This window comes from Schistosoma haematobium, chromosome 1 (assembly GCF_000699445.3).
Source record: "Schistosoma haematobium chromosome 1, whole genome shotgun sequence".
NCBI classification, from domain to species: domain Eukaryota; kingdom Metazoa; phylum Platyhelminthes; class Trematoda; order Strigeidida; family Schistosomatidae; genus Schistosoma; species Schistosoma haematobium.
The window spans coordinates 33,220,803-33,509,160 of NC_067196.1; the positions used below are offsets into that span (position 1 = coordinate 33,220,803).

General features: G+C 32.8%; 6 protein-coding genes across 10 annotated transcripts; 4 read left to right on the forward strand and 2 right to left on the reverse strand.

Annotated features, from left to right (window-relative positions):
* Nucleotides 1-6,471: 6,471 nt before the first annotated feature.
* MS3_00010099 (uncharacterized protein) lies at nucleotides 6,472-51,292 on the forward strand (the record flags this gene model as incomplete). Its single annotated transcript, XM_051218436.1, has 16 exons — nucleotides 6,472-6,489; nucleotides 10,168-11,029; nucleotides 11,649-11,773; nucleotides 14,165-14,346; nucleotides 15,164-15,236; nucleotides 16,950-17,092; nucleotides 19,159-19,324; nucleotides 20,245-20,361; nucleotides 25,576-25,611; nucleotides 26,466-26,558; nucleotides 28,094-28,144; nucleotides 35,045-35,170; nucleotides 38,151-38,516; nucleotides 40,894-41,004; nucleotides 49,091-49,168; nucleotides 51,109-51,292. The coding sequence occupies 15 exons, from the start codon at nucleotides 6,472-6,474 to the stop codon at nucleotides 49,157-49,159; spliced, it is 2,538 nt and encodes an 845-aa protein (XP_051073772.1). The 3' UTR covers nucleotides 49,160-49,168; nucleotides 51,109-51,292.
* Nucleotides 51,293-54,807: 3,515 nt separating this feature from the next.
* Nucleotides 54,808-71,043, forward strand: INX2_13 (Innexin inx2). 2 transcript variants are annotated; one of them, XM_051216319.1, is made up of 4 exons: nucleotides 54,808-55,356; nucleotides 56,460-57,126; nucleotides 59,213-59,424; nucleotides 66,296-71,043. In XM_051216319.1, exons 2-4 carry the CDS (start codon nucleotides 56,814-56,816, stop codon nucleotides 67,355-67,357), a joined length of 1,587 nt encoding a protein of 528 aa, XP_051073773.1. In that variant the 5' UTR covers nucleotides 54,808-55,356; nucleotides 56,460-56,813; the 3' UTR covers nucleotides 67,358-71,043. The 2 variants fall into 2 exon arrangements, with proteins under 2 accessions (XP_051073773.1, XP_051073774.1); XM_051216320.1 differs by lacking the exon at nucleotides 54,808-55,356 and having other exon boundaries at nucleotides 55,905-57,126; nucleotides 65,466-71,043.
* A 5,296-nt stretch (nucleotides 71,044-76,339) lies between these two features.
* On the reverse strand, nucleotides 76,340-106,375 carry MS3_00007995 (uncharacterized protein). The gene is made up of 4 exons (XM_051216330.1): nucleotides 105,826-106,375; nucleotides 87,414-87,679; nucleotides 81,012-81,453; nucleotides 76,340-76,840 (listed from the first exon to the last, which is right to left on the reverse strand). Exons 1-4 carry the CDS (start codon nucleotides 106,163-106,165, stop codon nucleotides 76,668-76,670), a joined length of 1,221 nt encoding a protein of 406 aa, XP_051073775.1. The 5' UTR covers nucleotides 106,166-106,375; the 3' UTR covers nucleotides 76,340-76,667.
* A 12,658-nt stretch (nucleotides 106,376-119,033) lies between these two features.
* On the forward strand, nucleotides 119,034-134,943 carry FHL3 (Four and a half LIM domains protein 3). Its single transcript, XM_051216341.1, has 3 exons — nucleotides 119,034-119,490; nucleotides 129,352-129,568; nucleotides 133,713-134,943. Exons 1-2 carry the CDS (start codon nucleotides 119,290-119,292, stop codon nucleotides 129,508-129,510), a joined length of 360 nt encoding a protein of 119 aa, XP_051073776.1. The 5' UTR covers nucleotides 119,034-119,289; the 3' UTR covers nucleotides 129,511-129,568; nucleotides 133,713-134,943.
* Nucleotides 134,944-192,073: 57,130 nt separating this feature from the next.
* MS3_00010100 (uncharacterized protein) lies at nucleotides 192,074-207,506 on the forward strand (the record flags this gene model as incomplete). Of its 3 annotated transcripts, none has more annotated exons than XM_051218439.1 (5): nucleotides 192,074-192,227; nucleotides 192,262-192,436; nucleotides 192,480-192,593; nucleotides 192,631-192,678; nucleotides 207,201-207,506. In XM_051218439.1, coding segments are annotated over 4 exons (480 nt in total), but the record flags the coding sequence as incomplete, so codon positions are not given. The 3 variants fall into 3 exon arrangements, with proteins under 3 accessions (XP_051073779.1, XP_051073777.1, XP_051073778.1); XM_051218438.1 differs by lacking the exon at nucleotides 207,201-207,506 and adding an exon at nucleotides 193,597-193,752; XM_051218437.1 differs by lacking the exons at nucleotides 192,631-192,678; nucleotides 207,201-207,506 and adding an exon at nucleotides 193,597-193,752.
* Nucleotides 207,507-215,304: 7,798 nt separating this feature from the next.
* SARM1_1 (Sterile alpha and TIR motif-containing protein 1) lies at nucleotides 215,305-248,935 on the reverse strand. 2 transcript variants are annotated; one of them, XM_051216365.1, is made up of 14 exons: nucleotides 244,671-244,996; nucleotides 244,472-244,620; nucleotides 241,294-241,988; nucleotides 237,819-238,193; nucleotides 233,873-234,236; nucleotides 232,511-232,781; nucleotides 228,572-228,914; nucleotides 226,509-226,685; nucleotides 224,837-224,961; nucleotides 224,383-224,780; nucleotides 221,718-222,037; nucleotides 220,300-220,421; nucleotides 219,506-219,636; nucleotides 215,305-215,781 (listed from the first exon to the last, which is right to left on the reverse strand). In XM_051216365.1, exons 1-13 carry the CDS (start codon nucleotides 244,826-244,828, stop codon nucleotides 219,624-219,626), a joined length of 3,510 nt encoding a protein of 1,169 aa, XP_051073780.1. In that variant the 5' UTR covers nucleotides 244,829-244,996; the 3' UTR covers nucleotides 215,305-215,781; nucleotides 219,506-219,623. The 2 variants fall into 2 exon arrangements, with proteins under 2 accessions (XP_051073780.1, XP_051073781.1); XM_051216364.1 differs by lacking the exon at nucleotides 219,506-219,636 and adding an exon at nucleotides 248,883-248,935 and having other exon boundaries at nucleotides 215,542-215,781.
* Between the last annotated feature and the right edge of the window lie 39,423 nt (nucleotides 248,936-288,358).

Here is a 288,358-nt window from a genome sequence, read left to right on the forward strand (position 1 = left end):
TAATTCCATTCATATTTTAATATCAATAAAATGTGTTCATCTACATCAAATTAAGCCTAATGAAGTAAATTTAAGTAGTGTAAAATATCAACGAATACTACTTTCGGCGTAAGTGGAGATGTAGTCTTTAATGAAAATTAAACCAAATGTTTTGAACTTTTGTTATGGTAATTTGATTTGATAAAATGCTAAGGTAGTTAAATTAATAATTTTCTCACGAATTTAAGCCTCAAATTTTTTTTAAAAAAACAGAACACCTAGCTGATCAACTGTATGAAAATGTTTCAAAGAATCAAACTTATTAGTCATTCACAGAATAGTATGACTGAGCTGGTTACTTATTAATAAATAAATGAATAACCAGGCATTTAGATTGCAAAACAATCAATAATTCCTCACATTCGACTGTCAGCAGTGGCACTATTTATGAAAAAATCAATGGTTCACTTAACGAATAGTAATATTAACTCAAAATAGTAGTTAAAATGTGCGAACGAATTTTCATTCTGCGAGTGAAAAGCGTTTTGTGCTTCAAGTTCTATCCATTTATTATTAAGTCCATATTTTGAGAACTACCTTCTAATAAATAGATCTCACTGTTATTTTTGGAACGCCGTTCGTGCAACCAATAAATATATGATGATTAACCTGTAGTGATTTGCTATATAAGTATATGATGTGAAAAATACGACAGATCTTAGTAATTATGCCATATGTCAAATATAATCTACATCTTTGAACAAGTAAATCTAGTCATGCTGATGTTAGTTTGGAGTTGCATTTAGAAATCAATAAAACACACCAGAAGCAAATAGATCAGCCTTTTGACTTTCTCTATAAATGGAAGATTTTTTAAGTAAATAAGTACTTACACGATGGGTATAGGTGTAGTGCAACCACTAATAAGATGCAATCCAGTGACACTAACTGGTTCTCGAAATCGACTATATTTAAGAGATATTGGGAATGAGGGGGAATATGTCATACTGGAATAAAGGAGAATTATCCAGTAATTAAATAGAAATTAGAACTGTAAAATCCATAATTTTTGGGCACTTGTAATATATTAAAGACCACTCTGTTTATCCATGTGACCACTTAAAATGAGAAAGTGAAATCTGAACTTGAGCCTTTCAGAAGTAAAATTACACTAAGATGGAAGTTTTACCGGAAATAACTCCATTTCACCCAACATTATAGCTCAAGTTTCTTCACGAAATTAATAAAGGGAACCAAAATTGTATTTTGATAGATAACTGTCTAGCAATGGAAAACCCTCAGTGTTGGCAATTAACGTTTCTCTGATAATATTATGATCCAAACCAATAATAATTTGGAATTAAAAGAGTAGAGACAGCCGACACTTGAATAGTGTACTTACACTATATTATCATCCTTATGATTCGGGTTGCATAAGATCCGATGTGGGAGAAAATACAAGGAATAAGCTGAAATCTAAAATTTATAATGCTCTGATTATTTAATTCACTATACTACTAAGTACAACAAAGCAAATTTCACATAAAATTGCACACCTTACTTACACCTGTTACTCCTCGTGAAGGAGCATAGGCCGCTCACCAGCATTCTCCATCCAACCCTGTCCTGGGCAATCCTTTCTAGCTCCGTCCAGTTGTAATTCATCGTTTTCATATCTGCTTCTATTATCCGACGCTATGCGTTCTTTGGCCTTCCTCTTTTTCGCTTCCCTTCAGGATTCCAAGTTAGGGCTTGCCTCGTGATGCAGTTTGACGATTTGCGTAATGTATGTCCTATCCATTTCCATCGTCTTTTCCTAATTTCTTCTTCAGCTGGAAGTTGGTTTGTTCTCTCCCACAGAAGGCTATTGCTGATGGTATCCGGCCAATGGATGTTGAGTATCTTGCGTAGACAGCTAATTATAAATACTTGTACTTTCTTGATTGTGGTTGTTGTAGTTCTCCAAGTTTCAGCTCCATATAGTAGAACTGCCTTGACGTTGGTATTGAAGATTCTCACTTTGATATTGGTTGAAAGTTGTTTTGAGTTCCATATGTTCTTCAATTGTAGGGATGCGACCCTTGCTTTGCCGATCCTCGCCTTTACATCTGCATCTGAACCTCCTTGTTCATCGATGATGCTTCCTAGGTATGTGAAGGACTCTACATCTTCCAGAGTTTCGCCATCAAGAGTGATTGGATTGCTGTTCTACGTTTTGAATTTGAGGACCTTGGTTTTCCCTTTGTGTATGCTGAGGCCTATTGATGCAGAGACTGCTGCTACACTGGCTGTCTTCATCTGCATCTGTTCGTGTGTACGTGATAGGAGGGCTAGGTCGTCTGCGAAGTCCAAATTGTCTAATTGGTTCTGAGCTGTCCATTGTATTCCGTGTTTTCCTTCAGATGTTGAGGTCTTCATAATCCAGTCGACCACCAGAAGAAAGAGGAAGGGAGAGAGTAAACAGCCTTGTCTGACTCCGGTCCTTACTTGGAATGCATCTGTCAGCTGTCCTCCATGCACTACTTTGCACTGTAGTCCGTCGTATGAGTTCCGGATAATATTGACAATCTTCTCAGGAACTCCGTAGTGTCGAAGAAGATTCCATAATGTCCTCCTATCTACACTGTCGAATGCCTTTTCATAATCAATGAAGTTGATGTATAGTGACGAGTTCCACTCAACTGATTGTTCGACGATGATCCGTAGTGTTGCAATTTGGTCTGTGCACGACCGATCCTTTCGGAATCCAGCTTGTTGATCTCGAAGTTGGGAGTCTACTGCATCCTTCATCCGGTTCAGCAACACTCTGTTGAAGACTTTCCCTGGTATTGACAGTAGTGTAATGCCTCTGTAGTTTTCACATTTGCTCAGATCTCCTTTCTTTGGAATCTTGACGAGGTGTCCTTCTTTCCAGTCCATCGGCACTTGTTCCTCCTCCCAAATCTTTTTGAATAGAAGATAAAGCATGCTTGTGGTTGCTTCGATGTCTAATTTCAGTGCTTCAGCTGGTATGTTGTCGGGTCCTGCTGCTTTCCCGTTCTTGATTTGTCTGACGGCCATTCTAATTTCTTCCGTAGTTGGTGGATTGACATCTATAGGAAGATCTGTGTGTGCTGCTTCGATGTCCGGTGGATTCACTGGAACCGGCCTATTCTGGAGTTCCTCGAAGTATTCTACCCATCTGTTACGCTGTTGTTGAATTTCGGTGATTGGCTTGCCTTCTTTGTCTTTGACCGGCCTCTCTGGTTTACTATAGTTCCCTGCTAGTTTCTTCGTTGTATCGTGAAGCTATTTCATATTTCCTTCTCTAGCAGCTTTTTCTGCCGTCGCTGCTAGTTCTTCCACGTATTTCTTCTTGTCGGCTCTTCTTTAGACCCAGAACCTCTTGACACGTTGAAGTTAATGCTTCCTTGATGCCTTTCCAGTTGTCCTCCATAGTAGTTTCTTCTTCATTCAGTAGATCTTGTAAGGCTTGGAACCTCTTGTTGAGGGCTATCTTGAATTCATTGAGTTTGTCAGTATCTCGAAGGAAGGCTGTATTGAACCTTTGTAGTGCTGTTTGTCCACTTGTCCAGTTCTTTTTTAGCTTCAGTTTTAAATTGGCTACAACTAGGTGGTGATCTGAAGCTACGTCAGCACCTCTCCTGGTTCTCACATCTTCCATTGTCCTTCGGAATTTTTTGTTGATGCAAATATGATCTATCTGGTTCTCTGTAGTGTGGTCCGGTGAGATCCATGTAGCCTTGTGTATACGCCTGTGTGGAAATATTGTGCCTCCTATGACTAATTTGTTGAATGCACATAGATTTGCAAATCTTTCTCCATCTTCGTTTCTTTCTCCCAGTTCATGTCGTCCCATGATATCTTCATATCCAGTGTTGTCTATTCCGACTTTGGCATTTAGATCTCCCATCAGAATAGTTAGGTCCTTCCTTGGGCATTTCTCAATGATTGACTACAGCCGCTCGTAGAACTGATCTTTAATGTCGTCGTTGCTATCATTGGTGGGTGCATAACATTGGATAATATTCATTAGGATTCCCTCCTTCTTTGTTTTGAATGATGCTTTGATGATTCTGGATCCGTGAGATTCCCATCATACAAGTGCATTTCGTGCTACTTTGGACAGCATAGGAGCGACTCCCTGAGTGTGTGGAGCATTGTCCTCTTCGTGACCGGAGTATAGCAGCATCTCTCCCGTAGCTAGCCTTTTCTGTCCAGCTTGGGTCCAGTGGGTTTCGCTGATTCCCAGTACTGCTAAGTTGTATCTCCTCATTTCCATTGCTATTTGACTGGTCTTCCCGGTTTCCCACATTGTTCGAACGTTCCATGTACCTATAAAAATTTTTGCTCTGGTTGTTAGAAGGGGCATCGGCCTCGTGGCTTCCGAAGGAACTCGGCTTTCACCATGAAGCGTCATAATTCTTCTAAATGAAGACCTTCTAACTCCCAGGGCAGAGTTAAAATGGTTTGGGTTATTTTTTGGTAAGCGTTTTTTAGCGAGTTAGTTTTCTACGGGATGGGGACGCTAACCACATGCCCAACCCTTCTCCTTTACCCGGGCTTGGGACCGGCAGTAACCCTATAAGAGCTACAGGCGGAGTTAAAAAATTGCACACCATTCGTCGTAAAATTCCTAAGTTTACCTGATCATCTCACTAGATTCTACCATGACTGTTCACTTCTCACACTTTCCAGCGTATAATTCAACTGTTATGATAAGATAGACAAGATTAAGTAGAATAAATCATTTGATCCAATCAAACAAGATACGTGATTCACCATCTAATTAGTCGAAGTCTGACAGACGAGATAATTGCACTTTTAAATGAATAAAACACTTGATTAATTCAATCGGTATTATTATTGTGTTTCTGTAAACTAGTGGTGCGAAAAGAGAACTTGTTTTTCATTGTACAACATACAAAATGGTTTAAATAAAATATTATCTTGTTAGTCTTTAGTAATGGTTCGACATTATCACAATAATAGAGCTTTAAAACCTTAATCTGTTTAAGATAAAAACTTTAAGAAATTTAATGCGATTTTTAAAGTGACTCTACTTATGACTATTATTACTGTTGTTGTGGTATACCTCTTGATACACGTGGTCTGAAAACTAGAATAAAATAGTTAATATATCCGAGTTTTTGAGCAACATATCTATAGAGATTTGTATATGGTTCATATGGGGAATTGCATTTTCCGAACTTCAAAGTTTGGTTAATTTAAAAATATCTAAAAGTGTTAACGGGCAAAACTTTTCAGTAATACACTACCTAACTTTTATACGGTTATGAATGTAGTGCTTCAGACCTCATCTACAGTACGTTACGTGACAGCCATATTACATTTGGATGTTGCTATTAGGATAATTTAAGAATAATGAACTGATCAATGACGTATCTTTTGACTTTGAACTTGTCCTAAAGCCTTGTAGTGAGCCCACTCAACTACTGTATTATTTGTCTGCTCACTATAATTTAGACACCTAATCCATTATGTAAAATGTGTGGGTCTGATTGAGCACGTATCTGCACATCAATCTTTAATCTATTCTCCCATTGGTTGTAATACACAGACAATCAATAATTTATCCATACTTGATTAACACTCATAAATATATATGGATTTTTAACACACACACACAAACACATACTCACTTGGTTTCCCTGTGTGCTTGCTTCGTGTAGGCTTGAGAGTTTTACTAATCCTTAACAATAAACTATAACTGGTGTTCGGGTTTTTGAATAATCTCGAGTAAATTCATAATTCTACTAGGAGATTTAGCCTGCGTTAAACACCTAGTTAATAAGATACTATTTATTGGAGTCAGGTATAGAGGAAATTAACCTCTACAACCTAAATATATACTGCAAAATCTGACTGATGCCGGGGAATAAGAACTATTAATTGTCCAGGAGATAATAAAATGGTACAATACTCGATTTAAGATCTGAGTTTGTTGTCTTCGATCCAGTGTAGATGCTGAGTGCTCAATGTAGTGAAATTTCAAATGAAAATGAATCAATTATCCATTTCTCTTTGTTTTCAAATTAGTTTACTTTTTCAGTCTATAATGAAGCTTATCTCCAAGTCTAATACTTATTACATTTAGGAAAACCGGTAGTCTATCAAGTATTTTTTTTGTGAATGAGATTAATCAGCAATGTGTGTATATCATTCACCATTTATTTGAATGTGTTGTAGTCTTTTATCAATCTATAAATCATTGATTTTACGATATTAATTTATGTTATTAATGGAATGAGTAGAAGTCTTCAATAATCCCACTCAATGTTTTTCCTCGTATAATCAATAAATTTGGATTGAACTTTATATTGCTTAAACTAATTGGTTAATTTCTTGTTGTTTAATTGATTGATTATAAATCCCCGTAAAGGAATACATATTTATACAATAAATAATTATAAATAATAGTACATTTTGGAATATCTTCAAACGAATGAAATATTTAGTTAATAGATACACATGAAAAACTTTTTCGAAGTAAGTTAAACTTTTAACTGTATTTTGTTAAAATGCTTTTCTTATTTTTGTTATATCCAAGCGAAGATTAAATCACGAGTAACTTCTGAGACATATTAATTGACTAATATTATCTATACATGCTTATGGTATAACTATTCAATAATTAGTTTATGTATATTCCTCTTATTATAAGCTTTATTCTGACCTATAATTTATTATTGTACGATTTACTGTTCTTAAGCTATGTTCAGTATATTGACTACTGCCTCTCACGTTCACAACCACTTTGGGGCTCTATTGTATACAAATGTTATTTCCTATTTTATGGTGCTTTGCCTTCTGTTTGTTTGATATATAAACCCAGTATGTCTGAGATAAATGATTCGATTCGATTCGCATAGTGGAAGCTGGTATTGGTGTTCTGGACTCAAGTGGACGGGCTAGGCGGATATAGGACCAATAAGGACGCTAGGCTGCTCATACCGGTCGAACGTCATTGGTTTGGCACAGTGCTAAGATTGTATAAGTTGTATTTTGATTGGTGGATAAATCACGTGATAAAAAGCCGGACATAAAGTCACAACAATTTTCTTGTCTATTTCTAATAATTCGTGAAAGACAATTTATAGTGTGTATAAGTAATGTAAAGAATATTTGTATCTCATATGGGTGATTTGGATGGAGTTTTGTTCTCTGAGCTGACCAAACCATCCAGCTCAAAGAACAAAACTCTATCAAAATGTAAAGAACTTTTGGATAATATTCTTCTTAAAGACTAACCAAATGCTTGTTCATTTTATTCATTATGAAGAGTATGTTTACTTTAAGCTAAGGAACAGTTATTTATTAAGATATTTAATCTTAATAAGATAAGTACTTTTTATATAATCGACTCTTCATTAGTGTTTTTCCACAAGCTCAGTTTTATCTGATAATAGTTCGTTACTAAATTACAATGATTTATTTCAATTCTAAATGCTTATAAAAAATAGTTTCAATCATTTAAGTAGTGTGGTGTGTGCTACTTATATTGACACGAGTAGTATATGATGTTAGTCGTGAACAGAAGGTCTGGCAGGAGAGAGATAAGAGGATCGAACAGTAAAGAATGGAAAATACAAGAATGAAAATACAAGAACAATGAAGTCTGAGTCATTTTGAGACAATCGATGGACATTTTGCAAATTAAGCATTTACTTTATGATTGTTAGATTTTATTAACAAGTCCTGTAATTTTGTGTGAAGTACATTTGATTGTCCCCACCCGTGTTCTGTTCACTACAGTAGTATTTTGAACAGGGGTAAAATGATTCTAAATTTGAAGATTTTTTTGGTAGTTTTCATCGTTTCGACGATTACTAACATGGTACTTCATATCTTTCTTTTACACTAAATGGGAAAAGACATTCAAGAATATTTTAACTGATTCCATCTTCTGTTAATAAGTGGGATAAAACTATAGCAACTGTTTTACAATCAATTCAGATTATAATTAATGTTTTAAGCCCTTTTTGTAACTTAACTGACAGTCTTATTTGAACAGTAACAATTAACATATTTCTTTGTACTATTATGATTACTATCCTATGTGTATAAACGTGTATGCTTGATCACATGACAGCCTACGGACATATCTCACTCTAGCTAAAATGGTCGTCGCTTGAATATCGATCTATGAGCCACCTCTTTCCCATATATGTATGTACTCGAATCCTATTATTAGCCTTTGCCTTGTATAGCTGCACCTTGATTCTATTTGACTAGAAATTTGCCTTTGTGTTCTCTCGCACACATATATTCGCCTCACTGCTTCAAATTCGCTAGATGCGCTTATAACTTCATGATCTGTGTTGTCTGCTAATAAATTGTAGTCGCCGCTTCTTATTGCCTTTTGAATTCAAACACCGTTGGGATTTATATAATAACGGTTATCAAGGTGATTGATTAATGAATCTAGGCCACTACAAAAGAATTCGGTAAGTATGTACGTTGGATTAGGCTTCGAAATTTGGAGTAATTTTGAGTCCGTTTAGGATACTTCTTTTAGAAAGCATGAATAATGTTGTTTTGTTTATTAATTTACAACTCTGATAACTACAAAAATTAATTTAATCTAGTAATATTTTCACTTTATTAATTGAACAGACCACTTTGAATAAAAATTAAATAGTTTCTATTCCTAAACATATTTCTATGCTCAGTTATTGAGATGGGGATCATGTGCATTATCTGTAGAATATATAACTTATGATCAACCAAATTCGTTATCAAAATTTTAAACTTTAATACAAAAATGATTGTTTATATAAATAGAATTAGTAATTGTTCATACTATTGAGATAACTAGTACTAAACTGTACTTTTGTTTTACTTCACCTTCATTGAGACATGTGAGTTACAAGCTAGGATTGCAGAGTAGTATTCCATGGTAAGGTCAAGGGTAGGGAGAGTCAGCTCTTCCTCGCGAAACGTTTTCACATGGCCACGTGTGTACAACCACTGTCAACGAAGTCCTCACTGTGGGAGTGTTGTTTACGAAATTCAGAAGATGAAAAGTGAATGTCCGTTACTTTAACCGGGTTGGTGGTTACAGTGGCTACTCAAGGGAGTTGAAAAACCCTGATTATAAACGAACGTCGCATATGGGATCCAGGATCCTAAGAAAAAAAAGGCGTATGAACCTATTGTTGGTCACCGGCTATCATGGAACTGCATCTCCCAACGTTGCTCCAATGCCTTATGTATTAGACCTATAGGTCAAAGGCTCGGTGTGTGTCCCCCTCAGAAAACTACCTGCTTCGGTTTGAGCACCCGGTCAGTATTACAGGCCTAACACAAATCACTGGTAGCTACTAATGGCTTTATTGTTATTGTGCATCGTATATGTATTTGGTGCCCCCTTGTATCGGTGTATGCGTTTAAATAAATAAAATAATAAATAAGATTGTTTTGGGCAAAGATAAAGTTGAATCATCATCGTCATCCGTAAATGAGATTCACTCTGTTGAAGATAAAATGAGCAGTTTAATGCAAGCTATTTGTATGCGTATTGTTGAAACTTGTTTCAACCAGAAAGAACTGTGAAAAATAACATAGGATCATTCGAATTTGGTATGGTTTTACTCGTGTGAATGAAAAATCTTATATCTAATGTAATAAAGTGAGTTAACTAATTGGTAGACAAACTTTATTCTGCAATGAAAACCATAGAATTTATCGAACTACACTCTTATTGAAGAATAATGTGTGAACTACTGATTAGGATATATTATAATGACTTCTAAGCATAATATCAATGCATAGAATTCACAAATAACAAAAGAAAAGTAGGAATTCTACGGTTAGCTACATGAGAATATCACTAAATATTTTAATAGTTACTGTATAGCTAGAAAAAAATAGTAGAGTCATGTACACATCGTTCTTTTATTCCCTCGAGTAAACGTCACGTTCTATGGTAATAATATTCACATTGTTACGAGATTGTGAAGGTAAATTAAACGAAATATGATAAGTGTTTTGTTAAATTTACACAATCAATCAGAAGATCTACATTTCAGAAATGTCGAAATTTAAGGATCTGATCACTGAATATTTATCAGAATTAGAAAGTAAGAATTGATGTGAACTACTGCTTATCACTTAAGTCGAATACAGTTCGCTATTAATAACCACTAGTAATTGCTTCTTCTTCAGGGACTTGGTAAATCGCGTGGCAAGAATGATATTTCGGGCAGAACGTCACCAGTTAACTTGGAACCTTTGGAATCTAATGAAGTGAATAAGGATCAACAAACTAACAAAAAAGAAACTAAATCACTACCACCTTCACAAAAATCAGAGGAATCAAACACAGGAAAGAATACGAAAGATACAATCGAAAAAACGAACAATGCTAGTGATAAATCGAGAGAAGTTATAAAAGGAGATGAGAAGAAGACAGAAAAACAAACTTCACCAGCTGATGCAACCAATAAATTTACAAATAAAGCAGACGACAGTGTAGAAGCACCACAAGATAAGCCACCGAGTACTGTACGTCTAATAGACAGAGTAAATCAAGGACCAACAAATCAAATTAATGAAAAGAATCCATCATCTACACTGATTAACTTTTTAACATCACCTGTACAAACAATCAAATCAAACAGAGCTCCAAGTCCAACAACTCCACCTACTAAAACAAAACCGGTGGATGAAGTGAAAGATCTGGAAACTGATAAAAAATCCTCTGAACTCAAAGAAAAACAAAATAAAAACTCAAAGAATGAGACAAATGAAGTTCAATCTAAAAAGGTCGAAAGCCAACCAAATATTAATGTTGGACAGAAGAAAGAGATTACTTCTGGTTCACAACCTGCACCAAATACTAAAACGCAAGAAGTACTGAATAAGGATAACGGTAATGTCCAAACAACTAAGTCAAAAGATGATAAGGTTCCCGAGTCTCAGAACAAGTCGAATAATATTGTAACTGAATCAGCGTCAGAGGTCCCAGTTAAGAAAACTTTAAAGGATAAACCGGAAAATGAAACCCAAGTCAGCAAACCAGAAGTCAGTAAGTTTTTATCGGTAAACAGAAAACTAGAATGAAAATGGCTGTCAAATCACAAAAAAATAATGCATATAACTGATATAATACCCAAATATTTTTTTCAATTATCTGTCATCCTACTTATAATTAGTAAGTAGAATAATATCACTTATCATAGCTTCTTGAATGAGAACTTACCAGTACTCTGATAATTCGACGTTATCTTCAAGTTCTCGAGCTCAACTCAGAAATTAATTCAATAATTAAACATGACTGTGGGTTACCGATAAACTGCTTGCAACTAGATGAAAACTGACTTCGAGAATCATTTTAAGAGTTGTAGTAGCAGTGGTCTTGATAAGTCTCATAGTATCTGTTATAATTGACGAAAACAAGAAGCCAAGATACCATAGCTTTAACTGCATCTTTATCATCCACATTTGTATGAACCACTGGGATTGCTAACGTAGACTCATTTCATAAACCATCATTATTAGCATATCATTATGGGGTTTTGGAGATTGTTGGGTTTTGATCGAAGTCATGAACATAATTGTACATCAAATATTAGTAGTTATAGTATAGTAATACTTTATGATTAACTGTTTTCATAATATTAAGTAATTCTATTAATTGATTCCAGGTCAATCTAATACAAACTATTTGGTTCCATCCAATATACCCCAACCTGATACTAATCTGAAACTAGGACGAAAGGGTGTTATTACAAGATCTGAAGGTGAACAACTTAAGCCTTACCAACCTAAAGTAATTGATTTCTGTTTATTGATTATTAAATACATGTTCAGTAGTATATACACCTGTAAATCTGATGTGACAACAAACTAATTTTCAACATTGTCATTGGGAAAGTAAATAAATCACTGGGACATTGAGTTTTGCATTTATTCTACTCTAAAAAATATTAAGAAATGGGTCATCATTTGTAAAAGTACTCGTTTTATTAAGTTCGTCAATAATTTCATTTGATTTAAATAAAGATTAGCTCTTTACTCTTATGTAATATCATGCAAAAATGAACATTTTATGAAAACCATAGATATCTGTCGTGTTGTACAGTTTCCAACTGTTCAGGGAGATAATATCAAAGACCTTATCTCTCCCTTTAATTAAAATTTCAAAAATATCAAGAATGTCAACATGAACGGAATAAACTATATTCATGTAGATGAAATGGATAGTTTCTACATGCTAGAGAAAAATCAATAGTGCTTGATTGATTCTTGCAAACGGCTTCGTTTACTCAGTTCCAAGCTTATCAATCATCAGATGATACTTTAGGTCAAATAGTTAAGACTGTTTACGGCTTCAGTTTATCTTTATTGCCTTAAGAATGTATCTGCTCTTAGCGTTAACCGGTATGACTTTCTAGTTACTGTTACTATCATAAAACTTATATTACTATTTTTCTATAAGCTCATCGTCACCTTTGGAAGCACTTTTTAGCAAGGTTAGGAAAAAGGGTAATTGAATTCACTGCAAGTTCAGTATTTCACGGCATCTAATAAACACATCGCAAAATCAGCAAATTCTCGGCATTTACCATTTATTAACCAGTAGTAAAGCCTTAACTGTAAGATGGTGGTTGGAGGTAGTCAACAGGAAAACTCCTGGACCTAGGTTTCGTGCTAATTGGCACCCGTCAGCAAGGTCTACCTGTAATCTTGAGGTAAACAATGCTCCCTGACGAATCCGATCCCGCGTTAGAGACGTTACCACTGGTTTATTCGAGTGGCGATAGACCCCATGTAGGACTGAGATATACTTACAATTTACTGATCACTGGGTGCTGATCAGTGTCATGTATGCCAGGTCGTTCTTAGTGCTGATCGAATCCTATCAACCAAGTTGCAATGTGGCCACCAGTCTAGGTCCAGGGTCTCCTGTTGACTATCTCCAACCACCATCTTATCTCAACATAGTGCACGCAATGTCGGGTCACCTAGACTGATGGCCACATTGCAACTCGGTCGATAGGATTCGATCTGCGCCAAGAAGAATCTGACATACGTGACATTAATCACCACCCAGTGATCAACCAATTGTAAGCCTTAACTTCTTTTAGACTTTCATCTGCTAACGCATAACTGAACAAAGATAATTTTCTACTCAGTATACAAGATAGGAATTTTTACTGCATTGATATACATTGAGGTATATCCTCTCTCAAACCTGAAAACCATCAAGTTGAATAACGCTCAATCAAAATGAAACAACAAGTGAAAATCCATTACAATTACCTAGATTTCGAATCTTATTGTCATCATACAACTAAGGAATTTGGTACGTTACTTCTATCCTTGAACATGTATTGCAATTCTATCACAAAATATTACATAAAGGTTATAAATAGTAATCAAGATTTCTTAGGATTCATCATATTTGATACGGTACATTTCCCAAATCATTCTTTCAATCCAAATTCAAAAACTTAAGCTAGATATTCAGTACAGCTACTCAGACACCATTTGATGTTATCAATAGTATTTCGATGATCATAGTCTTTGTCGAAAAATTGAACTAGATAAATGACAATGGAAGATCTCTATGTTTTGACCGTAATTCTTTGCTTTTCTATTGAGTAGTAGGTAAAGACTTTATCACCTGATGTTTAATTAGTATTTAGGTTTCACTTACTTAAGGATGAGTGTCTTCTCAGAGTTAGTGAATTATGTCCACAGTATATAGCCTTTCGTTTCCATTCGGATTCTCGTGAAAAGTACCAACTAATAAACCAAATTAACTAACGAAATTTTCTGTCAAGTGTTCCAGGTTTATTATAACACTAGTTTGTAACTTTATCCTAAGGAGATTAGTGTTCTTTTGTTGAACCATTAAATCGGTCCCTTTAAAATTGTGGTTCTTCTTTAGGCATTTATCATCATGGTGTTAAAGAAACGTTTTAGACTAAAAACCAAAATATACTTATTTGGTCCTTGTTTGGATATCTGAAGCAGTATGCACTCTCTTCTATACATGCGAATGATCTCAAGAGATTCAGATCTCACAATGACCCCTTCACCAGTCGTCTTCACACTCATATATCAATACTTAAGATTGTTCAACTTCATTCAGTTTTAAAAAAATAATGATTGTATTGCTAGCAACTAATTTGGTTATCTCATTTTTCTACGATAGATTACAAGTAAACATAATGATCCACCAGATTTGAGTTTAACCTCAGATAAAGGAGTTAATCGTTCAATTAATACGGGACAAAAAGAATGTGAGAAATACAATGAAAGTCAAAGAATTGATCTCAAAAATTTAGACCCTTGCAGACCAGTATTTTTCTCAGTAATAGATTTAAAGCGTTCCGGGTATGTAAGTTAAATGTTTAGAAATCTTTCCTCACTTGTATTTCTGTTAGTTACACTTTTTTCCTCATATGACTTTTGATGTGAATTTTTATAGATACGAACTATCAGGAATTATATGAGAATGGTCAAATTGTCGATTAAATAAGGACTTTGTATAAGCAGTTTGAGTAGAACAAATTTACTATAACCTGAACTGAAAGTCAAACAGTCATAGAACCTAATAAACAAAACAAAAAACAATCTGAAAGAATTTTTGTTGAAAAAAGCAGGAATTAATAATTAATGATTTCTTTGTGACCACATATGGGCCTGGTCCTGCCTTGTAGCTGACTGACTGACTGATCTTTATCTTCTATTATTCATTGATTAGTTGATTTGTTATCTAAAAGACATAATATTTCTGCTTAAAGATCTTGTATTCAAATAACTATTTCATTTTTCGAATATATATACCCCTAGTTAACCAGTCAAATAATGGTTCTATCATTCTAAATCCATTCTTGTGAGTTAATTTTCATTTCAGTCAACTTCTTCATTCTATGAATTTCATCGAATTAGTTGAGATCGCCATAGGCGATATAAAAGATGATTACACTGTGCATTTTTATTTTCTCTGACCATGTCACCTATATTCATGAGTCCCCAGACATACAAACTAAGAAGTGTTAGAACTCAAATTCAGAGATTTTAAAGAGATTCAACTGTGTTGTATAAATTATTGGTAGATTTCATATAATTTTAACGGTTATTTTCAATATCCAACTGCCTTATTACATAAAGAAATCTTACCAAATTTTCTTTCGAAAATGTAATACAGTTTTGCCAACGCTGAAGATATTGAAAATTGTTGGAACAAGCTTGGAGTTCCAGATGTTGAAAATCTACTCAAAGTAAGTGCTACTTCAAGTATTTTGCATTCGAAGCATTACTGGTTCCAAGTGATTAATTAGAAGTATCATAACTATTATCTAACGGATTTTCACTTGAAACATTAGTTCAATAATCATTACATGAACCGGACATAAAATATGAAAATCATATAATTCTTGTTTCGTACAGTATGTAAATATGCGAGTTTACATCAAAACAAGAAAAGAATTAACCTGATATACCATCTGTATTATATTAGAACTTGTATGGATTTTTCAAACTAACAGTTCGTTTCCAGTAAGATGAATGTAAACTATATAAGATTTATCCGTGATTGAGACATTTAACTGACAGTCAATGGTCGGAAATACCATTAATAAATTGGACGAGAACGAGTTACATGTTAATAATAGTGAACGGTAGAACAGGCTATGTTCATATACTAACTAAGCAAAAAAACACGTTTACGACTGACTAGCTTTGAGATAGATTCTCGAATATCTGGTTAGTTTTGCCATTACGTGGTTAAAGCCAGTAGACTTGGTGGTAATAAATGTCATGTTTACTTAGTCTTTGATACTGATTGATTAACGCTAATCAAACAATAATATGACCACCAGTCTAAATCACTTAACAATTAGTCACCTATGTCTTAATTTAAGGTGATCAGAAGGGATCGTTGCGAACTCTTGAACCCAGAATTTATACTAGCTGATACTCCACAGCTAAGAAATCTAGTAGGACTCAAACATGTCGGTAGTGAGACAGATATCACCGACAGTATTAGACGTTCACACGATTATATACATATGGAAATACCATCCATTGAAAATCATAAAACTACATAATACAAAGTGTTCAGATAATCGTAAAGTGAAGCGTATATTTGAAAAATGAATGATGAAGAAGTATCCCTATATATTAAAGTAAATCCTGGTGAAGATCAAATTAAAAAGAAAATTGTTCGCTTATTTACCTTGTAATTTTCAAAATTTTTAAGCAGTGTAATTCAATAATTTCTGAGATTCTTCATTCTAAGGACCTCATACCTGTGTTCATTCTATACTCCATCCAAGGTTATTAGGGCTACGAATAACTGACCAAATGAATAACTATCCAGTCAATAGAAGTTGGATTGAAGCACTGCGTATCAATCTCAGGATGCGAAACTGTCTGAATAACACTAAAACAGCGATTAAAGTGAAAACAGATATCTCCCATTAATACTTACAGGCGGTTTTAGTCTGATTATTCAAAATGACCAAGGGATAGGGCCAGAATAAGATTGGTTCTGATAAAAGTTTCATAACATTAAATGACTGAGTAAAATCGAAATTTACTCAGTAAATTATGTTACGAAATCATGTTCTTATCTACGAGACTGTAGAGAAAAATGAATAAATCAACCTTCGATTCAGACAAAATATATCTTAGTAAGAGGGATTACAAAGCATTTTCTGTAGTTGATACAATCATAGAAGGTTAATTATGATCTTAATGGATCACATTTTTAGTATGGTTTTTAAAATAGTATGTTCAGATGATATACTAAACCTAGAAGTAATTTCTAATAGTTAGAATGAAGTCGAATCAGATTGGACATCTGTATTTATTCCTTTTTTTAAACCTTACTTATTTGAGCCTATCCAAAATGCTCTGTCACGAGTAGCCCAAAAGTACCATAAACAATTTTGTTTTTAATTTTTTTTCGTCTTGAAAACTATGCAAAAAAGTATTTAGGATTTCCGAAACATGGAATAATCAACCTTGACCATCTAACACAATCACTACATGAAGCATTAGAAATGAACACTTATGATGATCCGGGTGTACTGGCTGGAATTCGTTCAATAAATTTGGAATTACATTTAACTGAGTAAGTTGTATTTTATCATTTTACATAAGAAAATGTTTACATTTCATACTGTTAATTTTCTAAAACGTAAAATCACTCTTTGTGTTCTCGTCAATTCTAATCTTCTGAATTCTTCATGTCCCTTTTTTTCGCTTTCCAAATATATTTCACTGGATTATACTCCTTGAATAACATCTTCAAACCCTAATGTTTCCGATTACTGCTTATACTCTTACTACCTCTACCACTATGTGATTTGAATCAACAGCTGCATCTCTGTGCTAATATGGTATGGCAACTCGAACTGATGTACGTACGTACGAAGTTCTACGTTGTTACTGACTCACTGACTGACTGAAAACGTAAAATGGTTAATACCTTAAGTTAATTCATTCTTGTTAATCATAGAAATTGAAGGATTTTCGATATGTCTTAAACGTCAACTAATATTTTTTCATAGATTTCAGTGTTGATTGAAGTTTATCAACAAAATAATATAAGAGCCAAATATGATATATCATTTATATGATTTACTTACAACATATAACGTCAAAAATTACATACTGAAGTTTAATATTTATCAACATGTAGAATAATTGCAAAACTCAAATTTGAATCCTGATAAATTTTTTGTTGTTTACCAGTCTCAACTGATTATAGGTCAAATTGGATTTACTTGTTATTGCAACTAAATTTTGAGAAAACCTAAATCCTGAATAGCTGTCAAAGTACTCAGATTGTAGGTCATCTGATGTACCTATATGAAACCACAAATATTAATTGTACTGAACAAGAACACCAGTGTGGACAATCAAATGTACTTCACACAAAATTACAGGACTTGTTAATAAAATCTAACAATCATAAAGTAAATGCTTAATTTGCAAAATATCCACCGATTGTCTCAAAATGACTCAGACCTCATTGCTCTTGCATTTTCATACAAATTGCATCCTGTTTCCATTCTTTACTGTTCGATCCTCTTGTCTCTCTCCTGCCAGACCTTCTGTTTACGACTGACATCATATACTACTCGTGTCAATATAAGTAGCACACACCACAATGCGTCAAAAGTGTATTACATAATTCTTCATTACTTGCTCATTTACAAAATATCTGGAAACATTGGTATTTTTTTATTTGTAAGTATTAGTTTTGTTTAGTTGTTTATAGACGTCTTAGTTCATCTGTCAATGTACAGAAATTGCCAATTAGAAAAAATTATATCCTTGTCATATTGTTTTAGCTTGATGAATATTGTTAATCATTAGTGAAATTCTCCTAAAACACTAATCACAATGGATTGGACAAATTTTACTTAACGCATTTCAGTGGTATCCATCGCGGTCAATAATTGCTGATCTTGAGATAAATTTTAAAGTGATATTTGATCTGATTTGGTTGCTGGTTCGTTTGAACCATCCGGCTATGCGTCTCTGACAAGTCTATAATAAGGTGAAACAAGCATCCGGTGCTTCCAGGTTTTCAATTCGTGATCTCAGTAACTAATAACAATCTCCACAACTCAGTACTGATAGTTGTTACGTGGTTGTTAGTGTCTAGCTCTTAGCGGGAATTCCTAGATTTCCAATGGGGAACCGTAACTAATGGATTCCAACCGTGTTGTGTATCTTGTTTGTGTTGACGCGACAATGATCATCGTTAATATTGATTCTTTTCTAAATATTTGATTCACTGCTGATTTACAGAACTTGAGAATGAAGTTACTAGAACATTTTTCACCCTAAACTTACACATAAACTGCCAACCTAGACTAAGTCTCGATATCTGAATGAAGATGTTTCTGTTGTTATCACTTTTAAAGAATTTCAACAATCATTTATAACATTAAAGCGTATTATTACTAACGTTTACCCTACTATTTTATCGGTCGAAGCACGTACGACCAGACTCAAACAATCTATATTAAAATTGAACATGAAGTTACAACATCTCTGAGTTCTCCCTTAATAACAACTACTTTACAGATAAAGTATAAACTCAAAATTCACTTTTATTCAATGATACTAAAAAAAGAAATCATTAACCCATCAAAATCGATATTTTCTCTTTGTTCATTTATTCAGAGCACTCAAAAATGCATATAGAAAAGAAATTGAAAAGTTTGACACAAATCTTACAGAAGAACGTGAAATGATTTTACGCTATTTTCATCAACAATTAAATGAAATACGTCAAAAAATGGAAATTTTACTTGGTCAAAAAGAAGCTGAAATTAAACAGGTTCAACAAGTAAATTTAATACTAATCAATATTTAAATGTTTCTCTACTTAAAACTAGAAATCCTATTCATTTATTACTGTAATCTCTATAATGACTACTAACTTATTAGTATATTACTTTAAGTTAATTGAAGGTTCTAGTTTTACTAGCTTGAACCTTTGTGGATTAGAAACTTAATTATAATGATAGACATTTTTGATAAAACCAACATTACATTAAACTCTTTTCTTATTCTGACTGGCTTTAGACCTTATTCATTATTACAGGGTATTCTAAATCACTGAATATATATTTCACTTCATTCTATATTTCCATAATTTCAATCTACTAATTTACTTATTTTTCTTTCTACACCTACTTAACATGAACCCTATCATTTATAACCACTTAGATAATTCTCTTTGATGGCTAATATGATATAATTGATAATTAGTTAATTATCTCTTTCATTATCTTCATTTAATCCGACTATTTATTTCATAATTGTATTTAGTCTAAATTACATGCTTGTCATTTCAACGTTTACAAACGATGCAAAAACTTATTTTACCCACAATCGTAAATTCATATTTCTTTTCTATTTATGAAAATTCATTTGTTCCTGATACGGTAATCGAACAGAAAGAATCAGTGAAATGTTGTTGTTACTCCTATTAAGTTACATAATCATGTCACATAATTTTAATAATTTATATTAGAATAATAGACTTGATCATTGTAAGTTGATCAAAATAATTACTTCAAATCATAAGCTTATAAAAACAAAGTCATAAGGGTTTGAAAATGTACCAAAATAATCATTTAGTATTTTCAGTAACATCGGTATAACTGTGGTGTAACATTGGTATTCACTGTAAATTTACTAGAAATACATAATGAGAGGTAATTACATATATTTCCTTATGTCTTTTTGTCTACTATCTTTTAGAAACTTGATAAAACAATTCAATCATCAAATGAAATTGAAATAAAAAATAAAGATGTTGAATTCCTTATGCAGACGGAAGATAAATTCTTGAACTTCATTACAAATCTAAGTGATATTGTAAGTTATTCAGAATTTTTCTACCTTTACTATTTCCTTTCAATATGTATTTTATGTAGTGTTTAATAACTCGTGTTTTAATAATCACAAGGAAAGATTATAAGCAGAGATGGAAAGTTAAGTCCAACAATAGAAATTACTTGTTAGATAACAACTTAAGCTATCAGTTAATCCACATTATTCGTTTGAGTTGATTAAAAAACTTCAATACATGCACTAAGTTAACCATGATTTACCCCCAAACTCCTTGGTACTGTTGAGGGTGGGGAAAGTCAGCCTTCGCTCTCGAAACTGTCTCACATGAACACGTGTATACAACCACTGTCAAGGAAGTTCAATTTACTGCTTTCTCATGGAGTGGATGTTGTTTATGAAATTAGGAGGATGGAAAGTGAAATTTCTGGCATTTTAACCGGGTTGGTTGGCACGGAGGATCTACTCAGAGGATTTTGAAAACCCTGATTCCAAACAAATGGTGGACATGTGCTCCAGGATCCTGAGGAAACAAATAGTGTATGAACTTATTGTTGGCCACCGGCTATCATGGGACGGAATCTCCTAACGTTTCTTCACTACCTTATGTATTAGACCTGTAAGTAAAATGTTCAGGGTTTGGCTCCCTGAGGAAACTATCTGCTTCGGTTTGGGTACTTGTACAGTATCACAGCGCTTACACAAATCGAACGCTTTGTTTGGCGCACATGTATTTGGCGCCCCCTTGTACCAGTTTATGTGTTTAAATAATAATAATAATTCAGAAATATCAGGACCAGGTTAAAGTATTGTACAACAGCCTCAGAACTTTAGTGAAAACAACTGAGATTTATTTTCAATTCAATTCGAAAATCAAACAATTTATTTAAAAAGCGACATTAAATACGGCATTATAAATAAGGATCCTATTATACTAGTAAAGTATGATCTTCTACTGTAGTCCATAATTTGTTGGAACATGTAAAAGGAATCTCATACAAGGCCGTTTAGGTGAATAAATGCGAGTCAATTAACAGATGGAACAAACAACTTAAATTGAAGCAAACTTTTAAATTATAGAGCGATATATGTTAGAGTGACGTACAAGCAACTGAATATCCCAGACAATAAAGTTTACATCGTACAGGATATACGTTCTACCTAATATTTCATACAGTATTTATACTTTCGTTGACGTGCCATAACGTCAGGCATAGAGTTCACTTTCCTCCCTGTAAATCCCAAGTTTTATTTCTGGATTGGTGAGTATAAAAACAGATTAATCGTAGAAAGTAAAATAGTTTAATGCACTGACTGTTTTACTCATCATGGAACTCACATCAAATAGAGATAGTGAAGAAATTTAAGCAGCCTAGCAAGGCATTGTTTAAGCTTACTTTAATGTATAGATTAATCGAAATATAGTATAGTATCACTACTAAGAAAACTAACACTAATTGTTGTGTAAGTTAAAAACCTAGGGATTTTGTATCAGATCTAAACTTACTATCTTATCATGTGAAATTAAAATCCTCATCACTTGAAAATGGCCAAGAACTTGTCAAGCCACTCTAAGAAATCAAGTCGTTTCAAATTATACAATAAAGTATGAAGACTTGTGGAGATCGTAGTATTTTCACAGTTGAATGCACGAGTCAATATAAGCTAGACTACCATTGGATGCCGGTTAAATGGTCTAGAGGTTAAGCGTTCGTGCATGAGATCGAATGTCCTGCGTTCGAGTCCCGTATGCGGGACTGTGGATACGCACTGTTGAGGAGTCCCATGTCATGACGAAATAGTTGTTCATTGCTTCCAGGTTTCCAGTAATGATCTAGCTTAGATTGACTCGTGAATTCAACTATGAAAGTTATACAATAAAAAATAAATGCATCAATGAAAATTAATGACTTGTTACCCATACACTTATTAATATAATTTCACTCCTGAAAATTATTCACTTGCGAAAAAAATTTTTATTTTGGATCTAATAAACAATAACAGAATATCTAATCAATAAAATACATATGAACATTTATTATCGAATATTCCCATCTAAAAACGTTGCTTCGCATTACACCACAGTTGTCTGAAAGAAATTCACATGTTTTTGAAGATAATCATACACAAAATATAGTTGGGAAATATGTAACAGTTTTGAAAAAAATCTAGGATTTAAAATTATTTGACAAAAAGAAGAATCATTCAATATAAATTCGGTCTTTGTTAAGGTTATAATCGTGTTCATATATATATTTGGAACTATCACCATTGTACATCCACAACACCATAAATATTTGGGTCAGGAATCCTCAATTCCACCTACGAGTATGAAGTCATTAAGTTAGTTAAATTTGTTTGTATGTTTACTGTTCTATGGTATCACTGAAAATAAAGTGCAATGTGTAGGACCTATCAGTAGGATATATATAATTTGGATCCATTTGTTTTGTTTCAGAAATTAAAAACATAAATTTCAATTCAAAAATGAGGAATATTCATGTTAACATCAAGGAAGATTTAAAATGGGCCATATTACCTTGCCATATGGTCACATAACCTTTCATGAAATGAAACCGTCTGTTTTTTTCTAATGACTAAAGTATGATAAAAATAAGAATATTATGTAAGTGATTAGCTATTCAGTCCACTATATCATACATTAAGTTGTGAAGGAAACGATTCACTGATATTGCTCTTGGTTTATGGTTATAATAAAATAATTCTATTTCACATGTAAGATGAGCTTGTTTGAAGTTGAGAATAACTAATTGGTGTAACAGACCGTCTATAGAACGCTGATAGGACAATTAAATGTTTTGTGGGTTCATAAATTCTTATGAATATCCAAACAAGCTTCCTTTATATATATATATTACAAAACATAAAATGATAGTATGTATTTGACTGCCTGAAATCATTCAATACTTATTATACTATTCAGTCACGTTGAATAACTTAACTTTATGATTTGAACAACAGAACTTCAATAATAAAAGCTTTGTACTATAACATGACGACCTCATATAAGTAGATTTCAACTGAATTATACAATTAAACAATAAGCAAAAATAATCTTGAGTTTTTGTTGGCCTGAAAAAAATTAAAAATCTGTACATCTTTTACGATAAAAATTGATAAATCTTCTAAATGAACGATTGATTCGGTTTTCTAAGCTCTTCTAATAACCCCCAGACTAAATCTACACGCCATCTTGAACACGAGAGAAAAAGCTTGAAATATAGGAAGAACGCTTTACTCCAAGTTTAGTTCATGTACAAAACATTTAGGGTATTTATTGCACTTCATATGGTCTTGGGTTTCTGGAAAGTTCTGGAACCCTTCTAAACATAGTAGCAAGATAGGTATTCATCCAATCAGAAATCTGACACATGAGTGTTCACTTCCCAGATGTTTCAAAAATACGCCTACTGGATGCTGATTGAATAAGATGCTTCCCAGAGTTTTCATGGTCTCTCTGAGCTTTTGTCGAGGAATTTTCTGGATCTCCCCAACAAAAATTATGAGTGAAGTTAATATACTACTAGTAGATTGTTATAGTGTAGATATCGAATTACTTATCACTATTGTGCAACTTCATTTTAAAATTTAAAATGAAAACTGCAGTATTTCATTTTTACCTACTTTAAAACATGAATTCTTACTAATTAGTAAACTGACAATGAAACGTTAAATGTCACGGGTTGTTCAGTTGATACTGCTAACTAGTATAATAGTAGTTTGATGTTAAAAAGTGAGTTTGTAGAAATGCAAAATATTGTCATCATTTTTTAGGCATATCTATTTTCATATGGATTATTTAAAATAAATTCCATTGAGGAAAGTAATAAAGAATGGTAAAAAAGAATAAATGATTTAATAATAGCTGAGGAGTCCTACAATAGGACGAAACGGCTGTCCAGTGCTTCCAGGTTTTTCATGGTGGTCTAGCTTCAATTGACTCATGATCTAAACTGTTGAAATTATTTACCTTTTGTTTGTTTCCCTTTGTACTATGAATTCGAGTAAAATGTTATAAAAGTATCATTAAAAGTTAAATTCAAAAGTGTTTGTACTTTTAAATTCATTTCTTTTTTAGAATGAATTCCTTTTACTATTTATCTTTTGTCTCTAAGACATGATAATGTTATGTGCTCCGAATTAAGTTATTTATTCATGAATTTATTGATTCCCTTTCAAGATAAAATTATAAATAGGTTGTAAAGAAAAGTGATGTTTTTATACAAAAATAATAGAAAGCACCAAAATTTATAACAGCCAACTTTGAGAGTGTAATATCGTCCAAATTCTCTTCTTGTGCTGTGAAATTCTCTATCATCTTAGAACGAATTTTTAATCTTTATTTAAGTAAATAGTATCATAATGTGAATAATCTGCAATTATGTTACTAAAGATAATCATTAAACACACAGTGTGTCATTTAAATAAGTTATTATTTAACAATGTAGGATTCAAGAGCAAAAAATCATTATAATTACTAAATAGCTCCCTTCAGAATAGTTATCAAAGAAATATTCATCTAGTGAATGATCAAGAATTTAAGTGATTACATTAGTTTAAAACTACTTGACAGTGGAGTTTGTATACGAAGCATCTGGAAGATGATGTATACGTATGAACCATATTTAGCAGTGGAATCCATGACCCCCGTTTCTTGCTTTTCGGAACTCAGTAAGAAGATGTATCTGCATCCTAATGGTTGTGTTTACACTGAAATGAGAACCTAGTTTCTTTTGCTTCACATGCTAGTCCGTTGTTCGATGCAGTACTGAATACAGATGATTGCTAACTTCAACGAGTACGATATTTCTATCATTAGTAAGAGTTTGTGATTTCTCGTACTTGATATTCGGGACAAAATGCAATATCATATTGATTCGTTCAAGATACACATATCACAGAAACGGTTGGTCAAAATTCATTCCCAAATACCAGCACCGAGATTCTACAGACCATCATTAATAACATATAGATAGATAAGTTAGTAATGTTGTGTTCTCTGGTTTCACTTTGAGTAGGTGTTGATGATTTCGTCCAGGATGACAATGATAGCCATATATATTTCAGTGTAGGTGATAATAACAAAGGCATCCTCACGAGCAACTAATACTCCCTTTCAACTGAGTATATATATATATATATATATATATATATATATATATATATATATAGCATTCAATGGGTAACTAGACTGCATTTTAATTAACTCTTCATTCATAGATGGAAGCCGAAATTAAACAATGTGAAATGAGCGGAGTAAGTGAATTTAAGAGTTAACTAAATATATCAGAAATAATTCATTTTTTCACAATGTATTGTTCCGATATGTTTGACTCATCATCCCTCTCTCTTTTTTTTTTATCATAAACTGAATTTGTCTAAATGAACATTAGAAATTAGCGAGCGCTGGATAGTTATTTCGTCCTCTTGCCCACAGCCTTGCCAAAGACAGTATCCAGGACATTTAGAACTTACGTTGAGCATATAACCATCAGAGAACTAAGTTAGTTCTCAATGGTTTATAATTTGAGGTATGGTCAATTTGCAATACTTCACTATCATCATGTCTTTTAATTGGTGACACCTATCTAGTCAAGGTCAGTAGGTGATACAGAATATAACCTTAACTATTTCCCAAAACTCCCTGTTTAAAATATTTATAGAAGACTTTTATCCTTTATTTTTCAACAGTTATCTCCGGTAATAGTTGTCCCATAATAAAACCTAAGCTTTCAGCAATTTTATTGAGGAGACAAGATTGCTGAACTGACGATAATTCAAACCACACTAACGATTTGTTTTCACGACGAATTTCTCTATCCAATGTATTCCAACTCAATGATTTAAAGTTGTCTTACTCTTTGGATGACTTGAAATGTTTTGGTTTAGGTCTGTACGATATCATGAATATAGGGGATATATACAATATTGAAGAGTCTGAAATAAGGATGGAAGAACTAACTGACTGATAATCTATAATTATAAGGATTTCTTAAGATGATAGTATTCTACAGTTAAAACGAATCCTATAAGCTATACATAAAAATCACTTTTTAAATATTACTCTAAAACTTTCTGTGGTTTCCAAAAAATGTTATGTTTTTTTACAGGAACATTTTAATCATATCTTTGCTTTTAATGAAAAAATAAAGAAAACAGTAGACCAAGTTAAAAGTCAAACAGAAAGTAAGGATCATTTTCAGGTAAGCAAAGAATTTTCAATTTCTGGGCATCTAGTCACTGAAGAATTACAGACAATCCAAAGAAAAAGATTTTCTCTCCAGCGATGTTATTTAGTCTGCCATTACAACCGTATTTATAGTTAGTAAACAAATAGTCTTTTAAAAAAGATGAAAAAGACTGCATGATTCCAAGTACCTAAAGAGAGTTAGGTAACAAGTTAGAATTCAAAGAAGTGTCACAATGAGACCGAATGTATGAAAGATAATTGTCCACTTTAGAAGTGAGGAATAAATCAAAAACATGGAGGTAATAATAAGAAATAATTTCAAATTAAAAACGTTAGTAAAAACAAACAATCAATTTACCGTATATGAAAAGTTAGGTGTTAGGACTATGGTAGAATGATGGCTTCAACGAGTCACTTTTGTACACAGAGTTCAAGTTTGGAGAGATGAATTGCTGACGTCTCTACAGTACCTGATTTAGTGATTTGTGCTTCCATCGAACTAAACCGTTTGGCAATGGAGGATATATCTGATGGGGCAGTGTGATCAAAATTAATTAGATGTTTCGGTATTAAACTATTTTTTGTTTTGCATTCGCTTTTTGAAAGTCATCTAGAATAATTTTCAGAGGCGAGTTTATACGTGCAATTAGTTAATAGATAGAATCAGTCCCATTTCAAAACTTTAAGACCTTATTCCTAATGCGATCATGAGTGTGTGTTACTGAAGGGTCATATAACTAATTTCGACATTCATTCCGCGATCGCAAATTGTCATCAGTTCTTTAACTAGTTGAAAATTTCTAAACTTGTTGTCACTAATTCTGTGGTTTGACTTAATTTTTCTGAACAAACACACATAATCTCATTCGAAATATCTAACTGATCTGATTGTAAAAGTAATTATTTGGACATATTTTTTTCATAAAATATGCTTAGTTTGTAATCTAATTTTTAAATAAAGCTATGAGAGAAAGACCAGGCTCTCAGAATAGTTTATGCAAAAAGGAGTTATGAATGGAACGAAGGAGAAAGAGAACTCTAAACTAGGAAATCTCTAGCCTGAATTATATTGGAAATCAGGTTTTCTTTCACTATCTTTGTTCATTCTATGGTACAAATGATATAATCAAATATCAGATTGAGCTATTTTGACATACCGATCTAATGCTTTTCAATGTAACTAGTCGTTTGGCTAAGGCGAAATGTACTGGAAAATTGATTAGTTGAACAATAATACACTTTATGAGTAATTACAGGAAACCAAAATGACCTGAATGGTATAATGTTTGACTTAACTTGTCCTCTTTGGTCTATTAGGTAAATGAACGGACTTAATATCTATTTAAGTCAACTCGGTTTTGATATTAGCGGATGTCTTGAGGTGCTTGGAGTTTATCCTCATTGGCTTAAGCTTGGTAAAAGTTACATAGTTTTTCTTTAACTCATCCCTTACAACAAGCTTCAGGTATATAAAAAAAATGATATGTCTGTCTTTCCAGTAATAAGTATATAATTAATCATATCCTATTTTCTTTGTCCTTACTCAAGCGTCTGAAAGATTCAATTCAAATTCTTAAAGACTATAGTCAATTACTTCAAGTAAGTGATGGAATTTTGTTGAGTAAGCATACTCATTACATAATTTCATTTTATGCTTAACTGGATATCAGTTTAACATTACAGATAAGATGAAATTCTTATGAATATTTTTCAGGTGGTGGTTAAATATGAGTTAAGCAAACTTTGTAAGATTACTATTTAATCTTTAAATTCAGTATAATCTATGTTAGATAGTGATTTCAAGTCATAAAAATCAAGTACGTGTACAATCTTATTAAGTCTTACTATGTAACAAAAAGCTCCCATCTAACTGAATACGTTTTAATCTACTGTTTATTGACTATTTCTGGAAGTAAGGCATACTACTGTTAAGACTTAACAAAACGTTTTATCACACTTTTAAAGTTAAAGATGAAGTCGTTATCATAACTTCAGTGATGTTTCTTGGGTGATCAGTGTTCCCAATGTATTTTACATATATTCATCTGAAATTCAGCGAGACTCTTATATGATAATTCTTAATGCAATAATGATATCTCGGAATCAATTCCTAACAGGAATCGATAACGATAAAGGACAAAACTCAAAACCTGAGCGATCAAGACAAGATTATATGTGAAAACATGGTTGTTTAGGTTCAGTCCATGATTCAAGCTAAGAAGATTTAACAATTTCTACAAAACCACTATGCTAATAAAAAAGTAGTCGATAATGAATAATCAGTCATATCGAAGCTCAATTCATTGAGAAGTTACATGAAAAGAAACCTTTAAAATGGAAGTAGAAAAAAAATTCTCAAAAAGACGAATTCCGAAAATATATAAATTCACAATATGAAATTCGTATAATCCAACCATAATACACCGCTCATCCTCATACAGTTTGTTGTACACTAGTATAAGTCGTACTGCTAAAGCTTTGCAACCTAGCTACCCAGATGCAAATTCTTGAAATACTTCTAGTAAGGAAACTTATTTGTTAAGAGTCGATTAACAAGATCACTTTACCACTACATTCATACCCATTCAGAATATTATTCTTTGAAAACACTACCTTAAAATGTCACCTAGGTATATTTTATTACTTTCGTCAAATACTTTTGGGACTGAAAACTGTTTAACGTTTTCTAATCACATCATATCACTTCAGAAGTTTATTTCTTTTAATACTTTATGTGATCATAGGTATCAACCCTAATAGTTTATTATTTTCTTTTAAAAGTAATTTTCAACTAAATGATTGACATTTGTATGTCTAACTGATATTTTCACATATTGGTGATCATTAACGAGATAGAGTAGCATATCAGTAAACGTAAGAAAAAAAAGGAAACAGATTTGGTCTACAAAAATTCGCCATTTTTAGATAAATCGAGACAAATTAACCATTCCAGTTGTTATGGTAATAATCAATATCACAATACATATACTTCCATCATCTTTCCCTTTTTTTAAAGCTTTTCTCTTTTTTATTTATTTTTCGAAGATCAATTGAAAGCATTTTATTAATGTTGTTACTATTAAATTATTTTTATTGCTAAACGAATTGCTTATCACAAAACAGTCAAATCATTTAATTGGATGATTATAAAATTAATTAGCCAATTTGTTCTTTTACGTTTTAGTTCACAGTTCATACTAATACTATTAAAATATATGAAACAAGAGATTTCTTCATATTTGTAGTTACTAGGTTGAAAAAGATTAATAACATTTTATCTCACACTTGTTTCCAGTCATAAATTGTTCTACCACACATATAGCATCTATCATGACCAGTTTATTATAGTAAGGATCTTGATGAAAACGTTAAGCCGTTTTCAGAATAGACAATACCTTCTCATTGTTGATTGTGTATAGACTAATTTATTGTCTTTACAGTTAATGACTTACGAAAGATATGTAAGTAAGTTAGAAAAAGAAGCATAAACACTCAGTTTTCCAATACAATGGTGGAATGCTTCTTAACCCCCGATTTCCTACCTCATATATTTTCTTCCACAGCTAATTTGATTACAGTGAGCAAATCGTCATCATGATTTGAAATTGACAATCAGTATCCTAAGAAAAGAAGAATAGTTACAATAAATCTAAGACGAAAATCAATGATTCTCTTAGTTAATAACATCTTTCAAATAGCTCAAAGTTGGAAATATTGACTATAAGATTATGAATAAGAGGTCTAAGTAGATTGCATACATTAGGAAACGTGGTATAATTGAATTAAGCCATGTGTAAATATGTATCAATAAGTAGTCTTGAACAAGACCTAAAGAAATTTTTAAAGGCCTCTTAATATATGACCCTTGGTATCTGACCTTCACCAAACAAAGTAATTCATAAAACTCTCCTACGAATATCAAAACCCAGACAAGAGTAAAATTGAATTGTATTCATTTATAAATGGGCACTATTCAATTTACAGTTTCGTGAACTTATTATTTCTATCATCATTTTACTATTTTTTCTTATTCCCTGATGATTTATGTAGAAATTTATTCATGAAAATGTTAAATAATTTATTTAGAATTTGTTTTCAAGACGTTTAAACACTGTTCCATTTTCGGCATATCAGTGTCATGATTTAAAGTATCACTTCTTGATGTTATATTATGTGACTTATATGAGAAAATGTCATATAGTTTATTCAGATTTAGTGAGCAGGAATCTCGAACATTCAACTGATTTGGCAAGCATTATACATTTTTCACTTGGTGTTGTTTGCTTGTATCTTCCCATTGTTGTTTAGGACTGCAATCGATCTGTCTCTTGTTGGTATATATGCATCCTGTGCAGATTGCCTCGATATTGCTTTAAATCAGAAGCATTATAAGCAAAGATGAATGGTGGTTAGTAGTGGAATTCAGGACGCGCGTTTTGTCTTATTTGGGACTCGTGAGTTGTATTTACTTTCATCCCAGAGTTTATGTCCACTCTGGGACTCGAACTCAGTACCGTCCGCTTCAAACACCAACGCGTTATCCACTTAGCTAGATCATTAATTACTAACAATTATCACGTAAATTTTAAATAATCTAAGCTAAATATATATGTATTTATGATTTAGTTAGAACGGATAATAACAGAATATCCAGAGATGTGTTCATAGACTCGGCTTGTACAGTTAACATGACTATGGATTCAACCATCGTAAACCGAATAAAAGAGAAAACATAAAGCGTTAAAAGTAATCCAATCGCTGATAATATTGTATTTTGATGAGTCTAAGTGTTCAACAGTATAAACAACGTCATAATCCCAGTGACAATTTCATTGACTAAAATTCACACTTTTTTCATTGGTGGAATTAAATATCAATCATGTCATACTTGACTAGTTCACTTTTTTTGCAACAAAATATTATATTATGTTAGACATTTGTAGAACAGTAGTAAGGGATGTGGTTAATGTTGTGAATACGTCATGACAATCAGTTGTTTTTGTGAATTAAACCAGATGGTTTTATTTTTACTAGTTTCTATCAAACTCCGCCTGTAGCTCTTCTAGAGTTACTGCCGGTCCCAAGCCCGGGTAAAGGAGGAGGGTTGGGCATGGGGTTAGCGTCCCCATCCCGTAGAAAACTAACTCGCTAAAAAACGCTTACCAGAAAAAATAATTCAAACCATTTTAACTCTGCCCTGAGAGTTAGAAGGTCTTCATTTAGAAGAATTATGACGCTTCATGGTGAAAGCCGAATTCCTTCGGAAGCCACGAGGCCGATGCCCCTTCTAACAACCAGAGCAAAAATTTTTATAGGTACATGGAACGTTAGAACAATGTGGGAAACCGGGAAGACCAGCCAAATAGCAACGGAAATGAGGAGATACAACTTGGCAGTACTGGGAATCAGCGAAACCCACTGGACTCAAGCTGGACAGAAAAGGCTAGCTACGGGAGAGATGCTGCTATACTCCGGTCACGAAGAGGAAAATGCTCCACACACACAGGGAGTTGCTCTAATGCTGTCCAAAGTAGCACGAAATGCACTTGTATGATGGGAATCCCACGGATCCAGAATCATCAAAGCATCATTCAAAACAAAGAAGGAGGGGATCTTAATGAATATTATCCAATGTTATGCACCCACCAATGATAGCAACGACGACATTAAAGATCAATTCTACGAGCGGCTGCAGTCAATCATAGAGAAATGCTCAAGAAAGGACCTCACCATTCTGATGGGAGATCTAAATGCCAAAGTCGGAATAGACAACACTGGATATGAAGATATTATGGGACGACATGGACTGGGAGAGAGGAACGAAAATGGAGAAAGATTTGCAAATTTGTGTGCATTCAACAAATTGGTCATAGGAGGCACAATATTTCCACACAGGCGTATACACAAGGCTACATGGATCTCACCGGACCACACTACAGAGAACCAAATAGACCATATTTGCATCAACAAAAACTTCCGAAGGACAATGGAAGATGTGAGAACCAGGAGAGGAGCTGACGTAGCTTCAGATCACCACCTAGTTGTAGCCAATTTAAAACTGAAGCTAAAAAAGAACTGGACAAGTGGACAAACAGCACTACAAAGGTTCAATACAGCCTTCCTTCGAGATACTGACAAACTCAATGAATTCAAGATAGCTCTCAACAACAGATTCCAAGCCTTTCAAGATCTACTGAAGGAAGGAGAAACCACCATGGAGGACAACTGGAAAGGCATCAAAGAAACATTGACTTCAACGTGTCAAGAGGTTCTGGGCCTAAAGAAACACCATCATAAGGAATGGATCTCTATAGAAACACTGGACAAGATCAAAGAAAGGAAGAACAAGAAGACAGCAATTAACAACAGCCGAACACGAGCAGAGAAAGTCCAAGCACAAGCTGAATACATAGAAGCAAACAAGCAAGTGAAGAGGAGCATTAGAGCCGACAGGAAGAAATACGTGGAAGAATTAGCAACGACGGCAGAAAAAGCTGCTAGAGAAGGAAATATGAAACAGCTCTACGATACAACGAAGAAACTATCAGGGAAATACAGTAAACCAGAGAGGCCGGTCAAAGACAAAGAAGGCAAGCCAATCACTGAAATTCAACAACAGCGAAACAGATGGGTAGAATACTTCGAGGAACTCCTGAATAGGCCGGCTCCAATGAATCCACCGAACATCGAAGCAGCACACACAGATCTTCCTATAGATGTCAACCCACCAACGACGGAAGAAATTAGAATGGCCGTCAGACAAATCAAGAACGGGAAAGCAGCAGGACCCGACAACATACCAGCTGAAGCACTGAAATCAGACGTCGAAGTAACCACAAGCATGCTTTACCCTCTATTCAAAAAGATTTGGGAGGAGGAACAAGTGCCGATGGACTGGAAAGAAGGACACCTCATCAAGATTCCAAAGAAAGGAGATCTGAGCAAATGTGAAAACTACAGAGGCATTACACTACTGTCAATACCAGGGAAAGTCTTCAACAGAGTGTTGCTGAACCGGATGAAGGATGCAGTAGATGCCCAACTTCGAGATCAACAAGCTGGATTCCGAAAGGATCGGTCGTGCACAGACCAAATTGCAACACTACGGATCATCGTCGAACAATCAGTTGAGTGGAACTCGTCACTATACATCAACTTCATTGATTATGAAAAGGCATTCGACAGTGTAGATAGGAGGACATTATGGAAACTTCTTCGACACTACGGAGTTCCTGAGAAGATTGTCAATATTATCCGGAACTCATACGACGGACTACAGTGCAAAGTAGTGCATGGAGGACAGCTGACAGATGCATTCCAAGTAAGGACCGGAGTCAGACAAGGCTGTTTACTCTCTCCCTTCCTCTTTCTTCTGGTGGTCGACTGGGCTATGAAGACCTCGACATCTGAAGGAAAACACGGAATACAATGGACAGCTCAGAACCAATTAGACAATTTGGACTTCGCAGACGACCTAGCCCTCCTATCACGTACACACGAACAGATGCAGATAAAGACAGCCAATGTAGCAGCAGTCTCTGCATCAGTAGGCCTCAGCATACACAAAGGGAAAACCAAGGTCCTCAAATTCAAAGCGGAGAACAGCAATCCAATCACCCTTGATGGCGAAACTCTGGAAGATGTAGAATCCTTCACATATCTGGGAAGCATCGTCGATAGACATGGAGGTTCAGATGCAGATGTAAAGGCGAGGATTGGCAAAGCAAGGGCCGCATTCCTACAATTGAAGAACATATGGAACTCAAAACAACTTTCAACCAATATCAAAGTGAGAATCTTCAATACGAACGTCAAGGCAATTCTACTATATGGAGCTGAAACTTGGAGAACTACAACAACCACAATCAAGAAAGTACAAGTATTTATAAATAGCTGTCTACGCAAGATACTCAACATCCATTGGCCGGATACCATCAGCAATAGCCTTCTGTGGGAGAGAACAAACCAACTTCCAGCTGAAGAGGAAATTAGGAAAAGACGATGGAAATGGATAGGACATACATTACGCAAATCGTCAAACTGCATCACGAGGCAAGCTCTAACTTGGAATCCTGAAGGGAAGCGGAAAAGAGGAAGGCCAAAGAACACGTTACGTCGGATAATAGAAGCAGATATGAAAAGGATGAATTACAACTGGAAGGAGCTGGAAAGGATTGCCCAGGACAGGGTTGGATGGAGAATGCTGGTGAGCGACCTATGCTCCTTCACGAGGAGTAACAGGTGTAAGTAAGTAAGTAAGTAAGTTTCTATCAGTTTTTGCAGACAGCGTTCTGTTAACAAAAAACTCGTTTGAACAGATCAACTCCGTCTTTTCATCGCTTTTCCAAAATTTATGAAAAAGGGTTCTTATTTGTATGTCAATCTGTTACAAAAACAAATTTTTAAATGATTAGGTAATAATCATTAAAATTAGTTCTACTGAATAATTCAATTACTTTCCATGTATATATCTCTAACTTTGATTCATTGTTTAAATAGATAATTGTAATTAAATTTGCCGGTATACAACGTCATACACAATTTATCATAAATCAAGAAAAAGAGAAAAATGAAAAACTTGAAAAAGCTTTGGAGATACATCAAACGAATTTATTTAACTTACAGGTAAGTGTGAAAAGAAAAGAGACAAATTACTTAATTCATAGTTGAGACGAAAAGGATTCTCAGTGATTATTCTAATCTGTAAGTGGCATTTGTCATGGATCCATGGGTGTTTCAACCATAAATTAATTAATTCACGCTAAAATAACAAAGTACAAAACACTAGACAACAGTTTGTATAATTTTTTTAGTGGATTCTTTATCATTGGATACTGTGGATTATTTTAAGCAAGTGATTCTTGTTACAAAAAAATGTATTACAATATTTGTCATTTATCAAATATGAAGTAATTATCTTTTTTATGAATTTTCTGAAGTACTACTTATGTTTATTTGTCAGCTACTCAGAATAGATCATAATTTACTTCTTAGAATCTTGTTATTCACCACTTACTATTAAGACTCAACGTATGATTCAAACTACAGTTTTGAAATAAATGATGTAAAAATCGAAGTTATGCTTTATTATAGTCCAGAGAATTATCATTGAATTACGATTCACGATCAACTAGCTGTACAAACATAAACACTGATTAAATGGCTTAGATTTATTTAATAAAATTACAATCTGAATTAAATCGATAATAATAGGGTTGTATAATACTGTTTACAAGACTAGTCATTATATACTCTTCATATATGAAGACGTTCATTCAACAGTTTGCTTACGATTGGTAGAGTTACAATTAAGTACAAATTAACTTTGATAGTACATATCAATTTCAACCCGAATTAGAACAGCCTGTATATGTAAAGCTAACCATAGTCATCATATCAGTAGGACTCGATTATTAAATGTATGAATATCATTTTCTTTAACGTTCAATTCAAATATATATTCTGTTTTCTGTTGTTTCGTGTATGATTTCTTCACTGAGATCACTTCAAGAAATAAAATAGTGCGCATTAACTATATAATCAAAAGAATCAACATTGATCCCTTTATTTATTGATATACAAGTATGTCATTTAAAAATACAGAATGATCAGGAAAATGGGTAAAAATGAAGTGGCTATATTTGTTCAATGATTTCTGTTTGCTTGTGTTATTACTCACATAGATTTAAATGGTTATTTATAGATTTATGTAATAGGAACATAGTCATCCTTCACATGAACTCTTATGCCATATACAACTTTTTGAATTTGTCTCCAGTTTCCAACATTCTTCTAGACAAACAAATAGACTTATTCATACTGGCTTCGATTTGCTAATAAGTACTTCTCTGTAAAATATAATATACAAAATAATTCATTAAAATAGTGTCACAGAGCTCAAATGTATTTTATGTAGTCAAAAATATAAAGAAAAAATTCATGAAGACTGTTTTGGATATAGCAAAAATAGACTAAGTAGTTGGTGAAAACTTTGTATGAATTTCAGGATAATTTTTATTACAGGTCGAAAGTACCTAAAAAAATCATTATAAACTAAGTAACACTGAACAAAAGTTAGACTTCAAATCTTTTTATGATAAAATAAATCTGTCTAACTTCTTCACTTGAATGATCAGATTCATATGTTATGAGGACAATGTAGAAGGAGAAATAAAGGAACTGAAGAAAACGTAGCTGCCAAATAAATTTCTAATTAGTTTAATTGAGTATATTTCCGGATCTAGCAAGGAGATAAATGTTGTGACTGTGAGTATTAAAATACTACAATTAATACTACATCTAAAAGATGATACAGCCAATGATATGGTAACTTATCACATCATCAGATTACTATATAATAAGTCTTGAGAATTTAACTGGTTCATCAATTCCTCAAATGAACCAGTAAAAATACAGCTAATCAAAGTTATTAATGGTAAGATAATCAGTGTATGTTTAGTTGATTCTATGAAGCTAGTTAAGCTGTGATTAAAGGGATTAATCAGTGAATGTCTATAAATGTCCTTCCTAATTGATGAGAATAACACCTACCGAGTCTGTAAACAACCCACATCTTTCGCATTACGAAAACAAATAATCCTTTCAGTAAGTTCCATCTGTACGATTACAGTCAGTAAGTCACAACGTAGTACCGGGTATGTATGTACGCCAGTTCAAGTTGCCATATACCATCAGCACAGAGAAATGAAATTTTCAGTTCGAATCCCAGAATAGTAGAGGTAGTAACAGTATCACTGGTAATAGTATAGATTAGGCATCGAAGATACGATTCAAGAAAATATGAAGCCATGAAATTAAAAGCACGACAAAAGTTGTGAGGAATCCGAAAGCTTAGAGTTTGGAGGAGGACAAAGAATGGATGCAGCTACGCCATTGCAAACGATTTTGAGCAGTGCCATTCAGTCTCCAACCAGTTTTTACGTTAATCACACGGACATGGAATGAAATGAATTTTTTCGATTATATACATTAGTTTCAGAATAATTTACTGAAAGTCACTGAAATGTCTCGCATATCCAAATTAAAGGTCATAAGAACAATTCTTATGTATACACACAAAATTATATATTTATCTACTTTGTTTGTCCTCGTAAACCTTAGAACCGTTACTTCTTCAAAAAGATGTTATTTCTATTTTATTTTAAAATCACTTGCCCCAATCTTTTTTTTATTAACTCTCCTTATCTCTTCCTATTTTATAAATCATTAGTATTCTTATTATATGTCTATTTCGTATCACATTATTATCATTCTCAGCTGTTATCGAAGTTATCAGTATAGGGTTGTAGAGATTATTAAGTTTTTGGTTGAGATCATGAACGAATTGATGTTAGACCACCATTGAAAACCTGGAAGCACTGGATGGCCGTTTCGTGCTATTGTGGGACTACTCAGTAGTTCGCATCCACGATCCTGCCCACAGGGTTCGGACCCAGAGCCCTCAGTATCATTTAGTCAGTGAGTATTCAATTTCAAACGGAGTTTGCGTGAATTCTGCTGAATTATACTTGTTTCTTTTATAAGTTTATGCTATCCAAAATATTTGTTTACAATTTTTCATAAATATGATCAAAATAAATTGTAGACAACATTTGATAATATATCAAGACAAAACCAAAAACTTTTCAATGAATATGAAGAATTACAACAGAAAATTCAACTGAAAGAGGTTACAATTAAAACTTTACAAGAAGAGAATAATCAATTATCAGAGAATTATAAAACTGTTTTACAGAAATTAACTTCCAACAATATTAACAATGACAACAGTAGTAATGTCAACACAAATAATGTGAAAAGAAATGATGGAACTTATGAGAGTAACAAAAGTAACGATGATAAAAGTATTAACGATCGCAAACAAAATAACAAAGAATATACACAACCTGATCAAAATCATCACCAACGTGAATCTCCAATGAATCCAACGCATATGACGTACCCGGAAAAAGTAATTCATAAAACCTAACTTTAGTATGTTATTTATGAAAAATAAACGCTCCTTAAATATTATAAGGATTTAGGAATAAGTATTTGTTTAAGGACATTGATATTTATAAACACTGACTAAAGTTAAAAGGTAACATCACTTATAACTAAATGTTAAACCGGTAGCCTCACAATGTAGTCATGATGCTTCGAATTTAATCTCAATTTTAATTCAATAACAAATAGGTATTTGATAATTTTGAAATCAATTGAAAATTTCATCAATAAAAAGCTTCTCAGTAGTGCATAATATTGATAGGTTTAGTAGTCATTCAAAACCAGTAATCATAAACAGGTTGTTTCGTCACAGTTATTAACTTGAAGGTGTTGTAGTAATCATGAAACTTGAGAATCTTAGGTTCGATTTCACTTAGGGTCATGGATATAAGCTGCTAGGCAATCGTAAACAAGGATGTAGCAGCTATTCTATGGTTATGATTTCCAAATATTTATTCGCTTATATCATGAAAACTATCATTAATTTGAATAAGTCCCTACAAGCTAGCTGATTGCATAATACGGCTATTTATATTAATGAACATTATGTTAACACTTTAGGAAAATTATTTTCTAGACAGAAATACTCCCATTGATTTTTAATATTGATCTTTTTTTAATTATTATTTCTATTATTCTCCGTTGTTGTGTATTCACATTGTTTTTTACCAAATGTATATATTGTGTTTAATGTATGTGGAATTAAAATATCCTATTGTGTCATTGAATAAAAATAAAGAGAATTCAGTGAGAAAAACCATTTACTTAAGCTGTACATTCGTATTTAGTTATATGGAAAATATATGTCCGTGGAAGAATAGAAGATTGCATCATGAATTATTATCAAATGAGCTTGCGTAATAATCAAGGAAGGAATATAAGGGTGAAAATAATAATAATATAAGGAAGTAAAAATTTAACAAGTGTTAGGATAAGACAAGCAAATAATTTATGATGGAGGTTTTAAATGTATTGAAACTGAGATGGAAATTCTATCTGTTCAGTGGAGTATAACTAATGAACGCTCATTAAGAGTTGTAAGCGGATGAATATACTATAGTATAGTAACTAAGTTATTAGTTATTAACAAACTTAGAAAACTACGTGATAAATGTAGCTGAGAAGAGAAAAGTATGCAGAAATACAAATGAAAGATGTTTATTCAGAATATGAAACAGAAAAGTGAATTGATAATCGGAATAAAAGAAATCACGAATAGATTACTCATTTCAAATTTGAACACTGAAATGTAATACCTTTGACCGCTTCAGTGCATAGCAAGGATTCAAATCTCTTATGGGACGCGAATTGAAAAAAAATTTAACAAATTGAAATACTAGATACAGGGTGTAGTTTTGGTTGATACGGCTTTAATAACAAGTCAGTATGACCAGGATTTCGTATGTAATAATAATTGACTAACCCTGCTTTGCAGAAATTCTCTATTTTACTTTCGTCGAAAGAAAATAGGTTTGTTTCCACTGTATATAATACCTAGTAAGGCAAATACCGTTTAGCGAATATATGTTTGTTGCTTGATACAAAGTACAAGAAACGAATAAATCTGATAACTTACGTATAAGTTAACTTACTGTACGGTAAACATATAATATTAACGGAATTACATAAAACGCGACAAACCGATGAACTAGTATGAATGTAAAATTAATCCGTTTTCGTTTTTATAACTTAAACGATCCAGTATTCATATAACTAAAAAAATGCACAAAACTATTCGTTCTTTTCTAGATAATTGCATCCTCAGTAACGTGTAAATTCCGATTACCTTATCTGTCACAACGATACAGAACCCAATACTGATGTGTTTAAATCCTATTTTAAAAAGAGTACAAGTCTACAGATCCTTATCGACAATAACTAAATTTTCACTACTCTTGAAAGAATGGATATACGCTTGTCATATACAGTCCATTGGTAATTTAGTACACTGAAAGAGTAAATAATAACGATTATAACATATGATGTTATTTTACTAATAATAAAAATTCACCCATAAATATTGGCAATTTTATTCATTATTGATACCTGTTGCATTGACATAATATTAACACTAATTGGTGTTTATCGATTCCATAACCATTAGTTTTATTTAAATTACGTTAGCTCTCTATAGTTTTAAAAATTATCTACATACTTGAATAGTTTATCCCTAATGAAGAGTAACTAATAAAAATTTTAGTTTAGAAACAAATTAGCATAGCAGCATAGAATGATCTTTGCACATAACTTATCAACTGTGGCACATTTATTTGTTAATTATATAGCGAACAAACCCTTTTTAAAAAAGAGAATAAAGCTTGTAGTGATTTTTCCTATTACAGAATAATATATCATTGTATCAAATATCAAAAGAACAATTAGCTATGCAACAATATCAAAATGATTTAGAAGAAACCATTAGGAAACAAGCAAAACAAATTAGACAATTAAAAGTAAGTTCTTATATTAATTAAATATTTGGATATGATTCAACTACTATATGAATTCATCCAAAAAAGAAAGATCTTGAGATGGTTGAGAACATTTTTAGCTCAGGTGGATGATTTTGGTGGAGTTTTGTTCTCTGAGCTGGATGGTTTCGTCATGGAGTTTTCATCGTTCTTCTGAAACTAGGTCTAACTAGTTATTCTATGCTTCAATATTTTCAATGCCTCTTTTGTTGATAACAGTTCAACACCAAAATTACTGCATAAATTGTCTTAAAAAAACTCAACTGAACTAATTTACTTGAAATTTCCTCTTAGTTTGTCATAACTATTAATAAAATTGAATGAAGCAGAATTCATTAACATTCTTCAGAAGCGTTTAATCTAATATCCTTCCGTAATATAAAAGCCAATTTTTATAAACCAACTGAAATCATTGTGATATCATTTCATGGTAATATAAAGTGTCCTTTAAAGCCTGCAAAAATCAAGAAAAAATAAAGCCATCTCATTTAACACATAAAAATGGGTCAGTTTGACTCATTCACATCATTGACTAAACTTTTTCTACTGTTCTACTAACGTCCGACAGAATTCGACAGTGCATTATATTTCCTCTTATGTTCAGTTTAAGATGGCTGACATCGCATAAAAATAGATCGGATGTTGCTAGCAGTGAAAAGAGGGATGCGCATCACTCCCTGTTTGAGACTCGTTAGCTGATTCCTCGGTTTTGATGACCATAATAATGATTATCAATAAAGATATGTCTGAATGTTCTGTTGTTATCCATTCTAACCGAATTATAAACACTCATATTGCTAATTCATTTTTGTATTACTTACTTGAGTACCAACTCTAGGATTCAGGTACATCCAGCTGACGAATCCAAAATAGAAGGAAACGCGCCTCCTGGCTTCCACTGCTAGCCACCATCATCTCAGCTGACCCACATTGGTAGCTTAAATTACCTTAAATTTATGCAGTAACTGTCAATAGTGAAAGATGAACAGTGTTTTGTGAATAACTTGGATGTTTAAACTTCTTTTTCACTAAATCCGAGTGCATCAGGGGATATTTTCGAGATGGGACACACTCTTATGAATTTGTGGCTCATAAGTTTTCCAGTGTCCCATTTGTGCACTGCATCAATCTTTTTCAGGCGTTTTCCCGTTCGTTTAGTGAGTGAATGCTGCATGTAAGAACATGATTTCACGAAAGCAAACGAAGATGACCAAACCTACCAAGAAAACTAATTACAAAAATGTCGTCATAATAAATAGATAGATCACTTGTGGAATGATTAGAAAGCTCACTTGTATATGAATTAGGAAATGAAGATGTTGTCCAGAATAACAATAAAAGCTTCATAGTTAAACTATCTAGCTTGGCAAAATCAACACCACACAAAGACTTAAGAATAATTATTATTATTACTATTGTTACTATTATTTGATATATTAGCAAGCGTGTATGATATTTGGCAGTGGAATACAGGACGCATTTTTCCTCCCATTCAGAACTCGTCAGTGCAATGTACCCGTATTCCGGTTTTGTTGTTCACAATTGGGCTCAAACTGAGTAACTTTATCTTCAAATGACAACACATTATCTATTGAACGTTATCCAGTAGAAACTAATTAATCCTATTCCTAAATATCAACAATAAGAAAATATGAAAAATTAAAAATAACAATAACAAGGATTTTCACATTTTTCCCAAGTGTTAACCTATGGGTACAATCAAATAAATTTAAATCCACCTGTTTAAATAACCACTCTTGTTCCATATTTCCACATTTGTATTTAAAATACCTTTAATCTGATTATGAATTATAAGAAATAAGATGTTTGGACAATGAATTAATTGACTAAATACTAAATACTTCACTTAATAATATACTAACGTTTTTACCATTATATACATATATACATATGAATAACATATGTAATGGATAGTACTGATAGAAGGAAGTAGTTAGGTAAAAATAAATCAAAGTAATGATTAACAAATGTTCACTGTTAATGATCAATTAAAAACAGCATTCATTTTCTTCAATGGAATGCAACTTTGGATTTCCACATTCTAATTCTTTCTACTATTTGCCCAAACAAATGAAAGGGTCTACAGATTTTTATTTCGTCACTACAAAATTCGACATTCTTGAAGATTATTACCATTCTTTGACTTTGTCATTCAGAGAAATTAAACACAACTTGTATAGTTCGATCCATCTTCGCCTGTTTAAGTTGATATTACTATTGTTTGTTTCACATACATTGTTGTCATCTCTATTGTATATTCTCAACGTCTTAAAAGGGATTTTCTCGACCTTATATAATATTTGTAATTTGATAAAGTAATAATTAAACAATAATTCATAAATAATTTGATAAGTCCTTTAAGCTAACATTGTTACTTACTTACTTACTTACGTCTGTTACTCCTCGTGAAGGAACGTAGGCCGCTCACCAGCATTCTCCATCTAACCCTGTCCTTGGCAATCCTTTCCAGCTCTTCCCAGTTCCTATTGATCCTTTTTATATCTACTTCTATTTCCCGATGTAATGTGTTCTTTGGCCTTCCACTTTTCCGCTTCCCTTCAGGATTCCAAGTTAGGGCTTGCCTCGTGATGCAGTTTGATGACTTGTGTAGTGTATGTCCTATCCATTTCCATCGTCTTTTCCTAATTTCTTCTTCAGCTGGAAGCTGGTTTGTTCTCTCCCACAGAAGGCTATTGCTGATGGTATCCGGCCAATGGATGTTGAGTATCTTGCGTAGACAGCTATTTATAAATACTTGCACCTTCTTGATGATGGTTGTTGTAGTTCTCCAAGTTTCATCTTCGTAGAGTAGAACTGTGTTGAAATTCATATAGAAGGGTCTGACTTTGATGTTGGCTTGGCAATAGTTGTTTTGAGTTCCATATGTTCTTCAATTGAAGGAATGCAGCCGTTGCTTTTCCAATCCTCGCCTTTACGTCTTCGTCCAATCCTCCTTGTTCATCGATGATGCTTCCCATGTATGTGAATGATTCTATGTCTTCCAGAGTTTTGCCATCAAGAGTGATTGGATTGCTGTTCTCCGTGTTGTATTTGGGGACCTTGGTTTCCCCCTTGTGTATATTGAGGCCTACTGATGCAGAGACTGCTGCTACATTGTCTGTGTTATTCTGCATTTGTTGGTGTGTATGCGATAGGAGGGCTAGGTCATCTGCGAAGTCCAAATCGTCTAATTGTTTCTTAGCTGTCCATTGTATACCGTGTTTTCCCTCAGATGTTGAGGTAAGCTAACATTGTGTGAGTCATCAAATTCGTTTCACAATAGTGTAACAAAATATAATGTACTCATGTTTACATTTCTCAAGTGAGAATTACGAATCCTAGTTTGGGTATAAATTAAGTCAATCATCGGTTGATTAGGACTGATTAATCTTCCCAAATAAATGATACAATTGACAATCTCAACACTACGTATGTGTTGTAATCCCAGAGTATTAATATACACACAACAAATTTTAAAGGTATATTATTAACAGAATTTCCAACCATAGACATTCACAGTACACATAGTTCCAGATGATTGAATCCCTGAGTAATAGGTATATCTATGAATAGTAAGGAATATGAATTTAGCCACATGAGTAAAAATTTAATAAACTTGAATAAAATGTTTGTTGACATTACTAATCGTATACATCTAAATAAGGTTTGTTTTGACTAACATTAAAATATACTCTGATATATTTGAATAAATTGGCAAACGTACATTATTTGTTTCTAATTGTATAGGTTAATGACTTTCACTTTATTTTTAATTATACTAAAATATAACATCATTGATTTATGTTGTAAGTTTACGTAAATAAACATGAAATCAACATGAACTTGCTAATATGTAGATTTGTTTACCATCTTGATTATTTAAAAAGTATCATTAAAATAAAAATGACTATATTTCGAAAAGATCACATTTTATAAGTTTATCATCAGTAAATTAGATCAGCTGATTTAGAGATAAGTTGTAATGTCTAGTAAACACAATGTTAGAACATTAAGGTGTATTTTGTATTGTGGATATAATTCTGAAAAGAAAAGAAAACCATTTTATTCATATTGTTAATGAACCATAACAGAAAGATAGTTAATTATAAAGTTATTCAATTCATTGTTAACTGTTTACGTACAAATTACTTTAAATATAATTATTGGCTTATAGGGAAGTATGAACTCCCATAAATAACGAATTGAGATTTTATTGCAACCAAACAATTTGATGTAAATCTTTGTATTAAACTAAGATTTACTCCTGTTGTTGGACAAACAAAAATATAAGTCACAAAAAAATCGAAGAGAGATAGATATGTAACCGGTTGTGTAATGGTTGAAAGTTACTTATTTAACCCACTGATAAGGTACTAAACAGTGGGAATTTAGTCTCTCACCCTACCGAGATAATGGGTAATTGTTAATCGTCATAGTTTTATGGAAAAATTCGAATAGTTTGTAGATACTTTTCACTATGGATTGATTGATATCAGCTAGGGAATAGTAGAAGAGTAAAACTAAACAACTATTTCATACTCATGCGAAATACCTGATTAATGAGAACCAGAATTCACATTATTTCGTCTATTGAGTTTAAGAATTAGCCTTTGAAGAATAATACTGAAAAATTACTTGAAAAGAAAGTTATCATTGTAGTTTGTTAAACGAATAGTAGAATTTCAAACTTATTCTTATGAATTACAAATCCTTGTATCCATGTAATTGGTTAAAGTTCATACAAATCACAAACATGAATCAATTAAGTAGATGAGATTTTCTCCAATGATTGTAAATTGACTAAATCTGCTTGTATTTTTTTAAACATTATCCATCTCATTAATGTTTCTATTCTTCTACCAAAGAAATTAAAAATATAAAAACAGTAATAAAATGACAGTTCATACAACCCTCTATCTAAATGAATCTGTCTATCCTACATGTATTACAAAGAAGTTATAAGCTAAAAATCGATTGAATAATCACATGATTTTGTTCAAAACACAAACTGAGGTTATGTCTCTAAATTTGATTTCAATCATATAAATTTTTGATTGAAAAAACAAAATGTATCATTTGGTAGTTTCTCATTTATAAATTCACTTGGTGTTGGGTTTTTTTTACATGTATCTCCCTTTTGTTATTTAGGACTGCAATTGATCAATCTTTTATTGGCATATGTACATCCTGTGCAGATTACCTCGATATCGTCTTAAATCACAAAAATTATAAACAAAGATGAATGGTGGCTAGCAGTGGAATTCAGGACTCTCGTTTCGTCCTATTTAAGACTCGTGATCTGTATGTACCTTCATCTCAGAGTTTATGTTCACTTTGAGGCTCAAACCCATTACCGTTCACTTCAAACGTCATCGCGTTATTCACTTAGCTACTAGTAAAAATAACACCAAGTGAATTTAAACTTCACCCCATTATACAAGCAAGTGGCTATCTGGACTCAGTAGCTAAGTGGTTAATGCGATAGCGTTTGAAGTGAAAGGTACCGTGTTCGAGTCCTGGAGTGAACATCAACTCTAGGATGCAAGTACATTCAGCTGAAGAGTCCCTAATAGGACGAAATGCGCGTCGTGGTTTCCACTGCTAGCCACTATCTATTTTTTCTTATTTATAATTATCAAATAATAGTCGATCATGTACTGTTATGTTGTTCGGTTTCTGTCTTACATTTCACGTTCGAACTGCAACGAATTTGTGATAAAATTTTAGAGAAATAGGACTATTAAATAAAATTTGTGTTACAAAGTGTACTCGATTCTTTGTCTAATGAATATCAAATGCTTATTTGTTTACAAATTGATTAGTTTTTAAATTTTAAAATAATTTTTAATCTTTTCAATATATCTTTATGGTAAAAGCAAAGGTTCTTTGAAATAACCGAGTATAATGTCTCTTCTGACAACCGGAGCAACAATTACTGCAGGTACATGGAATGTCCAGACAATGTAAAAGACTTCTAGTGTCCTTCAAACAGAAGAGAGAAGATATTACGTGGATAAATACAACTGTTTTAAAAATTGGAATTTAAAAAATTGACTTCACGATTACTGTTATTGAATTTCGACCATGAAGAACAAAATGTCCCATACATAGAAAAAATTGCACTGATGCTATCCAAAAAGGAATGAAAGGCACTTATAGGATGGAAATCTCATGGATTCAGAATCATCAAAGTATCCTTCAAGACAAAGAGAATCACAATTAATGTTATCCAGTACTATGCACCTACCAATGACTGCAATGAAAACGATAAAGAACAGTTTTATGAGAGGGTGAAGTCGATCGTCGAGAAGTGCTCAGGAAACGACTTGGCCATCCTGATAGGAGACCCGAATTTTAAAGTCGGAATGGACAACATCGGATATGAAGGTATCATGGGGCGACATGGACTGATAGAAAGGAACGAGAATGGTGAGAGATCTGCAAATTTATTAGCCTTCAACAAAATGATTATACGTGGCACAATATTCCCCCACAAACCCATACACTAAGCTATATGGGTTTGACCGGACCACACCACAGAAAAGCAGATCAATCATATTTGCATCAATAACATGTCCAAAAGGTTCATGGAAAACATGAGAACCAAGAAAGGAGCTGACATAGATTCAGATCATCATGTGGTTTTGGTCAAGATGAGACTGAAGCCAAAGGAACACTGGACAACTGGAGAAACAGCATTACAAAGTTTAACACAGCCTTACAAGATCTCAAAGAAGAGAAAACCACTATGGAGAAGCATCAAAGAAACACTAATTTTAACGTGTCAGGAGATTCTGGGCCGCAACAAGCATCTTCATAAGGATTAGATCTCCATCGTAACCCTAGACAACATTGAGGAAAGGAAGAACAAGAAGACAGAAATTAACAACAAGAGACCAAGAGCAAGGAATGCCAAGACATACGCTGAATACACGGCAGTCAAAAAACGAGTGGAGGCAAACATTAGAGCCGACAAGTGGAAATAAGTGGAAGACCTAACAATGACAGAGGAAAAACCTGTAAGAGAAGGAAATATCAAACAAATACATAATGCAATGAAGAAGCCAGAAGAAAAATATGGTAAACTAGAGAGACCATTCAAGAACAATGAATGCAAGTTAATCACTGAGATTGAGGAACAGAGGAACAGATGGGCAGAACAATTCGAAGAATTCTTGAATAGACCAGTCCCATTAAACCCATCGAACATTGAATTAGTATACACAGATCTCACTACAGTGGATAGCCCACCAACAGAAGAAGTGATTAAGGACATCAGATAAGTCAGGAATGACAAAGTAATAAGACCGAATAATATGCCAGCTGGAGCACCAATATCAGACATACAGGGAACTGCGCAGATGCCCTATTTTCTTTCCAGGAAGATCAAGGAGGAATATTAGGTGCCAAAAGACTGAAAGGACGGATGTTTCATCAAGAAACAAAACCGTTTTCATAAGAGATGCGGTTATTTCGAATGTATACCGTAACACTGATCACCACTCTGTGTCCTACTTTCGTGGATTGCTCAACCCGAAAAAAGCTAGTTTAAGTTTCCATCTTTAACTTCATAAAAATCAATATTAATCAGTCATAATTAAGCTGCTTTAAAAATCAAAATTTTCATATTGTTTAAGACTTTATGATCAGTTTAATTGAGTGTGATAAAGTTTTTTTAGCACTGGATTTATTTATTGATCTGGCCTAGTTTGTAATCTATAAGCTGAAAAACTCCGTGACCATATAACATGAATTTATTGTTGAAACTAAATTTCTAAATGGGAAACCTATAGATACTTCAATTTTTGAACGAATTTCTTTTTTATACTGTCTAAAATCACAACTTGCGAGTCAATTGTCGCGAGCTAATTTCATCAAATGTGGACAACTGAGAGGTCTTAAAATACAACGAAAACTGCCCAGTGCTTCTTGGTTTTTCAGTAGACAGAATCCGGTGATAAAAAAGTAACTCCAAATCAACAACATTTCTGTTTCTTACACTGGTTTCAATTATTTTCCAAGTGATACATTTTTTATACTTTTCTAGAGTACAGTCTCAAAATATCGACCGAATGATCCGATATGGACAGAAATGGTTGCTACAAAAGATCAATGAATGAAGCAGGTAAATAATTTTGCAAGGACAATCTATATTTCAAGTAGATCGAAGAGTTGGTCTTAACTAAGAATATTATTCGAAGCTAGGAGGCACTAGAAACTTGTCTCTTTGTGTCATATTATTTCGGTTAAGCAGATATTAGTAGGGATTCGATTGGTCCTGATCAATTCTTTTCATTTTGTGTCTTGACTTAGTCAAATGACTTATTTTGAGTGATAAAAGATATTAACACGTGGCAGAAGTACTTTCAGTCTAAACGAAATCTATACTTCAATGCTAGATTTCCCTATTACATATATATATAGGTTTAGCCTAAATATATATCTGGTTATTAAATTAGGCTGCAAAAGTGGATCTTCACTTATGTAAATTCTGCTTTGTTTCTCCGTTCCTACGAAGACGAATTTGTATAAAGATAGCGCCAAGTTTCATTCAACGTAATTCCTGAACTCTTTCTGAATTATTTTAACGTTAGCAAAATTAACTCTATAGCATGACATTATATTGTGTTATTTCTTTCCATAGATGCTGCAAGTACGAATTTGTTCTTATTTTATCGACATTCTAGATGTAAATCTGATTCCATTTTTTAAATAACCGAAATGATGATAGTCTTAGCACTTAATTTCTCTTAAATTAACAACTGAAGGTTTTAATACTGTAATTATATGGTCAATGTATTCTATATCGATTGTTATTTGAAGTTCATTTAATATATCTTTAAATTTTTACATAAAACGACTATTTTTTTTCTCTTCTTTATGCTGAACAATCTTTGAATATATGATAGCTAAACTAGCACGATTTTTCATTGGATATGAAATAAATAGTTTTTAAGTAAAATGTTACATTCTTGTTGATGTCACTAATATTTCAAAAGTTATTTCGGATCTGATTATCTTGGATGTTACTAGAAATTTCAAGTACGATAGCATCTACTTAAAACTCAGTTTAGTTACTCTCATCTCAATAGTTTTGAAATACACAAACTTTCTATGTTAGTTTACCATGATGGTCTAGCTTCAATTGACTCATGATCTCAACTAATAAAATTACTACAATCTCCGCAAAACCCCTTGTGATACCAATCAACATATGCTCATTGGTGACTCGCTTCAAGAGATATATCCTGGAGTTCTAGTAAGGAGTAGTGACCATTGGAGTCCAACCGGGTCAGTTGTGAGGTAGTAACTCACTGATGACAGTGGTGGATGTGTCGCTCAATTTCGTGGATTAGTTGAAGTTAGACATTAACACCATTGGATGCCGGCCCAGTGGTCTAGTTGGTTAAGCGCCTGGCGAGAGACTGGTAGGACCTGGGTTTGAATCCCTCGGGGCGGGGTCGTGGATGTGCACTGCTGAGGAGTCTCACAATAAGACGAAACGGCTGTCCAGTGCTTCCAGGTTTTCCATGGTGGTCTAGCTTCAATTTACTCTTGATCTCAACTATTGAAATTAAAAAATACTGTTTTAAATACTACTTTACACACCTATGATATATTCTGTTATAATCGCAAATTATCTACTATAAAACTGAAGTTTTTCCGTGACACAGTTTTTTAACATAAATTTATAGCCCCATAAAGTTTTTGTCATTTTTCTTGATAACGAGATGTCATCACGAATATTAACATCAGTTGAGCGTTACATGACTGAAATTCACACTTGTTTTTACGTTCAGCTATTTCAAATTTAGTGCAGAACTCTAATACTTCATAATTATACAACGACTGTAATCAAACGCCACAATGACGTATGCCACATTATGTGACATTGACTATTAGTCATCTGAAAATGGGTTGACTCGTACATATCTTCAGTTCATTTAACTTTGTAGATCACCTCATTTATCATGGAGTATCATTTATTAAATAGATTGTCATTCCGTTTGTGTGTATAAATCTCGTTATGAACTAATGACTAATTTTCTGTCTTACTACTTGTAGGAATCATACAAATATCGAAAATGAAAAACTAGCATCTATTGACATTCGAGATTTATTCTGGTTAAACGAGGGATCTACTCGAAATTACCACAATTCCAATTTTATTTATCTGAACAAAAAGTTAATATAGATCATTTTATTTTGACTTGAATTGTCCATTTAATATAATGTGCTATGCAAGAAACATGTTTCCGTCTACTTTTTTTATTTACAAGAAGGTACAATTATTGGGTAAAACATAATAATAACCGATAAGTTAGATAATACCTATTCTTTCTTTTCTTATTGTTACTTTAAAGGAACCAAGCGTTAATTATTGAAATTAACTTATAATAATTTCTTAAAAATCTTGTTAAATTCCTTACAAGCCAAAACCAAATCATCATACACAAGCTTTTTCAATTCCTGCGACATGATCAAGTCATTTTCATTGGTTGATAGTTGTGTTACTGTCTACTTAACGCGTAAAGAAATGTGTCAGCAACTTCAATTGTGTCATTTCCTTAACCGTCTTTAGAAATCTGTGATGAGGGAAGATCATCGAAGATGTTTCATAATGATATCATAACAAAATGATAACATATTGGGGTAACTGGGTTAACTCATTGGATAATTGCTCCACAGGTTCGATTACAACAACCTAATAGAATGAATTTTAGAAGACAGGATCACTAACTAACTGACAGAATATATATATATATATATATATATATATATATATAGTTTAGCTCAGAAAGAATACTTGTACTTGATTTGAAAAATAGGTTCAAAATAATTAGACATCAGTTATTGTATATTTATTTCATACAATATAGTAAATACTCATAAATGAATTCTACTGAGTCTTTTTTTCTGGAAAAAAGTAATTCGTTAAAATTTGTATACACATTTTATGTCGGCTTGGCGTATAATGCAAAATCTCACTATACATCGATCAAATAATTTGTCTTCCAAACTGAATGTAAGGAATCCCAGGGGATTGTAACAGCACAAATGTTATGTGAAATATTGCGGTTATTGAGGTGGCCGAACATATAGTGTTAAGTGATAGAAGCAAACCTCCCACCCCACTAAATGAATATACGTTTGACTGATGACAGTTATCATTTATGTACGAAATATTCAGCAAAGGCAACATAACTGCAGATTGTTCGTGGGATAGTATATGATTAATTAGGTACAAAACACGGTTTTCGGATTACGATCACTGAAACTTTCACTTCGTGTGACATCAATGTGAAACGATCCATGAATTAATCAAATACTTGCGGTAAATATTTTTATCACTTATTGTCCTGTCTATGTGATAATTTCACGTGAAATAGACTGTTTCTTTTGGAATATCACTGCTTTTAACAAAATTAATTAACTGATATCCAGTCGTATGACGGTAAAAGTTATCGACAATTCTTTTAAGTTCATATACTATTTAGACAGTGACTGTTTAATTCGAATCATGGTTCTATCATAGTCAATTTGTTCATCATTCAAAAAAATTTTTCGAAGTACAGACAATAGCTGGTAAACCTTTGAAAATCTAGGAGCATCGGGATCCCTGTCCATAAAATGTCGGGGGCTCTCAGTAAAGTGAGCTGACAACGCAATACATAACTTTCACTACCAGATCTCACGATGAACCAATATCATCCAGCCATAATCCAGTGATCCTTAATTCACTGAATTCCTTTCTCCCATACAAGTTGATTCAGTTCTATCAGGTTCAACCTCTCATAAAAATTTATCGAGAACAATTTTGAATGTAATCGTTAGTGATCATAAGACAATTGTTTGTTTGTAGAAATTAGCTCAGTTAGAAGATATTTGCGCCATAGGTAAGTGCTGATCCGTACTAAATGTCGAGTGAACTTGATATCTACTTCGTTATGTTCAGTTGTATAAAGTTTATGTCATCATGTTATTTAGACATAATATTGATTATATCTGCTTAATTTTAGTCAATTCTCGGTATAGCTTGATCATCATCCAATTATTATTCGCTATTTAATTAAATCATCTAGGCTTATAATAATAAATATAAGTTCAATCTCTCACGTATTTTTACCAATCTGTACATCTCATTGCTATTAGCTCAAAAGTAACATGCTATGAAATAATCTTAAAAAAACTTTATTTAGTTAGATGACCTTAAATACCTGCAGGTAACCTTGACCGCTGAAAACAAGGACACTGATTTGAATAAAACATAAAATACTTGTCCTTTTAAAAAGCAATCAATATAGTTTAGAAGACATGGTTAACATTCTGTTTAAACACCCTATTTTACTAAGTCTATTTATAGATTGATGATACTGAGCTTATTATTGTTTAAATTACGTTCTGGATTTAAACAAATACCAAACTAAACAATAAATCTACTGGGTTCTTTTTCCAAGACATTAAAATAAACATTTAGTTCCGTTCGTTTATCCAGAAATAAAAAATATTTCAAATTCTATTCATGAAATTAAAAACCTCCAATCTCTGATAACTTTGTTGTCTTGCTTTAGAAGTAACATACTGTCAAGGGAGAATGAATAAAAAAGAACGATTGAGTTCCACTTTTCCATCCGATTCAGAGGCGTAAAAGGAACTAATAATTTATTAGGCACTTAGTTTCATGAAATAATATGGGAAATAGATCAAGATTAACAATGAATAATCATCAGTATACGACAAAATTGTCCGGACGTTCCATGTACCTATAAAAATTGTTGCTATGGTTGTTAGAACGGGCATAGGCCTCGTGACTTCCGAAGAATCTCGCCTTTCATCCTGAGGCGTCATAATTCTTCCTTCAATTCCAAGGGCACAGTTTAAATGGTTTAATTTGTTTAGTCTGGTTGGTGTTACCGACCTCATGCCCAACCCTCCTACTTTATCCGCATTTGAGACCGGCAGTAACTCTAAGAGAGCTACAGGTGGACATTCTACTGAAAGAAGAATCTACTTTGGGACATAACTGGAGAAGGATCAAAGAAACACTAATTTCAACGTGTCAAGAGATTCTGGGCCGCAAAAAGCATCATCATAAGGAGTGGATCTCCATCGAAACCTTGGACAATATTGAAGAAAAGAAGAACAAGAAGATAGCAATCATCAACACCCGGACACAAGCAGAGAATGCGAAAGTACAAGCTGAGTACACAGAAGCAAACAAGCAAGTGAAGAGGAGTATTAAAGAGGACAAGCAGAAATACGTGGATGAGCTGGCAACGACGGCAAAAAACCGAAAGAGGTGGTAATATGAAACAGCTATATAATACAACGAAGAAACCAGCAGGGAGATATAGTCAACCAGAGACCGGTAAAGGACAAAGAAGGCATGACAATCACGGAGATTCAGGAACAGAGGAACAGGTGGGTAGAATACTTCTAAGAACTGTTGAATAGACCAGCCCCATTAAATCCACCGGACATCGAGGCATCACACACAGACCTCCCTACAGATGTCACCGCATCAAAGACCGAAGAAATCAGGATAGCCATCAGGTAAATCAAGTGTGGGAAAGCAGCAGGGCCTGACAATATACCAGCTGAAGCACTGAGGTCAGACACTGAAGTAACTTCAAACATGCTTCATCTTCTATTCAAGAAGATTTGGGAGGAGGAACAAGTATCAACGGACTGTAAAGAAGGACAACTCATCAAGATACCAAAGGATGGAGATCTTAGCATGTGTGAGGACTTCAGAGGTATCACACTACAGTCAGCAGCAGGAAAAGTTTTCAACATAGTGTTGCTGAACTGGATGTAAGACGCAGTAGATGCCCAACTGCGAGGTCAACAGACCTGATCTCGTAAGGGTCGGTCGTTCACAGACCAAATAGCGACACTACGGATCGTCGTTGAATGATCAATGGAATGAAATTCGTCACTGTAAATCAACTTCCTTGACTATGAGAAAGCATTTGACATTGTTACTAGGTGAAACTCATAAATCATTTTCGACACTATGGAGTACCTGAGAAAATCGTCAAAATCGTACGGAATTGTCACGACGGAATGAACTGCAAAGTGATGCATGGAGGACAGCCGACAGATGCACTCCAAGTGGATAGGACATACATTCAGGAAATAATCAAAGTGTATCTCGAGGCAAGCATTAAATTGGCATTTTGAAGGGAAACAGAAAAGAGGAAGGCCGAATAACACACTGCATCATAATCGGAAGCAGACATCAAGAGAATGAATAGCAACTGGAAACAACTGTGAAGGATTACCCAGCACAGAGTTGGATTGTCGATGCTGGTGAGTGACCTATGCTCCTTTAAGATGGGTAGCAGGATTAAATAAGTAAGCTTCAGGGATCCTGTAGTGAAGTGGGAACTTCTTAAATTTAGTTAAGTGAATCATAAAAATTAATTAAATTTGAACTGGGATCATATAAAAAAACTTTAGAAACCAAAATACACGATCAGCATTTTCGTCCCTGTTTGGCACCCTGACGGCATCGAAGACGTCAAAACCGAAAGTTTTCACTCATGCACCATGAGTCCTCAAACGAATAAATTACTCTGTAACAAATGTACTTTATGATCTGTATGAAAAAATCGCCAAAAATTAATCGGGTAGGATCAATATAGGTAACTGAAAGAGAAAATAACCACGAAAATACATTATAATCAGCACTTATTTGTTTTAATTAATAGATGTTGATGGTTTATCCTCACTGATAGCTACAGGTTCTTAAATTGTGATTTTAATTCTACATGAGTTATTTAAGTTATTGCTATTTATTTACAAAGATATTCAGTCGTAATAAATTATGATAGTGGATAACATTTGATAGTATTCATTGGTGAATTTAAGGTTGAATTTTTAATGTGTGTGTGTGTGACAAAAGACGAGGATGGAAAATTTGTCCTCTATTATACTACATTTTTTTTATCTAATACAAAGTTATCAGATTTCTAAATACCAATCTGTCCTATTTGATTTTATATGGCGATGCTGTATGAATAGTTTTATTCTAATGAGTGTTAAAAAATTCACATGAGTGTGGTACATAATTCTCCTGTTAAATTTGGCTAGATGACATTAAGATTTACGTACTCTTACGTATACTTGAACAATAATTACAAAAGTTTGATCAGTTCAGATTGTTTGAAAATAACATTGCTGAATCAATATTATTTAAGTATTATGTATGGAAACTTAATAACTGCAGATAAAGAATGTGTTTGCACTTAGATATTGTTTGTTAGTTAATACGTATTATCTTCATTTTCTATGTTTTATTAATGATAGTTACATGTAGATTCTCATTAATAATAATAGGAGTTCAGACAGAAATAGGACATGACATATTCTGTGAAAATGAATAGAAACTAACAAAACATCGTAATTTACAGCTTTTCCTCGGTTCCGAGCAGTTTTAAAGTTATATTCGGTAGTACAGTCACACCAAGATTCATCATCAAAACAAATAGCAACTACCTTCTTATCAATTACACTGAACGTCAGTTACATTGAATAATCCTTAATTGCGTCGTTAAAATCCCAAGTCCTTTTAATTATGAAATATATTGACCGCCCACGATTCTTGATTGACCAATAAAAACAACAACAACTGCATTGATTTTTAAAATAACCAATAAGATGTTGACAATTTCCCCAATTCTTTCATCCATTCACACAAAGCTCATAAAACCTTGATGATATTATTTCTGAAATAAAATGGAAAAGGTCTTTGATTTACAGTCGACATGATCGGCACAGAGTTCTTGGATTATTTATCAAAGTTCCAAGTCGCTACCTATGTCGGAGTTGAAGATTTTGCGGATAAATTTAATTTTCTCATAACAGTTATGGTTCTTATGCTTTGTACAACAATTGTCACTATCAAACAGTATATGATGAAACCGATTTCATGCTACATGGCAACAGATTTGGGTGGAAAAAACTTATTAGATTATGTTGAGAACTACTGCTGGGTTCAGGGCACTGTCCCTATAGCATATTCTGGTCGAGTACCAGAGACAGATGAAGGTTGGGCGGAATTAGAGAAGCATAAACTACGTGAGTATTTAATTTCCACGTTTTAAGTATAAATTTCATGTCTTGTTGTAGGTTTATTTACGATCTCTAAGAGATAATTGAATCCATCATGTAGTATATTCAGATTGTCTGAAAAGTCAACTTAATCAAGAAAATTAATTATTTGAATGATCAGTAGATAATACGATTTCTGTGAGAAAGATAATGATATATGTGCTTGTTTTACAGCTAACAACAAAGAATTATTGTCATAATTTTTTTAATCTACTATATCTTGAGTATTCACTCACCATTGAGAAGATGTACATAGGGAAAATGTAATTAATTTTTTTCTATTATCAGTTTATGAGCTTATCTGTTTAGACACGTTCAGTAATTGCATTGATTAATCTATTGGAACACAGTAGCAACTTAAGATTGTAAATAAATCCACTCGTTGCTAGTAAGTGTAATTGTAATTGTAGTTGTAATTAACTAAAAACCAGTCACTAATCATTCAATTTTTCAATACTTGAGTCACTTTCATTATTGGTTATATTACAACCTATCTGTGGTGGTGGCAGTTATAGCTTGTAAGAAACATGAATAATTAAAATTTTAGATCTCTGAGTAAATCATATTGCGGATAGAATAACAGCTACATAAGTTAAATACCAACAACTGTCCCAATTACCGTTTTCCACTTGCAAAGGAGTTTCGTAGGTTTTAAGTCATATATACCTGATAATTATTTGCAATATGTCAAATCAACCATAAAACTGGATATATTCTATCTAATAAAAAACAAATTGATTCTAGTTTTGTAGTAGTTATGATTTATGGTTACTGTGTTTCTTGATGAGGCTTCAATTAGTAAATTATGACTAATATCAACTACGAAAGCGTTGGAGATTAGTTGGAATTCGACATCTGCTTCGTCTCAATTCTGGGTTCATCGGCAATGAACATGCGTAACCATACACATCGACCTCTGAATCGGTGCCCGAAATTCCACTTAATTCAAGCTACAATATGTTCATCATTCCTTATCGTTGATAAGTCTCTGTTTCACACTACTGGCATGTTTGAAAAATCAATTTTATTTAGTTAGAAGTATCATCCTGAACAGAGGTAAAGTTACCTGAAATATTTCACTCTTCGAATAATGCATTTCAAAAAATGGTAGAAAACTTCCAAATATTTAACAGTTGATCAGCAAGAATTGGATTTCCGTATTTAAATAGTTTTGTGTCTGATTCTTGTTTACTTAAGGAATCGTTCTGAAATTCAAGGCCATTTCGTTTCTGACTTATTATTTTCTTGATTTGTTAATAACTTAAAATTATTTTATCTAATCGACCACAGTAATCACTATGATCACATACCTAGCATTAATAAAATGCAGTTCTGGAAAGCTTATGTTACTACTAAAGATCTAATTATTTATTAAATTATTCATTGATTTTATCTCTATCTTTCAACTGATTTTAAACATATATATATATCAGTATAGGGTTGTGGAGACTATCGAGTTTTAATTGAGATCATGAGCCGACCAATGTTAGACCTAGGTTCGAGTCCCGCGTGCAGGATCATGGATGCACACTGCCGAGAAGTCCTATACTAGAAAGAATCGACCGTCTACCACTTCCAGGTTTTCGGTGGTGGTCTAGGATTGATTGGTTCATGGTCTCATATATATAAATTAACAGTCAACTGCTTTTATGCACTATTGAGTTGTCTCTGTGTTTCTAACCGGCAAAGTGTTTAGTTCTCTTTGGCAAGTTGAGTCGTTAAACATCTTTAGTTAGATGGTTTGGCCTGTTTAATTTTGCTTTTTTGACATGATAAACAATTAATTTCTGTCAAGTTGAATTGATAGGTTGTTTTGAAGAAGTCAGTACTTCATTAGTGTTTCATTAGTGAGATTCATACTGGTAGTTTGTTATAGTTGTCAAATTATATAATTTTAACCTAAATCAACAAGAACTCGTCCAAATCAATATATGGTCATAAAACTATAGGACCGACTAGATTGTACAGATGAAAATGAACATTATTTTATTTCATAACAAACAAATTTTTTTCTATCTCGAAACTACCTAAATTTCTACTTTATTTTATGTAGTGTATTATCAGTGGGTGCCATTTGTTCTTGGCCTACAGTGTATTTTATTCTATTTACCTCGATTAATTTGGCAAATGATATGCTATAACAGAGTTGGGACAGATGTACATCATTTAGTCTTATGTGCTAATCAAGCAGTACATGCTAATGATGAACAAAGAACTAAAATGGTACAACACTTAGCAAAAACATTAGAACAATTATTATTTCAGGTAAGTCTAAGGATGTCTGTATAATGATTTTACCTAAGGATACTTTATTGTTATCAGAATTTTTGTTCAAGTGTCTTAAATAACTTCTTTTTTACTTAATTCAGTAATCACACTCATATTTATGTACTCACATTTATGAGTTCTAGTAATCCTACTTCACTTGTTATGTTGTAATAGGCAGAGACAAATTTAGATGAAGTCCTGGTGATTGAAAGTGGAGAGATTCAGTTGTTAAGCAAATGATAACGATCCCTTATAGACTATATAAAATTTATTTAACCTGACAATCGTTTCTTGATAACTACGGATCTACTTTCTATGAACTCGTATTTTAGTATAACAGTTTACGTGTTCATTTTGTTATTTCTTTAGTTGACATTGAGACAAGTCAATTCTGCTTTTTTTTCTCTATTTCGAATAAAGTAATGAGAATTTGATAGATCTTAATTTGGTGAGAAAATGTGCTCGTTTCTTTGTTATTTGCTTTGAAAATAACTAAGTTGAGACTATTCAAATAAATTGTATTTAATACTTCAGAAATTGGTATATAAATTTCTTATGAAGCATCCAGTGTAACTAAATTGGTTATGATGAAGAGTTGTCTAGTTGTCCAGATTTTGGAAAGTTCACTACAACCAAAAATGCACTATTTGCGTGTTGAGCACCTGCATTCTACCTAACCTAAGTAGAATATATATGCATTCCAGATAATTATATTATATACTTTTAACGACTCTATATAATTGTTTTATATTACAGTATTATAATTTCACAGTGAGTATTTCTAGCTATTAAGCAAATACCTAATATTTTGCTCTGCATACTCTTCAAACTAATGACTCATGATTCTCTTAGATCTTCATAGAATTATCCAACTATCGTTTGGAATTCACTCAATAACGGTGTTTTTCTCCTTAAAACCTACTGATATCCCTACATCTATCAACCGCTGAAAAATTGTTGTTAAAACTGAAGCCAATCGTTTAATGAACCATACTGATTTATCCAATGGAACAAGCTTAGAAATGTTTTACCAAAGAAGCACTGATATTTCTAAGAGAATAGGTCATCTTTTGCATTAAAGCTTAAAGTGATGATGATCTCGAATTCCAGTGATCATCTTTATGGAATTATGTTACAAATTTATCTATCAATCAGTCTTCATAATCGCACCTCTGTTATTATATTGAATTGTGAGGAAGATATATATATATATATATATATATATATATATTGCTTAATTTTCAACATTTGCAATGAAGTTTTACATACATGTACGTGAACCGAAATTGTCCTGACTAACACTAATAAGTGTAACTATATGTTATAATGAAGTGATATCCTAGCTAGTGAGTTACTTGTCCCAATTAGTTACATAAATGGAATTTGTCTGCAGTCAAATGTAATGCCGTAATTCAATAATCACGAACAGGTTCACGTACTTTATTTTAAACCATACTTATCGTATGAACGATGCTACTCGACTGTCCAAACTGAGTCTAAAGAAGTGAATAATTTTGAATGTTAGGAAGCAAACAACAAGAATCTCTGAACTAAGATTTCATGACGATTTGTATTAATCTACACTTTTGAAGAATTAGGCTTCAACCCATGGTACTCGGTGATGGTATCAGTAAACTTACCACTGAGCTGTTCTAACCTCGACTGACCCTCCTTTATGTTATGTCTAATCGACATTACTTACTGAATCCGTCAATAAGAATTCCTGAATATGATTTTTTTGATCATGCGTCTGCTATTCAGAATATAACCTAGCGAGTCTAACCTCGAGTACGTTATGGACAACACAGTTAGCCGTGAGCTAACATGAGCTACACTCTTATAGGTTGCCTATGAGAAAGCCTTTTTCTGTCCTCAGCCTTAAGTTCGAATAGAAATCAGGAGCCAACCTTTTGTTATCCCTGTATTTCAACCACCCAGTCCGGCCGGCCAGAACTGCATCTATATCAACCACTCATCGGCCCATATGTAGCAATTATGAGGTCAGAAGGCACACTAAATACGAAATCATAATTTCAACACAATCATCCCACTATTCGTAGCGAGTTGAGAGAACAGTATATAATTAGTTAGCAATAGTAAAACCCATAACAATAGTTAATAGATCCGCTGGGATTTTATAATAAGGATAATATAAAATAAAATAATGCAGTTATTTAATATTTATACAATAAAAATAATGATAATAATCCGAAAAATAGATTCAAAACTTCTAACTTTCCCAATACTCGTTATGGCATACAGGACTGACGTTTGGACACTAATCTGCGAGATGAGAGTAACGAACAGCATAATCGAACTGAATTCTGTCGGTTAAAATACTGGAGGTTGTAAATAACTTCTAGTTGTTGGATGGAGGCTAACAGTAGGATTGAAAATGGGCATTTAGCCATACAAATCTGCTTAAAATGGTTGTAAATAAATGATAGTGTCGAGACAACCCCCACAGGATGCATATATTCCAAAAGAGACTGATAAGTTGCAATCCTAAACATCATTATTAAGATCCAAACAACCAATACAAATGAATCAAATTATACATGTTTACTGATTAGCTTGAAAATATACTCAGTTTTTTATAAGCGAGAATGATTTAAAGTGACTTATTTTAAAACAATTTTCAGCTTTATAGAATGATCACATCAGAGTAAGTTTTTTTTGAAGATCCCAAGTTGGAATGCAGACCTACATTCTTTTATCACGCAGTTGCCTCCTGGATCATTTTACAACCAAAGTTCATCCTAAGCTTTTGACCAATAGCTTCTTATTCGTTTCCATCTATTTGAAATGAAGACACACATTTTTCAATATTATAACTGCTAAAAAGAGCCTAGAAACATCCTAACGAGGAAGACCGAGGGAAAAGAAGTTTGCTTCTTGGATTCCATTGATAGTTTTTCGTAAAACTACACAGTACAGATATCTCAAATATTAACATCGTTTATTATCGAGCGTATAGTTAAACCTCTTACTGGTTTTTTATCATTTCATGTGATTTCGTTAATTCAAGTAAACTTACTATAGTAAATCAGGGTCACACTACTCACATTGTACGTGTAGATTTATCAATTAGTTGAGCATACATCTCATGAATCGTTTACCCATCTGAGGTTCATTAGCCAATGAATGATAGGTGAGGTCATGCATAACAGTGGCTTAGATAACATTTATAATGTTAAGATGGGGTCATATCTACTTATTACATTCGGCAATAAAACATTATTATTTGACTGAAATTTGGAAAACACTAGTCACTTTAATTCCATAATTGTACGATATAATCTAAAGGTCCAAGTTTCTTTTACATGAAGAATAGATTTTTTAATTTGTTGAGGTACCTAAGAACAAGGTTAACAAGATGACCACTGCTCGTTGATTCCCTATGGTCCCCAAACTAATAAAGTCTGTGTGTGATCAAATACATTTTAATTATCCTTGACATTGTTTATACACATATAAACAATAAAAGCTCTGAAAGTCAAGGGGTGAGTTCTAAAAGCATTACTTCTGACAGTTATCAGTCACCTTCAGGAGTTTATAGTCTCATTTTCAGGATGATAATAATCTCTAACAAATTTCGGCTTTGTTTTATGTTGAGATACTTCCTTCACTTCACTCAATCCGCTCCCTCTCTTCACGTTTTCATTCTGTGCAAAATCCACTTCCTACAGTTTCTTTGTAATTCTTAGATTTATTGCTATGAAAAACATTTCATTAAACCCCTCTATTATTTTTTTAATCAGTGTAACAAAATCATTTTATCTCACTCTACCCACATTATATTTCATTGCTCTCAATTCATACATGCTTCAAATAAACTTGATAATTGAACGTGTAATAGTTTACGAAAGGTGGAATCTTCGTGCTTCAAAAGTATAAAACTTGTCTATTGTTTTTCAGCTATAGTACGATTTAAAAGCTTTGGCTGATGTATTGTTCAATTCTTTTATTAGTCTGTATACTTATCAGGTGAAATTTTTTGAGCATAAGTAGCTACAGTTATCCTGGTCACTAGAAATCAATTTACAAATACAACAATATACAACTTTAATCATAGTGGATAAGTTCAATTTGTTAAACTATACAAAAGGATACAAAAAAGGCAATCAGTCAAGTGAGAAGATTGTTATTATAACTCATTAATTGAATACATATTTGTATTTTAGGTAGGATACTATTCAGATGCCTAAATTGAACTTGTCTGCTCCATAAAACAGAGTTGCTAGATGATGTTTTAAATTAATAATTGGATATATTTATTCACTAATTTATTTATATATTTAATATTCCAATGAAACCGGGTTAAGTTGAAAGAGTAAATTCGACTAAAAACATGTAAGCCATTAAAAAAAAGAATAATATAAGTATAAAATGACGATAGTTATAATAATGATAATATTAATGGTGAAAATAATGATTTCAGTTGTTTCTTTTTGGTGGAGTTTTGTTCTCTGATCAAACCATTCAGCTCAGGGAAGAAAAACTCCAGCAAAATCATCCACCGGATCTACAAATCTTCTACACCATCTCAAAATTATCTTATTTTTTCATACACATAGTTCCCTTTATTATCTTAAATAGAGCAAGAACAAAGATTGGTGCAGAATAATATGAATTCTCTCGATATTCTGCAGCGTATTGTCACCAGGCGATTCAGTGACTTGAATGACTGTGCAGGGAGACGCATTTTGAGAAGTTTCATACACATCCTATTTTTTTACACCATTAAATTTAGCCTTGGCAATATATGTATATGTATCATAGATATTACTGGTTATTCTTATTACAATGAACAAAGTTATTCTTAACGTTGAAAATTTATTTAGTACACCAGAGTGTTTGACTGACAAATTTATTAGATTTTTACTACTTTTCTTAACAATGAACTGTCGGCTATTTATTCATTGCCTTGTTATACTATATTGAAAGAATGAAATGAAGACCTACTAGTTGTTTTGTGGCCTTTACATTTTATCATTCATCACGAATTCCATTGAGTGAATATTCTATGTACAAATCAAAATAGCTTTAGTTCTATAATAGCAATTCGGTTACTTGACAAATGGTTTTACTTAATTCTGAAATCAATTCGTTTTTTCTATATTTGAAATGAATTCATTAACTGATATCGTTAGGTTTTTTACATTTGTCATTTCCAATAATTTTATCTATTCAATTTGTTCTCCTCATTTCTGAACATGAATATACATTATAAGTAAAGATGGATAGTAGCTAGCAATGGAATCCAGGACGCGCGTTTCGTTCTGTTTTCAGGACTCATCAGCTGGATGTAGCTGCATCTCAGAATATACATTTACTGATTTAGATTATTAAGCTTGAAAAATCTTTCGATTACATCTTTAACTTCTATTTAATTAACTTAACTAACAGTAAATAGTTTTTATTCTTGTAAGACTGTTTATCAAAATCTTCTTTAGAGTTCATATTAATCTTTACTATTAATCAAATCTGAAATGTTTATGAAGTAAATCATTAAGGAATGATTACATAATTATAATATAATTTCATATTTTTTGGATGCTTACGTAATACTTCCATTAAATTCTAATCTAATTCATTAATTTACATAGTTATTATTTATAATAGAATATTCAATAAGAGTATTCAACAAGAGTTATTTCTCATGAAACTGATTGAAACTTTTCATATTAATGTTCATACAGTTTATCTATATACATAAGTAATGAATTCGGTACATGACTGAAGGAGAGGTTAAAGGTCAACTAATAATTTAAGTGTAATTAGAAAATAATTACGTTGTAGTTAATTATGTTTAATTAATCTCTATAAGCTAACAATACAGTTGTAATACTTTGTAATAGATGGATTAAGTGATTCATTTTACTGGATTTAAGCATTGATCATTAAACGTAATCAAATCATACTAAATATTGTGATAAACTGTGATCATATTGAGCTTTTTAGTTCAGGTAGATCAAATGATTAAATATTGTAATATGGATGTAAATGTACTGATAAACTTATCCTATACTTTCCAGTATGTGGTTATGAAGATTGTTGAATGTCATTAAAATCATGAACCGATCTACGTTAGAGCACTACTGAAAACGTGGAAGCACCGGACAACTATTTCATCCTAATATGGGTTTCTGATTTCAATTATCATATATTTGTTTTCCTTTTATATATACTAGGTTTTTACACTTTTCTTAAAATATCAGAGACATCTTTTTGTGAGAGTCATTTATGATGAAATATGTCTCCTTTATTTATTATTTAACATTTACTATTATATATTGTACTATGTTATTAACATAATATACCTAACTAGTCTTAAGGATAAATCACTTTCATTGTTAAATAAACAACATTATCCCCCTTTTATCCATTTATATAATAACTGAGTTGTTAGTTAGTCGTATACATCTGTCCATGCATGCACACTTTTAATTTTGCTGATTTTAACATACAGTGTTATTGTTTTGCGTGAGATCATCAACAGTGTGTAATAAACATATTTATTGATTCGTTAAATGTTATCGCACTAGTTTTAACTAATGCATGTGTATGTGATCCACCTTTTATTGTTTAATGTTTGCAAAAATTAATACGAATGCATAGTGTATTTGCTTTGATTTCATGCATGTCTATTGTCTAACCTTCTCACCCCTTCTCTCTTGGTTCTGCACAAATGCAATAACAAAACGTTGCTGGTTTACAACCATGGATTCTTGCATGCAACATTCTATGTTTGTTAATTACGATTTGTTTTTATGCGGGTGGTACATCATTAAATTTATTTTCACTTGGTTGGTTGGTATGGTGGCAAAACTCTCGTTTTATCTCACTGGTTGAGAATGGATTTTAGCAACAGAAAAAACGACTTGTATCAAAATCATATCATCTTCATAAACGCAGGTCAGATTTTGATTCTTGCATCAATATTGCACCAAATGTCAGCGGACAAACGTCTACTACTGCTGCTAGATACCATTCAGACAAAACTAAAAATGATAGATTTCATGATGAGATTGTACGGTTTAATGACGGTGAAAATGATGATACTGATATTGAGGACAATGAAATTTCACGCGTAACGCGTAGATATCGCAATACAGTTAATATTCTTAAATGTGTCCGTTACACTGGAACATTCCTATCATTGATATATTTACTTGTAAAGCTCTTTTATTTGTGTAATTCAGTTGGCCAATTATTTTTAATGCAATACTTCCTCGGTTTTACAAACTATAATTCTAGTTTATTTGGCATGAGTATTTTATATAATATACTACATGGTCAAGATTGGCGATCAACCTTAATATTTCCACGTGTAGCTTATTGTTATGCACCAGTAAAACACTTGGGTACAAAAGTTAACACTGCTACAGCTCAGTGTGTCTTACCGGTAAATATGTTAAATGAAAAAATTTACATATTTCTCTGGTGGTGGATTCTATTAGTTTGTGTAGTAAATTTTCACAGTCTACTTCGATGGTGTTTACAATTCGCCTGTCAAAATCGTGGCTGTCAGTTTGTGATAAACTACATTAAATTGTCGAATGTTTTAACTTCATCCGAATTATATTTTGCTGAGAAATTCGCACGTAAATTCTTACGACGTGATGGAATGTTCCTGCTACGCATGCTTGCATTGAATGCTGGTGAAATGGTCACGTCTGATATTGTCAATGAAATGTGGTTGAATTACCGTAGAATTGTCGTTGAGCCGGTGGTTGAAAATCATAAACATCATAGTCAGAGATTAAATCCTAATGAATCTAGTTGGGATAGAGGGTCAAAAACTGATTCTTCAACTATGACAAATGAAAATGGATACTTGGGTACATCTGAGTCATCAGAACTAAAGAATAATAAACAGGATAATGAGAAAGCGAGTATTGAGCTGATAGACCTACCTGGAAGATAGTCCTGTGTTTAAATAATGTTTCTTTATGTATGCATGTGCTTGTTTTTGGGTTTTTAGTTTCTCGATTTAATTTCGAATAAATGATATGATTGAGAGAAACCAAACTACCGGTGACTTGAGAATGTTTAAGACGCTTCTAATTTTTCAGATTTTCCTTTCAGTTTGTGCCTTCTTTTTCGTTAAATGCATTTTTCATTTCCATCGTCCATAACAAGACGATGACTAAGATTATAATAATATTAATTTTTTGAGACTTATTGACGTGCATCATGCTGACAATGTCATTATTACTACTAAAATTGTTATAAGTAGCCATTTTTGCCAAATAAAAATATAGAATACAATGGATTTTTTCATACTATAATGAAAAAGATAACAAATCAAATTTACTTACTTTTCTTTATTGTCTTAAGAGAGAGGGACTTTCACATCAATGCGTCTGTTGAACATTTGATAACATTGCACTTTCAGTTTGACAATATGATGTATACATGCACTTAAAGTCATTCTTTTTGGTAATTTAAACTAGTTAGTGATAATTCATGTTGTTTTACGATATATCTGGGGATGAATCAATTGGTAACAAGTGTAAATTTTTGGCTTTTGCATGTTGGTGAACTAGTCAACATCATTCATTTTTATTTAGTGAAATAAATGTTTTGCTTGAGGACGAAAATGTATCTTCACTTCATAAAACTAACTTCTCGACCAGTTTTTATGTAACTCACAATGGTCATAAATGCTGTGGTATAAGGCTATTATTCACCAACTTATGTTTATCACTTAAACCAGTATGAAATAAGATATTTACACAATGGTGATCTTAATTAGAGACTTCATAAAATCGTGAATTAATTGAAGTCCGAAACATGGACAGTTAGATATCTCTACGGTGGGTTAGCAGTATTAGGCTCACCAAAGCTACTTGGTGTTTCTTGGTTTGAACATACAGATGACTATGGACACGAAAGAGCACCAAGATCTTTGGTTTAAATGGATCAGTTGTTGACGGAAATTGCTTTCAGAATAAACAAAACCACATTAAGCAAACTTATTTATGAGTTGGTTTAGTACTGTACTTTTAAGTGTCCCGGGCTTGTTAACAACCAGGTATAACTTTCACATATTCCACCATAACAATCATCTGCATAAATCAGTGAGATAAATTGTATATACACAGCATTTTTCATCTGTCTATACCTCATGTGCACTAGTTCATTCAATATTATGATTACTCAAGCTATTGTTTGAAAAAAATGTATCAAACAAAACACTAACATAATGCCACTTCGTTGGTAGGCTATTAATATATCTGAAAGGGTACTATAAACATACATAATTAGTTTGCTTGTAGTCTTCTCTCATACACATGCAACTCACGAAATAGATGCTATAGTGACTAAACCTATGCATATCAACCAATGAAATAATCAGTTCGCCGTATTCAGTCGAAACTTAGAACAGCAATTGTTATTCAGATTACAATTCCGAGCTCTGGATTTTTCAACAAACCATTTGCATATTGGGAGGGTCTACTTATCAACGACACCAGAAAATGGGTTGTTTTGTATTATTGATTTACTAATCCATTAGAAAATCGAGTGTTAAGGAATTCCGTCACGTGGATATTTACTACTGAGAATGTTTTATGATCTAGCGTATAAACCTAGCCATACCTTCATACAAAACTCAGGCTCAGCTGACAGTGAATCAGTAATCAATTTGGAAAATGTTACTTTTAGATATACAAACCGAAAAAGTTACATTAAACCACTGTGTAGTACGACTACTTTTTAATTAATAAGGTGTAACCATTCAAATAATAGGTTGCATTAATCATGAGTGCATTAAATTTTCTCCGCTTATAGATTGCATTACTATACATTTTTAGATAATGATAGTTAATAATGAAAACGACGAGAGAACTTTTGTCTTGTCTGAAGCGTTCCAGTTGAAATGATCATAATTTCAATAATTTTTTTATGACTTAAGTCTACTGTTTACTACTCCAAAATATCGAATGTATTATGGTGGCTCGCTTTCTATGATAATATACTAGACATAATTCACATGATTAAACTGATAATTTTAGTCATAGAATCAGTCATATACAAAAAACAAAACAACTAACCGACTGACTGAATGCAATAATATGTACCATGCTGAACAAAATATACAATCAAATTAGAATAAAAATGACTAATTTGTCAGTCAACCAGCCAATAGTAGATGATGAAATGAAGGTCGCAAAGTAACCACTGGTTATTTGACTTTATCATTCATAACGAAATGCTTGATATTACACGAATATTCAGTGAAATATCCCTTATTTTGCATTACATTTAACCATGCAAATTTTATGTATTCATTTTTTTGCAAACATAAATTTCATCTAGGATTTTTCTGTTTTCTTTATTTAGCAACGTGAATACCATCATGGATTATGGCCTCGAGTACGTCGTCGAATGAAAAAATGGGGTTATTTATTCTTCATAAGTAAACGTCTTGGGACACGATTATTTGGAATTTATTTATTCATCAAATGTCTTTATTTATTAAATGCAATCGGACAAATATTTATGATGCAATCATTTCTTGGTTTAAAATCAAATTATACATTATTTGGTATAACTATATCTAGAAATATTTTAGCTGGTCTCGATTGGGAAGTGACAATGATTTTTCCACGTGTTGGATTTTGTTTAGTTCCATTAAAACATTTTGGGTCTAATAATTATGCAACAGCACAATGTGTTCTACCAGTAAATATGCTTAATGAACGTATTTATATGTTTCTATGGTTTTGGATTGTTCTCACTGCAACAATTACAGCTATCAGTATACCAGCGTGGTTTACACGTATGAGTTATGAAAAATCACGTACACGTTTTATAAAAAAATATTTAAAACTTGGTGAACAAGTTAGTAGGAAAGATAGATATATGGTAGAAAAATTTACCGTATTATTTTTACGTAATGATGGTGTTTTTCTACTGCGTATGATTGCTATCAATGCCGGTGAATTGATTTGTTCTGAAATAGTTTGTCAGTTATGGCATATATTTCGTGAAAAATATTTTTATCGTGATTTAACACGTTGTAAACGTGGTTGCGATGAAATGCATCATTTAGGCTTGAGATTATCTCGTGGTATTGTCAATTTAAAAGAAAGGTATTCCAAAGAAAATAAAATTAAATTGGAAGCTACAGCTTCAGCACCTCCACTTACTGATGCACCTCTTGGAACAGATGAAGACGAAGGTGGTTACGCTGATGATGATGAAGATGAACAGAAAGATATAAAAAAACATTATAGTAAAAAATATTCATGGGAACAAAAAGAGTCCGTTTAACTATATTATTGTTAACACACATATCGTCACATGTAACACAGTCATAAACGTTGCTTTGAGATGTACAGATTACATATTCAGCTCATTTTTTATAAACATTTTTTAATGAAAAATATTTATTATTATTTTTTGTTACATTTGCTATTTATTAGTGAACGTATTGAAGATATCTAATGAGTTATCTTTAGTTTACTCTCCTTTTTCTTGTGTTCACTCAAGAAAACAATTTCCCCTTATTGTACAATTAACCTCATTGATTATGTTTTCTTTTTTTTTGAATTGATCAAGAGTTTATGCATTTATGTAAATCAGTTGTAATTAAATTATTCGTCGTTATACTTTAGATATCAGTATTATTATTGACTAATAAAGATTCTCTATGAAGAAATACATAGAGAATATCATGTAAGCGATGTCCATGGTTATGTGCCGATCACTAACTAATCGCAAAATTTATCATTCCCTAAATGAAATCCGTTAAAGCTTACTAAAGAATTTTTTCTAATCGATCTATGATAAGGGAAATAAGTATATAATCAAAAAGAAGCTGATGAGTAATGTATCACAGTATGACACTGATTAACTTTCTAAACTGATCTGTGATTGTATTCATGTACTTTACTAAAAGGAATGAAAATATCTGTAGCATACAAACAAATGTAATTTGAACTTGCTAAATTATCAAACCTTATGTGAATTAGTTAATACAATTTATTTCATTCGTGTCGAAATACAGTAGTAAAGGAAATTTATTCTTTGAATTTCTTCCACTTAGTATTAATTGACGAAAAGAGATCATAGATGAGGAGGGTGTCAGTAGCAGATGTCAGTAGTAAGCAAACTACGATTAACACAGACGCTGAATTGAAGGTAAATTATCCATCATAAATAAACTCTGGATAGATGGCTATAATGGTAGATTAACCTCTCTGAAAAATAATTTATCTAACTTCTAGTAACTTTATAGTTGAACATTATTCAAACACAATCTGTACAGTATATTAATTGAGAAATTAATTTCAAACTTTGGACTAAGAAATCAGGATATCATAATTATTTGTCTCACGGAAACGTTAATGATACTTCTCTCAAAATAATATTGAGTTATTATTATCCTTGTTGTTTTGAGTTGCTGCAAAATATGGTCACTTTAATCGGTACAGTACTGTACTACGTTCATTACATTTATGGTTATCTGTATGTATAAATACTGAAATGATTTCAACTGGTTCATGCTATTAATTTTAGATGGTAGTTCTGAAGTTTAAGACTTACGATTTATCTTAAATGTAGTCCGATAATGCTATTTAAGCTTTTCAACCATGAAAAAAAGATAAATTAATTGAAAATACGCCTTTGAAAAATGTTGTCAAACAATTTGTCGGACCAAGATTGACCAGTTAAATGGGTTATTCATGCATCTTACTGAAATAATGAAACTTATTGACCAAGTACAAGCTAGTGAACCTCACTTTGAGTTACACTTTATGCGTGAGACCGAGCGATACTACCTGTGTGTTTGAATTAAAGTTCAAATGAAACAATTAATATACGTCGAATTCAGGAGCTTCGTTCGGACGGTGAAATCGCAGAGTAAAATTAAGTACGAAAATTACGAGCGGTTCACAGTACAACTCAGAATATTAACTCATGTGTACACATCAATTCAACTTACGAAGAGACTATGATACGAGGTCTGTCGCCCAACAGCTGTAAAAAATCAAAGAAAAACTACCGTATATAACTCATTATATGTGAAAATTATATTTGAAATAATCTCAGTCTCGCGCGCGAACGCCTAAGCTACTAGACCACTGAGCCGGCATTCCATGGTGTTGATTGCTTAAAAAATCGTTTTGTACAACTGTATTTTCTGATTTGTTATCATAAATAATAGGCTAAATAACTGTATACGGGAATGCTATGTGTCAAAAAAGTTTTATTTTTTATTTTTCTGCCCCTTAGAATTTGGCTTATTTGATCGGTTATGTGTTTGTTTAACTGAAACGTTTGTGAAATTGTATAGAACTAATAAACCTAATATTGTAAATAATTGTATATCATGAATTTATAATAGAAACGTATTAAGGACAACTTAAGTAATTTGATGACATAAAAAGTATCTGACGAAACAAGTGATATGTGGTAGTGAAAGTAAAATATGATTGATTGTTGAATGTGGATAAACAGCCACAGCCTATGGACTATCAATTATGTAATTTTTCCCTTCTTACCATTGATTTCTACTCTCAACTCACTGCTTGTAATTACATTGAATAAAGTCTTCTCGAGTGTTAGATCGGTTCTTTAATTTATGTCACGAATTCTAGTTCTAATATGATATGATTGACCTTATTAACGTATCATTGTAATATACGTGTGAGAGGGAAAATAATATTGTAAACCATTCGTTATATAAACAAGTGATAATGTTTTCTCACTAAATGATATATCAAAAGAAAAATAGAATACACAGAAAACTAGATGGAAATAATCAATATGAGAAATCATATAATCACATAACTGAAGTATGGAGAAGTTCCTTGAAATAACCAAACTACAGTGAAATGAGTTAAGTACATAAGTATTATTCATTAAATAAGAAAAAGAGAATTCAGCGAGGAAAATTTTTCGACGAAATCATTTACTTAAGCTGTACATTCGTATATGTAGTTATATGGAAAATGTATGTCTATAGGAGGATAGAAAAATTGCATCACCAAAATGGATTCGAGGATAAATAACTAACGACGTTACGTACTAATCAAGGGGTAAGGAAGAAAATCGTTTATGAGTCTGATAATAGACCACTCAGGGAGATATGTTCAAGAAGTTATGTCTGTATTCAATTATGTAAGTTACATTTTTAATTAAATGCTGTTGATAATGGTAACAACAAGTTATTTTTAAGGAGGATAATATATTCTGGTGTAGAAATCATTAAATTTTAATAAATTTAAAGAATTTTAATATGTTCTTTTTAACTAATGAAATATTCTGAATTATGAGAAGTACAGAAGCTATACAATTTCGCTTGGAAGAACAAGTGAATCCCAACCAGATAAGAGGAATATTATGAAATGCTTGTTTTTGAACCATTGTTAGCCAATCAATAGTTGTCCTATTTTTATTTGGATTACATGAGTAGTCTTTACATAAGTCTTATGTAAGTTATATCCAAATCTATTCTGACTGAAGTTATCCGTAACGCTTTTTATGTTCACGTAAATTGTTATATTTAGTGTCTACAGTCATTTCTGAGTTCATTAAGTGCGTGAGCGCTGCTAAGTCATGTCATTTTCACCAGAGATTTCATTTAAAGCCTTAACTTTCAACATATTTTTGCTATTTATCCATCATGTTCGTCTGAGATGTACTGACATCCGTAGTAGACGATTTCTGATAACTTTAGGCACTTGAAATGAAATCTTTAATGAAAATTATGTTCCAACATAAAGTATTTATCAACCAAATGAACATAAAAGAGGCCGAAAGTGGTGAACATCACATACTCCTTGAAAATTGAAAACGTAGATGAAATCCTTAGCTTATGTATCCTCTCCTGTTCCATTTCTCAATTCATGTTTCTGATTGATGGAAAATGAGTTGAATGAGAAGGCCGGATCAGGAGGGAAGATATGTTAACTCTGTACCCTGAATAAAACTAAATCTGTGTCCTAGATGTTCTGAATCATTATTTAATCCATATACTATAACCATTGAAAATGACAGTCGTTCAATCATCTGATATATTGGTTTATTCTGATTTTAACTGGTTAGTTGTTTCTAGTAATAAAAATTATTATTCATATTAACTTCCTTTGAAAAACCTGCCTACAGATGAGAAAATAATTCTGGTTTGGCTCTGAATTTAATTGGAAACTGCAACTAACTTAAATTTCTACTAGTCTCAGATGATTTACCTCTACTTATTTTTATGACTGTTTAATTATAGTCCCAGATTGTTGTGTTAAAATGAAGGTATTAGCGATAATTGAATTCCACAATTGTGAAAAAGTGATGATCCATATACAAACAACAATGTCGAACAAAACGTTGTAAATATTTAACAATCACTAAAGGATTTGAGAAAGAGTTAAATATAAAGTGGATAAAATATTCTTATTTATAACCAAACAAAAAGAAATACAAAATCAAATATACGTGACTTGAACAAGTGGATTATTCTGTTTCAGTATGATTGAACGCTGGTGGAATTTCGGTTATGGAATAACCAAACTAGAGACAAGCTGAAATACAATAAATAATGCTCATCTTATGCTGTACAGGTAACTGCAACATTATGAAACTAGAGATGTTTGCTCTACCATACTGATACTTTCATATACTAAATTCTATGAAGATTGACTTCCAAATATATGTTAAACTCTATTTGAAAATTTGTTGTTTGTAAAATATTACTAATTGCAGGCAATAACTATGAATCTAATGAAATAAAATGAATTCATTTGATTGATTAAGAGAATGTCCATTACACTTCTTATGATATTATTGACTTAGTTCTGATTAGTCCGTGTTAGGATATGTAGATAATTGTGTGAACATCGACACTAAGATGCAGATATATCCGGCCGAAGAGTCTCAAATATGGCGAAATGCTTGTGGTGTATCCCGCTCTTAGCCACAGTTCATGTATTCTATAAAAATGCATTCATGTTATCATACAGAAATCGTTGCTATTTGCTCTCTTCAGGTTTTATTTGTATTCGGACACTGACGAAAGTGCAATAAATTACCTAACTATATCACGTTACTAATAACATTAATTTTTAAGGATAAAGATTTTTGCATTTCATTCTTTGAATGGCTCTATACTGATTGAGTCCCATTAGGAATTATGATTAAATTAGGTTATAATGATGTGATGACGTTGAAACATGGTCTTGTTACAGTATGAATTTAAATAAATCCGTCAAAAACTAGCTTCATCAGCAATCCAGTAAACACACTGGAATAGCACTCATCATGAGATATGAAAGAATTAAGTTTAATGTTGTATAATATATTGGATTTACTTTTTTGAGGATTCTTTAAGTAAAGAAGAAGGTCTTCTCTAGTAATTTTCACTTCCAATTAGTTTACAGATGACTTCACTAATTCAGACCACTTAATTAAATCCCAATATCTCCTTTCTAGATTTTCTACTTCCAAGTAGAAACTATGAGAATCAGTAATCTACTAATTGTTAAGATGATAATATGTTTTCCAGTACTTTTAACTGAAATAGTTGAAATGGCTTGTTGACTAAACGAGAAATTAAAAGTCAGATTAGTCAACAAATTGCAATTGATCTATGAAATTCGACCTACTCTAAAGGATAAGGCAAAAAATCCAATCGGTAGCTATTCAGTGATTAATCAGTCGTAGAATTCTCAGTCCGACAGATCGGTCACAACCATCTAGCTCAGTGGTAATGTATCAAGATGTGTAGCTGAATGTGGTGGGTTCCAGTTCTACAGGGGGGATGAAAAGTACGTTTTGCTAACGAGTGACAACTAACACGATTTCCTAACACGGTTTCCCGTCAAATATACCCAGCCAATCAACAGATAAAAAGATAATTCACCGTTTATACATGTGTCATGTATATATCTTCGTAATATACGTACACATCTAAACAATAGTAAAACAGAATAATAACAAAAAGGTTACATAGAAAAGAAATATGATACAGATTATACAAAATAATTATTAACTGTACAGTAGGATTTGTTTCTGTAAAAAATATGAGATGAAGGTAGATGAAATAGTTTAAAAGATCAATTGATACATTGTATTAAGATAAATCCACACTGAAGTACACATTTATAAAGAGATATTCGTTATGATCTCAATCAATATCTAGCTCCATTCAGTGAAAACAGATAGGGTTTATGGTAATTCGGTTTCAATGAAAATAGAAAATGGAAGACTCAGGAATATCTGTGAACTTAATTTCACAACATCAGTTCAATTTCGTGTTGTTGTCCAGGTGACATATCTGCTTTTCGTTTAGCCCGACGACGTTGACGTGTTATATAACAAAATAATATAATTAAGACAAGAAATAAAGCAGCAGATGAACCAAGGGCGACTTTTTCCCCGAATGTAAACCAAGCCACTGGTTGACCTAACCATAAAAGGAATAAAATAATGGTAATTATTTTGTTTATGTTTCACATTGTAGCTGTGTTTCCTAAGAAATGAAAACGAGCGAGCCTCCGTATATTTTATGCTCATCACTTGCCTACTTATAAGTAGGTAAATTAAAATTTGAAATAATTTTGAAAATTCCAGATTCGATAGATAAAACAGTCAAGTAGATCTCTACCAGACAAGAAATAAAGTATTAGTAATTTCTTCACTACTGAACTGTCACAAAGCAAATTTACACTGTTTAAAGACGTGGATTTTAGAACTGATAAGTCTAGAAATTACTTTAGTCTTACCTAATAATATCAAGAATGTCTAAGCTATGTAGCGTTTCGACTAAATCCGAAAAATGTAATTCTAACTTCAAAAAATAGATATTGAATTTATTCAAAGACAGTGAATTCAGCTGGCAATCTGAGCCAAAATTACCAACCAAACTTTCACATTCTAGTCTTGATGATTTTTATTCACACTGACAGTAAACAATATGTTGGTAATTGAAAATGTTTATCATTATTTTTAGATGAGAAAGCAATAAAACTTGAAACCGATCAAAATATCGAGTGTTCTTATACGATTGGATTGTGTTTATAAAGACACAGTGTGATTTAAAAACAGTACTCATCCTAAACTAATCTCAGGTAAAGAGTCTCTAGAAATCAAAGAGCTATGAACTACTTTTTCCTAGATTAAGACTTTCAATCGGGGTAAATCTAAGATCTGGAAAAGAACAATATACTTGACTTTTCAATCTCACTGTTGCCATGATCTTGATCAGCTCCTGAGTTTGTATTTAATAGTCTAAATTTTCAGCTACAATCAGCTCTAAGTGTTGCAGCGTTCTGATATAATTTCATACCCATGAGTAATTGGCTGACCATCAACCAGACTAATTCCACAGACCATGTTTTCTCTGTAGAAAGTATGTGGTGGTATATATGATGAGTTTTATATCTAATTATTTTCTTACTCCCAACTAAACACGTGGAAACTTTTAGGAAGTCTGTAACTTTCATGTCATGCAATAATAAATAAATTAATACTAAAGCGTTGCAGTAAATTCATTGACTGATTACCGTGACTAAAACGTTAACTTAAGCATACTCACATTATATAACTAGAACAAATTCACTTCCTTCAGTCAGACACTAATGATCAAGAATCTAGAGCACAAATCATTAAATCTTAGCTGTTTTCAGACGAGCATTCTCTCAGTTAGATGAAATTCAGCTAGCAGATAGGGTAACAACCGCTAATGTTATCCATCGTATTTTAATCAGAGTTTTATTGAGTATATTAAAATAATGGTCTGACAATAACAGATTCAAATTTTGTTGAATAAGATTAAACTTCTGAATGTACATGAGATTTCTTATAAAAATGTTGAAAGAATCAATTTTCTGACATGTAGATTTTACCGTAACCAATGTATTCACGAAAAACTAGAACGAAGCAAACCTGTAAACTGTTCTTTAAATTGTTTTAAAGAAAAAGAACAGCTTGTTTAAACCAAATAACGCTGGTATTTTTTCCGAATTATTATCCGAATCAACGTACTGAATAACTTGTAGATGTACTGGCTTTTTATTAAAATTTGTTCACTGACTTGTACAAGTCAACGGAGTTTCTTAAGGAAAAAAAATACTACTATTGTGCAGTGGGATGTCTGCTTGTAATAAGCTTTCACGAGACCGTCGTATAATATACACAACGTTATGTTCCTTTTATCCTGTCAATTTTCTTGTATGGCTCAGTTCATTTAATTAATGAGTATTTCTCAAATAAATAACTTAGTAACTATGTAAATATCGCGAAAATCAAGACTAATATAACTGACTTATTTGTCTGGTTGATAATTCTAGTTTAACCTGTTTTAATGTATTTGTGGGTGAAATGATATTTAGAAGACAATTTCTCTTATAAACATCTACCTATCTTTAGTCATCTACATGTTCCTTTTAGCCAACAGATTATGTTACCTTATGATTATTGACTCAGTCATCATTCCAAATGGTAGTTGAGTTATATGACAAGAAGTAATGATGTTGCTGATTTTTGTTTGCAGTGCGGTTTGTAGGTGTCTTTATGTATAGAGGTCACACACATATACACATAGATAAGTAAAAGAGCATAGAGAATCTTCATCTATTATTCAGTGATAAAAACAACTTGACATTGAGTAATGGCATATACAAATTCAATCTTGTTTAAACATGTTTTCTAATGTTCATGTATATACAAGTTTAAAAATGTTTTTTGTTATGGATTATGAACAAGTAAAATCGATCATTAAATATATTGGACATATTTAATTTATTTACTTTAAGATTACTCATTTAATTAGATCATTTAAGTATCCGTGTATGTACTCACGTGTAGTGAATGTCTGTATGATATCTAACTATTTTCGTTTTCATGATAAAGTGAAATATGTATTCACAAACATTTTCAATACAGATTATGTGTTTAAACAACAACGGTGGTAATAATAAAACTGATAGATTAATGAAGATAATCATGGTATATGAAATAAATGTAAATGTAATTAGTTTGTGCGTTTGTGTGGCTCATAACAAAGACTTATTTCATTTTTTTTTCCAATAGTAAGGACTTATTATAACCATTAGTCAATTGCTACTTGTTTTTCAAAGAGGTGCTTCGACAGAAATTTTCAAAGGAAACCCTGATTAGTCGATTTTATACGTCATAGATTATACTCAATAGGGGTGCCACCGAAAATCAAGAAGCGCGGAGCAATTGTTTCATCATAGTTCGGACTCCCGAACTGATGTGAACAGAGAAATAAGAAGCCTTGTCAAGCAACGGGAACTATTTTTGGGGACGTTATTTCATTTGATTTTAAGCTTCTAAAACACTGACATTTACTTTTGTTTCTAGCTTATTCCACAAACCATAGGCTTTTGTTTGATGTGATCTTTACAGCCATAGATTTTTCTGTCCCAAAGTTATTGTTATGTAAACATAATCTTTTGTGCTCTATTTTCTAACGTAATCCCTGGTTTTGGACATAATTGTATTTTCCTAATTGTTTGTGTGCTGTGCTCTTGTTGGTCATCTATTTATTCATGTATATTTTTACACTAATCTCAATCGGAACCAGATCGGTGTGGATCAAAATTGGGAATAAATCGAGTGGCGTTCCAGTCAACCTGTCTTCTGAGCCGCGAGCTTGTGAGTCAATTAGTTTTTCGTCTCTCTACCACAAGTAGTTAGTCTCACTTAGAACCTACGGATACTAGCTTCAATGTTAAACTAGACAGCCATCTTGCCAGCCTCAATCTAGACTACTGGGTAGACAGATCAAGGACGTAACACCAACAGTGCTCACGTACATCCCAATCAGGGATCAAACCTGGGATTTTAACACTTCGTGATGGATCCTTAACATTAGAACCACTAAGTCGATGTTTAACCGCACAATTCCGACCCAAATTAATCGAAGATATTGCATGGAATCCTCCCACTACAGCTAATTTCTTCGAAAATGTGCATGACTTCAGCCAGTCAAAATTTATCACTAGAACTTCAGAAAAGTCATCAATAAGCTGACTACTATAGTCTGATTGAATATGTTTTGTGGAGATTGGTTTGATATGTAGCTGTTTCAAAGGAGACCAATCTGTAACAAGTACAACATACAAATTCAGATAGTCTACGCGATATCTTTTTAACTAAATTCTAGTTTCACTGATAGATCATGTTTCATAGGAAGTAACTAAACTATAACTTTGTTATTTGATCTAAATGACTCGATAATATGTAAATGTAACAACTCTCATGTGTTATATGATCATAATTAAATTAATCCTCAAGTATTTCAACACCAATTACTATTGGTAGTATATTTTGACGGAAAAATACTTCACTATTCTTATATATATATATATATATATATATATATATATATATATATATATGGGGTGCCTAGCCTGTCGTATGCTCTGATAGTGTTCTCGTAACTTTTGGGTTGCCTAATCTGCCAAGGGCGATAGGACAGTGCATGATGCTATTGTTGTGTGCAAGGTTCAAAGAGAATTGTATGGTGTATGCATGCAAATCCGCCCCGTTATTGTTTCTATATACATCAAAAGATAGACAAACAGTCAGTGACCTACAAAAACACTTACCAGGACACAAAACATAAATACAAGCAGCTGCATGTGAATGACCATTACCATCATCAATGAAACAATCAGACTGAGTTATATCAGGTGGATTATTTTTATTATGTACTATAAATTGTGAACTAACTCCTTTATGTTCTTCATTGTAACGTGTTAATTTAGACAATTTATTTTCCATTTCTTTATCATAATATGGAAAACAAGTGATTTTATTTAATCCAACTAATGTATGTGATAAAAGTTTAGATGGTGTTTGACTTTGCCCAGATGCACATTTAATTTGTATGCGACTTTTAACTGATTTTAAACCAACCTCACAAATAGGATTAGTATATTCTGATTTATAGGATAATCTGTGAATTCGATTGTATAAACTGTCATCGACATAATCTTCATCATCATCATTGTTAATGCCTGATTGCACATGTAAACTATGAGTCCATGTCTGTAATAGAACAAATGTAAAACAACAGTAAAACATAATGAAATGAATGCACATATTTATAGTCGTCAACCTCAAAAGAAGGTCAGACAACAGTAGAATGATTCAATCTGCTTTATTGTCCGGTAGGAAAACTGTTTTCACAATCAAACACCATAAAACGAAGAACTATAGAACATTAAGTAACACTAGAGTGCTGCTTTGTCATAGTTGAAAACACTCATAATTCAATCAAGGATAAAACTCAGGACTTTCGATCCCTTGCCGCGACAGGTCATATTTTCAAAAAAGTGAATTGGAGCCCATTGGTAGACTTTTCAAACTTCATCTAAATGCTACCGGGTTTGTAATTTTTGTCCTGGTGATATCGATTTGTGAGGAAATCAAATAGTCTTCATGAATGTTTTGTATCGTAAGCTAAATTTGTCCCACAGTTTTATCTGTTTTTGTTAATTAGGATTGTTTATCATTCGATAAACATTCATCGTAGAAGTTGAGCAATGTTAGAATTTTACTGAGATCATGAATGGAATAAAGTTAGTCAACCATTTAAAATCTGGAAGTACTGTTGGAATTTCTTATTTTCTTTTGTAATCTATGAAATTTAAAATGGTATCGGCGGTTGATTATTCTTGAACATCGTGAAAAATGACACTAATTTGAATTATAAGAAAAACTTTAAATATATCAAATGATTTATTCCTACAGGGTTTCATATTGTCAACATATTTTATAAACATTTTAGACTTTGAAATAGTCCAGAATATTTTTAACAATCATGCGCTAAAACATCATTTACAATTTGATTTATTCGAATATGACATAATGAGGTTGATTAATTTTAAATACACTAAACACAACATATAGTTAAAGTAATTACAAGTATTGTTTTAGCAGTAGTACTCATCTATTTATACTTGAACATCTGGGCTACCTGTTCCTGTTATCTAGATATTTCAACGAGTTATCTAATTTCATTTGTTTTAACACATCATTATGACTAATAATCACAGAACCTACTCAAGTGCGTTTCTGAAAAGTCCACAACCTTTCGTTACACAAGATACAAAAGGTCCAATCAGAAATATTGTAGTTTCTGGCAATATGCACCGAAAAGAAAGTACATTATTTAGATGTTGATTGATTGGACTGCTAATATCTAACTGGTGACCATTCAATATTTATCGTCAGGATCAACCAAAAATAAGAAACAGAAACTTTTTGAAATACTTGGTGCTGATAATACTATATTATACCTGTTGGGGATGTTAGATCCCCAGAATTCACTTGATAAATACCATATTTTTGTAATTTTCTTTTAAAAATTTGAATTTCTTATTTTCGCGTTAAAAGTACTGATTTTCACCTTCATGTCGTATTTCCTATTTGGGAGAATCTTAAACGCTATCGGCTCGTTGTATCTTTTAGTATACTATTTTTTAACGCTTCCCAACGACAATTTTATTCTGTATATAAACGTTTGATTTGTGCCTGTTGTTATCGCTTGTGCTTCTGCCTAGTCGCAGAATATATTTCCCCGTTTCGAACATGGACTTATCTCTCTAGTTAGAGGGGCTGGGACGCATCAAAATAGTTAGTTTTCTGTCATTGTGTCACAGAGTTTTCGTTTCGTTCTCAAATTAGATGAACTCGTCATCACTTCAAACATAGCAGTACCACAAATATATTATTGAATAAAGCTAATAATAATAATAACAATAATCTAAATAAATATTTGCATGACCATGAAAAAAGAAGATTTATACTTCACTTATTAATCTAAATATAAAGTTGTTATGTCGTTATATTAATTTTTATTTACCAAAGAAAGAAAATATGTTTCAACTTGATTTCTAGATAATCAAGTCATATATACAAAGTATATAGAGATTCCTTTCTTTTTTCTTTAAATGATTATTATTATTACCATGGCTATTTCTTTCTTTATATAAATACTATGAATTTATTTATTCTAACAGATATAAAATATGATAAGTTTTTTTCTAAATATGAAACATGATTTTTGGCATTGTTTGTAACAAATTCAAACAAGATACATTTATATGATAAGAAAAAAATGAATACAAACAATAATAAAGATTTCTAGGGATGATAATTATTCATTAACTATTTTGGTTAGTCTAGTATTATGATACTACTGTTATTATTATTTTCAGTTGCAAAGGATGAGAACAAAATAAAAAACCCAGGTTATATTTATGAAAACAGAACAATAAAAACCTGATTGATGTGTATTCATCACAGGTTATAAGTTGTATCATTGTTTAAATATTAATAATGACAGTATATATTATTATATTACTATTTTATAATGATCATATTCAATATTTCCTGAAGATTAATTGATAAGATTAGATATTTAAGAAAGTCGAAGTTGAATTTCATCATAGATTGATGTAAATCGAGAAACCAATGAAAACCAAAGAGCAGTGGACATGTATTTCGTCTTGATATGGAACTCCTCTGAAATGTACACCTGGAGCATGACTAGAGAGAGAATTGAGGAAATTCAGTTTTCGAAACGAGTACATTACCCCTAAATTAATTGATGGTCTACATTTTTGACTTCAGATGATTGCCAGCATGGCATGAAATCATCCAATTCCATGGATGGGTAACTGGTTCACTTCTGAAAAGATTATACTCCACTAGTCATTTGATATTAATTCATGATGCAATCCAACTCACACTTCTATATACATATAAATCGAAACTCTTCTTAGTGTCATCTATACTTTACAAATCATCGGTTCGATTTTACACTGATTATCAATTTAATCATGTTATTTTAATAGTGAGTTTCAGCAGTACATTTGTGTTGTTATTGATTTGTGCTATCTGAATATATTAGATATATACATATATGCACACATTACGTCAATACATCCATCAACTTCCATTTCTTTTTAATTATAGTGAACGGCATATTTATTAAGGTAAAATATTGTTTTCTTATATATACTATCGTCAGTTTATTATAACTGATTTGTCAAGATAGACATTTATTTTTAGCATTTTGGATTTGGAATTTGCAACATACATGTATGATCTATCGAATATGAATTTATGCACAATTTATCAAGTGGATAATCAAAATGTTAAATTTTCAAGTTTCACTATCTCATTTTCTCCACTATAGGTTGTTGTTATTATTGGTATTAGTGTTCAAGTTTGTGTTCTCAAACATGATTATCTGTCTGATGAATGATCATAACCTACTGTAGGCTAAAAATAACTCGAGATCATACGTAAATGCCTATATTTAATTAACGATTAGGAGTTACACTTGGTTTCTATGAAGTTATTAATGACTATGAAAACACTGAAATCCTTTACAACATAGGTCTATGTAATGTAAAAGAAAGCTTTATGAAAAGAAAATGGAACTAACAGTTAATGATATATTTTCGAGTTCTCAAAAGATCACAAATATCCATACTCTTCTTGATAAATTAAATATTTGGTTTAATTTGCTGTCAACTGGAATTCAGTCTGTTGACAGATTCTGTAATGTTTCAGTTTTATGACATAGTTAAGACATAGTCACCGAATTTAAATTGTATGAATTGATCACAAATTCCTCAAACACCCATTCTACTTGATCCTAGATATAACATTTTAAAAGCAAAGAGTGAAAGATTCCGAAATCCTGAGCTCAAATGCATCGACTAAGATGGTATTATTACCTAATCAGTTTCACTATAAAAATATTACTAAACTCAGTGAATAAGAAATCTACCAATTTCTAAGAAATGTTTTTGTTAAACTTTGACTTTATTAATATTGTTAATAATGTTTATAACTCAGGATATTCTTTGAAAGTAGTGTTTTAACAGCTTACTCATCGTACAGCACTTGATAGTCAGAGCCACAAATAATTTAGAATTCATGCAAGGAAAGTGCAACAAAAGTTTACTGTACCATATTTACTAAATATACTATTTGACAGATGGGTTTTCAGGGTTGATCTAATCAAAAACCAATGCATTTGAGCCTAAGGCTTATTTACTGTTGTCCTTATTTTCTTAGAAACAATTCATTTAGTTTTAATTTTCTACTATAATATATATGTATATTGTACTGAATAAACATTATTGAGTAGTTATTTATTATCAATACACCTAATATTATGACCCTTCAATACAGAATAAATATTTAAAAATCTATGGAAACAAAATGTATTCACTATGTCACTTTATTCTATAGTTTTGTAGATAAATAGGTAGTAAGATGGGAAATATTAAAATTTACGACAGAATTTTCACCTTAAACTTCTATGTAATAACAGTTACCAGGGAAATAGTCATATATGATGTCCATACATGGCATATATGATAATATCTTATACTAAAACAAGTTCATGCAGCTTTGGAAAAACGCCTATACAAACGTCTTGGGCACATTATGTTTCTAAAATAATCGAACATTTTTACCGATACATGCAGTCGCAAGACAAAAATGGTATTCCGCCTTTTTCAAACTTCAGTACATATTGCTTAGAACGGTGAGAGTTTTCATGCCATAAAACACCATAAATTGGGATCAGTAGTGCGCCACTGTTAGCAGGAGAAAGGATTTACCAGACAACACATGTAGAAATAATCAAGTCATACGTAGGACTAGCAATCTCGTTGGTAGAAATCAGTAAGAAGAAATACTTTTATATACTACATAGTCTCATTTCTAGCCGTCTACCGACTTTCACTCAACAAAATTAAATTTATCATAATAATTGTCATCCAGTTAGGTAAAACTAATTTGTTTATTGATGATAATTAATTATAAACTTCCCTAATCTTTTTTATGAAACTATATTTTTCAAATATCGAAAGGAATCAGTTTAATGTCATTTTTATATCTTCCCTTTTTTGAAATGTTATCACCTTTCAAACTCTCAGTTTCATTAATTAAAGTATCTCAACCTTTTGTTTCAAACCAAATTATTCATTGTGATTTGAAGCTGTTAGGAATCTTATTATTCCAAATTTACTGTTTGAGAAAATCAGCCTATATAAAGACACAGCGTGCGTTTTTATGTAGACAAAGTGCTTTAACCCGAAACAATAAAAGGGATTTTTTGTAATTTAATTGGTATCTCTTGTGACTGTCAGCAAAAAAGATTATTATAAGTTTGAATTAAGCATCACAAAAGAGTTCATCATTTAATAAAACAGTACTGAAAGTAGCAAACTCGAATATGAAGATGTTGTTGTGCAGAAAGTGTTACTCTGAACTTACAGTCAGTTTTTCTTACCAACATAGAGAGTAACGCAGATGTGGTTTGCTCTAAGCTATCGTATTATTTTAGAGCGATGAGATAAAATTAAGAAAATGAGCAGAGAAAGAGATTGCAACAATGTTGTGACAATGACAATAAGAAAAATAAGCACTGAATGTTTGGAAAATGCTAGAATAGGAAGGTATACATGAAGTAATACCAGAATTGAAGATCGAGAGAAAGGTGAAGAATAAATGGACTTGCACCACTGTCACGCGAAGCTGCCAGCCGTTGGGTAAAGTTATTTTATTGACCCCAACCAGGTAGTCTGATTCTAATAGGATGGCTCAGACCAATAGTTGTTAACTTAACGAACATATGGCACATTTTGATTTAACATTCTTCCAGCTCACTCCGATACCAGCAAACATTGCCTATCGAGGTTGGTGGTGGCTGGGCATACAAATTAAATTATTTATTCATGGATTGTTATACAGAAATTCAAGCCATTCAATACAGAAACGTTTCAATTAAATATAGCCTTAAGTAAAAAATAAACCCAAACTTTCATAGATTAACTTCCTTCATTACTACTGAAATTTATTTTCGAAGCTTACACTCTTAAACAATTTCCTCAATAGAATACAAACCTGAAATAATTCAACAATTTAACGTGTATAGCAATATAATAATACAGGTAATAACAATAATCATGAAAACTTACTGAATTCTTCGCCTTCCAATAAATACCTTTAACTGATGTTGCACAAGATGTTGTACATTCAATGAAAATTCCATTTTCTGTGTATGCTTTTTTATTGATTAGATCAATTGGATTATTTAAAGTACCTAGACCATAAATGTGTCCAATCATAGATTTTTCTTGCAATTGGGTTGCATCAACTTTATTGATGATTGTAGGATTTTGATTTATAGGCTTAACATCAGTTGGAAGTGTCAACAGTTTCGGTGGATAAACATCTGCTTTTACTACAGAAAATGAACCAAATGGCAATAACAAGAAAATTAAACATTTTTAATAATATGGTAATGCAGAGATGTTAAACAAATACAAGTTTTGTTTTAATTGTCGAAAAGGTATTATTCTATAGTTTGTTCCAGTGTCCGTCAATGTGATCTAGAGTACTGTCAGAGCTATATAGGTTGTTGTCGTCATACCTTGGTTATCAATCTTGAGAAGGATACGTCTTGAGGTGCTTAAGAAGGAAACTGGCCTATTAGCTGTCATGGAGACTTAAAAACATGATCCCGGAGGTCAAGAGACAACTATCTGAAGGCGCTTGCGCACGGATTTTATGTCAAAAGTTCTTGGTATGTTAGCTCTGTACTTTAAATGTCTTATCCTAGGCACTTCCAATCCACAGGGTATCATCAGATGTTCTGTTTTTTAAATGTCACTGTCGTCAGACTACGGTACCGTCAGTGGTAGAACTCTGCCTCCGAATATTACGTTGTCGCTCCTATTTTTATTCTTCTCCAGCCAACCTATTCGGCATGGTAGGACACAAAGGAATGAGTGTTCAAAGAAATTTAACATGAGTAGATTGTGTTGTGTCGGTCGTCGCTAATTGTTGTGTCAGAATCGCTTATTACTTTACTTGTAAAAGTGGAACCACTGACGCGAAGTAAGAACACCAAGACTGATACAAGTAAAGATTTATTAACCCCAAAACACCACGATCCTAGTCGAAAATACACTCATCTATATGTTGATTTGTACACCCATTTTGATTAATAGTTACGATGAAATCATATACATATGAAAAAAACTTAGAGTTATGACAAAACAAATATCATATCGAGTATAGTTCATGTTAATTTTACACATTACAGAATAAGATATGATACTGGAAAATAAAACAAATATTACACTGGGTAATCATCATATTGAACTGAAAAACGGAAGTAACGTTGAACACGAAAGCACAATGAGTAAAAGAAAGTAATTTCGACTTTTCTTCCCGTCATATCACCTCCCTTTCTTTTATTAGAATACGTAAGAATGAGTTTTCTGTGGAGATTCTATTCGAAAGGTTGTTGTTCCTTTTTGTGTACTCACTGAGATCTCGGCAGGTCGCATATTCATGTTCCAGCTTCAATTGGTTTTTTTCAGCCTCATTTGAAAAAACACATATTTAACCTTCTGACTTCTATGGTTTGCTCCTTCTTTCAATGCACATATAGTTCTCCCTCCCTCATGTTGAATCTTCATGCACCCATGTTACTAATAATGTAACTTTATTGACCCGAACTGGTTTATCACTACTAGCATCTTCACTATATGTGCGTATTAGGGCATGTGGGTAAACAGAGGTTGATGGATCCTTTTTTCGCTCCTGGGAATTCTGGTTTCGCGACTGCTTCACGAACACTTATGCCAATCGATTTGTCACAGCACTGAAGAGGGATTTCATGTGGCATATATGAGGTGTGAGAGCACCCAATATCTGCTACAATGACATCTGAAATGTGACTAGCCTATGACTAATTTGAAACATTTTTCTCACACTGACAAAAAGTGAATGCGTTGTGAAGATAAATAACATTTGCTCTTGGTCCATCAGAATTATAATTAGATTTGAACCCATTGAGAATTTGTGCTTCATACTGACTAAGGTTTTTACTATAATCTAGTGTATTGTGAGAACAAGCAACGTTTGTTATGATATCACCAGAATTTGATCCATTTGAAATATTTTTCTCAAATTCATTAAGAACTCCGTTTGAAACTAATGAATCATTAAGATAGCATTTGATATGACATAGAAATTTGATGAGAAATTGATTCATTTAAACATTTGTCTCACCATGATTTTGAATTTCACTCGAAGTGACTGGATAATTAGAATGAAAGAACATTTGAACATTGCCCAGAGTCAACATTATTAGAGAATTCGTTGGCCTCTTCCTCAATTACAAAACTGTTTCCCATTACATCAGGAAATATATCAGTTATCTTGTTAAATATGTCTATAACTTTTGAGTGAGATTCCGGATTCTATTGTTTGAGCATGTGTTCTTTCAATGCATTGATGAGCATTAAATGAGATTAATTGAACACATCTTCATTAAACTGAAGCATTGACTTCAGTTCATTTCACACAGAAGTTTCTGCGACTGAGATTGACATGTTCGTACACCGGTAACTGCGTCGTTTGTTGTAACAGCGGCTTGATAAATAAAAGCAGAAGTACATTTATACCTAAGGAAACAGAATTTGGGGTACGTTAAACTGACAACTGAGTTATAGCTGAGAACTGCAACTTATAAATTGACACTATCAGCAGTTGTAATGGTTTCTTCCTTCCGAAATTCCCATCGCCAATTTGTTATGTCGGTTGTCGCTAATTATTATATCTGGCTGCGTTAATTATTATGTCGGAATCGCTTATTACATTACGTGTAAAACGAGGAACTATTGCAGGTTCCCACGAAATGCAAGCACAATAACTAATTCAAGGTAGTATAAATTGTTTGGTGTACTGTTTTGAAATGACTTAATAATGGATATCACCTTTTGGATATTTAGCATAATTTAAAGCATGATTTGTTGAAACTTCAAGTCTCTGTTCGAAAAAATTCACCTAACAAACTGATTGAACTTGAACAGAACTTTATTCGACCACATATATTATTTACAATGATCAGTTTAAAAAAGAAGCTTGAGTTTAATGTTTAGAAATGTACACAGCATTAACTTTTATGAATTTTCATATGTACATAAATTATTTGTCTGACAATTTCTACAAACTTTAGTAGACGAATAAATAATATAAACTTTCGATGAAGCTATAACGTCAATAGACTTAAATTACTATAATATTTGTTTACTATTTACAACACTTACTGTCATCACAAAGACAAAAATCAACAAAAACCTATCAAAATGTTTACTTGATAATTTGACATTCAATAAAATCATTTTCTATTATCTAATCATCATCTCTAGTTTAAATTGGTGACAACTTAAAGAGTATTCAAACAAATAAGTACAATTCATTAAAATACTTATTAAAAGTTCTTTTTTTGTTTCTGTTTCAATATTTATCAGGAGTTTAAAAATGAGATTTACACAATTATTATTAGTCTGGTTCCAGTATACATTATTACCTATTATGGTGTAGGTGAATCAATATAATTTTCGAAAGTCGGAACAAGGTTGAATGCATTACAATCGTATTTCTTGACTAAAGAGATTTTGATCGATCCCTGGATGTGAAATAATAATCGGATATACAATATGTCAATATTTAGATGTGCTTTGCTCACTGAAACATTATCTAAGTGACATTCACTGATACAATTATATGACCTATGTTAAATGTTATAGTCAAACAAAGCTGTTTTTTGAGGTGGAGATATCTGAAAACGAAAACATGAGTATTGTTTAGGTTTCGGGAAACAAATTTGTAAGGATATAAAGGTGTCTCGATTTTCAGCTCCATCGCCTGCATTCATTCTCTCCTACCAGTCAAATTATCATTTCAGAGGTTTATTAAGTTAGATGCTATCGGATCAATAGACGTGTCAGTTGTCAGATTTTAGTACCAGTTCTTAATTTTCGTAATCACAGTTTTGCCATCTCATATACCTTTTTCCACTAGTAAGGTCGATGCTGTTTGCAAAAAGATATTTGTTGGTGCTGTATTTCCAACAGAAAACAGTTTGTCTAACAATTAACACCCAATGAAAATGAAATTTGCTGTCATTTTATAATCAGAGGAAGTCAATAAAAAGATAATGGTTGTTATTTAAAATACGTGTGGCGAATGAAAGAGCGCCTTCAATAATCGGTAAGATTGTCGGCTATAAGAAAGTTTGTTGAAATATCTCTTTTCTAATAATATAGGCATGTTATTCAAATTTAATAGTTCGAACTTTATTCAGGTTATGCTTATCGATTATGAGGTAAGCTGAAGGCTCATCTGATAGGAAATTAAATAAATACCATTTGCTTATTTTTGACTTCTAGAGCTGAATCATTAGTTACAAATGATTTTGTGTATGCTAATTTCTGGATGAAAATAATAGCTCGATGTCTCTTCACTATGGACTGTAAAGTGTTTAGATATTAAGTAGTAGGTAATTTAGACAAAATTTCCACACATATGCTCGACATCGGAGAGGTAGTGTAAACACTGCGTAAATTACGGATCCACCTGGAATGGCATTTCTTCTCAATGATGACCGTGAAAACTTTGTTCACCGGGTTTAATACATCGTAGGTATTGATATAACATACGAGTGCGATAAAAATAAAATATTTCTATTGGAGCTAGTAACATTAGAAATATCTATAAAGGCCATACAAATAGCATTTACATTCCCTGCTAATGAAATATTCAAAATAGTCAGTAAATTTGTAGTGCTGTTTCAAGAAAGCGTATTGACAAGGATACGAGTAAGATGTTTCCTGAATGAAAATAGCTCTGCTGTAAATGACATCTCATCAACCAGCTATCTGGAAGCTTATCATCATTTATGCTGAGCTCACAAAATACCCAAAGTTTTTCAGCGGGTAACTTAAAATCGATTATATGAACGATCTACTTGTAGAACGCGTTTACGAATACACTTTAACTCTTTTTAATCCTAGTAAGGAACAACTTTTTATCTTCCAAATAAAATATAATCTATTTGATATCAAAAAAGAATACACATATAATCTTTCCTCGATTCTCAATATTTTACTTTGAAGGTCCCAAAATACTCCAAAAAGAAGTTGGTTTGAATAGATTACTGAATGTGTCTATCCTTAAGAGTGGATGAGGCCTCATTTTCAGAATAATTTATATACAAGACACCTAGCGATTACTAAACATGACCCACTTTTAGTACAAACATGAACCGATATCATATATACATCAATGTAAAATGAATGGTCATCAATTAATAAGTGACATTATTTTGAATAACTGATATGACATGAAAAATAACGGGAAATTTCAGACAGTACATCAGTTAATAGTCTGAATTTACTCACAATACTCACATCAAGTAAAAATAATTATTTTAATTAGTCAAAATTAATAGGCTCAGGCCTGCATGAATATCTGGGCTACCTGTTCCTGCTATATGTGTATTTCAACAAGTTATCTGTTTTCTTCTTTGTTTTAACACATCATTATGCCTATTAGTCGCATAGCTTATTCAGGTACGTTTGTGAAACGTTTACATTTCGCCGTACACGTTACAAAAGAGCCCAATCAGGGACATTATGGTTGTTGGCAATATGCATCGAAAAGAATATACATTAATCAGATGTCGATTCCTGAACTCCTAACATCTAACTGGCGACTACTCAATATTTATTGCAAGGGTCGATCAAGAAATAGGAAAAGTAAACTTTTTGAAATACTTTGCGCTGAGAGTTCTATGTTGTACCGAAATATAATATTGAGTAAAGTCACTAATAATAACAAAATATATTAAACTAAGGGTATTTGCTTAATCAGATGACTAATAGTAGAGATTGTAAGTACAAGTTATGAACTATTTTCTCTTAGCAACCAAAGTAAGTAAAAGAAAGAGCTTAGAAGAAATACATATTGATGAATTACACATTATGTAAACTTTGCATCAGTTTACATTTTGGTCAGGATTCAAATTATTCTTAACACGTTTGAACATAAATTCATGTTATATAACATAGTGAACCGATTAGAACTACAACATATTAGGACTGTCATATAACAATATTGAATTTCACACAACTATAAACTATTGTAATCTATCACTTCTCTATAGAGTGTAAATCGAGGGAATCAACAAGTGAACCAAATGAAATCAACATCCATAAAATTAATAACAATTTTTTCACTGAAATCTTAAACGGATGCTAAATGTACAAATTGTATTGTACATTATTCTTATTTAGAACATTCAATCATAATAAAAAGCTTAATATATATTCGGTATATCATTTTTTAAATGTAAAAAACCTTTACATTTTTTAAAATCATTAACCACTCACTTAAACATTTAATTAGTTTGTCAACCAAGGTAACGTAAATAAACCGAAGTAAACCTAATTCGTAATATTTTTCATTATTTCATTTATATAAACAATATTGTCTAGTAATCATAGTATTGTTTAAAATTGAATAACAAAAAGTAAGTAAAGGAAACTATGAAATGATAAATTGAGTTTAAAAAAAAAGCAGCATACGAATAAACAGACAAAATAAACTTCGACAAAAGTAAACGCAAGTGACTAATAAACAATGAGAAAAGTAACTTTATGAAGTGCTTGCTTGCTTTTTTTTCTTTAAACCGAAAAAAATTAGAAAAGTACAATATGCTACAAAGAGTAGTTTGGTTTGTAAATTCAACTAGATTAAGATGAATGGATGCATGTTAGTACGAATTGGTTTATATGACATATTTGCATAATTCAGTTTAAATATAATGTTATTGAAAATCCTGAAACGTTGAATAGTAGTAAAGGAGACTTATGATTCTCTAAGAACATAACAGTGATTCGATGTTCTCTAAATTTTACTATTTGATCATAAACATTTGATTAATAGAGTCGATCATCACAGAAATATTAATTTTTCTTGAAAGGGTTCTATTTTGATTTATTTATAAAGTTAGGATTGATTATGTCGTGATTATTTCAGGTTCATTAAACACCAAACAACAGGGTATTATTGGATAAAGTGGTATTTTAGTGATTTTGCACAATTTGACGATAATTTTCTAAACTATGTTACGTTGATTGGAGAACTATTGAAAATCAAGGAGTGCCTGAATTATTCAGCAATGAGCACTCACGAAATAACACAGAGTTAAACTCATGTCATCCAAAGCATGTGGTAAGCATGGTATTTATATAACATTGAGTCAACACTCAATAGTTCAAATTATCATATTTAAGCGATTTGAGAACTAACAAAGGCATTATCAGATTACATTAGTGATTTACTGTAATATACTTGCCCACTGCTCGGTCCCTCCTGGTTCTCAATCGCTTTTCTGTTGATATCACTTCACATTGAAAGTTACTATGAGTTTCATGTTCTAGCTAATTTCTATTTCTAGACCATAAAATGTCAAAAATTAAATTTACTTAACTGCAGACACTTCGGTGATAGTATACATGTGATGGTTTAACGTTCTGTTAAGATTAGTGCAAAGAAGTGTCAACTGTGTTCAACTGTCCCATTATTTTGATCACAATGAAAGTAATCTTAAAATCAATAGAAAAATAAGCTCTTAATCAGTCCTAAACTTCATGTTTTATAAAAACATTCATTCGCAGTAAATGGTTAGTGATTTTAAAACTTTATAAGTTATTTCTTATATATCCATCAAAGTTCTGGGTTGATCTAATAACGCGGGATTTCTGAAAAATGTCTTTTATTTTCTATTCCATGCAATATGTTTACAGTTAGTAAATCTGATAGAAAGATTAAAGTTTGTAAATTATTTTTGAGGTGATCATCAACATGATTTAACAAATGATGAGGAAGCATTGAATATCAAAGACAGTTGGACAGCCGTTTCGTTTGCGTTTGGGATTGGTTATCAGAACACAGTCACATGATGATATGAAGTCAAACCAAAGACGTTTAGGTTGAATGCGATACCATACCATTCTTAATTTGGAACCCCAGTTGCATACATTTTTAAAGAACATGTATTTCAGGTTTTTGGAAAATTAAATTTCTGCAAATATCAACTTCTTCAGCAATAAGATATTTGGTGTGTGCTACTTATATCAACAGACATAAGTAGTATGTAACACCAATAAAAAATTGAATGGCTGGCAGCAGGAGGCTAAGAAGATCAAACTGAAGTAAACAGAAAGGATCTGTGAATTGGAAGAATTATACAGAATGATTGACAATTGATGGAAGATTTGCAAATGAAGCACTAAATATATGGTTCTCATATTTTATGAAGATAATCTGTAATTTTGTGTGGAATAGTAAATTAGTTTCTCCCACCTGAGTTCTTGTTCATATATATATATATAAATGAGAAGTATTACAAGTTAAAGGTAAATTAACCAAATTCTTGTACTTAGAGCGAGGATGGGGAGTAATTACTTATACTTTTTTACTCAAAACAAATGATTATCAATTACATAGTCTAATACGAATATTTTAAGTATAAGTTGCCATACTTTACATCAACAAGATAAGAAGAAATGAGCAAGACCGAGAGAAGTATCAAAAACATCGGAAATCTAAACATCAGAAGTGCAATACTTAAGGAACATATAAGATCGAAGAACCATATTTAACCGAAGATTTATAGGAAAATAAGAAGTGAATGCAGGGGCAACATTAGGACAGATTTGGGACCACATCATAGAATATATTAAATCTCGTTTACTAGTACTGTGTGAATCTTATTCAGGAAGTCCATAAATTCCTCTTATTCTGGAAATGTTGTTACCTAAATTCTATTCAACGCTCCTATTATGTCCGAAATAAATATATTTTTATTTTATTATCTCTCCTAGTTTACAGTTTATAACTTTAAAGATATGTCATTAGTGAATCCTGTTTGATCTTTTACTAGACATATCTTTAAATAGTAGGTATATGACTTAAGTTTTGTATTGCAGTCAGTAAACTCTACGGTATAAATAACATTTAGTCATAGTTTAGAATGCCTACACCTGTCTAGTCGTTTATCGAATTTCTAATAAAAACATAATTGACTTTATTATGGCTCCTTAAACAATAAGCTACCATTATTCATAGAAATAGTAGCGTTCAGTATTTATTCTTGTCTAGTTAACCCTAATTTTTCTATTTATAATTAAAAACAAATAATTATTGGCTTCGTTTCACATATCGCCTAAATGAAAACAAATGGTTCATCACAATATTGTTAATCTGAACAGTTTGACTCATTGAATGGTTAATCTGTTTCCAACAATAAGATTGTGTTTTTTTGTTCAACTTAATGTAAATACTTTATGAAATGTTGATTTTGAATTTTAAATGTTTATTTCCTACAATTACAAATGTTTTGTTTAAGTATCTTCCATTAAAATACAATAACTTAGAATGGAGGATTATTTCCATAAATTTCAATTCCATTCACCGTGAAAATTAAAATACGTAACACATTATGTGAAACGCTTAACATACTTAGTAAATGAAAGTATAAAAAAGAATTTAGGTCGTTTTGAAGAGCTTGGTTAATAAATCTATTTATATTTGTAAGATGAAGTTAACTGTATGTGAATGATTTAGATTCGAAGTTGACAAATATACCAAGGATATTATTATTGCAAAGAAAAACCGAGTCTCGAACATCCTTAAGAAACTTCTAAAAACGAAAATGCTTGGTAACTGTACTTACTATGACCTATTGGCTTGAGAATCTCATCTTCTTTATATTTTAAGTCTACAAAAGATGTACAAAAAATGAAGTATCACCCAGCTTTGTTTTATCAATGATTAATTCATCATAACATAAAGTTTTGTTGTAGCTAGCGGAGAAGTTTGAGCTACTTTGTTGAGGACAAATTATCTATATATTGAAAGATTTATTCCGGTTTAGTGACAGATTGGGTGGGATAAATATTTATGGTATATGGTTGGTTTCTTTTGATTTAACATCTTTATAAAATTAACTCTTTTTAAAGTCATAGATACAGTTTGCCAGCATCTTGGCTTCCAGTCTATAGTAGTGCCGGACTCTAAACAACTATTGCTTATACTCGTGAAGGATGCTCATTTTCAACTTAATGGCATCATATACATCAAACTGGTGGTATGGCAAACTGAAAGTTTATTCAGTCATATTCTTGCAGATTGCATAATCTTAAAAAGCCTTGCTCAAAGGAATAATTAATGAAATGGCACAGTATTTGAAGTATGTCAACAACACAATGAAGCTTTTTCATAAGTTGCTTGGAGATATTCAATTTACTACTTAACACTTTCTTAATATTGTACTGCAACAGAGGAAGATGGCACGATTAGACATTCAGTTCGCCGAAAAAAATACATGAAATAAAATGTAGCTGAATTTTAGTGGCTTTTGTCCAGTCAGTTACTAAAAGACACAAGTGAAGACACTAATTCACAGAACAAAAAGGATATACGTTGCCAGTAAACTGCAAAAAGAACTAATGACAATTAAAAGTGTCTAGTAAACAGGGGATAATCATATAAATCAACTAGCGAAATGTGGAAAAATTTGAGATCAAAAACCTACAAAAACTTCATTAAACGCAAAGTTTATTTTTGTCTAATTAAACTGAAAAGGGAACCATGGTGCATAAAGAATCAGCAGATAAATCAAAACTATATTAAACATGATCTGTCCTAGAGACATAGCGATAATCTTGTATAAAGCAAGATTTCATTCAACGAAATAAAAGATAGATACCTCATTCATGTCATTGTCAACTGCATGTATTGCTCTGTATGTATTTGGAAACGTATTGAAAAATAAGCTTAAGTTCAATTTCATGAACACATTCCAGTGGAGTTTCAATCAAGTGGGATAAAACTTACTCTAGTACTATCCCAGTCAAGCAATTTGGTTCACTGTAACGGAGTGTTTAAGAGAGTAATATCGTTTTCAGTTAGATCTTAATCAAACTCTATCCTAATACATACTTATATTTACGTGGATATACAGGATATATTGAACCAGTTCTTTCGTCTTACTCTAAAGGTCTGGTGAGTTTCTACCAGAGCATGGTAATAAGACTCAGCATAGTGCTTGTTTTTCAACGTTAGGCTTTTAAAAAAACATTGTTATTACACATGTTAACTTATCATTCAGGTGCAAACCCGTAATCTTAAGAAGTCTTGTAATTTGATTAATCACGCTGTACTGGAAGTTTTTCAAGAAATGTTCTTAGGCTATTCTCATATTTAAGACGATAATTTACCGGTTCACTTATCTTTTGAGCAACACAAGTTAGTCTAAAAGTAGCGTGGTAATACCTTCGTGGTATCGAAGTCATTTATTGAATCAACGAAGGCCCATGTATCCGGCCGCCTCAATTAACATAAAGTGTACTTTACAAGAAGTGTCTCAGTTGAAATGAAAGAGGAAAGAGAAAATCAAAAAGACGAAGATTGCTAAGATAATCAATAACAAGTCTGAAAGATAAAAGTCAATGAAAATTCATAAGATATCCATATTTCAGAGTAAAATAAGGGATAAATGTAGTTAAACTAACGTAATAGAGTTCGAAACCCAACTTGTTGTTACAAATCATTATCTTTTAACATCCTATAGACTTCTACGGATATCAACTACTCCTTAATCATCTTGGGAATAGTCGGCAATCGCACTTATCTCTTCTCTAGACGGACATCTGTATATTTGTGCTTACAATATATATTTCTGCCACCTAATTTACCAACCACAAGATCAACTGCTAAGTAACCGCACTATAAAACCATAAGTTAGAGCACTAATCATTGCTTTTAGTCCAAAAAATGAATCTAAAGACATATCAGATGAGGAAATGTTGGCTTCAAAAAAGTTTTGTTAACAAAAATTGCAATAATGTCGATCATAGTTCACAAACGAAAATGTCAGTAAAAACCCTAACTGCTTGGCTTTAGTTCGAAAATAAGATGTTGACAAAAATAATTATGAGTACACCCTAATGAAAACATAATCTGACGAGCCTGAAGTAAGACAAAATGTTTGTCCACTGCTAGCCACTATCCAACTCTGCTTAAAAATGCATCGAGATATATCAGATGAGTAGTAAAATAGATATGTTTTCAATGTACGCCACTGGTAGATAATATTTGTTTTTCTACTTTGGATTTACTAGCGTAGTAAGTGGGAAAAGAGAACCGAATGAATTCTCACTGTTAAAAAACGAACCGACTTCCCGTAATAGACAGTGAATAATAACATAAGGATCCAAAAACTTAGTCGTTTCTGTATAAACGGCCAGACCTTGATAATACCCGCCCTAAATTACCGATACACAGTTATTGGAAGCTTAAATGAGGATTTTTCTTTCGTAACGAGCTATTTAAAAAGGACAGTGGTATTTTTCCTCGCTGAGTAAATTTCATTGTTTTGATCGTTTATTACGTATCAAGACTACTGTTTTCACTTTAATTGAGTTTATTTCAGTTAAAGTATTCGACTAGAGTACCGTTTTTACCGTTCTCTTAATTAGTTTTGTCGTTGGTACTCTTGACTACCTCATTTTCAATTGTATTTGTTAGTACTTTTGGTCCTAACAATCTACAGTTCTTCACTTTTTGGTCATTGACTATTTTTTTGTTTCTAAGTATCATCGCATCTCGTTCCTTTTTGAAAAGGACTCCTTTTAAATGACTGGACAGTGTAAAAAAAGCAGTTGCCAACGTCCGGGTTGTCGTTATCCCGTTGAAAGCGGCATGCAGTGCGACGAGTGCAAAAGCTGGTACCACGAAGTTTGCACGAACTTAACGCCTGCGGCTTTCAAACGGTTCAGTAAGAAGGGTTGCGTATGGCTTTGTCAACAGTGCTGTTTGGATGCAAACAGCTTGTTAACCGAGGCCATCTCATTGATAAATGCTGCAAAAAAGTGTTTTAGCAAGCGTAGTCGGAACGCGTCTAACAGCATTCAATCTGTCGACACGCAAATCGAAATGAAGCAAACTAAAGTTAGTTCGATAATAGATGACTCACGCCGGTCAAAGAAGGAAAAGCAGTCTCCAAAGGAGCCTGTCTTAAACAAAAGCTCAAGGAAAGTAGGTTCTTCTGTTCCCCGTCTCCCAGATGGGATCCCACAGGAAACGCCTAAAACCCGCAATCGCAAGGCTCGATCGGTTTCAAGCGGTAAACATAACCTGACCTCTCAGGTCGTCGACAACCTTCCAGAATCCAACATTAGGTTTGACGCAACTGTTGTTTCTTCTCCCAGCACCGTTGACGAGTGGGTACAGGTTGTAAGGAAGAAAAAAAGTAGCGATATAAAAGGTAATCCTACCGCCGCGACAGTAGTCGTAAAATCGAAAGCTGATCATAGCGATAGATTGGCTATTTTTCATAGAATTAAAGAGAGCGAGAGCTCTGAACCTAAAGCTCGTTTTGAGCATGACATTGTGCTGATTAAGCAGCTGCTTAATCAACTCATGCCTCAACATATCACCGGGGTCACATTGCTAAAGGTGTACAGACTAGGGAGTCTAGCGGACTTGAAACCAAATCATTCCAGACTGCTTAAAGGAGTATTCAACTCTTCGAACGAACGTGACCTAATTTTACAGAATGGACACAAATTAAAGGGTTCAGGAGTCTTTATACGAAAGGACCTACCGTTGGCAGACCGTGTAAAAAGACGGGAAGCCGAAAAAGAACTACAACTTAGGTTAGACGCTGGCGAAAAGGACCTAAAAATTGTAAATTTTCGGGTTGTAAGGCTTCGACAGAGAATGATCCCGAAGCCACTCTGGGTGAAGCACAAAGCCACTTAAATAGGCTTCGGATCTGCTACACTAATGCCCGGAGCTTACTTAATAAGCGATCAGAAATAGGTGTACAGATTGACTCTACAATCCCAGACATAATCGCAGTTACAGAAACCTAGCAGACACAGGCTATAGATAGTATGGAACTTGATTTCGAGGGTTTTACGTTAGTAAGGGCCGACAGAATACAAAAGCGCAAAGGAGGGGGAGTAGCTCTATTCATTAGGAATGCTATCACATTTGCCATTATCAACAGTGTATCCCATGAGAGTGGGACATGTGAATTAGTTAGTCTCCGCTTGAAATGCAAGGGACAAGAGCTGATGATTGGTTTGGTCTATCGCAGTCCAAGCTGTGAGGTAAATGAAGTCCTGCTAAGCAATCTCAATACTTGGTCACAAAGTGGTCGATGTCTAATCCTAGAGGACTTTAATGCACCTATGGTAGATTGGGAAAATCTGCGAACTGAATCGTCGGAAAATTCCTTCGAGCAGGAACTAGTTGATGCGGTTATCACATGTGCTTTAGTGCAACATGTGAAAGAAGCGACTAGGTACGACCCGGACGCTGAATCATCCTTACTAGATCTGATACTCACTCACTATGAGGATGATGTTGCGAACCTTCATTATATGCCACCCCTAGGTAAAAGTGATCACGCGGTTTTAATTTTCGACTTCCATATAACTGTCAGTCACGAGCACGCGTCAGCCCAATCCAGACCCAACGTCTGTAAAGCAAATATACCAGCTATCATGCACTCAGCATCGTTAGTAGATTGGACAATAGACCAGGAGTCCTCAGTTGAAACGGCTTGTGACGCATTTCGAAATTCATACTTGAAAGTTACCACACCCCACATCCCTTGGACTACACCAAGGGGGCCGAGAAACTCCCCACCATGGTTCAGTAGGGAGGTTCGCATCCTTCTCCGTAAGAGAAGAAAAATGTGGGATAGATTTAGGTTACTGAGAACTGATAAAACTAAATCCCAGTATAGAAAAGTCCGGAATACCTGTGCCTCGACCCTCCGCAAGTCTAGAAAGTTTTACGAAGAAAAGATTGTTAAGGAATCCATAAAATGTCCCAAACGCTTGTATCCTTATATAAACCAAAAGACAAAGAGAAGAGGAAATATTCCTGCTCTATGGGGAGACAGTACTGCCGCGTCACTAGTGGAGGACGACTTTAGTAAGGCTCAAGTGTTCTCAAACTACTTCAGCAATGTATACACCATAGAAGCACCCTTCCCATCAGCGCATACAGATCCCCCCGTGACCATTAAAGAACTCGATGTCTTTGGTCTACTAAATAAGCTTGACATAGGTAAATCCACGGGGCCCGATAAATGACATCCTAGGCTACTAAAGGAATTATCTGACTTCGTTGCGAACCCTTTAAGTATATGCTTTAATCTATCCGTAACGCAGTGTCGTTTACCGAAAGACTGGAAGAACGCCATAGTAGGTCCTGTCTTCAAAACAGGTACGAAACACAAACCTGAGAATTACCGACCCGTTAGCCTAACTAGTGTGTTAAAATCTTGGAAGAGATTATTCGGAAGCAGTTGTTTAAGTACCTCGATGAAAACCGGATCCTTTCGGAGAAGCAGCACGGTTTCAGAATAGGTTACTCTTGTCTCAATAACTTATTAGTGGCTTGTGAAAGCTGATGCGCTCTTAAGGACCAAAAGTTACCTGTAGACGTAGCCTTCATTGATTTCAGCAAAGCTTTTGACAAGGTTCCGCACAACCGGCTGTTATATAAGTTAAGAAAAGTCGGGATTGGAGGCAATCTATTTATGTGGATAAAAGACTTCTTAGTTGGGCGTCAACAAAAAGTTCGGGTGAACTCAAAGTTATCTAGCTGGGGAACTGTGCTTAATGGAGTGCCCCAGGGTACAGTTTTGGGGCCAGTGCTATTCCTCTTGTATCGACACCCGAACTAGTGATAGGGAGTGAAGTAGTTGAGCGTGTCAACCGCTTCACTTATCTTGGAAGTCTCATCAGCCCTTGTGGTCTGGTGTGTGACGAAATCTCACCACGGATACAGAAGGCTCGACTAACTTTTGCCAACTTGCGTCATTTATGGCGTAGGCGAGATAACCGTCTATCAACTAAAGGACGTGTTTACTGCGCAGCAGTTCGTTCCGCCCTACTTTATGGCAGTGAAACATGGTCGGTAAGAGTAGAGGATATCCGTAGGTTACTAGTATTCGATCATCGATGTCTTCGAAATATTGCTCGCATATCATGGGACCATCGAGTAAGTAACACAGTTGTTAGGAAACGGGTACTAGGTAAGGATGGCAAATCAATTGATGAAGTAGTGAAACTTCATCAGTTGAGATGGCTGGGACACGTGTTACGTATGCCCAACGACCGACTGCCTCGACGTGCTATGTTCAGTGGTATAGGAGTAGGTTGGAAGAAAGCTAGAGGCGGCCAAACCAAAACATGGCACAAGTCCATGAAGTCACTGACAAGTGAACTGAGTCATGTTGGTAGATGTAGACTACCTGGTTGGGGACCGCGAGATGATAGCAACCGATGGTTAGAGACTCTGAATGACATGGCGCAGGTGCATCCACTCTCTGTGTTCTCCCAAATTCTAATCTTCTGAATTCTTTATGTCCCTTTTTTCCTCTTTCCAAATTGATTTCACTGGATTATACTCCTTGAATAGCATCTCCAAACCCTAATCTTCCCGATTACCGCTTATACTCTTATTACCTCTACCAATACGGGATTTGAATCGACAATTGCATCTCTGTGGTAATGTGGTGTGGCAACTCGAACTGATGTAAGTACGTACGAAGTTCTACGTTGTTACTGACTGACTGACTGACTGAAATGACCCTCCCCGTCTCCTATCATCATCGGTCTTGCTATATGCCGACGATGTCAAGATATAGAGAGCGATACGATGTGAGAGTGATAGCTTAGAACTTCAAAATGACCTGAAGAAAGTATCTGAATGGTCTCAAACCTGATAGTTGCCGATAAATACTTCCAAGTGTGTTGTGATGCATATCGGTCATCAAGGTACAGATACATACACGATGAATAACACAGAGCTACCTTTCGTCCAGACATATAATGACTTAGGAGTTATCGTTAGCCAAGACTTAAAGACTACTGCACACTGCCGTGCAATAGCCGCCAAAAGTTTTAGAACGTTATGGTCAATACGTAGGGCTTTTAGTCATGTCGATGCTGACGTTTTTGACTTCATATACAGTGTTCGTACGCCCTAAACTTGAGTACTGCATACAAGCAGCCAGCCCCTGCTTAAAAAAAGACAGTGAGCTTCTGGAAAAGGTTCAGAGGACAGCAACTAAGCTGATTCCCGGAATAGCGAAGCTTCCGTATGAAGCTCGACTGGCCAAGCTGAACCTTTTACCGTTGTCATATCGCAGAACTAGAGGCGACTTGATTACAGTTTTCAAATTCCTAAGTGCCAAATTTGCACCTGATATGCCCTCATTTTTCTTGTCTACCAAAACAGAGAATTTACGAGGACACTCCAAAAAAGTTCACAAGCCAAGAACAAATTACTTGTCAGCTGACTATCGATTTTCCCATAGAATCATCAACGAGTTGAACTCATTACCTCAGCACGTAGTTGAGGCTCCAACCGTCGATTTTTTCAAAGGAAAGTTGGATCAACTGAAAGATCACCATTGCCAGGACTAACACAGGCCATCAGGCCTCCTGTCCTTCCCAAGCTGAAACTGAAACTGAAACCGAAAGCTGTGAGGAGAATGAACCTAGTTTACAGTATATAACTTGACGTATTAGCCTCGGAAAAAGTTTGTTCAGTTGAAACGTTTCAGAAGTCAAGGGTTTGTCTGTGATAAGAAAACCAGACTAATAGCTCTTTTACCTCACAGTAATTCACATGTTGTCGTATGTAAACAAATAACCAATCATTAATTGAAAAAGAAAATGGAGTCAACACCTAGGGAATTTTTATCCATTGCCAGCGTGATTTGCTCAAAACAAGAACCCGAATGATGTCTCTGAGACAATGGAACAGATATTTTACTCAATAAAGTCATAATTCTATTCAACCAGTAGACGAGTAGTGTACATATTCACTATTAGAAATAATGATTACAAATCTTCACTTTTAAAGTCAATCACTGCAAAAATCATGCCTATATATTCTCGTTTTTACTAGCTCACCACAAAATACTGTCTTTGTTTAGTGAGGTTTAGATACTTCATTATGTTACTTATAAGAGAACAATGTAGCGGTAAATAAATCCCCAAAATAAATAGCATTAAGTTTTCGACATTGGATGCTGACCATATGTTTTAGTGGACTCATCTAGCTGAAGGCGCTCGGTCAGGCATCCGCACCAGATCACGTGTGGTAACGCCGTGCTCAACACCAACCGCAATCGCTAGCCAGATTAGATCAGAGAATCCCGATATATTGGTCATCGCCAAATATACTCTTCCGATCTCCTCGACTCTGTCTTTTGATTTCTCTTGGTGGGAACGAAATATATTAGAAGGTGTTACTGGTAGAAGCGTTGTCAAACACTGAATACCTGTGACATCATCAACAACATAACATTGTGATTTGGAGCCAAATACACACAACTATGACTGAGGAACCAATAATTTCAGTACAATTCAAAAAATAACGCTTAAATTGGTCTGAGATTAAGATTAAATATGAGAAAATGCCTGTACTCACCCAAGACATCAATATTAATAGCTTTTTGGGATTTTGGCCCGTGAGCACAAGACCAGTTACCCCTGTCCTCAAATTTAACGTTCGGTATGTAAATTTCATATACATCGTTAAGTCTATTGCATATATAACGATGATTTTCTATATAAAATCGGCAGTTTTCTGCTATATCATTGCCGTTGTGACTCCAAATAATTGGAAATATTTGGTTTTCAGAGGAACAAGATAATTTGAGATAAGATCCGGACAGGGTGACATTTGATGGCAGCGCGAAAAATGTTATTGTTTGATATAATGGTAGGAAAGTAACACATAGTAAGACAGAAGGGAAAAGCGTAAACATATTCAGGATTTGAAAACCCGCGGAATCGTTCTATTGCATAGTTTGAGGGTTTAGTATCCAATACTTTTGGTAAGTGACCTGTGTAAAGTACACGACTTATTTACTTTGCTATACTGATTTCGAGATACGCTAAACGTCTTTCATTGCGTCAAATAAAGTTATTGTAGTCACTCGAATATCCCAAACATAAGTTTTACTTTAGGTGCTGTTTTAAACTCGTTTGAATGTTCTTATTTCAGGATAATGATCTGACGGAACTAGTATCTACCAATTTGCGAAACAGAAGTTGTAGCATGAGAACATAAAGTGGCAGAGTGAAGTGGATCAATCGATGTAAATAAGTTGGCTGATTAAACAAAAAGACAAAAAGATGAAAAAAGATGAAGAGGAGCGGCATAAATAAGTTCCAAAATATTTACATCGCTTCTAAGGAGAAAGTGTGAGACGATCTCGTGAGCTCTCAGATGGTTATACGCCTTAAATTTTGTTGAAAAAGCTCACAACTCAATATGAGTGGCTGTCTTTGGACGAAGTGGAGGATTACATATTGTAAATCATGCTTTGACTAGATCTCCCTGTTAGCTGGTATCCGAACTTTCTGGTAGCAAAATACCGAGTTTAACTCCTCCAGAGATAAAAAAGACGATGGTATAAAATTAAGCGATCTGCTCTCTGTAGTCCATTATGGAATCGTTTGCTATATATGCAGGTTGAAGTGGTTCAGTGTTCTTTTGAAACTCATGTGAATCGCCCTCGCGTTTTACACCTTTTTGCTGCTCTATTTTGACTGCATAAATGATAACTGATGAAAAGAGGTTTTTAGTAGGTTGTTGATAAACATGAAAAAAATTAATGTGTCAGTAATGCTCGTCGTGATACTCCAGACAGTGACACCCACTAGTTTGAATGCACGCCATTAATTTTAAATCATAAGCCTTGATCGTTTTGGTAGTTCCTTAAGTGAGAGAACAGTTGACGTTAGAACCCGATTCGCTCTATCTTAGCAAGCATAACGATGCGCGGGACTTCATCTATTGGTTCGGCGAATTTTGGGAGTAATACATGTACAGACTTTCTGATAATAGCAGTCTGTTCGACTGCATCACTTTAACACAGTGTTTGTTGTACAGGACATGATTTTTTCTAAGCCATGCTGTACTTTGTGAAAAGGGTTGCTTTGTTTGATGAATCCTCTCATCTAGTCATGCATCAAAACCCTGATAGTTACGACAGTGTCGAAAGCAGAGTTGCAAGTCTTATTCATTGCCTTCATTTGTTTGGTAATTCCCTGAAATCTGAGAGGACACCCACGTTGTTTACGGGATAATGAGTGTGTATCGTTGTAATATGCCAACACATCGATTCTCAGTTTGACAGTACAAGATGAAAGTTGTGCAGACATTGTACCACAATAACTTGTTCTAACGAGATCAATTGTTTGTAATGAAAGTGAGCTAAGAATTGGACAAAAAAACATTTTGTTGCGCTTATTGGCTAGGGACTGCTAATGAGGCTCAGGTTAAGGACTGGCCACATTACGGCACGAATACTTGTTTGTGTGTACATAGAATACTAGGTCTCGAGTACCTATCCAAAAATTTTCTTTCTAACAAACGATTAACTCACACCATGTCAGCGTGTGATACCGAGAAACTGTGATGATTAGGAGTATTTGAATGATAGTACAGACTAAGAATCCCGGAAATAATGCAACTTAACCATGAAGTACTAGATGAGCACTAACGAAAGTATTGTAATTGGAGTCTGAAATCAGGCAGTCTCAAGTACAAAAAAATCATTGGTTCATAATAACACCACGAGAATTTAAACCAATAACACAACCTAACTCCTGGATACAATTACCTAGATACTTCGACAGAATTTCAAAAACATTAGTGATTACATTTCAGTCAGCGTATAGTCTCGCCAACGATGTGAATTTCATATCATCCATCTCTTCTTAATTTGTAACTAACTGTAATAGATATTCTGTTACTCACCAAATATTCGAAAACAATTAGATCTGGACACTTTTGTTTGCAAGAAGTTTTATATAAACTAATTATGGGTTATCAATAGAGTAGTCACACTGAAAATCGCACAAATCAAAATCTTTTCAACTAAATGTATAAGTAACGAAACATTCGACATCAGACAATAATTTTATGAATCTTTCGTTAGCATTTTGTGTGTTGCTACAATCAAACTACGCAGAAAGTATTTGAATATATATATATATACTTTGAATTTTGTCATGAAAACTAAACACTGGAAATGTATCGATCAGAGTAATTTGTTTATTGGAGTGAAAAAAGTAGTTCAGCTTTCACATTATGTCGGCAGACTATACTTTTTGAGTTCAGATGTAGTAAGGTTTTGTATTCATAGTTAATCAGTTTTCTAATATTACAGACATGGGGAACAAATTTCGTGGGTTTTTTTCTAGAATAGGCCGCTAACAGATACTTGGTAAATATATTATATGTCTACTTATAATAGAACATAAAGTCAGGTTGTAAATATAAATTTTTTTTTCAAGTAATACAAAAATTCGAAGAACAGAGACTCACGACTCTCAATCCACTATTTCGAAAGTAATAGTGTTGCATACAAATATGCAATAATTTATATCAAAAATGAAATGAAATATAACTAAAATCTTTTGGTTGATGATATAATACATAGGTAGTTCTCATGTGATCAAAGTAATCATTGGATTTTACGAAGCACGTAAAACTAGTAGTTCTGTCAAGGGAAAATTTGAGTATCACGTGAATTTTGGTGCATAAACTGTAAAAGTTTTAAAAGTTTGGACATTATTTACCTAGAAATCAATGCATGAACACTTTGAAACATAGGTTTTATGATTCTTAGGTAGATGTTTCCTTTTCAACGTCATTTTATGGTAAGAACGAACCATGTAGTTTGATAACACTTTAATTCTAGAATTGTAGTCAAATTATGTAACTATGGTCATAAAATTGATCAACTAAAAACACAAATATTTCATTTAAGATTTATTTTTTACGTGCAGTAAGCCTAATCTCTAGTTCATTTAACTGTTGTGTGGTGTCGAGTCGTGGTTTACTATGATCACCAATACAGGAAGACTACGTGCCAGTTAACCGATAAGATCCCCCGTAGGCCAAATATCAGAAGGCAGTTGATGACTGTAGTCGAGATGCATTTTTTGGCGATCTCGTGGTATCGAAAGAATACCGAGATCGTACCAAAGGAGTACAAGTGTGGTTACTGAGTGTAACCGAATCCGTGCAAGGTCAAAATCAACGGAAGAAAGAATGTCTTTAGCACAGTTATACAAACAAGTACAGTAAAACAATCACTAGTACAATTGGTTATAATAATAATTGTTTCCATCAATATTTATAATAGACAGACTAATGAAAGACAGATATGTTCACTTTTACACCCCATCCTAAACGAGTACTTTTTTTTAGATAAAATTCTAGTATGGATTGTTCGAAAAGCTATTCAAATGGAGATGTAAATAACCATTATATAGATAAGATACTCATTATTGTCGATCGGATTGTTAGTAGAAAATAAATCTCAAGTCTACACTTGAAAATCACTTTCACCTTGTAGAAAGTGTATTGATTTTCTAACATCTTGTTAAACAAAAAAGAAGAGGCACATCGATCGGAAAATGTGTATATAGGAAGAGATTTACCTCTGCATTATTATACACATTTTACTCTCAGTAATTATTCGGACAAAATTGATTAAATGAATCGTTTGAGATATTAAATCCAGACATGGTATTATTTAAATAATTTAACCGATAGTAGACTTGTTTCATCTAAGAATGTACTGAAAACATAAATAGAGTCATCTTAGAAACAAGAATACTCTTATAGAAGGATGAATAGAAAAGCTTAAAATTCACATATCTTATTAAGTCTATTAGCAACTGTCGTTTTCTTCATTGGAGTGAAAAACTATAAATTGTTAAAAATTAATAAGGCCGTAGGTTTTTACCCTTTAACAATCTATGAAACATCGTTTTTCTTCTCTTTACAAATAAGTAATTGATTATACAAAAAAAACATAATGGAAATTGAATGTTAACCTTACTTCTTATCCACAATATGGATGATAAATATGCCTGCACATATGTATCTAAATTATTTTACCAGTGAAAAAAATATGTCCATGAACTAGGAAAGCTACATTTTGACATATTACTTAGCAATTAATTGTAATTCATTAAAATGATGTGCAATTTTATTTCTGTTAAAGAAAATAAGATGAACAAGATAGACAATATACATAAATATATATCTGTGCACTGTTCCGTACAACTCATGTATTTGTTGACTGAATTTAACATTCAAAAGGAATATTACCATTAGACGACAGATTTAATGATGAAATTTGAATTCATGTTCTTGATGTCTATGTGCTACTGACATGCGCAATAAAACATAAAAGTGAAAATTCACTTTCTTTCTTGTTGTTGTTGAGACTATCTATAAATATATGATCAAAAGCTTTTCAATTGTATATTTATCAAATATCGGTTTATATTCAAAATCCCCCTAATTTTCATTGCATACGACTTATAGTGAATTAATTAATTTTATTAGATTGTGATAATATATATATTCTGAATATTCTTTTATTCTTTCAAGCTTAGATCTAATTTATAAAAGTGAAGGTTTTACAAATCAGAATAAATTACTTAGTTGTCTGGTGAAGTTGTGAAGGCATGGATCAGCAAAGCAAGAGCAGTTTATGCACAACTGAAGGACATCTGGAACTCAAAATAACTGTTAACTAACACCAAAGTCAGAATTTTTAATACAAATATCAAGACAGTTCTACTGTATGGGGTGGGAACCTGGAGAAGTACGAAATCGATCATCCAGAAGATACAAGTGTTTATTAATAGTTTTCTACGAAAAATACTTCGGATCCGTTGACCAGAAACTATCAGCCACAACCTACTGTGGGAGAGAACAAACCAGATTTCAGTGGAAGGAGAAATCAAGAAGAAACGTTGGAAGTGGATAGGACATACTTTGAGGAAAGCACCCAACTTCATCACAAGATAAGCTCTCACTTGGAATCCTCACGGCCAAAGGAAAAGAGGACGTCCAAAGAACACATCACGTCGAGAAATGGAGACAGATATGAGGGAAATGAACAAGATTTGGATAGAACTGGAAAGGAGGGCCCAGGACAGAGTGAGTTGGAGAATGCTGGTTGGTGGCCTATGCTCCATTGGGGGTAACAGGCGTAAGTAACTAAGTTGGTAATGCGCTTAAAACACCAGGTGAAAAAGTATTATTGTGTTCGAGCTGACCAACTTATAGCTAGAACAACAATAATGTAACTAAAAATAAAACTGAAAATTATAAAATTTTTAATTAACGATAAGGTTAATTAAAAATTTAAAGGCTTATAGGTTTGTTGATGATAAGTCTTGCAAATTGAACGCTATATTCGGTTCCTAAGCTATTCTTGTAACCCCCAAACTAGAACTATAAAGCTACCTGAACACGAGAGAGAAGGCGCAAAGTATGCGATAAGCACTGTACTCCGAAGGTTCATTTTAGTACATAGAATATAGGGTTTTTATAGTATTGTAAATGTCCTTGGGTTGCCCGAAGATTCTGGAATGCTACTAAACATAGTAGCAGTATAGCGATCAGTCAATCAGAAACTCTACTGTGACGCTTCACTTCCTTGTTTTTTCTGCTAAAATTTCAAGTGAACGCTGATTGGATGAAATGTTTCTTAGTATTTACTGATCTTTGCTTGTCATTTGAGAGAAATTTTCTAGATCACCTCAACAGTTGAAAAGTCATGAATAATTTCATAAAACTGAATGAGCATCTCATGTAAATATCCATGGAAAGATATAATGTAAACTTATGATTAGATAATGTTAACTTATCATTTACTTATGTCAAAACGTTTGTTACGCTGCATTTCTTAAAAATTCGTGTTTTATTAATGTATTATCCGATCGATTTTAGGGTGTACAAACTATGTTGACATATGCAACATTGTTTGAAGAAATTTGAAGAAGAATTAAAGGTATTTTGTTTTCATTGGGACAGATTTCTTTAAAATTGCATTTAAAAAAATTGATGACAATATTTACTAAAGGGTTTACAAGAGTTCTGGCATGCTAATAAATGCAAAGACCTGAGTAATACTTCATATTACCCATTGACGCCTTATCTTATTTTCATCATTTAAAGTCATCGCAATGAAATTTTAAAAAATTACACAACGGTGTTCTAAATTATAAGCAAAGATGTGTGGTGGCTAGCAAGGACGGACATTACGTTCTATTTGTGACTCGTCAGCCGGATGTTCAATTGGCCTCTAAACGCTCTGATACGGCCGAGAGTGGGAAGAGTCCGTTCTCCCTCTCGAAACGCTCTTACATGGCCACGCGTATATAGCCTCTGTCAGGGAAGTCTTACTCACTGCCTTTTCGTGGCACTACAGTTGTTTACGAAATTGAGAGGATGGAAAGCGAATGTCCGGTTCTTTAACCGTGTTGGAGGACACGGAGAGTCCACCTAGGGGAGTTGGAAAACCCTGATTCCAAACCAATGGTGCACATCAGCTCCAGGATTCTGAGGGAACAAATGGCATATAAACCAATCGTTGGTCACCGGCTACCATGGGACTGCATCTCCTTACGATGCTCCACTACCTTGTGGATCAGACCTTTGGGTTGAAGGCTTCGAGTGTGGTCCCTAAGGAAACTGCCTGCTTCAGTTTTGGCACCCTGGCAATATCACAGCCCTCACACAAATCAAATGAGATTTATGTGGTGCATTTATATTTGTTGCCTTTTTGTACCACTATCTATGTGTTCAAATAAATAAATAATAAGATCAACTGCAGTCCTAAACATTAATGAGAAGGTTCAAGTAAACAACACGAAGTGAATATAAACTTCACTCCATTGCACAAGCATGTGGCTATCAGGACTCAGTAGCTAAATGGATAACGCAATGGCGTTTGAAGTGCATGTTAATCGGTTGCGAGTTCTGGAGTAAACATCAACTTTGGAATGCCGGTACATCCAGTTAACGAGCCCCAAATAGAAAGAAAAGTACGTCTTATATCCTACTGTTAGCCACCACCCATTTTTGCTTATAATGCTTGTGACTTAAGATAATATCAAGATTTTTTTATACACATTTGGAAAAAACATATTTATGAAAAATAAAAGTTGATAGGGTTAAAAACATTGAAAAAATTTTGTTTTTTAAGGAAAGAAAATTGATTTATTTTTTTGTATGTTTGTTTTTCCCTTTATATCAGTTATACCTTTACAATAGTGCATATTTATTATATTAATTTATATGAAATTTTATAAATATTAAGGTTAATAAATGTTTAAATAGAAAAGAAAGTTATTTGATGATAGAAACAGAAGAAAAAAGAAGAAATTTACAGGTCAATTATAATTATGAACTTTATTTTTTCAGTTATCCTGAATGAATTGAAACGTTTAACTAACTGAAACATCGGTATGCTACAAGGTATGTAATGAAATAAACATCAATCTTTACTGATAAGAAACAATATGAATAGATGAAAAATATTCAATAGTTAATGTTAATAAATGATTACCGGTTTGTAAAAAAACGTTTCTAGGATCATTTTTATTGCATATTTACAAGACAAGGATTTGTTACGTTATGAGTTGTTTGAGTTATTTCATTGTTTGTTTTGTTGTGGAATATCTGAAAGTATATATAAAGTTTGAAATTTTTATATCAAGAAAGTTTGATAAAATTAAGAAGTTGATAATCCAAACAAGAGTTATCATGGATAAAATACTGTGAAATGTTGCCTAACATTAAAATCGCTTGAAAGAATGCTAATATATGAACTCTTTTGTTTTAAGAATGGTTAATGTTTGAAGACAGTGAGAAAAATATTCAAGAAAAATATGTCTGGATCAAGAATTAAAACAACTTAAAGTAGTCTAAATAAGAGATTACAACAGTTTTGTTTTAGCAAATGATTTTTAGTTTCAGTTGAGAAAATCATGAGATTCGTAATTGCTGACGAGTTAAGTAACTAAACAAGTTCGAACACCAGCTAGTTTGTGATATATTTTGTATCAGAATGTTAAAAAATACCGAATGTATGGAGTGTTGGAAAAATGTTTTGACTGGAATATGGATTAAATTATATGGTTTAAGGTGTTTAAAAGTGAATCCTGAATGCAGTTTTATTACTCCTTACTTATTACGAAACATTTTAAGAATAGTTGATAACTCGATATTCAATAATTTTATTTATTTTCTGGGTGATTAACTATCAGCTGATTTGACAAAGCTAAATTGAACTGTCGTCTAGGTCGACATCGAAATAAAAAATAGTCACAGAATCATTTAATTTCGTCAGAATAGAACTAATTATATATGTGTGTACGTAGAACTAATCGGGAGTGGAATGCTTCAGAGCAGAATATTGAGTAGATTAAAACGAAGAGAATAGAGAAGAAAACTGAAAGCAATCAAAATAATAACAAAGATGAAGGAATGATGAAGTTTGTAAGAGGCGATTCACAGATGTGCAACTGATATATTTAATATATGCTTATCATATTTTGTAAAACCACTCTGTAATTTTTCAGTAAATAATGAACTGCTTATTCCTACCATGTCTTCTTTCTCTATCGTAAGAGTAAAATAGTTATCTCAGTGAGCTAAACAACTTAACAAATATTTATTTGTTTTTGTCTGAATTATTAAAAGTTATTATAGTCTGATTTTATGATGATAGGAATAGGGCTTTTTAAAACATAGATTTCTTTCCATTTTTGAACTGTACACTTTATCTTATATATATATATATATATATATATATATATATATATATCCCTACTGTATAACTATTCAGTAAGTAGATTATGTATATCTATATTCCTCTTATTATAAGCTTGATTTTTACTTATAGATTATTATTATACGATTTACTGTTCTTAAATTATGTTCAGTTTGCTGATTACAGTCTCTCACGTTCACAGTCACTTCTTGGCTTGATCTTGTATAAATGTTACTTCCTATTTTATGGTGTGATGCGGTCTGCTTGGCTGGTATACAAACAACGTATGTTTGAAATAAATCATTTGCATGGTGGAAGTTGTTATTAGTGTTCTGGAGTCAACTGGATGGGCTCAACGAGCAAAGGACTAATAAAAATGCTGCTAATACCGGTCGAACGTCAATGTTTTGACACAGTACTAAAATTGTATAAGTCGCATTTCGATTGACAAATAACTCACGTGATAATTAGCTGGGCTTAGAGTCACAACAACTCTGATCAAAATTGAGAAGGCTTTTAGACAGAACAGTTAAAAGATACTGGTCATTATGACATTCTGTAACAAAATTCAAAGAACTCACAAGGAGTAGGGTATTATTTTTAATGTGAATTCATTTAGTCAAAATTAAGATATTTTTGGTCTCATCTCAAATTGATCCAATAGAAAACTTTATTATAGCTAACAATTTTTAACAGATGAATTATTTGAGCACTCTGAAACAATTTACTACTTTACAGTTTTAACAGATATGCGTTTTTGTATTTGGAACATCACATATACTTTGGTGTATGCTACTGATACTGATAGATATAGGTAGTATATATCGTTAATCGAAAGTGAGATAGAAGGTTAAGAAGATCGAGGGAAAGAGAACGAGAATGGAGAATGATTAGTGAGGAAACAAAAGAACAATCAAGTCTAAGACGATTGATTGACATTTTGCAAATGAAGTATTTACTGTATGGTTCTCAGATTTTACTAAGATATCCTTTAATTTCATATTCATGTATATTCGAATGTTCCCACTTGTGTTCTTGCTCACTATAATACTATTGTGGTATGTGCTACTTATATTGACATAAGTAGTAGATGATGTTAGTCGTGAACAGAAGGTCTGGCAGCAGAGAGACAAGAGGATGGAACAGTAAAGAATGGGAACAGAATGCAATTTGTATGAAAATGCAAGAACAATGAAGTCTAAGTCATTTTGAGACAATTGATGGATATTTTGTAAATTCCGTATTTACTATATGTTTGTTAGATTTTATTAACAAGTCCTGTAATTTTGTGTCAAGTACATTCGATTATTCCCACTCGTGTTCTGTTCACTACACTATCTTCGGTTTTGGTTAATGTGATATTTTAACTGTGAAAAATTAGAACCAATGATATATCATTTGATATTAATTAAATATATGAGTAGACAATTTATATTAAGGAACATGTTATGTCACACTGTAGTCATTTCTCGATCAATTTAAATGAAAAACTGAATTGTGTTTTGTTTAAATGAAAATAAAAATTGTGTAAGTTAAATATAAAATTTGTTAATGAACGTGAGAACGTATAAAATGTGAAATAGTATTGTGTGAGATAAAATCATAATTCACATTAGTTTTTGTAATGCAATCAAAATTTATATTCACACAAAGTGTATGTTACAAATGTTACATCATTTCACTTAGTGAAATAGTGGTGATCAATGTTATGTATGTCAGGTCCTTCTTAGTGCATATCGAATCCATCAGGGAACATCAGTTCATTCAAGATTATAGGTACATCTTGCTGACGAGTGCAAAGTAGCATGAAACCGAGGTTCAGGGTTTCTTGTTGACTAACTTCAACCACCAGCTTAAATACATAAATATCAAAATGTGTCCGATGGATGAAGTATGTTTCCATAACTTCAATTCCATGTTGTAATTTTATCAACTTTCAGGATTGACTTTTAATTTAGCCAATTTATGATCTGGTTTTATATTTGTACGTAACGACAATTTTTAATTTAAATTCTAAATACAATAACTTTGATTTGGGCTAATAAAGTTCGCTCTAACTTGAATACTAACATATCGTAACTACTTGAGTACGAATTTGGCAGTTCTGCAAATATAAAGTTAACATATTAAATTCGATTATAACTACCTTAGCATAAGTGTGAACGAGTCCTAGTTATCACATTTTATAGCACTAAAGAGAAACGTGATTCATCAGAAATAAAGCAAATAAGTGAAAATGATATCAACAACAATAGAAGACTAAACAGAAAATTTTTTTTTATTTTCAATGGCAATCAATGAAATCAATGATAAAAAGTTTTTAATGACTGTGATCCGAAATTCCGAAAACAAATATAGTGACTAAATGTAAATGTTTACTGAAAGGGTGTTTCCATTCATAATTTCAATCAGTACGACTATAAGTACTGCTTGCATTAGTTTGTTGATAACAAGAATCTTTAAGCAAAAACACACTTTCAATCATTCTGTTTTATATTGATTCTACGAGATACGTATCAAAATGGACAATCATCTTATTAAAATGTATGTTATTTAACAAAGAATTATAATTCAAAAGAAGCTCAGTCTTAAGAAAGACTTGGAAAATTACTTAATTCTAATATCTTATTTAAAGCTTGTGTTTTATAAACTATATCACAAAATTTAAATCCTATAACTAATAAACTATGGGACATTTTTATCCTAACACTGTCAATAAACTAAACTGTCACTTAAAAATAAATGTCATGACAACAATTTGTAACCAGATGGTAACTGATTCTCATCACGTTTTCTTATGTCGTCAAAATCATAGGCTTTTACATAATTATTTGTAAAAGATAGCTCTTATATTTGATGTACAGGTTCATGGAACCCTGGTCAACTTCAAGGCCAATTAATCAATAGTAATCTTAGTTATTGAATGACTTCATTTGACTATTGTACTTACGACCTTTCGTAGTTAAATGCAATTGTCTCTGTTATCTTTATTCACAAATCTTTGTATTATTATTATTGTTGGTTGAACATCATTATGAATCTCCCCTATACATGGTTTATTCACTTCACATTCGACCATAGTGTTTATCTATATGGTTTAAATAAAAAGAATAGAAAACGAAATTGAATAACTCGAATAGTTTTTGTGAATGCAATAATAAGTTTCAAGCTTAATAAAAAATTGATGAAGATATAAGATTCATATCTAACACTTGAGATTTCAGTTTTTTTGTTTAACTATATATATAAAGAACTTACTGCAGTGACCCCAATATATAAACGAACGTTATAGCAAAATATATGGAATCATATAAAACGTTACTATTATAGCTATTTGAGCTGAAATATTACGGCATAATATTTGGAAAGGCCGTGATTGAAAGCGATGCCCTCTATGTCGACTTTTGTTAATAGTTCAAATATGCCAAGTTAAGATGTTTAGACTATAGGATATTTCACTTTGAATGGAAGTAAGTAGGGGATAATCTATGATATGGAAAGAAAATGAGCATATTTTAAGATCTGAAAAAGTAGTCTTATTATTTTCTGGAAATCGTTTTAACTTATACATAACTTAGACCACTGCTCTCAGATTAATCTTAATCTACAAAGATATCGATTGTGCTAGTTAAGTAATAGAACATACTTACTACCTGACTTGATAGGGTAGTATGTTTAGTTTTAATTTATCGTTTCTGAAAGAATTACTGATATAAATAAGTAAAACATTTATAATCCTCCCTTGTAGACAACATGAATTTCACAAGCAATTAGCATAGTCTACTAATGTAACAAATAAATAAATTTTCAACAAGGAAAAATGACTGTCGTCGATTTCAATATTTCTATAGGAAGTCAATATCATCCTATGACAGAATAATTATTATATCATCAATATCATTTTGCCCACGTTGACCTAGAAATTATTTAATATCAGGGAACAAGTGGGTAAAACGTATATTATTTTTTATTAAGCTTGTCCATTAGGAAAATATATATATAGAAGAGACATATGTATCTTCACATTTCATTCTATCCTATAAGAATAATATTCATTTAGCATGTAACTTATGATTGGTTAAAAGTTTTGTGACTTTACAATATTTCGTGTATTACATATTTGGTATAGAACAACGAATAACATTGATTTATAAGTTATGATAAATAGGGAATAAAAGCCTTGACTTGGAAACAAAAAAAAAACACATTTCATATCATCAATTGTTTTGTTTGTTTGTTAATAGTTGGAGTTAACTAATAAATTTTATTATTTCAATTTTAAATCATATTCTATCATGTCAACAATGATGTGTGCAAAATGTGCTCGACCATTTACAAGTGGAAGCATATTAAGTGCATTAGATAAAAAATGGCATCCTGAATGTTTTGTATGTACCATTTGTAAAAGAACATTAGCTGATCAATCATTTCATGTGAAAAATGATGATCCATTTTGTGCAAATTGTTGGAAAGAAAATTTTCAACCACGTTGTGCTGTAAGTTAATTTAGAAAAAATATTTCATAATAATTATTTTTGTTGTTGTTGTTATTGTTTAATGAACTACACTAACAACTGTTGGAATTTAATTCAGTCAAAATGAATCTAGTTTTCAGTTTATTCAATATAGTTAATACGAATATATTGCTGTATATGGAGTAGAAATAGATTTTAGATACATTTTTACACTGTGTAGAAGTATTAAATTTACTTGATTTTGTTTATTTGTATCTTCTCATTGTCCTGGATTCCACTGCTAGTCACTATTCATCTTTGCTTGTGTAGAAGATTTGTTATCGGACTAGGATTGATCTCGAATAAAGTAGTGGTTTCTTTTTTTAAAAATGTTATGTTTAATATTATTGTGTCATAATGTTATAGTGGTCTATTTTAAGCGAGAAATATATGTATATCACTCTTCTGGTTAAACTCGTTAACTAACCTGTTCGAACTTATGGCATAAAATACATAGAATTGGATTCATACTTAAATGTTATTGGTTATATTTTCTAATGAATATGTTTATTGTTTGATAATTCCTTTAAGCAAGTAGCCGGTAATTTAAGGTTAGTTATATATTATCATATAAAGGATAATGATTAGTTCACCATAATGTCTTAGATATAAAATTACTTAATAAAACAAATACAGGAATACAGATGTTTAAATTGAGTTCTTTTGGAATAATCTACAGATTACATTTTAGCTTCACCATGAATAACACACTAAAAAGTAATAAGACATTATCACGTAATGTACTTCAGTTGATAAATACTAGTGAAAATGGTAAGTAAAGTAGTTTATTTATACAATTCGATGAATAAGAAATAACGTAATCTGTCAATAAGCTTATTTCATGTAAGATATACTTTCAAGATAATTATTTAAGTAATCTTTGATATATTATTGTTAACAGGCTGTAAAGAAGCAACATTCTAAGAAATAGAATGTTACTGTTTACAAGTCTAATCTGTTTTTATTATTAACTTGATTCTTATTAAAATGCTTTGATTCAAATCTAAGATATTTTTAGTAAGTCTCTGGTTGTTATCAGTTGAAGTACAATGAGTTTACGTTATATAACAAAATGATTATAAGAATTATTATTTTTGTTTTCATCTTATTCAATCTCCTTATCTAACTATATGTGATCAAGTTTATGGAATAAACAGTTTTGGCTTTGTTTTTTAAATATCTAATATTAACCTTTTTATTTATAAGTCTAAATATACCATTTGTGGTGACATTTATAAGCACGGTATTAACTGTACATGTATTATGCATACATGAAATACAGTGTAATGTCGGTTACTATGTTAAGCCCACATAAATTATTCTTGCTTCTGAACTGGTCAATTTATCCATTTTTCTTGAGTCACATTTTGACCTTTTCAATTATTTGCTTATCAACCTTGACTGCTTTAATATGAGCGTATGCGTGTTCATTGCTTATTCTATTCATCACATGTCTGCAACTTATTTTTATGTGACTATATATATAGATTAATGCTTGTTTAATCGAGTTGGCTCACACGCCTTATCCACTGAGCGTCATCTCGCTTTGCTTCCTTCGCTTCGTTCCTATAATTGTACAAAATATACGCATTTGAAAATTCGTTCTCGTATTTGACTCATTTAATTACGTTATTCACCAACACTATTGAAGTCGATGGTTATATACGAGGATTGGCGATATATATTTCTCAATAGCAATCAGAAACAATCCAACTGGAGTCTGATTTAGGGTCACCAAAACAGAAACAACATTACTGAGAGTTCTTTAAAACGTCGTTTATTTTTCAAACTATACTCAGAGATAATAATGATGATAAAAAATTTCACCCTAAAAGATGACAGCTCCCTCAATATTTACAACAATGTCAAATATTTGAATGTTTCAAAGTGGTTTAAGTATGAATATTAAAGGCAACTTGTAAGAAGTTAAAATTTCGATAAAATTTGCAAATTAGCTACTCAGTTGATCAACTTTTAAGTACGTGGTTGATATTTTTTTCCAAGTTAAACATAATATCTGAAAAAATTGGTGAACTTAAATGGTTTTATTGTTTACCAGTTATAAAGATAATAATAAAATAAACAGATTAAAAGCAGTTACATTGATAACTGTAATTTGATGCATGCAACAAGTAGTGTAGATACTATTGTTGCTATGTCAAATATGAAAAAAATTTAGTCATATTAGAAGGACTCTAAATAATATGTAGAATATAATTAAACTAATAGTTGACAACTGATTCACAATCCTCTAATTAGCTGATCACTTGGAAATGTTCTGCCTTACAAAAAAGACAATATATTTGCTGTTTTCTTTAGTTTATTAATGTTTATTACATTGTTATAACACGTTGGAATTGTTTTTTGTTGTATATATATATATATAAGTAGATAGAATAAGAGATTAAAGAACATGGCAGTAAACATAAAATTTATCAAAACGATTGTGAAACCAAGGAATGAAGTAATTTTTATAGTTTGGTGGAATTTGTGCTTAATTACCAGGTAATAAAATGCTAAGTATGAATAGTTGTTTGGTGTTACAATGTTCCGCTAACACTTCTTTATTAATCCATAGTGTATTAATTAGTTATTACATAAAGGTATGTGTATAATACGAATGTCCAGAAAACAGAGTATTAGATATCAGTTGACATGGTATTCTTTTCTTATCTCTCTTATCCTACGTGATATACAATCGAATATCTATATACATAGTAGTTTAAACTGTAGATGTGCAAAAATGTTTAAAACCATTTGTTTTTATCACTTATAGTGTTTTATCAGTTCCAGTTAAAACATGGAAACACATTTGAATTTAGCTAAACAATGTAGACTACTGATGTTTCTTCATACCATTTTATTCAAGTGTGTGGTTTTTGATATATTTAGAACCATAACGTGGAATTTTAGAGGGCCAATCTAGGCCTAAAATGATTGATGAGTATATTAACACTGCTGATTGCAAATGTTTAGTCATTGATCGACATTAATATTTTGTTTATTACAAACTACATAAGCATTCAACGATCACAATATAGTAGAAGAAAGTTGACATCCTTAAATGGATTTCAATGATTTTCATTTATTTTTACGTAAAAGATTAAACGACCATAAATTAAAACTTACAATACACACTTAATTTAAAAGATGAAATATGTAAGTTAAACTGATTAAGCAAATATTGAAAAAGTATCAAACTAATTTGGTTGTATTTCTAAGTAGAATATCGATAGATAGCGGAACCTTCAAGTTATTTTGATCTTAATAGATGGTTATTAAGTAGTTCGTTTAATAAGTCAAATATTCAGAAGTTTTGACAAATTGTTAAATAGATGGCATTATGAAATTTAGCTAATTGCGTTAAAACCGGAAACTAAATTTCAGTGAATATATAGTTATCCTTATATAAGGAATTGAATTCAATGTATATTAATTATCAGTTGATAGCTATATGTATTTTGCCGGAAATGTACACAAGATATCAACTAAAAAACATGAGTATAACTGGATTCCTGATCAAAATGAATGAACAGACTGAAATGTTTGTAAAGATGTTGTCAATGAGCAGACTAAATGCCATTCTTTGTCGAGATCATAAAACTGTTTGGAAGGGAAATCAGTTAAACAGTACAGAATAATAATTTACAAAATGTTTTAACAGTTAAATGTTTTACGCATTATTAAAGACATAATAAGATGCTATTTGGAACTTCGTGTTACACATAAATAATGATTACTGAAAAAAAACGAATAATTTCAACTAATACCCCTTCAGATTCTAATGTTTTTAATTTAATTGTATAACCTTATTATTAGTCATTTTAGCTCTAGGTGCACTGTCATTTGTAATCAACATACATATATAAACAAGGTAACTGTAAAAGCACTTTTGTACAGTGAAACACTGTTTTATATTGTACAACATTGTAAAGATATTCGTTTGAGACCATTTGTTAATACTCTTTAAATATATCTAATATATATTTCAAATTAAGCCAATCATTAATTGAAAACCTGGATATTCTGGATAAATATATCATTTTAAGTTTAAACTTTCAGGAATTACCCATTTCGTATTTGTGTACATGCTTCAGTGAATGATCTTTTACTTCTACAATGAGCAATTTAGTAACTGGCCATTAAACAAAATAAATCTTGTTTTACATTTTCAGTTGTTTTTTTTCATTTCTTATTATAGTAAGATTAGCAATCAATAGTGACAATTGTAATCCATTTAGAACCATTGAAATGGTTTACCTAAAACATCTTTTCTTTTCTGTTTACCCTAAAACTTAGTTTGTTCATTTTTGAATGAACGATCATACTACTTATTTTAATCGTATTTAAAAATCATTTCCGGAAGTTAATTTGTCCTCTTCTACAATAGGTATCCGGCCAAAGTATTTGGACTACTTAGTCTATTAAACGTAGCCTAATCACATGTAAGATAGCGTTTAAAAGCAATGATGTGTTCAATTTTGTACTAATTATGCCCTAATTTAAATTAGCTTCAAACTTTTCCTTATTTGTGATCAGAATATTCACTCTTGATATTTTCACTTTATTCAATAAGGAACTATTACACTATTACACAATTGTTACAAGTTGTTAAATATATTACATTATAGAATATTTCGTACAGTTATTCACAATAAATTAAAAGGTATATTTATAAAAATCTGTTTTAGTGGTCGATTCAGTATTTATTCCTAATTATCATAGTATGAATAAAAAATCATTTTAGAGCATGTCAAGTAACGATACGCCTATTTTTGTACAGACTGTTTCAGTAATTCACCAAGCTGTGGATACTGGTTTTAGTTATTGTTGTAATCATGGCTCTGACTGATGTTTAATATCATTAACAATAACCTTGTCAATGCTGAACAGAATGCTGTTTTCACTAGTTACAAACTTCTAGAGAGAATCTATAACCAATAGAGTTCAGCCATGCAGTACATGAGACAAGTATCGCCAGTAGTAATAAATGATGCTCAATTAATATTCAGACGGGTCCTGAATATCAACCTCTGAAGAGTTCAAAACTAGAACTAAACAGCTGTGTAGTACTTCATATTTTTCAATGGTTATTTAACTAAAGTTAATCAGCAATTTCACCTGAATGTTTCACCATTTCTACAATCTCCATCTTAAAATACTCTTCCCGCTTGATTACATTTATAATGAAATAAAATCAAAGTATTAGAATCAATACAGAAGCTTTTTTGTTACTCGTTAATACTTTATCTTTTCATATTTTGAATTAAATTATCTCTTAAGTTACCGAAGAATAACTTCAACAAATAAACAGTTTTTGAAAGGTTTCATATAACAATTTACTCTTCTACATCACCATATTTCCCATGTTTTATATCCCGATAAGAATAATGAATGGTAACTTTTGGGATCCATTTATGGACCAATACTATGCATATATCTTATCGTATAATTGTTAAATAACCAAACTAATAATATTCATGTCTCTCTTATTATGAGCTTTATTTTGACCTTTGAACTATTATTATACGATTTACCATTCTTGAGTTATGCCCTGTCTATCAATTATTATCTCCCTTATTCACAGTCACATTTGGCTAAATATTGTACAAATGTTATTTCCTATTTTATGGTACAATGTAGTCTGTTTGGTTGATATATAAACGCAGTATGTTTGAAATACATAATTTATATCACAGAAGCTGAAATTGGTGTTCTGGACTTAACTGGCTGGGCTAGGCAGAAAGCAGGACCAATAACTACTCTAGACTGCTCGTACAGGTTTTATGCGTCATTGATCCGATCGATAATTCACTGTTCTTTAATTGGTGATATCATCACGTTATACATTAACAGGGCACACAGGTCACAAGTTATAACACCATTAGAATAAAAAAAGAGAAAAATAATAGCAAGAACAACAATAAATAGGAAAACTACATCTTAAACATTGCTTGTTCACACTGTTAACAATTCATAAAAGCAATTGAATAGCTAAATAATTTGTATCTGAACATTATTTTCACATAAAATTGTTTATCATTAAAGTGAATACTCTGTAAATGTTAAACTAAGTAGGCTTATCTATGATGTACATAGTTCTTGTTATACTCATATAATATTACATGTTTATAAACTTTGTTTTTATAACTAAAAGTGTATAAAGAATGTAATAAAAACAACTGTCTATTTGATTAACATTTGCATAATTACTGAAAGACTTTTGTAAATGACTTTTTTTCCAATAATTCAGCTAAGATTTGTAAATAAAGATTTCCCTTACTATTTTGATATAAAGAATTTTTGTATAAACATTAAATATATCTATAGTGAAGAAAAAAATGTCAGCTGAGTATATCGACGATGTTTTGGAAGTAGGAGGCGTGCTTTTGTGTTCAGATTACACCTGAATGAGAGATGTGGACACCAAGCCTCCTTTGCGTGTTTTAGACGTATGTGCTTTGGCACACACAGGTAAACTGGTAGTAACGTAACTGAAAGTAAAGTAAGCGGAGAACTTTTCTGCACGTGACTGTTCTAATGAGCGATTCTTTTTATACAGAGAGATCATATTGGCAGATAGATACTTTCTTATTATTATAGCATCGTTGGGCACGTTTCACAGAACCTTAGACTGGGGAATTGTACATATTTATCAGTGAGATCGGATGTCATCAGCTTAACAGTGGTCATGGTGTCGATGTCTCTAAGTCCTTCAAAATAAATAATTAATAAACAAAGTATATTGAATTTACTACGGTTTGCTGAAGCGATCTCCATAAAAAGACAAATTAAATTTCTGGATCTAGAAAAATCCAGTCGTTAATCTTGTCTTGCTGTGGTAAACTCATTCATAAGTGTTTGTTGCGCAATTCTTCTTTTCATTATACTAATTATTAATTATCACTTCATATCTGGTCTGTACTCAGTCATTTAATATTTTTTAAGTTACATAGCTATGACATTACCATATTATTTTCAAATAATTCTGTTTCTATGTTCTTGGTTGTTTCTTCTAAAATATCTCTGTATTCAACCTATGAATATTCCCATTATTCAACATATGAACAATTCATGTCGTTCTTACATACTTATTACTGTTTTTATTAATCTTCATAGATGACAACTCTGCCGACATTATGATATAAAGTATGTACAGTGATCGTTATAGATTAAGAACATTATGCTAAGGTTGTAAGCGGTTGACGAAAAATGTGAAATATAATGAATTCACCTTATTCTGCTACATTAACTATCCTTGCTTTTGTCAAATATATAAATTGGAAAACTGTATGAGAAGAACTGGATTAATTAAGCATAAGTTAAAATCTAAGAACTTTCAATCTATTCATACAGAAGTTATACGAACAAGAAATATCATTCACTTGGCATTGTTTTACTTGAATCTTCTCATTGATGTTTCAGAACTGAAATTGATCAGTCTCTTATTGGCATATGCGCATATTGTGCGTATGCCTCGATATTGCCTTAATTTACAAGCATTATAAGAGACTGATCAATTTCAGTCCTAAAACATCAATGGGAAGATTCAAGTAAACCAATACCAAGTGAATAAAACTTCACCCCATTGCACAAGCAAGTGGCTATGAGGACTGAGTAGTAGCTGAGTGGATAACGCGATGGCGTTTGAAGCGAACGGTACTGAGTTCGAGTCTCAGAGTGAACATCAACTCTGAAATGCAGGTACATCCAGCTGACGAGTGCCAAACAGGACGAAACGCGCGTCCTGGATTCCACTGCTAGCCACTATCCATACTTGCTTATAAGAAATATAATTGTAATACTTCCTCTACTAAATAATCGAATCCATTTTACTGAGTTCAATATAACCTGGTTTTAAAATCAAACAGAAATGAACTCGCTGGTTATTTCTATGGTATGACATGTGAAGCCGATATTAACAATTTTATTTTTAACTTGTTAACATATTATTATATATCCTTCTAGAATCTAATATATACTTAATTATATAGACTCAACTATTAGGTTGCTATAATATCCACAAAACCCCTCTCCGATTATAATTATCATATGCTTACTAGTGACTGGCTTCAAGAGGTATTTCCTCTAGTCCTAGTAAGAAGCAGTGACCAGTTGAGTTCAGTCGGGTCTGTTGTGTGATAGTAATTCACTGATGACAATGGTGGATGTGTCGCTTAATTTCGTGGATCATTTGAAATTAGACATTAACACCGTTAGATACCGGCTTGTTCAGTGGTCTAGAGGTTAAGCGTTTGTGCATACGACTGATAAGTTATAAGTTCGAATCTCGCGAGGTCAGATCTTGGACGTGCAGTGCTGAGGAGTCACATAGTGGGACGAAACGACAGTCCAGTGCTTCCAGGTTTTCCATGATGGTTTAGCTTCAATTGACTCATTAATTCAAATGTTATATTGCTATAATATTCACAAAACTTCACTCCAATTACAATACATGTATTTTTATGAAATGTTTTATGTTCAGATAAATTTGTTGATAATTTTGATTTCTGAATATAGTATGAATATCTATGATTATTTATATACTATTATGAATGCGAAAAAGTATTACAATGAACTGCCTTGATGAAACCAGGCTAATTACCAATAGACTAATTTATACATCGAACATGAAAATGAAATAAGCTGAAAACCATTTTATGATTTATAAAAAGGTACTGAATGAATACTGAATTGTTTTTGTTTCATTAAAAAATGACCAGTAAAGAGATTGTGGAGATTATTATATTTTTGGTTGAGATGAATGAGAATGACGTGAACATGTTTTAAAATTAAAAAAACCAGGAATACAACAAACATTTAGAAAGTATATATTACCTATCAACAAAATTGTTATATAATTAAATTTAAAGTAAGTATAAATGGACAATGTTTCACTACATGATCTATCGGTCTAGTTTCTTTAAATAACACATTTTATTAGCGTACAGTTTAGTAGTGTGTCCATAATTGCATTTTATTATCACATTTTAAATATTTTACATTATTGTATTTAATCATGAAGAATATAAGTAGTAAATATTATTATAATTTTGTATTATCGTGAAACTCTGAAATTTTGGACGATTTTTACATTCCAATGTTTTTTTCGTATATTCCACGTTTTATGTGCTTCTAAAAAAATAAGTAACAAACAAAGTGACTGATCCATTGCAGTCTTAAATAACAATTTGAAGATACAAATAAACAATATCAAGTAAATAAATAACAGACTAACTTAGATAATTGGCTATTTTATAAAGAATTAATAAATATCAGAAGAGGTTTTGTGGACATTGTAGTAATTTAAACAGTTGAGATCATGAGTCAATTGAAGCTAGACCACCATGGAAAACCTGAAAGCACTGGATGAAGAATATTTACTACGACATGATCAAAGTCACATAATCATGATTTAAATATGAATACAGGTTTTACATATTGAGAATTTAATTTTAGAAAAGTGTGCACAGAAAACTATTACCATATAATACCACTGTTAAAAAAATATATGAACTTAAGTAGTCATTTATTGTGACAATAAAATAAGTTTTTTTTCCAGGTCAGAAAATGTTTTCCTTTGCTTGTAGAAAGTAAATCACGCTTTTTAGCTGTTTATTAAGAGCTATGAATTCGTGGGATTAAACACTTTGAGCAATGTTGTAAATAAAAGTATCCCTATCACTAGAAATGTTACATAAAAAATATAGTTCTGAATTTCTAGTTCAGAGTATTTATGTAAGCTTTATCATTGCTTTAGTATATGCTATATATTTATATTAAAAAATACACAGATATTGTTAATTTGCTTTTAATTTTCTGTATTCACACTTTCTGTTGTAGACATGCAGCAAAATTATTGATCCATCCGAACAATATATGACATATAACGATAGAGCTTATCATAAGAATTGTTTTACATGTGCTGCTTGTCATCAAAGTTTGGCCGGTAAACAATTCTGTATCAAAGATAATGGATATTATTGTCCTGAACATGTTTAAGAATAAATGACTGATATGTTTTGTTTCAAATAATGACAAATTTCAGAAATTAAAGTATGTAAGTGACTAGATGATTAGTTTTTATGTTGCTACATATAAAACATGACGTTTAATTTTTATATCAAAATTATCATTTCAAAATGACATGATAGTCAAAAAACAAAATCTTGAACTGTTTTTATAAAATATATTACTCAAATTATAAGATCTGACGCACACTGTATAAAGTAGTATTTTTTATATGTCTTGTCCAAGAGAACGTACATAACGTCCGGCTTATTCGACGGTCCCAAAGTGCTTTCATGCTGTTGAATGATATTTAAAGATATAAATGTAATCAGTAAATGAATCGCAGCATCATTCTTTTAAATCTTGGCTTCTCTATATTTAGTAATTAAGCTAAAATAAATGTTCATTTACAAGGAAATCCTTTAGAGAAGATTTGTTCCATAAAGCATTGTTTAGGTCATGTCACTAAAGTAGATTACAGTATGCTTAATCGTACTTACCTACTTACTTACTTACTTACTTACGCCAGTTACTCCCAATGGAGCATAGTTCTACTCAATTCATGTTCATTCTTCTCATGTCTGTCTCCATTTCTAGGTGTTATGTGTTCTTTGGTGTTCCTCCTCTCCTTTGACTTTGAGGATTCCAAATGAGGGCTTGCCTTGTGACGCAGTTCAGTGCTTTCCTCAATGTCTGTTTCATTCACTTACAGCGCCTCATCCTGGTTTCTTTCTTCGCTGGAATCTGGTTTGTTCTCGCCCACAGTAAGTTGTTGCTGATAGTTTCTGATCAGGGGATTCGAAGTATTTTACGTAGACAGCTGTCAATAAATACATGTATTTTCTGGATGATGGCTTTCGTAGTTCTCCAGGTTTCTGCTCCATACAGTACAACTGTCTTGACACTTGTATTGAAAATTCTGACTTTTGTGTTGGTTGACAATTGTTTTGAGTTTCAGATGTTCTTCTTTTTCCTCGCCTTCACATTTGCATCAGATCAATGATGCTGCCCAGATATGTAAGGGTTTTTACATCTTCCAAATCTTCGCCGTCAATTGTGAATGGATTGGTGCATGCTGTGTTGTATCGAAGAATCTTGCTTTTCTCTTTGTGTATGTTGAGATGTACTGCTGCTGAGACTGCTGCTACACTGGTCGTCTTTTCCTGCATTCGTTGTTGCGTGTGCGATAGAAGAGCCAGATCATCTGCGAAGTCTAGATCGCCCAGCTGCATCCCAGCCCTCCATTGTATCCGATGCTTCATCATAACGTGCGGGAAAGCTATCTATATTTTTATGACTTAACAAAGAAAAATTTTATCTTGTAAACCAGACTGTTTAAATGGTATTTATTCATCAGTGTATAAAATCTTAATGAATAATCGTTAACAGAAATAAAAATATTGGATCATAAGACGAACTTATGAATTAATACTGATAGTATCTGTTATAGTTTGGTATTTATTAGAAATTCACTGAAACCAATGCACCATTTAATAGATGTTTCATATTAGAATGAAACTATTTATTAATGAATACAATCATATTTCATATAAAATCTAAGAGAGAATGTTTACTATCTCATTAAAAAAAAAAACATAAAAGGCATTTTCAAAATGTGTTCTGTAATTCCTCTTTGTTTGACCTAAGAATTAATTCATTAATTAATTGAGTTAATAATTCGAAAAAGCGTCAAAAGAAACTTTTTCATCAGATTTGCACATTTTCATGTTAAAAAACAAAAACAACACGTCAATAAGAATAAACTTGGAATAATTTGCACTTCTTTTATGGAATTTCTTGAGAAGTAAACAAATTCAATTTACTATAGAATGTAAATATATATTTTACGTATAAATAAATTTTGTTTTGGTAATTTCTAAGTCAGTTATTCTTTCAATGAATCACATACTACTGATAATATTTGTAGTCTTATTACATAATCCGAATTCTCATTAACAGATATTCATCAATGATTAGTATTATCCTGTTGTTTGATGTTAAAACATTTGTCTACATTTGTCTAAATGTGTATTAGTTACACAAACTTTATCATATATGACTGTATTGTTTTGATCATTAATCGATTAAAAAAAGTAAGTCACTAAACAGTTGATCATAACATTCAATCTCCTTAAATTCAAACTGATTTACACAATTCAACTAACTTGTATAAAAGCTAGATTATATTTATTGACTGTTAGATTCTAATCTAAACATCAAAACAATGTCATAGTCATCTATGGTTCACATTTTCAATATAACAACTGAAAGTACAGAGGTATCTATGTACTTCCTTCCTTACGCTTGGTACTCCTCGTGGAGAAGCATAGGCTGTCCACCAGCACTCTCCATCGAACTCTGTCCTAAAATATCCTTTCTAGGTGTTTTCATTTATTAATCATTCTCTTGATGTTTGCTTCTGAATTTCGATGCAGTGTGTTCTTTCGTCTTCTTTTCCATTTCCCTTCAGGATTCCAAGTTAGGGCATGTCTCGTGATGGAGTTTGATGATTTGCGTAATGTATGTCCTACCCACCTCCATTGTCTTTTCCTAATTCCCACTTCAACTGGAAGCTGGTTTGTTGATGGTATCCGGCCAACGTATATTGAGTGTCTTGTGTAGACAACTATTTATAATTACTTGTACTTTCTTGATGATGGTTGTAGTAATTCTCCAAGTTTCAGTGGGACTGTCTTGACGTTTGTATTAAAGATGCTGACTTTGATATTGGTTGACATTTGTTTTGAGTTTTAAATAATTTTTGACTGCAGGAATGAGATCCTTACTCTACCAAACCTTGCCTTTACGTCTGCATCCGATCCTCCTTGTTCGTCAATGATGCTTCTCAGTTACGTGAAAAATTCCGCAACTTCCAGAGTTTTTTCATCAAGTGTGATTGTGTTGATGTTCTCCGTGTTGTATTCAAGGATCTTGCTTTTTCCGTTGTGTATGTTGATGCCTACTGATACAAATGTTGCTACTACACTGACTGTGTTCATCTGCACTTGTTGGTGTGTATGGGATAAAAGTTCTTGGTCATCTATGAAGTCCAAATCGTCTAGTTGCATACAAGCTGTCCATTGTATTCCGCGCTCCTACTCAGATGTCAAGGTCTTCATAACCTAGTCGACTACCAGAAGAAAGAAGAAATGGGTATCTATGTAGTAAGGGAATTATAAATTTTATTTATGTCATACAAAATCACAATAACGAACAAAAATATCAACCGGTACATTTTTAAAACACTCTGTATTAAGTAATACCGACGAGACTCTAATTTATGGACGACCTTTGAACGGATCTTAAGTGACCTTGAGAAATATTAGCAAATCAGCAAACAGCCAGTATAGAGTAAAAATGTTATACAAAACTAAGGAAATAAACTTGATGCACTTCTTATACGTGGTTCAAAAAATTTTCAAGGCTAGAAAGAGGTTCAGAGGTTCTAAAATCGTAATGCATGCAGTAGAGGAAATCATCCATACGGCTACAGAATAGTCGGCCTATGAAGCCATGATAAACTCTCAAAAACCCTTTCAGCCTCGACCACATAGCTTCAACACCGTTTATGTGCACTCCGGTTGTTGAGTGCACAAAATGCGACTTGTGGATAACGACACGATGCACACAACCACGCCTGTGTAAGGGTCTGTACGCTCTCCAAACATCCGTATATATATTGTAGTACCTGGCTGCAGCCAGTGTTACTGGTGCTTTTATTATCCAGTTCGCAATAATTGTCGTAATTTGCCTTAGTTAGGAATTATATATGGGGTTTTCATCACAAACTGACATCAGCTATAATGCCAAAAATCTGTTTAGCCAAATGGATGAAAGACATTCGTGCCCAAATCCGAGATCTTTTATCTTATACCTGATTGATTCGCCCACAAATTATAGTCCAGCCGTTTTATTTGTTATAGCCTCTCAATTATCACGTTTTGTACAAAATTCCTTGTAAACCGACCGTACATTAACATTAAGCACTGAAGTTGGCTCTGTAACCATGAAATCTCTAAAACGCCTCTGATTGGCTCGTCTATAAATTAGAATCTCGCCGTAATACCATTTGAAATATTACTATTTTCAATGTTCAATAAACCAAACAATTAACTACTTATTAACTATTTCATTAATATTTTCATATAATTAATGGCATAATTTATTTTGTTTGTTTTTTTTCTTAATTTTAGAAGAATTTCAAAATTATTCTTCATTTTAAATGATGATCTCTCTCGTTATTCACTTTCTCATTTTTTGTGATTATTCTTTTGAAAAAAAGGAATATATATATTTATCGTATATTGTTAATTCAATATAATTTACATTTTACAATTTATGTATTTGAATTTGATTATTACGCAATAAGTCAATTATTATTATGATACATTATTGATTGCTTATATGATTGGTTACACCATTTTTAAAATGATACAAATGAACCTTTTTGCACATTTACAATTTTCATCAATTATCTTTGTTATTTTCAAAACAAAACAATAAGTTTTCATTGGTCTTCTTTTTTGGATTAAAGTAGTTGAATTTTTGTTTTAATTTGAATGGATTTCTGTTTTTTTTTCTTACTTAGCTTATTTACTACTGATATACTCATGATATAATCAACAGATACAGTAACTATCAAGTGTAAACATTTTTTTGCCTTAGTTACTGACAGTTTAAAAATAGAAAATGATGTTCTTCTCTTCAATAAACGATGTGTCCATTATAAATAAGTGATTTAAAATAGAGCTCATAAATCATACCAACGAAATAGATGTCAACATTAGCATAGTTTCTAATTAACTGAATACACATTAAAACTAGATATAAATAAATTCATGATTATTACATCTATTTTCTGAACAGCTATGATTTTATTTTGTATATCCGAGAAAGAAAGCAAAAAAACATGAGTAGACGTTTATTGAAGTGACTAACTGAGTTGTTTCTTTTTTTTGAATCACAGCATACGTTTTAAATCTTTCTTCTCAATTTTATGCCTTTGATTTATAAGAAATAAAAAATTAATAGAATAAGAAAAAGAATGTTGTTAAAATGAAACTATTCAAACAATCTATCTATAGTGTATTCACTAATAAATACCATTATTTTCTATTCCATTTTACTAATGAATAGAAAGTATACAGTTACGTGTTTCTGATAGTGGTGGAGCTTCCGTTGTTCTTCTGAACAACATCATAAGCATAATGAAAACTCCACGAACAAACCATCTAGCTCAGAGAGTAAAATTTCACCTAAATCATTTTTCTGAGCTATAAACCTACTCCACAATCTCAGAAGTTGACAACTTATTAGTAGTGTGTTCTTACATTAAACGATTTCTTTTCAGGAGAATAGAGATATACATCATATAATGCCTGTAACTAACAAGTACTATAATAAAAAAAATCTATTTATATTACATTCTTATAAGTAACAGGAAGTAAATATGGTTTGAGTTTCATTTTTAAAACAAACAACTAGACAGTTAAATAATTAGTGATTAATTTTTACTATTAAAAGAACTGTTGATATATACTTCAGGAAATATGAACACCGATAAGTAAGTTCTCAATTTTTTAAGTTGATATGATAGTTGAAAAAACAAACTTCCTGTAAACATTTTTAGACTGAATGTTATAGAATTTCATAAACTGTCATTTAATTGTCTAAACAAGTTTTCAAAATTATTGGACATTTTCATAAACTGAGTAAACTTCATTCAATTAGCTCATTATGTAGTTCAATTTTTCAAAACATAGAATATTATTTAAATCATGTGAGAATAGCATTGGTCAAATATAGTCAGTGTAGTAACTATGAGGAAACAGTGGTAGGATTTTTAAAAAAATAAAACCTACTATAAATCTCTTTTGTCCTACTAATAACCGATGAACATCATTTCAGTTAATGTAGTGATCAACATTACTCAGTCATAGAAAATTTAATATACGATACAATAGTTATTTTTCTCAAGAATGCTGTTCTGACCTGGGTAATATATATTTAAGGTTGCTATTTTGAGAAAATTACCTCTTGTAAGCCATTTACGTTAATATCAGAATCCGTTATTCACCATGATAAATTCAACATTGAACTAAAGTAAAAATGATTATTATCCCATACTACGAAGTTTTTAGTTTATTGTCAATCAATCAGTTACGATCTTCTAATTTATAATAATCCATATCATTACGGTAGACATTATATTTCGATCATTCAGTCGAACAATTACATTCAAAGACTGAAAGCTATTAAAAACAAGACCAATTTCAACGAATATTTGATTTTCATCAGTAGTATATACCTATTACTGTTCAAAGAATTCAACCAACCAGATTATAATTAGCATTTAAAAACAGATTACGTATTTTGATTACTAAAAAAATAGTAACTCATCTTATTTACATTCAACTGGTTTACTTTGCAATTCACAAACATGGAGCATTTAAGGAAAAAAATTACTGTTAAGTTTGGAAATTATTAAAAAGATAATAATATCATAGACCAAATATGAATTGACAAGCCAATCAAATGTAAAACATGTAAGATGTTTTTATTGTATTTCTAGTTTTTTTTAAAAAGACAAATACGTTTAATGGGATACATGAATTTTTACAAGTATCAACGTCTTCTAAACTTCTGGTAATCTAATATAGTCGAAAGAAAGAAAAAAATAGTACTGTAGGCAAGTTAAAATTGAAATTGTAATTCATTACTACCACATAAATGTTAAATATATTTTTAGTTTCAAGGCATTTGATATTTATGAAATAAAAATTAGCTGTTAATAATCGTCATATGCTCACTAATGACTGACTTCAACAAGTATTCAGTGGAGTTCTAGTAAGAAGCCGTGACCTGTGAAGTTCGACCGGGTCTGTTGTGAGATAGTAACTCACTGATGACAATGGTAGACGGAAGTGAGATATCGTGAATTGATTGAATTTACGAATTAACATTGTCGGATGCCGAACGGCTCTAGAGGTCTAGAGGTTAAGCGTTCGTGCGCGCGACCGATAGGTCCTTGGTTCGAATCTCGCAAGATGGAATCGTGGGTGCACATTGCTAAGGAGTCCCATACAAGGAGGAAACTGCTGTACAGTGCTTCCAGGTTTTCCATGGTGGTCCATCTCTAACTGACTCATCAATTCAACTATAAAATTTCTAAAATTTCCACAAAACCCCCTCCTGCAATAAATTTAACAGATAAATCACAAATTTAGGACGAGAAAATATTATCCATGTAGTTTTACCTTATCAAACATTTAATACATTTATGTATTATTTGCAGTTTTGTGACCAAATTAATATCCATATATATATATATATATATATATATATATATATATATATATATATTACATTATTGAATTATTTAATGTTTTAATAAATGACAGAACAATTGACTGAATAGGCTTACTAATTAATTTATCATTTGTCAATTGATACGGTTGGACTCGAATATTTTTGAAAATAACGGCGGCATGAAGTAATTTACTGGTGCTTAGCTATAGAAAAATATGATATATTGAAAAATGTATTTTTATCCAGAAATCATGATGTCATAACCAAAATAGTCGAAACAATTTAATTATGGCCTGTTACTGCCTAGCTCATGACATGTTTTCATGAATTCTCTCCAACCGAAAGAAAATATTTTTAAAGAAAAAATAAGTACTGACATAGTTTGAACTAACTTAGTAAAAGAAATCCAATCAGATCTGAAAGAGTGGAGTTTACGACATTGATTACAGCAAAAATTAAAAAAACATAATGAATATAGTTAGAAAAAGACCTAAACGAATAGAGTGGAACAATGCCCAAATTCAAGATTCAGATATAGAATAAATGAAAATTCAGGATTCCGGTCGGTTATGCATAATGTATTTCAACATCCACAAGACGCTATTACAATTACAATTGAAATGTTAACCAAAGTTTTATTCTACCAACTTTTATTGATCGTAGTTGATACTTTATCTTATTCCTACTGACCTCATGCCAATCGGGATCACAAGCTGACGTATTGATTAAATAAAGTTCCATAAAAACACATCAACTTTATTCTTTTGTGAAAGTACATAGTATTATCATTCCAAATCGCATTTCCAAATAAAACACTGTTCCTAACCTCATGGACAAAGTTTTTCGATTATATTTGCAACCTATTGATCTTCTCTTTCTTCCTGCATCATGTTCTAAAATCACAAGGCAATGTAAATGGAACAGAAACACAGCATTCTACCACAATCTGTAAATCTGTGGTGTGATCTTGTCAACCACTAGTTCACCATAGCTAAGAAGATTACTTCGAAATCAACCAGCTAGTGAACTTCATCCTCATTTACACCATCCGTCTGTCGAACCAACTCCCATCAATAATTCTTTAATAAGTTTCATCTGATTATTGGATTATTGTTAAGGATGACAATAAGCAATAAATCTTAGGTTAAAGATATTTCCACTAGGCAAGACATATTTGTAATACAGCTACTATTTTTATTGAGATCATGAAATGAACAATGTTTGGCCACCACTGAAAATCTGTAAACACTAAACAACCGTGTCGTCATAGTATGAGACTCCCTAACAGTGTGCACTCACGATCTCGCACGTAGAAATCAAAATCAAGAATTTCAGTCCCGTACATGAATACCTAACCTCTAGACCTCTGAGAAGGTATGTCTAACGTCAATAAATCTACGATAATGCACAACTATCTTCGATTTTCTGAAGTGGATAACTGTCTTACACTCGATACTGGTAGTCTAAAATTGATTGATTCATGATCTTAATAAAAAAAAACTTCATATCTAAACGACCCTAGACTAACAAATATTGGTTTTCATACACTTTGTTCTAAATCTAATGACAACAGTTAAGCAACTACTTCTTTCATTTAGAATGATAAATGACATTACCATTTGATGTATCCAACTACCATACTAAATAAAAAATTTTTTCTAAAACTAAAAGGTCATTTATTAAGCACAACTTCAATTTATCAGATTCAAGATATTCTTAAAAATATCTTATATAAATCAACAGATATTATCGAACACATAAATGACATCCCGACATTCGTTCTTTTTGTTCATATTTCACTGAAAATCAGTTGAAGTGTCAAAACAACATAAAAACTCTATTTCATTCCATAGATGTTTTAACCACACACACACACACACAAAATCTTTAACTAGTGACAAAATGAAAAAGCATGAAAATTTCCTTAAATATCTGAAAATTGTGTAAATCGACAAATAGACTACCTAAACATGATGACTAAAAGTTATTTGTAAGATTTATTATTGTTATTTGTTGCTTCAGGTGTTTACGTTTCCCATAATAATAATAATAATAATAATAATAATAATACTGCCCCAACATATGGATAAATTACCACACACCATAGCTTAGTGTAAAACAAAATTGTTTCTGTCATTGATTTGAAATAACATTTTAAGAAAGTAATTCAGTCATTCAAAATCTTAACAGAAATTGTTGTATGTACTGATCTTCCCATGTGCTGTAGAGAAAAAGAAAGATGATGCCTTATTATTAGTTACAGTATTTATATTCAATTTCATCTATTCACACAAATGATTAGACAATAACTGAAATCACTAATTGCTAAGAGAGTCACATAATGAGTAGGTTTTTAGAAACTATTTTTCTAACATCAATGATACATTGATAAAACAGCATAGAAATACGATAGTTCTATAGAATATATTCATAAAGAAGAACAGTATTACCAATATATGTTGTGTTGAATAAAGTAATAACTGACAGTAACTGTAATGCTGATTATATTCATTGAACATTGAATGATGTTTTTTACATTTCTGATTTGTTCACATATGAAAGTGATCTCTCGACAAACAAAAGCATTATAATCTCATGTTGTATATAGTTAATTATTTAGTCAAATAACTAAAATTGATACTTCTCTTATACATACGATATATACTATCATATGTTATGTTCATTATGTCATAATTTAAGACTCTTACTATCAACTTGATGCAAAAGAAGTGTTATCTATCTGTAAGTTATTCTAAAGTGACGAAATAATCGTTTCGCTATTTCTGCATAATATTCAGTTAACAGATTGAAATCAACTAACGATAAACCATATTTTCTAGTTTGAGGAACCAAATATTTATTGCAATGTTAGCATTTTTGAGAGGTCTCTAATTATTCTTGACGTTTCAAAATTATTTGTCAATTGTTAACATCCGGAAACCTTGTGTTTCATGTGTTATTTGATTTTGAGTTGGAACGATGGATTATAACACAAGACATTCTACAGATATCCCAGTGCGAATAAGTATTATCAAGAGGTCACTAATTGTACCCGATAACGAATAATTGGTGAATAATGACAAAACATGGATGGTCATCAAGGTTTTGTGAACACCTTAATTCGTATGCTTTGCAACCATCAAATGTAAACTCTTAAACGTTAAAAATTCACAGTACAACTGGATGAAATCGAAGGGAATTTAGAAAGGAAAAATTCATAATTACGCTTCTTAGCACGTTGGTTGAGCAATTCTTTGCACATAAGCCAATAAAGTAAATGAATAAGAAAAGATTTGTGAAACCACACTATGTGCCAAAATCGTGGCGCGATAGGGTAAATTGAAACTCTGCATAGTTGGAAGACAAGATTATGCTATTTAGTTAACCAAAGTTAAGCGTTCAAATCTTCACCATTTGCATCTTCTATCCATAAACTTTTATGAGCTTTAAAAGTCATCATTCTGTATATAGGACTTTCTGTAAAATTTATTTTGTGATTAGTTATTGTGGGAAAGCATTAAAATTCTATATAGGTAGTTTAATTGAAGCTCAAAGCGTTTTAATATCTCACTAAAAACACATAACACACTTCTGTAGTTCAATATAATAAAGAAAATTATAGTGCATGTTTATATAGCTTATATACTTGAACAACCTGTAATATCTGTAATTAAAATTTCAGAAAAAAATTTACATTGTTTCCTATGTACTATTTAAACCTGTGTTAATTTGATTCAGTTATTTATTTACTCCGAAGAAGCAGCTTACATTAGGTCACGAAACGTCAGAAATACATTTTTCCGCTCATTGGGATATAACAAAAAATAACATCAATAAAATGAAGGAAAAATACATCAGTAGTTAAAGAGAAGTAATTTGAGTTATTATCATCAGAAATTCGAAGTCAGTGAAGAAAACTCTGAATATCTAAAAGTGATGGTTATGATGGAAAGGGCTTTTCGCAATGGATATCAGAAAAATACGTTTTGTTATTTTTTCAAGGGAAGTAAGATCAGCATTCATAAAAAGCATTGAGATATGAATCTAGTTACGACAGTTTAGATAATATTAGTATGTGGAATTCGTGGTGATTGTAGTATTTTCACAGTTGAATTCATAAGTCGACCTAAACTTGACTATCAGTGAAAACCTGGAACCACTGGTCGGATGTTTCGTTCCAGTATGGGACTCCTCTGAAGCGTACATTCACGATCTCGCATGCTGGAATTAAACTCACGATCTTTGATGTTGCTCAAGAAAGTGTAACCCCTAGATCACTAAGCTGGCATTCAATGGTGATAATGTTTAGCTACAATCGATCCATGATCTTTCAAAAGTCTTTATCCATTGCTTACGGTGCGTGATCGTCTCACACCCGACATGGATTGGACTCTATTAGTCACGACTTCTCACTAGAACTCCATAAGTTACATCCTGAAGCTAGTCACTAGTGAGCACATGACTGTTATTAGTACGGGGGATTTTCGGAGATTTTCACATACTAGAACGAAACGGCCATCTAGAGCTTCTAGGTTTCAATCGTAGTCTGACTCAAATTGCCCCATGATTTTGATCATGAAAATTTTCATATAATAGTCTTTGGTAACGTATTTCATAGTAACTTTTATAGAAGAAATTTTCAAAAGGTTAAATCAGCCATGAACAAATTAAATTAAATATTTCCCTTTACCTTAAGAAATGAAACTTAACCTTTTGTATGACTGGAGAATTATAGTTATCTAAATGATATAGATGTAATAAGATTGAAATAAATCTACCTGTTGTTAAGGCTCAAGTAATTCCGGATGTGATAACGTATTATAATGAGCATTATATGTTCAATTGTACAAACATGATATCCCCTCAGCTACTAAGTCCAGATAGCAAACTGAGACTGATTAAAATTCGGTCAAAATATCAATGACGGGATAATGTAATGTATCACAAAGTTAGTTTAATTGTATGATTATATTTCATACCCATTTAAGAAAAAGTATATAAACAGAACTAAGTCAATCCTCACTTATGATTTTATCCGATTTCCATATTTATTTAACATTGATTTTGTTTAAAATAGTTTTTTAGAATATATTTTTTAAATCTTTAAAATTAGAATTTACAAAAATCGACTTCTGTCGTTATGGTATTGACCTTGAGATAAATCAAAGTTTGTGTATATATGTGATTAACTAATCAATTCTATCTTCTTGAAAATTACGAAATTCTTCATTTTATCAAGTTCATCTTTAAGTTTCTTACGTAATTTATATACTTGTAGCGGTTGTGCTAATTTTTTCGGGATCGTTTATACAATTACCTACAACTTACGTCTTTTACTCCTAATGGAGCATAGGCTGCCGACCAGCATTCTCCAACCCACTCTGTTTGTACAGTTATATTCATTTAAAGCAGCAACTAATTGTATGTTTTCTGAATAGAACAAATGAATAACAGTATGTAATGTATTTTTTTTTAAAAAGTGGTAAAATAGGTTTTAGTCGATTATTTGTCCTTGAAATTACATTCAAATCTATATTGCATTACCTATTTATGGAAACAAAATGATTGGACTAGAAACTTTTTATACTACATAGAATAATTGCTTAAATTCAGAAAGTGAAATATTATAAATTTACTGTTGTGTTATTTAGATTTATCTGGAGAAAAATTTACATTTGGAAATGATTACGAGCTCACCAGACGGTGCTTAATCGATATGTCAATCTGTCTTCGAGTAATCAGATAAATGTTTGATAAGCTTTAATTCTTTAAGTAGAAAATCATCAGTTTAACATACAATTCATCTATCACTTATAGGTTCCTTAAACTTTATAATTTCTTTTCAAATTACATTATTTGTCTCTAATAGATTGGTGTGTAGTCGAGTTTTGTAAAATTTCGACGAATTATTATTAATATTATTATTATTAGTGGCTTTATTCAATATTGTATCTTTGGTACAATACGGAATTCTCGGCACAAAGTATTTCAACAAGTTTTCTTTTTCTTATTTCTTGATCGACCTTTGTGACAAATAGTGAGTGGTCGCCAGTTAGATGTTAGCAGTTCAGGAATCGACATCTGATTAATGTATATTCTTTTCGATGCATATTGCCAGCAATCGCAATGTCCCTGATTGGGCTCTTTTGTAATCTGTACGGCGAAATGTCGTAAACGTTTCGCAAACACACCCGAATAAGCTATGCGACTAATAGGCATAATGATGTGTTAAAACAAAAGAAGAAAACATATAACCTGTTGAAATATGCGGATGGCAGAAACAGGTAACCCCGATATTCAAACAGGCCTCTATGGTAATGGAATTAAACATAGAAATAAGATTTTAAAAGATATAATTCAATGAGTATCATATTTCTCATCATATTTCATTCTCGTCAGATCTAATAGCATAGAAAAAAACCAGATCTTTTTAAAAATAATTTTATCCAAGCTGATTATGTAAAGCATTTGTTCGGAAAGCGTGTTATTCATTTAAACATTAAAATCACCAACTATTCAACATCACTTAACATTTTATTCAAGTAAAACTTTTATTAGACAATCATTAAGTTGTACCGAACAAGAACACAAATGGGGACAATCAAATGTTTTTGAATAGAAAATTAAAGAAAATCTGAGAACCATAAAATAAATACTTCATTTGCAAACTGTCAATCAATTGCCTTACACTTAACTGTTCCTTCTACAAAATATCAATCAATCGTCTCAGACTTGATTATTCTTTCGTTTCCACATCAATCATTCTCTGTTCTTGTTCGATCTTGGTAACTTTCTGACACTAGACATTTCACTTTCAATTGATAATACATACAACTTAATTCTGTCAACATCAGTAGCATACACCACATATTGTTAAGGATGACTTATAATTCTACTATGTAGGTTAAATTAATAAATGTTTTCATATTCAACTGCTTGTTTCTTTTAAAGTCGAAAATGTTTACAAAATCGATTTATCAATGATCATTAATGTATCCGTTCCCTAACCTACAATAGGCCAACTTTGTAGTCAGTATAATATCATGATTTATTTGCAAGCAGAAAATGTATTGTCAGTGATGAAAATTAAATAATAAGAAAAATATCCTGTTTCATGTGATTTACTTAATTACTTCCTTATTTATTGTTTTTTCTTTTGATAGATTATCTTTATCTTATATGTCAAACAGGTAACTGATGTTTAGTTTCATTTAAAAAGCACTACTATCTACTAATACGATTAACTAGGTAAGTAAAATTGATCAGTTTAGTTTGTAATATTTCAGTTCAAAGTACTTTAAAGAAGGATGAATATGAAATCGTCAGTTATTCAGTTTGGTCTTATACAGGTTTGAAGTAGGATAATTTTTTTTGAAATTCACAAATTGAAGCAAAACAATTATCCAACTTTTATAAATTTTCTATTTGAAGTCCTGATGTGATTAAATCGGCAAGGGAAAAAAGGTAGGCTCCTTCAAATCTGCCCGCAGTTTCGTTCCAACGACTTTGAACGGCCTGACTAGAGGCGGTCATTCCGTATTTCAATTGCCGTAGGTGTGTTGGATGGTGAGCAACAAATACGTCAAACAGCTAATAAATTGGAATAAAAACTATGTAACAAGCACAAAGATTACGGAAATTGACGTGTGATGGATAAAAGGCTGTTAATAGCTGATAAATAACGACACAAAAAATCCACAACAATATGTAATATGTACGCGAAAACCCCTGGCTCACCCCAGTGCCCGTCCCGATTAAATCACTTGATAAGTAAATTTTTGACCAAACAATTAATTCAATGATAAGTTGGTTACAATCAATGAATTAACATGATCAAATAAATACATCTAAAACATTTAGAGTTATTATGGCTTGAGAATGCCAGAATGGTTTCATCTGTGTTACGCATTACATGTTATATTAACATTCATTTTAATTAAATCCTGATTAAAAGCTTTTTGACTTTACAACTGTCTACAAACTCCTAAAGTAAAATTATTCATTAAGCAAAAGTAATTTTGATAATAAAAGAAACGTTCTATGTTATCGAATCAGAAATAAAGACAAATTAGCGAAGAAAATATTATTTTCAACATTGTCATTTAATAAAGCTGTACAATCATAATAATAGTGATTTCACATACGGATATAGTACTCTATTAAGAAAATGAAAATTAATTATATTGTTAAGTGAAAGTTGGTGCGCTCTTAAAAATCGAAATCTACTTGTAGACAAAAAATTGATTGACTTCAGTAAGGCTGTTGACAATGTTCCTCACAACTTTTATATAAGTTAAGTAACATTGGAATCAGAGACAATTCATTAATGTACATAAAAAACTTCCTAGTTGTGCATTGAAAAAGAGTATGAGTGAACTCGATGTTACCTAGTGTTGGGATATTCAGAAAAATATCCCAAAAATTATTCTGTTAAGTCTAACGCTATCCTTGGACTTGAGATGGTGTCATTTCCTCATTGGTCAGTATTCATTTAACGTGTCATTTTCCTACTGGTCAATATTGTACAATGTTATTTTCTATTTTATGGTACGATGTGGTTTGTTTGACTGGTATATAAACGAAGCATGTTTGAAATATAACGATTCATATCTCCGAGGCTGAGACTTGTGTTCTGGACTCAACTAGCTGGGCTAGACAGGGAAGCGGGACCAATCAGAACCCTAGGTTGTTCTTACGTGTTTGCGCATCTTTGGTCCGATCGATAATTCGCTCCCCTTTAATCAGCAGCATTTTCACGTTATAGCACCTAGCTTGGAAAATGTGCTTGGAGGAGTGAATTGAAGTACAGTTTTGAGGCCAGTGTTGTTCTTCCTATGTGCAAATGACATTCCTAATCTCCTATCATCATCGGTTTTCTTATGTACTGAAGATGTCAAGATACGGAAAGCGATAAAAGTGAAGGTAGTAGTTTAGGGCTTGAAAATTAATTTAGAAATTATTTGAATGTTTCAAAATTTGGCGGTTGCTGATAAATGTTTTCAAGTGCTCTATGATGCACATTAGTCATCAAAGTACAGATATATACACGGTGAATAACAGTGAGCTACTTGTCGTCCAGACACACAAAGACCCAGTAGTGACCATTAGCCAAGACCTAAAAACAGCTACACACTGTCGTGCGATAGCCGCCAAAGGTTTTGGAACCCTATGATCAATACCTGGGGCCTTTAACTATGATGACTTTGTATACAGTACTGTGCGTCCTAAACACGAGTACAGCATACAAGCGGCTAGTCCCTGTCTAAAAAGAGACAGCGAGCCATTGAAAAAGGTTTAAAGAACCAAAAATAAGCTGATTCCCAGAATAGCAAAGCTCCCATATGATGTTTGGCTGGCTAAACGTAACCTATTTCCATTATCATATCGAAGAACCAGTAGCGACCTAATCACAGTTTTAAACTATATCATGATACGTCTGCATCCGATGTGCTTTTATTTTTTTATCTTTCAAAACAGAGAATCTACGAGAACACTAACAATAATTCACAACCGCAGAACAAATTACTTGTCAACTAACTATCGACTATCAACTAATGGAATTCCTTACTCTAACACGTAATTGAAAATCCATCAGTCAATGCTTTCAAAGGAAAGTTGGATTATCTGATAGACCATTATAGTCCGGACTACCACAGGACTCCTGTCTTTTTCGTAATGAATTCGGAAATGTTCTAAAACTTAAAATGTCATGAGAGGTCTGGCTAACAGTCTGAAGGTTCAAAGAAATATGGATTTACTGAAGATGAATGTGAATTGCATGAATATGAAAAAATGTGCGCAAAAAGAAAAAAACTATAGAAAAAGTAAGAACACTTAAGAGAAAATGCAAACAATTGGTTTACCGTGTATGAAGAGTAGATAAATTAAAATGCTTAGAGTCTTGATAGAATGACAGTTTTCATATACCTTAATCGCATATATAGTTCAGATTTGAACTGTTAAGTCACTAATATTCACCCAATTCATAAGCTATTGATCTATATTCCCTTCGAACCTAAATGTTTGAAACATATTTTGTGATGGATCAATTTGATCAGAATTGATAAGATTTTCTAATATTGAGTCACTGGTTGATTTACAATTTAATTCTTTATCACTTTATTCAGAGATAAGTAGGATAAAACAACTGATATAAAACATTTATGCAACAAGTAAATTTTTATGATACTAATAAATTAAGGATCCAGTGAAAATCATTTCATTGGGACATTGTTTATATCAATCAAACTTGATTGTAGAGTGATTTTAAAGATTGTTTATACTGCGTTATATGTGAATTTATGATGACACATTATTAAATAGATACAACACAATACAAGGTAACTGTTGAATTATATAGTACTAGTGTGGTGAACAAGAACAGTGGGGACAATCGAATGTACTTCACACAAAATTACAGGATTTGTTAATAAAATCTAATAATCATAAAGTAAATGCTTAATTTGCAAAATGTCCATCAATTGTCTCAAAACGAGTCAGACTTCATTGTCCATGCATTTTCATACAAATTGCATCCTGTTTCCATTCTTTACTGTTCGATCCTCTTGTCTCTCTGCTACCAGACCTTCTATTCACGACTAACATCATATACTACTGATGTCAATATAAGTAGCACACAACACACTAGTGTTATGTAGTGAAATTTGTATCCATATTATAACCCAAACTTCATACTAAATAACAGTTTTGATAATGATTTATTAGAATAATTATCTAGGGAATCATTGAAAAATCAATCAACAAAGAAAATAATAAACTAAATAATCAATAAAACAAAAGCCAACTGTTTCGTTCATATGTGATCTGTTTTATTATACATTAACCAATAATATTCTGAATCAATTTTTATTCAGATCAGTACATATCAGTATATATTTAGGCTTTGTATGTTGAAGTGTATTGTATATGTCAAACTTTCTTTTCTTTTGAATTGATAAAGCAAAATGGTATTAGTACAGATGAAAAGGAAATGTCTAATTTTTAAATGTTTAACCTGATTTAATGAATTAGTATTATATTTGAACTAAGAATAACTAAATAGGAGAATATCAATTATATAACAACTTCTATAGTGAACAATTTGAAAATTTAGATGACCTTTAATATTGTTTTCAATCAAGGATAATTCGTGATAAATCTTAAATTAGTTATTTAACTTGATCTAGAAAGATAATTTGACTAATGATTTGAAATTGATCTTTCATATAAATGTTACAATATTAAACCTGGGTAACTAGGGCTAGAATATAATCACATGTAAATATACCTCTAAAAAAATACATAAATGTTATTTTTTTTACGATCATGTTAATCAACTGTCAATTGTAAATAAAACGATAGTGTAGTTCTAATATTGAAGCAGATACAGAATATAATTTAAATGTTACATTATTATTCACATGATATAGTGTGAAGTATGTAGTCAAACTGACAATAGAGGGATTTATTGAACAATACATGAAGATGTAAAATACATATATATTTAGACAAAGGCATTTTAAATGTCTTCGTCCTTCAAATAAGAGAGATCAGCTCATATTGGTTAAGTAACATATATATGTATATATATATAGATAGATAGATAGATAGATATAGATATAGTAAATTAGTATACTTTCAACTATTCTTATATCGTTTATTTCCTGAATTGAATTTGCTTATTCTAGTATTCTTTAACATTTTCTGTTTCTTATGATCTACTAAACGGTTAACGCCAATGTCAAAACATTATAACAAATTCTCAGGGATTTGTTAGCAATAACCGTGACCAGTGGAGCTAATCCATGTCGGGTAGATACAGGTATCTACCTCAGTACAATGGAAGATGGTCGCGCAATTTCGTGGATTGGTCCATATTAGATACTATCACCACTGGATGCCGGCTCAGTGGCCCAGTAGGTTAAGCGTTGGCGCGCGAGACCGAAGGCCATGGGTTTGAATCCCGCGAGCGGGATCATGGATGCGCACTGCTGAGGAGTCCCACGATAGGACGAAACGGCCGTCCAGTGCTTCCAGGTTTTCAATTGTGGTGGTCTAACATCAATCGGTTCATGATCTCAATCAAAAAGCAATAACAAAGTTTGTAGCTTCGAAATTTCCTCCCAGCAATGTTAACATTATTAGAAATGAATTCGTTTTCCTCAATTTTTATGATAACAATCATCTTAAGTTTAAAACACGAATTTTAGCGAAGAGATCTCTTTTCAACGAATTTATTATCAAGCTGTACAATCGTATATATATAAAAATTTTGTTTTTGTCAAAGTACTAATTCTGTGAGGAAATGTGAACACAATTAACCAAGATTACGTAATAGAAAGATTATAATACTTGATTACGTAATACGAATGATAACAATAGATTTAGTGAATATAATAAGATGATTAAAATGTTTTCGTTGTAATAATTAATGGTCATAGAAGTGTAGAAATAAATAAGGTGATATGATGAGCATTTACGAATAAAATAGTGAGAATATAAGACATAAGTAAAGGGGGAATGCAGTAATAATAACAATAATAATAATAGGATAATCAAAATAATTAAGGCCAAGGTAACGATAACGATAAGACGTACTTCTTTTGTACGCATAGTTCTGGTTTAAGCTCCTGGATGGTAAGAGCTTCGGATATTTTTAAAAGTTGGATACGAAGAAATCTGGGTAGATTTGAACGAATCATATAAACAACCTTAAAGTCAATTTGTAGATCTGTTGAATGGTTATAGTCGATTAGGTGTTCAAGTATCGAACTCCTAACTGCTTTCCTTTCACCCTTATAGAACCAAGCTGGGATGTGTTCCCGGAGTTGAAAGCTTTATTTTTTACACCTCTATGACCTTTAATTATTATATCAAAAACATTTTAATCATCTTATTATATTTACTAAATCTATTGTTATCATTCGTATTACGTAATCTAGTATTATAACCTTTTTATTAACTGTGTTCACATTTCCTCACAGAATTAGTACTTTTTACAAAAACAAAATTTTCATATATATACGATTGTACAGCTTGATAATAAATTCGTTGAAAAGAGATCCCTTCTCTGAAATTCGTGTTTTAGTTTTAATGTTTAAATGGGAATCATTTTAAGTTTGTTAACTCTATTAGTTCTAACCAGTGATTCAATGTTCTGAAACTTTCCCTCCTAAACGTTTTTGATTTATCCGAAACAAAAAGAGTTTTATGATCTTATTAACTTCATTGGAATCTTCACTACATCATGATACACATATCCATCTCTAATCACCCTCGTATGTATAAGTAAGTCATTATCTGTAATAACTTTGATTCTTAAATATTATAGGCAGCTGATGAGAACCTAAAGAAATGAAATGAAATGAATTCATATTATTCTGTGTTAATCTTTGATTTTGCTCTATTTTTATTTACTTAGATGGATATTCAAACGACAGACAGGATTAAATTTCCATAGATCATTTTATGATCCTTGAAATACCATTTACTTTCTAAAATATAATATCAAGTTTTATTTCGTTGCTTAAATAATTTGCTAACAAATGAAGGCTTAATCTTATAGTGACATATACAATTATATTTGTAGTATTCATTTTGTATTGTTTGTTTGAATCTTCCCAGTGATGGGATGTAAGTACATCTAGCAGATGGGTAGCAAATAGGATGGAACAAGTATCATGGATTTCATTAATAACCACCATTTGTCTTTGCTTAAAATACTTATGAATCAAGACGATATCGAGACAATACTCACAGTATGTATATATGCCAATAAGAGACTGATCAAATGCAGTCCTAAATATCAAAGGGGAAGATCCAACTAAACAATATCAAGTAAGTTCCATGTATATAGTTAAATGTTCTAATGACTTTAGTACATGAAATCAAAAGGTCTTTCTTATCCATTTCATTTAATTAAACTATATACCAGTTGTAATCTAATGAATTAATAACACAAAAAGTGATATTGAAAGAATAATGTTAACTTTTAACATAACTACAAAATTCATTTGTTCATAATTACACTTTCATGTATTTCCAATGATTTCATATATATTGAAGTAAATACAAATTAGTAAAACCGCATACATTTATCAGTGTAATGAAGTAGGTAAAGTACAAATATACATAAAATATATCGCTATTCATGAATAATAAAATAAAATATACATTTCATAAAAATAGTGGGTAATATTTTTAAGTATAGGGAATGAACCAATGGATAAAAGTGAAATTACAATCCAAACAATGGTATAGCAATATGTATATATTCTATTAAGGTGTACAATGTAATTTCATCCGACGCTACATAGTATACATTTTATTAATCCTTTTGTTCTAAATAATTCCAAAACGAACTTTAATGAGAAATCTAAGAGATAATAGAGAATAACAAACAACTAAGCAAGATAAGCAATTTTGAATAGTATGAAATTCAATATGGTAACTTTGTACAATAAGATTTTGAAATTATAAATATACTAAAATAGTTTTAGCATCAGAAGAGATTTTGTGGATATAATAGTAATTTCAATAGTTGAAATCATGAGTCAATTGGAGCTAGACCACCATGGAAAATCTGGAAGCACTAGACGGCTGTTTCGTCCTAGTTTGGTACTTCTTAGCAATGCACATTTACCATAGGACGAAACAGCTACCCAGTGCTTTTAGGTTTTTCATGATAGTCTAGCTTCAATTGACTCATGATCTCAACTATCAAAATAGTTTTAACAAATATCTCATGAAAGATAGAATAATGTTCACATTTGAAAGTTACTCAAACTTAAGTAGGAAGATCACAAAGATACTTTGAGCATTCAATGAAAAAATTATTACTCGTTAGTTGAGTACACGCTTTCTTCAAATTTTCTTCAAAGAAAAAGACAACATTGGTACTTATAGACTTCAGGAAAATCTATCTTCCTGAAATTATTGTACAAAGAAAACTTTGAAAATATGTTAAAACTCTGGATCAAGAAAAAGCTAGAAATATAATATTCAGCTCAAAAGGTAATAAATAGACAAAGTGAATAAACCTCAGTTGAATGATCTATGAAGAAAATATATTGATAAATCACATAGCTGGGTAACAACCTAATAAACCAACCAACAGAGATGTAAAGATACATGGAGGTAACAGCAGTTACGAAAAGTACTGAACATAAACAACTGAACTAAGCACTGACGATTTTATCTAGGATAACAATGAATACTTCTAAATAAAATCATTCAGATTAAAGAGCACAAAATCACTAGAATAAAAATCAGGCTTAAACTATGTGTGTGTGAATAGCTCAAGTAAATCTTACATATCAGTAGTGATAAGCATTAATGATAATATCTAACAGTACAAGAAGTGTACTAGATTATTTCCCAATTGTATATGTAACTTCAATCATTATATCTACAAAACAGAGAAATCTTTGTTTTGTTTAAACTGACAGTTCACTTCATTATTTAATACTGTTGTTTATTTACTACTTAAAAATATGTAATTATATCTAAATTAAATATGATTGACAGTATTTGAGTAAATATAATAATTTTGATTCACTACCAATGTTCTTGGTAGTTTTTCGGGGGGGGGGTAAGGATGAATTCATTTTTACTTTCAACACATTATTATTAATGGTTTGTAATTAATTACATTTTGTGTATAAAAACAGGAGTGAAAATTATAATAATTATAATGATGTACCTCAATAAAATATACAGAAAGAAAAAACACTTCATGTGATGAATTGATAAACCCTTCCATAACAATCGTTTGTACAGTTATGAAATTCCATTTAACTCTCTATTGAAATTGGTCAACTTTACTATTAAGTTATCTAAAGTAAAACCTTAAAATCATTTCAAATTAAGACTAGAAGAAACTGATTACTTAAGTCAGTCGGTCAGTTACAACGTAGGACCAGGCACATATATGCATCGGCCCAAGTTGCCACACTTCATTAGCACAACAAAACGAACACCGGATTCATAGAAGCAGTTAACTCAATGGTGTAATATATAAAGGAAAGATTTTATATAAGGATATCATACATAAAGAAAGAATTAGTTCGTAGAAAGAAAGATAATTTTAATCTCATAGTTTAAAAGAAGACAAAGTGTGTATACACCTACGCCATTGTGATCAATTCTGAGCCATGTCACTCAGAATCTCCAACTATTGGTTACATTACATAAGTATCTAGGAACAATCATTTCAGTATGAATCAAAATAAGAAACAATGGAAAAACAGCTTTTTTTATCTCTAACAGTTGATAATAATGATGAATAAAGACTAATATTACGTAATGTTTTGTAAATGTTTAACTTTTTGTTGTCATATAAAACATGAACAATCTAATTGTACATCTAAATATTACAAAAATGTAAATAAAAAGTACTTATTGAAACTGTTATTTTATATTCATTAGGTTGACACATATTACTATTACAAATTTCTTATGTCATAGTGAACAAAAATTCATTTCATTTTTTAAACATTTAGAAGTACATAATATTCAATGATCGTCTGATTTCCTAATGTTAACTGAATAATGATGTCTGTTTCTTACATACTACTGTTGAAACGAACGTTTTATACTCCACTTTATTAAATATAACACAAGTTTGTATGAGTGAGTAATCTTTCAAAATGTTATTGTGATTATGGTTGATAAACTAATTGTATATATCAGCGAGTATAATTAAACAGTTATTCAGTCACTGTATCATTTTACTTTTATCACCAATGTGGATCCTTATTATAGGGTGTTGCAAAGATTGGTAAAATTGAAGTTTCTCATCACGGATTGACTTTAGTTAAACAACTAATTAGGTGTTTCGTTTCGGCATGAGACATTTAGGTGATACGCATTCGGAACTCCACGACGGATCGAACTCAAGATATTCAAACTTTACGGAGAGTGTTTAATCTTCATACTACTACTTTTGTGTGGAAATTATTGGATTGTGACAGATTAAAACGTTAATTCTGCTAAAATGTGGTAGTATTGGCACAAAGAGGTAGAAATAGTTAAATCAAAACAATGTATTGCGCAAATATATCACATAATTCTGATAAACTACGTCTTCTCATTGCATTATCAAAACAATAAGTCGTAAAAACAATAATGAGTATGAAAAGAAGGTACATTTTAACAAGAAATCCACTAAATAATAATTTTTAGTGTATTCTAAATCTAATGGTTGAATTCATAAGTCGATTTAAGTCAGATGACCCTGAAAAGCCTTGAAGCACTGAAGGAGCAGCTGAGGAGTCCCATAGTAGGACGAAACGGTCGTCCAGTGCTTCCGGGTTTTCCATGGTGGTCTAGCTTTAATTGACTCATGAATTCAATCATTAAATTAGTATAATATTCACAAAACCTCATTCTGACAGTGTTTTAGATTTGTTTTGAGGAATTTAATAGAATGATGTAGTCTTAGAAACACGGTGCATTTTCTTGTCGTGTTTGTAATGATGGATGTTATTTTAAGATACGTTAGATGAGGCTGTAATTAAAAGAAAATAAACTTTTTAAGACTCTAGTCAGGTTCAAATTATTTTCAGATGGTAATCTGTCACAAGATGAAATAATTCAAACTACCATTAAAACTGGATGACTGTAAAATATCTAATGACTACATTTGTTCATTTTGTTTCCGTATAAAAGCTTTACTAGTAAGTGCATACCAAGCTAATGAGTCCAGATAACCACGAAATTGTTCAAAAGGTATGATTTTTATGTTATTATTACAAAAAATTCGAACTATCCAACTGTTGGTATATTTGACTAAAATTTTTGATGTCTCTTTAGATATAAAAGCTATTGAAAATGTATTTCGATAGAACATAATCTTGATGTTAATATCAATTAAGGGCCATGAGTAATTTTGGTGACTGATTTGTGCAACTAACTATGGGTTTGAAGTATTAAAATTAACTGTTGACATTATGTGACTTTGAAGATACCACTTATTGAGAAGTAGAATAAATAAATCAGAAATGAAATGGAGGAAATATAACAACTAGTGTTTTAATAAATATTATTTTCATTTAAAGAATAGTAGAGTTTATGAGTTTTGATTGAAATAAAATCAGAGGATAATTGGCTATTACCATCATCTTTCTGTAAATATATAAATGCAGAATCAAAACTGATCTGGAAACAGTGACGGTCTAGTGATTTTTTCAAACCGCACTCGAAAACCTTTACACTGAAGAAGTATCGACAGTGAAAAATTACATACATAGCAGTCATTTTGTGAGAAATTGTTTCCATTAATAAAAGAATTTCAGATTAAATAAAATATCATCTATTTGCATAATTTACACTATCTGTATATACTATTCAAAATGTTAAGTAGTGACCCTAAGAATATTCATAATAACCACTATTGTGTTACCAACCTCAGAAAAAACAAGCCGCGTAACAGATTGATGGATTTTTGAATGCCTTTATGTTTAGTGAAACAAACAGCTGAGTGCCACACACATCCACAAGAATCATAAATCCAATTAAAATCATATATTGATCACATAAATGTCAAAAACGTGCATGTTTACTAAATCATTAATTTAAAATCTCATCACTCCTTTGTACTCTTCAATCTATCCATTTACATATGTTTGTACTTTAAAAGTGCATTCTAAACTTTCCCTTATCTGTATGTCACATGATATTATCATATAGTTTGTTGATATGTGTTTATTAACATTATACTTTGATTAGTTCTTTTTATTATATTTATATATTGTAATAAATACAGATTATTTATTCTCTATGGAAGTTGACTCTTTAAAGAAGAATTAAGTCATTGAATAAGAAAAAGAGAATTCAGCGAAGAAAATTTTCTTTTCGACGAAATCATTTACTTAAGCTGTACATTTATATATATAGTTATATGGAAAATGTATGTCTATGGGAGGATAGAAAAAATTGCATCACCAAAATGGATTCGAGGATAAAGAGCAAATGAGGTTACGTACTAATCAAGGGGTAAGGAAGAAAATCGTTTATGAGTCAGATAATAGTCCAACTGACAGATATGAAGAAAAGCGACAAACACAAAGGTCATGATAATAGACTGAATATTGACCAAGAAAATTTGTATAAGGTAAATAATAATAATAACTGATTACCCGGTGACAGAAGAATTAAGTCATTTATTAAATTAATGCCATTCTCAAAATTACACTAACACTTTACAAACTGTAATGACATAGAATGCAGGCCACTTAATATAAAAGAAGTTAATGCACTTTAACTACATACATACAAACAATATAGTGCTTTTTTATAAATACTCAATACTGTGCGTACTACGATTAGAACTAAAAAACTTCAAAGCTGAATCAGTCTATATCTTTACAAGACAGTTACTAGCACAATCGCTATGTTTTTTGTATATATATTTAGTAAATAAATTTCATCCTCAGTTTTTTTCAAGCATACCAACGTTTATTTGTATTATTTCGACTGGAGATATTAACAACGAAAGAGATAAATAATTGATAAAATCATCTCATTGGACATTGAATATCACAAAGTTATGATTTGACTAAATGGGTTGCTTTGGTGAGAATTGTCTGTAGAATTTAAAGGTAACGTTTATTAAAACTGATCACAAGTTTTAAATTATTAAAATCCACGAAGTATCAAAATATCTGTATTGTTTCAGCATGGGAATCAGTCACTAGTAAAAATCCATGGCTTTATGGTGTCAAACACGTGACCAAATAACTTTGACTAACTATTTTTAAGCCGTTTTGTTTCCCTCAAAACTTGAAAAATCCAAAGAACTAATTAAAAGCTTCTGTAAAATGATATGTTAGTCCTGCAATAACATGCATATATATAATATATAGGATTCACAAGGTTATAATGAATAATATCTGCTGAAGATTCGTAGGAACAAATTTTTAAATTCTAATTTATTTGATTCAGGTCTTCCGTGAATACAGAGAAATCATTGGATTATTTAAGTAAAACCTCTCTATAGAATATGAAAATAGGGTACAAATCAAGTAAATCTTGCTCTAAATTGATCATTAAACCTTAATCTAAGACTATTATGTATGTATTTAAAGTAAATAGAAAACAACTACTACGATCTAAAAATTCTACGGATCTAGATGATGTACATATGTGATTAACATATTCATTAGTTTGAAATAACTTTCTATTATACATTAAGAGTAACAGGTACTTTACTAAGTTCATGAACATATCAGTCATGAAACTCAACTGAATGATATAACTTTGAATTGGTTAGGATGAGAAGTAAAAATCTTATGGTCTTGCCATTGATCGAAAGATATACTAAACATTATTATAATCATTTTACAATTCAGTGAGAGTTTCACTTGCCTCTATAAAATTCATTTCTAAATAAATTAACTGAGATAATTCACTAAATTGAATTGGCATTCACAACTATAATTACGTCATAAATGTTTTGCTTATCAAACAAATGAAAACGCTATTAGACGCAAAATTCAGGAATTTGTCTATTAAGTGTGGTAAACTATGTGTCATGTAAGATTTCAATTGCGAAACCAAGCAGTAGTCAATAAATCAGTCGAAATAAAGCTCGACTATTTGATTGTTGAACATTTGTTTGATTAAACATGAGAATAAAATATAAGGTGTTTATAACAATTTGTTTCAGTTAGAGAGGCTTCTACATATATTCAAATAATGCCCTATATTTCATAGGATTTTAACTTCGTTGTATATTTAAACACTAATGGGTCTTGAACCACCGGTCAACATCTCATATTGTTTGGAATATGGTTTGCAGAATATAACGATATACTAAATAGTGAGGTTTTTTTCAAAATGTAAACATAATTTTTGAATTAAATAAAAGATTTCCAAGTTTTTTACCATAATTTACTTCTATTTATGATTTGATTGTAAACTTTCGTAGTCAATACGAAGTATCGTTCCATTCAAATTCGAGTGTTTTCTAAGAAGTTACGAAACAATTATTTCCTACATCATTTCTGTGACTTTATATATGATATCATAAATTATCTCAATAAACATTTCTATGTATATGATGTGAAATGCTGTGTCATGTTTAATCTACTTCTGAAATTACCATTAGACATGAAATTGAAAATAATATGGTACTTAGCTCTATTAATAGATGTTATTTAAAGAATAATGAAGAGCTTACCTTTCCTGTTTATTTATCGTTCAATTTGTATTGTAGTGTCGGTACTATGTCAAGCCCATATAGCTTATTCTAGCTTCCGGATAGGCCAGTTTATTCATTCTTCTTGAGTCACATTTTGACCTTGTTAATTATTTGCTTATAGCTATTTAACTTCAAATATAAAGTTAACGATGTATTGAAAGTTATTAGTTGTGACTAATATAACTTAAGAGACAAATAATTTTGCAAAAATATGTTACTTTCACTCCAACTATCCAGTAATAAGATTGTTACTGACATATTGTCACTTTTTCATCGTAAATTCACAACTCCTATTGATTTTTTTAATAGAAATTTTCGTAAAAGTGATACGAGTATGCAGAATAAGATAAACAATAACATTTTACTACACACTTCAACTATCAAGCTTTATGAAACAACAGTATACATAAGCGTTAGAGAACTTTTCCCACTTTAAGGAAATCAAAATGATAAAAGTTTACAACAACTGTCTTATTTTATACCGAAGAAACTAAATTGAATAAATAAATCATATATGAAAATACTATATTTAATCTAAGAATATTCAGTTGACAGTAGAAACACAAAGACTGAAGTTAGATTTATAGACCACAGACAGATTCTAAGTATTTTAATTAAGTTTTTGATTGAGATCATGAACCGATTGATGTTAGACCACCACAATTGAAAACCTGGGAGCACTGGACGGCCGTTTCGTCCTATCGTGGGACTCCTCAGCAGTGCGCATCCATGATCCCGCTCGCGGGATTCGAACCAAGGGCCTTCGGTCTCGCGCGCGAACGCTTAATCAACTGGACCACTAAGCCGGCATCCAATGGTGATAATTTCTAACACCAACCAATCCACGAAATTGCGCGACCATCTTCCATTGTACTGAGGTAGATACCTGTATCTACCCGACAAGGATTAGCTCCACTGGTCACGGCTTAATTAAGTTGGTAACTTGAGAAATCCCATAGTTGTCTTTATTTTAAACAACGTACTCGTAATAACGGTTGGTTTTTTACGTTTACACGTATGGGACGTTAATTTACCTTAGATGAATATCTACGCTAGATCCCCTCTCAGTGTCTATCCCACAGGACTTCAACACAACTCAGATCAAGTCTACGTGATTAGCCTGACCACGACGTAATGTATTTCCACACCAAAACCCGACACAACCCAACAACAATGAACAATCAGTAATAAAAATTATAAGGATAGGGGAATATATAACTCATCTGACACCTGTCAGACTATCTACAAGTCTGATTAAGTAGACAACCAATCATTAAACTTCTGGCCCATACATCAGTATTATTATTTAACAAATGGATAAAATGAATAGATCATTTTTTGGAGAATTCAAGGCATGGAAGGTAAATGTTGTCTACTAATGGATAGCAAGAAATCTTTTAAAAATGCCAAATATGATATTATCATCAATAATATTCATAGATTACCATTAAATATTTTAATCATGGTAGTCTAGACGATTATTTAACTAGTCAATTTGTAGCAATAAAACGTGTGAATCTCAGGGTGAAACACATGATCTTACAATTATGATTACTTGCTAAACAAAATGTGTTCCAAAAACAGTATGTAAAAAGGTCATGTATGTAAGAAATCAATGTAAATGAATAATAGAATTAGAATTTCAACAATCTCAACGATTGAAGTGAACGGTACTGGGTTCGAATCCCGGAGTGAACATCAACTCGAATACAAACATATCCAGTTGACAAGTCCCAAATAGGATAAAACGCGCAAACTGGATTCCACTGCTATTCACCATCCATCTTTGCTTCTAATGCTTTTGGCTCAAGGCAATATCGAGGTAATCCATACAGGATGCACATATGTCAATAAGAGACTGATCAATTGCAGTCCTTAACATCATGGGAAGATTCAGACAAACAATAAAAGATGAATTTAACTCATTAATTAGGAATATGATCTTAATTAGAAGTAGTTAAAAATGTGAACAGTAAACGTTTTATAAAAAGTTATATGAACGGTAAACTGAAAACTATATAAAAACTAGATGGATGGCTTAGAAAAATGAAAGAATAGACAATTGGATGGTTTTAATATTGTAAGTTAGAATTAAATTACTCGATCACTACGTATGGAATTTAAAAATAGTCTAGAAATTTTAGTAAATGTCAAGCAAATTAGAGCCTACGTATAAAATGTTTTTGGGACAGTTTTTTTTTAATGCACAGTGTAGGAATATAAAAAAATAATGATTTTATTGTAATTTGTGCAAGGTAGCTATAATCTTTTACGTAACTTGAACTTTAAACATTGTTTTACAGCATATTTTTGTATAAAATTTATCGCCTATGGGCTCATACTTCTATACTTGCTTTTATGTTTCTTACAACGTCATTATGTAAAACTGTGGCCACGTAGAACGCTTTGTATTAAAAGCCATCTGAACATAAATCCTTTCTGTATTGTCATTATTAATTGAAATCCTCACTTACAAGTATGTTTCGTAAACTTACAGATTCTCTAAGTTTCTCTTATAATTGTAAACAATAAACAAACATTATTAACTTTATTCAATATAAACATCTTAGTTAAGAATTTTTCTTCAATCTGTGATCATTTAAGGATGAAAGCACTTTCATAGTTCAGTCATTGGAATCTACATAAAAGTTAAATGTAGCTTAAACTTTGGGTTTTAGCAATTCAGGTTTAAATCAAGACAAGTTTTAAGAAAATTAACGTAAATGGTAAATGAGTAAATCCCTATACTCCTAGATTAATACATTATAGACGCCCATTCATCTATATGGATCTAATACCTGTGTTCACGTTTTATTTGACCGATTAATGCATCTAAGTATTGTGTATATCACATTTGACTCTTCATCCGATATAACTAATTTTTCTGATTGATGACTCCTCATGAAACCTTGATTACTGATTCATTGTTCCAGTGAAGGAAAGGGAATAAATAATGAGTAAAATATGGTTCGTTTTATCTTACAAAACTGAGTACTTGTATATAACTTGTTTAGAATCACAATAAACATGAATAAAATTTATTTCAAACCAAAACGGTTGAACGATTCGGATTTGGTACTCGCCTATAAAATCAAAGTCTTACTACTAGATCTTGACAATATCATGAAGTGATAGAGCATTTTTACAGATCATTCGTAATTAACATTTCACTAATTGTATCACTAAAGTAGTTAAAATTGCAAAGAAGACAAAATAAGTTACGATTATAACTAAGATATTTAATAATAACATGTTAAAATATCCAGTGATGTGATTTATGGTGATAGTACTGTTTCGAATTCATATCCATTGGAATACTGAGAAACTGCTAAATTTCTGGTAGGATTTCACAGTGGTATCATTCTATATTAGAAAATCTAACCAATATGTAATGATAACTCAAATTAAATACCAGTGATTCAATAGGCAAACCCTAAACCATGATAATTCACAATTTTTGTTAATATGAAGTTTGTACATAACGCAGTTATCATTGAAAACCAACATCCATTTGTTTTTATTATGATTTCAGTTTGCTATGAAGCATATGACACTATAACTAACATCATATAAAAAACCATCAACTTACAAACATATAAATTATATGATTCCAACATCGTAATTGTTATAAGATCTTCGAGTAGTCAGTTCAAATTCATAGTAAGCTGCTCTCGAGCACTGATTGTACCACTTACCTAGAACAAAACAGATATTCAGTAATGCATTTATGCTCTACACTAAGTTTAAATTAGTCTTTAGAGGTAAATGGATGGTATAGTTGCATCAGTGTGCTAGTTCTGTATATCGATTAAATTACTCTTCAAGGTAGCATATTCATGGGTGCATATTTCATGGATGCACCATAAAAACAATTTTTTTCTAACAATTCAAAAGAAACGTAAGTGAATTTATTCACATCATGAAATAAAATTAATAACAAATCGGTTTGTTGCAAGATTGGTTTCATTCAGATATTTCAGAAGGAATGCGTACATACATTATGAGTATTTGTTGATGTCGGTCTGTGAAATATTTTCATTCAGAAAAAAAGTGGATGCCTCATTTTCTACATAAATTACTTTAGATTACCAGAAGAACATTAAATTTTCCTTAACACAAAGCAAAAATGTAACTAACACAAAACGCCTACTTTATTTATTCATTAACTAAATATTAAATGAAAAGATGTAATTGTAAATTTGAAAGGATCATTTTGGCAATATCATCTATTAGTGCACATGATAAGATGGGAAGATTATGTAATTGCAGTTTATTAAAACAAAATATTTTTACTAAAACAAAAAATGTTTCATGTTTCATGTTGATCTTATTTTGGATCGTCAAAATTTCGTAGACTCACAATGAATTTCAGCATACACTAAACGAAGTCTAAAATATGAGGAGTCCCACAATAGGACGAAACAGCTATCCAGTGCTTCCAGGTTTTCAATGGTGGTCTAACATCAATCGGTTCGTGATCTCAATATAAAACGGAACAATCTCCACAACCCCTAAAACTGATAAATTATGATAGTCTGTTATCTGTTTGGATTAAATGCTTAGATATGTAATTTGCATTCAACATTTTTAACATTATCATCTTCAAATTATATTCTTCACTGTTTTAATGTCTTATAGTTTAGTCATTATTTCTAGTTAATTGTAAAAAAAAATAACATATACTGATATAGTACTCAAACTTGCCGCTGTTCTCACCTATATTTCAGGATATATATGATACTTAATAAGAGATTCAATTGAATATTATTAGTGTAGATGTTGAAATGATACTATCCTCAATTCACTTAAATGAACAACGGTTGTTTTCAAAAAAAACTTCGGTTGTTTAACTCATTGTCTGAAAAAAGAAAGATGACTTAATAACACTTGGAAATAAATCAGATGAACTATTTATTATTCAACTAATTTTTATGTGTGACACTTGTGCTTCGGAAATAAGGGATCTTGTCTGTAAGTGTTGAAGTTTTTAACAATGTTTTTTTTCAGCTAAGAAGAGGCGATAACAGCTCAATAAGAAGTTCAATAGTCGAACATCTTGTGAACACAGGTCACTCGATCAAGACGGACTCTGCGTTCAAAACCATCTACAAGGTAAATAAAAGTCTTCTAAAGGCAGTCATATTTCATCTTGTTAACATTGTCGAAATAATAGTCATACATCTGAGAATACCAGAATTGTGCATCTAAAAGAGATTGGCACAAGCTCTCCTTCCACTATGGTCTTAATGTCTCATAATTTTTTTCATACTCTTCTTTCATTATAGCCATCAGCTTCCTTAAACCTTCTACTTCCAACTGATTTATTTCTGTTTCTATGATCCTCTTGACTATATTTCATCTCAATTTCAATATTTTATCTTCTCATGGTGAGCCATCTTTTCACAATGATAATTTTCCTATCTATGTTTATAATGAATATTTAAGCCCTTAACAATCAAACCATTATTAGTTTCCCTGTTTAGAACAACTTAATAAACAGTCAATTGATGACGTCAGTCTGCAGAACAATGGATAAATAAGAACTTTCGTCTAAGTTTGATCGAATAGTTTCACTGTATTTGAGCGCCAAGTTAATGTGAAACATGAAAGAGGAATAGTGCCTTCATAAAATCTCAGCGAAATAATTTGAAGTAAATCCAAAGTTTCGCCTGGCAATCTCGTCCAAGCTTTTTCAATGAAATATAATATAATATAGTTGCGTTTTTTAGGTTGTTCATTTAATATCCCCCTCTGATTCATATTCCAAGTTGTGTTCACATTCAACAGCAAAAAGCAGGTGCAATGGTTATAGACATTATTACTAAACATCAAATGCTCAAATAATTAATTTTACCATTAAAAAAACTATACAGAATAAATTAGTAATTTGATTATACAGCAACACCACAACGATGTAAACCTTCCCAATAAACTTTCAATTATTTACATCCATCCATGATCATTTTATGTTTACCAGATATAGAAATATTTATCTTCAGTTGAGCCTATGAATTCACGATTTTGTTTATTTATAATTTACATAATCTATAAACTGAATGGTTTAAAAATAATATAAATATTTTTTTGTCCCTTAATATAAATCTACTATATGTAACAGATAATTAGATATCAGAAGGGGTTTTTGTGAATATTATAGTAATTTCAATAGTTGAGATCATGGATCAATTAAACCTAGACCACCATGGAAAACCTAGAAGCACTGGACTGGCTTCAAGAGGTATTTCCTGAAGTTCTAGTGAGAAGTAGTGACCAGTTGAGTTCAATCGAGTCTGTTGTGTGATAGCAACTCACTGAAGACAATGGTGAATGTGTCGCTCAATTTCGTGGATTAGTTAAAGTTAGACATTAACATCGTCGGATGCCGGCTAGCTCAGTGGTCTAGAGGTTAAGCGTTTGCGCGTAAGACTGATAAGTTCTAAGTTCGAATCTCGCGAGGTCATATCTTGAGTGTGCAGTGCTAAGGAGTCCCATGCCAAGACAAAACGGCCGTCCAGTGCTTTCAGGTTTCCCATAGTGGTTTAGCTTCAACTGAATCATGATCTCAACCACTGAAATAAAATTTTTGAAATTTTATCAATCTCATATATTTTAGCATTCAGTATTTACAAGATTCTTTGTAATAAATTCCATCAAAACCTTATTACATTATTCTAAATAAATAAAAAATAAAGTTCTTTCAACTATTTAATAGGTTTCCAACTATTCGTTATATTGGGAAAGAATGTTCATAAATCTAATCATTTATATTTAGCTAATTGCTTATTTACTAGTTTGTATTAGAAAACTATTTAGTTTCAGAACTAAGACAATAATTCATTAATATAACTAATATTAATTTACCTCATTTATAAGTTGTAGGCTATTTAGGTATTTTCATGAATTACTTTATTCAAATCACTAATAAGAACTTCACTTTAATTTCAGGATAAAAAGGTATGGAAACAATATTTATAGAATATTTATATTTACTACACTTTTATATTACTGAATTTGACTTATTATAGTTTTATAGAATGTAGATCCAAAAAAACATCAATTAATAATAATGATTGTATGATTTATAACATGATTAAAGCAAATTACCATGTCTCTCTTATGACTCCCATTTACTTGGGGATAAATTAAACTTCTTAATCTTCCAATTAACATATCATATCAATCAAACAATATAATGATAAAAGATAATCTTAGTATGTTAATTTGTTTCATCTGGTTGGTGTTGGAAGTCGATAGGACACATATTGAAGAAATCACCAAACTTCATCACAAAGCAAACCCTTACTTGGAATCTTGAAAGGAAGCGGAGAAGTGAAAGATCAAAGAATACATTACGTCGGGAAATAGAAGCGGATATGAAAAAGATGAATAGCAACTGGAAAGAAATTGGAAAGGATTGCTTAGGACACGGTTGGATGTGGAGTTCTGATGGGTGGCCTATGCTCCTCCACGACGAGCAGTGGGTGTAAGTAAGTAAACTTGATATAATTGTCACCATAAAATTTATCATTTAAGCTTATAATTTGTCCCGATTATATATAATGAAATGCGTCATTTGAAATAAATGAAAATTTATTTTGTTCAAATTTAGTTAAAAAATAGTCCAATTTTATGAGTTTTTCTAACCACATATAGGAATAGCCCAAACCAAGCTAATACATATGTATGTATATTACTCACTATTAATTACTTTCCTTCTGAACAATATTTAGAACAATTGCAAAGCTGATAAGTCCTGGGTTCGAATGTCGCGGGATGCGGGATCGTGGATGTGCACTACCGAGGAGTCCCATACTAGAACAAAACGGCCGTCCAGTACTTCCAGGTTTTCCATGGTGGTCTAGCTTCAATTGACTCATGATTTCAACCAGTGAAATTGCAAAGCTGTTTTATTTAAAACAAACACCCTAAAATCATTTATAATTAATGGTTTATTTTCTAAAATCTAAGAAAATCTTATTCTATACTTCAAATGACATCATAAAACAGTTTTAGATAGAATATTTGTTTATATGTCATTCAGTAGTTTCAACTTCTTTTTTGTCAATAAAAGTGAACAAACAGTTGGTTTTCATTTCGCTTTTTGAAAGATAGCCTGTTTTGGTTTCCAATCAACAACAAAAAATCATAATGAATAAAGAGGATCTGTTGGAAAAAAGACAAAGTCCTGTTCATTTGTTTCTGTCAATGAATTTGGATACTTACTGGTTCATATAAAAAAGGTTATTCAGCAATGGTAACACAGAGTGAAACAGAATGAACAAAATAGAGGGAAACATAGATACCTTACTGACTGACATATTTTAAATGATTCGATGGATAATGTCACTCGACAGTGTTAACTGGAAATAAACATGAATGTATGAATCTCGAATAGGTGTCCAATTCAATAAATATGAGAATTGAGATCTTGAAATCCTGACTGAACAAACTACAGGATCTATTAACCTTACACTTTCAAAGTACTTTCACATTTCCATCTTTATTCATAGTATTCTTTAAAGCCTTCAGAAGCCAATGTCTAAGGTTACGTCGTTTTTTTTATTTTCCTAGCATTAGGTTATTTGAAAATCTTCCGGACAGTTTGCATATTCTTCTCCGAAACGTTCAGCCCAGAGAAAAAGCTATTTTCTTTATTGACCCATTTTTAAAAGAAGTCCTTAACATCTTATTGTTTTCCTATGGGTTCTTGTTACCCAGTTTAATAGAAATTTAATGAAAAACATTTCCCCTACTTATTTCATGGACCATGTAAACAGTATAAGAAGATTCGGATACCTGAAATTTCGTGAAATATTACGTTTCACTGTGACTAAACAAAAAAAAAATTTAGTTATAGCCAATTTTCTTTAGCTTTACTTAAAATCTCATATTGATCTATCAAATTTCTGCATACTCACTTGGGTTTTCATTATTAGTTAACTACTTTGTGCTTTATACATAAATTATGTTAATATGACTAACCTTTACTATAAGGGGTATTCATAACCCCCAATATAATTATAGTTTAGTCAAATCTTTGAATTTAAACACCATTTGATGGCTAGTTATCTTTATCTTACCACACTCGATCATTCGGAAGAATTCTTGAGTTATCACGACCAAGTACAAATGGATTTTATTTGTACGGACTACATAAAGAAGATTATGCTTCACTTGTTGCCTCAACCGTTATAAACAAGCGATTGCGCACAAGTATACTGAAATGATCACAGAAAGATTTGAATTGAACACTAGCTACAAATTTCTTGGATGTAGTAGTTAATTGAAGTTAAAACATGAGGACTAATTTCTGTTCAATGGCTTAAAAGTATCACTCTTGTTGACTGAAGCGAATATACTTTAGGCACCCTGATGAGAAACAGTAAATTGCTATGTAATGTACAGCAGTTTGCAACCATCTTTTAATAGTGTTGGTGAATAACTGCTTCTAAATCCACTGGTTACGCCGAACTATTTACCACTTTCGAGAGGTACTTTTCAGAGTTCTTTTGTGAAGCCGTAAATTATGAAGTTCACTTATTGTAAGTTTGATGTAGTTACCCACTAACAGCATTGGTAGATGGTTGCACAGTATTGCAAATTGGTTGGATCTAGAAGCCTAAACCACTGGATGCAGACTAAGTGGCCTAAAGATGAAGATCTCTTCATGAGAACTGAAGTTCCTGTGTATCAAATCACGGTAGCGTTTGGGATGCTCACTGTTGAGGAGTCCTATGCTAGAACAAAACATCTACCTGATACTTTCAAGTTTCGATCAGTTGTTGAATTAAGGCTACTTCATTGTAGAAACTGTGAAACTTAATTATCTCTACAAATTTCTCATGGTAGGATGAAATAATTGTCTAATTTTTTTCAACACAATAAACTAACCAATAAGATTTGAAAATTAGAGAGGAAGAATGTATTTGTAAAATCTCAGCGTATAAATTTAAAGTACATCCTCATTAATGTCTCACATCAACTCGGCGCCCAAATACTGTGAAGCTAATCGATTAAATTTAGACGAAAGTTCTTATTTAAAAATTTGAAACTATTTCCACTTTTATGATACAATATCAACATTCAAATAAACTAAACAAATTTTCCAAAAAACACTATTCTCAAATACATTTGACTAAATGAAGTTATTTTATCAAAGAAGGATACCTGAACTAAATATTCAAAACATCAATTCGTTTCTGTATTTTCAATTCATAAACGATAACTATTACTTGGTTCCTTCAAATAAAAATTGTATTCGTCTGTAAACCACGGGTTTTTAATAAGAATTAGGTCACGTAAACTGAAATTCAATAATCAGTATAGGGGTTGTGGAGATTACTTAGTTTTTGATTGAGATCACGAACCAATCGAAATATAATAGTTTGTTTTAGCCATACATTTGAAAATAATATGAAAGAGAAATAGGGAACAACTATATGAATTCATATTATTGTTGACAATTAGATTGAATCGTAAGGTGAAATAAGACATCAGTCGATGATAAGATTGCTATATTTCCCTGAAAATCTCAAGTTATAACAAAAAATATGTGCACTTCGTGAGGTAAATAACGAATCATTACATAGATGTAAACTAAATTAATATATTTATAACATGTCAATTAATAGAAAAATTAAATTTTCTAACATTTCGTGACTCAGTGTAAGTAACTTCTTCAGAGAACAATTTATAACTCAATATTCAATTTGTTCGAAATTATCAAGTTAAATCTTGGTAATGATACATACAATTATATACAAACTTTTTAATTAAGCATTATTACTATTGTGATTTAGGCCAAAAGTAAAATACTGGATTTCACAAATGAACAACAACCGAATCGAATTAAAAATTACCAAACTCAAAACTGGAACACTGAACTATAAATAAACAGTCTGTATTTGATTTTCATATTATTAAATTGTATTTCTCCTTTCAGCTTTCTGTTTTAAAAAAACCTTATGATGTAAATTGTGTAAACTAAGTAACAATCTAATTTGTCGTTTTACATATAAATGTAACCTTCTTTTAGAAGTATTCTTAAACTTATTTTAACCAAAGCATATTCTTTGAAATGAGATACACAACTATATCTATTCATAAGGAGAAAACATTTCAGTTCATAAAACATTGTGTTCGCTCTCAGTAGTTAATTAAAGTAGGCATAACTTTACCGACATATTTCTTCACAAAGTTAATATAAAGGCTACTTACTTACTTACTTACGCCTGTTACTCCTCGTGAGGGAGCATAGGCCGATCACCATCATTCTCCATCCAACCCTGTCCTGGGCAATCCTTTCCAGCTCTTTCCAGTTCCTATTGATCATTTTCATATCTGCTTCTATTTCCCGACGTAAGGTGTTCTTTGGCCTTCCTCGTTTCCATTTCCATTCAGGATTCCAAGTTAGGGCTTGCCTCGTGATGCAATTTGATGATTTCCGTAATGTATGTCCTACCCATTTCCATCGTCTTTTCCTAATTTCCTCTTTAGCTGTTCTCTCCCACAGAAGGCTGTTGCTGATGGTATCCGGCCAATGGATGTTGAGTATCTTGCCTGGACAACTACTTATAAATACCTGTACCTTCTTGATGATGGTTGTTGTAGTTCTCCAAGTTTCAGCTCCGTACAGTAGAACTGCCTTGACGTTCGTATTAAAGATGCTGACTTTGACACTGGTTGAAAGTTGTTTTGAGTTCCATATGTTCTTCGATTGTAAGAATGTGGTCCTTGTTTTTTCAATCCTTGCCTTTACGTCTACATCTGATTCTCCTTTTTCATCGATGATACTTCCCAGGTATGTGAAGGACTCCACATCTTCCAGAGTTTCGCGATCAGGTGTGACTGGATCGCTGTTCTCTGTGTTGCACTTGAGGACCTTGGTTTTCCCCTTGTGTATGTTGAGGCCTACATAAAGACTACTACCATAGTTTTATGAAATAGATAAGAAAAATACTACTATTAAATTTTCTTTTATTCTCAGTTTTCTATCAACCTATCCATCTATTTGCTTTTAAAATACACGTGGTAAAAGAAAAAAAGGAAAAAATCCTTTACTGTTGTAATTAAGAAAATATTTCTATAGAATGAATAGAACACATTTCCAATTCTAATATCATCCGTATTATTGTTTTAGTATAAGAAACTGAAATATACAAAAATGTGAATTTGTGAATGAAGCTTTGTTAAACGGGTGAATGAGAGACCTTCAAAATGTACTTGAACAGATTTTGCTTGGTAACAATTATCATATGACTGAAAACATGCATAGTTATTACAAATTATCATTAAAATATTTACATGTTACAGCAAATAACTAGTTTAAAGTGTTTAAAAATAATATTTTCCTATACAGATACATTTAAAAGTTCGTCTGTAATAAAATATTATTACATGTGTTGAATAGATGTTATGATGATAAAACACTTCCAAGCATTTAATATCAAGCAAACTTAACTAAAATACATAGTCAATAGACATAATAAGGAGGTAGAAAGCTTGGTAACTGATTTACGAATAGTTACACAGTGTAACATTATCTCCAACCTATTTATCAATTAAGAGGCTTAGCAGGTAACTTATTACGTCAGGAAGATTATTCGAATAATGTTTTGAAGAATTGTGGAAAGAAATGAAAACGATATTTTCGTTATATTCAGGACTAGTTAGTTAAATACTTTCGAATAAAGGCATATCGTTTATTGTAAAAAAAAGGTTCATTATTATAGTCTAGTTATCTAGACCACTGATAATGAATTAAAAAAGGGTTAAAAGCGTGTCAAAATTTTCGCATAACACTCATCGCTATGCATTTAACAGTATGTGGATAAGAAACTTAGCTATCCAACAAATGATTCGATTGCTAAAATTTTTCATTCTTTTATTAATTTCACACAAAACAACTGAAAGAGATAATTTATAGATCGACTAATTATGATTGCCATAACATTCCCAATAGGTTTTCTAACAAGCAAACAGGAAAACGTTTATCACGATATCGGCACACTTACTAAAGTTATAAAATGTAGATATAAAAACTCATCTTCCTATACATACTATTAAAATAAATATGCATAAAACTGTATAAAAGTGGTCGATCAAATTATCCGAGTATTTTTTCTAAACAGTAAAGAGACAAGTGAATTTAAAGATTTGAGTAAATGTCTCAAATTAAATAACAGAATAAACCATAAAACCCTTCAAGAAATTCATCTTTTTTTAAAAAATATGTTGAAATTCAATTCAAACGAATGATAACCGACTGTTTTCAAACTTCTTACTTACTTACTTACGCCTGTTACTCCCAATGGAGCATAGGCCGCCGACCAGCATTCTCCAACTCACTTTGTCCTGGGCCTTCCTTTCCAGTTCCATTCAATTTTTGTTCATTCTTTTCATGTCTGTCTCCATTTATCGACGTGATCTGTTCTTTGGTCTTCCTCTTTTCCTTTGGCCTTGAGGATTCGATATGAGGGCTTGCCTTGTGACGAAGTTAAGTGCTTTCCTCAATGTGTGTCCTATCCACTTCCAGCGCTTCTTCCTGATCTATCCTGTGATCTTATTTGACTTGTTTTATCAACTAGTGTGATGTATTCTACTCATGTCACAGATATAAGTAATATATAACACCAATCAGAAGTGGGATGCCTGGCAGTAGAAGATTGAATTAAGGCGAGCAAGAAGGTAAATAGAGCGCAGAATTGAATAAATCATGAAACATGTAAAGAACAATAACAGGTGTGTAAATAATGTGTTTAATGTCTGGTTTTGATATTTTACGAACGCACTCCGTAATTTTACATGGTTATCCCACCAAATCTTCGTTCACTACAGTAAGAATAGAATATAAATGAAGAAAGATAAGATATACACAATACTTCTTACTATGCTATAGTTAACAACTCAATTTTTTCACTTGTCGGAATTACTTCTAATCCTGATAGGCCCCTTTATTCTTATTTGTCTACTGTAAACTTTTTATTACTTTATTAAAAGTATAATTTTCTTTCAATTTTTTTCCTGCTTATTAAGTCAACTGAACTTTATAATATTGTTCTATTCATTTCAATTTCACTCATTATTACTTTTAATGATAACTGCAGATTATTTACTAACTATTAGATTGCTATTATGTTATATTTTAACACTTGTAACGTGTATATATATCTGTGTAAATCTATGATAATAAGCTGATTGAAAATTGGAATTTCCATTTAATGTGGATGTTTCTCATATGAAAAGATTATCTTTAATATGCTAGATTTTGTATGAGATCATTTATTAAGTAAACAAACATTATATTTTATACGACTATTTATCAATATTAGAACGAGTAGTGATAAGTAGTGACCAATGGAGTTCAACCGGGTCTGTTATGAGATAGCAACTCACTGAAGACAAGGGTGGATGTGTCACTCGATTTCGCGGATTGGTTGAAGTTAGAAATTGACACCATCAGATGCCACTCGGCTTAGTGCTCTAGAGGTTAAGCATTCGCGCGTAAGATTGATAGGTTATGAGTTCAAATCTCGCGAGGCGGGATCGTGGATGCGCACTGCTGAGGAGTCTCGCAATAGGATGAAACGGCCGTCCAGTGCCTCCAGGTTTTTTGTGGTGGTTTAGTTTCAATTGACTCATGAATTGGAACAAATAGTTTGATGAAAATTGAGCACCGAGTATAAAGAAGTCATTATGTGTGAAAATTGTATTTGAAATAATCTCAGCGATTGAAATTTAAATATTGCTATAAAGAAATTTAGACAAATCTGCTGGATGAAACGGTGGAAATATTTAAACTTCAACCGCTGAGATTATTTCAAATGTTATATTGTTCTACTACTGTAGTTTTCCTTCGATTATTTTTGAAATCAAGAGTAGTTCTATTATCAACATTAAAGAGAAGTGTTAATTGAATCCATATGGTCTTAGTGAATATTATTTTGGTACAAAATAAATATGATGTGTATATAACTATTATCCTTCTATAAAACATTTTCCACTTCTTCAGTCCATACATGATTTGAATATTCATCTCCTGATTCTTACGCAACTATTGCAAAATTGACTTCTTATCAAAATATTTTTTAACTCTCTTCTTAGAAATTTTGTTTTCTGATAACCATCTAGTTATAGGTCTTCAATTTTTACAAGTAATAACTTTTTTTATTACAATTACCACAATTCACACTACTTGTTGTTTAATTCTAAAACAACGGAATTTCATTTCCTGAAGACACCATGCTTCTTGATAACTTTAATGTATAAGTAACTAAGGAAATGAAAGCACCATGATGTTCTGATCAGCGAAGTCTTTAAATTCTTCCGTATATATACGTAGTTGAATTCTAATCTTAATGTTGCAAAAGATGTGGACAACTGTGTAGCTGTCAACTAATAAAATTTTAAAAACATCACATGGAGTTTTACTTGGTCTCAATCTAATTATATCTGGGATTATTCTTTAGACAATCAATTCATATCAGCCTATTCAAGTGACTTGAATGGATGAGATATCGTTGTAACGATTTTCAAGTTCTAACTCAACTAATGGTGAAATCAATATTACTTCCTGACGTTAAGTTCGCATTAAACTAAACACTTTCATCATCCAAAAAGTCATTAGACCGCATAAAACCGAACTAGGGATCAAGCTTTATCTAAAGCTGTGAAGTAACACAAGGCCATAGCAACGTCAGAAAACTAAATGAATAATGATCTATTTTGAATTTTCGCTTTAAATAATATCATCTTTAAGTGCATAACAATCTACTACGTAACAAACTACTTATCAATCCTAAAACGAATGTCGCAACATATAATTCACTGTTCCAAACTATCAACATTGTGATAATCCATCAAAAATTTTCCCAGCTCTACAAATACAAGAAACAGAATATTTCGCAATTTTCTGAAAATCAATAGGAAGCGATTCTAAAGATTTTATGGATGTAAACATTCATCCATTAAATTATTTCCTTGTTTTAAATGAAACCAAAATATAGCCTTAAAACACGATAAATATTCCCTACATTCAACATCAATCTTAATATTATGATAGAGGAAAATTCTTGCTTTAGACATGTCAACTGTTATAAAGTTTTGTTTACTTTAGGATTTTTCGGCGAGACTATAATTTATGAACGAACCAATCAGGTATAAGATAACAGGTATCGGATTTTGGCGCGAAATTCATTCATCCAGTTGGATAAACAGAGTTTTGGCATTCCTAACCTTAACCATCAATTGTAAATTATAATTCGAATTCCTCATACTAATTAATAACTCTCATTTGGTCCTGGTTATAAAGTGGAAATTCGCAAGGTCAGTCTAGAGTCGCTCAAAGGTCGTCTATAAATTATAGCCACACCAATTTTTCTACTAAATTCCTAGATTCACTTACTTCTCTCTGAAGCGATAACATTTAGACTTAGTTTTGTTTATAATTCGTGCTAAATAAACTAATCAGCATTTTCTATGTATTGATCTTGGTAAGAGAACATTACATCACAATAGTATAATAATGTATAAGCTAAAAAGACGAAACTATTCAATTTTGTGAAGACGTGGTTCGTCATTCTATAATAATTGAATAATTTGATCTCAATTTCGTCGTAGTTACAGCGGTTACATTAAGGAAATTTTAAATACCCTCAGGAATTCAGGATGTTTCCCAGTATATGGAGCTTTTTCATGAAAAGGATCACGAGGATTCACCGTTACAGCTAACATTATAATGCTAGGAAGTTAGTTAGACGGAAAAAGCAAAGTGCGATAGTAATGAAAAATAACATTTAACTGAATTCTGAGTAAAAATAAAATTTGTCCTTGGGTATTTTATAAATCATATACAAAATGTACGAATGTAATATGTTCTAATTTGCCAGTTACATTAAACTTAATTCACAACTAATTTCATTCAGTAAGTTAGAGCTGTGTTGCATAAGACTTCAATCAGAGAGAAAAACTTAATATAACTGTCGGTCATCAAATAATATCATTACATCAAATGAGTACAACTCTTCTCCAGTCAGCAAATCAAAATATATGTAGACTATGTTCTGCTTAAGAGCCTCAAGAATGAAATTCAGAAAACTATTTGGTTAGTCAAGTAATTTTTACTGATGATAAGCAAGCATCTCAAAAGTTGTTACCCGTAAAATGTAACTACAAATGTTCAGATATATGAGCGAAGAAAATAGTTTTCGAAAAATCCTCATCAGGTTTTACAGTAAGAACATATAAATACTGCGATATCCGCAGAATATTTCCTGAAAACGACTTTTTTTTAAATCAGACACCAAGTGCATTTCACTACCTCATAAGCGCACTAAATTACGCATATAGATTTTCATCTGTTAATCTCATTGTCTTACTAGTCTAAATTAACATTTTTACTTCTCATCTAAACTAATAACAAAAATATAATAAATAAAATTACTCATCCTGATTATTGTCAAGCAATTATTACATCCATTCATTATTCAAAAGATTCATAGTTTTATGCACCAAGTAAAAATGTCTCATTTATGTAAACCACTAAAAAAATTCCTGAGATTCATTCATCAATCAATCTGGTCTACAATCCACAATAAGTGAATCAAAGTGAATCCAAGTAATGAAAATCTCAGTAATATTTACAAACTAAACTACCTACTTATTTAAATTTAGTAGTATAAGTCATTATTAGTTTTCAAGGGACTAAGTAAGACATTCCATTGACCAGGTCGTGGATGCGCACTGCTGAGGAGTCCCGCAGTAAGACGAAACGGCCGTCCAGTGCTTCCAGGTTTTCCATGGTGGTCTAGCTTCAACTAACTCATGATCTTAACCATTTAAATAATGAGGTGGTAGATATTTGTAGCTCAGGTGGATAAATTATTCTAATCTTCTAATTCATCTTATTACCCATATATTTGCTCCTGCTAATTACTTGCGTTTAATCTTGAGCACGCTTTACACACGTATGCTTGCCAGTACAAATGTGTCTGTGTGCTTATTTGTGTCTCCCTCATGTTTATAAAGACTGAGTCACCTATTACTCACTGAATTGATTGTTTCTGCCACCGCTGTTCAGTTGCATTTCCTCTAATTTTCGATTGTTCACCTGAATCATCGAATGTCTGAAATATACGTTCCTTGAGTACTTTCGTATTCGGATTTTTATATCTACGTTGTTATAGACGGTATTTATCGAAGTATGGTGTATATTTTATCAATAACATCACTCGATCATAATGGAGTCACACAGAGGCTACTAAGTGCTTAAAGACAACTTCATGTACTTGCGAAAATACAGAGCTGCCATGACATATGTTGACAAGCTGAAGATTACCTATGGACTCGGTCATCACACTAAGTATAAAAATGTTTTATAACGAAATTCTCTAGTTTATTATGAATACAGAATGACTTTTAACACTGTTAAGGTCCTCTACATATTCGGGACCTCGTGGTACACATATTTTCCAGCTCCCAAACAAACTGATTGAATTTCACTAATATTTACTTTTATATATTTTACAATGATCAACTTATTTACAAAACAATTTCGCTACTAGTAATAGGATTCGGTACAAGCATGAACCAGTATCGATGGTCCAATAGAGATCATTTAGTTTGACAGGTTATCTGGTTCAAATAGGAAAAACAATTTTTATTCAAGAACTGGTAAGTATTCCCATCAATACAACAAGAACAAAAACACAAATAGATATGTGCATACATATGATTTCTGATAATAAGTCTGAAATGGAATTGAAATTCTTTTTTTATTGTATTAACGAATAATTAAAAGTATGGAACTGCCAGTAAACATTGTACTAAATGATTGTAAAGAAAAGTCATTGAATGATAAATAACAAGAACTATTGTGTTTTAATACCTTTCTAGTTACATCTTTCCATATTTATTCTCTCTAGTTTAATCTGAGAAATAAATATCATACAAACGAATTTCATTGATTAGAAATTTATAAGGTTTATTGGTACAGTGAAAGTAATTATCAAAGTCTCAACAAATAAACTTTTGACTTCATCTAACGCATTGTTATGTAGATGGGAATATATTTATGAAATTGGATATAATATTATCAACAAAAGATTATAGTTTGTACCAATGTTTTATCAACTATTGAAGTAACAGAAGATGAAGGATTTCTAATAATTATTTCTTCCTAGTCAATGACTCTCCGACATTACAATAACAACAAATTACACCAGCTTTATAATCTTTATATCTGTAGGCTAGAACCTTACTTGTTAACTAACTGGTAAGAATTCAGCATACATATAAAGGTCCTTAGTTTAATACAAGTGCTGAATGTGCCAAATCATCATAACACTCCACTATTATATATATATATATACATGAAAAAAATGTTTCATGATTCTAGTGATTTACTGTTACATTCGGAGAGTGAACTTAGGACTGTAGTTACATAATATCTCTCTAGTAGATATATTTCGAAAAACATTTGAGATCTTATAACAAAATCACTAAATATAAAATGCATTTCATTTGTAGCTTATCGATCATTTGAATATATGTAGAAACTAAAAGTATATACGAATTTAGAAGATCTAAATCAACAGACTCAAACGTAAATTTCCTACAAATGAGGCGAAATTTCAAGATTTGTGAAACTGGTTAGGTATTCAGATAGTTTTCGTTATTATTAGAAGTTTGTATTTTCGAATGGGTGAGGAACAAAACAAGACTGTTTTTGCTGACACTTCTACATTAAATGATAATAAAGAAAAGCCCATATATTAGGTACGTCGGTATGAGCCAAGCCCCAGGTTTTAGGGCTAATGGCACTACTCGGCTGCCTAGACAGAAAAGGAATGAGGTTCGGATCTGGAACCTAATGGTTGAAAGCCAAACGCTTTAGCTACTAAGCCTACAGAATCTATAACAATCTTATCTTATAAGCAATAACTTGATAAAAGTTCTGTTTGAAGTAATTTCGCGTTGTCGAGTGAATGAATCTGTAAAGATAACATATATGTAGATTAGATTTACTGTCTGTAAAGGAAGTTCACCGATCTCATTCTGAAGTAAATTTGATGCTGGGTGATTTACTGTTTAGTTTCTCTAAAAATGAGTGATGTATGTCACACCTTAATACCACAAACGTATCATCAATGTACCTTAGCCAAACGTTTGGTCTAAATATGCATTAGAAAGACATTTCCGTTAGCTGTATTCATGAATAGATTTGCAACCATAGGTGATGCAGGCGAGCTTATTGCTACTCCATTGGTTTGTTGATAATAAATAGCGATGGGCATACCTTCATCACCTATAGTTGCGTATCCATTCATAAACAGGTTTAAAGAAAATGCCTCACTAGAACAACCGACCTCAAGTGTATTAAAGACGTTCAGATAATAGTAACCGATAAATTCATAAAGGTTGGGTGTGCGCATCTTTGTGGAATCGAAACGAAATAGAAATTAAAGTGAACTTATTGTTTAGAAAAAATAGTATGTGAAGTCATGACCTTGAATTATGATATTATCCATTCTGCTAAAGTCACAAACTGACCGAACAACTAGCATTTTCATCACAAGTATCCATAATTCCTATGATATTTTGACATGCTGTATTAAGCAAATGTCAGAAATGGTATTATTTGATCACCAGATTTGTGTGTAATAAACAGAAATCAAACTGTAACTATGGTTAACATAGATCTTATAATACAAGGAAGTCCAAAATCCAATTACACCAATAAAGCAACCACTAAGGAACTATTTGATATTTAGTTGCCACTATATTTTAAAAAAAAGATTTATCTACTACTTTGTAGAACGTAGTTTACATCGACCAGTTTATGACAATAATTTATATGCGCTTTCATTAGTTATTTTGTATCGTAAACAATGTAGAAAAATTACGAAACATACCTGATCAAATGTATATTCAGCAGAAAGTTATGGTATACAAAGTTTAGTAAATAAATCATCCATACAAAAACATACTTTTAGTAAGTACATAGAAACACGAATAAATTACCCTAACTTATTAATCTTAAGGCAACGGTCCCGGTTACAAATATGCTCTCGTGTACATAGAGGATGCAGTAACCAATAGGAGCCAACAAAACTGCTTATTTATGTACAAGTTTAAATAAAAATTGTAGACAGATATGTCACTTAATTAAACTTATTCACTGCGTCATTTCACATGACGAGTGGGACGTAACAAAATATTCATGTCTCAACAGGAGGTCATAAATTTGGAGAGAAAACTGTCATCTAGTGTCTGCAAATTGCATGTCTTTACAACCAGTGTTACAGTTCATCACACAAAACAGCTACTTTTAATTCATTTGTGACCATGTATTGTAGCTTTCTAAGCTCTTCGTAATAATTTGCGCAGAACGTCCTAAGAATTACTAACACAATACCATTCCAAATAAAAAATTGAACATTAAGTAACCCTGGAGTTAGCTATGGTACGTATATGACCGGGATGTAAGACTCTGCTTACGTCCACTAACCGAGTCTTCACATACCATCAAATCCATAGATACAAGTTAGTTTCTATCCAAGTTTCCATGGCTTTCAGTACGCCACACTAATTCTAATGAGGGAGTACATAGGCGATTGACTCCAAAACAACTCGAGATTTAGTTCACGAAACATCTTTGAGTGGAACTACTCATTACTACAGATCTATATGACACTCATGTCTTAAATCTTCCTCAGCTGAAATCTCACAGTTCGTTTGAAACCTAGGCTTTCTACAAATAACAACCTCTAAGTTCTTTGTTTATTAGACCTACCAAGGGAAACTTTTCGAGTTAGCATAATCTACCAGTTATACAGCAAATAAAGGATCTGATTTTGATTTAGTCTCAAGCACTTGGGTTAACACATCTCCATCAATAATAGCGACGAAATCTTGACTAGATGAGCTAATTAATGATCATTCTTCTGACAGTACGAATATTATAAGCTTAACTACGAGCTATATGGACAATCTTATCATTTGTATAACAATACACACAATGTGTTAACTAAACACTAATTCTACTTTATATTTTACAAATGGGTTTAAGATAGCTAACCGTCAATAATAATTCACAAGAGACCATCTAGCTTGAGCTCATAAACATTTCAACGGATTCCCTTTCTGTGTAATTAATTCCTATTCTCCAACCCAACTAGAAAATATAAATCTATGTATATTTGGATTCCTATGTTCCATCAAGTTTTGAATCACTATTTATCCACACTGGGCTAAGAAACCAGTTAAAAAATTGATCAGCGTGCAGAAAGATCCACGATTTGTGGCCAAGTCCGGAGACGTATGACTAAAAATTAGTTGTATTCATCCTCCATCTGTCTTAAACTTGTATAACTTTTTTAAATGTCACCTCTTGACTTTACACTATTTCAGTTAACCCCGTCTCGGAAGTTCCTAATAATGCTGCTCTTATTCTCGACCCCAAGAATCTTCTTTTATGACCAACTGGAAGCCTACTTTACATTGCACTAATTACTTAAAGGTGCTAAAAAGAGGCTAATAATCGGCCAGTCCATAAATAAACTGTTCTTTGTAGAGAAAATCCCCAAAATGATAGGAACAAGTTTCTAACTCAGACCATATAACCTTGAATCACTTGTATGTAGTCGAAATCCATCATTTCTCCAAACAGCTAGACCTCATGATTAGAACATTAAGACAGTGAATACCCGAGATTTTTATGCAGTTCCGTTGAAAATACTCTAGTATTCACTAATCATGTTGGTTTAAAAATGTGATGTGAAATTACTTTACATGTCGTTAATGATGCTACTGGAAAGCATAACTGAAGTGTAAAAAAAGGTGCATTTCCTTGCTTGAACTTTATTCGACAATAATTTTTACGTCATTTGCGTACATGCGACAGAGACTTATAGACGAACTAAAGGACAGAAAACACTTCTGAATGTTTAAAGCCGATCGGTTCACAGAACACAACAATCAAGCATGTAAATAACTGTTAGAAAGCCGAAGATGCAACGAATATATAAAAGTTCATTGAAGAAGTTGTCTCCTTAATCAGGACGGAACTAGGACCATAAGTCAGTAACATGTTTGCGTTAGGCTCAAAGACATACTACCCTGCAGTTACATTTAACCATTCGAAACAATCTTAGAGCAATAAACGCGAGTCAGCGTTTTTGATTGTATAACTCAGGATCGTTTGCGACAACACAGGTGCACTCACTATCTTTCTTTAGTACATGAATCCTGATGCCGGATACCTTTTTTTTCTACGACTAATCCTTCCTACAACTACTGATATTGCGCCTACGTCTACCACTCTAGGATTTGTTTTGATAATCTTGTGCATGTGCCATCAGAATGTGTCAACTTGAGATTACGCAAGTGTCAAGCTCTACGTTGTATATGACTGACTTTAACACTACCCCACAACTATATCCTCTTAACTCGTTTGCAATAAAACCGTCACTTGAAGGTTAAAAAACTAATAGTAACAAGGAGAACCCACTGTTTCCGCACTTCGACAAAATATGTGACTACTGTATTTATCTATACTAGTTCATATAGACCATTAAGATACGTTATTCCATGATCAGCCTACGATCCCGCAAAAACATCTCTGTAGATGCGCATTGACAGGCAACTTTGATGCACGAAGCTAGGAGTTCGGACTAACTAATGTATGAGAGCTGCTATACGAATTAATCACTATGACAAGAATAATATCACTGATCAGTTTGGTTACCGCAATTCATCTAAAAAATCTAAAGGTGAAAATATGAGTACAATATATTGCACTGGATACTTCAATGCATAAATTTTTAAAACAAATATTAACAAAATGTACGTAGAGGAAAATAAGATGCGTATAACAATGTCACATAATATTCTTAGTGTACACTACTTAGAAAATGAAACAACTACACCAGTCTTTAAGGGCAGTGTAACAATCTCCGGACTGTTTTGAATTAGCACCACATGTTTGTGAAAGCCATTCCTTGAATAACTCTTCTTCGCACCTCAAAAGAAGAAACTGTCCCAGGACGACATACGCTTTGTCATACCCTTTAGCTTTGAGTCTTTCTCCAAGTTTTTCACCGATTCCTGGTAACTCTTCTACAACCTTTTCAGAAATGGGTTCTGAAACAAAACTGCGATGTTTTTGGGATGTTGTCATTGATAAATTATTTAAATTCGCAGCTCCTTGTCGATTCAACGTTTCAATATTCACGCTTTTGCTAAGCTTGAAGTGAGTTAATTCACTTATGTACTAAACTCCAATTTTTTAACCTAACATAACTTCAAGAATTTAAGGAATTAACGATTCTTGACAGCTTCTAATATTCTCTTTCTTCGACTTTACGTGGACTAATTTAATTTTTCCGTGCTCTCATATACTCAAAGTCTAGTTAATGGATTTAGTTGCAGCTTCTTTTCAGTGGTTCTGAGAGTCTTTAAAATCAGGCCTTTGTGTATAAGGTAGATGCTTTGGTGATTTATCAGAACAGACTGGGGTGAATTTATCCGCAACGCAACCATGTAAACTTAATGTATCGCACAGGGTCATCTGTGCGTTCAAGTTACCATAGATTTTGTCATTTCATAATGTATCTTTAATTAAACAACTTGATTATGTATTTAATTTTTCTCTGTTCTTAATTTTTATCCGCCACGTCCGACTGCGTTACACTGTACGTTCATTGCACGCTGGGATTATATTTCAAGTTATAGTGAGTTTATTCACATAGTTGATTGTTTCCAGAAAGACTGTCGGTGCATGATTTTACTGAAGAAAGGTTTGTTGTATTGTAAACTATGTTTCTATGAAAAACTGCCTGTTGTCTTCAGTATGAAGGCAGTATATATGTATCCTTTTTTTCTTAGGTAAGTTCAACTGGCCTATATTTCGTGTTTTGGTTTCATCGGCTTAATTATGTCCATTTAGCTACTTTGAGCAACATGTCTTTGCAAGTGAAACAATAACTATGACACTTGCCTAGTTTAGCGTTCTTGGTTGTCGTATAATTCAATTTAGTTGAAAGAAGAATGATATGCTTAAGTATAGTGCTTAAAGCCTATAGCGAAACGGATTAGTTCAGTAAGTAGAGATGTCTGTTTTTAGTGAGTATAGTGATTCAAATCAGTCTGATTAAAAATAGAGAAAAAACGTGCCTTTGATGCTGTTGCTGTCATGTATTATAAGATAGTGTAGGGCCAGTGAAATGTCACTGAGCCCTAGCCAAATCATCCGACAGTTGGATCACTGAATGTCGAACAGATCATCGCTCCCTGCCAAGGTCATGTACAAGCAACGCGTATTAGTTAATCATACGCCATGGACTGGCCCATGCGGCAGTGGTCTTACTTTCGCTTGTATCTACTTTAACTAATATATTTCTGTAATAACGTCCTTTGTGTTGTACAGTCTTCAAAGCATCTATAGTACCTTGTTACGTCAATGGGGGTAGTCCACGTAAGGTGTTGACCACGAGGTGTGACTTCGACGTTAGTTGGTTCGTCACACCATTCACGTCTAACTCGAGTCGGCCTCCAATCATTTCGACATAGATCATCTACGTTGGTGATCTACACTGGTGAGCAAGACTTCGAATAACGCAACCTATCACTATAATCTTTATTATTGTATTCTATACTTATTCTTTTTCATTTTTATCATCGCCTATGTTAATCTGTTACTGTGAACTTTCGTTGCTTCATGTCAATGTTGATTAGTATTTAAACTTAGATACTTAGTTCAATCGACAGAACTAACCAATCAACTACGATTATAATCGGCTATCGTGGTTCTTTAACAAGCATTAGGAGCATGTAAATGCTCCTGTGTAATATGTCTGTTAAAATATCAACCACTCGTGAGTATAGCCACAAGGCAACACGAACGCATATCTCTTTGTACCTTATCCACTGGTATAAATAAGACAAGATTAACTATCGACTATAAATTCATCTTTCTGCTTAACCACTATCCACTAGAATGTTCTGCTTTTTTTACCACTGCCTGCCTAATTTCCAATTGCTGAGTTCCATGGCCAAACAGAGGATACGAATGCTAGAAATTCACGGTGAGTTTGAACTATAAATTTCCTGCGATCTTAGATCTCGTTTAGACTGTTCGTCAGTCTACAACGCTGTGTTAATCGAAAAATTTAATCAACAGTACCTCGTACATAATCCAGATTCAAACTACTGCCTACTTCATTACTTAAAGGCAAGAGTAACCCAGGCGAGTTTCATAATTTCATTAGATTATTTCGTACTATATTTATGATGCGTGATAACATTTCGTAGTTGCTTTCACGTAAACTAGTCATATATTCTGTCACTGCCGTCAAGTTTTAGTCGAAATCATGTACATTTATGATTCGTTAGTCGACATACTGTGGTAAAACATATTGCATGTACACGAGCACGCTTAGTCCATGTCCCAAGTACACATGTTGTCGTACTTAATATGTCACTTAACGCTAGGTAATAAGCTCTTTGTGTCAGCCTTTTACGAAATGGCCACGTTACCTGGACCCTCTAAACCTTAGTTACATTGGTGGTCACCATTTTAATTAATGTTTATTATACCCCTTGTATTTGCTATTAATTCACACGGTAAATCATGGCTCGATTTCCTTATTACACGACAGTCATTTTAATTCTATTTTCGGTTTATTTACATGCGATACGGGTTTGGAAAATATCTAAACGTCCTCGAAAATTCTCCACGAACCCAACCATAGTTTTCGTATATGTTTTTATTCACACATCCAACTGTTACGCTAATCATACCTAAGCGAACGTTCAGTGCAACTGTCAGTATACGTAAGAACGATGTTATTTAGACTTGACATTGTAACACATCTGAACTATTGTAGTTGTTCTACTTCGATGTCGTACTTCATTTTATGAAGTATTGTTTCCTCGTGGCTGTTAATTAACAGATGATTCCGGTACATCAATCGGCTGTTCAACTACTCGACGATTTACAACCTGTCCAGTTCAATTGGTGGTCTGACGACAATATCATTCGCGCGAATCATCAGTTTATGCAGTCGAGCGAATCTCCTGCAAACTGAAAACGATATTGTCGCCTCTATCCCAACACTGACAGCGTTTTTCACGGGTATCATTGACATGAGTCCAGAGTGACACTCTTGGTTTCTTATGTTCTTTTCGATATTTTTCTGTTCACTAACCGAACAAACACGCAGCATTCACCGTTTATCATCTTTTAGAGACTTCATCGTGCCACCTTTTGCTGTCGATTTGTAGCCTTCAACCCTTACTGACTGTAACAGCAGTCATCGACTTTTCAAACTGTGACTACAAGTTGGTCAATAGCTTCGCACAACGAAATCACGACCACTCTTCACTGTTATACTTCTGTACTTACGGTTAGTCTGTTAGATATAGATATAACTAGAATTTGACACTAATTAATAGCTGTCAACGACACTGTCCGACTTACAACTTTAAACTAATGACAGTACAAATATGGATATCGATTGATAATACACTTATCCTACTATCGCTATAGCATCATTACTCTTGCGGCAGACTTAACGTTTGTCATCGGAGGAACTGAATTACTTTTCAAGGCTATATATTTCAGCGCGACTTGATAGAACAATAAAACGTTTTGTTCTTTTCATTATTTCTATGGTTAATCGCTTTACGTTTAACCAACGTCCTACTAACATATTATGACTCGCTGTTTCCCGACCAGTTTCTGCCGCCTCCTTTCCATTTCTTTTACAGATAAGCAATACCTGGAGGATTTATAATATTCGTTTGGCACTCTCTGGCGCGCGACTGCTCCCAACATGTTTGGTACCGATTCAAACGGCCGTTGAATCTGGTGGGGAGTATTGTAGGGCCAGTGAAATGTCACTGAGCCCTAGCCAAATCATCCGGCAGTTGGATCACTGAATGTCGAACAGATCATCGCTCCCTGCCAAGGTCATGTACAAGCAACGCGTATTAGTTAATCATACGCCATGGACTGGCCCATGCGGCAGTGGTCTTACTTTCGCTTGTATCTACTTTAACTAATATATTTCTGTAATAACGTCCTTTGTGTTGTACAGTCTTCAAAGCATCTATAGTACCTTGTTACGTCAATGGGGGTAGTCCACGTGAGGTGTTGACCACGAGGTGTGACTTCGACGTTAGTTGGTTCGTCACACCATTCACGTCTAACTCGAGTCGGCCTCCAATCATTTCGACATAGATCATCTACGTTGGTGATCTACAATAGCTTTAAATACGTTTGGTGTTTATTTGTAGACAGTACGTCTAACACTGTTCAAGTTTAAAGACCACTGTCATTAAACAATTTCCCCAGCAATTACATCGGTAGCAGGATAGCTAAGTGTCTGAGCTTTTATTTGCCTGCAGAAGAGCAGCATACAGTCTTAGAAGATGAGTGTTCTGTGTCTCAATTAAATGCAGCTGGCTGTGGACAAATTTTTTAGAATCTTTTTGACAACTGGGACTTTTAGTTTATCAGACACTAACTCTGCTTGTATGTCTTTCTGTTAAAGTAGACGCAGATGCATGGGAATACTTAAATGAGAGCAAAATAATAAGAGCATTGAGATACGGTACTAAGTCCTTGTTATGCTTTGCACAAGTAATAGTAGCTGACCTGATATAATATTCATGAACTCAAGGCAAATCACAACTGCATAAATTCTTTGCTAAAAATCATGTAATTTGGTCATTTATCTATTCCATATTTCTGACTAAATTTATTACTATTTTCTCATTTAGAGTGCACCGGGAGTGAGCCTTCACAGATCTTAAGAACTGTTCCGCCCTTAGAACTACGGCCTTATGAAACAGCAAGTTATAAAAAGGATGCTGGACGTCCATTTTAGTCTCACAACCACTTCCGCTACTTTTTGAGTTACTTTTTTTACCCTTTCGTTTGGAAAAAACAACAAAGACTGCAGCTTAATATTACCAGTGCAACTTTTAAACGGGGACTTCGTTCAAACTTTTGTTTGATATTCTATTCTTAATGAAAGTTCCTGAATAATTTTTTGAATCTAGTGCTACTTTGTTTTATCTACTTAATCGTTGCAAGAAACTTGTGATATACGAGCCTCTCAGCATCTAGTTCATATGTAGTAAATTTAATTGATTTAGTACATATCTTCGTCCTTTTCTTGGAAAACCTACAGACCCGGGTCCTCTCATAACTTATTCCAATTACCATGAGTTGTCACGGCAGCGGATGGATGGATACGCGTTACACATCCTAACCGTACCTGCGTCTTATCTTATAGCTTCTAATTCAAATGCCATATGACAAGCAAGCAATGCCCCTACCCGCACTAATGGAACACCAGTAACCCAAAGGCACCCTGTATGGTACCATACATTGGTCTACGCACTCGCATAGCTCTTTAGTGAGAATATTACTATAGTCCTGCCAAAAATTCCATGAACCCCCGTATCTCCATCAAAACAAATAAGTCTGTATTTGCTGCATATAGCAATTTTACTTTCCAGAACTAAGATACAACAGTTAGAATTGGAGTAAGATGACAGTATACAGCAAATGCACGTGGTACATGTCTTCATCGATTAACTGAAATAGAGAACACGGATATTAGCTTAACAGGTTTGTTTAGAAAGACTAGTGTCTACTTTGAACTTACTGCGTGAAAAAGTTATACTGGAACTACGAACAATGTAAGAATCTAGTCTCCCAGGGTGTACGAAGCACTCAAACTGGAAGACAGTTGTCCAGAAATAATTCGAATATGAAGGTGAAAACTTGCAGTTACTTTTCATCGTAAGGGTGAACATATTAGGTACCAGTTGACATCATACCGTAAAAAAACAAAAATTTGCGGGTGGTGAAATGCGATCTATAAAAAAGTGAGCTTAATAACAGTTAATAACCTTTTTACTCCCTGATTATGACCCTTCGGCTTCCTTTTTTGGCCAAAACAGAAAACATACACTACACACTGATAGCAGATTTCCGGTTTTTCAATGTTAAGCTTGCTTTAATGCACGACGCAATAAGTACAACCCCTCTATTACTGCTATACGGCATATTTTTCATAACAAACCCTATGCGATAGATTGGTAGCATCTGTGACTTCATCTATGGTTATTGGAAGTCTGAGTCTTTTCGAAAACAATAGTGATATCCTCTACTGCTGGGCACTCTGCAGCTACACAAAAGCAATAGCTCAAAAAAGCACAGAACGAAGAAAGCCGACCGCCATTGCTCACAGAGATGGTGGACATAATAATTCCCGCCTCATTCCGATTGGTTGCTGAGCTGCAGGCCACATTTACGAAATTGAGTTGTGTTTAATAGCAGCCACAGACTGACCAGCCTGTCACGAGCACGACTCATGTTCATTTTCGTAAACCATCTCTCACTAACTTCGAAATGTATAAATCTCAAAATCCGCTTCTGAATCATACCGTTCGGAATCGTAGGTCCTTGCAATTTATCCTGACATGTGGTTCGCTGATGTCTAAATTCAAATGAAAAGTGACGAATTAATTAGTCGTAACAGCATACACAACAAACCCGATTTCTTAAGAACAAGTATATACGCTTGTCACATCAGTTCAATTTGAAATTCCAAATGTCGGAATATTCTAACTATCATTAAAGCGGTAAACAAATCATCAAAACGAATAATTCTGTAAGTCTGCGACACTTGATGCTGACCTCATTAGTGTTACTGAACACTCGTAGCTGAAGACGTTCCGTCACTCATCTGTACCTGATCACCAGTTGTTACGCCGTGTTACACATCCCTTGCAACTGCTAGTCAGCTTGAACTAGACACTTCTCGACATTTCAACAACCTTCTAAATATTTCTTCCAACAACTTCATCTCTGACTTCTGACTTGGTTGGTATACTTCCATTATTAGGGCGTCAAACTCCGACTATCTGTAGCACTTTAGTGGTGAGCCCAACGTAATTTGATACACCGAACAATAAACTGTGAGTCTATATCTTGATGAAACCTTAAGTATCATTCTTTGATTTTTATCTTTACATCAAGTGATATTGTTTTTATATTTTGCGGATATTTTATCCAACATATTTCCATACCTTACCTTCATTATGACGAAACAGACATCAAGGCTGTTTGCGATTGACTCTTTGGCCTCCTATTTTTAAGCTTATGCCATTCTGACCTGGTGATATCGAAGCCTGATTCTTCTACGCAGAAGTTGACTTCCTAGAGCACAGCGTGACAGACCCATGTGCACAAAACATCGCAATGTTGAGGGAACTACTGCGCGATTTTAACGGGTACGGTACATCTAGTATATTCACTAGTAATGTTTATGAATCTCGTATCACTTTAAAGAAAGCTGTCCTTCAACGTGGAGACCTAACGGACCAACAAGGGCTGAACTAGCTTTTGTACAACACCGAGTGGCAACGTGGCTCAGTAATAGAAATGTGACTACGCACGCGAGAGGTCATTGGTCAACGGACTTTCAGAGAGCTCCTGTTTGGTCAACTCTTCTTATCTAAGCATCTCCTAAAAATGCGGGCGGTTTCTGTCCCGTTTCAAAAAAACTTCATAAGCCGACCGGATTCTGGAGATCAATAGGACCCCAGCGCCGAGATTTATTCTGTCAAAGAACACAAAATGACGCTGCGTACCTCTGTCATCCTCTCATTTGTTATCTTGATGTTCATGATAAGCGTAGACGCACCAAGGACCTCATCACGTAAAAGATCTGTCTCTAGTCCACGAGAGACAGATAATCCTGACTAGTATTGGTACTACAACAAATATTATAAGTCTTTCAGAAATTTCAGTGAACCCTTCAGTTTTCCAGTCTCCAGGCCGTCCGACGCAAGAAACCTTTCGGGGATCTTCCCTGCCAGCACGCAATAACGGCGATCGTGCCCAGTGAACATACCGACCTATTTTACATCACTGATATGAATGTGAAAGTTCGCTAATTAGTCGGTACTGGAGCAGAAGTAGCCGTTCTTTCCGCGAATTCCAATGACCATCTGCATGAACCAGTTTTCAACTTACTGAAGGCAAATGGGAAACCGATTGCCACATACGACAAGTGGAATGAGCATTTAAGCGTAGGTTTACGCAAACCTATTCACTGGATTTTCGTTTTTTTAGGTGTTTCTATGTCAGTCAGTGGTATAGACCTACTACAACACCATAAATAACTCGTCGACCCTTGGAAACAATGGTTAGTAGACGACAATACTATGTTATCTGTTTATGGGACTTTAATTTCTGGCTGTATATCGTACCCAGTAAATGTTTGGCATGTGACCAACCGATTCTACCAATGGATCCTCAGTAAGTAACACAAACTATTTCAAACGCAACTGAAGTTACCATCAAGTACTAGCGATATTACACACTACATCGCAGCCAGAGAACCACTTGTTCTTTCGAAAGCTTGCCGTCTACCTGGTGACTATCGGCGACTGAATACGATTGTTACCACTTGCGTACATCCTCGACCTGACAGTAACCAGAAATGGTACAACTGTTTTTCAGTCAAATCATATCAAGTTACCACTGCTTCAGACGATATTCCTTAGGCCACTAACGTTACCACCATCCGAACACTACAAATTTTTGAGCACGCCTTACCGTTTAGAGATATGCTTCACAGACTTTCAGCAATTCATCGTCGATATTTTTCCAGGGTCTCAACTACGTACACATATCCGTAGATGACGGCTTGAGCATGTCCAAACAGAGAACCTCATATGCTGCATCCGTACTTTATTTTCGAACGACTGCGAAAACAGGGAATTACTGTAAACACTCAGAAGTGTCAAATCGGAAACGACTTTTTAGATTTTCTCAGACACACTACTGATGCTCGAGGAATCCACCCTCTGAAAAGCAAAGCAGAGGCTGTTCTAGATTGTCCAATCGACTGCATACACACATACGTAGATGATTGTTTGATCGGAATTTGATAACGCTTTTACACGTAACGCCTTAATAATGGAAGTATACCAACCAAGTCAGAAGTCAGAGATGAAGTTGTTGGAAGAAATATTTAGAAGTGCTTAGTTTAAGCTGACTAGCAGTTGAAAGAGATGTGTAACACGGCGTAACAACTGGTGATCAGGTACAGATGAGTGACGGAACGTCTTCAGCTACGAGTGTTCAGTAACACTAATGAGGTCAGCATCAAGTGTCGCAGACTTACATGACCATTCGTTTTGATGATTTGTTTGCTACTGTATAATGACTAGACACGAAGAAGAGATTGTGCTGAGCTTAACTTTCATATTGTTCCACACACACTTCATTTCAAGACAAATTCTGACAAGTTTGTGGTGATGCAATTAAATAACTATTGTGAATCATATTTCAACGCAATATGTGGATTCGTGTTAACCAAAGTAAGAAACCATAGAAATTTAAGTCATAGAAAGTAGTGAGCTGAAAACTACCAGTCACTGTGAAGCTGCTGCTGCAATAGGCTATGGGCTGTTATGGTCGATTCGTAGGTCTTTCCAGTATTCGGATGATGAAACCTTTAGAGTATTATACCAACACTCATGAGACCACATTTTGAATAAGTGATTCAAGCAGCGAGTCCTAGTTTCAAGTATGGTGCGGATATACTGGAACGAGTTCAACGACGAGGGACTAAGATGTTTAAAGGCCTAAGACACCTCATCTTGTTTCCATTATCATACCGCAGAATACGGAGTGACCCAACACTGGATTATCGTATACTGAACGATGACCATGGTAATGATGTCTTATCTTTTCCTTCCGTCTAGAACTGATCATTTAAGAGGACATTCGAAGAAAGTTCAAAATCCAAGATCAAATCGTTTACGTCTGGAGTTTCATTTCTCAACTTACTGAAATCCTCTACTGGAACACGTAATATCGGCACATTCTGTTGATATATTCGAAACGAGATTGGACTTTTTCAGTGCCACATACTGCAAGGATTAATAAAGGTCGATAGACCTCCTATCCTTATTAATGATATTTGAAAGACATGCCAATTTAAACATCTTGTACCTCCGCCGTTGGACCGTGGCGGGATACTTAAGGTCCGGACGGTTATGGTCAGGTATGGGTTTACTACTCAGGATAAGTTTTCACCGTCAAAAAGCTATGGTCGAGTATCATGTATGAAAAAGTCACCCATGAAAGGAAGGTGTCGAAGTTTGTCTGCTCTTGGTAATCGTACATACATGAAAATAATTTCTCGTAGCCCCCACAAAATTTACTGATGCTGGTCATTTTATCCCTCTAACAGCATGCTGTGTACAAGTAGAACCTTTGAGTTCACTTCCAGTTGAGTACGCTTCAGTAGTGACTAGGCCATGCTCAATAGTCTGCGAGGTAGCGTCTATTCTGAATGAAGAAGAGGATTTTCAAATACAAATGTAATTCTGCAGTAATATTCTCATTACGCTAATTTTCCTGAAGAAACACAGACGACCCTGTAAACATAGAATGTCACATATCTCTCCCTGTTCTACCAGTGTCTCTTCAGGACTATGCATCTCCTGAACCCAGCCTTGTACCTGACAGTATTCCTATGTAAGTCAAGCTAAATTTCCTTCTCATTTAACCCTAGGTTCACTAATATCACCGGGGGTCGGACTATTTGGTGAATTCCATTCAAGTATGTTCTCAGTAATCCCATTGATGAAAGTATAAACCTGATGATACCATGTCATTAGCAAATGCACTTGTCGGGTAACCAGCTCATTTTTGTTGATTCAAACTGTCTTGGTTAAAACGCAGTTAATATATGATCAGCAGCCACTTGATTCAAAATATTTATTCAGAAAAGCTCCCCTCACAGTCGGTCTAAATTTCCCAAGGAATTTCAGATGTATTTTAACGGTTTAACCAAAGCAGAGAAAGTAGGCTCATTTCTCGCCCAATATTTGCTCGAGTTTTGTTTTATTGTAGTCTAACTGGCTTAGTGTACCAGCAAAATCCTTTAGATCGTGAGTTTTATTTCATTGAAATATATAGATAAGGAATACAGTTTTCTGGTTCGCTATGGGAAAGTTCCCCCAGGGTACTGGAATGGCTTACATGGTACCATATATCTTTTCAGGGTTTTTCAAATAACCATTTTTGCGAGATCTGGTTTCAAGTTAGTGTTTTTCCAATGTTAACGTATATGTCCACACTGCTGATAGGTATTTTGAGGTAATGTAGTCACTTTGTAAATCATTTCATTCTTTCTCATCTTGCATACGCATATGTTCATACCTGCTTGTATACTTATTTATCACCAGAGTTTAGATATAGTTCAAATTCAGTCGATGTAACTCATCTGCACTAGTTTTCTACTAGGTCTTGAGACTACCAATATCCCTTAGGTTGCATACATTACTTTGCTTCATATCCATTCGAGTCTTGTATTGATATATATATTACGGCTTCGTCGTTAATTTTCCCTTTATGTAAGCGTAAAAACGTAGTACATATTAGTGTTAGGTTACCGTGAATATTTCACCCTTGTTTTATTCTGGTCTGTATAAAGGTTAAACAGCTTTTGCGTTCCAATACTATTTGTTTTTTCCAGGTCGTAAATGGAACATGATAAACTAAGCTCTTGTCCGTTTGCTTGGAATAGACAAAATGATCTCTACTGATTATGTTTTTTCTTTGTGGTTTCACTGATAATATTTCGTGACTTTTCTGGTCGGTAAGAGTTTTGTAAATAAATACTTCGTGATAGTCATTAAATTGACGTTAGTTTTTTTATTTATTTGTGGTTAGATGTGCGCTGGATTCCTCGGTAAAGTTGGGTGAGATAAACCATTTAGTAGTTGTGATAGTACTACTACCATATGCTGCAAATTCGTCGACCTAATAGTCATTGTTTATTGATCCTTCTAATGGTTGTACCCAAGAGGGGATCAACTTCAAATTTCGTTAAGTAATGGTATTGGTTTGATAGTTAAAGCGATCAATTTTCTTCCACGAGTGTAAATCAAAAACTAATTAGCTTGTCGTTAGGTGAGGCAATGAAATTAACTAATCACAAAATAATACTTTTAATTTAAGAGTGAAATATGCATTCCGAAAATTCTGGTTGTTTTTCAAGATGTTATAGGATTGGCTGTTGCCAACATTTTTAAGAAACTGGGCCGTGTTGTCCGTATACTACCGATAGATAACATGATGTCCATGTTAAAAATTAGCTTAATAATAATCAACGAGTGTTACTTTAAGTATCATAGTAACGTGGTCGCGGGAATTCATGCCTTCAGTAGATACTTTCGGTGTATTTGTTTTATCCGGGCTACACTTAAACCTTATTTGTCATCTTAGACAAAACTAGACCCAGTCAACGAGTAATCGAAGATAGTGGGTGGTCGTTTACCTATTTATTTTGTCGAAAAAGCAAACCTATTCATGAATTATGTAATAATAAAGAGCCACCGATCGATTAGTTTGAGCTCATTGTCTGCCGAAATCCAAGGTGAATACACTAGGCTTAAGTAACTCAGTCAGTAACAACGTAGAACTTCGTACGTACGTACATCAGTTCGAGTTGCCACACCACCTTAGCACAGAGATGCAGTTGTCGATTCAAATCCCGTAGTGGTAGAGGTAGCAAGAGTATAAGCAGTAATCGGAAAGATTAGGGTTTGAAGATGCTATTCAAGGAGTATAATCCAGTGAAATAAATTTGGAAAGAGAAAAAAGGACATGAAGAATTCAGAAGATTAAAATTCGGGAAAACACAAAAAGTGTATGCTCCTGCGACATTGCAAAGGATTTTGAGCCATGTCACTCAGGGTCTCTAACCATCGGTTGCTATCATCTCGCGGTCCCCAACCAGGTAGTCTACACCTACCAATATGACCCAGTCCACTTGTCAGTGGCTTCATGAACTTATGCCATGTTTTGGTCTTGCCGCCCCTAGCTTTCTTCCAACCTACTTCTATACCACTGAACATCGCACAAAGAGACAGTCGGTCGTTGGGCATACGTACCACGTGTCCCAGTCATCTTAACTGGTGAAGTTTCACTACTTCATCAATCGATTTGCCATCCTTACCTAGTATCCGTCTCCTAACAACTGCATCGCTTACTCGATGGTCCCAGGATATACGAGCAATATTTCGAAGACACCTATGATCAAATACTAGTAACCTACGGACATCCTCTACTCTTACCGACCATGTTTCACTGCCATAAAGTAGGGCGGAACGAACTGCTGCGCAGCAAACACGTCCTTTAGTTGATAGACGGATATCTCGCCTACGCCACAAATGACGCAAGTTGGTAAAAGTTAGTCGAGCCTTCTGTATCCGTGGTGAGATTTCGTCACACACCAGACCACAAGGGCTGATGAGACTTCCAAGATAAGTGAAGCGGTCGACACGCCCAACTACTTCACTCCCTATCATTAGTTCTGGTGTCAATGCAACCCAATCTCGAAGCAGCATTTTGCATTTCGAGGGAGAGAATCGCATCCCGAACATACTTGCATTGTTGCTTTTAGTGGTCAGAAGACTGCATTTTGTCAGCGTCTTCACCAAATAGAACTATGTCATCGGCATATTCCAAGTCAACAAGTGAATCTCCTGGTAGGAGTTCAACCCTTGGAAATTTAGATGAGGAAAGTGTTATCTCTAAAAGTACGTCGACGACAAAGCTGAACAAGAATGGAGAGAGTGGGCAGCCCTGACGAACACCACCCGAGGAAATCGATTCTGATGACAGTTCGCCATAAGCTCTCACTCTACCAGTTGTGTTCGAGTAGAGAGCCTTTACAAGGTTAATGTACTTCTTTGGTACTCCTTTCAGTGACAAACACTGCCATAGAACCTCACGATCAACAGAGTCAAATGCTGCTTTAAGGTCGAGAAATACTACGATTGTGGGGCGTCTGAATGTGTGTCTGTGTTCTAGAACCTGACGTAGTGTGGATATCTGATCTATACAACGACGTCCAGGTCGAAAACCAGCCTGGTTTTCTCTAGTCTGCTCTTCACGAACTTTGGTTAGGCGTCGAAGTATTATTGAAGCTAATATTTTAGACGCTACATTAGTCAAACTGATTCCTCTGTGATTGTCGTAAGAGGACTTTTGTCCTTTCTTATAGACTGGCACAATCAGCGATTGAGACCAGTCAGATGGGATTACGTCCAGTTCCCAAATTCTACCTAAGACTTCAGTTAATCTCACTGCTAATACTGGACCAGCATCTTCAAAAATCTCAGGAGTAAAACTGTCAGGGCCTGCTGCTCTCCCTCGCCTCAGATTTCCTATGGCTTTTTCAACTTCATAAAGAGTCGGAGGACCTACATTAACTTGCCATTCAGGTAGACTGGATATCGTAGGGAACCGAAATGCGGCTGAAGGCCAGTTGAACTAATCCCTAAAGTGTTCTATCCATCAATCCAATCTCCTAGATTGAGAATGTATAATACGTCCATCTTTCTCAGAGTGTTTCGCTAACAGTCGGTTTCCTGATACCGGTTTCCTTAACAAGTCTGAACAGTTGTCTGCTGTTGCCACTGCCTTTTCCATCTCTCTTGCTATCGCTACCAACCACTGTTCGCGATCATTGCGTAGGCTTTATATCATTCAGTGCTTAAGCTGACTCCACTCTTCGTTATATTCAGAGCCAGATGGAATGAGTTTCCGAGCATCTATCAATGCGGTAGATGCTGCTGAGATCCAGTGTTGCTCCCTAACCTTGTGGTTTGCCGTACTAGCAGATATCACTGCTGTTTCCACAGCTTTTCGGGTGTCATTCCACGCTGCCTTGGGGTGGGCATCACATACATGGCTGCCTAACTTTTTCTAGTTGTTCCTGAAATATACTCTTAGCTTGACTATTATTAAGTAAGACCCTAAGAGGTTTCCTTGCATCATCTTTCCTACGTCCAGTAAGACGCAGAAAAATACGCGCTCGCACTAGAGTATGATCTGAGTCTAAGCATGTGCTCCAGAATGAGCGACAGTCTTCTATCGAGCCCCTCCATTGATGGCTGATAGCAATGTGATCTATTTGGGTTCAACATTGGGACGAATTCGGGGGTCGCCATGTCAAAACATGTTTTTCCTTATGCTTAAAGTTAGTGTTTGCAAGAAACAGGCGGTTATCTGAGTAAATCTGCAATAGACGGTCACCATTATCTGTTCTTTGAGCCACAACACCATAAGATCCACCCCAGGTGTCTTTCGCTTTCGCTTAATTTACCTACTTGAGCATTAAAGTCACCAGCCACTATTACTACATCAGAGCGCCTAGCTTTTCAGAGAAGGTCGGGAAGCTTTCTGTAAAACTCATCTTTTACATCGTCTGAGCTGCAGTCAGTGGGAGAGTAGGCAGAGGCGACGAGTGTCCCTATCTTTCCGGATCCTTACTGTTCCGTTTAGTCGGACAGCGCACAAACGACTGTCTACTGGGATCCACTCTATGAGAGCTAGTTCTGCCCTAGGACTCAATGCTATACCTACGCCGGCGAGGCCACGGGAAGCAGAATCAGGGCTTCCAGATACATGAAGCGTAAATCGAGTCGGTTCTTTATTTTGGCATGGTGAGGTCAAATGAATGACTCTACTTGAATCCTGTATGTGCGTTTCGGAGATGCAGCACACATCGACGGCGCGAGATTCTGAAGTCCTAGCTAAGGAAGCCTGTTGTCCTATTTGGCACAGTGTTTGGACGTTGAAAGCTCCTACGTGTAGTTTAGAGCGTGGTTTCAGGAGACCAGGAATAACGTTCCACGTACTTGAATCGTTTGCCCTGGCGGTGCGAGATGATAAAGAGACGTGAGGAGGCTTAGTCATGGAGATAAGAGAGTTATTAGGAGGTGTAGGAAGGATTTGAATGTGACCAACTTGGTCTCGTGTGCTGTTACAGGTATGAGGGCTGATATCACTTCCCGGCTGCCCACATCGTGGAAGGGTATTTCTTGAGGAACCTGAAAAGGAAACTGGATTAGTGTTGGTCTTAACGACCTGGGAGCGTGACCTCAGAGCCCAAGGGATAACTGCTTGGGGCCGGTCGCGCACGGCCTTTTCGTGGCAGGTTTTTAATGTGTTAGCTCCGTTCTTCAAAGGGCCTTACCGCCGGATATGGATATCCGTGAGGTAAGGTGAGGTGTGACATTTTTAGGGTTGACCTTTTCTAACCCCTTCCTTCCTTGTGAGGAGGCAGCATCGCTGCAGATGCTGGTTGTCTGGAGGAAACGCCTTACTGCTGTCACACGTCTGTACAGTCAGCGGTACGACTTCGCCCTCAGACCTTGAGTTGCTGCTTTTAGTCTTACCGTTCTTCAATCGACCTGCCCGGCATGGTAGAACCTACAGGAACATATGTTCCAGCCAATATAGCTCGGTTGGGTCATCACGATAGGCAAGCCCTACCACCGCGTCAAGGTAGCAGCTACGGTCGGGAGGCTTAAGTAACTAAACACTAATCAAAAATATATGGAATGAATACGAAAGTCAAACTGAAATAAGGGCATTTTAGGTCATACAACACTCCGTTTTATGAACTTAAGATGATAATTTTGGTAAAAAAAGGTACGTTTACGTCGTCCAGCAAAATCATAACTACTGCCATTGTGATAAAATATAGGAAGTAATGTTGTAACATGTGTATCCTTTATAATCATGGTCAATTTGAAGTGGGATATCCATACCGTCTCAACGTTTGAGGCGAAGTTAACCGTAGGCATTCCTTGGTTAAAATATGACTAGTTGTATCTCTCTAATGCGGTTAGAAATTATTTAGAAAGTACGTTTGAATGTCATTGTTCTAGGATTAAGCTCAGGTAATTTGCCCTCAAAAACTTAAACAAAAGACTAAGTACTAATAGTTTGTATAATTTCACAAATTGAGAAATATATAGGATTATTCTATAAGTAAGAACGATTAAGAGATACTCCTAATACGGATAGAATCTGCGCGAACTAGATAGACCAGATAAATAAACCACAGCAATACGTCAATGTCGACAACCCATTGAAGGGAAAATCAGGGGAGATTTCATGACTTAAACAAGGAATGACTACATGACTAAGCATTACCGTATATATGGTACCAAATAAAATAGATTTGGGCTATGTGGCTAAAAGTCAACATATACATCCTTGAGAAATTTGAAATAATTAGGGGTGTAGAAAACCAGTAACACGAGTTGAGTTACTACAATAACAAGCGGGCCAAGTGCTGATTTTTGTCAATCTTGACATAGAGGAAGACCTTTAGTTTGACAGACCAGACTTAGGTGTAATAAGGTAAACATTTCCCTTCCAGTCTCAGTAGTTATGCTAACTAACCATAGTATACGTAAGCGCTAACCCAGTAATTCAGATGGTTTCACCGCTTACTATTTGTTTATAAATCTCCACTCTGACTACTGTTTTTGTGGCCGTATATCTAACTCCAGGTAGGTCGGACGAATGATCGTTATTGAAGTATACACGTCAATTTTCGTATATAATTATCGACTTAAATAGCGTTGGTGAATAATGGGACTAAATAAGTCAAATACGAGAATGGATTCTTTGAATGCATATGTTTCGTACACTCATTGATCGGAACAGACAAGGAGATGGAGCAAATAGGAGAGAGAGAAGTGAAACTAAATGACACTTACTGAAGGAGGCGAGTGAGCCAGTTCCATTGGATTAAGCATGAATTGATATTTATAGTCAGACAAAAATAGGCTATAGACATGTGATGAGTAAGATAAGAAATGCACACACACGCTCACATAAAAACAACCAAGGTTGATTAGCGAATAATCAGCAAGATCGAAATGTGACTCGAGAAAATGAATAAACTGGTCTGTCCGAAAGCTAGGATAAACTGTATGTGCTTGAGATAGCAATCAACACTACACTCTTCAAGCTCCTTACGTGCTTACCTAATATTAGAATTTCAGTATTGTGGATTAGTAGTTACCACGGCGTTGTCTCAGGAAGTACATTCTCTTCAGGTGATGAATATTTACTTTTTTGTCATGATATCTATTTGAAGAAAAGGAAGTCAATGGTTAGTCTCATATATAAGGTATTACAACTGAACGGTGTGTTGATTTGCTCGAAGTTAAAGTACATTTGCTTATCATTGTTGTCAACTGAACTAAAAAGCATATGCTAATTTACTTCGCCTCTGATACTCGGGGATTATCATATCCTAAGAGTGTACTGTTATCGGGGTCGGCATTCTCGGTTGTGTAATCAGACAATATAAAGACTCGAGAAATCAAGAGAACAAGAGGAGATATAAGTCTGTCAGCGTAAACAATTGGTCTGCATAAAATGGAAAAAAGCCATCGAAATAATTAACTAAATAGAAACCTAAATGTCATATAATCTAGAAATAAGGATATATAATGAGGAATTCCAACTGTGTTTGCTACATCCGAACGAAGAATAGATGGATGGTAGATGCTAGGAATTACTTATGGACTATTATTACATATATTCTCATTGGATAATTGTTAAGTAATTCGGTTATACATATTCGTATTCCTTCTATCATAAGCTTTCATGTGACATTGACTACTGTTCTATGATTTACCATTCCTAATCTATTACAGTCTCCTGTCCTCATAGCTACCTTTGACTTGGTCTTGTACGATTATTGTTTTCCATTTTATGATGTGACTCTGTTTGATCTGGTTGTGTATAAACCACGTATATCTAAAATATACGATTCATATAGCGGAGGCTGATATTTATGTTTGGATTGAATGGGCTAGTTGAAAAGTTACTATACAGAGGACTAGTAAGGACTCAGAGTTAACTCAAGACTGCTAATGCTGGTTGATGTTTTATTAGTTAAGCACAGGGACGAGGTCACAGGAGTCTATAAACTGATTGGCGACTTTTTCGCATGATAAGTGACAGGGTGTAAGTCATAACAGCGTTATGCTCTCATCTTTTGTTTTCCGAAGCTCAATATCACTCAGTCATTTTAGAATTTCGCAAGTATTTAAAGTAATTAAAGTTACGGGAAGAAAACCGCATTACATTGCAATGTGCACTGGGACTTTGTTATGACTGACCAAAGAAAGTGTTTATAACACTTGCGGTTATGAGAGAGCTAGAGAGAAATTAACTACTCAAATAAAAATACAAATCAGAATATTAGACAAATGTGAATATAATCAGACCACTCCAAGATTCCAATTTTTAATCTATGTTTTACAAAAGCCAGTGTGACTAAGTTTGAAATGTTACCATGTTTCGATAATGTAATAAGAAGACGAAAATTATCGGAACTATGTATTGCGCTAATATATCACATAGTTCCGATAATCTTCGTCTTCTTATTACATTATAGAAATTTATCAAAGGGACTAATTTTTTTAAGTTACCATGTTTATCTTAGTTTCCTCTTAAACAAATTTAACTGCTATAAACTTATTATTCAGAGATATCTATGTCCAATCACTATTTTTAACCTTTTTTAGCAGGTAAAAGTCAAGATGATTGATATTGAAAAGGTCAGTTAGTTTGTAATCAACCTTATTGAAATCCAACATTCCCCACAGTAATTTTGAATCAATTTCGTCAACATTTATGTATACATTAATACAATCTATAAAATATAAAGCATCCTCTAGTACTCACGTTATTTTATGTCTATCAATAATAATAGCAATAAGGTACGGAATTCTTTCAAGGTATCTGGAAAATAATTTATCCACATATTAAGACGATGTATATGTATGCAAAAGTAGCCTTGTAGTGGGGTAATCGAATTGAAATAATAATCATTTTAATCATTCATGGCATTCTGGGATGTTTCGAAGTTTAGGAAAAGGATATTCTTATTATAAAATAATCCAAATAGAACAGGACAGGTTAACAATCATTTTTCGAAACATGTGTGGCAGTAGTATACAAGCTAGACAAATTTATAAATATTTGAACATAGATGGATGGTTGCCATCAGTGGAATTTAGGAAATGTGTTCCGCCCTGTTTGAGACGCGTCAGTTAGATGTACTTGCATTCCATAGTTGATGTTCACTCTGGAACCAGTACCTTTCGCTTCAAACGATAACGCGTTATCCACTTAGCTATTGAGTCTCAAATTGAACGAAACGCACATCTCTGGCTCCATTTCTGCTTGAAATGCTTGTGAATTAATGGAAATATCGAGGCAATTCTCATAGAATGCATATATGCCAAAAATAAGACTGGTTAACTGCAGTCCTAAACAACTGGAAATATTCAAACAACTAATATATATATCAGATTTACAGATAGTTTTTACCTGCGAATAAACAGATAACTATCAGAATGGGTTTTGTGGAGAGTTTTAGAAATTTCACAGGTTGAAATCATGAGTCAGTTGAAGCTAGACCACCATGGAAAACCTGGAAGCACTGGACGGCCGTTTCGTCCCGGTATGGGACTCCTCAGCAGTGCTCATCCACGATCCCGCACCACGCGGGGCTCGAACCCAGGACCTACTGGCTTCGCGCGCGAGCACTTAACCACTAGGCCACTGAGCTGGCCGGCATCCAACGGTGTTAATGTCTAACTTCAACCAATCCACGAAGTTGCGCCACCGTACACCATTGTCTTCAGTGAGTTGTTATCTCGCAACAGACCGGTTGAACTCCACTGGTAACGGCTTCTCACTAGAACTCCAGGAGCTTTTCTTGAAGTCAGTCACTAATGAGCAGTTGATTATTATCAGAATGGGTTTTGTGGAGAGTTTTAGAAATTTCACAGGTTGAAATGGTGTACGGTGGCGCAACTTCGTGGATTGGTTGAAGTTAGACATTAACACCGTTGGATGCCGGCCAGCTCAGTGGTCTAGTGGTTAAGTGCTCGCGCGCGAAGCCAGTAGGTCCTGGGTTCGAGCCCCGCGTGGTGCGGGGTCGTGGATGCGCACTGCTGAGGAGTCCCATACCAGGACGAAACGGCCGTCCAGTGCTTCCAGGTTTTCAATGGTGGTCTAGCTTCAACTGACTCATGATTTCAACCTGTGGAATTTCTAAAACAGATAATTCTAATTAAAAAGTATTTCAAAGTTATTAGAACTAAATAAATCTACAGTACTAAGTAAAATATTATGTAAGTCATATAAAATAATTATGTCATTTGGATTTCACGTTTTTCCAAATTCCTGTAATATATAAGTTAGGGCATAATAGAGCAGTTATACTTGCATTCACTTGTAGTGTGGTGTCGAGTCGCGGTTGACTATGATCACCAATACAGGAAGACTACGTGCCAGTTAACCGATGAAATCCCCCGTAGACCAAATATCAGAAGGCAGTTGATGGCTGTAATCGAGATGTAGTTGTTGGCGATCTCGTGGTATCGAAAGAATACCGAGATCGAGCCAGGTTACAAGTGTGGTTACTGAGCGTAACAGAATTCGTGCAATGTCACAAGCAAGGGGAGAATGTGTGTATTTTGGTACAGTTAAACAAACAAGTACGGTAAAACAATCCTGGTACAATTGGTTATAATAATAATTGTTTCGATTACACCAATCGCGTTCTCTTGATAAAAGTAGGCCACTACACAATGACTAAAAAGAGATTAAGGGATGTCTTGTTGATATATACAGTGTGGAAAAATGCAGAGTGAAGTGGGTTTCGTTTTAATAATATATACGGTTAGGAGAATTTCGCATTGGTGTAAAAATATAGACTTTTCAAACCGCTAAACGCGTTAAAAAATGGGTCCTAGTGTTAATAATAGTAGGTTGTATATTGTAAGTTCAAAGCACATCAATCCAAATTAGTCACCATATGTTATACTAATTGGTTAGTCATTTTACTATATTTTAGTAATGCTTTCCATCCTAAATCATCCGTGAAGAGAGTTCATTGACATGAAAGTACCGTCTAATAAAAGATTATTGTATGATCTCATTGGTGATTCTTAGACCATAATTTTCAACCAATTCCCGAATATAATTGTGGTGTTTGAATAAATTAATAAATCATTTGTACTTGTTGAATGCTTGATTTCGAATTCCAAATACAGTACATTCGTTTGTGCTTATCTAATACTTCTTGATCCGATTACGTTATTTCATACTATAATTCAAATACTCCTAATCATCATAATAATACTCCACGTTACAATAAACACCCTCAATAAAATTAATAACATTAACGAAATTTTAAACATTAACTTAAAGTCATCATAAATTACAGGTAAACTTCGAATTATCTGGGAAAAACGAAATAACAATATTTTGCTTTAGAGATATACTACTCTAATAAGCTAAGGATTAATAAGCATCATCATTCTACATTCCTTTACTTGCAAAACAGACAGGTGCAAGGTTTCTGTGTCAGTGTATAAATTTGGATCTTGCTGGTCCATTTCATGGACAAACTTACCTTCTAGTAGTTGATGTATAAGCAGGTGGTTAGAAATTGTTTTCATGAGACATCCAACTGCATGCTACACAGTCAGAAAACTACGTCAACTATCCAGTCGTTACGGGGTTCTAGAATTGATAGTTAGAGGCAATGGTACACAGGTTACGTCCTCTATCTTGCCAGAATTTTGTCAGCAGAACGGAATCAATCATGTCCGAACACCTCCATTTCATCCCCAGTCCACTGATAAAGTGGAACGCTTAGTTGGTACATTTAAAAATGTTCTGAAAAATCGAAGTGGGAGGGGACCACCGAAGAGATCTTAGAGAGGTTTCTGCTTATTTGTCGCTCTACACCAAACTCTCAGTTGATTAATGGGGTCTCTTCAGCAGAAGCTCTACTTGACAGAAAAATTACGAACACATCTCGATGTCATCCGTCCGACGCCAGTTCTTGAGCCTCAACGAAACGTATCGATGGAGAAGCAGTTCAATTGACATCATGGGGCACAAAGACGATTGTTCACGGTGGGTCAAAGAGTACTTGCTATGGACTATCGTAGAAAATATCCTACATGGTTAGCTAGTTGGATCGTACAAAAGAAAGAGAATGTGGTTTATGAGGTGTCAGTTGGCTCAGAAGTTTGTGCGCATCATGCTAACCAATTGAAAGCAACTTTGATAGCCACAGACGAGACTCGATATAGAATACCTCTCGACGTTCTGCTAAACACCTTTGACATCAATACTCCTAGAACAAACAGGCTAATTTCTGTGCATGCAGAGAGTGATACCACTTCTTTATTACCTAGACCATAGACAAATCAAAAGCACAGGCCAGTCACGTGGTTTCAGTTGGACTCTAGCACCAGATCCTACGAATCTGCCCAAAGGGGGTTTAGCAGAATGTAGAATGGATTGAAGCACGTTTCGTGCACGACTGTGTTGGTGAACGCTAATTGGTCATTTGTTATCTAATCAGCGCCGGTGGATGCTTGGAGAAGACTCCAAAATCTTTTCATGTAAACACTAAATATACTAACGTTTTACGTATTTTGGTTCTTATTCCCATCTACCTTTGTTATTTAGAATATAATTTCGTTCCTGTTCAACTGTGTTCTGATTTGGAACTTGTCAAGCTAATTGGTGTTTAGGAATATTAAGAAATTGGAATGGCTGGGTCGCAATAAGAGAAATTATAATATAGCTCTATGAATAATTCAGAAAAACAACTTTTATTATTTGTGTATGAATGCGAATCAATCAATAAAAGTGTTGATACTAATTTCTGGGAACATAATACTTTTGTCTATCCATTTATCTGTTTTTAGAAGTATCACTTGATTTTAAAGTTATCTTTTAAGAATATGTATTTACAGCTGAAATGGATATATATACATTTCAGAATGTTTATGAGGTGTGTGTGTGTGTGTGTTCGCTATAGTTTATCCATCAATGATTTTAAATGACAAAGATGTTCATTAGTTTTGTTCGAACTGAATATAAAGTGAAAATCTTTTATAAGATACTTTGTATTTATGTCCATAATGAGAATTTCTCTAGTCGATCACAAAAATTGTGGTTTTGTATGAATATTTTGTCAATAAAATCTACATTATCAGTCACAGATTCCTCTTACTCTAAATGGTATCAACTATAAACATGTCTTTTCCTTAGCTTTACTAATTTCAGAGTTTAATTTCATAGTATTGCCTTAAAGAGTAACTGAATTATTAACTTAACAAAGATCACGAATTCACATTCAATGCTTGTGCTACTCTGATTTTGTTACATATTAGTTTTACTATTAATTCGGTAAATACAGCAGTCTCCCTTCTACCTCTGTATAGTTGCGCTAGCGAAACATTGGAAGGGGATATTAGTAACTAAATCAAACTGCAATTCATATCAATGCGCATGCACATACTTTATTCAATTTTGAAAATTCTGATTACACGACACATCGTTACACCACAATATGTATTATTTGAACTGTTATTGTTACAGCTTATTTTACCGGTGGTTGGACTTAGAGCACAAAATTCAAGTGTTACTTTGTAACATAAGTTATCACGGATAGGTAGACTTAACTATTTTGTTACTATTTTGTTAGGCGAACCAGCTATTGAGGATATTTGCTTCAATACACTAAACTATCAAAGTTGTCATAATGTACTTTATGTGAATTTTGCCATCTTCATTTTAGTTAAAAATATCCAAATATGCTTGCTACTATGTAGATGATTTTAATTGTAGTCATCAGGAAGTAAACACTTGACAAAAACATGGTCCGAAATTTTAAATATATTGGTTTTTGTAAGAGTATCATTATTAACAGCAGTAAATAAAGTGTTGTGAATTCGACCATGTTATGCGCACATAACAACTTTAAGATCACTCCAAACTAGTTTCATGTAAAGTCTGTGGCCAAAAATACGTTACTGGTTTTTACTGTAGAGACCGCAAGTCATTTTCCATACATATACGTTGAAGTAAATGACTATTCGATTTAATTACTTGATGAGGTTTGGGTTTTCACATTGAATGGAAGTAAAATCAAAACCTATCAGGATCTATATGTTTTTATGTTCCTCCTTACTTTTGACAATTGTCTTAAGATCACAATTATCGAACTGATAGTGTACACTGAGTAAGGCATTATATGTTGTGTACATTAATTATTTTCGAACTGGCCATTTCACCAGTCATTATAGAGATATAAGGTTGAACAACAATATCAGGCTATTGTTATGTAGACAATGTATATGGCAGTAATAGACGTTGATGCACATTATTGTAATTCAATTATGGAACTATTTAATAAAGTTCTGTTTTATCTATTTCCAGATCACCCACACATTCTTCTCGAGTTAGCTGTCCATGGTAATTTACGTGATTTTCTACGAAATCCTCGACCACTTGGAATCAATTTCTGGGCAGATAAATAAACAGTCACCTCATCATATGTAATCGCAACAAATTTAAACTATTTAAAATAAATTTAATCTGATAATGCAGTTCAACAACCAAGATTAAAACTATTAGGATTTCCATTGGATATCGCTGATGCTTTGTTGTAATTTGAAACATTATCTGTAAGTTTTAGTGGCACTGTCGATTAATGCTGTTTTTAATAATAATAATAATAATAATGGTGACATTGGTTTATTTGACGATTATTTCGTACTTCTCATAGAGTTCATACCTGTATATTCAGGGATCAATGATTCAGTATTTCAATCAATTCTATCTTAACCAGAATTTCAACATTGAACAAATCATAAGTCGGTTGTAATAAATTAAAATTAATATGTAATGGTAGCAATAATTAATCCCTAGTTATTGCTGAATGCTAAGAGGATACTTTTCTCAGTAACGCATGAGTAATACATATGCAGTAATATACAGCATGTTGGAAATGCTTACACATCAATAGTTTTCGTACATTCCTTGTGCAAAATTTAGTAGGCTAAATTGATGTCACTATGATTTGTCTGTTGCTGAAATAGCTAACATATTGAACCTACTAATGAATAGAGAATATACTTGTTTTCAGCTTAATATTTTAAAAAGATTATCAAAGTATTAGATAACTGAAACGGTCGTATTATGAAATTCATCTTTCGACCATCGATAATAGTTGTGTGCCTAGACAGTGATAGTCACGATAAGATTTAAACCTGCGATATGACATTAGTCTTCTGATGAGCTGGATGCATCAAACAGGCTGTTTATAACTTAAATTATACTTCATCATCCTGTGAACCAAGCAGACAGATACTAAGCGTTAGTGCGTAAGTATTCATAACTCAAATTCTAACCACTACATCACACATTTGAATATATTTTTAGCCTACTTTGTCTTAGAAACCCGATTACAGTATCGTAAAACGTATGACTTAGAGTTGAGAACCTACATCTGTAAGAGATTACTGAGTTACACAGATTTATATAGTATAGTGGGAGTTTGTTATGAAGAGGTCCGATTAGAAAGCCTTGAAAACGATAGTCACTTTTTACAAAACAGTTTAGTACTACGAGATGTCACACTAAAATTCCAAGTATTAACTAAATCCTGTCACACATCGAACATACCATATACGTAATTTTAATTGACATATGAACTGAACTGTACTATTATAATTTCCGTAAACGTTTGTGAGAAGCTCAGTATATAGGTTTCATTGCTGTCATTTAGTTGTATTATCTTCTTTAGAATTGATGGGCGTAATATTATTCGTAAATAGATAATATAATACCTATTGTTGTGATTACTGGTTCTTTTCATAAGAACAAACTTAAAATCGTAATTAATTAGTAAACACTTATTATTTTTCGTTGAGGGGTTCGTAATATCAAGTTTTTTTTGCTATCGATATTTGGATTGCACATTACTAAAGACATCTGGAATGTGACAAAAAGGCGAACCTTCATCGCTTTACGGTTACCATTTGTTTAGACTGATCAGAATACATGCTTGTGTGAGAATACAACTGTTACTGGTGTATGTATGTCACTTAAGTAGAAATCAGTTATAGAGGTTGAGGCTTGTATTATTTCTTTTTAGTTGTAATCAGTTAAATTTTATGGTAAGTTGTGCTGATTGCTAATTCTATGAATTCAATATTAGGGTACCAGACAATCAGAATTCTTAAACTGATTGTGGCACGTTCACCTTCACCAAGATATTTTTGAGGTGCTTTTCCAATTATTTAGGGACAGTTTTGGTGTCACATTTTAAGTACATTCGTCTTTAGTTTGACATATGTTTAATTGGAATATTTTCACACAGCCGCAGAATAAATAATAAAACTCACGGTTGTTTTTTGGCTTTTGTTAAATAGACTATGATGGATACTTGAAAGTTGCTGCGGCTCAGATATCTGTCATCTAAACAACATTATACATCATTACTTTTCCAAAATTGATTTCAACGCCTACCAACTCTGGCTAGTTAAGTAACATTAACATTTTACAGCCTTCAATCAATTAAAGATCTAACAAGTAATAATATAGGTATATCTAAAATATTTAGTACCATTGTACTTTCGGATTGTAGATAATTTGCATACCGGAAGCCATATTAAAAAAATCTGATAAGATATCGATGGTCAGTAGTTTTATCAAAACCGTTTTTATCCGTTGTAAACTTAAAGGGGTATTACAACAGGAGATGGGTTTAATAGTATACATTTTAAACAAAATGTTGTAATCCTCCGTTAACATTTTTTATAATTTTACGTAACTCAAAAACGTGGTGGCAATTGCGGATTGAATGTTTTTGCTACTGAACCAATGCCGACTTTAATTATTTTATGTTTTGTGTACTCACATTCTTCATACTTGCCTACTAATAGTATTCAAAATATTTCACTAATGTTTGTAGTCAGTAAGTAGATAGTTTTAACAGGTACTTTTGAAATTTTGCTTTTCATTTGTTAAATTTTTTCTAAATTTCAATCCATATGTTTGTGATTCGAGAGATTAACATAATTGTTAAATAAAAAATCATACACTTCAATATTTTTGAAAATGTCGAAAAATTGATGAAGTTGTTGAAGTAAAAGGAATTCCTACTTGTTTCTGGTTAATGACTGATTCCAATTGAATTGAATTCAGACTTTCGGTAAGTGCTCTCGTTTTAATGATAACTCTCTTCAAGAATCGAAATTCTGCATAGTTTGTTATAAAAGGATGCAGTTGATAAAACTATAACATTTAATATTGAGATTCATAAGTTTCACCTAACATAGTGTCACACAAAAGTCTTAAACATAAAAAAATGCCAATACATATTTTTCATTCCATAGTCAAAAAATGCAAAGAATGACTGAGGTTGTCAGTAGAGTTTCACATGTTCAGTAGGTACTTTATGGTTTTCATTGAAGATTTCAAATGGCTGTCTTTATTGCACAAATGTCTGGCATGGACATGTCTACTGTTCCCTAAGTAGATATGTGAGATGTGAAAACCCATTTATGGTAAATATAAGGTGTTGAACTAAGTCTTATGTCAAAAATTCACATCAAACCCGGCAACGAACAAACATATGAATGGAATAATGGTATAGCGTTGGGACAACACTAAATAAGCATTGGAAAAGTTGCCGGTATCTATGTAGTGACTTAGCTTCGTTAATCAATCACTTTGATAACTATTATTAAATAAATCCTAACGGTGTTTAAAATCAGAAGACAGTAAGAAGCGGCAGCCACATTTTATTAGCGGATAGAAGGGATAACAAATCTACAAGCATATCAAGCGAATTTGAAGCAGAGAGGAGAATGCATTTATGCGAGCAAATACATAGACAAATTTATAGTCAAACTGAATATGGCGGGGATAAGAAAGGCAAAGGCTAATAATAGGATTCGAGTACATATATACATGGAGAAGAGAATGATTCATCGAGCGATATTTAGACTACCAACATTTTAGCTAGAGTTTGTCATGTGGTCAAGACTACACGTTTATACAGATGCGGTAGTAATCATAATAGTACCAAAAAAAAATATGTAACTTGTCACTGTTCGAATAACGTTGTCTGTTAAGTTAATAAAAGGGTTTAACAAAAATGAACAATAATCAAAATTAAATGTAGGAAAGTTGTATGTGAGAAGACCAAAATTTGCTGCTGTTTTTATCTAAAGTGAGATGTACTACCTATTATTGGTAATTAGTATAAAATCTACTGAAGAACTAACTAAATCAACCTGAAGATTTTGTTATGTGAAATATGCTTTAGAGAAGTGACATAGAAAAACAAAATACATGGCTAGTATAAAAATTTCTATATAAAACGGCGAATAATCAGTGATACTATTTTTTCATTCTTAATCTTTGTCTGTCTTTCTAAATTTATGGTCCCGTTGATCTAGATTTTAAGTGCAATAAATTAGTTTACATACTTTATAGAAAAGTATAGAAGAAGGAACATTTTTTATTGGGAGGAGGAAGAGGTTTAGGAATCCACAGAATATCAGCTTATTTACTGTTTGACTAGCTTTATGTACAGTATTAAAAAAGGCAAATCAATCAATATGATATCCAGTCTTAGTGAATAAATATATTTACATGAAACGATCTGAAATTAATAGCATAAACTCATGTAATGATAATAATAAACACTGACATTCATTTTACTAAATAACATATGCTTGGTAGCATTAACGAACTTTTCATACAAAATGATATAATATTGCAGCAAAAAAACACCACTTTAGAACGAATTTAAGTAGGAAATTATATTGGAATTTTTTACGAAGTAATTATCTGCCATCAACATTTAAACACTTCCAGTCAAGTTTGCCCCGACAACTGTTTTGATACGTAAATTCAGATTTGATCACCTTTCCTTTGCGTAAAGAATAAACAAGAATGAGCAAGTACAGACTTTCCCGATTGTTTGCTTTCGGAATAGTTAGCACTTTAATAGACTGTGTGTTTTATATAAATTAGATAAGTAAACTGGGCGTTTAAAGTTCACATTTGATGAGTATAAATTAATCTGGAGTCACAAAATATATTCTTACTAGTTAATATAAGTGTTTTGTGGAGATTGTTGAGTGTTACTCAGATTACGAACCAACTTAAGTTAGACAACCACTGAAAATCGGGGAGTATTTTCATCCAAGAGTACTAACGAAGAGCTGTAACTAGTGGATTTTAACCACCGAAGATAGTAGATGATGGTCGCCTGATATCTCGGACTGATTGAAGATAGATTTATACAAAACCGGATGACGGTTTAGTGGTCTAAATGTTTGGAGCTCAACACATGGTCTGGAGGTACTGAATTTGGTCAGCAATGGAGGAATCATGTATACGCACTACTGAGAATTTCAATAATAGGGCGAACCGGGAGTCCAGAGCTTTCTAGTTTCCAATGGTCTTTTAACTTTAGTCGGTTCGTGATCCCAGTAATATTCCTATGGTTATGTAGGTAAAGTAAGATACTCAAATTTTGTGAAAACAATATTCTAATGTATTTCATGAATTTTATTACATTAAATAAGGCTAACTAAACAAATAATATCCTACCTACTAAGTTTTAGATTTCGTTCTAAACGTTTTACAGGTAACTGGAAGTATTATTTTATCCACTTCTTAAAAAAATGTACGTAAATCTAAATTTCAATTAGCAATGCAAGAATATTTCATAAGAAAGTAAACAATTATTTTTTAGTTTCGTTTACACGTTCATGTTTAAGAGGAAATTATTTCATAAATAGGACAATTCACGTTATAAGAAATGAAAAGGGATGTTTGTGATTGCTTGTAATAAACAACTATTATTAAGTAAATGTAGTTTCCATAGTAGTGATGAGAAAAAGAAACAGATGAACCAAACACATTGATACTATGGAAATTAAGAATAGTATGGTAAATATCTGTTGGAATATATATATATATATATATATATATATATATATATATATATATATACATTTAAGAAATAGTACGAAATGAATATATAAAATCAGAAGACAGTCAGAATAAATGATAAATTTTAGTTATATAAATGTCAGTAAATCTTAGTTACAAAATTATCAAAGTTGCAATTACTTCTCCCTGTGTGTGCACATGTCCGTAAACTCGTAAGTTGGGCGACATTATATAACATGTTCTAAACAGTGACATACTGTTCGAAATTTTAAGAATGTACTGAATTATTTTTCAAAAACAACTATCTTGACATTATAATTAACCCAGTGGGTAGTCAGTTTAGGACTTCATGCCAACATATGGACATTCGATTCACTGCTAAATCATAAGGTAATATAAATAACATTTTTAAGTGCAAGAATGTACTATTATTGATAAAATAATATAATTTCTAAACAATAGTTCAGTAGAGGAAGCAGGTCAAACTTGGATGAATATGTAGGGGTCGGGATCGAACAATGTTGGGAAAAGACGAAGGTATACAAGAGAATTCTCGAAAGGATTTGCTTTTATGTACCATACTATCACTGTGATCTAAATAACTAACAGTGAACTGATTTATATATTTTTCGCACAGATGGTGGGTTCAGTCGACTACCTATCTGGAGTATATGAACTGGCAGTTCTTTTGATATAGTTTAACTAACACAATAGTACGTTCTCAATGTACTGCTATACTTTTATTTGTCTTATTTCGTCTGAGATTATCATTTTGTATCCATTGGTACATACAATACAGTATATACAACCTCGTTACTGATAGAATTAAATTCAACTTTGTAATATACTATATACCTATCTATCACAGACCTCAGTTTACAGTTTATATACCTGAAGACCATTAAAACATTCATTGTTGAAATGTTACAGCTTTCTTATTGTCGATTGTTTTACCTTGAAGATACAATCACAAATTCTGCTTATAATATATTTATGAGTGTTTCGGAAAGTTTCAAATCATAATACAGATCATACAAACAGATTTTTTAAAATCAAAATCGAAATTTATGATAGTAAATAAACAAAAGTTTGAATTTATATAATTACATATTCCAGTTAATTTGTTTATTGATTTGTTCGTTTGGAAATCTGGATTTCTTCTCTTCACTAATTAATATACATGGGAAGATCTCTATTCTGTGCACTCTATGAAATGGAAAACATATGTATATGCCAAACAAATTGTACGTTGAATGACCTTTATCTATTGATATAGTTCAGTTAGAAGTATGCAGTGAATGTACGTCATTGTATAAACGATCAGTTAATTATATTTTTTACATCGAAAAAAGATTGCTATGGAAGCAACAAAATTAAAATAAGCCATTCTAAACAAAAATATATTTTATATAGGAAATGACATTTATGTTATCAAGTATATTTGTTGAGTCACATTAGATAAAACACAGTAAAGAGACTCTGAAGAACATAAAATGAAATAAGTTAATATATCACCGCTGTAATATTTTTTTTTAACTGTAAAATACTATGTTTTAGCTTGAATTTACTCATAGAAAATAGCTTATTGAGATGTGTATTTCGAGTAATTTTGAAAATATTTGGCTGATTAGTGTAGACAACAGGTTATGATCCTTATAGCATAGGTTTAAATAAAATATTAAGATTTTGATAGCTGAAATTATTCGCGACATTTTCGATGTTCATTCAGTGTGCGTACTAAAAGGCCCTTTTCTTTTATTTATTTAATGAATAATTCGTATAAGTGTCACTTTTATTAGAAACTTAATTTTGAAAGTTATTTCTTATTATATTTATATCTCATTTAGCATGTCTGACCGGACCACGTTGGACATGCTGATAGCAGATACTTGAAGATAATTCTGGTCACTGTAATATAAATCTTTAAAATTGCACCTCTATATTCTTAGGGAAATTATTCTTTGAAAGGATACACAGGCTGAGTACTAAACTTACTGCTACAGCTTTACGTCTTTTTAGGAAAAAGTATATCTCGTTAATTGACTAACTCAAAATACTAGAGTTTTATGTTCTGAGAACACAACATTTTAGTACACTCGCATATTTGTATATAAATGATTCGAGAAACGAGTTTGTGAACATAAAATTAATGCTGTACTTTCTCATTTGATTGCTAGTTTACATCATCATGTTGGTTTAATATAAAGCTTTGAATGATCATCTACCGATTTGCTTATAATTACAACTCATATAGGTGAATTATTTTTTGTATAAATGGAACATTGTTAGTACCTTCATGCGGAGCAATGGTTAAATTATTTGATATCCAATCAGTAGATCAGAGATTTAAGTCTCCTCATCCTTCAACAGCTTTATTAACTCTCCAGAAGATAGTGTGGCTCAAAGTCAAGTACATAAAGCTATTATTGGTATGTGAGTTAGATTAGTATATAAAATAAACGACTGAATTTAATTAAAAAATGAACTAGTCCTATCACATAAATCTTTATATTCATCTATTTATCAAATGAAATGACTTTCAAACTCAAAAAAATGTAAAGAAAAATCTCTTTTGTTTCTTTCATTATTACTTTCTTAGAGTTTTTTAAAATATAATTATGAGATCAGTATAAATGGGTTGATTAAATTATTCTGTATGATAATAATCATAAGAAAAGGAAAAAAAACAGAATAAAATATTAAATGCATATAAGTAGTATAATTCAGTCAAATTATAAATATATATATCTAAACTCTTTTTTAACTTAATATTATTATTAAATAAGCTGGTATATATTCTCTGGACAGAAAAGTAACATAGAAATTTGAAAAATAAGTCATTAATCATAAAGAATATAAGAGGAAGTGAAGGAAATGATGATTCAAAAAAATATGCAAAGCAAGGTGAATATGAAAAATATTAGAAATAATTTATTTTTCAAATGGTTTAATTTGATTACATGGTAAAGGAGTTGAAGTTATTGATTTAATCATGAATTTTTCCACTTTATCAATACATGCCTCTTGATAATCATGAATCCAACTAAGAAATGAATAAATAAATAAATAATGTAATAAATAATTAATTCATTATGTAATTGTAATTTATTAAAATATAAGTTATTATATTTCATGATAATTATTATTAACTAACAATTGGCATAATTTCACTGGTTGAAATCATGAGTCATTTGAAGCTAGACCACCATGGAAAACTGGAAGCAGTGGATGGCCGTTTCGTTCTAGTATGGGACTTCTCAGTAGTGCGCATCCACGATCCCGCCCTCCGCGAGATTCGAACCCAGGACCTATCAGATTCGCGCCAGGCGTTTAACCAACTAGACCACATAATTGGTAAATTCATGAAAATGAGAAATTAGTTAAAATAGAGTTTATGCATAAATTTCTATTTGATATTTAAACTTCTATAAATGACAAAGTGGTTAGAAGTTAAATAATGTACATTTTTACAATTAGTAAAAACTACATTAAATTGTACTTTCATTTGTATGGATATTCGTGAAACAATATGTAAGGTGTAATATATGGTTGGTGTTGAAAGCTTTATCATATAATTGTTTATGTTATGTTGTTACATTATTTATGAAATTATCTTACATTTCTTATGTAGTTGTGAAGATAGTTTGGTTAAAGAGAGAATTACTGAATAATATAATTGCACTATTTACGTTAAACTAGAAAGCTTTATGAAGATAAAAATGATTTCTAAAACCTAGTAGTTGACATGATAGATAAAATATTCCATAAGGCTTCAAATTACTTTTAAAAAAAAAGCAAATTTTGAAAGAATATGTTAATTTTAAAAAAAGTATTTCAAGTAATTTAACAACAGTTTCATTTAAGAATCTAATTCTATAAATTTTAATTAACAGATACTCTTAATAAGTGATTACACATTACAAAATTAAAAATCAATGTTATGATATCAGAATAAGTCAACTGTGATACTTACTGGCACTCATTAGAAGGATATGTTTTCTTATTTTGAAGGAACTGATAACTTCTGGTGAAATAAAAGCCATCTCTACTTAACAATAATCAGTGATACTAATAGTGAGTTATTGAACCCCTAAGTGATTGTCTGTAGAATTGAGATATTTCATTATTATAAAATAAATATCTAAGTCAATATGAATACACGAGCTAAGACAACTGTATATAGATTCTATTCTCACTTTGTGTATTCTTTTTTTTCAACTTATACAGCAGATCGCATATGGTGGAGACTCTGTTGTATCTAAACGATCTTACGCCACTGACTGGTCGAAAATTTAATGCTACCACCAAATACGAATACTGAAGGAGTTTTTCTGAAAACACGTATGCCATTCAAATTGGCTGCCTTCAACGTTCGCACACTAATGCAGATAGGGTTGGCTATGTCTAGAAAGTCTTAATATCGATGTATGTTGCCTGTCCGAAACCCGTATCCAAGACTGATGAAGTACTACAAATTCGCTCTTCATCTGTCGTCTCAAAAGGCTTGTTTTACGTGCGTTTATCCAGAGACCCCGTGGCATCTTCGTCTGGTTTCTCTGGAGTTCGTGTCGCACTAAGCGCTAGAGCTGAAGCAGCCCTGATCAATTGGATCCGCAATAAAAGTCGGTTATGTGCTGTTAGATTAGAAAGTTCCATCACGGTAAGAAGAAATCGGTGTGAGAAACGATGTCTTTTCGTCATCTCCGCCTATGCTAAAACAGCTTGCAGCCCGGATGCGATCAAGGATACGTTTTACCACCAGCTAACAGTTCTTCTACAGAAAGTGCGTTCAACAGATATTGTAGTACTAGTCGGAGATCTGAATGCTCGATTCGGGCGTCTAGGCACAGAGGACAGTCGTTTAGGTGGCCGATGAGGATATCCTAGTCGTAGGTCAGATAACGGGGACTGTCTACTGCAACTGTGAGCAGACCACAACCTGTTTTCGGCTAGCACTAACCCATGTATTAAATTCGGAATAAGTATATTGAATCTATTTTGCTAATACCGTTGAATAAATAAACACATTAAGATAAATGTAATTTTCTATGCATAAAAATTCACTACATTTTCCTTTATAAAGTTTGTCATTACAAAAAATTTGTGATTGTAACTTGGTGTATGAATAAATATTTTTAAATTAAAACAGGAACACATTAAATGACTAAATTTGTATTTTTCATGATCGATATGATCATTAATAGTTGTAAATGCTTTTTTTCAAGCAACCTTATCAACTAATGTTATGTGCGTTAAACTTGAATGTTACTACTGATTCGTCTTACTCGGAACGGAACGAAGAATCAAGGATTCAGAGACTCGATAGGCTATACTGGTCCGTTGTCCCCGACTCAGCTAACTTGATCCAGAAGTTTTGGTAAAATGTAGAAAGTATATTCTACAGACAACCAGAGAATACCAGGTTCATCAAGCACACAAATCAAGAGTATTTATACAAAATATATATAATCGATATTGCCATGGAATTTTTTAAACATTTAATCGATAAGTTCGTGAGTCGACTATGCGCGTGGGTGGTAAATGCCCAAGCATACATCTGCATACAAGCTCCACAAAGATAAAATTACGAAATATGAGTTTTGGGGATCTAACGTCCCCAACAACTAACAATAGAAAAACTCCTTTTTATTCCACTAATCGCATACAACCATATTATTTCTAATCATATACTTTTACGTATGTGTGTGGATAGAAAGAAGTTAGTATCATAGATAGTCCACGGGTATAAGTATATTAGCTGAATGGAATCGAAGTAAATTCATTTATAAATTATTAATTGATTACTAAATGAAATAGACCTTCTAAAGGAATTTTCTCTTTATTTTTCTTGTCTCATTAAAAAAGGCGTCATTAAGCTTCAAATCATACTAGAATGAAACATCGGTATTCAAAGAGCAAATATATTCAGAAAAACTACACTATTTTATGTATTAACTATCTTATTGTTGCTTCTTTTTATATATTATTTTTTACTACAAAACTTATTTAAGACTGGTTCAATAAATAGAGTGACAAATTGGAGTTGTTAAAAAATTAATCAATATTTAATATCCGTGTTATATTAAAGTATTTCACAAAAAATAGAGCAGAGAAAAATGATGCGACATAGTGAAAAGAAAAAAAGGTTGTTTGCATATTTTGAATTGGTTGGTTACTATGCATGAAATACGGTTGTGAACATATAGTGAGTGAAAATGATTATAGGACGTAAATATCAATGGAAGAACACTTTTGTACATCACTGTTAGTAAACAATCAAGATAATAGTAGTAATAATCATATATAATTGTCATATCTTAATTTGGAAGAGTTTGAGTATATATCACCTATCCAAAGGATAAATAAGCATGTTTGCCCAAAACACTGTTGGCTTATACAGTGCAGAGAAACTAATGGGATCAAAGTCTTAGTATCTACAAACAAGTTTGACTATTTTGATTTCATGTTATTCAAGCGAAATAGTGTTTCTATAGGAAAAATGTCTTGTCTTGAAATTTAAACTAGTCCCTACAAACATTTAGTCTAAACGAGAACTTATAATCTACCTATCAAATCGTCAATAGTAGTGAATGTTAAAATCACATCATTAACGAATATGCAATTAGAATTACACATTTATATTACAAATATCACATTTTTTCACATACCGACTTGTATACAGGCAAATGAAAAATAACCAAGAATCAAAAATTGGTCTGGATGACAAAATACTAACATAACCAAATCAGTTTTCATGTAATACGTACTTGATCTGACTTATTTCCGTGAGCGATATAGATGTGATAAACTGAAAAGAATTATTGATTCTGTATTTAATTGCCATATATGGTTTTATAGCAATACCTTGTTATGGGTGCATCAGGTTTAACCAGCTAACCTAGAAAATGTCATGCGAAAATGGAATTGATCGGTACGAGTAAATTGATGTATACTGTGTATATCTAGAATTGAAATCGTGCAACTAACTGTCGATGGAAATATTAGATGAAATGTTGAATAAACTGCTAGGTTTGAAGCTATTACGAGTTCGATTAGTAAGCGGACAGAACAAAGACTTGTGACCGTAAACCAGTAAGCTAGCTATTTGATGCGTCCCAGCCCCGCTAACTAGAGGAAGAAGTCCAAGCTTGGAACGGGAAAGTATATTCCGTAAGCCAGAAGCACGAGTGAATAATAACAGACACAAATTAAACGTATATATACAGCATAAAACTGTCCTTGGGAAGCGTAGTAAAAATAGCATACTAAAAATACACAATGGACCATCGGCGTTAGAGATTCTTCCAAGTGGGAAATACGACATGAAGGTGAAAAGTGCGCTTTTGGCGCGAAAACAAGGAAATTTAAATTTCCAAAATAAAATTATAAAATTAAGGCATTTACCAAGTGAATTCTTGGGATCTAACATCCCCAACATAAACATTCGAAAAAATTATTTGCAGTACATCACTCAGACAAACAATATAAGTAGACATATATATAAATTTACAATTATCTATTATTTTGTTACTTGAGTTCATTTTTATTTCACTGAACTTACTTAACTGCATTGTAGGTTGTTATTGACCTTAAATCCTCTGGCAAAGACTCAGCTGGTGGCCATGTAAAATTATCAGTAATTGGTATTATATTACATCCACTTTCCAAGGCACATACAACTTCCTTGATAAATAAAAAAAATGTACAGTAATTAGAATGTTTAATTTAGTAAACAGATGAATAATACAACAACAACTAATTTATGATTCTAATAATGTTATCAATGTTTCACATACACATTTTGAAGGCACCTGCTGTATGTGAATCATCATTGAAGAAGTTAGATCGCATTTTCTAAGATCCAACCCCTTCATAAAGTGATTTTAAGTTTATTTGTAAGAGACACACAACAACTGACATCACTGTGGTCAAGACATCAATGTCCACTGAGTTTATAGATGAAACGATTGCCTAATATACAGTCTTAAATTTTGTTTCATAGCAATTATTACGTTTACTTGTATTTCCCTTTCCAATCCAATTAACTTAAAACAAAAGTGAGGAAATAATTATTGTAATCAAGGGTTAGAGACTTTGAGTGGCATGACATATGATTGTTCGCAATTGCATTATTGCATCCACTTCTTATCTTCGTTTAGAACTTGAGTCCTGAAATCTCCTGAAATCTTTTTTTCTATACTTAATCTTTTCTACTACTACTATTACTGATACCTTTACTACTTCTACTACTTTAAGATTTGTTCCAGCAACTTGCAAAAACAATGAGTAGTGAAAGCAGCTATAAAATGTTTACTTAATAATAGTCATTTATAATTGTGATTAGCAGTTACACTAATGAAATTGTTGGCGTACATAACTTTAATTTTAAAAAGCTTTTACTAGATGACGAATTATTTACACGTAAGTATCTATTAACTAAATAAAACTACGAATTATAAATAATCATGTTGTTTGGACATTGAACACAGTTGAGATACATAAACAATAAACAATTGAAATTTAGTCCAAAATACAGTAGAAGTAGAAAACAAAATAGAGGAAATCATATCAACTTTAATGGAGAATTGAAAAGAGAGAGATTACAAGCAAAATAAGTCAACCCATTTAATTTTATGTTAGACATTACTAAAGCAAAATAATGCGTACTATTTAGAATGTATGACTTATAAAATAATAATTGGTGACTGTCTATTTGTTTATTATTTTATATCCATTTAAACGTATTGCTTCAAATCAAACTCTTCTGTATATTCATGACTTTAATTAAGATGAATTTATTTTAGGTCAACAAATTATTATTAAAAAACTGTAGAATGATTTTTTGATTTGTAGATGTGATGTTTAGAAACTAGTTTCGAAAAGATTATTTCAAGTGGAGTATTCCCCTGAAACGGCTATATATATTCACATACCATATAATAATGAAATAAACGCATATATAGATAAAAATTAACTAACTTTATGTATCCAATCTGTACAATGTATATCATTTAAACATCTATCTAATGCTCTTGGTGTTAAAACAAGAACAAAATTATATGATGATCTAATAGAATGAAGTAATGATTCATGAAATTTTCCAGCAGTTAAACGATCAATATCTAAAAATACTCGATAGCCACGTAAATGAAAATGAACTTTTAATAAACTCGCCAGTTGAGAACCAGTAGAACGACGGTAAGAAATAAATATATCAATATACTTGTTTGGATGACTTGAAGCGTTTAATTTGGAATCATTATCTGTAAGACGTAACTGATTATGTATTGATATGGAAGCTAAAATGAAGGATAAGAAAAGTACAGTTAATCGAACATGTGAATGTTATGTCAATAATGATAATAAAAGTTATAAAAATAAATTTATAAGCACAGTAGTTGTGTATGGCCTAATATTTCAGTGACATGGCCCAAGACAGCAAGATGATCAATGCAAAAATCTCTTAAGTCGATATTATTTGGTAATCGGTGATATTGGAATCAAATTTGTTTCGTCATAATTTGAGTGCTTACACCTATGTTGAGGACCTTAGATCTACAGAACTCACTTGGAAAAGGTCCTAATTCTGTAATTTTATTCTGAAAATTTGAACTTTGTGTTCTCGCACCAAGAGACGCTTGGTTGACCTACAGCTTACATTTCCCACTTGGAAATCCTTGACCGTCATTAGTTGACGGATTTTTTTAGTACGCTATTTTGTGACTCTCCCAATGGCGTTTCTATCATTGTATAAATAAGCTTGATTCGTGTGCTTAGTAAACTCTTATTTTCTGGGTGCTTGTAGAATACATTATCTACGCCTCATCAGGACTTCTTGATCTAGTTAGCGGGGCCGGGACAACGGATTATAATAGCCTATCGTGTCACTGTATCTTTGACGTTCGTTCCGTTACCGAGTAAGGTGAACTCGTAATAGCATTCAAGCATATCAACCAAGCCAAGACAAAAATTAACATATATCGTCAAAACAATATATCCTCAAGACTTCTTACCGTATAACATGTTAACTGAAAGATTTATAAATGTATGAATTGTTTTCACCAACCACACGAAATGCTTATCGCGATTATGATTAAAAATTTTTATTCATAGTGGAAATTTGTTATCTTTTGGTGTAGAGTTTCAGATTTCGCCCAGCAGTTAAGTGATAACAAAACTCTGCTGTCACTTAATAATTAAGGACAATGATCTTGATGGAATCGTAGTGTATAAAAATCAAAACGATGGACTAATCATACTATATAGTAAATTCACAATATTATGCTCATCAGTTTATAACGACAGATTTTAGTTAATACCATATATAACTAACACATTATACCCACAAGCTTTTAATTGTAATCAGGTGTGGAAACTTAGTTTGCTGTGATAAAATGATCAACTAAAGAGAAACGTACTATTTATAAATGCAACTTGTGGATAAGTTGGTTACTAAACAGCTGACGGTTTGTTCATTGTGCTCTGTAATGGTCAATAAATTACATAAAATTGAACTTTAGAAAACCAAAAGTTTATTTAAACTTTATACGCTAGATTGTAACCAATTGATTGATTTCACCATCACATGAGGTTAGGTAGAAAAGGCAGTACACTACATCAAATCAATCAAATAATTATCTCTTTCAAAAATTCACCAATCAACTGAATGAGAGGATAGACATTTTTAAGTCCACCTTTATGTATTATTTATCATATGATATGAATGAAAATTGTGCAATATGTTTATGAATAACATTTTTCGAAATGTAAGACAATAACAAGAAATAGTTAAGTCAACGTGTTGTGGTTTATCTACCATTAGAGCGAGGGAAAATGTTATTTGTATGAGGCAACGCGATAAGGTTTTAATATCAATAAATAGCATGTTCAATGAACTTTTTCATTTTTTTATCTTCAACTGTTGTGAACCATATGTCTAGTATATGTATACTAACGATGTTGATTTGAAAAAGAACAAAACTCAGTTGAATAGATTGAAAACCTATTAGCCAGTAATTGGATATGGAATATTTGAGGAAGAAAAATACATAACAGATCCATTGGGCGGAAGCTATTGAAAATGTACTTGGATTTTGTGCGAAATCATGTGCGCGCGTATTTTGATATAGTTTCATGAAATTTATTTATGATTAAGCGTTGCATACAGTCTTGGTTTGTTTACGTAAGAATATTAGATATTGGCTTTAATTTCTGGTGACAAGGAAAACAACGTATTATCGTTTACGAAAGTATAAAACGAAGTAGTAATAAATAAGTTCATTGTAGAATTAAAATTGATCGTGGTAATAATTCTAAGTATTAGTGTCATAAAAAATCTATATCGAATTAACAACTCAGTTGTCTTATAGAAGAGAGGCTTAATGACATACTATACGGTAGGCGAATAATTATGATGTACGACTATGTTTTATTTCAATTTAGATAATTTGAGTGACGTTTCTAAGATAAGTTTGAGTCGCCATTGACCAGAATCCTTGCTGTATGATAACCTGACTTATTTTCAATCCAAAAGTGTTTTTTTCTTGCAAAATAGTAATCTAAATATTAATCGAAAATACAGTTATCTAATATAGTAAGCATTTCGAACCAACTTTAAAACAGGTAAACGCTACGTTTTACTTACATTGTATTGCTTCTAAAATTCGTTTACGATGTATTCCATTTTTAATGTGACAATCTTCTAAAAGCATTTTATCTGATAAATAAGGTAAGAAAGGATAATGTACACCAGCTGAAATAAAGTTATATGAATATTGAAGAAGATCGAATGATTGATTTAAACAGGACAAATCATGTGTATAACAATATTTCGAGGTATATTCTGATGCATTAGTAGAAGCCGTTGTCCATTGAAAATCATTTTTAATTACAACATAATCTGATGTCGTTGGATTTCTTGGTGTATTCGTATTATTTAAAGCAGTGATACGTGTAGCCTCACGTAGCCAAGCAGAAATTCCAGTTGGATCAACAGCTGAATAATCTGCATTAATCTTCAAAGAGCATAATTCACGTAATAACCTGTTGTTGTTTTTTTAAAAAGAAGAAACAGTGAGATGAAATAATATTACATTTACCTAGATCGCGTGATTCCATTTTCAAGTCCTAAATCCTTCTCTAATTTGAATTCATCTAATCTAAGTAATAAATCACCATCAACACGTAGCTTTGAAAATTTACTAGCCAAATCTTCAAATCCTCTCTAAGGAAAAAGAAAAATTAAATTTTGTTTTATTGATACCATTCATTGTTTTATGTACAGTTAACAAAGCATTATGAACGACATAATGATAATTTAGTCAATGTTATAAAGAACAACGTAACATTATTCAATTTTAAAAATAGATTCACTGGCAGTGACTGTATCTTACGGTATCAGTTTATATATATATATATAACATTTATTAAACATGTATTTCCTTTGTATTGAAAGCACTTTCAGTCCTGCAACATAAATACTATCCATTTATATGGCTTACATAAATGTGGTTTTCTGAAAATAAAACAAATGTCGTCTTGAAATCCAATAACCATATCATATAAAAGGAAAATCAATTTTTCCAAAAGACTGATTTTGTCTGAATAACTCCAAAAAAGTGTAGTATTACAGTTTCAGCCAAAGTATTTGCTTATCCTCAGAATAGAGTTATGGATGATTGTTGATCAGTACAGCGAATAAATTGAAATTGAATATGTATAAATAATTGGATCCAAAATCAATGATCAAGATGACGTTTTGGGTACATGATGATGGGAGGGTCCGATACTAAGACAAAAGAGCTATCTAGTGCTCCCTGGTTTCAAATGATTGTCTAACCGCTCGGTGGTATAAACTATCCCCATATTCTTACCCTACTGAAAATGATAGAATTTAGTAAAGTCATACAGGAGCTGTCCAAAATAAATATCACGGCTTTATTTCCCGAGAGCTTAGCAAAAAAATATACACGAAATGTATACCGTTGCATGAGCTCAAAAGCATTAACCATAATATACATGTGAGAAAAAACGCAGGCGTAGTAGTTCTGTTAGTAGAGTCATGTGAGAAACATATCTGTTCTCTGTCTGTTAGTGATAAACAATATGGCGGTGATACTACAAGATACCTAATCATTGTAGAAATTGATGCAAAGTGGCTTATCCTTCTTCTTTACACCAATCCCGAATTGTTAAACTATAGCCATGTGCAGAGTGCCAGAATTAAAAACTACTTGAACGAGGGAGACAATATTATGACATATTTCATTCCAGATCATTCGATGACACTTGTCATTGGATTTGAAACTAAGACAGGAAGACAGTACTCAATTGCTTTTATCCAGACCAATGTTGTAGATATACTGTAATGTATTATTTCTCAATAATTCATAACATCCACTTTTTATAACCTACTTAGTTCATATCTTAGACGTATGGAGAAACAATTAAACTTGTTAATAACACCGAGCCCCAGACAGTTTTTTCTGAAGTATTATGAGACTAGAAATTCAAACGAAGTTATCACATTTTATGAAAGAATTTCAGAGACTTATATTATGAAAACTGGTAAACTGTAGTTAACCTCTATTTTATCAGTATGGTCCCGACAATTGTCCGTTTTGATAGAAAATAAGATGAATTTATGATTTCTCTGACTATCAAATATACATTTTACAGTCTTTAATTTTTAATTAATTTAATAAAACATGAATCTGATAGTCTATTATTAGTAATGATATATACACAAATCATATACATATATGAACTGACTCGAGTCAACCAGCATTCAACTTCAGCATAATCCCATAACGGTACTTGGGCTGACAATCGACAAGGGACGTCTTCACCTAAAATATGTAGGGCCATTGCTGCGAATTTCGACTCAAGAAAAGTTGAACTACAGACAACATTACGCAAGATTTCTACGATATCAGATTCGTAAAACGCCTTAAAAAGAATAATAATAGTGATACAATCAATTGAAAATAAGTAAACAAAATGTCAAATATTTAGGTTACTTGCCTGACTTAAAAACGTTTCAAAAGTTTGTTATGTATCTTCATTACAGTGTCTTAATTTCTTTATGGATGGTAAATAAGTTTTAGCAAAGGTCTGCCTAATAGTAAATAATAGTTTAGTTTCACTTTTGAAGAACTGATGCGATTCAGACTCAAGTTATACTACTCAGGTAACTCAAACGTAATCTTCTTACCTACAAACATTTTGAAGTATTGAGAGCGTCAGCCACTACACTCGTTTCAGTCTAATCAGCCCTGGTTTATTATTATCTTGTGAGATAACAATCGGTAAATAAAAAGATAGTTTAGGTTTCGCTAATTTGCATCATCAGGAGCAGGTAAGATATCTGACTACCTAGTGAATGACAAGTATATGGCACAGTAGATGATTTCATAGTAATCTACAGCTGTAGAACGACCAGTGAAGATAGCACATATATATATATATATATATATATATATATATATATATATATATATAGTATTTATTCAACTACAAAGAAAAAAATAAAAGCCAGGTGTAAAGATGTGAGATTGATTTGCTAGCTGGTACAGGAGTACATCAGGAAAAAATTTAGCGTGAACTAAATACCAATCACTTAGTAGCAAAGACAGTATTTCATATTTATACTATATTATGAATAAAAATATGAAGACAAAAAGTCAATCGGTCAGTAACAACGCAGAACTTCGTACATACGTACATCAGTTCGAGTTGCCATACCAAATCAGCACAGAGATAAAACTGTCGATTCAAATCCCATAGTGGTAGAAGTAGTAAAAGTATAAGCAGTAATCGTGAAGATAAGGGTTTGAAGATGTTATCCAAGGAGTATAATCCAGTGAAATCAATTTGGAAAGAAAAAAGAGGGACATGAAGAATTCAGAAGATTAGGATTTGGGAGAACACAAAGAGTTGATGCACCCACACCATTGCAAACTATTTTGAGCCATGTCATTCAGGGTCTCTAACCATCAGTTGCTATCATCTCGCGGTCCCCAACCAGGTAGTCTACACCTAACAACATGACTCAATCCACTTGTCAGTGACTTCATGGATTTGTGCCATGTTTTGGTCTGGCCACCCCTGGCTTTCTTCCAACATAAACCTATACCATAAAAACATCGCACATCGTTGCAGTCTGTTGTTGGGTATACGTAACACGTATTCCAGCCATCTCAACTGATGAAGTTAGACGACCAGAAAGCATATTTTACATGTGAAGAACCACCAGAGCACTCATAAATTTATAGATAATACTTTGAAACATAGGGTTGAAGAAAATTGGGCAAAGTAAGTAGTTGCAAGCAACTCATTTTAACATTTCTGGCTAGATATAAAGACGTTTGTCAAGTTCATTTAACTACGTAAAACAAACGAATACATCTGATTGCCCAAACAAATTTACATGGAGTTGTTAGAATGTATTCTTTCGTTGATTATAGGTTCAATCAAAAAACTTGTTTACATGGTCTTGAAATGTGTACGTCAACAAGTAATGCAAATATGTTATTTTATTTTTGCTTTTCATAAATTTTCTGACAGTTTTTTAATATAGTATCCTAGTTAGAGGAATGAATACTTTTCTATAAACTGTTTTAGTTATATTAAATGGATCATAAATTAACTAGAATAAAATTGTACATCATCTGTAGGTTATCAGTAATACATAGGATGTATGCTTATCTAACTGGACTGGACTACAATCAATAACGACTATGAAAAAGATAAATGTTTATTGGTAATAAGTTGATATTGAATTATTACAAGTTGTTATACACAGGAAGATAAAATTAAATTAACAACACACTTACATGGCTGCACTTCATATCAGATTTTAGTGTCGCTTCAACAGCAAAATGAAAAGCAACCAAAACACGTGGTTCAAATTGTTTACTGAACATAACTGGTACTAAACGTTTTAACCAATCGGCCGACCCCCCTGTATACTGATTTTCACAGCAATAATTTGCAGTGTCTGATTGATTGTTAGAAAAAGATGTCTGTGACTCTGAAGTATCGGATGCGTTCTTCTTACAAGTGTGTTGAAAAGCAGCAACTAAATGTTGACGAGCAAATTCTATTGGTGAATGTGAACGTACGAAAGGCATCACTAGGTTGAGTGTACAAGAAGCATTTACTGCAGCGGTCAATTCGCTTAAAAACAGAAGAGAATAATTGCAGCATATAATTAGTGAGCCTGCAAATGTCTTACTGACAATAAACATTCTCTTAGAGATTATCAAAATATTACCTGAAAAGGAAGTTAAATTGACAAAGAACATAAAAAGTGCTCTTAGCAGTCTAAACATGATTTAAGTACTTAGGAGTAAAGCGTAAACTACTGCTTTTATAAGAACAGGAGATTAGGTTCGAAAGGCTACCTAAACTTAAAACGTGTCCATTCTTATTAGTTATTTCTCTATCACCTTTTCTTTCCACTTCTACTTTTTCTTCCCTCTTCTCCTCTTCCTTTTTCTCTGCCTTCCACTTCTCTCATAGTTTTCCTACCTCTTCGCCTTCTTTTTTTCCGTTTCTCTACTCAGCTACTTCCTTTCACTCCTCACCCATTTCAGATTTTTCCTCTCCTTCACTTACTCCTCCTTCTTATACACCGATCGATTATCAAGCTTTGACCTCCATCAAGAACTATCCAATGTAAAAACACGTCTAGTTTTTGTAAACAGCCTAGCTCTACAGAGATTCACTCGGAAATTTAATTACCAAGTGGAAACATCACAAACATCAGCACAATGGCTAACGTTACGATGTTCAGGCTCTTAGCACTTTTTAAAATTGAGATACAATTTATCTGGATGAGTTTTAACAAACGTGGTTGATGAATCTTCCGACTGAATGCTTGAGCAGGTTTCCTAAGTTATTCTAATAACCCCACGCGAAATCTACACGACAACTTGAGCACGAGAGAAAAGGTGAGAAGTAAGGAAAGAACGCTTTGTTCCAAAGTTCGTTTATGCACAGAAAATTTAGGATATTTATAACATTACAGATGGCCTTGGGCTCCTGGAAGGTTGTAGAACCAAACTAAACATAGTAGCAGGATAAGTAACCATCGAATCAGAAATATGGTACGTAACTTTTCACTTTCTAGATGTTTCTGAGAGACTTCTATTCAATTCTGATTGGATAAAATGTTTCCCAGCGTCTTTAGGGTTCCTTAGGGCTTTTTTGAAGGAATAATATGGGTCGCCCCAACACCTTCCTCTAGTGGCTTTCCGACTTAAGAAGCTTAAAAAAAGTGTTTATTGAATTTATCATATAATTGCCAACATGAAGACTATTCATGCGAACCTGAAAAAAATAGTTCCATTGTGATTGAGGCCACATGGAGCACATTACATATCTGTACACAAGTTGTATTCTGCGAGTATACACAATTCAGACAGTCACCAAGTATAAAAATCAATATATGTTAGATTGACTCGAGTAACATTTTTCATTAGTTAGTGTGAATTACGTTTCTTATTAGTCATAGTAATATAGACATTGAAATATAACCTTAGATAGTGGTATTGAGAAAATACTCATAAATTGTTATTTTTTCATAACGCAATGAGTAAGACACTAAAGAAATATGTAGAATCCAATTACTCACAATCTCTATTAATGATTTTTATCGTATTTAGACACGATAGTTTTTAATGAACGTTTTAGTTGAGTTTTTTAAAGCAAGAAACTCTAAACAATTTCGTAACTTTATATGAACTCATAGCAGTAATTTAATTAGTAAGACATTAACTCAGTTAAGGTAGAGATTTGTGAAAGTGACAGATGCTCCAATTAATCTATTACTAATGAAAATTCCCATTTTGCCATTTGGTAAATAAAGAAGGAACTAATTGAGCGAAGAAATTTCTTTTCAATTAGTTTTTCATCATGGCTTTACACTAATATATATATGATTTACAATAATGATATAATACTCATCGAGTGGATACGTTACGTAATAATTACACAATGACATTTAAATTAACATTGAGTAATTGGAAGAAAGAGGATTATTAATATTCAAAGTAATTATTAAATCAAGAAGTTGCTACGTTGAGTAATATAAGAAACAGAGAAGGAACAGAATTTTAACGGATGGTCAATAGGATAGTAGTTACGTAAAAATCAAGAGATGGATGTTGAGCAGTTATAAAGTTCAAAAACAATAGAAACAAAAATTACAAACATTTAAAAAAAAGAGTGGGAGGAGTATGAAAAATAGTTCTTATGACGGAAACCTTATACTGGATGCCAGGGCAGGTCCGTCACCGCATTACAGAACATCATCTGACATGGCTAAGCAATGGACAGGTGAAAGTGATTAAAAGTTCTATTCTCTCTCACTTGGTTGACACAGGTCATCAAGTCGAACTGAATAAAGCTTTTAAGGTTATCTACAATATTCCATCAAATCTACCACATGGTTTACGATTGCACCTTTTGCACATTGCGGAAGCCATCGCAATCTATGTCTACAAACCTGACCTTTGCATCCAAAAAGAAATTCGTACAACCACTTTCCCTGCCCTGGCATTCAGTATAAGGTTTCCGTCATAAGAACTATTTTTCATACTCCTCCCACTCTTTTTTTTAAATGTTTGTAATTTTTGTTTCTATTGCTTTTGAACTTTATAACTTCTCAACATTCATCTCTTGATTTTTACGTAACTACTATCCTATTGACCATCCGTTAAAATTCTGTTCCTTCTCTGTTTCTTATATTACTCAACGTAGCAACTTCTTGATTTAATAATTACTTTGAATATTAATAATCCTCTTTCTTCCAATTACTCAATGTTAATTTAAATGTCATTATGTAATTATTACGTAACGTATCCACTCGATGAGTATTATAACATTATCAGAATGGGTTTTGTGGAGATTTTTAGAAATTTTACAAGTTGAAATCATGAGTCAATTGAAGCTAGACCACCATGGAAAGTCTGGTCTAGTGGTTAAGTGCTCGCACGCGAAGCCAGTAGGTCCTGGGTTCGAATCCCGCTGGGTGCGGGATCGTGGATGCGCACTGCTGAGGAGTCCCATACTAGAACGAAACGGCCGTCCAGTGCTTCCAGGTTTTCCATGGTGGTCTAGCTTCAGTTGACTAATGATTTCAACTTGTGATATTATATCATTATTGTAAATCATATAGATATTATTAGTGTAGAGCCATGATGAAAAACTAATTGAAAAGAAATTTCTTCGCTCGATTCGTTCCTTCTTTATTACTAATGAGCTTAGACTATATCAAAAACTATAGCTAGATTTAACTGATCGAAAAGCGTTTAATAATGCATTTTGTTAATGAAAAAAAACAACACTCATTTCTAATATATTTTAAAACGTTTAAAATAGTTCTATGTTTTTGTTCATGATTCATTGTTTACTTATTCACTATTAAACATCTACGATTTATAAAAATTTGACATATTAAACGTAATTTAGAACAAGTGATGAGTGAGCAAGTCAACAAACCTACCGCAAATAATTTTTCTACGATCAATCAATCATAGTTTTAAAATGAAACATGTGGATTATCTAAATTAAGAAACTTAAGAGCTACGATAAACAAATCAAGAATATTGATCCATAACCATGCTCATCAAACCATACGGTACATGAAACGACAACAGTAGAAACCATTCATTATTACTTTAATAAAATAATTGTATATTACCAATCAAGAAATTATTATATGAACCAAAGCCGAAAAACATTTACAACAATCAAGCTGGATTACTTACGGATTAGTAGATAGTACAGCACTAGTTAAACATGCAAAATATTTTATTACTTCATCTTGATGAAATGCTAAACAAAATAACCATTCAATCGCATGTTGACGCATCATTTCACTATGACTTCCACTCCCACCGAATAATGCTAAACTCATTAGACAAACAGCTGCATGACGTAAAGATGGCAGATCACTTGAACGACAAGCATAAATTAAACTACGAAGACCACCATTTTCAACTACTGTATCACACATTGTCTCTGTATGCTTTAATAAAGCTAAATTAGATGATAAAATCGATAAAAAAATACATTGACAAAAAGAAATAATGTTTCCTAAATAAAGAAAAAATTCCTCATCACAGTCTTATTTATCCTATATTTCATTATCCGTTTTCTCTATCGTAACCCTAAAATGACAGAAGTATTACTTATGATATCTTTGTGCAACTCTCAGATGTAACAGGAACATTATTAACATAAATAAATGACGTTTGAATAATGCGAACTTGATTTATAAAACACAACTATGCTTGTTTGTAACTGGTGGACATAAGAAGTATTATATCTAATACATACAAAGGATATATCCAGCAAACATATCAGTGCTGAGTGACCAATGTATGGTTAAAGTCAAGCAATGGATAGTAAAGATACGTATAACCATGATAACATCAATATACAGCCTGCTTTTACTTGAATGGCAAATACACCTTGTATACGTTCATGTTCTAAATTTTACAAATGGAGTACATTTTAACAGGAACTGTCATTGGTGAGGTTACTCTTCAATGAGCTAGAATTCTACACCTTCCATTGGTAAGTGGCTAAAAGAAATGAGATTCTAGGACTAGAATTTGTTACATTTTTTAATAAAATGACTCAAATGCATAAAGAATAATGCATAATGGCATGAAATATTGGCACGACGTCTGGAGAGAATATTACTTAGGGGTGGTTGTAAAGTTAATAGAACATTCTAATTTAGCTGTTGTTACCGCATTTCAAGTGTAGTCTGTTTACTCAAAATATGCTCAGAATACCATAACTACATTTTCGAATAAATCATTCAGTTCAGTCTTCGAAAATGAAGGAAACACTCGAACGTATCTGGAAGGTAGATCGTCTGGCTAGCTACTCTAATACCTAAAGATATTATCAATGTTGGATTGCGCTTTTATCTTTTAAAAGAAATTGAGATAGAAAGTTCATATTCACAAGATATGTCTACTACCGAAAATTTTCTAATTACAAGAAACCATTTCTTAAGTGATCTCAGTTAAGAATAACCATCACCCATATATTAATCAATGTAAATATTGTATGCAAAAATGTATATTCACACTCGAGTCAAATAAATAATGACTCACGTTCTAAGATTCCCAAATATTCACGATAGATATCTACATCTTCACGGTATTCCCAACATTTTCCGATAATATTCTTGAGTAAATTAGTTATATGCCCATGTGATGGTAACTTATCATTGTACAGTAGAGGATTTTGCGTTGATGATAAAGCTGTGGGAGATAATAATTTTGTGGTACCACTCGTATCAATTGATTTTTCATAATCATTATCATAGGTGGGTGAAGTGTTACACGGAGAACATTCTTGTTTATGAATAATCAACTTATCTACTTTGTCAAACTCATCTTTATGCAAAACATTAGAATGCTTTTGTGAAACTAATTTCTTATCTAGTATTTTGAGCAAATGATTTTCTGATAAAATCTAAAAATAAAAAAATATTGATTGCTAAAACGTTTTATACGAGAAAGCACTAGTTTCAGGTTAACAATAACATTTGACTGTTTAAACCGAGTGCGGTTCGAACCTGCAATCCAGCGGTTGTCAGTCGAGTGTACTTAATAGTATGATTGGGTCATATTGATGTGCAAATAGAAATTCAAGGGAAGCTTTATTTAGAATTCTATACAAAAGAAACTATTAAGCTAATTGAAGAATACAATCTATTGTAATCACATGAACATTAATCTACAAATTCTGGTTTCTATAGATCCCTTGTTTATCACATTCAATCTCGAAATATAGTGAATCATCAGTATGTAGGAACTTTCCAAAACCAAGCTTCACTGGCATTTGTCACAAACTTTTAAACATAGAATCATATTTTATTTGATTGTCCTTTCCCACACCCGGCGCTGACGATCAACTGATTTTTTAAATACTAATTGTTACTCAAAAAAACAGAATATTCACATTTCTTTTTAGTTCAAATCTCCTTATGGTTGTCTCGTGAGGTGACGCTTGTCAAACAGAACTGACTAATTATTTTAGTGTTCAAAAGGAATTTATGAAGGTTGTTACAAATTGATGACACAACCATAGTTCACCGACAAGAAGTAATCAATTCTAATTAAAAACAATAATTGTTGCTTGAAGAGATATATAAAAACTTTCATCAAACATCAATATTTTACATTACGGCACTACACTAAGGTATGTTACTTCTTACTTACTTCCGCCTGTTACTCCCAATGGAGCATAGGCCGCTGACCAGCATTCTCCAACCCACTCTATCCTGGGCCTTCTTTTCTAGTTCCATCCAATTCTTGTTCATTTTTCTCATGTCTATCTCCATTTCTCGGCGTAATGTGTTCTTTGGTCTTCCTCTTTTCCTTTCGCCTTGAGGATTCCATGTGAGGGCTTGTCTTATGACGCAGTTGGGTGCTTTCCTCAATGTGTGTCCTATCCACTTCCAGCGCTTCTTCCTGATTTCTTCCTCCACTGGGATTTGGTTTGTTCTCTCCCACAGTACGTTGTTGCTAATAGTGTCCGGCCAATGGATCTGAAGTATTTTGCGTAGACAATTGTTAATAAACACCTGTATTTTCTGGATGATGGCTTTCGTAGTTCTCCAGGTTTCTGCCCCATACAGTAGAACTGTCTTGACATTTGTATTGAAAATCCTGACCTTGGTGTTGGTTGACAGTTGCTTTGAGTTCCAGATGTTCCTCAGTTGTAAATATGCTGCTCTTGCTTTGCCGATCCGCGCCATCACATCTGCATCAGATCCACCCTGTTCGTCAATGATGCTGCCCAAATACGTAAAGGTTTTTACATCTTCCAAATCTTCTCGGTCAATTGTGATTGGATTGGTGCATTCTGTGTTATATCGGAGAATCCTGCTTTTCCCTTTGTGTATATTGAGACCTATTGCTGCTGAGGCTGCTGCCACACTGTTCGTCTTCTCCTGCATTTGTTGTTGCGTTTGGGATAAAAGGGCCAGATCATCTGCGAAGTCTAGATCATCCAACTGCATCTTAGATGTCCATTGTATCCCGCGCTTCCCTTCAGACGTTGACGTCTTCATGATCCAGTCGATCACCAGGAGAAAGAGAAAGGGGGAGAGTAAGCAACATTGCCTAACACCGGTCTTCACTTCGAACGACTTTGTCAACTGTCCTCCATGCACAATTTTGCAGTGTAATCCATCATATGAGTTCTGTATGATATTGACTATCTTCTGAGGCACGCCGTAGTGTCGAAGAAGTTTCCATAGTGTTGTTCTGTCCACGCTATCAAATGCCTTTTCGTAGTCAATGAAGTTGATGTAGAGTGATGAATTCCATTCAATTGATTGTTCCACAATGATCCGTAGAGTTGCGATTTGGTCTGTACACGATCTATCCTTACGGAATCCTGCCCGCTGGCCACGAAGTTGGGCGTCTACGCAGTCCTTCATCCTGTTTAACAATACCCTGTTGAAGACTTTTCCCGGTATTGAGAGAAGAGTGATGCCCCTGTAGTTATCACACTTGCTGAGATCGCCTTTCTTCGGTATTTTGATCAGAAGTCCTTCTTTCCAGTCTGTTGGTACTTGTTCCTCACCCCAAATCTTATTGAAGAGAATGTGGAGTATCCTTGCAGTTGCCGCTACGTCTACTTTTATTGCCTCTGCTGGAATGTTGTCCGGTCCTGCTGCTTTGCCACTCTTGATTTGTCTGATGGCCATGCTGATTTCTTCAATTGTTGGTGGGCCAACATTGATTGGGAGGTCCGTGGGTGCTGCTTCGATGTTGGGTGGGTTCAGTGGAGCTGGTCGATTCAAGAGTTCTTCGAAGTGTTCCACCCACCTGTTTTGTTGCTCTTCAATGTTGGTGATTACCTCGCCTTCCTTGCTTTTCACTGGTCGTTCTGATTTGCGGCGATTTCCAGAGAGTTTCTTTGTCGTGTCATACGATTGTCTCATGTTTCCTTCTCTTGCAGCCTTTTCCGCCGCCGTTGCTAAATCTTCCACATATTTACGTTTGTCGGTTCTGATGCTCCTCTTCACTTGTTTGTTTACTTCTGTGTATTCAGCTTGTGCCTTGGCTTTTTCTGCTCTTGTTCGACATTTTGTTCCACATTTTTCGTAGGCTTTTAAAGCGAAGCTGGGTTAATGAATGCACTAATTATTATGAGATATAACTTACTTTTATGGTAAATGATACATAACAAAACAATTTCACAGAATAAACGACGGTTGTATTCTCAAATTTTTAATCAATGGAAAAAACTAAAGTTTTTATAACTTAATGAAGTATTTTTTGTATCTTACGTAGATTAACTGATATGTTTAAATTGATATAACAATGATCTATAAAAAATAATAAACATTTTATTAGAAATGTTCTTAATATAAAACGTATTTTATCATTAATGTAGATTAGTAAAACCCTTGAAACTATTTTCAACTTTCTACAGCTGAAAATTTACAAATATACCCGAATTCAGTTAATAGGAAATGGATGACAGACCCATAATATCCACTATTATCGTTAGAAATAGCATTACTGTAATATGCGCATTCTAGTCGATATTCTGTATAAATACCGGGTCATTTAATTTTTAAGTGGTATATATTCATCAGAATTTATTACTAATTTAGCCCTTAAGTAACTTTCAAATGGCTTATTTGTATTTGAAGAAATTATGAATTGAGGATGGATTCGTTTATATCAAATAAAGGCGTAACATATATTTACTCATACCCAAAAATTAACTTGCCAATTTCATCGCAAGTTTTCAAGAACGATTTCATTTATTGGTCATGATGCAATGATTTATTTTAAAAATAGAACGGTGTTAATTAATCTGTTTTGATAATATAAATTGTCAAAAGGCTTTATGCTCAACTATCCGTACTAACGTCTCTGAAATTGGTGACATTAAGTAATCATTATTCATAAAAAAAACTGATGAAATACATAATTAAAGTGCATATTAATTATGATACTATACATGTACATTTTGTTAGAAAGTTCCAGACAAAGTGACAATACGTGCAAATCGAACAAACATTTTAAATACCTGACTGAGTAGTCGTGCTGAGCCAATAACAACTCGTCTGCTAGCTTCATTATACTGATTGACCTTCGGAAGATTTAAGTCCGATGTTGTACTGGAAAGTAATTTCACAGGTTTTCCATCTACATTATCTGTAGATTCTGTAAATAGTTCACTTGTTTCTGGATCATCGTAGTGAGAATATTGCTCATGGATATTCTGAGTAAAATCAGTAATAGGCGCTTCCGAAGTAGACTCAATAGGTTTGATAAGTCTTGATGCAATTGTTTCTAAAAGACCATCAGGTTTTATAAGATCGGCAGTTAAAACATTCAAATCAGCCTGATTTTCACATGCTTGACGTGCTTTATTTAACCAATATTCACAGTTGGTTATGGTCTAAAAAGTACAAAGAAAGTTAAGGTATCTTGATCATGTAATTGGATTGTTTGTTAAGAAACATATTTCTTCGTGAGAATGAAAACATGTAGCTTCGACCAAAATTGTTAGTCTATGCTTCGTGCGTGTTATTAGTCATAAAAATAATTTATCTGGAACTTACATTTGCCTACGCCTTATATGAAAATATATATGAATGACCGAACTGATCGATAAATAGAGCATTTTAGTTAACAAATGAATAAACAAGGAATCGTAGTTCTGGAACTAACGTTAAATAACTTTTATTGTGATAATTAATAGAGTTGTAGTAAATGTACTAAATTCTATGGAATAACAAAACAATCGAAGTAGTCAAACTCTGAGGTTGCTGCAGTATAAGCTTTGATGATTAAAGTAATTTTTCATGTACTCAAAAACCAAGTCAGTCTATCAGTTGTCCAGTAGAGGAAACACCACTAAAAAGAGGAAACAAATCAAACCCCTATTTATATTGAGCATTAATTTGGATAAAGTAAGAGGAAATTGAAAGTACTGAAGAAATGAATTTGTTTAATCGATGGAAAACGATCATTTTAATTATGAGACACCAAAAATTATTTATAGATTCCCATCTATATAGATTCTTTGAGTTAATCGATAAGCAACCTTTTGAAAACGTGCTATGAATATCGATTTCAGACTTATCTTTCAAGACATTATAAATGTGTGATATTATGTTTGTATTTAGGATATATATACCTCGAACGACGGCTTAGAAATGTATATCTGTTTATGAAAGTATGAATATACAACTCAGCAGTTTAATTCATGCCGTTACAGAGCTGAAATGAACAAACATCTAGTGCTGGATAAATACGCTAATTGCCGGTAACTGATAATGAATGTTTGCGAAGCATGTCAAACACGTAGCAGAAGAAATTAATAAGAGTTAGGTACCAAGCGAAAGCTGGTTAATCAGTTAGTGAGATCGGAAACATTCATTAATCGATAATGATAAAACTCGTTGCACAAACGTTAACCTTTGTATGCTTTTTGGCTAGAATGAGAGTAGACTGATTAATTAGTGGTTGATGACAATGTAGACGCATTTGTTTTTTATATTCACCTAAAAGTTGAGTTTCATATTATTTCAGTCTTTTGGATTACATTTTCTCTATTTAATTATCCACTGAAGTTGATATTATTACGTTGACATTTATGACTGTCATATTTCTATTATCTTACAGAAATTAATTGCGATGAATCGAACAGATGCACATTTATGTAAGAGCCTAAGTTATTACTGACTGGTTGGTGTACTATATATACATGCAAGGATGTCATTAGTTTATTATTTTAAATTTTCGTTCAACTGTATTTTAGTTGGTAACTTTATATTTTACGACAAATTTGGAGAAATAATCATCTTGTTGAGATAAATGAATTTTGGCAGAAATGATTAATTATTCAATCATTTTTAATTTCGTATCACAGATCAAATAAATTCTAAAGATACAATGTACTGAATTATATAAAACTTAAAAAGAAAGTAGGTACCTTAATTCAATGAGCTGTAAGGTGTAATTTTTACAGTCTACGATTTCTGATGAATAAATTAACAGAGAATGTAGACGTGAATGATGCCAGGTGTCGACATAATAAACATTTTTAACTAAAACATTTTATTTTATCAAATCATAAATAGTGATTTCTTTCATTAATGTCAATAGTTCGATCACTTCACATATGATCAACATTAAACCTGTTTTTTAAATGACATCGTGATATCACAGAAAAAAAGGTTGGTGTCCATTTCTAGACTTGTTTCATCACATGGGGTTATTAAAGAGATATCTTAATACCACCTATATTCACAGGTTGATCATATATTTCAATGACGGCTAGTAGAATAATCGAACTTCTGTACCAAACATGATATTGATAAATTATCTACCCAGAGGTGTGCATTTACGCTTTCATACTTAGTGATTTCACGTATGATATTTTCACGTAAAAAGTGAATAAAATAACATGGAAAAGCAATTTAAATCTATCTTTAAACACCTGATTCACTTAAATTTCATAACCTTTGTCAGATAAGTTAATTTGTGTGTATCATAAAATGAATTAGAGGGTTTACAAAAAAAAATACGGAATTCAACTGTTAACTTACTGCAAGAATCAAGCTAAAAATCTAATAACTCTATGAATAGCATTGATTTATATCTTGTGTAGTGCACGAAGTTGTCACATCGTATCACATAAACCTAACTAAAACATTTGATCAGTCGTATAAAACTTGAAAATTATTGATCAATAATGTTCTTTCCTACCCAGATTAAATCATTAGATTTACTCCAACTTAGCCTTTTACATTATTATTGTACTTTGATGAAGGAATTAGTAGTTTTACAGAATTAAAAAATGAAAATATAATTTAGCAGAATTTTAATTCGAAATGTTTTTTTAGAAAAGTACTGTCTAATTTTAATATTCAGACAGATACATTTTATCTTTTTCAAATTTTCAATCATCAATGGTTGTAAACGATTTATAATATATACAATTCCATGATTATTGGTTTACCTAAATGTATTATTTACATAGAAATTATGTAAATATTATGAAAAGAAAAGTTAATAACATTAAGATCTGTAAATAAACACAATAAACAGTAATGTATTTTGTGAAGAGGTGGATATGTTTATCAAATATAAAACAACATGAAAAGTTACCTATTTTATTTGGCTTTTATGAAAATATTAGAACAATAGAATTTATTTTTAGCTTCGTTTAATATGATTTGGTTAATTTTTGTAAAGTAATATTAAAATCGATACTAAGCACTTAGTAACTAATATGGGTATATGAAATATATTACATTTAATTTTACTTTTCTAGACAATAGTAATGCAGTAATTATGTATCAAAAAAGAATTGAATGAACACCGCCAATAATGCTATTATAGGAATAATTATGATAAATAATTAAAAGAATGAAAACTACAGGATGACGTCTATACAAAGAGTGTACAACAGAAATTAATTTAGAATAGACTAAAATTAATTAATTTTATCTTGTATATTTCAATGTTTTATAATCAAATGCAAGCATTACCTTATATTCTTCATTTAAACGATTCATGTCTTTTTCGTTCCGTACAAGTACGGAATTGTTATCTTGTGGTATTGTAGTCATTGTTGTTATAATATTAGCAATATTGTCTGATGGCTGCACGATGGTCGATAATGATGAAGATGATGAAACAGTGAAGGGTGACAACGAAATATGTCTTAGTTTTTCCATTTCTGATATCATTTTTTGTTCAATCATTTGAAAATTGTGGTTACTTTTAGGATTAATATCATTAATAATTTTATTATCAACATTATCACTAGTATGATTGATAAATGTATCAAATCTATTATTAAGAACACTTGATAATGATGATGATGTCGTTGATTCTTTGATATATTCTTTTTTAATAGCTTTATTACCCATAATAATTGCGTCGTTATTTGTCAGATCAGATTGATGATCAGTAGTCTTTAAAACAAATTTAGAACTTGATGATACTGACTGATTTGCGTCAGATTTTGAACGATGCTGAACAGATAATAATCGAGTTGAATCAAGATTATAATCTCTTTGTTGCTGCTGTTCTTGAAACTGTCTCAATAAACGTGCACAGTCTATATTTTGAAATGGTGTAAATGGTGTTGACTGTGAACGATTCGTTCCATCTTTTCTCATTATTGGTGGTAAGTTGTGCTCTCGAAAATGCACACGATGCACCTGAACACGTGATGTTGCTAAACCAAACACAAATATGTAAATAAGATTAGAACTAACAACCAATCAAATTCTTTAGATTAAAATATTTTACTACCGCTAACAACACGTTAATGCCAACATCCTAACAAATAAGAAATTCCATACACATTTCTTCGTTAAACTTGAAAAGAGCAAGAACAACGGTGTAAGCAGAATAACCTAGATTCCTTCTATTTCATTTTATTCTCATTCAGTTGTTAAAAACATTTAATGCTCAAACATCATTACTATAAATGAAATTCAGAATGCTTCAATTGATAAAAATAAAGTTGGTCACTAGCTAGCAAAAATAAGTATGAGGATATTGATACAAGGAATCCTAATAAAGAATTGATAAGATGTTAAGATCAGATCACATTAAAAAAATGTTTAATATGATATCTAATTCTAGCATCTAAACTAGTCGGTTTTATTTTATTTGGATTATTAAAATCCTTGTTACACTATTTACGAACTAGTTTGTAATTAGCTAACCTTATAAGTCTTTTTATCAAAGACAAAGCAGCTACATGGGTCGAACAGAAATGATGGTATGCCTTAAATTTTTTGAACATGTTCCAAAAAGCTTCAGAACAACAGAGAGAACGACTTTAAACAGTGAAATTTCTAGACATTTCTTGAATAAAGGACATCAGGTCGATACCTTCAATTATTCAAGGTGATTAACAAACAGAGAAGCTTCAGTCTTCGGAAGTTCGCTGAAGCCGCTGCTATCAGGCGTCGAAAACCTGACTTATGTGTTCAACAGTAGATGGCTATTAATCTTTCCTTGCCTTGGCGACAAACATTCCTTCATTGCATGTTAAGAAATTTTTAAAACTTTTATTTTATTACATCATTACGTCTTTTTATTTCGATTGTCTTTTTGATTAGTAATCTTATTTTATTAACTGAACTTTACTCATCCTACTCTTATTAGCGTTCACTCATTACGTAATCACTTATTTCTAGTCCATTGGACCCTCGTTACAATTAATTCTGTAGGATGTTCTTTTACATAAGGTATGTATTTGCAATATTACGTCTATTAAATTCATTTACACCCTTGCTGTACTGTGTCGTCAAAATAACTTCCGACTAAAATATTTCATGTAAGTAATTTAAACCCATTCTGTAATTATGACTTATAAAAATCACAGGTTGCAAGCAGCCGATGAGAACAAACTGAAATAAAATGGTCAGTATGAGGTTGTGGAGATTGTTAAGGTCTTGATTGAGATCATGAATCGATTGATGCTAAACCACCACTGAAAACCTGGAAGCGCTGGATGGCCATTTCGTCCAAGTATGGGACTCCTCAGTAGTGCGCATCCACGATCACGTTCGCGGGTTTAGAACCCAGGACATTCGCTCCCGAGAACAAACGCCTAAGCTCTAGACCACTGAGCTAGTCTGCTGAAATATCTGTTGAAGACGATATGGGGAACCATGTGTATGAAATAAATTTTAAAAAAAGGATATCGCTTTAACGTTACAGTTTTGCAATTTCGTAAAATAATAGTCTGGTTCGTGGTGCACAAAGCACTATCAAATATGAATAAGAACCAGTTTGTGGGTTAATATTTGTTCACTTACTAGACAAAATTTTGAATCAGTCACTTTAAGTTCCTCAAAGTACAGTAGAAATTACGGTTGCTAGCTAAATACCAATTTGTATTCTAAAAGAGTAAAAACCACTCATCGCGAATTCAACTTTCGTTTAGCTTGATAATAAGAACTTGTTTAAATCATTCCAGACCTAGTCACTTGTTATTATTGTTGCAAAATATTCTGAAAACCATTATCATTCAAAGTGTAATTAATCTTAAGCTACTTTTTTCCTCTATTACCTTCTGATACTCAGATATCTTCAAGGGATTTTATTTTATGAAATCATGTGCTCACTAGTAACCAGCTTCAAAATTCAAATCCTGGAATTCTAGTGAAAAACCGAGGCAAGTGGAGTTAAATCCGCGTCGAGAGTGAGGCATTTATCCATAAAATTCAATGGACGAGTGTTTTGTCATATCACGGATTAATTAAAGTTGGGCATTAATGCCATCGGACACGGGCTCAGTGATCTAGACGTTAAGCAATCGCACGCGTAATCAGGGACCCTGGGTTTGATTTCTATGCGCAAAGCCACAGATAAACACTGTCGAGGAGTCTCATACTAGGAAAAACGGCAATTCAGCGCTTCCAGTTTTCAATGATGGTCTAGCTAAGATCAGTATTATTTAAACTTTGTAAACCTAAACAAACGTACAACTCTTTCAGTTAGTTTATTCTATTCAAGTCAAAAAGTGTCTCTTGTGATGTATTAGAATTTGTTATGTGCACACTAAATAGCATTACATGTTCTTTTACGGAAAAAACGCGAAAACTAATAAGAAGCGGGGATTTAAATAGGTCGTAAAACACTAGTAACTCAAGGTTTCGGGATGTACGTTACAACAGCGTAAAACATTCTATATTAATTTACCAGATCCACTTGACACTTTTTCTAATTTTCGTACTTCGTAGCTGCGTTGTGATCTGTCTAATCCACAACTAGGTGTTACGGAGGCTTCCACAGCTTCTGGTAAGTCCCAATAAACTCGTGCTTGTTCTGAAACATTTCCAGATGTGTCGCTAAAATAGAAACCACGGATTAGTTGTAAAAATTTTAAATGTCACATTACCACTCGTCGATCGGAAGCTGCCCGTCAAGAAAAAAGCTTGCATCACTAGTTGAACGCTTCCAGTTAGAGTTCTCATCTTCTGTAGAAGAGTAATTGGAGTAATCAAAAATGTGTTCACGAAGTTCGTCATGTTTCGATGAACTACTGTGTAAGTTCATCCTGTATAGTGATGGAAGGTTGTAACAATAGCAGTATCACAAGCCTAAAGCTTTTTCAGTAGCAGATCAGGTTAAAAAATGTAATGAACAATGAAAGTTTTCGTAGTTTTTTTGCAAAATCATTAGAATCAAATGAAATGATATTTTATTACACAAGTAATTTTGTGCCTGAAAATAAAAATTTTGAACACGTCAGTAAATTTATAATATTTTAATGTACTAAATTATTCGATTATAAATTTTCCGGCGAATCTCGTGTAGTGAATACACTATCTTTAGGTTAAAATTATCCGTTGTGATGAAAACTGAATTCTCAAGAAAAGACATTGATAAATTAAAAATCGAGGAGAGTTTTCACAAACCAAAATATTCGTAATGTTTTTACAAGTATTAAAAATAATTTTACTACGAAAAAATTCTTAAGGCTAAATGGATAGTTTTATTTATTTAAACACGTAAACAATGATACAAGAAGGCACCAAATATATTCGCCAAACTTTGTCATTCGATTTGTATGTGAGCTGGAATACTGCCAGGGTGCCCAAAGCGATAGTAACATCAGTGTTCAAGTTATTATACATTTAGTAAATTAAAAGTAGAGTACGATATAAGTATTCCAGCTAGTGTTATATGGACTAAGAACGCGCTGCGCAGATTACTGTTTAATTTGAACGTGACTAGACAAAAATACTTATGTAATACGAATAAGCTCTATATTTTGGTGGTTTCGGATTGACTTTTACTCACTTCATCAAACCTTAAAAGGTGGATAAACATTGAAGAGTTTATTCGCTGATACTACTGATGACCACACAATCGAAGATCCTCAATTTATAAAGAAATCAGACTTAACTTTGATGGCTAGTCATCAAAGATGTAGTTTTTAAGAAGCCAGGTTTGAACGTTTTTCCTAACTTTCTAATTTCAAAACTTTTCGAACAGGTTTTGGTCAGAGTTTCGATGGAACTTGATCACAGAAAAGTCGTTGTGTTTATGCACTTACTCTGCACGTCACATCAGTGCAACAGTTAACCTATTCAAGAGTACTAAAAGTTCGTATTCATTAGTTTGTTTATTTATACTCTCTCGTTAACTAAAGATATTCCTGCTCAACAGGTCGTGAACAGTATAAAACTGATAGGAACTCAGACTTTAAAAAACTGAATCGCAGACAGCGCTTGAGCTATGTTGCATTACATCCTCACTTATTTGTTAGCACTTTATTCTTTAAATGAAGTTCATCCAGTTTTATATCCTTTTGCATTCCGATTGATAGGATAGTAATACTTACAAGAGCTGAGGGTATTTTTCAACAACGCATAGAAGAAAAAAACATCCTACTGAAATCGTTCAGCGATTTCTTTTACTACTATTAGGAAAAGTAGGATTTACCAAGATAAATGAATTAAACGCAGTTATTTCCCTTCCCAGGTAGTAAAACTTAACGTGAGTAGACAATATTGAGCTCCCGATACAAAAAGACATTTTAATACATTAGAAATAGTAATTCCTTGTGATCTAAGCTGACCACAAGTAAGTTAACTTATAAAAAGGAAGTGTTTGAAGCTGTTAATTTAACAGTGTTAATAAGATTGTTTCCAACAGAGCCTCTCCGAAATACAGTAAAAAAATGACAACATTTTCAAAGCTAGTAAAGCATTCAAAGTTGATGGGTAAGACTCTTTTGCAGTTAAAGGATTGTTTGATATCAGCCATCCTTCTTGCTTTACTTTAACCTGAAGCCACCTAACATGTCAGATACCACTGAACTTTTGTAGCCAATGTATTGTTTCATTACAAAAGATTTCTGACAAATCTATGGGGTACATTTAGAAACGTACTTGCTTCCCTTTCTAAATGTGCTCATACACTAACTACTAAGTTTTCATTACTTAAAAAGCATTTCTGGGAGGAATAAATCTCCCCCTGGTTCCAAATCATGCTTGATTTGCACAACTTCAAAATTAAATCATTCGGTACGAAGCGTTGGATAAAGCGTTATTTCATGAGTCAATAACGTTTACTGGTTTTTTTTAGTCTATGAAATCAGTAAAAGAGAAAAAACTCACTTAACCTATCAGTGAGGTTCGGTCATCAAGTTCCAAAAAAATTTCTATTTGGTTATTGTTTTAAAATTCAAACTACAATCTTCACTACCCTTAATTTGCAGTCATGTGTCTAAGCAAGTAACGAATATGGGAGTGATATGAACCAGCAGTATCGCTACAATACTGTTTCTGAGGAGAATCTGCTCGGTAAAATTCCCTTTTATTTCCCCAGTTTTTTGTTGAGTTCAAATATAGAAACTGCTTATGACATCAAGAATTATTGTGTATGCTTAGTGGCCAATAACGAGGATGTGTTAGCAAAAGCCAGATTGAACCTCCGGAAAGCAAGTATACGAAGTGCTTAGAAAGAACAGTGGTAATTTTCCTCGCTGAGTTAGTATTATTATTTTGATCATAAATTACGCATCAAAACTACTGTTTTCACTTTAGTCGAATTTATTTCACTTAAAGTATTCGCCAAGAGTATCGTTTTTTCAAAAGCAATTTATCGGCCGTACTTTGGAGTATGTTGGATTTTTCACACTTGTCTGGACATTTGGGTCTAACAGTTTTTCACTTTTTTTCTGGTCATCAGTTACTTTTGTCTTTGGATATTGTTTGTGTCTAGTTCCTTTCTGAAAACCTCCGATCGATGACTTAACGGTACAAAAAAACCAATTAGAACTCTATGGTCAATACGTAGGGCCTTTAACTATGACGACGCTAAAACCTTTTTGACTTTGTATACAGTACCGTGCGTCCTAAACTCAAGTACAGCATACAAGTGGCTGGTCCTTGTCTAAAAAGAGACAGCGAGCCATTGGAAAAGGTTCAAAAAACCTCGAATAAGTTGATTCCTGAGGTAACAAAGCTCCCGTATAATGCTCGACTGGCTAAGCTAAACCTATTTCCATTGTCACATCGAAGAATCAGTAGCAACTTGACCATAGTTTCCAAATTACATAATGATAAATTTGCATTAGATGTGCTCTCGTTTTTCTTTATTTCCAAAGTGCAAAATTTACGAGGACAACATTATTGGTTCACAACCCCAAAACAAACTACTTGTCAGTTGACTATCGACTTTCCCATCCAATCATCAACAAATGTAATTCACCATATCAACACGTGATTGAAGCTCAATCTATCTACGCTTTCAAAAGGAAGTTGGATCAACTGAAAGACCACCATTACCAGGAATAACCGAGGCCACCTAGCCTCCCATCCTTTCCAAACTGCAACTGCAACCAGATGACCTCATGTTCAGAACTTTTGACGAACTAAACAGTAAGTGATTAGTCTGCCCTTCAATTACATGGATAACTTAGACTATATGCACTACATTCCTAAAAATACTACAAAACCAAGATTATTAGTAGAATATAAGTATGTAGTTTATGTCGCTCATTCGCATAACTAAGAGTAGAGTTCCAGCTGTTTCAAGGTGGCAAAAACTGTAGGTTAAACTCGTAGGTTTAACTTGCGATAATTAGCGCTGAAAACAGTACGCAACTAACACAGTATTTCTTATGGACTTTGGTATGAAATAATCACGTACATCAGCACAATACTAACATACGTAACCTCGTCAACGTTGACAAATAATCCAGATCAGAATTTTTACAACATAAAAACAAAACTTCATTGAAGATCAAAATATTTAGATGAACCCCACCTAAAGTAAACACAACGGAGGAATAATTATACTAATGGAAGTCGACCACTCCAAAACATATTGTTTATTGGATCTTTGATAAAAGAGATAGGCAAATTCAAATGACTAAGTATGAACTGAGATATTTTCGGATAGCTTTTAGCAAGAATAATGCTCACGCCAAAAACTAAATACATCATTATAAGTCATGAGATTTGATCATTTTAAATCAAGTTTGTCGTTTAATAGGCCGCAGTTATACTTCACCCCGCCATAAAAGCTCATGAGCAATAGTAAAATATCATTTGTGAGTAAAAACGTAGATTATAGTCTAAACACGACTTAAACTAACTCCAAACACCCAGAAACTCCAAACATTTTCAATGTTGCCACCATTGAACAAAAGGCAAACTTCTCTTCAGTTCAATGCTGGACATGTGTATTGAATAATTCAATGTTAGTATTGCGAAATTATGAAAATGGAAGGTTCTAAAATTCTTCGCTCTCAATGATTAGCTTTTAAAGACGAAAATAATTACTGTGAATATATAATCACGCGCATATATTTAAGAATTTAGGATACGTTTATTTCCAGATCTATTTAAATTAATAGAACGTATATCATGCTTACTAAGAATGTAAGAAACTTTGACGGAATAATATATTTTGTCGAGTTGTTCCTCATGGTTATCAAATTTTCAACTACAAAATAATTTCCAGTTATCTAAACGTTTATGTGGTGTTATATCTAATAATTCAAATTATTCTAATGTTTCGGAAGACATATAAGAAACTCCGCTTGGTTATTTTTCGTGTATAAGTCTGCTCAGCTACCTATTAAGCTCTAGGTGATGAGAAAAAATGATTAGGGTTTCAGTTGTTTGTTGCCAGGTATTAGGTTTAGTACTTGAAAAATAACGATGGTCGACTAATCTAATGTAATTTCACGCGTCCTGTGGTCATATCAGCAAAACCATACACACTTGACATTTTTCTGAGATTTTCATTAATAAAAGTATGTCATCTTATGACATTAAAGCTGTTGAATCTTATTTAGCCCTAGTTACATCCGTTCGTTCAAATTTCATATACTCCGTCTGAGACAGAGTAATACATAACAGAAGCATGGAGATTATAAATTGCTTGTTGACTTTACAGGTGATGTGAAAATCGGTCATTTTGGTTGCGCAATATTTATTCATAGTTGGTTACGATTTAATGTTATTTGACAAATCACTGTATCCTGTCTAGTTGTTCTTTGTAAATCACTAAACTTTGAACGTTGTGTTAGTGATCTGTAATGCAAAATCAGGACAGCTTGTTGAACCTAACTGATGGTGTCGCTAGAATTCTGAGAAACGGACCAATACTGGGGATAAATGTCTCTCTGTTATAACTATTCATACCTGATAATATATCTGATAACACAGCCGAAATTCTCTTATGTGGTAATGGCTATTTTGCACGCCCAAGTTGAGTTAAGATGCAGAATACTTAAAAGTACTTTCACTTTTTTCTATCTTATTTGAATGCTCATCTATTGGTGATTTACAGGTTAGTTACTGGATATTCTTATGAAGTACCAGTAGGTATACCAAATTCGACCACTTCTGCCAAGACTCTAGAATTTTCGAGGATGAAGTCTGTCTTCAAGTCAGCTTACTCCTGATATCTTCATTTGTTCGCAGCCACTTTTATTGAAGCTGGTTGGAAAAGGTGATTTTCAAATGCAACAAGAATATTATGCAGATCACACATTAATCTTTTCTACATTCTTTCAACACATTTCTACTCAGCCTAATCTCGTCTTTCTTTCCATTATTGACAACATACAACATTCTGAAACAACTCAATAAACCATTTTACTCACATTTTACTTTATGTCAGCAAGATATCTGAAGAACGTCATGGTTATGCAATACGTCAGACCTATTACTTGTATCAAAGGGTTGTGATTTGCATTTGCCAACTCGACCTACATCCGAATAAGAAGGACCACTTTTTTAGTCACGACGAACCAGTAACGTTACTCAAACAGCTAACGTGACAATATATGATCATTAGAATTTGAATTATAGTACGAACTAAGAATCCCAGAAATAACGCAATTGGATCAAGAAGTACACGATAAGCACGAGTGCATGTAATGTATTTGGAATTCGAAATCAAGCATTCAACAAGTACAAAGGAATCGTCAGTTCATTCAAACACCACAAGAAGTCACATCGTTGTCTACACTGACTGATCGTATCGTAACAATTAACAAGATGATACCTGGAGTTTCCATGGAACACATTTAGGTTAAAGATAGAGTAATATATTTGGTGTGAGTGATGTTTCACGTTAACTGGAAGCCCGGATACTGCGAAACTATTCGATCAAATTTAGACGAAAATTCTTGTTGAGTAAAGACAAGTTAAATTGAATTGAATGTTCCTGCGTTCTCTATTGTTAACCTTTTATTCGTGTCAATAGCTGAATATAAACCTTTTCAATAATTATATGCTCGGCCTCAAAGGTCATGTAGTTGTGGTCGACTGCTACTACATGATCACTAGTCTTGTTTTTCCATAAATAAAACAAGAGGTATCTACTAACACGAAATCTCCATTTAGATGACTACAAACTTGTTTTCCTTCTATGATATGCCTAGTAGCAATGGGTGGATCATGGAATTCCGAAGTTGCATTATTGATGGTGATGGCCTGTTTCCACAATGTAGAAACTTACAGGTCATTGGTGATCGAATATTATGTATGAATCATAGGTAGAACGTTTAGGCCCAATGTTATCCTAAAAGAAATTAAGTGCATTTTGTTACAGGGTCGAAACTGAAATTTTCAAATTTTTGAATGAAATGACAGATTAAGTGTTTACAATAGTTTCAGTTTCAGTTTCGGTTCCAGTTTGGAAAGGACAGGGGGCTTGATGGTCTGTGTTAGTCCTGACAATGGTGGTCTCTCAGTTGACCCAACGTTCTTTTGAAAGAGTCGACGGATGAAGCCTCAACCACGAGTTGAGGTGATGAATTCCACTCGTTGATGATTGGGTGGGAAAGTCGGTAGTCAGATGACAAGTGTGTCCCCGTAAATTTTCTGCTTCTGAAGACAATGAAAATGAAGGCATACCGAGTGCAAATCTATTACCAAGTAATTTGAAAACTGTGATCAAGTCACCTCTAGTTCTTCGCTATGACAACGGGAATAGGTATAGCTTGGCCAACTGAGCATCATACGGAAGCTTTGCTGTTCCGGGAATCAGATTAGTTGCTGTCCTCTGAACCTTTTCCAGAAGCTCACTGTCTTTTTTTAAGCAGGGGATAGCCGCTTGTATGCAATACCCAAGTTTAGTACGCACGAACGCTGTACACAAAGTAAAAAAAGTTTAAGCGTCGATATGAATGAAGGCCCTACGTATTGACCATAGGGTTCTAAAACCTTTCGCAGTTGTTGCACAGCAGTGTGAAGAAGTCCTTAAGTTTTGACTAACGACGAATCTTAAGTCATTGTGTGTCTGGACAACAGGTAGCTCAATGTTACTCATCGTGGATGTATTTGCACCTTGATGACTAATATGTATCACAGTACACTTGGAAGTAGTTATCAGCAACTGCCAGGTTTGAGACCATTCAGGTACTTTCTTCAGGACATTTTGGAGTTCTAAGCTATTATTCTTACATCGTATCGTTCTCCATATCTTGACATCGTCAGCATATAGCAAGACCGATGATGACAGGAGACGAAGACGGTCATTTACATACAATAGGAATAGCACCGGCCCAAAAGCTGTATCCTGGTGCACTCCACTAAGCACAGTTTCCTAGCTGAATAACTTTGAGTTCACCTTTACTCCTTGTTGGCGCGCAACTAGGACGTCTTTTATCCACATAAATAGATTGCCTCCGATCCCGACATTTCTTAGCTTATATAACGGCTGGTTGTGCGGAACTTTGTCAAAAACTTTGCTGAAATCAATGTAACTTTTGGCCCTTCATGAAACACTAATAAGTTAGTGAGACAGGCAAAACCTAATCTAAAACCGTGCTGCTTCTCCGAAAGGATCCGGTTTTCATCGAAGTACTTAAACAACTGCTTCCGAATAATCTCTTCCTAGGTTTTAACAACCACACTAGTTAGGCTGACGGGGCGTTAATTCTCAGGTTTGTGTTTCGTACCTGTTTTGAAGACAGGACTTACTATGGCGTTTTTCCATTCTTTCGGCAAACGACCCTGCGTAACGGATATGTTAAAGCATGTACCTAAAGGGCTTGCAACGAAGTCAGATAATTCCTTCAGTAGCCTAGGATGTAATTCATCGGGCCCCGTGGATTTACCTATGTCAAGCTTATTTAGTAGACGAAAGACATCGAGTTCTTTAATGGTCACGCTATCCAGTGTATGTGTGGGGGGATCTGTATGAGCTGATGGGAAGGGTGCTTCTATGGTATATACATTGCTGAAGTAGTTTGAGAACACTTGAGCCTTATCAAAGTCGTCCTCCACTAGTGACGCGGCAGTACTGTCTCCCCATAGAGCAGGAATATTTCCTCTTCTCTTTGTCCTTTGGTTTATATAAGGATACAAGCGTTTAGGACATTCTATGGATTCCTTAACAATCTTTTCTTCGTAAAACTTTCTAGACTTACGGAGGGTCGAGGCACAGGTATTCCGGACTTTTCTATACTGGGATTTAGTTTTATCAGTTCTCAGTAACCTAAATCTATCCCACATTTTTCTTCTCTTACGGAGAAGGATGCGAACCTCCCTACTGAACCATGGTGGGGAGTTTCTCGGCCCCCTTGGTGTAGTCCAAGGGATGTGGGGTGTGGTAACTTTCAAGTATGAATTTCGAAATGCGTCACAAGCCGTTTCAACTGAGGACTCCTGGTCTATTGTCCAATCTACTAACGATGCTGAGTGCATGATACCTGGTATATTTGCTTTACAGACGTTAGGTCTGGATTGGGCTGACGCGTGCTCGCGATTAACAGTTATATGGAAGTCGAAAGTTAAAACTGCGTGGCATGTAATGGAGGTTCGCAACGTCATCCACATAGTGAGTGAGTATCAGATCTAGTAAGGATGATTCAGTGTCCGGGTCGTACCTAGTCGCTTCTTTACATGTCGCACTAAAGCACATGTGATAACCGCATCAACTAGTTCCTGCTCGAAGGAATTTTCTGACGATTCAGTTCGCAGATTTTCCCAGTCTACCATAGGTGCATTAAAGTCCCCTAGGATTAGACATCGACCACTTTGTGACCAAATATTGAGACTGCTTAGCAGAACCTCATTTGCCTCACAGCTTGGACGGCGATGGACCAAACCAATCATCAGCTCTTGTCCCTTGCATTTCAAGCGACAACTAACTAGTTCACACGTTCCACTCTCACGGGAGACATTGTCGATAATGATGCGTGAGATAGAATTCCTAATGAATAGAACTACTCCCCCTTCTTTACGCTTTTGTATTCTGTCGGCCCTTATTAACGTAAATCCCTCGAAATCAAGTTCCATACTATCTATAAACTGTATCAGCCAGGTTTCTGTAACTGCGATTGTGTCTGGCTTTGTAGAGTCAATCTGCACACCTAGTTTCGATCACTTATTAAGTAAGTTTCGGGCATTAGTGTAACAGATTCGAAGCCCATTTAAGTGGCATCGGTATCATTCTCTGTCGAAGCCTTACAACCCGAAAATTTACAATTTCTATGTCCTTTCGCCAGCGTCTAACCTAAGTTGTAGTTCTTTATCGGCTTCCTGTCTTTTTACGCGGTCTTCCAACGGCAAGTGCTTACGGACCAAAACTCCTGAACCCTTTAATTTATGTCCATTCTGTGAAATTGAGTCGCGTTCATTCGAAGATTTGAGTACTACGTTAAGCAGTCTGGATTAATTAGGCTTCAAGTTCTCTAGACTACCTAGTCTGTACACCTCTGGCACGGTGTCTCCGGGGATATTATGAGGCATGAGTTGATTAAGTAGCTGCTTTATTAGCACAATGTCATGCTCAAAACGAGTTTTTGGTTCAGAGCTTTCACTCTTCTTGCTTCTATGAAGAATAACTGATCTGTCACTGTGATCAGCCTTCGATTTCTCGACTACTTTTGTGGGGACAGGATTTCCTTTGATATCGTTATGTTGTTTCTTCCTTACAACCTGTACCCGTTCGTCAACGCTGCCAGGAGAAGCAATCACAGTTGCGTCAAATATGCTGTGGATTCCAGAGGGTTGTCGACTGTTTGGAAGGTCAAGTTATGTTTCCCGCTAGAAACCGATCGAGCCTTGCGATTGCGGCTCCTAGGCGTTTCCTGCTGGATACCATTTAGAAGATGGGGAACAGAAGAAACTTCTTTTCTTGAGTTTTTGGTTAAGACAGACCTCTTTGAAGACTGTTTTTCCCCCTTTGGTCGGCGTGAGTCACCTATTTTCGAACTCACTTGGATTTGCTTCACACCGATTCACGTGTCGACAGAGCGAGTACTGTTCGATGTGTCCTGGCCACGCTTGCCAAAACACTTTTTTGCAGCATTTATCAATGAGATGGCCTCGGTTAGCAAGCTGTTTGCATTCGAACAACACTGTTGATAAAGCCATACGCAACCGTTTTTACTGAACCTTTTGAAAGCCACAGGCGTTAGATTCGTGCAAACCTCGTGGTACCGGCCTTTGTACTCATCGCACTGCATGCCGCTTTCAACGGGATAACGACAGCCTGGACGTTGGCAATAGCTTTTTTTGCACTCTCCAGTCATTAAACAGGGGTTTTTTAAATAAAGAACTATATGCAATAATACTCAGAGACAAAAATGATCTATGACCAAAAAAGGTGGAAAACTATAGGTTGTTAAAACCAAAAGTACTAACAGATACAACAGAAAAAAAGTACTCAAAAGTACCGAAGACAAACTTATTTAGAAACAGAAACGGTACTCTAATCGAATACTTTAACTGAAATAAATTTAATTAAAGTGAAAACAGTAGTTTTGATACGTAATAAACGATCAAAACAATAGAATTTACTCAGCGAGAAAAAATACCACTGTCCTTTTAATTAGCGCGCTGACAAAATGTGAAATGAATTATTCAAGGTTGATAAAAGGTCATTTGTTGATTATTGTTATTAGAACCACTAATCTTCTCTGAACCCTGAAGTTCATTATAACATGTAAAATCAGATAGGGTGCGGAATACATGCTCAAGGGGATTAGTTATGCTACACGAAATAGGCACACTTTCCGTGAATGGAATTCACTACACCGCAAACGTTTATCAAGCTTGAACTCAGTTTTGTGGGCTGGTTTTGAGTTGTTTGTAGAAATGTTACTGATACTTTCACAAAAATAAACGTATTTAGTGGCCCAATATCTGACTCCACTTGAATGGTTTCTGATTTCTGTCAAATAATTGCTGTCGAAATATACATCCTGACTATTCTTTTATATAATCACTGACTTAAATCGCGTTAGTGTACAACGGAACTTAATAAGTCAAATACGAGAATGAATTTCCAACACGTGTATTTCGTAAAACCATTTATCCAGACAAGCGATTGGAGAAACGAAGCGAAGAAAGCTAAGTGAAGAGAGCGAAGCGAGACGACGCGCGGTGGAGATGGCGTGTGAGCTAACTTGATTTAACCAAGCGTGAATCAATATTTATAGCCATATAAAAATAAGTTACAGACATGTAAGCAGTGCACACATATACGTGTACATAAAAACATTCAAGGTTGATAAACGAATAATCAACAAGGTCAAAATGTGACTCAAGAAGAATGAATAAATTGGCTTGTCCGGGAGCCAGAATAAGCTATGTGGACTTGACATAACAACTGACACTACATGCCACTATCAAATAAACAGAAATTTGCACGATGTGAGTGACTCTGATCAAAGTAACTAAACAATATATTGGAAATTTCCACTTCATGCAAATTGAGCTTGTCTACGGCCTCAAAACCAGTTCAGGCATCTTTGACATCATGAGAATTAAGGTATATTCATTTTGTGAATAGTCAAGAGAATTGTTTTTTATTTCATACAAACAAGGTGACAAAACTAAAATATTATCTACACAATGCTTATAATTCAATGACTTATGTATGGATACACTCCAGTTAACATTCATTTTGATTGGTCAGCAACTATCATGTTGCGAAATAAATAAGGACTAATTCTGTTCACGTAGGAAAGACAGATACTTTTCAACCCTGATAATGATAATATAGAAGTCGATGGAGTAACTTCATTTATATTGTCAACATTAATTTTATTGCCACGTCTTTTAAAATTAGAATTACTAATTACCTATAATTGTGAATTATTGAGTTAATATAATTTTAGTCCACCAAAATTATCTGGTGAGCCCAACGTTTACATTGTTTATGTGATACGCAGAAGGTCCCCAGTATTTATATGCATATAAATATTACTGTATATTAGAGTAAAGCCTGATGAGGGTCTAATCGAAAACAATATTGTTCGCTTATATATGTTGTTCTAAATTTACAATATGGGAATATTCCCGATTTTATTGGTCATCAATTTAGCGGGATATTAAGGTGAACGTTTTAGGCCAGTTTACAACTGCAGTAAGATCACGTTATTTAATCCACGTCCACGTGTTTAACAATCAGTAAAAGAGTACCAGGAGGGCTTTTGTGGGAATTGTAGTGATGTAAGTAGTTGAGATCATCAGTCAATTGAAGCTAGATCACCATGGAAAACCTGGGAGCACTTGACGGCCGTTTTGTCCTGTTGTGGTACTCCTCAGCAGTGCGCATCCATGCCCCCCGGGTCATGGGTCCTGGGGTTCAAATCCCGCGAGGCGAGGTCGTGGATGGGTACTGCTGAGGAGTTTCACAATAGGACGAAACGGCCGTCCGGTGCTTCCAGATTTCCTATGACAGTCTAGCTTCAATTCACTCATGATCCCAACTATTGAAATAAAAGAGTAATTTAAGAAATCGAAGAATAATGGAAACAAAAATTTGGAGTACACTCAGTATTCTTAGATATAAGCGCCAATGGAGCTTACGTCGTTTGTTACATATAAAAATTGATTCAGAAGTATTGCTTGTGCCCGAAAATGAAGTAACAGGAAAAGCCAATTTAATGCAGCCAGTTCTGAAATAGGATTCAACAAACTTGTACACAAATCTTGCAAGCTCTTTTTATATAACTGCCAATGATATTAATAATTACCCCTGTTCAGAATAAGTATGGGGAAAATGAACATGAGACCTAGTGATAAAAAACTATCTACTCATCCTACAGTTACAGACGGCTTGGAGTAACTGCACCGACATGTACTTGTAATTTTTGCTTAATAAAAGATGCTTTATTTATGGACTATTGAGTTATCATCCGCTTGTTTACATTTCCTACCTCGGTCATTGCGTGACAGACGTAGATGATAGTGGTGATAGATTTGACTGTGCGAAGCACTAGGTGGCATGTTGGTTACTTAAAAGGCGAATTGCTCTCTCTATGTCCCTGAATGATATGGATCTACTTGACTTCAAAGATAGATCAAAGTATAACTCAAAAGTACTCATTTTATGAACTTATGTTACAGTTATCAGTAGCCTTATTTCGTTTACAACTTAGTTGAGTAGTGTTCACTATTAGTTATTCAATAACTTGTCAGTTTACAAGTAGTGTCGAAACTAAAACCTAGTTATAAAGTCACATGCTGACGCCGTTACCAGCACAGCCATTGAAAACGAAAGAGCATTGGATAACTTCTTCTTATGATGTAGGACACCTTAGTAGTACATACTCAGAACGAAATAAGGAACTGAACTAGTGGCCTACAAGTCTGCTACCAAGTAGGACATCTTTGAACAATTAACCTGTAGCCTTCATTCCCTGGGTCTCAGATTTAAATCTCACGCCAGCTACTTTACCTTGAACAGGCTGATTGTATTGTTCGAGTTCATAAAACTATCTGTACTCAAATATCGAGAATGTAGATCTGTATTGACTAGATTAGTTGCCATGAAATTGAAAAAAAGTTTCTTTTGAAGATAACACATTTATGTATTTAATAACTTCAATAGTTGAGATCATGATTCAACTGAAGCCAGACCATCATGGAAAACCTGGAAGCGCTTGACGGACGTTTCGTCCTTATATGGGACTAGTCAGCAGTGCGCATCCGAAATCCAGCGTCGCGAGATTCGAACCGAGGATCTATCGGTCTCGCGAGCGAACGCCTAACGTCTAGACCACTGAGCCGGCATTCAGTGGTGTTAGTGTCTAACTTCAACTAATCCACGAAATTGAACGACACATCCATCACTCTCTTCAGTGAGTTACTATCTCACAACAGACTCAGTTGAACTCCACTGGTCACTGCTTCTCACTAGAACTGCAAGAAATACCTCTTGAAGCTAGTCACTAAAGTTAATTGTATAACGCTTGAATATTTTATGTATATTCGCAAAAATCGCATGTGCTTTCAAAATGTGATTCAGCAAATATTAAACTATTTTAATTAATTAACAGCTTGTTCTATTTTTTTGTTTAGTGCTCAGATGTAAAATTGAAATCAGTGTACGAAAGTTTTATGATAAACCATAAGATATGCAATCACAATTGTTAAGGAAGAAAAATAAAATAAAATAGATACATTCTAGGTGTCAGATAACTTGTAAGGTATTTAGATTATTATTACACTTTCATGATTCGTTTGATTGGGAACCAAGGGAAACATTATCAATATATATATATATATATATATATATATATATATATATATATATATATATATATATATAACTGAGAATATTTTATTCATTATGAATCGATATTAATTACAGATAAAGAAAACTTGGAAAGAACAGATTATTGTCTCACTCTAGTTTAAACATCTCTGTAAATGCATACATGGTAAGTTAAATATTTAAACTAATGTCTATAAACTGATATGAGAGGACCTATTTTTGATTCAGTCTGATATAATTGATACAATACTTCTTATACTGAATTACATAAAAAACCTAAAGGGATCTGAGTGACTAAATGAGCGTTTTAAGAAAGAAAATCAAATTTCCAATTGAGACTTTTCAACTTGGAATATCTAAATTAGATTAGTTTTAGCATGTTGCACAACAACGCTTAAATTGATAATATCTTACTTCACTTACCTTAAATTATTCACAAGACACTTATATGAACAATAAAAGTTGAAAACGATACTAATTCTATCTTGTGTTCATTTGATTATTCAGTGGAGGGGTTAAAACCTAGAAAAAAACATGTCTGCCTTCATCAGAAATCTTGCTACGAAAAATCAACTTTAGGGTTATGGTTTCAGGTTTTTAACGGACTTTAAGTTTGTTAGACATGTTGTATTTGTTTATCAACTTGGCGATGTCTCAAATAATTTTAGAGAATTTATAGAAGTCATGTTATAAAAATAGTGTTGTCCATTTTTTGTGGCAAGAGGTTAAATTACTGGTCTTTTCCAATCTAAATAGTATACTGTATATTTTTATCACTGAAGCACTGCAGTTCATCCCTTGTGGAATTGAAAATCGTCCTGTAACTGAATATAGATCTTTATGTTAACTCCCCTCCCCCTCCCCGAAAAAAACCCAGTAAAACTGCTCACAGCATCCCCTATCGATTGATTCTGTCAAACTCAACATCATAAACAGTGATAATATACCGTCAGATATTCTGTTTTAACTAATGTAAAATAAACTGTACATATATCTTTAAAAGTTTAGTGAGCAATTTATTTGAAAAATATAAAATGTTGAAGTTATTTTATTTCACCAAAAAAGAAAAACAAAAAAAACAAGAATTCCTCTCTTCCTTTTGATTTTAATCTTCTATTTTCATGTTACATTTTTGTCTGGTTAATAAGAAATCAAACACATAATTAGGAAAAAGATGATCCGATTTATTCACAAAAGTTTTATATATGAATATACTTATCTATACATTTACATTATTCTCTTGAAAGTGTTCTCATTTTTTCTCTACGTTTTTTTGTTTAAATTGAGAAATAAGTTGTAAAACATAAAACTATTTATTTATTTATTGGTTTCAACGTTGTTTTGATAATTGAAACAAACATTAGACCCTATCTTGAATATCACGCATCTAGAGGAATAGGAAGGAACTGAAAGTGACAGAAAATATTTTAAATTAGTAGGTCTCTTTTTTTCTTCTTTATTTTCTGATGTTTTATTCAGTTAATTGAAAACTTTATTAGATTATATCATGAAGATGAAGACAGTTTACACTTTAGTCATTGTTTAATGTTCCATATCTGTGATATCAGAGTAATGCAAAAAGTGTCTTTTTTTTAAATTTAAAAGAAAAACTGAATTCAACATCAGATCATATTTGTCTACTTACTCATTTATCTACTTACTTACTTACTTACGCCTGTTACTCCCAACGGTGCATAGGCCGCCGACCAGAATTCTTCAATCCACTCTGTCCTGGGACTTCCTTTCTAGTTCTATCCAATTATTGTTCGTTCTTCTCATATCTGTCTCCATTTTTCGACGAAATGTGTTCTTTGGTCTTCCTCTCCTCATTTGGCCTTCAGGATTCCATGCGAGGGCTTGTCTTATGACGCAGTTGGGTGCTTTCTTCATTGTATGCCCTATCCACTTCTTCCTGATTTCTTCCCCCACTGGGTTCTGGTTATTCTCTTCCACAGTAGGTTGTTATTGATAGTATCTGACCAACGAATCCAAAGTACTTTACATAGACAACTGTTAATAAACTCCTGTATCTTCTGGATGATGGTTTTCGTAGTTCTCCAAATTTCACAAAAGATAAGATTTTGAAATAAAAACGTTTGTTACTGATATATAGTAATTAAATTTAGTCTATTTCAGTGTGAATTGAATAGTTTTATTCTTAAATGATAGCAATAAATCAGTAAACCGATGATGAATTATGTAAACCTTATATGTTTTAAATGATCTCTAAGTTCACAATAGAATATGTTATTTCATTTAATTTCCAATTAATAGTTTAGATCTCATAAAGTAACAAAATTTACAATAAAAAAAGAAACTTTTCAAATTTGAAAGGTGGTTAGTTTCTACGCATGGTGAGATATTTTTTTAAAAAGTTGATTTGTTAATAACCATGTCAATGAACAAAGCTACACAGTTACAAGAACAATATGTATAACGAATATAATTCTTTTACGATTTGACTATTAACATAATAATTAAGATTATATTTTGTATTTGGAACTTTAGTCTGTCAATAAAATGAAAATTAGAAGTTTTCGTAATGTTGACTTATTGTCAGTCTAGTTTATTGAACAATTTTGTTGAATTCTAGGAGAAAAAAACACGGAAATCTAGTAATTAATTGCAAGGTATTAAATATATGGCAGATTGAAGGTCTTAAATTTTATACTGACTAATGAGATTATTTTCAACTAAATTGGTTACATTTCTAAAATATGTTCCGTTTGTAATAAATTAGTATTAACGGTAGATTAAAAGGAGAGAGGGTTTGTGGATATTATATTAAGTTAATAGTTGAATTCATGAGTCTATTGCAATGAGATCACCATGGAAAACCTGAAAGCATTGGATGCCCATTTCCTCTTAGTATGGGACTCCTCAGCAGTTTGAATCTTGCGAGGCGCGATTGTGAAGGCGCATTGATGAGGTGTCCCATACTAGGACGAAACGGTCGTTCAGTGCTTTCAGGTTTTTCATGGTGGTCTATCTTCAATTCACTCATGATCTCAACCATTGAAATTACTATAATATCCACAAAAACCCTTCTCTGATTAAAGATTTATATGATGAACAAAATCTAGCGGATTCATCAACATTATTTAGTGATTTCTGTGTATTAACTATGATGAAATACGGTTGAATAAATTTGTGATTTACTGAGTTAATCCGTTTGATTATATAAACTTAACATATATCATTTAATAAGTTACCGTAAATAACCTGTGATCATTATCAATGCAATTAAAATAATATAAACACTAGACCATCATGATAGTAAATAGGTAAGATGATTCATTTTTACGATTATTAAATTTTACTACTTATTGTTTTGATTATTAGAATTACTAAAAAAAAGTCAACACTGTCGCCCCCCTTTTTAATTCGTCAAGATGTTTATTATTTACTTCATTGATTTATAGAATTTACAACATTAAACTGAAGTTGGATTATGGTTGTAAACACAAAATGATGGCTTTTTTTGTATGTTATAGTTCACTTTTTATGACAAAACAATATGCTAAAAATTTCAACCAAACTTGAATGGTTGAGAAAAAAAATGAAGAAAACGATTAAATGTTAGAATAGGCTTTAGTGTTGGTTTAAAGTTTTAAATTTTCACGAGTTGGTATCATAACTTTACTTACTTACTTACGCCTATTACTCCTCGTGAAGGAGCATAGGTCGCTTAACAGCATTCTCCATCCAACCCTGTTCTGGGCAATTCTTTCTAGCTCCGTCCAGTTGTTATTCATCCTTTTCATATCTGCTTCTATTTCCCGATGCAATATGTTCTTTGTCTTTCCATTTTTCCGCTTCCCTTCAGGATTCCAAGTTAGGGCTTGGGTCATCGGCCTCGTGACTTCCGATGGAACTCGGCTTTCACCATGAGGCGTTTTAGTTCTTCTAAATGAAATCCTTCTAACTCCCAGGGCAGAGTTTAAATGGATTGAATTATTTTTTCTGTTTAGCGTTTTTTTAGCGAGTTAACTTTCTACGGGATGGGGTCGCTACCCCGATGCCCAACCCTCCTCCTTTACCAGGGCCTTGGAGCCGGCAGTAACTCTAGAAGAGCTAAAGGTGGAGTTATCATAACGTTAATGATTTTAATGAAAATAAATCGCAGTTGATTTATTGTAAGGAACTGTTTTTCTGTCAGTCATTCTAAATTGATGATTCAGTAGAATATGGAGGAGCACTAAATAGGTCTGAATACGGATATATTATGCTAAATTGAATACAAGGGTATGAAGTCTTACAATGTGATCAACGAGTTTAGAGGCACTTAATTCATGAGATATCGTAACCAATATGTTATTACATAGGTGATATTCATTTAACACTCTATCTCAGGTTCTAAGTTGAACTTGCAATTGACTTTGAATACGAAAAACTCAGTGTTATTATTCAGATAGACAATTATTCGAGATACTTTTTTTCTCAGGGTATATTATTATTACAGACTGATGCCATCTAGAGGATTTAGGTGATATAGGCCTCTAGGTTGTTCATTACTTCAACTTTACTGTAAACTCATCTTTCCTATGTAGCTGAGTGTACTTGTAGACAGCATTTACATGTAGTAAAGCTTTTCAAATACATGGTTAGCTCATAATTAGTGTAAATGTTTGGTATATAATTTTAAACTTAACATGAAAATACAATGTTCGTGTTAGGTTTGATGCTTCACGAGTTCACTTAATCTGCGAACGAGAACAAGACTCATTGACCAAAGACCAGTAATCTAGTTATTTATGTGTTCCAGCCCCGCTACCTAGAAAGAGAAGTTCAAGCTTGGTATGGAAAATATATTCTACAAACAGCCAGAAAACGAGAGAGCCCACAAACACAATTTAAAACGTCTATATACAAATATATATAATCGATATTGTCATGGGGAATTTTTAAACATTAATCAGTGAGTTCATCAATTGACTGCTATAAATCATTTAATCGATAAGTTAACCGATATGTTAAAATTACAAATATGAGTTTTGGGGATATATCGTCCCCAACAGTTCGTTCATTTGATTTATAACAGTTAAATTGTCACGTTAAGTAATCGACATGACAATATCATGTATCTAATACCCTAAAAAATAAAGGTTTTAACCTTGAGAATTGGTTTAAGAGATTAGTCAAGTACTTATCGCATTATTGTTTGTAATAGTCGTCATTAATACCAAGCGAACAATAATTGGTTCAGTGCATCACCAATTCCTTTTTTCTATTTCAATATGTTAATTACTGAATGAAAGTGACAACGTAAACATTGAGACTATAATGACGATAAGCTATTTAATATTTTAAAATAACAGTTTACCCTAAAACTGACATTCAACTGAATGATCACTTTATTTCAATAATCTATTTAATACAATCGATGGTGAAGCTACTAGGTAGTTTCAACTATAACATTGATATATCTGTATTCTGATATAGTGCTTCATACATTATTTTGATGAGAATGGCTTTTTGCATATCACAGAACAAAGCGGATTTTCACATTTTAATTTGTGCCGATTCATAATATCACATCAATAAGGTGATATTTACAATTATGTTTAATGTGTCTGAAACTATGTTACATTTCATTGTACACTCACAAAACTGTTCATTTGTTTATTTGTCTGGGTACCATTTTGATGGCGTTATAAATTAAAATGAACAAAATTTGTTACTAAGAGGATTATGTAAACCAATCTGCTCTTTTTTGAATCGGTATGTAATCCATTTGAGATTTTTATACTGACTACTCTTGTGTAAGATGATTTTGTTTCCTTTCATGATAGTTGAAAGAATTTCATCGTTTCGCATTGAATAATATTTGAAGAAATGAAATGTATCTACTTATATTTGCCTCAAGTGTTGTATACTTTTCAAATAACAGTATGGTATTTTTAAACATACATATATCTGACTGCGACTCTAATGTAGCAACATACCTTCTTTAGAAATGACACAGAATTTTCTCAAACTTTTACTGTTTCTAATTTTCGGTTGAGATGATTTTCGATGTTTTCTAGTGAAGTCATATTTACTATTTATATGATTGTAATGTGTTTTTATAAATTGAACAATTTAAATCAACCTTCTAAATTAGCCAGTGTAATTGAAGCTTGATCTATTTCACTTCGAATCAAGTAGCTCATACTACTTAATCATTTTCATTGAGTAGGTAGGTCAAATGTTACCTATACAAGTGGTTAATTCTTCAACTTCATTTACTTTTAGTTAGGTCAGTCATTGTTTAATTGCTTACTTAAACACATAAAATCCTTTTTAATTGTTTGAAGCATGTCAATAATAAATTGAATAGAATACAACATTAGGTTACAACTTATTTATGTAGTCAGCTAACGTCAGATTTTGTATTTTAATTAAGCTAAAACAATGTGGAATCTTAATATAAGTTTTGATAGTCAAGTTTTGGGGTGAAAAGAAAAGTATATTTAAGTAAATCAAGGTTTAACATTTAAGATATCGTCGTTCAACCTACAAGAAGAAAATATGTTCTTATTTCTTAGAAAATGGTATGTATGAAGAATAGTTTCAGGGTCAATATATTAAGCTCTTGTGAAACGCTTGAAAGTTTCATTCATATAAATCACTTTAGGTAGTTTCTCTTTCAAGTTAAAGGACTAAAGGATTCTTAAAACTTACCGTAAAAGGAATTTCATAAAATCACCTACAATATCTTAAAGTATAATTACACTTTAATTAAATTACTATAAATTGAGCCAATCGAATTTTTATGGCTACTCACTTTATCGTATGAAAATTGTTTTTTTTTCCTAATAGACTAAAATAATACTGAATATAACGTAGGAGCACAACAACGGGTTTTGAAAACAAAAAAGCTAACATGGCGTCTCAATATGATCAGTTTATTTGGTATGTAATTTAAGTATAAGTAAATAAAACTATTGGTATTCACCCCTGGGTTACACAGAAATAATAAATTTTGTTGAATACTTTGGAGTATATATATATTCATAAAATGATAATGAAGAAGCTAATTCTTGGTTTGTTCTATCCAACATATCATTGGTAGTTAGTGTACTTGATTTTCAATCTGTTTTGTTCTTATGGACCTGGTAATTATCACGTGATAATATCACAAATGGAATACCGACTTGTATGAGTTGAGCGACGTGCCAAACCAATGACGCTTAACCAGTACTAGACGTCTGGAGTTAACTCTGAGTTCTTATTGGATCTTCTCGCCTATTTCTGTCTTTTTGAGTCCAGGACACAATCTCATCTTCCACTGTATAAACAATGTATTTCAGACATACAGGATTTATATACAAACAAACCAGACCGCATCATACCATAAAATCGAAATTAATAATTATAAAAGATCAGGCTAAAAGTGTCTGTGTGAGAGACTGTAATTAATAGATTTGGAATAACTTAAGAATAGTAAATCGTGTAGTAGTAGTAGTCAATAAGTAAAATGGGAGCTTATAATAAAAGGAATATGAATACACATACAACATAGTTACTTAATAGTTATCCAATAGGAATATATGTGACAATCGTTCATAAATAATTCCCAGCAGTTACCATCCATTTATTAACCGTTAGGAATATAAAACAAGCAGTACGCCTTATTTTCAAACCTCTTCCGATTGTGAGTTGGGAAACCAGTCAGTATCAATAACCTACGTATAAAACTATGTCTCAATGTCGGGTATAAAAGCATGTATTTAGTAAATGAGTTTATATATGATGAAAGAAAATATGAATATACAAGTTAGGAGAAAATATTTGTTAAAATTTATTATCTAAGCGTATAGATACTAATGATTAATAATCAAAGTTGTACTGTTGTGAAATTCAAATGACTTCTATACAAGTCGGGATAAATGCTGATTCTTTCAAAATGAAAAGAAATTCCCGACTTGGTATTTGTGAAATACAATCAATAGCGCGGGAGATCAAAGGTCCTAGGTTTGATTCTCGTAGAGGCACAGTTCTGAGTAAACGCGTATTGAGACTAACAATTCTTTCAGGGTTTTTAAGTCTTCAATGATCTTCCCATGATTCTACTATCTTCACAAATCCCCCTACAATATAATCTATTTTTATCAAGTATTTACGTCTTTGAATGGATTAAACAGATCGGTAATGAAATAATCCAAAATATTATAAGGTTTAAATTTTAGAAGTTTATTAGGTTAAAGAGAATTTTATTTGTTATTAGGGTATTTCCGGCAACAATTTACTTTATTCTCATCACATATGATACATTGCCAATATTTCAGTCAGCTTTTTATATCGTTCAATCAACTGAATATACCCAATTACATAATCAAATGAAAGTTCACTGCAACAAAGAAAAAAAAGAAAATGATATGTGAGTGTGCAATATACTCATTAATGTTTCTATACTTTGGTTTACCTACTTTTATTGTTCCGTTCCTTTATTTATACTGATTGCCAAGTATACTTCATTAAATCTTATTTCATCAAAATCTAATACATACTTAGTTACTGATTTATGTTATGTAGGTGTAATTTATTTTTAATTATTTATTTATTCTTGTTTTGTTTTTGTATAAACATAAATCCGAAAATAATTATTATTTTCAATGAAGCGTTACCTTCATATGGTTTACTTGACATTTTGATGAAAAGAAAAAGAAATTAATTCTAGGTAAGTAGACTGAAGAAGAAAAATACATAATTGTTTCAAAACAAATTTTGTAACAATTTTGACTTTTGATAATTTATCTTGATATTGTGTAGTTTAAATAATAAAAAAGCAAACATTAAAAGAATGATCAGTATGAGGTTGTGGAGATTATTAAATTTATGATTGAAATCATGAATCGACTGATGTTCGACCACTACTGAGAACCCGGAAGCATTGAACTGCCGTTTTGTCCTGTTGTGGGATCCTTCGGCAGTGAGCATCCACCATCCCGCTCTCGGGATTTGAGCTCGGCTCAGTAGTTTAGAGGTTAAGCGTTCACACGCGAGACCGAAGGCCCTGGATTCGAATCCCACAAGCAGGATCGTCGATGAGCAGTGCCGAGTAATTCCACAACAGGACAAAACGACCGTCCAGTGCTTCCGGGTTTTCAGTGGCGGTCTAACATCAATCGATTCATGATCTCAATCAAAAAAATAAAAGAATAGATAGATTTTCATAACAAAATAATAATCATTCCAGCCTCAACTGCTAATTGACTGTTTGGTTGTAGGTAGAAACTCAATGTTTTATGTTTCAGCTCTAATTAAAACTTCTTTGGCTTTAACATGTATTTTAAGTTTCGTGGTCTTTATTGATATTATTTGGATAGGGTCTTATGTATACTACATTTTGAAGTTTATATCCACCTTACACGCTCATGAATCATCTTTATAGAGAAAATACACCACTGAATTCAACTTACAACAAACATTGTAAATTATTTCAATGTTGGTAAGAGGTAATAGCTTATTTGGTGGCTTTTCCATAGTCGTTTGATAAAATATAGGATGTAATGTGTTTTTATTTAATGGACATATTTTTGTCCTTGATTTCCCTTGAAGGGTCATATTTTGAAGCTCTCTTGTAATATTTAGCAAATTTCAAAGATGTCTCTCTCAATGGGAGATACAATCAAAATAAAGAAGTAAACAATGAATGGTTGAAGGTCAACCAGTCAGTATCGAAATCTACAGGACAAGCTGAGGGTCAAATGAGGAGAAATTCGAACACTACACTTCCATCGGAAGTTTTTGCTGATGGTGTTGTTCAAAATAACGATGAATGCTCTACGGCCAAACCATCGAGCTCAAAGAACAAAACTCCACAAAATAATAACTTATGCTACGGTTGATTTTCATCTAACATTTTACAGTTTCTTTGACCTCATTATTTAATTGAAAACTTCTGTTTAGTTCAACAAAAGTACTTTACACATCCCACAGGTAGATTTTTCAGGAAATAGAGTTAATTTGGTAAGAATATTAATCATAATCATGATCTCAGTTGATTTTAATACTGTATGCGTATAGTGCACTACTAATATAAGATTGGTTTCAATAAAATTTAAGCTCAGGTTAATATGCAAGCATTAATATCAGTACTAATCTACAAGTATTTTTAGAAGCTCTTTTTTACAAAAAGGAGACTTATTGATTGGTTTCTATGCACATCTATTCTTTACATTTCATGTTATAACATATTTTTACTAAATAAATTTAGCTGAAATGAACTTATTTCTTAATTAGCTTGAATAAGCGCTGTTTGCGAATGAACTGCATGTAACCTGTCCATCGACAGTATTGTTAGAGCGATTACCATAATAATTGGAATCTGTTGTATCTTTTTTAGTTTATACCTTATTGGACTAGTGTTCACTTCTACGCTGTTTAAAAAGTCGATATCATTTATTATTTTTAATTCTCGTCACATTTTAAGAAGCTTGGATTCTATTTTATTTGTTCCTACTACAGAGAACCCCTATACTTGTTTCAAACATCAAAATTCAATTAATCCCAAGTTTCTGAAAACACCATGCAAACTATAACCCGAGTTGATGGTTTGATGATGTTGCACCCAATAAATCCAACGATATCTTTTATTGTTTTAAACATTATCACGAAGAAGTTAACTATACAGTTATTTGACGAAAGTTAATTCAGTCTGTTTTAATGCCCTTATTTATGATTGAATGTCTTTTTAGGCTGTGTTTTCTTATTTTTCTCTTGTATTTATGTAGACTATCTTGTTTTTGATTGACTTCTTCCCATGTGATAGACCGACCATTATCAGTATATAATGATAGATTTGATCTATGTTGTTGAGGTCATAAAGTGCTAAATGTCATGTGAATGCCAAGGTTTTGGAAATTTTCTGAGAATTTTGAAATTACCAAGATACGGAATATTTACATTTCCTCAGTTCGATTTATATTTAACAATATCAGATGCTACTGTCCACAATAACAACGAATCACATGCATTTAAAGCATTTCATTCATAGAACACAATATCGTCAGAATATAAATCATTTGGATCTACTATTTATAAACTTAACATTTTTTGTCCAACTTATTTTTGTATCAACAATATTTCAAATTTAATCAATTCAACAAAATCTACAGGAAAAAAAACACTTTTTTCTTACTCAAATTTTTCCTTAAAACTTTATTCAACTCTTGAATAAGAAGTAAAGATTTTCGTTAGAGCATGACATTTGTATTTCTTAGTTATAGTTTTATGCATGAGTTTTTATTACTAAAAGAAAAAAAAATGAGAAAAGAAAACGGAATTCGTTCTATCATATTTCATATTTACAATATTTACAAAGAAAATGACCACACACTAACATCATGGTTCTAATTTCAAATCTAATAGAAACGGTAATATTTTCAAATGTATCAGCATATGATTTATTCATATTTTAATTAAAAATTGATTTTAGATTGATTTATGTAAATCATTCCCTATTTATTTGTCGTCATAGAAATAGAAAAAAAGTATAGTGTTAAGTTTAATTTACGTTAAGCACTTTCATGCCTTTTATACAATATACATTTTTAAAGAGGATTATAGTAGAGATATTTAACTTCATTTTAATGCATAGCAGTTGCATTGATAGTTTTCTACATTCTATGTCATTTAACATTTAATAAATAAAAAAAAACATACTAAGATGTTTGTGTATTATACTAATGAATCATTTGGAATATCGAAGCAATTCATACAAGATGAACATATGCCAAAAAGTGACTGATCATTTGCAGTCCTAAATATCATTCAAAAGATCTAAGCAACAATACAAGTTAATGTGATTCGATCTCGTTTTTATCCAATATGAAATTCTCAATATGTATTATGTGTCATGTATCAGTAGCATATCTAATAGGTCAGCATTTACAGATCATACACTTAACTAGTCAAATGTTTAGATGTGTTTCGGTTGTTTATTAAAACGATTCTACTTTGTTTAAAAACTGTATTTACAACAGTAATCGTTGGTAGAACAACTACACTTTTAACATCTTTCCAATGTGAAAGATAAACATTAAGACAGTATTTTCATTGTTCTAAAAATAATACCCATTATTAAATATGACGTTTGTGTAGATTGTCCCATTTAAATTTTGTCTATATTACGGACATTTGTTTGATAATTCATAAGGCTGTTAATGATCATTATAGCTATCTTACTTATCTTAGTCTAACATAAATTCGACATGCGTCGTATTTAAATAAATTCTAATAAACTCACATCTTCATAGCTAATTTTATTCTACGGTTTCGTAATATTTATAAAAGACCGAAAAATTTTTGAGTTGAATCTTAGCTGTTCAGCAAAATATTCGCTGAATTTGAGATAGAATATGTTTTTTTCCCAATTGCAATTATGCGGTAACTAAAATTAGCTATAGTTCATGTAATGACATTTTAATAAACTGGATTTACAACATCGATTTAATATGTAGATATTTCAAATGTTTTTAAATGCCAATCCTATTAAAATACAAATATAAGAACAAAGAATATTCTTTTCAATAGTTGAGATCATTAGTCAATTGAAGTTAGACCATCATGGAAAACCTGAAATTGAATTCTCAGTAACAAAATTTTTACATGTTTTATTACAACTAGAATGATCAGTTTCATCATAAAAATTTCTTATTTACCATTTTTTAATAATCATACATTTATCATTGTATTTGATGTGAATAACTCTAAAATATGTTTCTAGAAGATAGAGGAAAGGGGAGAGTAGACAGCCTTGTCTGACTATGCTTCTTACTTGGAATGCATCTGTCATCTGTCTTCCATGCACGACTTTGCACTGCAGCCCATCGTATGAGTTCTTCTTCTCAGGAACTCCATAGTTTGGAAGAAGTTTCCATAATGTTCTATCTACGTTGTCAAACGCCTTTTCATAATCAATGAAGTTGATGTACAGTGATGAGTTCCACTCAACTGGGAATATGAATTTGAATGAAGATTGTTTAGTCAGTAATAATTATGCTAGAGAAAATTTAAGAAGAAAAAAAACATAAAATTAACGCACTAAATTGATGTTTATCAATTACACTGAATTCTTACCATATCTATAATAATCAAGAAAATAGAGTTTTTAAGAAATACAGGTTAATTACAAATGATAATGATGTTAAGAGAAAGATAGATGAGATTCTATTGACAACTGATTTGAAGCTTATTATTATATAGGAAATTGATCAATTGCAGTCGTAAACAATACCAAGTGAATTTGAAGACTGATTTCATTTTGTTTTCTTATATGTTTCGTTTGATCTAGTATTGAATTCAACTACTTAAGAACATCCCTGTCTTATATTAAAACCATCAACTGTTTATAAGCCAATAGACTCAAATAAATACAATGGTTTGAACTTAGCTCATAAATTTTTGGTGAAAAAGGCTGTGGATCTAAATTTATTTAGACCAGCCTCAAAGGTCGTTACTTAACAACAGAAAAAGTTCATTAGCATCGTAAAATCAAAAAAACAACAACTGAATATTCTTAAAAATATACTGAAACTGAAGTAATAATCAGTTAAATGAAATATCTTGGGTTGGTACATTATCGATCGTACACCATTAGAATGCGACAGAAGAACTACAATTAACCTTTAAATTACACAGAAATCAAGCTCTTTATGAAACAAATAACTCTTTCAAATGTATTAGTTCATATAAAGGATAAGATCTTCATCAATTCGACATAGAAATATGCCTACAGATTAGAATGAGTAGATTGTGGTTTTTATTTTGAATAGTCATATCATGAAATGATAACTCGTCACAATAAAAATCTACTCTACACCAAAACGATCTCTAAATAATAGTGTAAGACTAGAAAATCTTCAAATCAAATTATAAAATAGCAGTTCATGTGATTTTTGACAATCAGAAAATCGATATTAATAATTTCGAAATAACTGTGAATAAAAAACCTCTGTACCGAGTGAAATGCTAAGACTGAAGTTAAGCAGATCAATTCAAATGACTTTTAATATAGGTAAACTACAACTAATGTTTTCCACACGTCCAATAATCACTCCGAGGTTGAAAGATAAATTGTCTAGACTAGTAATCTCTTTCTGTATCTATCAATTCAACTGCTCCTGTGGAGCAAGTCATATTGGCAGATGTTCTAGGAGTTTGTACATTCGGGCTCGCGAGCACCTCCCAGTATGGTTAAGCAAAGGTATAGTCAAAACAGTTAACAGCTCCACTTTAACCCATTTAATTCAGACGGGACATACAGTCAATCATTCGCAATAATATATCGTGTTAACAGCAGTCTACTTAATTCCGTCAGACTGAGAATCTTACAGACGGCTGAAGCAATTGCCATTCTGATCAGAAAGCCAGAACTTTGCATTCAAATGGAATATGTTCAGCCGCTCCTCTTATCCTGGCCAACTTGTTAATTATCAGTTTTATAATATGGTGACGTAATTGATTAATGTTCATTTTTATATCCCAAATTTATATTATTATTATTATTATCTTTATCATTGTTGTTATTAGTACACTTGATAACCTTTTTGACAAATTTATACACCATCCACCCCTATCTACTATATCTGACCTAATTCATATTATTCTACATATTATGTAATTTCTGATTTTTATTCCATTATTCTCTCACTATCACCCCATGTTGACCATATTTATTTTGATCATTTATCTCACAATTTCATTTCGCTTATAAACTTATTCAAGTTAACACTTCATATTAGTCAACCCCAACATTAACGGTCTGATATGACAAACAACAATTTTTGATTCATATATTACAATTTTAAAGGATGTACTCTGCCTTACATTTGGCCCATTTAATGGATCATTAGTTTGGATATGAGTTAATCGTAGAACCTGATAAGAAACTAATGAAAAGAATATTCTTCATTGATATAATTGTACTATAATTCAAATCTATTTCTTACAAGGATAATTTTGTAGTGTAAACAAAATTTCTTGGTAAAATAGAAAAAACCATACTATAATACTTAATTTACAAAATGTTCAATAATTGTCTCAAACTTCGTTGTTCTTGCATTTCCATACTAATTGCTTTCTATTGCCGTTCTTCCTTTCTTGATCTTCCCCATCTTCTGCTGCCAGACATTACATTCCTGACTCGCGTCATATACTACTAATATCAACATAAGTAGCAAGCACCACAATATAAATGAAACGGGGCATGAAATTGACATAAATACAGCTTTCTAAACGTTGCATAGATATTGTCAAGGAGGAATTCTCAAGTTTATTGAAGCCTTGGCTATTCGTTAATGTAAACCCTCCTTATGTGTACAAAAACAATTTGTCGTAACCTTGAATTTACCGTGGTAATCCTTATGTCATTCTATGGCCTAGAATAACGCGACAATTTCGTATTCTTTTTATACGATGTAAAATTGTTTCTCCCTTTTGTTACCTTTTTTACTTGAACTTTCATTTAATTGACCTTTATTAATTTTCATATAAAATGCCCTGACAAGTATATGTGTGACCAGATTGTTCGAAATGTATTAGCGCAAATACATCACATTTTCCAGATCAACTCTGTCATCTCATTGTTCGATCGAAATTTATCATTTATATTGATAACATTCTGTGTCAAAATTATCAGTGCTTTACTAGATTTATCATTGTGTATCATAAAACATAACAAATACTGAGTTTTCCTACATATAACATGACACCAAATTACTTTATACTGGTTAGATGAATGGATAGGTGAATAAAACAAAATACAGTTATTTAAGTGTTTTGTTTAGATTGTGTGAAAATGTTAAACCGAAGCTAAACAACTTTTATTGTCCCAGATCAAACAAAATTAGTTCATTTATAGAAAAATAAAAGTGACCAATGATTGTTACTTGAATATCTGTATGGTTGGATCTTATATCGTTTGAGCAGATTATTTAGACATTTATTTAGACCATTTCTTATTCTTTCTATACGATGTAAAATTGTTTCTCCCCTTTTGCTACCTTCTTTACTTGAATTTTCATTTAACTAACCTTTGTTAATTTTCGTATAAAATGGCGCGACAAATATATGTGTGACCAGATTGTTCGAAATGTATTAGCGCAAATACATCATATTTTTCAGATCAACTCTGTAATCTGATTGTTCCATCAAACTTTATTCTACTAATCAATCATTATCATTGTACTGAAAATTTGTTACTAAGGAAAAATGAAATAAGAAACATATTCGTTGTGGACGTGCACTTTTGAGGAGTCCCATACTAGGATGAAACGACCATCCAGTCCTTCCAGGTATTCCATGGTGGTCTAGCTTCAATTGACACATGATTTCAACTACTGAAATTTCTAAAATCTCAACAAAACCCCTTCTATTAATAATCATCTGCTCAACAGTGACTGACTTCAAGAGATACTCCTGGAGTCCTAGTGATAAGCCGTGAGCATTGGAGTTCAATCAGGTCTGTTGTGAGATATCAACTCACTGAAGACAATTATGTAAGGTGGCGCAATTTCGTGGATTGGTTGGAGTTAGACATTAACACCGTTGGATGCCGGCCCAGTGGTCTAATGGTTAAGCGCTCGCGTGCGAGGCTGACAGGTCCTGAGTTCGAATCTCACTAGATGGGATCGTGGATGCGCACTACTGAAGAGTCCCATATTAGGACGAAACGGCCACTCAGTTCTTGCAGGTTTCCATGGTGGTCTATATTCAATTGACTCATGATTTCAACTACTGAAATTTCTAAAATCTCCACAAAACCCCTTCTGATAAATTACTTTTTATCATTTCCTCGAAAAATTATTGTAAATAATAAATTCAGACAAAAGAATTCTTTATCCCTGTTTTATTTTTTAAGTAAATAAAGATTATGAGAAACGTCTGTTTGTTTTCTATTGAATCATTGTAATTTTCTCATGTTATTATTTACAATCGAATATGCCTTAAAGTGTAAATATTGATGATCGAATTTCTTTAATACCTTTTAAAATAATTTACAAAAATCAGCTTACTTTTTTTAAAAAGGAAAAAGGAATACGTCTACATTTTTAACTTTTCCTACCAAATTACTGACATATACAATATGATTAGCATAAAAATTGATATTTGGATTCTCACAAGAAAATGATAAATTGTACTGATCACATATGAATGTGTATTAATTTCATGTAGGACACGTAATTGAAACCAGTCAATTATTATTTTAATTTAGTAGTTGAATTCATGAGTGAATTGAAGTTAGACCACCATTGGAAACCTGAAAGCAGTGGATTGCCGTTTCAATCTAGTATGGGACTTCTTAGCAGTGAGTATCCATGTACCCGTCTAGCGAGATTTGAACTCAAGACCTATCGGTCTCGCGCACGAATGCTTAACCTCTAAACTACTGAGCTGGCATCTGACGGTGTTAATGTTTAAATTCAACCAATCCACGAATATTATTTTGATAAGAGTAAGAACAAAGAATATTGTAGAAAAATATGAATTCTTTTATTCTGTTAAGTTTTCATTAGCTGTTGTAGTATTGGTTACTAAGTTAAGCCCATATAACTTATCCTAGCTTCTGGATAGGCCAATTTATCTATTTTCTTGAGTCACGTTTTGATCATGTTAGTTATTCACTTATCAAACTTGACTGTTTTTATGTAAGCGTGTGCACTTCTTATCCTATTCACCACATGTCTGTAACGTTTGTGTGACTATAAATATAGATTAACGCTTGAATAAATCGAGTTGGCTTACATGCTTCGCCCTTTCTTCTTTGTTTCCTTCTCTGCGATTCTCTCGTATTTGATTTATTTAATTCCGTTATTCACTAATACGAGTGAATTCGATAATTTTGTACTAGAATTGACGATATGTATATCTCAGTAGCAAACAGAAACGATCCACTTCGAGTCAGATATTGGACCACAATACTATTTTTAACGTATATAATATTTTTATTTAAAAAAACTTATCATAAATACTATGGACATTACAAATGAATATGTATATCACGATACAGCGAAAATTCAAATAGAATTAATTAGTTAGTTAAAAAATTAGTTTCAAATAATTAGAGTATGAAAGGCAAAGTTCGAGAACATTAAACACAATGGTTCCAAATCATAGAATTAACAAACAAGCAATATAGACCACTGAATTCTATATTTTTAGTCTGAAACCAAGGTGTAAGCCTTTATAATCTGAGGTTTTGATCACATGATAGGTTTGCACGTGATATGTGGATTCGAAAACATTTACAGATAGTGTAATTACGTCACTGAGATTTGTAAAGACAATAACATTGGAATAAATCCTGAATTTTTACATTAACAATAATAGTTGTTAAAATTCAAATGCCTTAAGAACAAAAATAAATAACGTTAATAATGATGTCTTTAGCTTCTCAGTGATTGAAATTCAGCTAGTTTAACCCAAGTTTACATGCATTTCAAAAAATGTGTCCGTTTTACGTGATAAACTTACTTTATTCAATATTCCAGATCAGTTAAACCAATTACTTGTAAGATTATTTCAAAACCCTTTAAGTGAATCTGTTGGATGTTGGTCAATAAGCCAGCTACAACGTAGGACTAGGCACATATATTCATTGGTCCAAGTTCCACAACTCATTAGCACAACACGATGAACAACAAATTTATAGAAATAGTTAATTCAGTGGTGGTAATATATAAAAGAAAGATTGCATATAAGGATATAGTACAGGAAGAAGAATCAGGTGGTAAAAAGAAAGGTATAAAGCTATTGTAATCTCATAGTTTAAGGGAAGATATAGAGTGTATACACCCAAGCCATTATGATCGATTATGAGCCATGTCAACCAGTTTCCAACCATTGGTTATGATAGTCACGAGGATCCCAACCAAGTAGTTTGCATCTACCAACATGGCTAAGACTGAAAATCAATGACTTCAAGCACTAATGTCACGTTTTGGTTTGGCCGCCCCCAACTTTCTCCCAACCATATACTATAGTGTACTGTGTATACAATGCTTAGATGGTGGCTAGCAGTCAAATATAGGATGCGCGTTTTTTCCTATTTGGAACTCGTCAGCTCGATTTGCCTGCCGACGAGTCCTAACTAGGACGAAATGCTCATCCTCTATTCAATGGCTAGCCACCATTCGTCTCTGATTACAATGGTTGTAATTTAAGGCAATACTGAGGTAATCTGAACAGGATGTATATATGGCCATAGGAGACTAGTCAATTGTATTCCTAAATATCAATGTGAGGATTTAAACAATCAATATGAAAATGAATTAAAGCGGAAAAGTCTTGTGATATATATATAGTTTGATTTTATATACTATATAATTCATTAGAGTTTCGTTATCGAAATCTTTTCGATTTCTACCTATTTTTTACTGTGTATAAAAGATAACTTATCTCGTTAGAGATCGGTAAAAATAGATTATTCTTATTTCGATGATTTTATTTACAAATATTCGCTTTGAATTTATTAGCTTTTATCAAATAACTTCAGGCATAATTTAATAAGAATATGGTTCAGTCCGATCTTGCTTCACTATAATAATAGTTATGTCATATATGTATATATATGGTCTAACAACTATGTAACAATACAAATAATGAATTCTTTATACATAAATAGAAAATCTGATAAAAATAATCTTTTGCAATAAACAACTGTATGTAAAATGAATCATGTAAACAATAAAAACAAAAAGAAACCCTTTTCTTCTCATATCCACATGGATAATGTCTATAAACTGTCTTCTGATGTCTACTTGTCAAAAAAGTCTCTATATTGTCTATAGAATAATGAAAAATGTAGAGAAACACATCAAATCGTTTAAATGTTACATAGAAACATTGAAATATAACCAAGACAATATACAAGTTTGTTTTTTTCTCCATAATTGTACACAATAACAATTATATGTATACACAACTGATGCCATTAATTGAAAATCAATGGTAAAGTTAACTGATTACAGTAAATCTATTGTTATTATTATTATTACTAATTCAAAATCACCAGTTTTAATTTGTCTCGACTGAAACTCAAAGAAGTGTTTTCCTCATTTTTATAGCTTTCTATATATGTTTGTGTGTTTGTGTGTGTACAGAATGCATTGTACAGATTATTTTTATTCGATTTGTTACTATAATTAAGTTGGAATTACTCATTTACAGCTTAGTCACAATTTCTTTAACTATAAAAAATAATATTCTACTTGTTTGCTCATTTAATTCTAATACAACCCTTTTAATTTGATGACGTTTATCTTCGTAATTTCAATAGAATAACAATATACTACTTATATAAGAAATTAGTTTTTTTAAAAAAATAGAAATCAAAATATTTTTTTAAGCTTAAAATTTATTTTACATTCAGACTATTCAACTGTGAATAAGTTTTGTTGATCAGTGACGATTTTATTCTTTAATGTGAGGTACGCATATCAATTTATGGTTGAATGTATTGAAACACTATAGTTAATTTAGTAGATTTTATAAATACCAACTATTCTGTCGGAAACTCATTACACCATAAATAATTCACTTAGTAACAAAATTTAAATAATTATTCCAAAAAGAAATCTATTTACCAGTCAAATTATGATCAAGGATTGAATTTTTTTACTGTAGAAATTCACTTATTAAACACATTATATTAAATAAGAAAGATTGGTTCAGTAAAGTGTTCTTTTTCTGGCGAATTCGGCAAATCGCAAATATACATATTTATTCTTTCAGGATGATAATGATTGTAATAATACTGATAATAAACTTCTGTTACACATGGTAACAGTAAGGTAGAATAAACAAAGGTTCTCAAAGAAAATGTTTTAAACTGGGAAATTAATAATTATTTGGTATTGTTTACTTGAATCTTCTCACTGACGAGTCCTAAATAGGACAAAACGTGCGTCCTGAAATTCACTGCTAGCTACTATCCATTTTTGCTCATAATGTTTGTGAATTAATGCAATATTCGAGCAATACCCACAGTATGTATATATGCCAATAAGAGACTGATCAATGGGTGTTCTAAACATCAATGGGAAGAATCAAATAAGTAATATTAAGTGAAATTAAACTTTATCCCATTGCACAAGCAAGTGGCTGTGAGATGCAAGTACATCCAGCTGACGAGTCCCAGATGAAACGAAAAGCGCGTCTTGTATTTTATCCTTGTTTATAAAATTATTGATCGTTTGGTTGTTAATAGCTCAAATATTCATCAAATGATATATAGGGAAATAATCATTAGGAAATAGTGGCTCGGCAGGACAATATAAAATGTTGAAATTGAGATTAAATGTAATTAGGAGAATCTTAGAAACAGAAATAAATCAGTTGGGAAGATAGAAGATCTAAGGAAAAGATAGAAGAGGAAGCAGATATCTATAAAGGAACAAGAGAATTAAGAATTAATATATAAAAATGGAAACAAATCAGAACAGAGAATAAGGTGTAAGTTTGATGACGTTCTTTTTTTGTTGTTTAAGCTGACTGGTTTGGTCGTAGAGCTTTTATCATTCTTCTGAAAAAAAACGTTATCAGCATAAACGTCTACTTGAGCTACAAATCTTCTGTACTGTCTCAATAAGATATACTCTCTGAAAACATGTTTTAATGAACTTGAAAAACTAAATATTAATAATACCCTTAAAACATTCACTAATAGTCAATTTTGTTTGATTTGTTATATTACATTTTATATAAAGTATAAGAGATAGAAATGTATTTTCTTATTGTTCTATATGATGTTTTTTTATATTAATTGGAAATAGACATTGAAACGCATATGCATGCATAAAAAATAGTCATTTTATAGTTATTGTAAAACATTAAATGTTTTAGTTTGAATGAAATCTAAAAAGATTTTTTTTTTATTGAAATCATGAGTCGATTGAAGCTAAACCACATGGAAAACCTGGGAGCACTGGACGACCGTTTCGTCCTAGTATGCCACTCCCCAGCAGTGTGCATCCACGATCCTGCACCTCGCGAGATTCGAACCCAGGACCTATCAATCTCGCGCCAAGCGCTTAACCAACTAGACCACTGAGCTGGCATCCGATGGTGTTAATGTCTAACCTCAACCAATCCACGAAATTGGGCGACCACCTTCCATTGTACTGAGCTAGACAGCTAATTCTACCCGACATGGATTAGCTCCACTGGTCACGGCTTCCAGGTTTTCCATGGTGGTCTAGCTTCAATTGACTCATGATTTCAATCAAAAACTTAACAATATCCACAACACCTAAACTGATAAAATGATTTTCTTTGTTTTTTTCGTTTTTTTTATTTTTTCAAGATCGAAATGAACATTTCTGTGAAAATGTAATCACCAAATACAAAGTTAAATGCAATCAAAGTTACCATTTTAACTGGGAATCGTTAAATTTAGTATTTTTGAATAGTATTGTTAAATGTATATACATAAGTACATTTACATATGTTCTATGTACTATTATAATTTACATTTTTCTTTACATTTTTAATACGATAAATTAATTACATAATCAACATGTACCTCTTTTTCTTCTTCCTGTAATTTTGGGAAAAAAAACTAATTTTGTTTCTATTTTATTTTAAAATTGTGTGTGTGTGTGTGTGCTTTTGTTTTGGGATAACATCAAAGGTAAAAATTAATTAACACCATAAAGATGCATAAAATGTAGTTGTGTGTGTATGTGAAATATTAAATGAGTGTTTTAAGTGGTACCAGGTTTTCGTCTAAGTTAAAATTGTAGTTTAATATTTTCAGTTTAAAATAAAACCATCTGTATATGGTCTAAATTACATTGCATTTTATAATAAGTACGATATCTTAAAAATAAGTGTTTTAGTATTTATGCAATATTTCTTTTTTGTCGTAATAAGTATAATGAATTTAACCAGTTAAACACTCTTAGGTAAATAAGTAGAATATTTCTGAACTACGCTAATATTGAGGATTTGTTTCACTTGTTAGACAGACAAGACAACCTGAAATTTTCACCTTTGTGTACGAAAATATACATCACTTTTGTGAATTGCTACTATATGTAAGGTGAATGAACGTTTTCCGAGTCTAACATTCAAAAAAGCCTGGTATAACTATAGTCATAACATGCAATATCAAATCATCTTCATCGCATAATTCGCTAAAATGAGGTATGCAATTTTCGGGAATTTAGGCCACAGTTCTTAAATAAAGTTTTACTATCTCTTTTACATATCGTCGTAAGATAGTAGTTACTTTCAATATTGTACGAAAACATAATTGAATCATTTTTTGGTATAATCGGTTACGTTATTTAGATTTGGGACAGTCTTCCGTTAAACAGTGATTGAAATCGTAATCTAATTAAGCTGAACCCTCATCTACTGAGAATTATTATCTCATTAGTGACTAATTTTGAGAAAAGATTCCCGGAGTTCGAGCAAGAAGCTAATATTAGAGTTTACCCTTGTAAGATGTAAAGCCGTTGCCTTCCAAGGACATTGGAAGACGGTTAAACTATTTTATTTTTAGAATAATCGAGGTTCTGCGTACGCACTATTGGGTGACGATTTAGTAGCCAAAAAGAAGAGGTATTTGCCGCGAGATCTGAAGGTCATCAGTTTGATTCCGGACAAGGTTTGCTTATGCTTTTCTGGGGGTCACATACTGGGATGAAACATCCATCTTCTCCTTCTTGGATTAGACTATTCTACTTTCACCATGCTCTCTTTTCCTTGAAATCCCAACGCTGACGTTTAACTTACCTTACAAGTTAGTGATTTTTTTCTTAATAAGCAGTGACATAAATAATTTAAAAAAATGATTCTTTTTTTCAGATTCACAGGTAAAAAAAGGTAAACTTTTCTGTATTTATATCATTATATTACTGTGATCTTTATAACGTTCATCACTTGTTTTCGGTTAGAAACTTTTATTGAATACCGAAATATACCGAATACTAATGGTACTGTAATAAAATTTGTGAACTTCTGAACTAATATGGTTCATCAAATAACACTTTTTATGGGAATTTTATTGGTTGTTTTGCCCTTTATACAGCTACGTATGTTTTCAGCTGAATGTTGAAAACGTATTTACATTTAAAAATGTAAATTATTTTTTTATTAGTACTACAAATTGAAATTCAAATCAGTGTAATTAGCTCTATAAGTTTGCTACCTGACTTTATTTTCAACTAAATGTGTCACCTTCCAATATTTTACACATTTATGTTTTTCTTTGGAAAGTTTCAGAACACACAATGATTTACCATCGTTCCTCTGTTTAAAATAATCTTTAAAATTCAGTACTACCAAGTCATTAAAATGAGAACTATCACTTAATTTCTTCAAGTTTCAATTAGCTTTTCTTAAGAATAGGAAGAAGAATGCCAAGCAACAGTCTACAATTAATTACAATTAAAAAATATAATAAATTTATATCCAGTATTGATGCTGACGCTTACAATTATTTTGATAATTTAAACATGATTTAACATAGATATGATCGAGTGGTACGACGTAGAGTTAACCAACATATGTGACACATTAAATTTTGAAATGCTTGTAGTGTCTGTTATTATGTTAAGCCCATATAACTTATTCTGGCCTTCGGACAGGCCTATCTAGTCATTCTACTTGAGTCATATTTTGACCTTGTTAATTATTCGCTTATCAATCTTGACTGTTTTTATATGAGCGCATATGTGTGTGCCCTTCTTATCCTATTCATCACATGTCTGTAACTTATTTTTGTGTGACTATAAATAGTGATTAACTCTTGACTAAATCGAGTTGACTTACTCGCCATCTCCACTGCGCGTTGTTTCACTTCAATCTGTTCCATTCTCTTCATATACGTATTCAATAGTCCATTCTCGTTATTTGACTTATTTAATCCGGTTATTGACTAACGTGGTTCAAGCAGATGATTATATACGAGGATAGGTGACATATATATTTCAATAACAATCATTCATATGATTTACTTGAAGTCAGAACTCGGACCACTAAAGTGGAGAGCCCGTCGACAACATCGTTCGATCTAAATGACGACAAAATAAAGGGCCCCACTAAAAGCTCAATAATATAAAGCGATGGTAGCGCCACATTTAACTATAGTGTTCGAATTAGGTTTAACAAATTGGAATTTGTGAATATTAGGTATAATAATCCTTTCTGGATATAAAGAGTGTGAAATTAATATTCAATGGGTGTGAATTAATTACTAAACGTTTAACTTCCTATAAGAAAATGGTATACTTAGTGTTATACAAACACGAAATCTTATCGGTAATTTTGTCAACAATAATACCTACTCTATAGTTAAAAATATGATATTGCTTATTTATCATCATTGATTATAAATCTAAGTGTCATTTCCAGATATTCATGACAATATAATTGAATTTGAAACTGCTTCAGAATTGTGTTGCTATGATTGTATGACAATATCAGGTTATTCTGGTAACACCATACAAATTAGTGTAATAAGTATATTAAAATGCATTATTAGTTCTTATTTCACCATTAATTTTAATAACATATATTTACCTTTAGAATTCGTAAAATTTACCTTTTGAAGAACGTAGTTATATTAAATACATTACTACACATATAAGTCAAACTACATACAGATTAATCACAATAGTCTGATTGAATCAAATTGTGTATTGTTCAACGAAGATTTCAATAGTAGAACAAAATTTTGCTTTATTGACGTATTAGCATGCTGTTACAAACCTTCTGAAATGCAATGAATCTTTAAAAAATGATTAATATTTACCGACCAAAGACAATATATAGTGAATGAAATTTCTTCTCACTTACATATACACACAATCTTAACACTTTTCGTTTCACACCACATGTCTTTTACACAATAATGCAAATACCTACTTTAAACATTTTTAACATTGATTGGATGACTTATTCAGTATACAGTAAACTGGACAACCATGTACCTATTTTTATTCGATAATTTGATGTTTGATTATATTTCCTTGAAAAAGCTTGAACCAAATCGCCAGACAAAACGTTGGATTTACTTCAAATTCTTTCGTTGAAATTTAACAAATACATTCTTACTCCTTAATGTCTCACATCAACTTGGCACTAAAATACTGTGAAACTATTCGATCAAATTTAGACGAAATTTCCTATTTAATGAAAGTGAATGTTTAGACAACTTTTAGAACATCTGCTAGATAATTTGGAAGGAGTAAATTAAAATTATAAGTTATTCAAGACTTTATATAATAGGACATGTTATTCAATATTATTTAATTTGATTTGTTTATTTGTAAGTACTAACAAATAGTTTTATAGTTGATTATACACCATAGTGTAATATGCTGACGTCATTATTAAGGGTGAAATATTACTATCATAGAACATTTTGGGTTATCAAGTAAACGTGTAACAGAATAATCGAAAAGAACGAAGATATATCACATTGTGTGATAAAGCAAATGATCGTAGTTTATATTTAATTACAACAATTCGTAATAATTAAAAGGTATTATCATAACAGATATATACTTTAGCTTTAATTAACATTCTAATAATCTATTCATGAACGGAGAATAAAAATTTGGATAAAAAGGAATGATTTATTATCCAGATAGTAAACATTCACATGATTAACACACAACAACATTGTTTTCAAATGTAAGAAAATGTTATATATACATAAACATGGAATATTCTAACCTGGAAGCAATTAAACATCTTAACTTGCGCTAAAAATTTAATATTATACGTAGTAACATAAAGTGAATAGTATTAGATCATTATTATATATATATCTGTTAACATAACCTTTTTGTCAATTGATCTCTAGTTTGCAATACGATTCTATGATTATTTCAAACCTGAAGAACAGAATAACTGAACGGATATACATTCGATGGTGATCATTATGACAATGATGAGATGTTTTACAATGTAATGACTATATTTCTTTTATATTCAAATGACAAAATGTATGTAACTATATTAAATCATTGTTGGGGACGATAGATCCCCAAACTCATATTTTTAAATTTTATCTTATCGATCATCGAATCGATTAAATGTTAGATATTTTTATTGGGGTCAATTCATGAACTATCGATTAAAGGCGCAAATAGGTCAATTGATGAACTATCGATTAAATGTACAAATAGGTCAATTGATGAACTATCGATTAAATGTTCAAATAGCAGTCAATTGTTGATTAATGTTCAAAAATCTTCCATGACAATATCGATTGTAAATATTTGTATAAATACGCTTGACTTGTATGCTTGATCTGATCTGCCTGCCTGACTTGTTATCTGCTGTTGTCTGTAGAATACACTTTCTACACCTTACCCAGACTTCTTGATCGAGTTAGCAGAGTTGGGGACAACGGACCAGAATAGGCTATCGAGTCGCTGAATCATTGATCCTTCGTTCGTTCGAGTAAGACGCATCAGTAATCGCATTCAAGCAATAACGAAGCATAACAAATTGGCGACGGTGGTTTTGAATTATGGACCCTGCCAAACTTGAACTGTTACTTGAACAGCAGCTAAAATTGATGCAAATGTTAATGGAGACCAAGGTTACGCCTCCCTTACAGCCAAGCACGTCTAGTTCAACCACGGCACCATCAGTAGATGGCATCGCAAATAGCATAGCTGAATTTCATTACGATCCTGATTCTAATGTTACTTTTGAGATGTGGTTCAGGCGATATGAAGATCTATTTAAATTTGATTTCGCCAATCAAGATGATGCTTGGAAAGTGCGGCTGCTACTTCGTAAACTGGGTGCAAATGAGCTGGACAAGTATTGCAATCTGATCCTGCCGTTGAACCCACGAGACCGATCATTTGCAGACACAATTCAAACATTAAGCCAACATTTTGGCGATAACTCGTCACTGTTTAATACTCGTTATCGTTGCTTGAAGCTAACTATGAACGAAGATGATGATTTTCTTACGCATGTGGGCGTCGTCAACCGCGAATGCGAACGCTTCCGGCTAAAGTCCTTGACTGAAGATCAGTTTAAAGCCCTGATCCTTATTTGCAGCCTACAGCACCAAAAGTTCAGTGACTTACGAACAAGGCTATTAAGTCGTTTAGATCAAGAGCCAAAACTCACCCTGAACGATATAGCTAATGAATATCAACGTCTCATCAATCTGCAACGAGACACTTCTATGGTCCAGAGTGGTGGATCTAGCCGATTTGAAGTACGAGCGGTGCAACAGACACCTCGCAAAAACAAACACGTCCCCGCTTCATCCAGTCCATCTCACTCCAGCTCTAGACGACAGACTAAAGCAACTCCTCCTTCTCCTTACTGGCAATGTGGTGCATGGCACTACGTTCGAAACTGCCCATTTAATCAACATCGATGCAAGAAGTGTAAGGTTATTGGTCATAGGGATGGTTTTTGTCTGACGAAGAAGACTCCAAGTCAATCCAGAAATACCAAAAAGACCCTTCCTAGATCCCGCACCAATTCATTGAGCTTAGTATCTTCGTGTCAAAGCTCATCACCAAGTCAGAGAAAATTTATTACTGTTAACATTAATGGGCATTCATCTAAATTACAAACAGATACAGCATCAGATGTCACTATCCTTTCTCGTAAGACTTGGATCAAAATGGGCAGCCCAAACTTGCAGCATACAACGCAAAAGCCTCGTACTGCGTGTGGTAACTACCTTCACCTGCTAGGACAAATGGAATGTACAGTCACTTTCCGTGATTTGGCATTTGTTGGGGTATGCTACATAACGCCAGCTGACCTAAATTTGCTCGGGTTAGATTGGTTCGACCACTTAAATTTAGCTGATGTCCCGTTGAATACCATATGCAACCTGGTATCACAACCCCAACTACGACAACAACCACACGACTTGGAAGCTTATACGAGGAACCTAATGACGCAGTTTTCGACTATTTTCCAACCTGGATTGGGTCGCTGCTCTGCTATGAAAGCAACACTTCGATTGAAAACTGGGGCTAAGCCTGTTTTTCGCCCAAAGAGACCTGTCCCTTATGCAACATTACAAACAGTAGATGAAGAGTTGAACCGCCTTCAACAACAAGGAGTTATCACTCCCGTTTCCTACTCTGCATGGGCAGCACCTATTGTGGTTATTAA

Bases quoted from the DNA above. Each gene is read 5' to 3' on its own strand.
- INX2_13 (XM_051216319.1), top strand. From the start codon at position 56,814: ATGATCGGCACAGAGTTCTTGGATTATTTATCAAAGTTCCAAGTCGCT. The intron at 57,127-59,212 runs GTGAGTATTTAA...TATTTTATGTAG, and splicing joins ATTAGAGAAGCATAAACTAC to TGTATTATCAGTGGGTGCCA. The intron at 59,425-66,295 runs GTAAGTCTAAGG...AATGGATTTTAG, and splicing joins TAGAACAATTATTATTTCAG to CAACAGAAAAAACGACTTGT.
- FHL3 (XM_051216341.1), top strand. From the start codon at position 119,290: ATGTCAACAATGATGTGTGCAAAATGTGCTCGACCATTTACAAGTGGA. The intron at 119,491-129,351 runs GTAAGTTAATTT...TTTCTGTTGTAG, and splicing joins ATTTTCAACCACGTTGTGCT to ACATGCAGCAAAATTATTGA.
- SARM1_1 (XM_051216364.1), bottom strand. From the start codon at position 244,828: ATGAACTTACACAGTAGTTCATCGAAACATGACGAACTTCGTGAACAC. The intron at 244,621-244,670 runs GTAATGTGACAT...TTTCTATTTTAG, and splicing joins CAGCTTCCGATCGACGAGTG to CGACACATCTGGAAATGTTT. The intron at 232,782-233,872 runs GTGAGTCATTAT...CATCTAATTTAG, and splicing joins ATATTTGGGAATCTTAGAAC to CTTTATTAAAGCATACAGAG.
- MS3_00007995 (XM_051216330.1), bottom strand. From the start codon at position 106,165: ATGTTTACGCTTTTCCCTTCTGTCTTACTATGTGTTACTTTCCTACCA. The intron at 87,680-105,825 runs GTGAGTACAGGC...CATTTTCTGTAG, and splicing joins TATTAATATTGATGTCTTGG to TAAAAGCAGATGTTTATCCA. The intron at 76,841-81,011 runs GTAAGTGTTTTT...TTTTATGGTTAG, and splicing joins TATTTATGTTTTGTGTCCTG to GTCAACCAGTGGCTTGGTTT.